This window comes from Bufo gargarizans, chromosome 2, assembly GCF_014858855.1.
Source record: "Bufo gargarizans isolate SCDJY-AF-19 chromosome 2, ASM1485885v1, whole genome shotgun sequence".
Classification (NCBI taxonomy): domain Eukaryota; kingdom Metazoa; phylum Chordata; class Amphibia; order Anura; family Bufonidae; genus Bufo; species Bufo gargarizans.
In genome coordinates this window covers 89390141-89678498 of record NC_058081.1, presented here as the reverse complement: position 1 = coordinate 89678498, position 288358 = coordinate 89390141, and the positions used below count along the sequence as shown (strand labels likewise).

The 288358-nt window shown below is 44.5% G+C and overlaps 1 protein-coding gene and 2 long non-coding RNA genes across 15 annotated transcripts; all 3 read left to right on the top strand.

Moving 5' to 3' along the window:
• The first annotated feature begins 147403 nt into the window (after nt 1-147403).
• Nucleotides 147404-152799, top strand: LOC122927440. The gene is made up of 2 exons (XR_006387785.1): nt 147404-147709; nt 151581-152799. It is a non-coding gene; the product is annotated as an uncharacterized LOC122927440 (long non-coding RNA).
• A 1059-nt stretch (nt 152800-153858) lies between these two features.
• On the top strand, nt 153859-158014 carry LOC122929512. Its single transcript, XR_006387977.1, has 2 exons — nt 153859-154002; nt 157272-158014. It is a non-coding gene; the product is annotated as an uncharacterized LOC122929512 (long non-coding RNA).
• A 1477-nt stretch (nt 158015-159491) lies between these two features.
• AAK1 (AP2 associated kinase 1) lies at nt 159492-280956 on the top strand. Of its 13 annotated transcripts, none has more exons than XM_044279282.1 (21): nt 159495-160561; nt 195196-195314; nt 197996-198104; nt 198944-199086; nt 213687-213808; nt 215044-215125; nt 217463-217595; nt 225310-225413; nt 226637-226716; nt 227248-227402; nt 230131-230408; nt 235466-235642; nt 235932-236164; nt 237498-237655; nt 238986-239102; nt 240362-240460; nt 246226-246327; nt 251036-251137; nt 255143-255253; nt 263066-263170; nt 268087-270643. In XM_044279282.1, exons 1-21 carry the CDS (start codon nt 160405-160407, stop codon nt 268179-268181), a joined length of 2781 nt encoding a protein of 926 aa, XP_044135217.1. In that variant the 5' UTR covers nt 159495-160404; the 3' UTR covers nt 268182-270643. The 13 variants fall into 13 exon arrangements, with proteins under 13 accessions (XP_044135207.1, XP_044135208.1, XP_044135217.1 ...); XM_044279283.1 differs by having other exon boundaries at nt 159556-160561; nt 235935-236164; XM_044279272.1 differs by lacking the exons at nt 263066-263170; nt 268087-270643 and adding an exon at nt 276146-280956 and having other exon boundaries at nt 159492-160561.
• Nucleotides 280957-288358: the final 7402 nt, after the last annotated feature.

Here is a 288358-nt window from a genome sequence, read left to right as displayed (position 1 = left end):
CTTCAGTGTTATCCCATGAAAAGATAGAATAAAATATTTACAAAATTGTGAGCGGTGTACTCACTTTTGTGAGATACTGTAGCTATATCTCATTTGTGGGATAACCATTTTAAGCAATAAACAACTTTTATTCACAGCATATTGAAAATCATAGTCTACCAATATATACTGGCAAATATTAAATGGACACCCTTTCGGCACACATCTGGCCTACAGAACACTATAGGCACATTGAAGGGGTAGTTCAAGTGTTTAATGCTACTTTCACACTTGTGTTTTTGTTTTCCGGTATTAAGATCCGGCAGGGGATCTTAATACTGGGAAAAAAAATCTGTTTTGCCCTCTTGCATTCTGAATGGAAAGAGATGAGTTCAGGATGCATCAGGATGTCTTCTGTTTCGGCAGCATTCCGTTTCGTGATTGGGCAAAGCTGAAAGAAACGGATTCGGCACAAAAAACAACGTAAGACAAAGGTGACGGATCCATTCTTTTTTGGGAGCCAAAAAAATGGATCTGTCATCCATTGACTTTTAATGTATTTAGTGACTGATCCATTTTTCAGTAGAGCTAACCCAGTGCCCAGTGAGACATCAACCAAGGCACAGTGGGCGTCCTAACAGCCTGGACACATTGACTCTGTGGTTAATGATTCATATAAGTACACAAACTCAAAAAAAATAAAAAATGAAGAATTTCCCAGTCAAAATGAATAATATAACTTTCCCCACCAGGTACCTGGCCCTTGCAGATATCTACAGACACTTTTCTCCATACCAGTTTGGCAGTGGTGTGATCCTCCCTGACAACCCAAAGTGAGGCACCCAGCACACTACGACGTGAAAGCTGGTACAGTCCGCCAAGCTCGGATTGTGGCACCGTTTTAGAGTAAGAGGAGACCTGGCGATGTGGAAGAGCATGGAGCCCTTGGTTCCAGGATCTGCATGGGTTTCGATGTATTGCCAACCCCTGGCATATTGCAGTGGAGTAGTATTTAATTTATTCCTCTAAATTTAGAATATCCTATTTGTATCTGGCAACCTTGCTCGACAATAAGATTGACCTTGTAGTAGGGGGTATAAATTATATATACAATATATATCTGTGCCCAATTATGTGCTGCATAAATAAATGACCCTCACTATCTTACAAACCACCTACCACATGAACCATAAAAACTGTCACATTATAGTTAATAAAAAAAATGGGCCTGTTTGATGTAATATTTTCAGCAAAGAGAACAGAAAGTCGATTTCTCAGCCTGTTATCCCTCTTCCATTTCGCACAATGTTGCACTTCAAACACTTCAATATTCTGCTTCCCCATGATGATTCATTTAAAGGGTTTGGAAAGGTTACATCCATGAAGATATACAGTGGCGATCTAGAGCACACCATCAGCCTGACTGTCGGCATAACAGAGAGAGTATACAGACTGAAACTTCAAATTATCTTAAAGTGGTTGTCCAGTTTCAGGAGGAAACCCCAGAAACTGCCTGTACTTACCTGACAGATCCTGTGTCGCAGCTCCAGTTCTTCCGGTCAGTTCTTCCGATATCACATCAACAACACATGACCGCTGCAGCCAATCACTGGCCTTGCAGGGTGCACGGACAGTAAATGGCTGCAGCAATCACACTATGAGAAACAAAGTAGTTCAGCTAACCTGCCTGGTGCACGAGCGATCAGTCTCCTTTGGTAAGGAACAAGTGGAAATCTCAGCACCGTCCCAGTAATTAAAATCATTCACTGAAATACTCTTGCAAAAAAAAATAAAAAAGGTCAAAGCAGTATAATCCACATATTTTTGCAGATTAGCATGATATTCTAGTTGACGCATTTCGGAAAGTTACTAGTTCCTTACTCATAACCTGTGAGAACATGAGAGAGCATATAAGTATTCACCTCACTTCCTCAATCTCCTCCCCTCCACAAGTAAAATGACAATAAATACACTTCAAACCTCAATAATATCACATAAAATAATTTATTTTATTTTATTTAAACCATTGGGATATGTACTGTTCAACATGAAAATCCCCAAAATCTCTATTTAGTAGGAGTCTTCTCCAATCGCCCCCCTTTCACAGGGCGATTAACTCACTCAATACCTCTAAATCTGAACGAATTCAAATCCCCCAAATGTGCTTGGCAAAAATATTTAGATACACTTGAGAGATTACGAGCTTGGGTATTATTGGAGTCACAAAAGTGCTCCTGTATCCTTTCTTTCAATTTGCATTTTGTGTATCCGACATACACTCACCTAAATAATTATTCGGAACACCGCACTAATACGGTGTTGGACCCCCTTTTGCCTTTAGAACTGCCTTAATTCTACGTGGCATTGATTCAGCAAGGTGTTGATAGCATTCTTTAGAAATGTTGGCCCATATTGATAGGATAGCATCTTGCAGTTGATGGAGATTTGAGGGATGCACATACAGGGCACGAAGCTCCCGTTCCACCACATCCCAAAGATGCTCTATTGGGTTGAGATCTGGTGACTGTGGGGGCCATTTTAGTACCGTGAACTCATTGTCATGTTCAAGAAACCAATTTGAAATGATTCGAGCTTTGTGACATGGTGCATTATCCTGCTGGAAGTAGCCATCAGAGGATGGGTACATGGTGGTCATGAAGGGATGGACATGGTCAGAAACAATGCTCAGGTAGCCCGTGGCATTTAAACAATGGCCAATAGGCACTAAGGGGCCTAAAGTGTGCCCACACCATTACACCACCACTAACAGCCTGCACAGTGGTAACAAGGCATAATGGATACATGTTCTCATTCTGTTTACGCCAAATTTGGACTCTACCATTTGAATGTTTCAACAGAAATCGAGACTCATCAGACCAGGCAACATTTTTCCAGTCTTCAACAGTCCAATTTTGGTGAGCTCGTGCAAATTGTAGCCTCTTTTTCCTATTTGTAGTGGAGATGAGTGGTACCCGGTGGGGTCTTCTGCTGTTGTAGCCCATCCGCCTCAAGGTTGTGCGTGTTGTCGCTTCACAAATGCTTTGCTGCATACCTCGGTTGTAACGAGTGGTTATTTCAGTCAACGTTGCTCTTCTATCAGCTTGAATCAGTCGGCCCATTCTCCTCTGACCTCTAGCATCAACAAGGCATTTTCGCCCACAGGACTGCCGCATACTGGATGTTTTTCTCTTTTCACACCATTTTTTGTAAACCCTAGAAATGGTTGTGCGTGACAATCCCAGTAACTGAGCAGATTGTGAATTACTCAGACCGGCCCGTCTGGCACCAACAACCATGCCACGCTCAAAATTGCTTAAATCACCTTTCTTTCCCATTCTGACATTCAGTTTGGAGTTCAGGAGATTGTCTTGACCAGGACCACAACCCTACATGCATCGAAGCAACTGCCATGTGATTGGTTGACTAGATAATCGCATTAATGAGAAATAGAACAGGTGTTCCTAATAATTCTTTAGGTGAGTGAATGTCAGATCACACAATGTACACTGAACCTGAATGATCTTTCATCTCATTTTCTTGTTCAAAATATTGCTTTTGTAAAGAGCAATTGCATTCTAAATGTTTCCATTGTATGTAACGTGTGCAATGATGGGAAACGGCGATCACGCCACTTCCCATCATTTAACCACTCAGATGTCATGTTCAACGCCGATTGCGGCATCTGTGACACACATTAAGCTGTTCAGGGGTTAATAATCAGGGGTTAATAAATAATAAATTATACTCACCTCATCCACTTGCTCAGGGAGAGGCTGTCCACTCCTTTCTTGATTAAAGAAAACTCACCAAAGGACCTGCAGGTCCTTTATGGGATTTCTTCAATGAAGATGTGAGCGGACGGCATCTCCGTGAGCAAGTGAATGAGGTTGTCAGTATGGGATCTGCATCTCCACGGCAGGGTGGCAGATCGCTGTCTACACATTGCAGCACTATGGGTCCCAGCACTGGCTTACCTTGTAGGAGACGCAGGTGCCCGCCAGCATACCGCCGCATCCGTCCTCTTTGCCAGGTGTCATCTGATGAGCTATAGCACGCGCGCGCGCACCTCTCCCTTTCTTATAGGAGTAGGCAGCTGGTTCCTGATTACCATCCCCACCCGGAGGCGGGACTATTTTGTATTTAAGGCAGCTTCACTCATCATGAAGTGCCCAAGCGTGGTTGTTGTACCTCTTGACTCCTGCTGAAGCATTCCACTATGTCCGTTTATTGGATTTCCTGGATTCTGACCTCCGCTTCATTTGACTACGCATCTGCCTGCTGTCTGTTTATTGGACCACCTGGATTATAGACCTCTGCGCTGCCTGACAACGAGACCGCTTATATCTGCACTGCCTGATTACGCATCTGTCCATCTCCCCCTGTAAGTCTGCCTGGATCCAGACCCTGCGCTGCCTATGAGACTGCTTATATCTGCATGCTTTATTGCTCTGAACTTTGTGTTGCCTGTACCTGTCAAGTGACTTTTGAATACTGTCTGCCAGTAAAGACCATCTGTTCCTTTATTCTGCCTTTGTTGGACTCTGTTCACACTACTGCAGGTAGCTGCATTCAAGGTAACAGGTGCAGACACCAGGGTCCTGTCTCTGAGAGTCAGCAGTCAGCAATATTGGACTAATTCCAGTCCTCTATCAGCTGACACAGAGGATCCACATCCTCTGGTCGTAACAGAGGTAAGTATATATTTTTTTTATTTTTAGCCACTATTTTAGGAAAAATTGATTCCTTACCACGAACCGGGAGGAAATTCGTGGCAAATTAAATTTTTGAATATTAGTCATCTTAATGATGAAAATGTTTGCCGATAACTTTCTTATGGCCCCACTTCTACTTTTCAAGAACTCTTTTGTCAGGTTCTACATAGGTGCTTAAAGGGGTTATCCAATCCTAAAAAAAGTCCCCACAGGAAATTTGTGGCAAATTTAATTATTTCTGATACTTCAGATACTTCAATTTGCTGAACACTAATTGGGATAATGGGATTTTGAACACATAAATATTCATATTCTCTATTATTTAAAGGGATTATCCAATCCTAAAAAAAGCTCCCCCATATGCCAGGCCCCTTACAGGGAATATTATTACTCGGGTCCCTGCTCCCTGCGCCGCTCCTGGTCCCCACTCCGCCGCTGCTGCTTTTCCCCGTGCACACATCCAGTGTCATTGGGGAGCAGCCAATAGCAGGCGGGGACGAGCCTCCCTAGCGTCACCCGCGATGGTAGGGAGGCTCGTCCCCGTCTCCGCCTGCCATTGGCTGCCCCCCCAAAACCAGATGTTTTCATCCGTGCATGGGTAGAAGCAACAGTGTTGTTGTGGGGACCAGGAGCGGCGCAGGGAGCGGGGATCCGAGTAAATATATTCCCTGTGAGGGGCCCGGCATACGGGGGAGCTTTTTTTTAGGACTGGATAACCCCTTTAAATAATAGAGAATATGAATATTTATGTGTTCAAAATCCCATTATCCCAATTATTGTTCAGCAAATTGAAGTATCTGAAGTATCATAAAAAATTAAATTTGCCACGAATTTCCTGGGGGGACTTTTTTAGGATTGAATAACCCCTTTAAGCGCCTATGTAGAACCTGACAAAAGAGTTCTTGAAAGGTAGAAGGGGGGTCATAAGAAAGTTTTCGGTAAACTTTTTCATCATTAAGATGACTAATATTCAATTTTCAAACTAGTGTTCAAAACTACCACTGAACTCCCCCTCCCACCTTGTCAGCCATCCTAATGGTTAAATCGTGATTCACGTTCAGCTCCGAGATAGCCACCAATATGCTCTCACAATAAAACCATTATAGGACTGGCACTCTTTTACCCATAAACAAGCATCAGCACACTCTCCCTCAAAAAGGTTTTTTCAATGTAACTGAGCGAGAAAATTTGTTCACATCAAGTATGGTGGAAAATGGATCAAAATGATATGTGGGGACATAATTCAAAGCCTGCGATAATAAAGAAAACTGAGACAATGTACGGTAGGAAGATAAATTAATCATGCTTAAAGGGGTTATCTGGGTTTAGAGCTGAACCGGACATATCCCCTTCTTCCCCCACTTAGCCCCACTGATATGAGTAGAGATGGCCTTGCGGTTCACCCGGCGGTCATTTTGCGGTGAACTTTGCTCGTTCGCGATTCGCCAAACATACGAACATATGGCGATATTCGCACGCGCCATATTTTTTTGCATAGCGCCGAACTTTGACCCATAACACATCCATCAGGTGGGACAGGACAGTCAATTGAGATGTTTCAGCACTTGGACACCCCCCCAACCCTATAACAGAACCGATCTGGCAGCCATTTTGCATTATGTGTTTTGCCAGTGTAGGGAGAGCTTGCATTTTGGAGCAGGGACAGTTAGGGACACCAAATGCTAGCTAATAGGGCCACAAAGGTCCTTTTAAGGACTGATATAGGTGTGCTATTGATAGGTGTGATATAGAGGGGTGTGATATACTTATAATATACTTTCTAACATAGAAATGATATTATAGTGTATTTGTATTGTGCCGCAGTTATGTGCGGTTCTGCTGCGATACTACAGCTAGAGAGAGGGACAAACGCTATTGGAGTAACTAATTGCAACAGGTGTGATATGCCTGTTGCCCCCAAAAAACTGCTTGAGTGATGCGATATACCTTCTTCCACAAAATACTGATTGAGGGGTGCTATATACCTTCTTTCACGAAATCCTGATTGAGGGGTGCTTTATACCTGTTTCCGCCAAATATTGATTGAGGGGTGTCATATACCTTCTTCCACTAAATACTGATTGAGGGGTGCTATTGCTATATAACTTCTTCCATCAAATACTGATTGAGGGCTGCGATACACCTGCTTCCACAAAATACTGATTGAGGGGTGCCATATACCTGTTTCCGCCAAATACTGATTAAGGGGTGCCATATACCTTCTTCCACTAAATACTGATTGAGGGGTGCTATTGCTATATACCTTCTTCCACCAAATACAAATTGAGGGCTGCGATACACCTGCTTCCATAAAATACTGATTGAGGGGTGCCATATACCTGCTTACACAAATACTGATTGAGGGGGGCTATATACCTTTTTCCGCCAAATACTGATTGAGGGGTGCCATATACCTTCTTACACAAAATACTGTTTGAGAGTTGCTATATACCTGTTTCTGCCAAATACTGATTTAGGGGTGCCATATACCTTCTTCCACATAATACTGATTGAGGGGTGCTATAAACCTGTTTCCGCCAAATATTGATTGAGGGGTGCTATACACCTGTGTGGCGAAAATAACCTCGCCACTGCGTTTTGGAGGGGCCTGTTTGCCAGCCTCTTGCCTCAGTATTATGGCCCATACTAACTTTGAAGGACAAGACAGACCGGCCGCACACCTTAAATCTGTGGAACTGTTTTGCGCCTGAAAGCCATGCTTGCAGCCGGCAAGATGTGACTTCCACCCAGATCAGAGCTATCCATGTATGTATACATTATGGGGATATGTGGGGTTTTGAGGTGTTTTCTGTGTTTGGGGAAAAATGTGTGGTTTCTGTCTGTGAGTGATTAAGTTAGCCCATTATGTTGGTAATTGTATTTTGTTGATTGCGTCAAAGACAATGCCAGTGTGTTTGTTAATTGCGTCACAGACAATGCCATTGTGTTTGTTGAATAGGGTTAGTTTTGTGTTTAAACTGTACAGGATTGGCTGCTATGTCATGTCCTCAGTATGTCATGTGTATATAAGTCAATTCTGTGTGTTCAATAAAGAGTTCCTGTTTTACATTCAACATAGAGCCTCGTCTCATGTGTATGGGGATTGCTATACGCTGTATACTCCCCTGGCTATAACTACTAGCTCTTGTAAGAGCTGTTCCTGCTCTCTGGATTTAGGAGAGGTTCACCCACTGGAGCCTGGAGCCTTGTCGTAGGTCCAGGGTGGGTAGTAGACGGTGAGACCTCAACCAAGCTTCGGCGGTTCGTGGGGTCTGCAGCGCTTACGGTGTCAAGTTGAGTGCTTGGAGTCCTTGGGAAGCACTAGGAGCATCATTCGACAGAGGTACCTGGTTGGGGTGCCAGGAGATCCGTTACATTGGTGGCAAGCAGTGGGATAGCGTCCTAGTGAGAGGAGAAGCAGCTCGGAGACACCTTTTGTGGATTTACAAAATTGAGGGCAATGCTAGTATCCGTACAGCGCCCCTGTCTACAGCAGGATGGAATCGGCTAGTCTTCGGACAGCATTCCACTACGAGGAGGAGGATGACCCAGACTGGAGAGATGCAGTCCGGAAAGGCGTCTGGTACGAGGCCCTGGAAGATGTACAGCGTCGGCAGGGCGAGAGTCTCCCCAGTGAGGAGCAGCAGTTGCGGATGTGAGTGGCCCTGCGAATGCCCCTTCTGGGAAAGCAGCCCCTGGATGAGTGGGTGACAGAACTCAAAAGCCTGGTATGGAAGGAGCTTTGGCTAGGCACTCTGGTGGTATGTGATTCGGCATTCCCCCCGGATGGCTGAGCACGACAGACCCGAGGGTGAGGATTATGATGGCCCTGGCCTGTTGTTTGAGACCTTCACAGAATTGGAGTCCGGAGATGCTGGAGAGTCCCGGTTATGGGATATCTATGACTACAGGGAGGCTATGCATGATTAGGCTACAGCGAGAGAGGTGAGACAAGACCTGGCATCTCTAGTGACAAAGGAGTGGGAGCTGGAGCAGGATTACCAATACTTCTTCAGCTCAATTTGGTCCTAATATACACTGCTAGAGAGCTGGGTGGCAGTCCCAGACCTACAACCCTACAGCTGGGAAGACCCGACTGAAGTATCCCCTGCTTCATTACCAGCTACAGAGGTAGGGGACCTCATAGACTGGTCCTGGGGGGAAACCCATATGGCAGGTGGAGATGGGAACGAGATCTCTCCACCGGCCCTACAGTCAGCCCAGATCCCCAACAGCAGCCGGAGTTTCAGGGAGTAGGGACAGTTGGTCCTGTCCCCCAGTGGCAGAGTGTACAGCAGGGAATAGAGAGCCCAGTCTCCTTTCCCCAGCAGCAGGACACTCTATTGGGAGCGGAGATGGTCGGTCGCCCTCCCCAGCAGCTGGAAGTATGTATGGGAGAGGAGCTCGTTACCCCCTCTCGCCAGCGGCAGCTTAACGCACCAGGGGGAGACAGTATGCCCCCACAACAGTGCAGATGGGACCGTGGTCTCTGCACTGGTCTCTGCACTTACAGCACAGGGGATAGGGACAGTCGGTCCTGTCCCCCACCAACAGGGCTGGTTAGCCAAAGGGGAGACAGTCAGTCTCCCCCTTCAGCAGCAGAGCTGGGTATCTAAAGGGGAGACAGTCCGTCGTCCCCTCCAACAACCAGGCTCCAACCAGGCTTCTTCCGTGGTAGCGCTGGCACCAGGGCAGAGTACCGCTGATCCCTGCCCACAAAGCAACCTCCACTCCAAGCCAGGGAGCAACACAGAGATCGGGAGTACCAGTTACCAACATAAACTTGGTGGACTCGTAGGTCCAGGGTGGGTAGAAGACGGTGAGACCTCAATCAAGCTTCGGCGGTTCGTGGGGTCTGCAGCGCTTACGGTGTCAAGTTGAGTGCTTGGAGTCCTCAGGAAGCACTAGGAGCATCATTCGACGGAGGTACCCGGTCGGAGGGCCAGGAGATCCGTTACAATCTGTTTCCACCAAATACTGATTGTGGGGTGCCATATACATTCTTCCACAAAATACTGATTTAGGGGTGCTTTTGCCATATACCTTCTTACACTAAATACAAATTGAGGGCTGCTACACCTGCTTCCACAAAATACTGATTGAGGGGAGCCATATACCTTCTTCCATAAAAAAACAATTGAGGGGTGCTATAAACCTGTTTCCGCCAAATACTGATTGAGGGGTGCTATATACCTGTTTCCGCCAAATAGTGATTGAGAGGTGCCATATACCCGCGATACACCTGCTTCCGCCAAATACTGATTGAGGGGTGCTATATACCTGTTTCCGCCAAATACTGATTGAGGGGTGCCATATACCTTCTTCCATAAAATACTAATTGATGGGTGCCATATACCTGTTTCCGCCAAATACTGATTGAGGGGTGCTATACACCTGTTTCCACCAAATACTGATTGTGGGGTGCCGTATACATTCTTCCACAAAATACTGATTTAGGGGTGCTATTGCTCTATGCCTTCTTCCACCAAATACAGATCGAGGGCTGCACCAGGCTGAAGCCTAAGTGGGAAGTTGGAGAAGGCGCATGCAATAACTTCAAAGGGCGCACCAGAGTTGGTTGAGTGGCTCACTCAGCCTTTTTCTTCTGCACCCTCTTCATCCTCTGTATCTGCACCCTCCTCATTCTCTGCTGTGTGCACCCCAAAAGACACCACCACCATAGCCCCTCCACTCGAGTCAGAGGAATTATTTTCCCATCCATTCCCAGATCTTACAGATGCACAGCGCAGAGGAAGAGGAGGTAGCAACGGCAGCCACTCAGCGGTCTGATGACAGTACCCAGATCAGCCCAAGGAGGGTGGTCCCCACTGTTGCTGCCTACTCTGAGATCTCTAATGTCAGTGGTGGTGAAGGTGACGATGAAAACGTGTCGATGGACGTCAAGTGGGTGCCCACAAGAGAGGAAGAGGAGGGGAGTTCAGAGGGAGAGATGGAGCAGCAGATAGGGAGGAGAAGGAGGAGAAGCAGGCAGAACTTGTGCACAGTGCACAGGAGGCAAAAAGCAGACGTAAATGCAAATGTATCTGGAGTGAGCCATCCACCATGCATGGTCACATCTTGCGCTCCCAGGATACCGGCACATGGCTCCGCAGTGTGGGCTTTTTTTAACGTGTCCGCTGCTGACAATAGTGTTGCCATCTGCAGCCTGTGCTGTCAACGCATAAGTCGCAGTAAGCCCAACACTCACCTAGGGACAACCTCCTTAAGAAGGCAACCCGCAAAGCCAAACTCCCAGCGCTCCACGTCCTGCCTCTTCTCATTCTCCTCTCTCCTCCCATTTGTCCTCCACCTTCCACCGCGCCGTCGTTGCATTCATCTGCCACAAGGCAGGCTTCCGTGGCCCAAATGTTCGAGCATAAAAAATGATGAGGTCGGATAATCCTCTTGCCCAACGGCTGACCGCTGACTTGTCGGAACTGCTAGCCCGCCAACTACTGCCAAATAAATTAGTAATAAATTATTTTATTGAATGAAGAAAAAGGAAATTCAGCAGCTCTCACCTGCCCCTCCTTCAGCTGTGAGCACGGAAGGTCCGTGTCAAATAACGGGCAGCAAATGCGAAAAGAGGTTGAAAGAAATCCAGCTCCACTTGGATAAAGAAATATAGATTTATTTTGCTTGCGGTAAAAACTCATCCATGAATTACAAAAATAGCAGTCTTGTCTACCTTTTAAAGGGGAGGGTGCACCTGTGTTCACTGATTGTCTCCACAGGCCTGTAACCGCCCCCCAGTAAAGGTGCCACACCTTCAGTTAACTCTTCTCATGAAAAATAAATTAAAGAAAAAACACAAAAAGCATTAAACCATACATATACATAGTAAAAAATAATGACTATGCAAAGAAATATATAAGAAGGATACGCATAAGGTGTATGCTGGATGCATACTTGTTGTTAGGTAGAATATGGTGGAATGTAATGGAAGTCAGATCAGCAGAAATTTAGCTCCTATAATGTTCCCAGGAAAAGGAGGAGGGAGGGATTTGTTGCACTGAATTACTAGTATCTAAATTATTGCTGCAGGATCAGATCTAGGCATTTATTGAGCCCCTCAAGTTGGCGCGTGTTCAATGAAAAAATCCAGAAGGGCTCTCTATTTAATAATTTTCTTCTATAGTCTCCTCCACGTTTAGGCAAAAAAACACTATTCTTTTAGTGTCCACCATGATACATTGGAGGTGGCCTTCTTGGATTTGCGCCTGAGGGGGGACCCCGCCACCAATCGGGTCTCCACCTGCACATATAGGAAACTCATGGCAGGTAATACCACATTATATGCGACATCCTGTCATCCAAAACATGTAATTGCCAACATACCCAGGGGTGAAATAATCCGTGCAAGAAGGAATTGCACGAAAGAAAAGAGCTTTATGGAGGAAGCTAGACACATCTCCCATAGATTGGGTAAAAGTGGCTATGGCGCAAAACTTGTAGAGGATGCTATAGCACAGGTCTCAACCATTGAAAGGGGATCCCTCCTTTATCCTGGACAGGAACATTTATTGCAAAAGGAGGCACCACTTTCTGATACAGGCACAAGTAGCAAAAATAAAAACAAAAATCATAATATCAAGGAAAGGGCAGAAGAAACAATCTGTTTGTGACACAATACAGTACAGAATACCAACAAATATGTCATATTGTAAAAAAGCATTTTCCCGTCCTGTCATATGATGAAGAATGGACTGACATAGTTGCAGATGGGGTTAAATGCTCAGCTAGAAGGGGGCCCACAATTGCTAACTATGTCAGCCCCAGCCTGTATCAAGAAGAGAAAAAAATCGCAACCAGTGTGGCTTAGGACCAAGGGGAGCTATAGATGCGGACATCACAGGTGCATTTGCTGCACACATATGTTAATATCCAAAACTTTCTCTTCAACTGCAAACAACAGAGTCTTCCCAATGAAAGCGCATCTCAATTGCAATACAACCCATGCAGTTTATTTAATTACTTGTACAAAATGTAAATTGCAATACGTGGGCTGTACTATCAATGCGATAAAACCCAGAATACGGAAACACATCTCTGATGTGCCCCACCATGGCAACCGCAATGTATCTGCAGCTAGTCTGCACTTTGCTGTTTGCCATGGTGGGGACACATCAGATATGGTAGTACAAGGCATAGAAAAAGTTTTTTTGCCTAAACGTGGAGGAGACTATAGAAGAAAATTATTAAACAGAGAGTCCTTCTGGATTTTTTCATTGAACACGCGCCAACCTGAGGGGCTCAATAAACCCCTAGATCTGATCCTGCAGCAATAATTTAGATACTAGTAATTCAGTGCAACAAATCCCTCCCTCCTCCTTTTCCTGGGAATATTATAGGAGCGACATTTCTGCTGATCCGACTTCCATTACATTCCACCATATTCTACCTAACAACAAGTATGCATCCAGCATACACCTTATGCGTATCCTTCTTATATATTTCTTTGCATAGTCATTATTTTTTACTATGTATATGTATGGCTTAATGCTTTTTGTGTTTTTTCTTTAATTTATTTTTCATGAGAAGAGTTAATTGAAGGTGTGGCACCTTTTCTAGGGGGCGGTTACAGGCCTGTGGAGACAATCAGTGAACACAGGTGCACCCTCCCCTTTAAAAGATCTCATTTTTTATGTCTTTCTGTGTCATGAGGAAGGGCTGGAATTGTCTCTGGTAGCCCGAAACGCGTAGACAAGACTGCTATTTTTGTAATTCATGGATGAGTTTTTACCGCAAGCAAAATAAATCTATATTCCTTTATCCAATAACAGATCCTCTGGGAAGGTTTCAATCAAAACGTGCGTCGGGTGTGCGGTCTTTCTGTGGATCTGTTATTATAAAAATACGGTATGTGACCTTTTTCAGCTTGACATAGACTATTGTTGTTGAGCCTCTTTTGAAAAAGTTCTTACCATATCCTTTTGCCACTAGAGTATGGTTCGCACATGCACTTTATTATGGTATCTGCTGCACTTGATTAAATAGATGCCCACTTAATCAATGATTTATATTTTAGAGCTGCTATTTTTTTACTGCTTACATTGCAGTTTGCACATGCACTTTATATTTAATGGCACTTTGCACTCTCATTGATTGTGGACACCTACATATATATATATATATATATATATATATATATATTTTATAGCAGCATTTTGTCTGTAGGCTCTTGTATTCAGGTCACTTGTTCCATTATACCCTTGTACTCTAAAAATTCTCCCAGGATTGTACCGCACTTTTTTCAATCATGCACTTGTCTGTCATCTCTTATGTATGTTTTAATCATGTACTTCAAAAAAATAATATTTTTATAGCTTATCAATTCTCAGTGTTCGCTTATAGGTTTCTCTAGTCTTTTCTGAGTTAAGCTCTCTTTGGTGAGGGGCTCCTTTTGTTACGTTGTTGCTTTACGCATTTCCTATGTAAGCTATTTTTGTATTTACCAAATAAATTAGTAGACTCGGAGGCCTTTAGAAAATTTGTGGCCATTGGCACACCGCAATGGAAGGTCCTCGGAAGGAAATATTTTTCCGAGAAGGGCATCCCTGAACTATATGGCCACGTTCAGCGGAAAGTTAATATATCTCTGGCACACAGTGTTGGTGCGAAGATACATCTGACCACAGACACGTGGTCTAGCAAACATGGGCAGGGGAGGTACATAACTTTTACTGCCCACTGGGTGAACCTTCTGACGGCCGTCAAGCATGTAACCCGTGGCACCCGTGTGGATTTGGTGTTACCGCCACGGATTGCATGCAGGCCTGCCTCTTTTTTTCCTCCTCCTACTCCATCCTCAGCTCTGCGGTCACAGGCCGATCAGTGGCTAACCCTGCTCAATTTGACAGATGGTAAAGTGGTGTGCGACAACGGTTCCAATCTGCTGAGCGCGCTGAAACAGGGCAAACTGACACACGTGTCGTGCATGGCACACGTCCTGAACTTAGTCGTTGCCAAATATCCAGGGGTCCAGGACGTCTTGCAACAGGCCAAGAAAATCTCTGACCATTTTAGAAGATTTTACACGGCCATGGCTCGCCTTGCTGACGTTCAGCGGCGACACCATTTGCCCGTCAGACGTCTGATTTGTGACTGCCTGATGTGCTGGAACTCCACCTTGTATATGCTTGATAGGCTGCTCCAGCAGAAACGTGCCGTTAATGACTACCTGTACGAACTCTGCGGCAGGACAGGTTCTGGGGAGCTTGGTTTCTTTTCACCGAACCAGTGGCTGCTCATGCGTGACGCATGCAGACTTCTGCGGACATTTGATGAGATCACCAAACAGGTCAGTCGCAGCCAGGGCTCCATCAGTGACATTGTACCTTACGCCTTCTTTCTGGAGGAAAGAAATTGCATAGTGTCATTGATCAAGCCGTCGAGGAGCAGGAGCTGAAGGATGAGGAAGTCGCAATGCTGACTGAATTCCCGAGGGGACAATTCCATCTGAGACAAGTCAGCAGGAGTCTGAAGAGGAGTCAAAAGAGGATGGTGGCTGGGGGGAGGAGGAGGAGAAGCAAGAAGAGCAGGCTTTTCGGGGATCCCTGGTGTTGTCCGTGGATGGAGACCGAGGACGACATTCTCCTGGGCGATGAGCAGGAGCAAGGGCACTCCACCGCTTCCAATTTAGTGCAAATGGGGTCCTTCATGCTCCAGTGTTTGAAGAGGGACGCTCACATAAAAAGCATAAAGGTCAAGGACCTGTACTGCGTGGCAACGAACTTAGACCCCCGGTAAAAACACAAAATGGCGGACATGTTAACAGCATCACATTGGGTGGCAGAATGCAGCATTTCCAGGCCTTGTTGTGAGAGATGCTGCATTCTGCTGTTGCGGTCACTGGCAGAGGAATTTCCACCCACAGCAAAACAGGTGCGGCTACCAATCCTACCACACCTGCAAAAAGAGGGTGGTTTGAAGATGTGTTGGTCATTTTTGGGGCCTATACTGGCCGACAGTTACATATTTATCCTGTGATCGCCTAATGTACCTCCAGTCACAGAATCCAAAGTTCTTTGCTGTCAGGTGAATGCCTATTGCCTAATTTTTGGGGCCTATACTGTCCAACAGTTACATTTTTTATCTCTAGCCACATAATCACACCCCTGTCTTCTCATTTCTCTGCCTCTCTGGTGGCGTATAAACTGCATTCACCATAAGGACCTTCTAATGTCACAGGGTCATGTGACTGTGCCCCCCACCCTGTACTGTGCCCCTCATTCCATACTGTGCCCCCTTATACCCTGCATTGTGCCCTCTTACCCCACCCTGTGCAGTGCCCCTAGTCATTCCCTGTACTGTGCCCTCTTATACCCTTTTATCCGGTCACGGTATGGAGGTGTTATCCGGTCACTGTACAGAGGTGCTATCCGTTCAATGTATGGCGGTGGTATCCAATAACTGCATGGCCATAACTGTATCCCCTTCCATGCCCACACCACTTTTTTTAGACCTGGCATGAGCGGGAAAAGATACAGATTGCGGTGCTAAGGACCTTTGTGCCACAATCTGTGTCAGAAATACGCCTAATATAGACGTATTTCTATATAATAAATGACCCCCTAATTGTATTATTATTCAGGGGTAGGGCAAATATCTTTATAGTATATAGATTCTAGTGTATTATACTGTGCCCTGTATTTCCCAGTAGAAAATAATCCTTGGGAAGCACAGTCCTCATTCCTGACCACCAGGACCAGGTAGCGCTCTGTCAGTACATGGCGGTCTCCCCTCTCCTCCACGCTGCTCCGCTGTGTACTGGTGCCTATTCTGACACTAGATCTGGGTTCACATCCCATTTTTGCCATCCATTTAATGCATACCCAAAAATGTATGCACAAACAGATGCGTCCGTACACCATACAGTTCCATGGTAGAAAAAATATTTACGTTAACATAAGTGCTGCACATTTGTATACATCAAACCGATAGGGAAAAAAAAATTCTAGGCTCCAGCAGGGCACATTTTTGAGAGTTTCCCTTTAAGACTCATAAAAATGGCCCCTGATTAAAATACATATTTTTATTTGTTTTTTTGCCAATGACCCCCCTCTAGTATGTCACTGTCCATGTTGTGGGACTATTTGTGCACTCATAGTTTGTATTTTCTGGCTGCAAATATGACCTGAAGGTTTTTGAGATTCGCCGGCCATAAAGTGAATGGGGCCCACCACAAACGCGCGGTTCGCGAACATTTGAACGTGAACGCGCATTCGCGAAACGTCCCGGCCGATGTTCATCCATCACTAGATATGCGCATCGGAGCGTTTCTTGCTCCAATACTCTCTTTTGCCCTGTGCTGAATCACACATAAAAAGCGCTTTTTCTGGAGATCCGATGACGTACCGGGTTCTCCATGGGTAAGCTAGGCGGAGGCTTCTGCCCAGCAATGAGCCCGGTGACATCACCGACACTAATGGGCGGGCTTTAGCGCTGCCCTAGCCTGTAAACCCATCAGTGCCGTAAACATTAGCGGGAACACTGCTAGTCGGATGCCTCCGCCTAGCAACGTTAAAAATATAAACAAACAGCCCTATCCCTGTGCAATATAGCGCAAGGCAACGGACAGCATCGGAGCATGAAATTCTCCGATTATCATGTCAGACGGGTTGAGTGGAGGAAGAAGAGGATATGTCCAGGTTTAACATAGAAAGGTTACTGGATGTGTCAACACTGGCAAAACACCTCTTGATTCTTAGCTTAAAAGTCTAAAGCTTAAAGAGGTTGACACGCTAGTATTTTATAAAGGGCCAGAAAAAATAAAATAAAAGTAATACTTACCAATCTCCCGTGGGTCCTGTACTAATTCTTCTCGGGTCCCCATTGATTTCTGTACTTCCTGGCCCCTCCTGACATGGATGACATGGACGTGATCTCTCTGGCTGAGACGGGTCACATTTGTGGCCAGTGATTGGGACTAGGAACTAGAGAACAGTGGGGGACCAGAGAAGCGTCTGAATGGGAGTGGCAGTAGATCGGGGAGAAGAATATGACTTCTTTTGTTTAAAAAGCATGCTAAGCATTTATTTAATCTTGACCAGCTGGACAACCCCTTTAAAGGGGTTGTTCACCCTGGAGGGGGGCCTTTTGGCCAGACCTCCCCAACGCCACTGGTCCTGTAGAGGGAAGCATTCTTATCTGCCCCCTGCCACTGGGTTCCAACCTCATGTCACTGAGTCCTGTCATGCATGGGGGACACGTCACTGCTATGGCCAGTCACTGCCCAGATGTCAACACATAGAGACCAGCAGCATGGGACTGAAGAACCTGGGACCCAACAGCAGGGAGCAAGTAAGTATGCTTCCCTCCCCAGGTCTGGCAGTGTGGGCAACCCCTTTCTAGACCTATATACTTCCTATGCAATTGAGGACATACTTATCAGGACAGTCTGGCTGTGAAAACTGCATATAGTGGGTGCAGATCCATGTATTAGTATATATGTAAGAACAGGCATATGTCTATGTTCTCAGCTCCTTCAATATTACCCTCGATTAATGAGCCTCACACTTACATCGAATAGTAAATTCCATATAATCCTGGGCCCTATAGGGACAGCCATATTTGTTCCTTTCATCTAGCACTTATGGAACTTCCGATAATAAAAAAGACAGTGGTCCCTAACTGCTGAAAACACATTATGGCTGTGACAGTATTTAATGTCACAAAGCAGAGAAAATATTGGAAGTTATTGTATCCTACAAGCAATTGTCTTGCCACCAGCAGATGTTCTGCTGATATTAACACTACGTGGAGACGTCTACAGCTCAGGGGGGAGTCGTGATGGATAGCGTCAATGCCGAAGAACTAGAACTCTGTGATGCCGGCTGATGGCTCATACAGCGCAGGATGACAGAAGATAATAATCGATATGATGTATTTTAGATTAGCAAGGGACTTGTTCTCCTTTATGAATGGAAGAACATCACGTCTACATTATCTGTTCCCGCAGTGCACCTGACACTGAAAAACATGGATGATGGATTAAAAGAAGGATGAGCATGAGTTGTGACTTTTAGGGGGGTTCACCACTGAAAATGTCCCCATTATAGAAGCCAGTTCGATCATCATCAGGAAAACACACAGTTCATCGTCTGCGTGTCTCAGCTAAACCTTGTGCTCCTTTATATGCTCTGGCTTTTTCTACCGCTCCTGTGAGAGGTGACATTAGCAGTAGATGGTCAATTGACTGTCAAGCTGTCACCAGCCCCTGTGGCTTTCCTATGAAACATGGAAACTTCTGAGCAACTGAAGAGGCACAGGGCTTAGTGAAAAGCTTCTGTCCCTTCATTCTAGTGATCAAGGTGGACCTCAGTGCCCAGACCCCCATCAATATAAACTTGATATTAAAGATGAGCGAATCGGTTCTTGTTATGAATCTATTCATCTTGAGTTCTACACCTGTGAGGGCTCTGCAGACGAAGCCCCCGCCTGCCGCTTGTTTGACATCTCGCCCAGCCCCTACAATCTTGCGCCTGCGGCACTGCTCTGCATAGTGGTGCAAAAGCAGAGGATCTGTTTCCGTTCTTGGAGCAGCGACTGTTCATGCTCCCCTACCTGGAATTGTAGAGGCACATGCGCAGTATCATTAAGATGAAGGAATCAATTTGTAGGAATTGATTCACTCACCTCTACTTGATATGTAAATTATTGAAAAGACGGTGAACCTTCACTGTGAATCTTCAGACAGGGAAACTTGCACTGTAACAGTCACAATTCCCACCAACATCACAACCACCACTTTCCAGAGGTTCAAAATGGAAAAGGGTGTAAAACATGCACGAATTACTAATCCTGTAGATGGCATGAACGTAGACCAGCTGTTTAGACACCCCCCCCCCCCCCCCCAATTCCTCCCTCCACAGGGATAGACACTTTGTATAACCACAAGTTTGGAGCAAAATGCGGCACATTAGGCCACGTCTCCCTTTCCGAGCCTAAATCCTTTCCTGTTGAGCCACAGCCCTTTGACGAACTAGGGGCAGTGGATGTTTTTAAAGCTAGATTTGCCAAGCAGCACCAGAAATGTGCCAGTTAGCACCAAATTGTGACAAATTTTGGGGCAATTTATGACAATGTCTAAGTGCACTCACATTGGTAAATGTGGGTCATTGTTTCCAAGAAATCAGACTACCAGATTACATTTCCTGACATCATAAAAAAGCACAAGCGCCATTTCACGGCGGCTAACTGTCCTTGCCTTGTGTCTGCAGAACAAGGACACTAATGTCAGAAACAGCTAATCACGGATCTAGAGGTCACATTTAAAAAGCAAAGTACGCTTATATTTCTGCATAATATTGCTTAATTATTTCAGAAGCACCTTTGAAATATTCTAGACTGCGAAGCAGAGCAATCAGTGTTGCATGCTGACACCATGTGGACACTATTAGGAACTACATCTGGATTACCAGTAAAACTGCACTACTTGAAGGGGTTGTCCACTTGTCCTATAATGATGACCTATCCTCAGGATAGGACATTTATATCAGATTAGCAGGAGTCCGACAATCAGCTGTATGAAGAGAGCACAGCTCTTGTACGAGCGCTGTGTTCTCTTCTTCACTGTTTACCTGCTCGCAGAGACGTGCCCAGACATTTTAAAGGGCAGGGGCCTAAGTAAGAAAAAAAAAGGGCACTTGTCATAATTTCAAAAAATGTTTGTACCACAAAGCTTACTTTTCTAGAAGTCCTACCTTGTTCTCCGTTAATTTTTGTAATTGTAATTGTAAACACGATAGATACATAGTAACATACATGATACAACACTGTCTGCCCACATACATGATACAATACTGTCTGCCCACATACATGATACAATACTGTCTGCCCACATACATGATACAACACTGTCTGCCCACATACATGATACAACACTGTCTGCCCACATACATGATACAACACTGTCTGCCCACATACACGATGCCACATGGAGGGACACTTCCAGATTATTTTCTGTCCGCCGCCACAAAACAATGGTGCTTATAGAACAGACTACACAGTTTAGCGGTAGACTGTATATTGTGGGGCACAGTGTAGGCTATATGTGTATAACATATTTCACATGAAAACTTACAATTGCTTGGCCCTTGGGGATCTCGGACACCAATTCAACACTTGGCCGGGGGCTCGGCGGAGCTGATGTTGTGTTTTATTCTAATGAGAAAGATTTCATAATAAGGATTTGGAGAAGGGGCAGAGGAATAGCAGAGCAGGGAGAGGCTGGTGCTGCTACTAGGGGGTCATACCATGGGGGAGTAATAAAGCCCACCATAATGCCCCCCAGTAGTAATAATTCTCCTTATAATAGACAGTGCAAAAAATACCCCCTTGTAATGCCCCCAGTTGAGCTAATATTCCCTTAGTGTCCCCATAATGTGCCAGTATAAAATACCCCTATATAGTGCCCCCAGTAAATGCCCCATAGTGCTCCTCTCCCTCCTTCCTCCTAATGCCCCCATAATGTACCAGTATAAAATGCCCCTATATAGTGCCCCAGTAGATGCCCTCAGTGTCCCCTATAATTTGCAAGCATAAAATACCTCTTCTCAGTGCCCCCCGGAGATGACCCCATAGTACTCCTCTCCCCCCTTCCCCATAGTACCCACCATAATGTGTCCCAGTATAAAATGCCACTGTACAGAACCCTCCATATAACATACCCCTTCTTTGTGGCCTCAGGAGATGCCCCTATAGTGCCCACCAATAATGTGCTGGCAAGAACAAGAAGTGCCCCCATAGTGCCACCTAATAATATGCCAGTAAAAAGTGCCCCCAATGATGCCCCCGGCCTTAATGTCACATTACTTCCCCTCCATCCATGTCACATTTCTCCCCCTCCATGTCACATCACCCCCTCCTTTTTACATCACCCCCTTCGTGTCACATTCCCCCCCCCCCCTCCATGGCAGCACTCCCTTCCCCCCCAATGGCACATTTCTCCCACTCCATGGGCCTGGCAGCAGCACATCTTAGCCCCCTCCCTCCATGGCACATTTCCCCCCCTCCATGGCCTGTCAGCAGCACATCTTACCCCCCCCCCTTCCCCACCATGGCACATTTATCCCCCTCCATGGGCCTGGCAGAAGCACATCCCCCTCCCCGGTACATTTCTCCCCTGACCCCCTCCATGATGGCACAGTGGCAGTGGCACTCACAGACGAGCACCGCACGACACGACTCCAAGCTCACTCACAGACCGGTGAGCAGTCACAGTCAGCTCAGCTCCAGACAGACTCCCTGCGCACTGCCCCACGTGACTAGTGACCCTGACTGCAGCGCAAGTGGGAAAAAAGGGGGCATTAACCACCTCAGCCCCCCTAGCTTAAACCCTCTTAATGACCAGACCACTTTTTACAATTCTGCACTACACTACTTTCACGGTTTATTGCTCTGTCATACAGCTTACCACCCAAATGAATTTTACCTCCTTTTCTTTTCACTAATAGAGCTTTCATTTGGTGGTATTTCATTGCTTCTGACATTTTAACTTTTTTTGATATTAATAAAAAAATGAAATTTTTCACTTTATGTTGTAAAATTTTTCAAATAAAACTCCATTTCTATATTAAATTTTCTCTACATTTATTGTTCTACATGTCTGTGATTTAAAAAAATGCAATAAGTGCATATTTATTGGTTTGGGTAAAAGTTATAGCGTTTACAAACTATGGTGCAAAAAAATTCATTTACGCACTTTGACTTTCTGAGCACCTGTCATGTTTCCTGAGGTTCTGCAATGCCCAGACAGTAGAAACACTCCACAAATGACCCCATTTCGGAAAGTAGACACCCTAAGGTATTCGCTGATTGGCATAGTGAGTTCATGGAAGTTTTTATTTTTTGTCACAAGTTAGCTGGAAATGATTTATTTATTTTTTTTATATTTTTCTTACAAAGTCTCATATTCCACTAACTTGTGACAAAAAATACAATTTTACATGAACTCACCATACCCCTCACGGAATACCTTGGGGTGTCTTCTTTCCAAAATGGGGTCACTTGTGGGGTATTTATACTGCCCTGGCCTTTTAGGGGACCTAAAGCGTGAGAAGTAGTTTGGAATCCAAATACGTAAAAAATGCCCTGTGAAATCCTAAAGGTGCTCTTTAGAATTTGGGCCCCTTTGCGCACCTAGGCAGCAAAAAAGTGTCACACATGTGGTATCGCCGTACTAAGAAGAAGTAGGGAAATGTGTTTTGGGGTGTATTTTTACATATACCCATGCTGGGTGAGATAAATATCTCTCTAAAAGACAACTTTTCCCATTTTTTCATACAAAGTTGTCATTTTACAGAGATATTTCTCTCACCCAGCATAAGTATAAGTAAAAATACACCCCAAAACACATTGCCCTACTTCTCCTGAATACGGCGATACCACATGAGTGACACTTTTTTGCAGCCAAGATGCGCAAAGGGGCCCAAATTCCAATGAGTACCTTTAGGATTTCACAGGGCATTTTTACGCACTGGGATTCCAAACTACTTCTCACGCTTTAGGGCCCCTAAAATGCCAGGGCAGTATATATAACCCACAAGTGACCCCATTTTAGAAAGAAGACACCCCAATGTATTGCGTGAGGCGTATGGCGAGTTCATGTAAAATTTTATTTTTTTGTCACAAGTTAGTGGAATATGAGACTTTGTAAAAAAAAAAACAACAAAAAAAACAATTTCTGCTAACTTGTGCCAAAAGAAAATATCTTCAGTGAACTCGCCATGCCCCTCACGGGATACCTTGGGGTGTCTTCTTTCTAAAATGGGGTCACTTGTGGGGTATTTATACTGCCCTGGCATTTTAGGGGCCCTAAAGCGTGAAAAGTAGTTTGGAATCCAAATGCTTTAAAATGCCCTGTGAAATCCTAAAGGTACTCATTGGAATTTGGGCCCCTTTGCGCATCTTGGCTGCAAAAAAGTGTCACTCATGTGGGAAATGTCTTTTGGGGTGTATTTTTACATATACCCATACTGTGTGTGAGAAATATCTCTGTAAATGGCAATGTCACGGACGGTGTACAGGAAACAAGGCAAAGCAACATGTATAAATGACTCGCTGGATCCAAAAGCTAAGGAACCAAGGGAGACCCCTGCAGAAGACCTGGCACTTTCCCTGGCTGCTCAGCCTATGCAAAGATCCTAATGGTGGAGGTTTGCATATCCACGAACCTTGACTATAAAGCCCTGAGCACCCTACAATAGTGAGGGGACACGACCACCGGCTCCCTACACAAGATACGGAGGGAGTCAGGGTCACCTGGGATCCAGCAAACAGAAAATAACAGATAAAGGTACAACACTTAGCTTTGTAGCAGACAGGAGAACAAGGTCAGCATGCACACACACTCCAGGAAGAAGTATAAGCCGCCCAGAAAAGCATTCTGGGGAGGAATTTAAAGGGAAGCAATTAGTCCAACACATGACAGCTGAGAGAGACTAACGAGAGGAGGAACTGAATACCACAACACAGAAACTCAAGGAGGAGGTTCTGAAAGGCCTCTGTCAGAGCTTCTCAGCTGTCTGGTTGTGACAGGCAACTTTTAACATTTTTTTTATGCAAAGTTGTCAATTTATAGAGATATTTCTCTCACCCAGCATGGGTATATGTAAAAATACACCCCAAACCACATTGCCCTACTTCTCACGAGTACGGCGATACCACATGTGTGGCACTTTTTTGCAGCCTAGGTATGCAAAGGGGCCCAAAATCCAATGAGTACCTTATAGGAGGGCATTTTTAGGCATTTGGATTCCATACTTCTTCTCATGCTTTAGGGCCCCTAAAATGCCAGGGCAGTATAAATACCCCACATGTGACCCCATTTTGGAAAGAAGACACCCCAAGGTATTCCGTGAGGGGCATGGCGAGTTCATAGAAGTTTTTTTTCTTTTTGGCACAAGTTAGCGGAATTTTTTATTTTTATTTTTTCCTCACAAAGTCTCCCTTTCCGCTAACTTGTGACAAAAATTTCAATCTTTCATGGACTCAATATGCCCCTTAGCGAATACCTTAGGGTGTCTTCTTTCCAAAATGGGGTCATTTGTGGGGTGTTTGTACTGCCCTGGCATTTGAGGGTCTCCGCAATCATTACATGTATGGGCAGCATTAGGAGTTTCTGCTATTCTCCTTATATTGAGCATACGGGTACTGAGATTATTATTTTTTCGTTCAGCCTCTGGGCTGAAAGAAAAAATGAACGGCACAGATTTCTTCATTTGCATCGATTAATGTGGATAAAAAAATCTCTGCCCAAAAATATGCAAAAAAAAAAAGAGGGGAAAGGCATCTGCTGGGACATAGGAGCTCTGCCCAACATCCAAACCCACTCAGCCCGTATGCCCTGGCAAACCCGATTTCTTCATTCACATCAAACAGGCAGCAACGCAATAAATTTATTAACATTAACTTTATATAACATTTGAAACAGAACATTAACTTTTATAAAACCTTTATTATACCTTTCCGTCCCCATGGGACAATGTGCAAAGCGCGAGATGTGGCGAAGTACATTATGCACTTTGTCCCAGGTAAAAGAAGAGGTTTGCAGCAGCTCTGTGTGAAAGGGCCCTAAGACCCCTGTGTGCCTGTCCTGTGTCACGCAATCCCTATACTAAGTGTACCTGTGTGTGGTACTTCCGGAAACACTCCCCCCATTGGGGAAATGTCGCTCGTGTAGACGGCTCACTACACTGGTGGTTGGGGCCACGGAACCTCCTGGATACAGGAGGTTCTGGATGATCTCTTCCTGAAATTTTAGAAATGATCCTGTTCTCCCAGCCTTAGGCCTCATGCACACGACCGTTGTGTGCATCCGTGGCCGTTGTGCCGTTTTCCGTTTTTTTTCGCGGACCCATTGACTTTCAATGGGTCCGTGGAAAAAATCGGAAAATGCACCGTTTTGCAGCCGAGGCCGTGATCCGTGTATCCTGTCCGTCAAAAAAATATGACCTGTCCTATTTTTTTGACGGACAACGGTTCACGGACCCATTCAAGTCAATGGGTCAGTGAAAGAACACGGATGCACACAAGATTGGCATCCGTGTCCGTGATCCGTGGCCGTAGGTTGCTTTCATACAGACGGATCCGAAGATCCGTCTGCATAAAAGATTTTTCGGATCTAAGTTTTCACTTCGTGAAAACTCATTTCCGACAGTATATTCTAACACAGAAGCGTTCCCATGGTGATGGGGACGCTTCTAGTTAGAATACACTGCAAACTTTGTACAAGACTGCCCCCTGCTGCCTGGCAGCACCCGATCTCTTACAGGGGGATATGATAGCACAATTAACCCCTTCAGGTGCGGCACCTAAAGGGGTTAATTGTACTATCATATTCCCCTGTAAGAGATCAGGGCTGCCAGGCAGCAGGGGGCAGACCCCCCCCCCCTCCCCAGTTTGAATATCGTTGGTGGCACAGTGTGCGCCCACCATCGCCCACCCCTCCCTCCCTCTATTGTAATAAATCGTTGGTGGCACAGTGTGCCCCCACCATCGCCCCCCCTCCCTCCCTCTATTGTATTAAATCGTTGGTGGCACAGTGTGCCAACCACCATCGCCCCCCCCCCTCCCTCTATAGCAGTAACATTGGTGGCAGTGTGCGGTCTCCCATTCCCCCCCCCCCCCCCATCATTGGTCGCAGCGGAGTTCCGATCGGAGTCTCAGTTTAATCGCTGGGGCTCCGATCGGTAACCATGGCAACCAGGAAGCTACTGCAGCCCTGGTTGCCATGGTTACTTAGCAATAGTACAACAGTAGAAGATTCATACTTACCTGCTTGCTGCTGCGATGTCTGTGAACGGCCGGGAGCTCCTCCTACTGGTAAGTGACAGTTCTTTAGCAATGCGCCGCACAGACCTTTCACTTACCAGTAGGAGGAGCTCCCGGCTGTTCACAGACATCGCAGCAGCAAGCAGGTAACTATGAATCTTCTACAATTGTACTATTGCTAAGTAACCATGGCAACCAGGGCTGCAGTAGCGTCCTGGTTGCCATGGTTACCGATCGGAGCCCCAGCGATTAAACTGGGACTCCGATCGGAACTCCGCTGCCACCAATGATGAGGGGGGGGGGAATGGGAGACCGCACACTGCCACCAATGTTACTGCTATAGAGGTAGGGGGGGGCGATGGTGGTTGGCACACTGTGCCACCAACGATTTAATACAATAGAGGGAGGGAGGGGGGGCGATGGTGGGCGCACACTGTGCCACCAACGATTTATTACAATAGAGGGAGGGAGGGGGGGCGATGGTGGGCGCACACTGTGCCACCAACGATATTCAAACTGGGGAGGGGAGGGTCTGCCCCCTGCTGCCTGGCAGCCCTGATCTCTTACAGGGGAATAGGATAGTACAATTAACCCCTTTAGGTGCCGCACCTGAAGGGGTTAATTGTGCTATCATATCCCCCTGTAAGAGATCGGGTGCTGCCAGGCAGCAGGGGGCAGTCTTGTACAAAGTTTGTAGTGTATTCTAACCTGAAGCATCCCCATCACCATGGGAACGCCTCTGTGTTAGAATATACTGTCGGATCTGAGGTTCACGAAGTAGCTCATATCCGACAGTATATTCTAACATAGAGGCGTTCCCATGGTGATGGGGACGCTTCAAGTTAAAATATACCATCGGATTGGAGAAAACTCCAATCCGATGGTATAAAAGAACTCCAGACTTTACATTGAAAGTCAATGGGGACGGATCCGTTTGAAATGGCACCATATTGTGTCAACATCAAACGGATCCGTCCCCATTGACTTACATTGTAATTCAGGACGGATCCGTTTGGCTCCGCACGGCCAGGCGGACACCAAAACGACTTTTTTTTCATGTCCGTGGATCCTCCAAAAATCAAGGAAGACCCACGGACGAAAAAACGGTCACGGATCACGGACCCACGGACCCCGTTTTTGCGGACCGTGAAAAAAAACTGTCGTGTGCATGAGGCCTTACTGTAGAGAACAAAACTATTGTACATAGCCAATTGAATTAGGTATACAGACACCTTCTTATACCAGCGTCTGGTCCTGCAGGAGAGTAAATAAGGAGCCAACATCTGGTCATTGAAGTCCACCCCTCCCATGAGCAAATTATAGTTGTGGACCGAGAGGGGCTTCTCAATGACACTGGTTGCCCGTTCAATTTGGTTTGTCGCGTCTGTGTGAATGGAGGAGAGCATGTAAACGTCACGCTTGTCTCTCCATTTCACCGCGAGCAGTTCTTGGTTACACAAGGCAGCCCTCTCCCCCCTTGCAGGATGGGTGGTAACGAGCCGTTGGGGGAAGCCCCAGCAACTAGGTTGCGCGGTGCCACAGCAGCCAATCTGTTCTAGAAACAAATGCCTGAAGAGGGGCACACTTGTGTAGAAATTGTCCACATAAAGGTGGTACCCCTTGCCAAATAAGGGTGACACCAAGTCCCAGACTGTCTTCCCACTGCTCCCCAGGTAGTCAGGGTAACCGACCGGCTCCAGGGTCTGATCTTTACCCTCATAGACACATTGTGCGTATAGCCTGGGGCCCTTTCACAGAGCTTATACAATTTGACCCCATACCGCGCTTGCTTGGGATGTATTGTTTGAAGCCAAGGCGCCCGGTAAAATGTATCAGGGACTCGTCTATGCAGATGTTTTGCTCAGGGGTATACAAATCTGCAAATTTGGTGTTAAAGTGGTCTATGAGGGGCCAAATTTTGTGAAGCCGGTCAAAAGCTGGGTGGCCTCTGGGACGAGAGGTACTGTTATCACTAAAGTGCAGGAAACACAGGATGGTCTCAAATCGTGTCCTGGACATGGCAGCAGAGAACATGGGCATGTGATGAATTGGGTTCGTGGACCAATATGACCACAATTCATGCTTTTTGTCAGGCCCATGTTGAGGAGAAGGCCCAGAAAAGTCTTAAATTGGGAAACTTGGACGGGTTTCCACCGAAAAGACTGGGCATAAAAGCTTACCGGGTTGGCGGCTATAAATTGAGTGGCATACCGGTTTGTTTCTGCCACGACTAAGTCAAAGAGCTCCGCAGTGAAGAACAGCTAAAAAAAAAACAGTGCCGATCTGATCTGAGCTGTCTCAACCCGAACTCCAGACTGGGCGGTGAAAGGGGGAACTATTGGTTCGGCTGAAGATGGGGGCTGCCAATCAGGGTTTGCCAGCACATCAGGGACTCTAGGGGCTCTACGGGCCTGTCTGTGCGGTGGCTGCGACGGGGGAACTACTGCACGTGCCACCGTACCAGCTTCAACTGCCTTTCTGGTGCTCGCTACTTCACCATGTTCTACGGCAGTGCTGGTACTAGGTCCAGGATGGACTGCGCTGCTGGTGCATGCCTCACCACGTAATCCGACAGCGCCAGCCCCACTCTGCTGCCCTTGAAGCGAATCCTGCGCAACCTGTGGTCTAGCAACACGGGGCCGGGTACGCCTGGTGGTATCAGGGACCTCAACCTCATCGTCCGAACTTTGGATCAGACTGCCACTGCTTTCTACAGGTCCGACTGGGTCAGAAGCCTGTAGGCCTCTTCAGAAGAATACCCCTTCCTTGCCATTTGGTCAACTAAATTTAGGGGGTATTCCCTGAGACTACCCAATAAAAAAAAGCAAGCCTGTCTTACAAATGGGAGGCTAGCGAAGTACAGGAAGCCTCTGCGATTGATAAAAAATATCAAAACAGATTTTTTTATCGCCGCAGCGCTTGTGTGGTGATTGTGCAGTGATAAAAAATAAATAAAAATGTTGTCACTGCGGCGGGGCGGGAGTGGGTGAACGCACGTGTGCGCGACTGATCAGGCCTGATCGGGAAAACACTGTGTTTTGGGTGGAGGGCGAACTAAGGTGACACTAATACTATTATAGATCTGACTGTGATCAGTTCTGATCACTTACAGATACTATAAAAGTATCAATGCTGATTAGCGATACGCTAATCAGCGAATCAGTGACTGCGGTGCGGTGGGCTGGGCGCTAACTGAAGCTAACTACCTACCAAAGGGGCCTAAACTAACCTAAACCTAACAGTCAATACTGGTGAAAAAAAAAAAAGTGACAGTTTACACTGATGACTTTTTTCCTTTTCACTAGTGATTGACAGGGGTGATCAAGGGGATAATTGGGGTGATGGCGGGGTGATCTGGGGCTAAATGTGTAGTGCTTGGTGTACTCACTGTGATCTGTGCTCCTCTGCTGGGACCAACCGACGAAAAGGAAGAGCAGAGAGCACAGAAGCCATTTAACACATTATATTTATAAATATAAAGTGTTATATGGCTGGTGGTTCGTTATTTTAAAAGTCACCAACCTGCCAGCGCTGATCATTGGCTGGCAGGCTGGTGACAAACTCCTTGTGCGCCTTTTGCCGACCCGCACTACGCATGTGCGGGCCAAATATGCGCGTCATCTCGCGTCTCGCGAGATGACGCGTAGATGCGTGCAGGAGAAATAACCCGGCCGCCCGCAGGATGCATCCCTGCATTAGGCGGTCGGGAGGTGGTTAAAGGGGCAGGGGCAGAAGGGGACAGGGGCTCAAGCCCCCCTTGAGCCCTATGTGTGCACCTCCCTGCCTGCTCGCCATCAACATAGTATCGACGAGCAGGTGTAATTGCAGCTCCTCCATCCCATGCACTTCAATGGGGCAGCTCTGTAGCTGCTGTAATTAAACTGCTCTGCTGCTGCAATGTGAACAGTGAGCAGGTAAACAGTGAAGAGAAGGCAGATCTGCATTCTCTTCATACAGCTCAAGGGCGGGGTTGCCTGGAGTCAGACCCCTGTTGATCTTATATTGATGACCTATCCTGAGGATATGTCATCAATATGGGAAATCGGACAATCCCTTTACCTAGCTCAGAGCCAAAGACTTTCTACTAAGGTAAACTCACTAGAAAGTTGAGGTCCATCTCTATTCTGGCTCCTGCAGCGAGGACAGAGAGTGCACTATGTAAGCACTTCTCTCACTTCGTTCTAGCAGCCAGGGAGGTTCTCAGCTCTCAGACCCCCACCAATCAAAACCTTTGATATGTCACACGTTATGACATACAGTATGTTTTTCCAAAGTATTGTGCAACTTTAAATTGTTTCTTTTTTTAAACATTCTAACCCTCATGAAATAGATATTGATTTAATATCTTACCAATGTGATATAATTTTTTTCCCTGAGATCCCCTTTTATGGCTAGGTTCACATCTGCGTTACAATATTCTAATAGTTTGTTCCGGCAGAGGAGCAGACTACTGGAATTATCGTATCTGGCATAGGTGGACAGAGTAATTCCAGTAGTCTGCTCCTCTTCTGGAGCAGACTACGGAATACCGGAATGCAGATGCGGATGTAGCCTCAGGGTCACACCGCCAATTAGGCAAGGTGAGGCGATCGCCTCAGGTGGCGTGGCCCTGTAGATAAGTGGGGGGTGGCGGCAGAGGCAGGGCTGTGGGAAATAAGCGCTTCCATTGTGGGAGCACTCATCTCTATCTCTAACTGTATCGCCATTCTCAAGACAGCGATCCAGTTGGATGCTGCGGCGGGGCAGAGGAGAGGCGTCTCCCTTCCTTGTTCTTCTGATAGGCTTCATGCCTAGTGCCTGCAGCCTATCAGAGGCTGGCGCAGGCGGCGCAATGACGTCATTATAATTGCGCTGCCTGATCTAGGCAGCATACAGCATGGGACACAGGCCAGAAGAGGCCTGCTTTGCATGGCTGACAGCTGCATGGAGGTAAGTATATGTTTTTATTTTTATTTGGCACAATGCAGCAAAGGAGCACTATAAGGGCATCTAGGGGCACTAAGAAGGGGCATTTTTTACTGGCACATTATGGGAAGCACTATGGGGAAGGGGGAGAGGAACACTATGGTGGCATCTACTGGGGGCACTATATAGGGGTATTTTATACTGGCACATTATGGGGGCACTATTGAGAAGTGAGGGAGGTGAGCACTATGGGGGGATTTACTTGGGGGCATCATATGATGGAAAAGTAGGAAACTAAGATGTCTTTTTGTCAAACTGCAGAGATGAGAGATGGGTGAAAAATCATCATGGCGGTCTGGTCTGAATGGGGAAGATAAGAAGGGAGAACATCTACATCAGAGGAGACATCACTGGATGTAAGATGTATGTGGCACTGTATTATCCTGTATGTTTTGTAGTGATATATGTAATGTTAGGAGGGAAGGAGTTAGGTTGAGAATTTGGTATAGGGATTGGGTGAGGGGCTTTGTTTTAATTTTTGCCTCAGGCAGCAGAAAGGCTAGGTGCACCCTTGTGTAGCCTACAAGTTTAATATATGATTTAATACAGTGTTGACATGAAATGTAAATCATATAGGGAAGAATATAATGGTGCTCTAAAGACAAGCTCAGATTTACAGGGGACAGTCTCAGTTTATAATATCTTGAAATTCACAGTATGGGAGGTTTACGAGCACTTACTTCCATGACACACACTGCACACATATGATCGGCACTGCTAACGGCTTTAATAGAAGATGAAAGTACGACTTCTGTATCTTTCCCTGTCAGACTTCTCGTTAATCTCTGCTCTGACTTCTACCAGCTGATAAAGGAATTTCTCAGATCCAGGGTTTATCTTTAGAAATGGGAACGAGCAGCAGGACCTGTTTTAATGCAAATCTAAAAATGAGCTAAATTTGCAAGTAGGTCAAAAGCTATCTTTCTTCTAAGTGGGTATCTGACCACCTTACGCTAGGTGTCTCACCAGTGCTCCTCATGCAAAGTTTATCTCTTAAAAGTTTCTTCAGGGCAGATGTGGGCATGGTTGAAGCTGACGGAAATTGACAATAACAAACATATCAGTGGATCAAAAAACAATGTAACAAAAAAGATACAAACATAAAACAGAAAGCAACAAAATGGAACATACAGAAAAAAAATTCTTCACACATTAGATGTCATTTTTATTGCAGAAGGCAATTGTGTTTTTGTTCCCTCCATGAGTATAATTTTAAAAGGGGGTTGACCAGGATTTCAATATTGATTACCTATATTCAGGATAGAACCAAACATAAGAAAAACAACTATATAAACCTAAAGTGTTGTCCGACAAACAACAATTGAATGCCCAATGTATTGAAAAATATATATTTTATTTCTTAATAATAAACAATGCATAATTATTGGGATATTAAGGATAACAAAAAAGAGATTTGAAAAGTCAGCAGAAAAACCCTGGATGCCGCAGTCCCCCGGCCAGTGTCTCTATAACCCACCAAAAGATGGAACACATGTCAGGTGTGTATAAAATATGCAGTATGGTGATTCACGGAAAAAAGAGGGTTATATAATGTACAAACCACTAGAAAGTAATACTAACTGTGATCATCACCTAAGTGCATAACCGCAGGATGAGACTCTAGCGCTGGATCCTAATATTTCACAATTGAGAGCATAAACAAAAAGTAATGCCCTAATGGGATACTCAAAGTAGATAAATCAATGAGACCCCATACACCAGACCTTCATGAGAGCTGTGAGCAAAAATCATCCGTGGATATCTGATGGAAGATCACAACATACCGTGAGACATGATGGAGGGCAGAGACAGCAGGCACAGGACAGGCAAAAGACCCCGTTGCGCGTTTTGCGCCGGGTCACATGGGGACGCCGCTACGTTTCCTTGGGAGGCGGGCTGGAACGCATGGCTTGCTTTCCACCCCTCCTCCTGATGAATGCGGCGCCGCCATGACTGACTCGGCATGCATCATCAGGCAGGAGCGCTCGGTAGTGAGTACCAGCTGCTGTATCTAATTATGTTATGCCCTAAAGCCACATGGGGGATATAAATAGGAGCCTATGGCCACACTTACATTACCTCCTGACGAAGCTGAGGCGAAACGCGCGTCGGGGTCTTTTGCCTGTCCTGTGCCTGATGTCTCTGCCCTCCATCATGTCTCACGGTATTGTCACTGCCAGATATCTGAGAAGCTCTGACAGACGTTCTTCAGAAACTCCTGCTTGAGGTTCTTTTGTTTTGCTTTTGTTTTGTCATCTCGTTTCCCTCTCTCAGCTGTCATCTAGTGTCACAACCAGACAGCTGAGAAGCTCTGACAGAAGCCTTTCAGAACCTCTTCCTTGAGTTTCTTTGTTGTGATGTTCAGTTCCTCATCTCGTTAGCCGCTCTCAGCTGTCATGAAGTTGGACTGATTGCATCCCTTTAAACTCCGCCCCATAATGCATTACTGGGCGGCTTATACTACTTCCTGGAGTGTGTGTGCATGCTGATCTTGTTTTCCAGTCTGCTACAAAGTTAAGTGCTGAACATTTATCTGTTATTTTCTGTTTGCTGGATCCCAGGTGACCCTGACTCCCTCCGTGTCTGGTGTAGGGAGCCGGTGGTCGTGTCCCCTCACTATTGTAGGGTGTTCAGGGGTTATATAGTCGAGGTACGTGGATATGCAACCATCCACCTCTGGGATCTTTGCATAGGCTGAGCAGTCAGGGAAAGTCTCAGGTCTTGTGCAGGGGTCTCCCTTTGGTTCCTTAGCTTTGGATCCAGTGAGTCATATATGCATGTTGCTTTGTCTTGTTTCCTGTACACCGTCCGTGACATCATAAGCCGCCAAAACCGTCTCAAGCATGGATCCGGTTTCACTTTTGGCTGAACGCTTCCAGGGTCTTTCATTGGAGGTATCTGATCTCCGTAAGACTTTTTCTCAGCTTCAAGTGACCGGTTCAGCTTGCGTTCATGGAGTTTGTTCTGAGCCTAAGATCTCGCTCCCGGATACGTTCTCCGGGGGTAGTGAGAATTTTGTGCGTTTTAGAGAGGCTTGCAAACTCCATTTTCGCCTTCTTCCCCATTCCTCTGGTGATGAGGAACGGAGGGTGGGGATCATTATATCGCTGCTCAGGGGTAACGCTCAGTCTTGGGCCTTTTTGCTGCCGGAGGGGGCACGGCCTCTCCGTTCAGTGGATGAATTCTTTTTAGCCCTGGGTCAGATATATGATGATCCGGATCGTGTTGCTCTGGCTGAGTCTAGACTACGTCTATTATGCCAGGGTAAACAATCCGCAGAAATATACTGCTCAGAATTTCGGAGATGGGCAGCTGATACTGGTTGGAATGATGCTGCACTCCGAAGTCAATTTTGCCATGGTCTTTCAGAGGGATTGAAAGATGCATTTGCCTTTCATGAGAGGCCTATTTCTTTGGACTCTGCTATGTCTCAGGCCGTTCGTATTGACAGGCGTCTTAGAGAGAGAGGAGAGATGTCCCCTTCCTGTCATACTCAGTCCCAGGACAGTGCAGCGGTCTCATTCTGTGCGCAGGGGTCTCGGGCGCTGTCAGTCCCTGCTGAGCAGGAGCCCATGCAGCTGGGGTTGATTGCTTCTGACAATAGAAGATTCAGCTCGCATGGGAGGGTTTGTTTTTGTTGTGGAGGTATAAATCATTTGGCAAATGTTTGTCCTTCTAGGAGATTCAGGCAGTTTTCTGGGAGTAATAAAGAAACAAACAGGAAAAAATCTTTTAAAAATGTTCCGTCTGTTACTATTGGCAGGGTTGAGGCGGAGATTGAAGGTTTTCCGTTTGCTTGTAGTTCCCGTTTTGTCCTGCCGGCTAGGGTAGCGCTAGAGAGCAAGAACATTTTTTGTGAGATTTTTGTGGATAGTGGAGCAGCTGTCAATCTCATTGATAATCAATTTGCAATAACTCATGGTTTCCAGGTGCGCACTTTGGGAAAGGATATTCCTGTTTTTGCTATTGATTCCGCTCCACTTTCTCAGAAATCATTAAAGGGCATAGTTCACAATATCCGTTTAATTGTGAGTGATGCTCATGTTGAGGATGTGTCATGTTTTGTCCTTACCAGTTTGCCTACTCCTCTAGTGTTGGGGCTACCCTGGCTCACTAAACATAACCCCACCATTGATTGGCAAGCGAGGCAAATAAATGGTTGGAGTGACTTTTGCAGAGAGAATTGCCTCACGATATCTGTTTCTGAGGTTGCTACTAAGACTGTACCATCTTTTCTCTCAGAATTTTCGGATGTCTTCTCTGAGAGTGGAGTTCAGGATTTGCCCCCGCACAGGGAGTACGATTGCCCTATTAATCTCATCCCAGGCGCCAAACTGCCTAAATCTCGTTTATACAATCTTTCTCAACCTGAGAGGATCGCTATGCGTGCTTATATCTCTGAGAGTCTGAGAAAAGGACACATACGACCCTCGAAGTCACCTGTTGCCGCTGTTTTTTTCTTTGTTAAGAAAAAAGATGGTTCTTTAAGACCTTGTCTGGATTTCAGGGAGCTGAACAATATCACTATTCGTGACCCTTATCCGCTTCCTCTGATCCCGGACCTGTTTAACCAGGTTGTTGGGGCTAAAGTCTTTTCCAAATTAGATCTAAGAGGGGCATACAACCTGGTCAGGGTCAGAGAAGGAGACGAATGGAAGACGGCCTTCAATACCCCTGAGGGCCATTTTGAGAATTTGGTTATGCCTTTTGGTTTGATGAATGCCCCAGCCGTTTTCCAGCATTTCGTGAACAGCATTTTTTATCATTTGATGGGAAAATTTGTATTAGTGTATTTGGATGACATTTTGATTTTTTCTCCTGATTTCAAAACTCATAAGGAACATTTACGTCAGGTCTTGCTCATCCTGCGGGAGAATAAATTATATGCGAAACTGGAAAAATGAGTGTTTGCGGTTCCAGAAATTCAATTTCTGGGGTTTCTTCTCTCCGCTTCTGGTTTTCGCATGGACCCCGAGAAGGTCCGCGCTGTGCTTGAGTGGGAGCTTCCTGAGAATCAGAAGGGAAGCTCTGACAGACGTTCTTCAGAACCTCCTGCTTGAGGTTCTTTTGTTTTGCTTTTGTTTTGTCATCTCGTTTCCCTCTCTCAGCTGTCATCTAGTGTCACAACCAGACAGCTGAGAAGCTCTGACAGAAGCCTTTCAGAACCTCTTCCTTGAGTTTCTTTGTTGTGATGTTCAGTTCCTCATCTCGTTAGCCGCTCTCAGCTGTCATGAAGTTGGACTGATTGCATCCCTTTAAACTCCGCCCCATAATGCATTACTGGGCGGCTTATACTACTTCCTGGAGTGTGTGTGCATGCTGATCTTGTTTTCCAGTCTGCTACAAAGTTAAGTGCTGAACATTTATCTGTTATTTTCTGTTTGCTGGATCCCAGGTGACCCTGACTCCCTCCGTGTCTGGTGTAGGGAGCCGGTGGTCGTGTCCCCTCACTATTGTAGGGTGTTCAGGGGTTATATAGTCGAGGTACGTGGATATGCAACCATCCACCTCTGGGATCTTTGCATAGGCTGAGCAGTCAGGGAAAGTCTCAGGTCTTGTGCAGGGGTCTCCCTTTGGTTCCTTAGCTTTGGATCCAGTGAGTCATATATGCATGTTGCTTTGTCTTGTTTCCTGTACACCGTCCGTGACATCATAAGCCGCCAAAACCGTCTCAAGCATGGATCCGGTTTCACTTTTGGCTGAACGCTTCCAGGGTCTTTCATTGGAGGTATCTGATCTCCGTAAGACTTTTTCTCAGCTTCAAGTGACCGGTTCAGCTTGCGTTCATGGAGTTTGTTCTGAGCCTAAGATCTCGCTCCCGGATACGTTCTCCGGGGGTAGTGAGAATTTTGTGCGTTTTAGAGAGGCTTGCAAACTCCATTTTCGCCTTCTTCCCCATTCCTCTGGTGATGAGGAACGGAGGGTGGGGATCATTATATCGCTGCTCAGGGGTAACGCTCAGTCTTGGGCCTTTTTGCTGCCGGAGGGGGCACGGCCTCTCCGTTCAGTGGATGAATTCTTTTTAGCCCTGGGTCAGATATATGATGATCCGGATCGTGTTGCTCTGGCTGAGTCTAGACTACGTCTATTATGCCAGGGTAAACAATCCGCAGAAATATACTGCTCAGAATTTCGGAGATGGGCAGCTGATACTGGTTGGAATGATGCTGCACTCCGAAGTCAATTTTGCCATGGTCTTTCAGAGGGATTGAAAGATGCATTTGCCTTTCATGAGAGGCCTATTTCTTTGGACTCTGCTATGTCTCAGGCCGTTCGTATTGACAGGCGTCTTAGAGAGAGAGGAGAGATGTCCCCTTCCTGTCATACTCAGTCCCAGGACAGTGCAGCGGTCTCATTCTGTGCGCAGGGGTCTCGGGCGCTGTCAGTCCCTGCTGAGCAGGAGCCCATGCAGCTGGGGTTGATTGCTTCTGACAATAGAAGATTCAGCTCGCATGGGAGGGTTTGTTTTTGTTGTGGAGGTATAAATCATTTGGCAAATGTTTGTCCTTCTAGGAGATTCAGGCAGTTTTCTGGGAGTAATAAAGAAACAAACAGGAAAAAATCTTTTAAAAATGTTCCGTCTGTTACTATTGGCAGGGTTGAGGCGGAGATTGAAGGTTTTCCGTTTGCTTGTAGTTCCCGTTTTGTCCTGCCGGCTAGGGTAGCGCTAGAGAGCAAGAACATTTTTTGTGAGATTTTTGTGGATAGTGGAGCAGCTGTCAATCTCATTGATAATCAATTTGCAATAACTCATGGTTTCCAGGTGCGCACTTTGGGAAAGGATATTCCTGTTTTTGCTATTGATTCCGCTCCACTTTCTCAGAAATCATTAAAGGGCATAGTTCACAATATCCGTTTAATTGTGAGTGATGCTCATGTTGAGGATGTGTCATGTTTTGTCCTTACCAGTTTGCCTACTCCTCTAGTGTTGGGGCTACCCTGGCTCACTAAACATAACCCCACCATTGATTGGCAAGCGAGGCAAATAAATGGTTGGAGTGACTTTTGCAGAGAGAATTGCCTCACGATATCTGTTTCTGAGGTTGCTACTAAGACTGTACCATCTTTTCTCTCAGAATTTTCGGATGTCTTCTCTGAGAGTGGAGTTCAGGATTTGCCCCCGCACAGGGAGTACGATTGCCCTATTAATCTCATCCCAGGCGCCAAACTGCCTAAATCTCGTTTATACAATCTTTCTCAACCTGAGAGGATCGCTATGCGTGCTTATATCTCTGAGAGTCTGAGAAAAGGACACATACGACCCTCGAAGTCACCTGTTGCCGCTGTTTTTTTCTTTGTTAAGAAAAAAGATGGTTCTTTAAGACCTTGTCTGGATTTCAGGGAGCTGAACAATATCACTATTCGTGACCCTTATCCGCTTCCTCTGATCCCGGACCTGTTTAACCAGGTTGTTGGGGCTAAAGTCTTTTCCAAATTAGATCTAAGAGGGGCATACAACCTGGTCAGGGTCAGAGAAGGAGACGAATGGAAGACGGCCTTCAATACCCCTGAGGGCCATTTTGAGAATTTGGTTATGCCTTTTGGTTTGATGAATGCCCCAGCCGTTTTCCAGCATTTCGTGAACAGCATTTTTTATCATTTGATGGGAAAATTTGTATTAGTGTATTTGGATGACATTTTGATTTTTTCTCCTGATTTCAAAACTCATAAGGAACATTTACGTCAGGTCTTGCTCATCCTGCGGGAGAATAAATTATATGCGAAACTGGAAAAATGAGTGTTTGCGGTTCCAGAAATTCAATTTCTGGGGTTTCTTCTCTCCGCTTCTGGTTTTCGCATGGACCCCGAGAAGGTCCGCGCTGTGCTTGAGTGGGAGCTTCCTGAGAATCAGAAGGGAAGCTCTGACAGACGTTCTTCAGAACCTCCTGCTTGAGGTTCTTTTGTTTTGCTTTTGTTTTGTCATCTCGTTTCCCTCTCTCAGCTGTCATCTAGTGTCACAACCAGACAGCTGAGAAGCTCTGACAGAAGCCTTTCAGAACCTCTTCCTTGAGTTTCTTTGTTGTGATGTTCAGTTCCTCATCTCGTTAGCCGCTCTCAGCTGTCATGAAGTTGGACTGATTGCATCCCTTTAAACTCCGCCCCATAATGCATTACTGGGCGGCTTATACTACTTCCTGGAGTGTGTGTGCATGCTGATCTTGTTTTCCAGTCTGCTACAAAGTTAAGTGCTGAACATTTATCTGTTATTTTCTGTTTGCTGGATCCCAGGTGACCCTGACTCCCTCCGTGTCTGGTGTAGGGAGCCGGTGGTCGTGTCCCCTCACTATTGTAGGGTGTTCAGGGGTTATATAGTTGAGGTACGTGGATATGCAACCATCCACCTCTGGGATCTTTGCATAGGCAGAGCAGCCAGGGAAAGTCTCAGGTCTTGTGCAGGGGTCTCCCTTTGGTTCCTTAGCTTTGGATCCAGTGAGTCATATATGCATGTTGCTTTGTCTTGTTTCCTGTACACCGTCCGTGACATCTAGTTGCACTGATTGCATCCCTTTAAATCCCCTCCCATACTGCATCACTTTGTGGTTTATACAACTTCCTGGAGTGTGCTCATGCTGGTTGCTGCAACTGATGCTTCTACAGATAAGTCTGTTCCTTTATTTGTGTTTTCCTTTTGGCTTGATCCTAGGTGACCCTGACTCCCTCCGTATTAAGTGTAGGGAGCCGGTGGTCATGTCCCCTCACTATTATAGGGTGTTCAGGTGTCATACAGTCGAGGCACGAGGGCATGCAATTATCTATCATAGAGATCTTTGCATGGGCTGAGAAGTGAGGGAGAGCGCTAGGGCTTTTACAGGGCTCACCCTTATGTTCCTTAGTTTGGGATCAAGTCAGTCGGATCTTCGTCTTCTAGTTTTCTGCAACACCATCCGTGACAGGTATGTTGTGATCTTCCATCAGATATCCACGGATGATTTTTGCTCACAGCTCTCATGAAGGTCTGGTGTATGGGGTCTCATTGATTTATCTAATTTGAGTATCCCATTAGGGCATTACTTTTTGTTTATGCTCTCAATTGTGAAATATTAGGATCCAGCGCTAGAGTCTCATCCTGCGGTTATGCACTTAGGTGATGATCACAGTTAGTATTACTTTCTAGTGGTTTGTACATTATATAACCCTCTTTTTTCTGTGAATCACCATACTGCATATTTTATACACACCTGACATGTGTACCCTCTTTTGGTGGGTTATAGAGACACCGGCCGGGGGACTGCGGCATCTAGGATTTTTCTGCTGACTTTTCGAATCTCTTTTTTGTTATCCTTAATATCCCAATAATTATGCATTGTTTATTATTATTAAATAAAATATATATTTTTCAATACATTGGGCAATCAATTGTTGTTTGTCGGACAACACTTTAGGTTTATATAGTCAGGATAGGTCATCAATTGTCATGGTCTTACCTTCTTGCTGCTCTCCTTCGTTTGACATGTGCTGGCGGCCATCTTGGTTTCTGGGTTTCTGTAGCCTCCCACCCTGCGGCTTCTCCTTCCCACTGGGAGGAGCTGGATGCCTAGCTCATATATATAGGAGCTCTGTGGCTTCAGTTCCTTGCTTGGTCCTCCTGTGTTCACATGCTTCTAAGACTGCTGCTGCTTCTGGTTCCTGATCCTGGCTTCGTCTGACTACCCTGCTGGTTCCTGATCCAGGCTTCGTCTGACTACCCTGCTGGTTCCTGATCCAGGCTTCGTCTGACTACCCTTCTGGTTCCTGACCTCTGGCTTCGCAAGACCCTGCTTCGGTTTAGCCATCCGTTTGGACTTTGCCTTACAGCTTTATTTTCAATAAAGCCTTCTTATTTCCACTTATCTCTTGTTGTACGTCTGGTTCATGGTTCCATGACATTAGGACCAAGCCATGAATTCTGACGGTACAGGGCCATCCTCGCTACCTACGCTGGTTGCCAGACTTGATCAGCAGGATCACCTGTTGGGTCGGTTCGCTGTGGCGTTGCAAACCCTGCTTGAACGCACGGCTCATTTAGCTTCCGTTGCCGATGGGTCGGTTGTCGCTCCTGGGCCCGCTCCTACTGCCGCTCCGGTTGTTGCGCCAGAGTCTACCCCGACACCTGTTGCTGCACCTGCGGTGTTTCGGGGTATGATCGGTTCTGCCCCCCTTCCACAGCGCTTTGGGGGAGAGCCAACTCAGTGCCGAGGTTTCCTTAACCAGGTGGGCATTTATTTCGAGTTGCTGCCACATGCCTTTCCTACTGAGAGATCAAAGGTGGGCTTCTTGATCTCGCTGCTCTCGGACAAGGCCTTGGCCTGGGCCAGCCCTTTATGGGAGAACAACAATCCGGTGGTTGCCGAGTTTTCCGGTTTTGTTGCTTCTCTTCGGAAGGTATTCGATGTGCCGGCTCGTGCTGCCTCTGCTGCGAAGCTCCTTATGTCCATCAGACAGGGTTCACGATCCGTAGCTGAATACGCCATTGAGTTTCGTAACCTGGCAGCAGAGGTGGGCTGGAATAATGAGGCTCTGGTCGCTGCTTTCTCTCATGGTCTCTCGGATGCCTTGAAGGATGAGGTTGCAGCTAAGGACCTACCAGTGGAGCTCGAGTCTCTTATTTCTTTCCTGATTTTGATTGACACCAGACTCAGGGAGAGACCTTCCTTTAAGGAGAGCCTGCGGAGGTCTTCTAACAGATTGGCGCCTACGTTTGCTGTCCCACCCGTGCCTCCCTCTCCTCCCACGCCTCCTGGGGATGACTTGTCTGGGGGTGAACCCATGCAGCTGGGGTTTGCTCGCCTGTCCGAGGGGGAGAGGGTACTCCGGAGACGCGACGGCCGATGCATGTACTGTGGTCTCGGTGGGCATTTTCGGTTGGCATGCCCGAACCGTCCGGGAAACGCTCGCACCTGAGATCCTGTCGGGGGCAGATCTTGGGTGGAGTCTCCTCGTCCCCGGTTTCCCGTGTTGACAAACCACTGATTACTGTTGTCCTCTCCTGGGTCGGGTGCTCGGTGACGACCCAGGCGTTGGTGGACTCTGGTGCTGGTGGTTTGTTCATTGATAGTGTGTTCGCTGCCGCCAATTCCATTCCTCTGCAGCCTCGAGGTTCCCCACTGGCTCTTGAGGCGATAGACGGCAGACCCCTTCTGCCGCCACACGTGACTCAGGAGACCCTTCCAGTGGGGATGGCTATTGGTGCCGTTCACAGAGAGTCGGTCTGTCTCCAGGTTATTTTGTCTCCACACTACTCGGTGGTCTTGGGGTACCCCTGGCTCCAGAAGCATAATCCGACTTTCGATTGGAGATCGGCCGAGATCCTCTCGTGGTCACCGCAGTGTGGGGCTAGTTGCATCCATGGTCCTGTCAAGTTGCTGTGTACTTCCTCGGACTCTCTGTTGCCTCCTGAATACGAGGAGTACCGGGATGTATTCGATAAGGTGCGTGCGGTTGCCCTACCTCCGCACCGCCCATACGATTGTGCCATAGAGTTACAATCTGGTGCCGTTCCTCCTCGTGGCAAAGTCTATCCACTGTCGGTAGCGGAGAATGAGGCCATGGAGGAGTACGTGAGGGAGGCGCTTTCACGCGGACACATTCGCAAATCCTCGTCCCCGGCAGGGGCTGGATTTTTCTTTGTGAAAAAGAAGGGCGGTGAGTTGAGGCCTTGCATCGATTACAGGGGTCTCAATCGCATCACGATCAAGAACGCTTACCCGATACCCTTGATTTCCGAGCTGTTCGATCGCCTCAAAGGGGCCACGGTCTTTACCAAACTCGACCTGAGGGCGGCATATAACCTGGTAAGGATCAAGGCGGGCGATGAGTGGAAGACCGCGTTTAACACCAGGACCGGTCATTATGAATCCTTGGTTATGCCCTTTGGGTTGTGCAATGCGCCCGCAGTCTTCCAGGAATTCATCAACGATGTTTTCCGTGACCTGTTGCAGCAGTGTGTGGTGGTCTATTTGGATGACATCTTGGTATATTCTGAATCCATGGAGGCCCACATTCTGGATGTCAGACGAGTGTTGCAACGGTTACGAGAGAACAAGCTGTTCGGTAAGCTTGAGAAATGCGAATTTCACCGATCCCAGGTAACCTTCTTAGGTTACATCATTTCCGCTGAGGGGTTCTCCATGGATCCTGAGAAGGTTTCGGCTGTCTTACAGTGGCCCCAGCCCAGTGGTCTTCGTGCCCTGCAGCGCTTTTTGGGCTTCGCCAATTATTATCGGAAGTTCATCAGGGACTTTTCCATGCTAGCCAAGCCTCTCACGGATCTGACCAGGAAGGGCAGTAATCCCCAGGTCTGGCCGCTCGAGGCCATCCGAGCTTTTGAGGCTCTAAAGTCCGCCTTTGTGTCGGCTCCGATTCTGTCGCATCCCAACCCTGGGTTGCCTTTTGTCCTCGAGGTGGACGCGTCTGAGACGGGAGTAGGCGCCCTTCTGTCTCAGCGTAGAACACCAGAGGGTCCTCTGCTTCCTTGTGGGTTTTACTCCCGGAAACTGTCTTCCGCGGAGTGCAACTATCAGATTGGTGACAGGGAGCTATTGGCCATCGTGCAGGCCCTTAAAGAATGGAGGCACTTGCTCGAGGGCTCGGTGGTTCCGGTTCTCATCCTGACGGACCACAAGAATCTGACCTACCTCTCTGAGGCCAAGAGATTGACACCACGTCAGGCCAGATGGGCTCTGTTCTTGTCACGTTTTAATTACGTGGTCTCCTACCTACCCGGTTCCAAGAACATCAGAGCGGATGCCTTATCACGGCAGTACTCCGAGCTGTCCGGGGAGGAGTCGATTCCGACTTCGGTCATACCTCCGAATCAGATCCTGGCCGCCATTCGCACCAGCCTGACCTCTCCCCTGGGTGAGCAGATTTTGGCGGCTCAATCTGGTGCTCCCTCTGGGAGACCCAACGGCAGATGTTTTGTGCCTGAGGAGTTGCGCACTCGGTTGTTGCAAACCTATCATAACTCCAAGGCCGCGGGGCATCCTGGAAAGAATCAGCTGTCCTGGGCTGTTTCACGTCTGTTCTGGTGGCCTTCTCTACGTTCCGACATCGCCGCATACGTAGCGGCATGCTCCGTTTGTGCCCAGAGTAAGTCCCCTCGGCACCTTCCGTTGGGCCTTTTGCAACCCATAGCCACCGGGGAGCGTCCATGGTCACACCTGGGGATGGATTTCATTGTGGACCTCCCTGCATCCCGAGGCCATACGGTCATTCTCATGATTGTGGATCGGTTTTCCAAAATGTGCCACTGTGTTCCTCTCAAGAAGTTACCCTCTGCACAAGAGTTGGCCTCGATTTTTGCCAGGGAGGTCTTCCGGTTGCACGGTTTGCCCAAGGAGATTGTGTCGGATCGGGGGAGTCAGTTTGTGTCCAGGTTCTGGCGCGCCTTTTGCTCCCAGTTGGGGATTCATCTCTCTTTCTCCTCGGCCTACCACCCTCAGTCCAATGGGGCCGCAGAACGATCCAATCAGGCCTTGGAGCAATTCCTTCGTTGCTATGTCTCCGATCACCAAGACAATTGGGTTGACCTCCTGCCTTGGGCTGAGTTTGCCAGGAACACGGCGGTGAACTCTTCCTCTGGGACGTCTCCCTTCATGGCCAATTATGGGTTCCAACCTGCCGTGTTACCGGAGGTATTCTCTCCCCAGGATATTCCGGCTGTGGAGGATCACCTTTCCGTCCTACGTGCTTCTTGGGTACAGATCCAGAGGTCCCTTGAGGTCTCTGCGCAGCGCCAGAGACTCCAGGCTGATCGCAGACGAGCGCCCGCTCCTTCCTACCAGGTCGGAGACCGCGTATGGTTGTCCACCCGCAACCTCAACCTTCGAGTGCCCACTCCCAAGCTGGCGCCTCGCTTTGTTGGTCCCTTCCGAGTGCTTCGCAGGGTAAACCCGGTAGCCTATGCCCTTGCGCTTCCTCCTGGCATGCGGATCTCCAACGTGTTTCATGTCTCCCTGTTGAAGCCACTGGTGTGTAATCGTTTCACTTCCTCGGTTCCTCGGCCTCGTCCGGTCCAAGTGGGCAATCGTGAGGTGTATGAGCAATATCCTGGACTCACGCCTGGTCCGCGGTCGGGTGCAGTTTTTGGTCCATTGGCGTGGTTATGGTCCAGAGGAGCGTTCCTGGGTTCCCTCCGCAGATGTCCATGCTCCTGCCTTGCTCCGAGCCTTCCACGCACGCTTCCCTCAGAAACCGTTCTTTACTCCGCGGAGGAGGGGCCCTTGAGGGGGAGGTACTGTCATGGTCTTACCTTCTTGCTGCTCTCCTTCGTTTGACATGTGCTGGCGGCCATCTTGGTTTCTGGGTTTCTGTAGCCTCCCACCCTGCGGCTTCTCCTTCCCACTGGGAGGAGCTGGATGCCTAGCTCATATATATAGGAGCTCTGTGGCTTCAGTTCCTTGCTTGGTCCTCCTGTGTTCACATGCTTCTAAGACTGCTGCTGCTTCTGGTTCCTGATCCTGGCTTCGTCTGACTACCCTGCTGGTTCCTGATCCAGGCTTCGTCTGACTACCCTGCTGGTTCCTGATCCAGGCTTCGTCTGACTACCCTTCTGGTTCCTGACCTCTGGCTTCGCAAGACCCTGCTTCGGTTTAGCCATCCGTTTGGACTTTGCCTTACAGCTTTATTTTCAATAAAGCCTTCTTATTTCCACTTATCTCTTGTTGTACGTCTGGTTCATGGTTCCATGACATCAATATCAGATTGGTGTGTGCTGACTCCCATCATCCCCCCCCCCCAATGAGGTGAATGCAAGGGGCCATGGTGCTTGAGTGAACGCTGCTGCCTAGTTCTCGGTCCGTGATGTCACTCCCATCAGTCACATAGCATTTCAGCAGCTCAGTCTAAAGAATGGGATAGAACTGCAATATCAGACAAAGCCACTATATAAAGTACATCGCTATGCTAAACAGATTAAAGTGTCATCAAATTATAGGTGCAAGAGGCAATAGATGTGGATACACTGTGCCAACTATCCAGTTTGACTTTGGGATAAACCTAAGGATGTTGTCTTGGCGGTTCCCTCGTATTCACCCTTTATCGCCTGTATAGTGATTTGGACTTCGCTGCAGAGAACCAACCAGGCCACTACCTCCTGCAGCAGTCCTGCTGTAATTAGCTGTTGAACCACAGGGGTCAGAGACACTGGTTTAAAGCACCAAGGAATCAGGTACAAGGCGTAGTTTAAATACAGTTCAAGGTCAGGGCAGGCTGAGTACGTACGTACTGTAAATCCCAGTAGCAATTCAAAGGTCAGGCCAGGTACACGAGTAGTCAGACAAGAGATCACACCTTTGTTGGTTACTAGACACTAGAAAACCCTAAAGCTTAAGCAATGAGGTGGGACAATCAGCCCAGCTAAATAGGAAGGCTGATCAGCACCTTAGTCAGCAGCTGAACAGAGAGCAAGAGGGAAGAATTAAAGGGGTTGTCCGGGCTTTTAATATCAGGTCAGCGAGGGTCCGGCACCCACGCCAATCAGTTGTGTGAGGAGATGGCATGTGCAGTGTCTATGGCAAAGCAGCGGTGAGCAGGAAGAGAGACAGGAGAGGGCATGTGCACAATGCATGTGCCGTCTCCTCATACAGCTGATCAGCGGGGGTATGGGGTGAGGATAGGTCATCAATATTAAAAGCCTGGGCAACCCCTTTAACTCTAGCAGTGCTGAAGAGAAGTTCACTGAGTACTAGTTCCAATACACACAGGGTGAGTAAAGTGACCCCTGCACCTGCCCGGCAGAGCTGGACAGCGCCAGACATGGGCCCCAGTGTAACAACAGTGCAAAGAACTCAGGGCAAAGCACTGTCTTACCAAGGGCTAGGTAGTCATCACTCAGCCACGCACCAAGCAGAGCTAAATGTTTTTAACTCACCCAGATATCCAACTAGGTGCTTACACTGCTCCCCAAACACCCAGCTAGACTCTACCTCACCTTTCTACAAAGACACAACACTGGCTGACCCAGACTAATCTGCTGTAGTTACGCTGCCACCAATTTGCAATTGCACCAAATCCACAGTATTCCTCAGTAGCATCAAATTGGATGAGATATAAAAAAATCTCATCCTCAATCTGTGTAAAAGATCCGCAGTTTAAATTGACCTGCAGTGCTGAAATTAGATCTCACCTTTTTCAATTCATAGGCTAAAATACTTTCTTGTATGAATTTAAGAGAAAGTCAAAGTCTAACCAGACACAATGACTTGTAGGCAGGGCCGGGCCGACCCTCAGGGCGCAGGCCAGCTCCCCAGCCTCTAGGCGGCAGGCAGGCCACTGACCTCGTCGCTGCTGCTGCCGCGCCTGCCAGGCTGCTGGCCGTGCAGAACGACGGAGGGAGTAGTGAGCACTTGGCACTGACTTACGTGCTCTCTCCCCGCTCCGCCTCCTGGCGCGGCCGCTCCGCTGCTCTGGTCTCTGCTCAGTCGCTTGCCTGATTGGCTGCGTAGAGCGCGCACTTTTACCTGGCGCGCTGTACGCAGTCAGGTCACATGTGCGCCCTCTGGAGACAAGGAGCAGCGCGGACAGCAGCAGGCAGCAGTACAGCACTGTGTCACGACCCAGCCCAGGCCCCAGCAGGGATAGAGCGTGAGAGTCTGCCCTGAAGTGAAGTAAGATAGTTTTTAAATAAAGATAAGATAATATTCTTTTCCATCTGATCTGAGGTCTGATGGGGTTCTGGATGGGGTAAAATTACAAGGAACGCACCGGGGGGAGGGGGGGGGGGGTTGGGGTGGATGATGATTAATAACAAACATACATATCTAAATGGCGGCGGGGGGGGGGGGGCTGGACTTGAGTCATCTACTGATCAATGATTATCAGAGCATTAGAGCTGCAGGAATAAATAACATCTAAATGTCTGGTGGGGTAGAGGGGGGGGGGGGGGTCGAGGGCTGATGGGGGGAGGGGGGGGTTAGATGATCTAACCCAGCCCCCCTTACCCCATAAGACCTTGTCCTACCACCCCATCTACCCGTACCCCTGCAAAACTTGCTAGTTTTTATTCTGTCTTGTTGACAGGATTATGTTTATTTATATTAAGATTATGTGGTTATTGTCTTATATGACTTGTTTTTGCACTTTATTTCTATCTTTATATGGATCTAAAGAGGTTGTGCATTTGTTTACAGCTATAGTTATTTGGTACATTAAACTGTGCATATTTATGTGTGATTACAACAGTAAGTATTTAGTAAAGACACCACAAGTTGGGGGAGGTGCACTTGGGCAGCTCAGCCTCTGTTGGCGGTGGACCTTGTAGGGCTAGCTCTGCTGACTCTAATGATACAATTCACTTAGCGATCTGTAACCTGATTGTGGAAAAAAGTACATATCTATGCAAATGAATAGCTAAGTGCACCGAGGGTGAGCCCAAGCCACTCTGTGCACCCTTGCTCCTCCTGCTTCCTCTGCCAGCTCTTCCCTCACCGTCTTAATTCACAGGGTCAGGCCAGATGACTATACAAGAACATGGACCTGTCAATCAACAAGCAGAGGGAAGGGCTGGCAGAGGATGTAGGAGGAGAAAGGGTGCACAAAGTGGCTTGTGACCGCCCTCGGTGTACTTAACTGCTCATTTGCATAGGCAATAAAGTACTTTTTCTCGACATTCAAGCAGCCGATCGCTAAGAGAAATGTATCATTAGAGTCAAATGAACTAGCTCTACAAGGCATTTGTCACGGATGTAGTAGGGGAGAACACCAAAAGACAACAAGAAGGAAAGGGAAAGACACTAGGCCTCACCGCTAGGGAAGGAAAAAGGTCACCACCTATAAAACCCTGCTCCTGACCCTAACTCCTATCTGTATGGGCACCTCTTGATGGTAGAGATACCCATACACAGGAACCTAGAAAACCCTGGTCACCCTCAGATGCCCTAAAGATAATAACTGGGCAGAGACCACCCGTTCCTTCGCTGGTGAAGGAACTAGCATCTCACTGAGACCTAGTAAACAACCGGGGGGGGGGGGATACAAAACACAACAAGCGGAACACTTAACTTCAGAGGATAATGGATGAACAGGACTTCAACACGAACCACACTCCAGCTCTTCCAAGACCAAATGAAGCTATCCCAAGCAAGGAGTGATGGGAAAAGTCAGACTAAATAGGGCGAGGTAAAGGTCACATGATCCACACCTGAACAGGAGGTGTCGACATACCAGCAACACACAGACAAAGTGAAACCGAAAGAGGCTGTCAGATCACTAATGCGTAGATAATCTTTCAGAAGTTCTGAGACCTGTCACAGATGTGACAGTATCCCCCCTTCTACGGGTGACCTCTGGGCACCCAGGACCGACCTTATCAGGATAAGCTCTCTGGAATGCTCTCACCAGACGACTAGCATTAACATCGGTCGCTGGAACCCACATCCTCTCCTCTGGTCCGTAGCTCTCCAATGAACGAGATACTGGAGGGATCTCCGGAGAACTTGGGAGTCCACAATCCTGCTGATCTGAAAATCTAAGTTGCCGTCCACCATAACAGGAGCGGGAGGCAAGGAGGACGGCTCAACAGGTTCGACACATTTCTTTAGCAATGATTTATGAAATACTTTATGGATTTCAATGCCTGAGGAAGTTCAAGACGGAAGACTACAGGGTTAACAATGGCAGTGATCTTATATGGACCAATAAATCTTGGGCCCAACTTCCAAGTAGGTACCTTAAGTTTAATGTTTCTTGTAGACAACCACACAGAATCACCCACTCTCAGGTCCGGACCACTCATATGTCTCCTGTCAGCCGCACGCTTATACCTGTTGCTCATCTTTTTCAGGTTATTTTGGATTTTCCGCTAAATAGAACAAAGAAGAGGAAAATCGTTCCTCCTCAGGAATGCCGGAATTTTGAGCACCAGAAAATGTACCAAACTGTGGATGGAAACCATATGCCTCAAAAAACGACGACTTATCAGTGGATTCCTGTCTGCGGTTATATATAGCAAACTCAGCTAACGGCAAAAATGAAGACCACTCTTCCTGATTCTCTGAAACAAACATCTCAAGTAAGTCTCCAGATTCTAATTAGTGCGTTCCGTCTGTCCGATCGACTGAGGATGAAAAGGAAGGACAATTATACACCCAGTACAGTACAGAACGCTTTCCAGAATCTGGAAACGAACTGAGTCCCTCTATCGGACACCACAATCAGAGGGAATGCCATGTAGTTTCACGATGTTTCGACAAACACCTGTGCAAGAGTTTTAACATTGGGTAGACTAGGTAATGCAATAAAGTGTGCCATTTTACTAAAACGATCTACAACCACCAGAATCACAGTTTTTCCTGAAAAATTCATGTAAATCCGTGATAAAATCCATAGACAAATGGGTCCAAGGTCTGGACGGGATGGGCAATGGAAGCAGAGATCCGGAAGGCCGAGTATGTGTCACCTTAGCTTGTGCACAGGTACCACAGGCTGACAAATAGTCAGAGTTGTGGATAGAAGGCATGTCCCACAGTCTGCGGCTCTCCATAATTCATTTGCAGCACTTTCAGAGTGCAAGAGCAACATGGAGGATGGCTCAAGTATGTAAGACTGCAGCCAAAGACAAAAAGACAAAAAGGAGAAGGTGAGGATTGACAGTAAGCAGCTGTTGGTGGGCGATTCCATCATAAGAGGTGTGAAGTTTGAGGAGAATGGTGTTGTGAGATGTCTCCCTGGTGCTACCGCTAGCAGGGATAGACGACGGATCCTAAATATTGTTAGGCAAGCAAAGCAGGAAAGGGAAGTGGATGTTATTCTCCATCTTGGGACAAACAATCTGGCTTGCAATGAGGTTTCAAAGGTGAAGGAAGCTTTTCACACACTTGGAAATGATATACGGGAGGTTGCATCAACTGTTTCATTCTCTGCAGTTTTGCCTGTGCAGAACCTTCAGCATGACAGGAAGATGCGCATTAAGGAATTCAATGTATGGCTTGGTGAATGGTGTCTGAACCAAGGGTTTGGCTTTGTGTCTCATGTTAGCTCTTGTTGGAATGGAAAAGAACTGTACAAGAAAGATGGTTTGCATCTTTCTCTCAAGGGAACGAATGTCCTCGGTGAACAGTTCCAAGTATTTGCTAAGAAGCATTTAAACTAGGAAAGGGGGGCAAAAGAGTAATAATCCAGCAGTCCGACTGCCCCCGGAACAATGCCAGAAGAGGCCAGTAGCACAAAGGTTAAGAAATGACAAGCTCAGAGTCTTGTCTACAAATGCTCGCAGTATAGGGAATAAGATCAATAAACTTGAGGCTATAATGGCATCTGAGAATATAGATGTAGTGGCTGTTACTGAGACGTGGTTCAAGGCGAGTAATGACTGGGATATATCAATACTAGGGTTATCTCTATACAGGAAAGACAGAGAAGGCAAGAAGGGGGGAGGGGTGGCCCTGTATGTGAAAGATAGCATAAAATCTAATTTGATACAAGTTAGCGAGAACAATTTAGAGTCAGTTTGGGTTACCTTGCAGCTTGATAATCATAAGGTAACTCGTGTAGGTGTGATATATAGACCACCTAGCCAAGTCAAAGAATTAGATGATCTACTAGTTGAGGAAATAGCTAAAATGACATTGAAGGGGAAAGTTATCATTATGGGAGACTTCAATCTTCCAGATGTAAACTGGAAAACCAAAATAGCTAGTTCTGCCAGGAGTACAGATATTCTAAATTCCCTACTGGGATTATCTCTACAGTAAGTAGTGGAGGAGCCAACCCGGAAGGAGGCCATTTTAGATTTAGTATTCACAAATGGGAATTTGGTATCTGATATTACTGTAGGGGAAAGCTTGGGATCTAGTGATCACCAGTCAGTGTGGTTTACTATAAGTACAGTGACTGAGTCACACCACACAAAAACAAAAGTTTTAGATTTTAGAAAAACTGACTTTTCTAAAATTAGATTAGTGGTATATGAGTCCCTATCAGACTGGAACAGTTTCATTAGAGTCCAGGAGAAATGGGACTACTTAAAAGTGGCACTATTGAAGGCAACAGAAAATTGCATTAGGCTTGTCAGTAAAAGCAAAAAAAGGAAGAGACCACTGTGGTACTCAGCAGAAGTGGCCAAAATCATTAAAAACAAAAAGATAGCATTTAGGAATTATAAAAAAAAAAAACGAGGATGACAGACAAATTTATAAGATTAGGCAGAGAGAGGCCAAACAAGTTATAAGAGCTTCTAAAGCACAGGCAGAAGAGAAATTAGCTCAGTCAGGGAAAAAAGGCGATAAGGCATTCTTCAGATACATAAATGAAAAAAGGAAACTAAAACAAGGAATTACCAAATTAAAAACTAAAGAAGGAAGGTATATGGAAGAAGATAACGAACTAGCTGACTGCCTCAATGAATACTTCTGTTCAGTTTTTACAAAGGAAAATGAAGGAGAAGGACCTCAGTTAGGAAAAAAGACTAATGAATGTTTTGACGCATGTGTCTTTACAGAGGAAGAGGTTCTAAGTCAACTGTCTAAAATTAATACAAATAAGTCACAGGGGCCTGATGGGATACACCCAAAGCTATTAAAAGAGCTCAGCGGTAAACTAGCAAAACCATTAACAGATTTATTTAACCAATCACTGGCAACAGGAGTCGTCCCAGAAGATTGGAAATTAGCAAATGTTGTGCCCATTCACAAGAAAGGTAGTAGGGAGGAATCGGGCAACTATAGGCCAGTAAGCCTGACATCAATAGTGGGGAAATTAATGGAAACCATACTTAAGGAGAGGATTGTGGACCATCTAAAATCCCATGGATTGAAAGATGAAAAACAGCATGGGTTTACTTCAGGGAGATCATGTCAAACTAATCTTATTGATTTTTTTGATTGGGTGACTAAAATAATAGATAGAGGAGGTGCAGTAGACATCGCTTATCTAGACTTTAGTAAGGCTTTTGATACTGTCCCACATAGAAGGCTTATCAATAAAGTGCAGTCATTGGGCTTGGACTCCCATATTGTTGAATGGATTAGGCAGTGGCTGAGGGACAGGCAACAGAGGGTTGTAGTCAATGGAGTATATTCAGACCAAGGTCTTGTTACCAGTGGGGTATCTCAGGGATCTGTTCTGGGACCCATATTGTTTAATATCTTTATCAGCGAAATTGCAGAAGGCCTCAATAGTAAGGTGTGTCTTTTTGCTGATGATACAAAGATTTGTAACAGGGTTGATGTTCCTGGAGGAATACACCAAATGGAAAAGGACTTAGGAAAACTAGAGGAATGGTAAAAAATCTGGCAACTAAAATTTAATGTTGATAAGTGCAAGATAATGCACCTGGGACGCAAAAACCCAAGAGCAGAATATAAAATCAGTGATACAGTCCTAACCTCAGTATCTGAGGAAAGGGATTTAGGGATTATTATTTCAGAAGACTTAAAGGTAGGCAGACAATGTCACAGAGCAGCAGGAAATGCTAGCAGAATGCTTGGGTGTATAGCAAGAGGAATTACCAGTAGAAAGAGGAAGGTGCTCATGCCGCTCTACAGAGCACTAGTGAGACCTTATTTGGAGTATTGTGCTCAGTACTGGAGACCATATCTCCAGAAGGATATTGATACTTTGGAGAGAGTTCAGAGAAGAGCTACTAAACTGGTACATGGATTGCAGGATAAAACGTACCAGGAAAGATTAAAGGACCTGAACATGTATAGCTTGGAAGAAAGATGAGACAGAGGGGATATGATAGAAACTTTTAAATACATAAAGGGAATCAACAAGGTAATAGAGGAAAGAATATTTAAAAGAAGAAAAACTGCTACAAGAGGACATAGTTTTAAATTAGAGGGGCAAAGGTTTAAAAGTAATATCAGGAAGTATTACTTTACTGAGAGAGTAGTGGATGCATGGAATAGCCTTCCTGCAGAAGTGGCAGCTGCAAATACAGTGGAGGAGTTTAAGCATGCATGGGATAGGCATAAGGCCATCCTTCATATAAGATAGGGCCAGGGGCTATCCATAGTATTTAGTATATTGGGCAGACTAGATGGGCCAAATGGTTCTTATCTGCCGACACATTCTATGTTTCTATGTTTCTAAACACACTTACACAACCCCGGCCACCAAAATCTGCGAGAGATGAGATCGACAGTCAATCTACTCCCAGGGTGCCCAGCAAGCACTGTACAGTGATGTTCCTCAAACACCTTGTGACGTAATTCGGAGGGAACAAACAACTTTCTCGGAGGGCAAGAGTCCGGAGCATCCTCCTGTGCCTCCAACACCCTGGCCTCGAGATCAGGATAAAGAGCAGATATGACTACCCCTTCAGATAAAATGTGACTAGGGTCTTTAGACTCACCCCCCCCCCCCCCAGGAAAGCTACGCGCCTTGACGTTCTTATCCCCAGGGCGGTAAGTGACAATGAAGTTAAATCTGGTGAAAAACAATGACCATCTGGCCTGCCTTGGGTTCAGTCACTTAGCTGACTCCAGGTAGGCCAGATTCTTGTGATCCGTAATTACGGTAATAGGGTGAATTGCTTCTTCCAACCAATGCCGCCATTCCTCGAACGCCAACTTAATGGCCAGCAATTCCCTATTCCCCACATCATAATTCCTTTCAGCAGTAGAGAGTTTTTTAGAGAAAAATGCACATGGGCGCCATTTACTAGGTGAAGGACCTTGCGACAACATAGAAACATAGAAACATAGAATGTGTCGGCAGATAAGAACCATTTGGCCCATCTAGTCTGCCCAATATATCTGAATCCTATGAATAGTCCCTGGCCCTATCTTATATGAAGGATAGCCTTATGCCTATCCCATGCATGCTTAAACTCCTTCACTGTATTTGCCGCTACCACTTCTGCAGGAAGGCTATTCCATGCATCCACTACTCTCTCAGTAAAGTAATACTTCCTTATATCACTTTTAAACCTTTGCCCCTCTAATTTAAAACTGTGTCCTCTTGTGGTAGTTTTTCTTCTTTTAAATATGCTCTCCTCCTTTACCGAGTTGATTCCCTTTATGTATTTGAAAGTTTCTATCATATCCCCTTGGTCTCTTCTTTCTTCCAAGCTATACATATTAAGGTCTTTTAACCTTTCCTGGTAAGTTTTATCCTGCAATCCATGGACCAGTTTAGTAGCTCTTCTCTGAACTCTCTCTAGAGTATCTATATCCTTCTGGAGATATGGCCTCCAGTACTGCGCACAATACTCCAAGTGAGGTCTCACCAGTGATCTGTACAGCGGCATAAGCACTTCACTCTTTCTACTGCTTATACCTCTCCCTATACATCCAAGCATTCTGCTGGCATTTCGTGCTGCTTTATTACATTGTCTTCCCACCTTTAAGTCTTCTGAAATAATTACTCCTAAATCCCTTTCCTCAGATACTGAGGTCAGGACTGTGTCAAATATTCTATATTCTGCCCTTGGGTTTTTACGCCCCAGGTGCATTATCTTGCACTTATCCATATTAAATTTCAGTTGCCAGAGTTCTGACCATTCTTCTAGTTTTCCTAAATCCTTTTCCATTTGGCGTTTCCCTCCAGGAACATCAACCCTGTTACATATCTTTGTGTCATCAGCAAAAAGACAAACCTTACCATTGAGGCCTTTTGCAATATCACTTATGAAGATATTAAACAAAATTGGTCCCAGTACAGATCCCTGTGGAATCCCACTGGTAACATGACCTTGTTTTGAATGTTCTCCATTGACTACAACCCTCTGTTGTCTGTCACTCAGCCACTGCCTAATCCACTCAACAATATGGGAGTCCATGCTCAATGACTGCAGTTTATTGATAAGTCTTCTATGTGGGACAGTGTCAAAAGCCTTACTAAAATCTAGATATGCGATGTCTACTGCACCTCCACCGTCTATTATTTTAGTCACACAGTCAAAAAAATCTATAAGATTTGTTTGACATGATCTCCCTGAAGTAAACCCATGCTGTTTTTCATCTTGCAATCCATGGGATTTTAGATGTTCCACAATCCTATCCTTTAATAGGGTTTCCATTAATTTGCCTACTATTGATGTCAGACTCACTGGTCTATAGTTGCTCGATTCCTCCTTACTACCTTTCTTGTGAATGGGCACGACATTTGCCAATTTCCAATCTTCCGGGACGACTCCTGTTACTAATGATTGGTTAAATAAATCTGTTAACGGTTTTGCCAGCTCACCACTAAGCTCTTTTAATAATTTTGGGTGTATCTCATCAGGCCCCTGTGACTTATTTGTCTTCACTTTAGACAGCAAACTTAGAACATCTTCCTCTGTAAAGACACATGCATCAAACGATTTAATAGTCATCCTTTCTAGTGGAGGTCCTTCTCCTTCTTTTTCTTTTGTAAAAACTGAACAGAAGTATTCATTAAGGCGGTCGGCTAGCCCTTTATTCTCTTCTACATACCTTCCGTCCTTTATTTTTAATTTAGTTATTCCTTGTTTTAATTTCCTTTTTTCATTTATATATCTGAAGAATGTCTTATCCCCTTTTTTCATAGCCTGAGCTAGTTTTTCTTCTGCCTGAGCTTTAGAAGTTCTTATAACTTGCTTGGCCTCTTTCTGCCTAATCTTGTAGATTTCCTTATCTTCATTGCTCTGGGTTTTTTTATAATTACAAAATGCTAGCTTTTTATTTTTAATGATTTGGGCCACTTCTGCTGAGTACCACAGTGGTCTCTTCCTTTTTTTGCTTTTACTGACAAGTCTAATGCAATTTTCTGTTGCCTTCAATAATGCACCTTTTAAGTAGTCCCATTTCTCCTGGACTCCATGTAATCCGTTCCAGTCTGATAAGGACTCATTTATGACTAATTTCATTTTTGAAAAGTCTGTTTTTCTAAAATCTAAAACTTTAGTTTTTGTGTGGTGGGACTCTTTCACAGTTCTTATATTAAACCACACTGACTGATGATCACTAGATCCCAAGGTTTCGCCGACAATGACATCATATACCGAATCCCCATTTGTGAATATCAAATCCAAAATGGCCTCCCTCCGGGTTGGCTCCTCAACCATTTGTTGTAGGGATAACCCCAGTAGGGAATTTAGAATATCTGTACTCCTGGTAGAACTTGCTATTTTGGTTTTCCAGTTTATATCTGGAAGATTGAAATCTCCCATAATGATAACTTCTCCTTTCATTGTCATTTTAGCTATTTCTTCAACTAGTAGATCATCTAGTTCTTTAACTTGATCAGGTGGTCTATATATCACACCTACACGAGTTACTGCATGATTAGCAAACTGCAACGTAACTCAAACTGGCTCTATGTTGGCCTCACCAACTTGTATTAGGTTAGATTTAATGCTATCTTTCACATACAGGGCCACTCCTCCTCCTTTCTTGCCTTCTCTGTCTCTTCTGTATAAAGAGTACCCTGGTATGGTTATGTCCCAGTCATTTCTTTCATTAAACCATGTCTCCGTAACAGCCACTAAATCTACATTCTCAGATGCCATTATTGACCCAAGTTCATTGATTTTTTTACCTAAACTGCGAGCATTTGTAGAGAGGACTCGGAGCTTATTTCTTACCCTCTGTGCTTCTGACCTGTTCTGGCATTGTTTCGGGGGGCAATTGGATTCTTTTATTTTCACTCTTTTGCCTCCCCTTCCTAGTTTAAATACTCTTTTGCAAATTCTTGGAGTTGTTCACTAAGTACATTTGTTCCTTTGAGAGAAAGATGCAAACCATCTTTTTTGTACAGTTCCTTTCTATTCCAAGTAGAGCTATTATGAGAAACAAAGCCAAATCCTTGCTCTTGACACGATTTACCAAGCCATGTGTTGAACTCCTTTATGCGCCTCTGCCTATCATTCTGAACATTATGCACAGGCAGAACTTCAGAAAATGAAATGGTGGATGCAAAATCCTGTACGTCATTACCAAGTGTGATAAAAGATTTTTTCACCTCTGACACTTCATTGCAAGCCAGGTCATTTGTCCCTAGATGGACAAGAACATCCACGTCCCCTTCCTGCTTTGCTTGCTTAACAATATTAATAATACGTCTTCTATCTCTTCTAGCAGTAGCCCCAGGGAGACATCTCACAAAACCATTTTCTTTAAGCTCCGCACTTCTTATGATTGAATCACCCAGCAACAGCTGCTTCCTTTGAGACTTCACTTTATCTTTTTTGTCCTTGGCTGCAGTCTTGCATACATTAGACATAGGAGTCGATGGTTTCTCACCCTCTGTGCTTGAGTCCATATCCATGTTGTCCTTACATTCTGAGAGTGCTGCAAATGAATTTTGGAGAATCACCGACTGTGGGACATGTCTTCTATCCACCACTCTAAGTCTTCCAGAACCTACAGTAACCCATCTGCCATTTCTGGGGGTCCTCTGTGGCAGTGGCATTGCAGCAGTACTAGCTGGAGTTTGTTTAACAGATAATTTAAATATCTCAGATTTCAAAAATGCAATTTCCTGCTGCAGTAAGGAGAACTGTCTACAGATCTGACAGCATCCGAATCTCCAAAGAGTGGAACATGAAATAAATGCACAACAATTCCTGCACTGAACCAAGTCTGCCATTTTAAAGAGGAGAAAAAAAAATTGTCAATTTAAATCAAACAAATCTTACCTTTTTTTTGTATTGTTTCCACCTTCCAGCCTACCTCCTGACTATCTCCTGCAATATCTCTTCACTGTACTTAATGTAGTACTTGAATGTAGAACTTGCAGCTAATGAGTCTGTCTCTATATATACACACACACTCCTTCACAAGCTCCTCCCCCAGCAACAAATGTAACACCTCAATGAGCTAGGCTCATTAGCAAACGCACAATAGCAAACACCTGAGCAAATTCCTTACCTCTTCTCAAGCAATGGTTAGCAAAAGAACACACAGATGAGCCAGTTGCAAACTCCAAGCCAATCTCTTGCAGTATCTTGCAGTATCTCTTCAGTCTCCTGCAATATCTCTTCACTGTACTTAATGTAGTACTTGAATGTAGAACTTGCAGCTAATGAATTAGGCCAGCTAATGAGTCTGTCTCTATATATACACACACACTCCTTCACAAGCTCCTCCCCCAGCAACAAATGTAACACCTCAATGAGCTAGGCTCATTAGCAAACGCACAATAGCAAACACCTGAGCAAATTCCTTACCTCTTCTCAAGCAATGGTTAGCAAAAGAACACACAGATGAGCCAGTTGCAAACTCCAAGCCAATCTCTTGCAGTATCTTGCAGTATCTCTTCAGTCTCCTGCAATATCTCTTCACTGTACTTAATGTAGTACTTGAATGTAGAACTTGCAGCTAATGAATTAGGCCAGCTAATGAGTCTGTCTCTATATATACACACACACTCCTTCACAAGCTCCTCCCCCAGCAACAAATGTAACACCTCAATGAGCTAGGCTCATTAGCAAACGCACAATAGCAAACACCTGAGCAAATTCCTTACCTCTTCTCAAGCAATGGTTAGCAAAAGAACACACAGATGAGCCAGTTGCAAACTCCAAGCCAATCTCTTGCAGTATCTTGCAGTATCTCTTCAGTCTCCTGCAATATCTCTTGACTGTACTTAATGTAGTACTTGAATGTAGAACTTGCAGCTAATGAATTAGGCCAGCTAATGAGTCTGTCTCTATATATACACACACACTCCTTCACAAGCTCCTCCCCCAGCAACAAATGTAACACCTCAATGAGCTAGGCTCATTAGCAAACGCACAATAGCAAACACCTGAGCAAATTCCTTACCTCTTCTCAAGCAATGGTTAGCAAAAGAACACACAGATGAGCCAGTTGCAAACTCCAAGCCAATCTCTTGCAGTATCTTGCAGTATCTCTTCAGTCTCCTGCAATATCTCTTCACTGTACTTAATGTAGTACTTGAATGTAGAACTTGCAGCTAATGAATTAGGCCAGCTAATGAGTCTGTCTCTATATATACACACACACTCCTTCACAAGCTCCTCCCCCAGCAACAAATGTAACACCTCAATGAGCTAGGCTCATTAGCAAACGCACAATAGCAAACACCTGAGCAAATTCCTTACCTCTTCTCAAGCAATGGTTAGCAAAAGAACACACAGATGAGCCAGTTGCAAACTCCAAGCCAATCTCTTGCAGTATCTTGCAGTATCTCTTCAGTCTCCTGCAATATCTCTTCACTGTACTTAATGTAGTACTTGAATGTAGAACTTGCAGCTAATGAATTAGGCCAGCTAATGAGTCTGTCTCTATATATACACACACACTCCTTCACAAGCTCCTCCCCCAGCAACAAATGTAACACCTCAATGAGCTAGGCTCATTAGCAAACGCACAATAGCAAACACCTGAGCAAATTCCTTACCTCTTCTCAAGCAATGGTTAGCAAAAGAACACACAGATGAGCCAGTTGCAAACTCCAAGCCAATCTCTTGCAGTATCTTGCAGTATCTCTTCAGTCTCCTGCAATATCTCTTCACTGTACTTAATGTAGTACTTGAATGTAGAACTTGCAGCTAATGAATTAGGCCAGCTAATGAGTCTGTCTCTATATATACACACACACTCCTTCACAAGCTCCTCCCCCAGCAACAAATGTAACACCTCAATGAGCTAGGCTCATTAGCAAACGCACAATAGCAAACACCTGAGCAAATTCCTTACCTCTTCTCAAGCAATGGTTAGCAAAAGAACACACAGATGAGCCAGTTGCAAACTCCAAGCCAATCTCTTGCAGTATCTTGCAGTATCTCTTCAGTCTCCTGCAATATCTCTTCACTGTACTTAATGTAGTACTTGAATGTAGAACTTGCAGCTAATGAATTAGGCCAGCTAATGAGTCTGTCTCTATATATACACACACACTCCTTCACAAGCTCCTCCCCCAGCAACAAATGTAACACCTCAATGAGCTAGGCTCATTAGCAAACGCACAATAGCAAACACCTGAGCAAATTCCTTACCTCTTCTCAAGCAATGGTTAGCAAAAGAACACACAGATGAGCCAGTTGCAAACTCCAAGCCAATCTCTTGCAGTATCTTGCAGTAACTCTTCAGTCTCCTGCAATATCTCTTCACTGTACTTAATGTAGTACTTGAATGTAGAACTTGCAGCTAATGAATTAGGCCAGCTAATGAGTCTGTCTCTATATATACACACACACTCCTTCACAAGCTCCTCCCCCAGCAACAAATGTAACACCTCAATGAGCTAGGCTCATTAGCAAACGCACAATAGCAAACACCTGAGCAAATTCCTTACCTCTTCTCAAGCAATGGTTAGCAAAAGAACACACAGATGAGCCAGTTGCAAACTCCAAGCCAATCTCTTGCAGTATCTTGCAGTATCTCTTCAGTCTCCTGCAATATCTCTTCACTGTACTTAATGTAGTACTTGAATGTAGAACTTGCAGCTAATGAGTCTGTCTCTATATATACACACACACTCCTTCACAAGCTCCTCCCCCAGCAACAAATGTAACACCTCAATGAGCTAGGCTCATTAGCAAACGCACAATAGCAAACACCTGAGCAAATTCCTTACCTCTTCTCAAGCAATGGTTAGCAAAAGAACACACAGATGAGCCAGTTGCAAACTCCAAGCCAATCTCTTGCAGTATCTTGCAGTATCTCTTCAGTCTCCTGCAATATCTCTTGACTGTACTTAATGTAGTACTTGAATGTAGAACTTGCAGCTAATGAATTAGGCCAGCTAATGAGTCTGTCTCTATATATACACACACACTCCTTCACAAGCTCCTCCCCCAGCAACAAATGTAACACCTCAATGAGCTAGGCTCATTAGCAAACGCACAATAGCAAACACCTGAGCAAATTCCTTACCTCTTCTCAAGCAATGGTTAGCAAAAGAACACACAGATGAGCCAGTTGCAAACTCCAAGCCAATCTCTTGCAGTATCTTGCAGTATCTCTTCAGTCTCCTGCAATATCTCTTCACTGTACTTAATGTAGTACTTGAATGTAGAACTTGCAGCTAATGAATTAGGCCAGCTAATGAGTCTGTCTCTATATATACACACACACTCCTTCACAAGCTCCTCCCCCAGCAACAAATGTAACACCTCAATGAGCTAGGCTCATTAGCAAACGCACAATAGCAAACACCTGAGCAAATTCCTTACCTCTTCTCAAGCAATGGTTAGCAAAAGAACACACAGATGAGCCAGTTGCAAACTCCAAGCCAATCTCTTGCAGTATCTTGCAGTATCTCTTCAGTCTCCTGCAATATCTCTTCACTGTACTTAATGTAGTACTTGAAGGTAGAACTTGCAGCTAATGAATTAAGCTCCTACCCCTACCTCGGACGCATTAACCTCAACAATAAATGGCTGAGTCACGTCCTGTTGCATCAGAATAGGGGCCGAAGCAAAACATTCTTTCACAGCAGAAAAGGCCTGTAATGCCGCATCAGACCAGACAGAAATATCCGCACCCTTCCTAGTCATGTCTGTTAAAGGTTTAACCACCGATGAATAGTTCAAGATAAATTTATGATAGTAGTTGGTAAACCCCAAAAACCGCATAAGCGCTTTCAGATTTTCGGGTCGATCCAAGTGGAACAGGGCACAGACCTTCTCGGGATCCATACGAAAACCTGAGGATGAGAGCAGGTAACCCAGAAATTGCACTTCCTGTACAGCAAATACACACTTTTCCATCTTCGCATACAACTTATTCTCTCTTAGGATCTGTAACACCTGTCTCACATGATCCTGATGAGTCTCCATATTAGGTGAATAAAATAGTATGTCATCAAGGTATACAACGACAAACCTCCCCACCAGATGATGAAAGATGTCATTGACAAAGTGTTGAAAAACCGCAGGAGCATTGGTTAACCCAAAGGGCATGACCAGGTTTTAAAAATGACCCTCAGGGGTATTAAATGCGGTCTTCCACTCATCCCCCTCCTTGATCCTTACCAGATTATATGCCCCCCTCAGATCCAACTTAGAGAACACCTTGGCACTGACAATCTGACTTAACAAATCCAAAATCAATGGAAGGGGGTAAGGATCACGGACGGTAATACAATTGAGCTCACGGAAGTCCAGGCATGGTCTCAGGGTACCATCTTTTTTCTTTAAAAAGAAAAACCCACTAGCCACTGGGGACTTGGATGGTCTAATATGTCCCTTTGCCAAACTCTCGGTAATATACTCTCGTATGGCCTTTCTTTCGGGTTACGAAAGATTATACAACCGAGATTTGGGCAATTTAGCTCCGGGAATAAGATTGACGGGACAGTCATACTCCCGGTGCGGAGGCAACTCCTGATTTCCACTCTCAGACATCAGAAAATTATGAAATGAACGAGGGTACAGTTTTAGCGGTCACCATAGAAAATGATGCATTAAGACAGTTGTCCATGCAAAAATCACTGCAAACGAGAATCTGTCTCGCTTGCCAGTTGATGTTAGGGTTATGTTTTCTTAACCATGGTAAGCCCAACACCAACGGAGCAGGCAGACCCTCCAATACATAACAGGAGATAGATTCCTGATGCAAATTGTAACGAACCGTTTCAGCAGACAAGGGGTTAAAATCCGTTTAGGCGATATGCCCCTTTCTGAGAGACAGGCACAGCTACTGCAGAACACCAACCTCCCGAACTGGATACAAAATAGCACTCTAAACTGGAACCTCACAAATAGCTGCCAGCAGACGAACAGGAAAAGGATCCAATAACACAAATCACCCACTCTTAAATTAATGTCATTTACTACATGCGACAGACATTTTTGGGTGAGAGGTGCTGAGTCAAATGCAAAGACAGAAATACTTTTCTCTAATGCATTAGTAGTCAACCCATGAATGCGTACAAACTGTCCATCAATCAAGTTAACTCCAGCCCCACTGTCGATAAATGCTTCGATTTTCACAGTTTTGGACTCTAGAGCCACCTTGGCATACAGGAGAAAACGGGTACTACCAGTAAAAGACAAAAGTAGGTTTTCTTGCTCCCCATCCACACCACCAATAGTAATTTGAGTATTAAAGGTTTTTAATTTTTGTTTACACCTTGATGCTGCAAGTACGGACAAATATTCACAAAATGTCCCTTCTTGCCACAACAAAAGCAGACTCCTTTCACATGACCCAAGCTTTTGCCAGGAGTAGCTCCTCCTAACTGGATAGGCTCATCACAAAGCACAACTACCAGTGTCTCTCCACCATAAGTGTCAAGGAAGCAGTACCCTTATTGGCAGGGGCGTATCTATCACGAGGCAAACAAGGCATTTGCCTGGGGCGGCACTTGCCAATGGGGCGGCAAAATGCCTTGTTTGCCTAGTTAGTTTTTCCCCTTGCTTTGTCCGATGCTTGCCGATCCTTCACTATGCCGCTGCGAGCGGCAGCCTCGCCGGCGCCGCATAGTGAAGGAGTGACTTACTACTTACTTCCTCCTCCCTGTGTTTCCGGAATTTTCACCTACCCGGCCTTGCTACCCACGTCACTTCTAGTAGTGATGTGAGAGGTGCGTCTCTCCCCTCGGCTCTGTTTCCTGGCTCTTACACTGCGTTCCACATATGACTGGAACCAGCATCCGGATGTGGTCTAACCGGAAGTGCCGCTTTGGAACGCAAATGCGTTCCACGAAGGTCCGGCACCGGAAGTGCCGACCTCTACAGCTCGTTTTTGGAACTCAGATGCGCTCCACCTGCACTTGACTTCCTCAGGCGTCCCTCATGGCTTCAACACCACACTTCATGGCGTTACTCATGGCTCCAACACTACAGGACCAGGTCCAGGCAGAGGAACAAATGTGAGTGAGACGAGAGAGTTAAAAAGCAAATAGTGCACGTGCACAGTGAGAGTGAGACTCATAAATAAATGTGGTATGTGTGTCAGACTGTCTATGGTGGCCCTGACCTCTCCTTGAGGCTGCCCCATACAGACTGTATGGGGCAGCCTCAAGGAGAGGCCAGGGCCACCATAGACAGTCTGACACACATACCACATTTATTTATGACACAGTGCAGAGTGCACTATTTGCTTGTGGCAGCCCCCCATACAGTTTAGTGTCTCCTTGTGGCTGCCCCCATACAGTATGTATAATGTCTCCTTGTGGCTGCCCCTGCCCCCATACAGTATAACGTCTCGTTGAGGCTGCCCCATACAGTATAACATCTCGTTGAGGCTGCCCCCATACAGTATAACGTCTCGTTGAGGCTGCCCCCATACAGTATAATGTCTCGTTGAGGCTGCCCCCATACAGTATAACGTCTCGTTGAGGCTGCCCCCATACAGTATAACGTCTCGTTGAGGCTGCCCCCATACAGTATAACGTCTCGTTAAGGCTGCCCCCATACAGTATAACGTCTCGTTGAGGCTGCCCCCATACAGTATAACGTCCCCTTGTGTTTTTTCTTTTAAACGGGTATTTATTGCGATATATATATCGTTATCGTGATTTCTTAATATGGTTATGCAAAACAGGAAAGGGTGGAGCCTAAAGAGGAAGGGTGGGGTTTACAGAGGAAGGGGTTTGGCCGTGACAGGAAGGGGTGGGTCAAATTTATATTAGGGGGGGTGCCCGAGTTTAGTCTCGCCTAGGGCAGCACAAAACCAAGATACACCACTGCTTATTGGGCAGTACGTCCTGAAGGTGAGGACCCCTAGATCTCTCCCTCAGGCGTCTATCTAGACGTACAGCAAGGGACATAGCTGCTTCCAATGACTCAGGATTTTCATGAAAAGCCAATTCGTCCTGCAGTGTCTCAGAGAGACCCTGACAGAATTGGCTACGGAGAGCAGGATCGTTCCACTCTGTATCGGTAGCCCATGTCCTAAATTCCGAGCAATAGGTCTCCGCGGAACGTTCTCCCTGCCTCAAACTCCGTAACTTGGTCTCCGATCTGGGTCATCGTAGATGAGACCCAAGGCTCTAAAGAATTCATCTACCGACCGGAGGGACTGTGATCCTGTCGGCAGAGAAAAAGCCAAAGATTAGGCGTCCTCTTTAAGCAATGAAATAATCATTAGTATTGAATCACCCGTGGGCAATGAGTGGCAAGAGAGCGCTGGATAACACAGTCAAAACAATTAAACCTCTAGAGTGAATACTTATTCTGTTAATCTGTGCTTTGTAGCATAGAGCGACTGGTGCACAGAGGTTTTTACGGCATTGAGAGAAGGTAATGTCGGAGTTAGTCTCGAGAATGTCAAAATTATTGACAGTAGTAATGTTAGTAATTCCTTGGTTTACCTTATCTTCTAATCCACAGTGGTTCCTGGATTGTTGGTCCGCTTAGGATATGGTTATTTGATGGGAAGTTGCTGATGTTGTTCTTGCGGCGTCTTCCTAGCTCACCTCTCAGCAGCCGTGCGGCTCCGGCCGGAAGCACGCGCAGCGCGAGGGAGCTTGTGTATGTGTTGCCCGGGAGACCGATGATGGTGACGTCACCAAGCAAAGTACGAGGGCCTCTGTTGGACAAAAGTTAACCAACGCGTTTCGGAGCCTATCGGGCTCCTTCGTCAGGGTTAATCCGTTCGTTGTACCTGGGTGGTTTATGTAGCTCCTCCGGTTCCCATGGCAACAGGTAAACAAAGTTCTTACAGCCACAGAAATGTCAGTATGTTTCCCTATATTAAATCTTTTTTATTATTAGTTGTTACTGAAATGCAAACAATTCTATTTCCTGATTTAATCCCACCGGGGCCAAGCTGTTGCATTTGAATATCCATTTACTTTCTATTCTAGACATCGCTTTGATATAGTCCCCTCCCCTCTTGTCTTCCTTAACCCTTTCAATGCCCCCAAACTGGGATCCTAGGAATTTGCCTTGGTGGAACTCTGAGTAGTGCCGTGATAATGGGTGATTATATGATTTTTTGTTAATATTATTAATGTGTTCCCTTATCCTGACCCTCAGTTCTCTTTTAGTTCGTCCAATATATATTTTGTTGCATGGACATTTGATATAATAAATGACTCCCTTCGTCTGGCACGTGATGAAGTCCTTGATTGTATATTTGCCCTGTTGTGTGTCCATTTGGAATGTGGGTTTGATTTGATGCTTCACGGTTTTGCAGTTATTACATAATCTGCAGGGGAAGAAACCCTTTTTATTGTATGTCTTGTCATTCGCTACATCTTTTTTGATGGACGGGGCCACCAAATTAGCCAGGTTTGGGGCTTTTTTAAAAATAAACGTCGGGTTATTAGGGATCCTGTCACCAATGATCTTGTCATATTTTAGGATGTCCCAATGTTTGTATATGATCCTTCTAAAATTGTTCACCCCTATACTGTAGGTGGTGATAATTGGGACTTTAATCACTTTAGGGTCCTCCGGGTCTCTTTTGCTACTTTTATTTAGTGTTTTATCCTTTAATAGGGTGTTTCGATCCAGATTTTTTACTGTTCTGATAATGGGAATGAGTGATTTTAGTTCATAGCCCTTTTCAGTAAATTTAGCATTTAATATCTCGGCTTCCTCTTCGTAGTGAGTTTCAGTGGTACAGTTTCTTCGTGCACGTATGTACTGACTGTAGGGTATGTTTTTGAGCCATATTGGCAGATGACAGCTGTCCAGGGGGATGAATCCGTTTGCATCTGTAGGTTTATGGTACGTTTTTGTGTATAATTTTCCATTCTCGATGAATATACTCAAATCCAGGAAGGTGATATGTTCTTTATCGTGATGGGGCGTAAATTCCAGATAAAATTCATTTTTATTTAAATTAATTAAAAAACTGTCAAGGGATGAGGTATCCCCTTGCCAGATGAAGATAATATCATCTATGAATCGCTTCCAGAGGACCAGACCCGCACCGAGCTCCCCCTGGGGAAAGATGGTGAGCTCCTCCCATCTGCCCATGTATAGGTTTGCGAAACTCGGTGCGAATCTGGTCCCCATCGCGGTCCCCCACGTCTGGAGGTAAAAGTCGGATCCATATTTAAAATAATTATGATCTAATATGAATTTGATACACTCATCTATAAAATCAATTTGGTCACCTGACATGGTGTTATCCTTTTTTAAAAAATGTTTTACAGCTTCACATCCCTTATTTTTTTCAATTACTGTATATAAAGCGGTGACATCCAGGGTGCCTAAAATAAAATCTGCCTGCCATTCGATCCCTTCTAATATTTGCAGAATGTGTTTGGTGTCTTTTAGGTAGGCTGGTAATTGGGTCACTTTATCTTGCAGGAGGGTGTCCACATACTTGGATAGGTTCGATGTGAGCCCTTCTATCCCCGAAATTATGGGTCTACCAGGGGGATTAGTTTTATTCTTATGGATTTTCGGGAGATAATAAAATATGGGTATTCTGGGAGTATGGTTGTTAATGAACAATGTCTCTTCTTTAGATAGTGCACCCATTGTTTTGCCCCTTAGTGTTAGTTGGTTCAATTTTATAGAAAATTGTGTTGTGGGGTTGGATAACAATTTTTTATATGTTTTTGTGTCTGAGAGCAATCTCAAAGATTCTTTGTGATAGTCATCTTGGTTCAATATGACCAGTCCTCCTCCTTTATCCGCGGGTCTGATAATGATCTGGTTATTAGTTTGTAGTGATTTGATGGCTCTTACCTCGCTTTTAGTTAAGTTTTGCGGTCTTTTCATTCTATTTTTTAAATTTGTTCGGAGAAGGTCCTTGATGACTAATGATTGGAAAGTGATTAGTGAATCTGAATATTCCGTAATGGGATTGAATTTGGATATGGGTTTGAGGTCCGTATGAATGAAACGTTCCTGTGAGGTCGGAATATTGTCTGTATTGGTCTGTACTGTTCTGGTGTTTTCTCCAACTTGGTGTTCCTCAAATTTGGGGTAGATTTTCTTATTTCTGATGATTGACCCCTTTTTTCCTTTTATTGTTCTAATGTCCTCCTGTGGATTAGTTATTTGCTTATTCCTGTTATCCTGTTGTTCTTTTTTAATAAAGAATTTTTTTAAAGCTAAATTCCGCAGGAATTTTTTTACTCCAATGAAGGCATCGAACGTATTGAACTTCGCATTTGGTGCAAATTTGAGGCCTTTATGGAGGAGGGAGAGTTCTTCTTTACTAAGGGTATGACTACTTAGATTAAATATACCTTCTCCTATGACCTTTTGTTTTTCCTTGAGTTTGGTTAGTCCTTGGCCTCTTCTGCCCCTTTTGGTTTTTTTCTTTTTGTTGAGCTTCTTGCATGAAAAAAATCCTTTTTGATAGTTTTTTTTACTGTTTTTTTATTGTGACTCCTAGTAATACTATATGATCTCGGTTGTTCTGGGCTTTTTCTTTGTGTCATTGGTTTGCTTTTTCCTATTAGAGCTTCAGCATAGCTGACATTTGGGTTGGGTTTATCGCTAATATGAGAGTTAGTTCCTGATAGTGAGGCGTCATTTTCGTTGTTTGTGTCCTCTTCTATCCTCTCTAGGGCGGCATATCTATTCGGAGAGATTATAGAACCATTTTGCTGTTTTTTATCTTTATTGTTAGGATTTTTCTTATTAGTGCTATTGGTTCTATTTTCTTCTATTATAGGTAAGGGTGTTGTGGGTATGTCATTATCCGTTTTGTTAGTATTCAGTTCTTTTATTGGGCTTCCTTCATGTACTGTTAGGTTGCTCATGTTACAATCACACCATGTGTTATCTATAGTATTTAGTTCTCCCTCAGACATTGAACAGATTTCCTGTTGGGTACTATCTGTGATTGGCCTATTCACTGTTCCTAATTGGTCTCTCTTTAGTTTCCTCGATTTTTTGTTTATTATAAGATCTTCTTTATTTTTGATTCTATTTTTTATTGATCTGGATAACTTAATGAGGTCCTCCTCTTCCTTATAAGGTCTTATTTTGTCGAACAGTTCTAATATTTCCTGGTTATTTTTATTCAAGCTGGTTTTTCTTTTCTCTATTATAAACATTACTGCTCCTTTGGAGAACTCATGAAGTAGATTTTCCCATTCCTTTAGGGTTGCTGGGTCGCCTAGGTCTCCATTCAGTGACTTTGAAATTTTAAGTCCCTTCGGTACAGTATTATTTTCCAAATATTGTTCAAGGGAGGAAACCTCCCATAAATCCCGCATTTCTTTAATCAATAATTGTTCTAATTTTTTAATATTGTCGAATACCTCATTTCTTTTATCATTCCAATTATAATTCAGTTTGCTAGGCATTTCTTTTTTGTGATTAAAGAATGATTGCACAAAAATCATTCTTTCTTTTCTATCATTCCACAATTCACTCATATTGAGGGTTAAAGGTATGCTGCAGCTGGATGGCAACAATAGCAATAATGGAGTATAAAAGAATTATATAGAGCCCCCCCTGCGCTCCTGTTGTTGAGGCTGTGTAGATCTGCCTGATAAAGCAGCTCCTGCTGCTGACTAGCCGATAAGGAGCTATTGTTCTCCTCAGGTAAATGTAAACGTTAGTATTGAATCACCCGTGGGCAATGAGTGGCAAGAGAGCGCTGGATAACACAGTCAAAACAATTAAACCTCTAGAGTGAATACTTATTCTGTTAATCTGTGCTTTGTAGCATAGAGCGACTGGTGCACAGAGGTTTTTACGGCATTGAGAGAAGGTAATGTCGGAGTTAGTCTCGAGAATGTCAAAATTATTGACAGTAGTAATGTTAGTAATTCCTTGGTTTACCTTATCTTCTAATCCACAGTGGTTCCTGGATTGTTGGTCCGCTTAGGATATGGTTATTTGATGGGAAGTTGCTGATGTTGTTCTTGCGGCGTCTTCCTAGCTCACCTCTCAGCAGCCGTGCGGCTCCGGCCGGAAGCACGCGCAGCGCGAGGGAGCTTGTGTATGTGTTGCCCGGGAGACCGATGATGGTGACGTCACCAAGCAAAGTACGAGGGCCTCTGTTGGACAAAAGTTAACCAACGCGTTTCGGAGCCTATCGGGCTCCTTCGTCAGGGTTAATCCGTTCGTTGTACCTGGGTGGTTTATGTAGCTCCTCCGGTTCCCATGGCAACAGGTAAACAAAGTTCTTACAGCCACAGAAATGTCAGTATGTTTCCCTATATTAAATCTTTTTTATTATTAGTTGTTACTGAAATGCAAACAATTCTATTTCCTGATTTAATCCCACCGGGGCCAAGCTGTTGCATTTGAATATCCATTTACTTTCTATTCTAGACAAGGTTAGGAAGACAGGGTTAAGGAAGACAAGAGGGGAGGGGACTATATCAAAGCGATGTCTAGAATAGAAAGTAAATGGATATTCAAATGCAACAGCTTGGCCCCGGTGGGATTAAATCAGGAAATAGAATTGTTTGCATTTCAGTAACAACTAATAATAAAAAAGATTTAATATAGGGAAACATACTGACATTTCTGTGGCTGTAAGAACTTTGTTTACCTGTTGCCATGGGAACCGGAGGAGCTACATAAACCACCCAGGTACAACGAACGGATTAACCCTGACGAAGGAGCCCGATAGGCTCCGAAACGCGTTGGTTAACTTTTGTCCAACAGAGGCCCTCGTACTTTGCTTGGTGACGTCACCATCATCGGTCTCCCGGGCAACACATACACAAGCTCCCTCGCGCTGCGCGTGCTTCCGGCCGGAGCCGCACGGCTGCTGAGAGGTGAGCTAGGAAGACGCCGCAAGAACAACATCAGCAACTTCCCATCAAATAACCATATCCTAAGCGGACCAACAATCCAGGAACCACTGTGGATTAGAAGATAAGGTAAACCAAGGAATTACTAACATTACTACTGTCAATAATTTTGACATTCTCGAGACTAACTCCGACATTACCTTCTCTCAATGCCGTAAAAACCTCTGTGCACCAGTCGCTCTATGCTACAAAGCACAGATTAACAGAATAAGTATTCACTCTAGAGGTTTAATTGTTTTGACTGTGTTATCCAGCGCTCTCTTGCCACTCATTGCCCACGGGTGATTCAATACTAACGTTTACATTTACCTGAGGAGAACAATAGCTCCTTATCGGCTAGTCAGCAGCAGGAGCTGCTTTATCAGGCAGATCTACACAGCCTCAACAACAGGAGCGCAGGGGGGGCTCTATATAATGAAATAATCATATCCACACGTTGACACTCATCCCCAGAAGAGTATGGACGCAGCTTAAAGTATAATTTACATGACTCCCTGAACCGGATTAAATTGTCACTACCCCTGGAAAACCTGTCCGGGAGAGCCACCTTTGGTTCAGGACAGGCCTGGGACCCACCACCGGAACCAGCAGCCTGTGGACTCTGAATCTGCAAGACAGTTGCGCGGAGGTCTGCTACCTCCAAAGTCAGATTCTGCAGCTGTTCGACCAGTGTAGATATAGTACCCATAGCTGCACAGATCAGAACAAAAATGGCGGTATTGGCTTGGGATAATGTCACGGATGTAGTAGGGGAGAACACCAAAAGACAACAAGAAGGAAAGGGAAAGACACTAGGCCCCACCGCTAGGGAAGGGAAAGGGTCACCACCTATAAAATCCTGCTCCTGCCCTAACTTCTATCCGTTTGGGCACCTCTCAATGGTAGAGATTCCCATACACAGGAACCTAGAAAACCCTGATGACACTCAGATGCCCTAAAGATAATGACAGGGCAGAAACACAACAAGCGGAACACTTAACTTAAGAGGATGATGGATCACCAGGACTTCAACACGAACCACACTCCAGCTCTTCCAAGACCAAATGAAGCTATCCCAAGCAAGGAGTGATGGGAAAAGTCAGAATAAATAGGGCGAGGTAAAGGTCACATGATCCACACCTGAAAAGGAGGTGTGGACATACCAGCAACACACAAAGTGAAACCGAAAGAGGCTGTCAGATCACTAATGCGTAGATAATCTTTCAGACCTTCTGAGACCGGTCACAGATGTGACAGCATTGTCCCAGCAACAGACTCCCTTTAAGGGGACAAGGATTGAAAACTTGTTCATAGAAAAAGTACTTTTGTCCTTACTGTTTCAGAGTATGTGTTTTGCTGTCACAATGTATGTACATGTTTTTATTTGATATTTTGTACCTATAAAGTTCTAAATATTTGCTACATTGTTCGAGGTACTGTTTGTTATAGGCACTACACACCAATTTAAAGCTAAACTATTAGGTCACGTGTCTGACAGCAAGGTTATAAATTGTCTGTTTCCATTGGCAACCAGCAGAGTTTCCAAAGAAGCTTCTGTATATTCAGAAAAAAATAAGAAAACAAAAGGGGTCAGGCATGATGCAATGGGGAGTACAACAATGAATGATTATAATTTGGGAGGTCTGGCTGGCCAGCCAGGAGCTGAGGCTTACAGATTTTTATACATTGCAGTCATATTGTAGTTTTTACTTCAAAACTCGGCAGAAACATTGACACTGAAACCATGAAAACTGCAACATGCAGTGGGCTCTAAAGACATGTGCAGAACATGTGTGCAGAACCAGCCACTGCAGAATGATCTCTAACATAAGGCCAGGTCACAGTGTGTCCACACAAAGTTTTTTCACAATGATCTCAGCATGTAGTATCTGCATCCTATTATTTACAGTGAGAATCCATGTTGCCTTTCTTATGACATATTTTTTCCTTAGGCCCCATTTACATGGGCGAGTTTTCCACGCGGGTGCAATGCGTGAGTTGAACGCATTGCACCAGCACTGAATCCGGACTCATTCATTTCTATGGGGCTGTGCACATGAGCGGTGATTTTCACGCATCACTTGTGCGTTGCGTGAAAATCGCAGCAAGCTCTATTTTGTGCATTTTTCACGCAACGCAGGCCCCATAGAAGTGAATGTGGCTGCGTGAAAATCGCAAGCATACGATTTTCATGCACGGTTACTAGGAGACGATCGGGATGGGGACCCGATCATTATTATTTTCCCTTATAACATGGTTATAAGGGAAAATAATAGCATTCTGAATATAGAATGCTAAGTAAAATAGGACTGGAGGAGTTAAAAAAAAAATATAAAAAAATTTAACTCACCCTATATCAACTTGTTCGCGCAGCCGGCATCTCTTCTGTCTTCATCTGTGAGGAAAAGGACCTTTGATGACGTCACCGCGCTCATCACATGATCCATCACCATGGTGATGGATCATGTGAGGGACCATGTGATGAACGCAGTGACGTCATCGAAGGTCCTATTCCTCAAAGAAGAAGACAGAAGAGATGCCGGCCGCGCGAACAAGTGGATTAAGGTGAGTAAAAAATTATTATTATTTTTTTAACCCCTCCAGACGTATTTTACTTAGCATTCTGTATTCAGAATGCTATTATTTTCCCCTATAACCATGTTATAAAGGAAAATAATACAATCTACACAACCTTGAACCCAAACCTGAACTTCTGTGAAAAAGTTCGGGTCTGGGTACCACATTCAGTTTTTTATCAAAAAAAACGTATTGCACACGCGCGATAAAAACTGAACAACGGAACGCAATCGCAGTCAAAACTGACTGCAATTGGGTACCTACTCGCGCGGGTTTTCCGCAACGCATCCGGACCTAATCCGGACACGCTCGTGTGAAAGAGGCCTTAGGAATTTGAAATCCACAATAAGAAGTGTTAGGCCCCTTTCACACGAGCGTGGCGGATTGGCTCCGGATGCGTTCAGGGTGCTCGCACCATTTTCCAAGCAAGTTCAGTCAGTTTTGTCTCCAATTGCATTTAGTTGTTCAGTTTTTTTCTGCGCGGGTGCAATGCGTTTTGATAGGTTTTTTACGCACGTGATAAAAAACTGAAGGTTTACAAACAACATCTCTTAGCAACCATCAGTGAAAAACACATTGCATCCACACTTGCTTTTTCACTGAAGCCCCATTCATTTCTATGGGGCCAGGGCTGCGTGAAAAACGCAGAATATAGAACATGCTGCATTTTTCACACAACGCAGAACTGATGAGTGAAAAAAAATACTCATGTAAACAGACCTATTGAAATGAATAGGTCAGGATTCAGTGCGGGTGCTATGCGTTCGGGTAAAGCATTGCACCCGCGCGGAAAACTCGCTCGTGTGAAAGGGGCCTTATGCCTCATCTTGACGAAGAATACGCAAGGAAACTACAGCAGGTTACCATACGTTGAATGGGGTTATGCAGGGTCTTTGCACTGTAAAAGTTTATGGAGTTTGGGGTCTGCATGTGTTTTGTAGTTTTGGCCTGTATTTATTTTGGGGTCTGAATTAATTTGTGTTGCTATAAAGGATTCTGTCAAAAGTAATTGAGGAGTCTGGTCAGTGGTCTTAATTTATTTTGGGTTGTGGTTTGAGGTCTTAATGTGGTAGTGATAGATGCAGAAGTGATGGGACACATACAGTATGTCTCAGTAACAATCTCTGCAATTGTCAGAAGAGAATGTCTACAATCAGAGAAGTTATCACATGTGAGTCAATAGACTGATAAAAGATCTGTCACCTCTACTGACATAGCAAATATTTAATTTCCAGAAATCTTTTCCATGTAGCCCAGGCCTAATGTTATCATTTTTCTTGTCAATAGGATGAGTCTCTATCTAGTCAAATACTCTGAATGGACAGTGTCAGTATTTAGGGGCACAGCCCTTTAAAAAAAAGTGAATGGTAAAGACACAGGGAGTAATTTATTAACGTTTTTACGCCACTTTTTGGTGTATTCATGAAAAAATGTGTGAATTTTCCCCGCTCATGCCTCTTTTACAAAGTGGTGAAAAAAGGGAACATGGCGTGGGCGGGGAAAAGGGCGGGCTGGCAGGCCAATCTCATTCATCATTTTCCACGGCAGTTTTTGGTGTGGAAATTTACATTAAAGTATGCCAGCAAGTTTGCTGGTATAGATTAAAGCATGTCACATGTCTGGCGGTAGCAAGCATCATAGTGAGGCTACATGCACATGACCGTGCCGTTTTTTGCGGTCCGCAAACTGCGGATCCACAAAAAACGGAAGGCGCCCGTGTTGCCTTCCAAAATTTGCGGAACGGGCGCCAGCAATATAAATGCTTATTCTTGTCCGCAAATCGCGGACAAGAATAGGACATGTTATATTTTTTGGGCGGTGCCGCGGAACGGAGCCACGAATGCGGACAGCACACGGAGTGCTGTCCGCATCTTTTGCAGCTCCATTGAAATGAATGTGTCCGCATCCGAGCCTCCAAAACGGCGGCTCGGATGTGGACCCAAACAACGGCCGTGTGCATGAGGCCTTATGCAGAGGCCGCGTCTCAACATAACTTTGGTGCATCCACCAGCAGCGCAGATGGATTAAGACCTGCATTAAAATGCCGATCTTAATAAATGTCCCCCACAGTTGTCAATGCTAGCACATAAAGGTGGTGATGTCTATAGACACAATGCAGTAAAGCAATGTTGAGCAAAAGGGGGAAGTAGAAATTTGGGGGAAAGGGACCTCTGGTCTACTAATTCAGCCTTAGGCAGAATTATTCAGCCTAATGCCCTAAGCCCCCCCGGCCCCATAGCAGTTGTGACTCCAGCTTCTATTTTAAGTACATCTTTGGGTCTGTGCATGAACATTTCATTTATGAGTGCATTCCCTATGCAGGTATATGTTCTCAAGATACAGTAACCAACAAAACATAACCTTGTGATTAGCAATAATATTTGGATCAAGCTTAAAATACACATACTAGGCTATTTACCGGACCTTCTATGTCATGTGTCAGTGAAAGAATAGGATGACACACATAATTAGCTTCAGGGTATTGACAGAAGTTGCATAACCCTTTCTCAGTAGTTTCTAGATGCGTGGAACCCTCTTCCTTGATACACAGTCATATGATTGCTTTGTTCTCCTGTTTTGACTTGTCTTTACTCTGTGAAAAACAGTATCAGATTTTTTTTTGAGACCAGGTTGACTTGGTCTCATATAGGACATAATTTATAGGAGAATACATTAATAAAGGCGATATCTATCTGTATTAGACAAACATTTAAAAGCATTGGGCTTTAAATTTAAAGCAGTCCATACATAGCTTTCCACTAACTCAGACTGTCACGAGCCAGCGGCTGTGAACCCACTGTGCCACGTGACTGGTTCATGACCACCCAGATAGCTGTACTGTACATCCGGCAGAAGATGGAAGGTCCGTAACAAAGTACATAGCAATGTGTTGCTAGGAAGCATCAGGAAGAGGAAGAGGTAACAACAGCCCGGTTGGTTTGGTCCTGAAGACTTTTTTTGGGAGCACAGACAGTGCAGGCAGACACGTAATCACGCACATCTTTTGGAAGAGTGGGCCACCAGTAGTGGCGCACTGGCATGATAAAAGTGCCCCAAGTCTTGAAATTTCTTGGATGACCAGCCAGTTTGGAGTTGTGCCCCCAAGCTAGAATATGTTTCCTCTTGGCAGGTGGCACGAATGTCCTTCCAGGAGGAATGCCTTTGATCAGGACAGGAGCCACAGTGATCAAGCGAGCAGGATAAACAATGTACTGGGGTTCTTCTTGTTGGTTGGAGGAATAAAATGACCAAGACAGAGCATCCGCCTTGATGTTCTCTGCCGGACGAAAGTGAAGTTCAAAATTAAAACGGGACAAGAATAATGCCCATCTGGCTTAGTGTGGGTTCAGACATTGGTCCGACTGCAGATATGTACGTTTTTGTAGTTAGGAATGACCTGGCGATAAAAATTAGCAAAACCTAGGAAGCGCTGTAAGGCACGAAGACCCTGAGGGCGGGTCCAGTCCATTACTGCATTCAATTTTTCAGGGTCCATCTGCAACCCAGTATCAGAGATTATATATCTCAGGAACGGCAAAGAAGACTTCTCAAAGATGCATTTCTCGAATTTGGCATAAAATCAATTCTCTCGGTAATATACTTACCTCCTGGGCCCCACATCGCTGCTGCTGCTTCTCCTTGCACACAGATGAAAACATCCGGTGTCGGGGGAGCAGTCAATGGCAGGCAGGGACGGGGACGAGCCCCTCTAGCATCACCGGTGACGCTAGGGAGGCTTGTCCCCGTCCCCGCCTGCCATTGGCTGCTCCCCCAAACACCGGATGTTTTCATCTGTGTGCAGGGAGAAGCAGCAGCGGCGGCAATTAGGGGACCAGGAGCGGCGCCAGGAGCGGGGTAAGTATATTACCGTCGAGGGGCCCAGCACATGTGGGGGGGGGGGTTTCTTGAAATTGGATAACCCCTTTAACCGTACATGCTTGTGGCGAGAGACCCGACCTGGAAAATATATTAGGATGTCGTCCAGGTAGACAATCACACAGACATACAGCATGTTCCAGAAAATGTCATTAACGAATTCCTGGAACACAGCGGGAGCATTGCATAGTCCAAAGGGTATGATGACAAGGTACTCCTAATGTCCATCACAGGTGTTGAAAGCGGTCTTCCACTCATCGCCCTCATAAATGCGGATCAAATTAAATGCAGGTCAAATTGAATGCCCCAAGTAGGTTCAATTTTGTAAAGACCTTAGGTCCCAATACCCTGTCAAAAAGTTCAGAGATCAGTGGTAGAGGGTAACGGTTCTTGACCATGACTTTATTCAGCCCTCGATAATCGATACAGGGCCTTAAAGAATCATCATTTTTCTGAACAAAGAAGAACCCGGCACCGGCTGGCGATGTAGATTTCTGGATAAATCCCCTCTCGTGTTTCTCCTTGATATAGTCCAACATTGCTTGGGTCTCAGGAAGCAAGAGCACGGAGACTTGACCACCAGAAGATCTATCGTAAAGTCATAGAATTGGTAAGAAGGAAGAGTCTTGCTGAAGATATCCGAAAAACTGGCATATTGCGGGGGGATCCCAGACAGATCTTCAGGAACTGGAGGTGAGGAAACAGGTTAGACCTCTGATAAGCAGGTGGACTGACAGGAGGATCCCCAACGTAGGATCTGACCAGTCCAGGATTGGAGTGTGCTAATGCAGCCAGGGAAGACCTAGGATAATAGGATTCACGGAAACTGGCAGCACATAGAAGGTGATCGCCTCTGAATGTAGAACCCCTATTTGCAACTTAAGGGACATAGTGACAAAGAGCACATGTTTGGGAAGTGGCAGCCCATTTACTGAAGCCACTAACAGAGGCCTTTCAAGACAGATGGTTGGAAACCAGTACTGCTGTACTAAAGTTTGCTGAATGAAGTTACCAGATGACCCAGAATCCAAGAATGCAGACACAGACAATGTAATTCTCTTGTAGGAGAAAGTCACCAGAACCATTGGTTTTGGAGAAGACTTCTCCATCTCGAGGACATTGGCGTTTCCCGGCTTCTATAAACAATAGCGCACAAAGTGGCCCTTGCCTCCACAATACAGACACAGGTTCTCTGTTTTGCGGTGTAGATGTTCCTGGTCAGACAATTGGAGGCACTCTACTCTACTTGCATGGGCTCTTCAGATGAGGTGGACACCAGGCGAGGTGGTCTTCTGGGGCGTGCAACCTCCCTAGAACGTTCCCTGAAACGCATATCAATTCTTGTGGCCAAGGTGATCAGGTCATTCAGAGTGGACTGACGGTGCGACCAGCTAACTCATCTTCAATCCAGTCAGAAAGGCTTTCACAAAACACCGCCAGTTGGGCCTCATTGTTCCATGCAAGTTCTGCAGCCAGGGTATGGAAATAGATGGCGTACTGACCCATAGTCAGGGAACCCTGACGTAAACACAACAGAGCTGAAGCAGTGAAGGACATTAAACAAGACCAGCCAGAAGGTATCCAGGAAAGAAAACAGGTTAATGGTCTCTGGACCTCTATGTTCCCAAATAGGATTTACACAAACAAGGGCCTCATCCAACAGCAGGGACACAAAGGTGACCTTGGGCCGCTCAGTAAGAAACTGCCTGTGTAACTGAAAGTGGATCAAGCACTGGTTCAGGAAGCCACGACAAGTCTTTGGATCTCCACTATAGTGTGGTGGCAGAGAAAGTTGCATGCCAGTTGCACTTAAATCCGGACTCACAGGTTCCGGAACTGCAGGCATAGCAGTGACTGGCGACCCTGCCGTAGTTGGAGGGGAGGTGGTATCCAGGCAGGCAATGATATTATGCATGAACTGCATAAAGACATCCTGTCATTCGCTCTGAGGTCTCATCTAACAAAACAATTTCTGTACAACAGGCTTGGGGTGACCAGCGGGGTCCATGGCCTGAGCGTACTGTCACAAACCAGTGCATACGAACCCACTGTGCCATGTGAACAACCTCATCTAAGGGTGTTGTCTAAGTGAACCCTTCATTCTTCGCAGTACCCCTGATGGTGGAGATAGACTTTCCCAAGGGAAACACCAGTTCGCTACCTCTTGAGGAGGATTGGCACACGAGGTAGCTGGTCCAGGCAGACCAGGAGGTACCAGTTCAAGGTACCAGACATACAGTTGCAGTCGGCAGGCTAAGTTGTAAGCAGGAGCAACAGTGCAGGACCGAAGGATGATGCAGAGGCGAAGTAAAACAAGCAATGGGTAAGGGCAGGTGGCACAGGTACAGGTGAGGCAATCTGGGTCACCAATAGGAGAGCTGAAGCAAAGCAGGCACAGATCAAACAGATAGAGGAGTCCAGAAACACAAGCACGGGTCAGATATGCAGGAACATAAGCACAGATAACAGCAATCTTTGCAGTACACAAGGACCTTTGACGCTCAGGCACTTGGGAAGGGGGCTGGACCTCTAAAATAGTAAAATAGGTGCAGATGGCTGGTATTGATGGCATAGGTCACAAGTGCAAAAGCCTTACATCACAGGAAGTGATGTGTGCCAGCCTTTACCGAGGTGCTACAGGAAACAGGCAAGAAGGCATGCTGTGTCCAGGGAGAAAAGGTAACGGTAGAGCGGATTCCAGAAGGTACAGCATCTGCAGGCACAGAGTCCAGGACCGAAGCAGTGCATTGAGAGACACCGGCAGCAGATCACCACTGCTAACTGTCCTGTAATACAGCTGGATACAGGCAAAGACAAAGGAGGCCAGGGAGTGCGGTGCTCGCCCAAGCACTGAGCCTGGGACCGCGGTGGTGAGAAGGCGAACACTGGCGATCCGTAACCACTATTCAGATTCATTTATTTACAGCTAAAATACTGTAAATATTATGCTATTTTAATTCCATTTATTTTACATGTGACCAGTAAATAACCTTTTCAAGTGAATTTTTATACTTTAAATGTTTTCTAACATCCCATCTGTCCTGCAGACCTACAAATAAACGTTGGTAGATGTTTTTTTAAAAATAAAATTGAAAAAATTGTTGTATACCAATTTTTGGGAAATGGTTGATCAATGTTATAAAATATCCAATGTGGCAAATCAAAATTTTAGTAGATAATTTTTTTGTTCATAGAAACTGAAAATGGAAAATGTATGTAAAATATTCTGCTCAAACTGTCATAATGTCCATTGACCCCTCCATGGATGATTTAGTGAAACTGTAGTAGTGTTATATCTTTAGTTCAACATGAGCAAGAATCAATTAAAAGGAGTCTGTCACCTCCATATGGCCATATACAGTGCTTATATGGCTCTGTAGCACACCTACACAGGATTGTAACGGTACCTTTGTCTTTGTCTTTAGACTTGCACAAGCAGGAAAAACAAAGTTTAATTAATATGCAAATGAGCACTCGCAAGTGCCCAGGGGCGGAGTTCAGTGTGTAGGAGCCAGGCTGCTCTGCCCTCTTTTCACTTTACTCCTCCCAGCCTCTGCCTTTGCCCGCCCTCCAAGTCTCTTGCCTCATTGATAGGTCCGGACTTGGAGGGCGGGCAAAGGCAGAGGCTGGGGGGGAGTAAAGTGAAAAGAAGGCAGAGCAGCCTGGGCACCTACACACTGAACGCCGCCCCTGGGCACTTGCGAGTGCTCATTTGCATATGAATTAAACTTTGTTTTTCCTGCTTGTGCAAGTCTAAAGACAAAGACAAAGGTACCGTTACAATCCTGTGTAGGTGTGCTACAGAGCCATATAAGCACTGTATATGGCCATATGGAGGTGACAGACTCCCTTTAAGACTCCACAGGTTACATATAAGTTTAAAGTTATTTAAACAGGTCGTGCAGCTGGTAAATGTATTTTATTTTTTAATTGTCAGAATAGTTTAAAAAAAATGTAAGATAAATTACTTCTCACCTCACAGATCCCCTGATCCTATGCTTATCTGGTCTTTCGCTGATCTCTACTTTCTGGTCCCTTTTGACACAGAAAGGTGACAGCTCGGCCATCATTACTAGAGTTACTTCTGCAGCCAGTGAATGGCTGTTGCTGCCCTGCTCTACATACATGCAATGCTGTAACCACTACAAAACATCCAAAAATGTTGCAAGATGGTGGAGGAGCACACCAAACTTAAAAGAGTGCAACTGCCCAGAATAATGAGCAGCGATGCCACTCCGACATAATATGCCAGGAGAAGTATTAGCCCCATTCTTAACATTAACTTTAATGGACTGTACTGGCAAGATCTGAACACAAGATACTGCTGCAAAACAAATGGAGACATTGTATTGCTCTATGGAGAAAACAGAGCAGAGGTATATACCAACCCCTCTAATGTGATGCAAGTGGTAGGATGGATCTTGAGGCGTTGGCATATGTCCTTGTGGTGTTTGCCTCCCTTGCTGGGGGTGCAGGCCAGTGATATGCCTGCTGTAGCAGGTGAAGAATCCCACCATTAAGGCACTGCACTCAGGGGTGGGATTCACATTTTTAACAGGTTCCCTACTCAGCGGCGGACACGCAGCATCACGACACATGTTTACATATACATACACCATATATATGCAACACACATAAATACACCATATAAATTTTCCCCCCACCCCCTCGCAGCTCACCTGGCCCTGGTCCCGTTTGCAGCAACTGGCTTCTCCTCTGTGTGGTCCTGGTATCTTCGCTCTGCCTCAGACAATCGTTGGCTTGAGGACTGTATTTTTCGCCCTCTAAGGCCTCATGCGACCGACCATTGTGTGCATCCGCGTCCATTCCGTCATTTTTCACAGTTTAGCGGAGGTCCCATTCATTTCTTTGGAGCTGTGAAAAAAAAAACTGATAGTCCTCCGTTTTTTCTCCGCTTCCGTGATTCCAGTCCGTCAAAAAAATATAACCTGTCCTATTCTAGTCAGTGGAAAACGGAGGACGGACCGATTCAAGTCAATGGGTCCGTCAAAAAAAAACGGATGCACAACTGGTATGTAATTCGTGTCCGCGTCCGTATCCGTTTTTTTTTTCTACAAGACCTTGGTGCAATAAAATTATACTTTTCATTAACCTCCCTTTTTTTCCCCCTGTCAGACAAAAAAAAAGAAAGACACAAGGAAACACAACTGAAGCAAAATCGGACACGGACCACTGAAGCCAAATCACTGACAGTGAAAAAACACTGTTGTGTGCATGAGGCCTAAGACGCACCTAGGTTTTAGAGCAGAACAATAAGAAAAAAATATTTTCAATTACACCAGCAATCAGACCCCCAATGTTAATCAGACCTCAGATCAGACCCCCAGTGCCTCAGATCAGCCCCCATGTCAGCCATCAACCCCCCATGTCAGCCATCAACCCCCCATATCAGCCATTAACCCCCCATATCAGCCATCAACCCCCATGTCAGACATCATGCCCCCATGTCAGCCATCAACCCCCCATGTCAGCCATCAGCCCCCCATGTCAGCCATCATACCTCCATGTCAGCCATCAGCCCCCCATGTCACATTTCACCCCCTCAATGTCACATTTCTCACCCCTCCCTGTCAAATCACCTGTGTCACATCAGCCCTCACATTTCTCCCCCTCTATCCATGTTGTGACATTTCTCCCCCTCCATCCATGTTGTGACATTTCTCCCCCTCCATCCATGTTGTGACATTTCTCCCCCTCCATCCATGTTGTCACATTTCTCCCCCTCCATCCATGTTGTCACATTTCTCCCCCCTCCATCCATGTTGTCACATTTCTCCCCCCTCCATCCATGTTGTCACATTTTTCCCCCTCCATCAATGTTGTCACATTTCACCCTCTCCATCCATGTTGTCACATTACTCCCCCTCCATCTTGTGACATTTCTCCCCCTCCATCCATGTTGTCACATTTCTCCCCCTCCAAGTTGCCTTTCCTGGTGTACACCTTTTTCAGGGGCATAGCAATAAGTAATAGAAAGGCAGCAAAGAACCTGGTGCCTGAGGGGGGTTTAGGTGCCTAGCATATAAGAAATCAGTATTTTAATAAATGGTACCTTGTAAGTGGGATCAGGCTCGGACTGGCCCACAGGGGTACAGGTGAATCCCTCGGTGGGCCCCCGAGCAGGGTGGGCCCCTTCTCTTCCTACTCCTGCAAAAGTGGCACATGACACAGTAGACTTACTGCCCTACATATAGATAGGCAGTGTACAGCACCTCAACCAGACTAAGTTCATCTAAAAAAAAACTGGGTAAAATATTTAAGAAACTACTCAGTGTATTACTATAGACACGTTCATGTGGCTGAGATGACTTATAGGTAACGACAGTAGCCGCCCTTCCCAGGGACCTGACTTCTCAAGGTTGCTACAAGGACCCCATAAACAATTATCTTGTAGCATCTTTCTGCTGTCTGCTCCTGTGTGAGCAGGTAATATTTGTATGTATCTGTATGGTGGGCCCCCAAAATAAATGTTACTTTTGGCCCAGTCTGACACTGGGTGGAGTTCCTATTACAAGTTTTGTATTGGGCCGAGGAAGTTCAGTTTATGGTTATAGAGATTCTTTACAGTTCTGCTTACGCCAACGCCTCTGTGAAAGTAAATATCTCAGAGCTTATGAAATCAGGTCCCCTAGCATTCACATAGCATTACTTTCTGATGTCTAGTGTTTATTTTACATTCTAATAAAGTAATATGAAGATCAGAGGCAAATAGATTTAGTGCCGGTATTGACAGCAGCAATGCTAGAAGCAGGGGATTAATTAAATGGCTTTCTAGTGGTTGACAGTTTGCTATGCAGTCTAGTCGCCTGTATTTTTATGACAACCTGGAGGATGGAAAATTATAAAAGTTGCATTTGCAGGTTTTTCTATTAGAAAAAGGTTTTGGTAACAACTCTAAATAAACAGCTATTATGTAGCAGCGACATTCAAAGGAAAACATTAGTTGCACAGTAGTCCCAATGCCACTGCAATACCAGGTTTTGATAAAGTTAGTGTGACTCTGCAGCACTTGCACTCTAAGGCCTCTTTCACACGGCCTTTCCGGGAAAATGTGCAGGTGCGCAATTTTTCTGCGTGAGTGCAAAACATTGTAATGCGTTTTGCACTCGCGTGAAAAAAATCGTGCATGTTTGGTACCCAAACCCAAACTTCTTCACAGAGGTTCGGGTTTGGGATTGGTGTTCTGTAAATTGTATTATTTTCACTTATAACATGGTTATAAGAGAAAATAATAGCATTCTGAATACAGAATGCATAGTAAAATAGCGCTGGAGGGGTTAAAAAAAATTCAAAAAATTAACTCACCTTAATCCACTTGATTGCGCAGCCGGCATCTCCTTCTGTCTTCATCTTAGCTGTGTGCAGTAACAGGACCTGTGGTGATGTCACTCCGGTCATCACATGATCCATCCCATGATCTTTTACCATGGTGATGGATCATGTGATGGACCATGTGATGACCGGAGTGATGTCACTACAGGTCCTGTTACTGCACACAGCTAAGATGAAGACAGAAGGAGATGCCGGCTGCGCGATCAAGTGGATTAAGGTGAATTAAATTTTTTTTATTTTTTTTTAACCCCTCCAGCGCTATTTTACTATGCATTCTGTATTCAGAATGCTATTATTTTCCCTTATAACCATGTTATAAGGGAAAATAATAATGATCGGGTCTCCATCCCCATCGTCTCCTAGCAACCATGCATGAAAATCGCACCGCATCCGCACTTGCTTGCGGATGCTTGCGATTTTCACGCAACCCCATTCATTTCTATGGGGCCTGCGTTACGTGAAAAACGCAGAATATAGAGCATGCTGAGATTTTCACGCAATGCACAAGTGATGCGTGAAAATCACCGCTCATGTGCACAGCCCCATAGAAATGAATAGGTCGGGATTCAGTGTGGGTGCAATGCGTTCAACTCACGCATCGCATCCACGCGGAATACTCGCCCGTGTGAAAGTATAAGGGCTCATGCTCACAACAGTATGGCTTTTTCTGTGTTTTGCGGTCCGTCTTTTACGGATCCGTTGTTCCGTTTTTTGTTTCCGTTGAGTTTCCGTTTCCTTTCCATTTTTCCGTTCCGTTTTTCCATATGCCACATACAGTATACAGTAATTACAGGCTGGGCATAACATTTTCAATAGATGCATTTCCGTATGTGTTCCTTTTTTTTTGCAGACCCATTGACTTGAATGGAGCCAAGCACCGTGATTTGCGGACAAGAATAGGACATGTTCTATCTTTTCACGGTACGGAAATACGGAAATTCTGAAACGGAATGCACACGGAGACACTTCAGTTCCTTTTTGCTGAACTATTGAAATGAATAGTTCAGTATATGTACCGCATACTAAACAAAAAAAACGGCCAGTATACTGAACGCAAAATACTGTCGTGTGCATGAGCCCTAAGGCTAATTTCACATCTGCATTTTTGCTGCACAGTTTTGAGATCCAGCATGAGATCTCAAAACAAAACGCTTCCATTCTAATAATACAACCAGCTGCATCCGTTCAGAACGGATCTGGTTGCATTAGGGCTCATTCAGACGGCCAAACACGGACACCGGCCGCATGCGTTCCACATTTTGCAGACCACACATGGCCAGCACTATGATAGAAATGCCTATTCTTTTCATGCTCTATCTTTTTTGCAAGGCTCCGGAAAGGAACTACGGATGCGGACAGCACACGGTGTGATCTTTTGCGGCCCCCGTACCTGTTCTGCAATTTTGGTTGTCTGAATGAGCCATTATATCAAAAATGAAGAAGGCAGATCCTGCACTAAAACCATTGTGTCAAAAAAAAAAAAAAAAAAGGATCTGGCACCATTGACTTGGTTGGACATGTTTTTTTTGTGCTGGGACCAGATTTTTCAGTTTCTAATACCGCACACAAAAAAGCTGCGATTTTGTGTCCAGCAAGGGAACGCAAAAAACTGAATGCATTCTAGTGCACTCCATTCCAGTTTGTTCAGTTTTGTCCCATTGACAATTAAGCGAATCTCAAAACCGGATAGCACAACGCAGATGCAAAAGTAGCCTTAAAGGGAGTCTGTCGCCTAATCTGAGTGTTAGACCGCATGCTCTGGTCCGTACCTCGAAATCTAGCCGGCGGAAGTAACCAGCCGCAGGAGAGGCCTGTAGTGAAGCCAAAGACGGGGAGGGTCAGCGCATGGGCAGTGCAACTCCCTGTTCCTCTGCCCATAATGGGCACTGCAGTGCGCAGGTGGGGGGCAAGTGTGGAGTGGCGTAGGCTGAGGAGGAGGTGTGGTTTTCTGGGCACATCGCCGAGGGGCCTGGACACTTGGTGCAGTAACTCCGCCTCTGGGCACTTGCCGAACCTCATTAGCATAAGTTTTAACAGTCTTTTTTTCGAAGATCTCAGCGAGAGACAGAACAAATGAAGGTACCATTGTAATGAGGGCCAAGAAGTCTATAGCCTGATCTGAGCGGTCTAAATAGCTCAGATTAGGTGACAGACTCCATTTAAATGTATTTCCCATCAATTAATATAAAGTATCTCAAGTATTATAGCAATATACAGCATAAAATAAAGACCTTACCCTTGTAAGGTGGCCGAGGAGCACGTGCCACCTGGTAATTATGACTCTTAATAGTGTTCTTTTTATTGTATGGGTTTTACTAGTGTTGTGTTTGTTATGGATTTGGGAAGTAGTGCTGACTGCTGAAGGTTTCCACATTTTGTTGCATCTGTGTCCATCTTATGTGGACTCGGAGAAAATGTAGGCACCAAGGACCACAATTAGTAGGTAGGCCACATCCTACTGACAATGGCAGTGGACGGACACAGGGAGAGGAAGAACAGAACAGGAAGTCCTTTACACTTGAACATTTCCTATACCACACAACAGCAAAGCATCAGAGAGAACATTTAGGATTTATAAACAGCAATAATTACAATTACTTCACAGCAAAGAATAAAAAATAAACCTTACAGTGAAAATAATATACAGTTACCATATGTGGCAGAAATAACCTCACCACTGGGTTTTGAAGGGGCCTGTTTGCCAGGCTCTTGCCTCAGGATTATGGCCCATATACTAACTTTGAAGGAGAAGACAGACCGGCCGCACAGCCTAAATCTGTGGCACTGTTTTGGGCAGGAAAGCCATGCTTGCTGTCGGTCAGATGTGTCTTCCATGGAATTCGGGAACCCCTGCTCGGATCTGGGTGATTTTTGGATATGTTGTTCGCCCAGATCAGAGCTATCCATGGATGCAGAATTTATGGGGATATGTGGGGTTTTGAGGTCTTTCTGTGTTTTGGGAAAAATGTGTGTTTTCTGCCTGTGAGTGATTAAGTTAGCCCATTATGTTTGGTAATTGTATCACAGGCAGAGCCTATTGAGGTTTGTTAATTGTGTTTTGTTGATTGCGTCACAGACAATGTCCACTGTATTTTTTTGATTGTGTCACAGACAGAGGGGGGGGGGGGGGTTGTGTACAATTGCTGGGAAGGTTTCAATACTGTAAATGCATGTGAGTGTCCCTTGCTGGGAGACCTGCATAAAAGGCTGAAAAATAATCTATTAAAGAGTTACTGTTTTACCCTCAGCATAGAGCCTCGTCTCATGTGTGGGAGGAAAGGCTGTATCTACACTGGGTATTGCTATACGCTGTATACTCCCCTGGCTATAATCACTGAGCTCTTTTAAGAGCTTGTTCCTGCATTGCTCTCTGAAGGAAGATAGGTTCACCCACTGGAGCCAGGGCCTTGTCGTAGGTCCAGGGTGGCTAGAAGATGGTGAGACCCCAACCAAGCTGCGGCGGTTCGTGGGAACTTGTCATGGAACCATGAACCAGACGTACAACAAGAGATAAGTGGAAAATAAGAAGGTTTTATTGAAGAGCAAGCCGTAAGCAAAGTCCGAACGGATGGCTAAACCGAAGCAGGGTCTTGCGGAGACAGAGGTCAGGAACCAGAAGGGTAGTCAGACGAAGCCAGGAACAGGAACCAACGGGGTAGTCAGACGAAGCCGGAATCAGGAACCAACGGGGTAGTCAGACGAAGCCGGAATCAGGAACCAACGGGGTAGTCAGACGAGGCCAGGATCAGGAACCAGAAGCAGCAGCAGTCTTGGAAGCATGTGAACACAGGAGGACCAAGCAAGGAACTGAAGCCACAGAGCTCCTATATATATGAGCTAGGCATCCAGCTCCTCCCAGTGGGAAGGAGGAGCCGCAGGGTGGGAGGCTACAAGAAAACCCAGAAACCAAGATGGCCGCCAGCACATGTCAAACGAAGGGAACAGCAAGGAGGTAAGACCATGACAGTACCTCCCCCTCAAGGGCCCCTCCTCCGCGGAGTAAGGAACGGTTTCTGAGGGAAGCGTGCGTGGAAGGCTCGGAGCAAGACAGGAGCATGGACATCTGCGGAGGGAACCCAGGAACGCTCCTCTGGACCATAACCACGCCAATGGACCAAAAACTGCACCCGGCCGCGGACCAGGCGTGAGTCCAGGATATTGCTCACCTCATACTCCTCACGATTGCCCACTTGGACCGGACGAGGCCGAGGAATCGAGGAAGTGAAACGATTACACACCAGTGGCTTCAACAGGGAGACATGAAACACGTTGGAGATCCGCATGCCAGGAGGAAGCGCAAGGGCATAGGCTACCGGGTTTACCCTGCGAAGCACTCGGAAGGGACCAACAAAGCGAGGCGCCAGCTTGGGAGTGGGCACTCGAAGGTTGAGGTTGCGGGTGGACAACCATACGCGGTCTCCGACCTGGTAGGAAGGAGCGGGCGCTCGTCTGCGATCAGCCTGGAGTCTCTGGCGCTGCGCAGAGACCTCAAGGGACCTCTGGATCTGTACCCAAGAAGCACGTAGGACGGAAAGGTGATCCTCCACAGCCGGAATATCCTGGGGAGAGAATACCTCCGGTAACACGGCAGGTTGGAACCCATAATTGGCCATGAAGGGAGACGTCCCAGAGGAAGAGTTCACCGCCGTGTTCCTGGCAAACTCAGCCCAAGGCAGGAGGTCAACCCAATTGTCTTGGTGATCGGAGACATAGCAACGAAGGAATTGCTCCAAGGCCTGATTGGATCGTTCTGCGGCCCCATTGGACTGAGGGTGGTAGGCCGAGGAGAAAGAGAGATGAATCCCCAACTGGGAGCAAAAGGCGCGCCAGAACCTGGACACAAACTGACTCCCCCGATCCGACACAATCTCCTTGGGCAAACCGTGCAACCGGAAGACCTCCCTGGCAAAAATCGAGGCCAACTCTTGTGCAGAGGGTAACTTCTTGAGAGGAACACAGTGGCACATTTTGGAAAACCGATCCACAATCATGAGAATGACCGTATGGCCTCGGGATGCAGGGAGGTCCACAATGAAATCCATCCCCAGGTGTGACCATGGACGCTCCCCGGTGGCTATGGGTTGCAAAAGGCCCAACGGAAGGTGCCGAGCCGGGTAGGTAGGAGACCACGTAATTAAAACGTGACAAGAACAGAGCCCATCTGGCCTGACGTGGTGTCAATCTCTTGGCCTCAGAGAGGTAGGTCAGATTCTTGTGGTCCGTCAGGATGAGAACCGGAACCACCGAGCCCTCGAGCAAGTGCCTCCATTCTTTAAGGGCCTGCACGATGGCCAATAACTCCCTGTCACCAATCTGATAGTTGCACTCCGCGGAAGACAGTTTCCGGGAGTAAAACCCACAAGGAAGCAGAGGGCCCTCTGGTGTTCTACGCTGAGACAGGAGGGCGCCTACTCCCGTCTCAGACGCGTCCACCTCGAGGACAAAAGGCAACCCAGGGTTGGGATGCGACAGAATCGGAGCCGACACAAAGGCGGACTTTAGAGCCTCAAAAGCTCGGATGGCCTCGAGCGGCCAGACCTGAGGATTACTGCCCTTCCTGGTCAGATCCGTGAGAGGCTTGGCTAGCATGGAAAAGTCCCTGATGAACTTCCGATAATAATTGGCGAAGCCCAAAAAGCGCTGCAGGGCACGAAGCCCACTGGGCTGGGGCCACTGTAAGACAGCCGAAACCTTCTCAGGATCCATGGAGAACCCCTCAGCGGAAATGATGTAACCTAAGAAGGTTACCTGGGATCGGTGAAATTCGCATTTCTCAAGCTTACCGAACAGCTTGTTCTCTCGTAAGCGTTGCAACACACGTCTGACATCCAGAATGTGGGCCTCCATGGATGCAGAATATACCAAGATGTCATCCAAATAGACCACCACACACTGCTGCAACAGGTCACGGAAAACATCGTTGATGAATTCCTGGAAGACTGCGGGCGCATTGCACAACCCAAAGGGCATAACCAAGGATTCATAATGACCGATCCTGGTGTTAAACGCGGTCTTCCACTCATCGCCCGCCTTGATCCTTACCAGGTTATATGCCGCCCTCAGGTCGAGTTTGGTAAAGACCGTGGCCCCTTTGAGGCGATCGAACAGCTCGGAAATCAAGGGTATCGGGTAAGCGTTCTTGATCGTGATGCGATTGAGACCCCTGTAATCGATGCAAGGCCTCAACTCGCCGACCTTCTTTTTCACAAAGAAAAATCCAGCCCCTGCCGGGGACGAGGATTTGCGAATGTGTCCGCGTGAAAGCGCCTCCCTCACGTACTCCTCCATGGCCTCATTCTCCGCTACCGACAGTGGATAGACTTTGCCACGAGGAGGAACGGCACCGGATTGTAACTCTATGGCACAATCGTATGGGCGGTGCGGAGGTAGGGCAACCGCACGCACCTTATCGAATACATCCCGGTACTCTTCGTATTCAGGAGGCAACAGAGAGTCCGAGGAAGTACACAGCAACTTGACAGGCCCATGGATGCAACTAGCCCCACACTGCGGTGACCACGAGAGGATCTCGACCGATCTCCAATCGAAAGTCGGATTATGCTTCTGGAGCCAGGGGTACCCCAAGACCACCGAGTAGTGTGGAGACGAAATAACCTGGAGACAGACCGACTCTCTGTGAACGGCACCAATGGCTATCCCCACTGGAAGGGTCTCATGAGTCACGTGTGGCGGCAGAAGGGGTCTGCCGTCTATCGCCTCAAGAGCCAGTGGGGAACCTCGAGGCTGCAGAGGAATGGAATTGGCGGCAACGAACACTCTATCAATGAACAAACCACCAGCACCAGAGTCCACCAACGCCTGGGTCGTCACCGAGCCCCCGACCCAGGAGAGGACAACCGTGATCAGTGGTTTGTCAACACGGGAAACCGGGGACGAGGAGACTCCACCCAAGATCTGCCCCCGACAGGACCTCAGGTGCGAGCGTTCTCCCGGACGGTTCGGACATGCCAACCGAAAATGCCCACCGAGACCACAGTACATGCATCGGCCCTCGCGTCTCCGGAGTACCCTCTCCCCCTCAGACAGGCGAGCAAACCCCCGCTGCATGGGTTCACCCCCAGACAAGTCATCCCCAGGAGGCGTGGGAGGAGAGGGAGGCACGGGTGGGACAGCAAACGTAGGCGCCAATCTGTTAGGAGACCTCCGCAGGCTCTCCTTAAAGGAAGGTCTCTCCCTGAGTCTGGTGTCAATCAAAATCAGGAAAGAAATAAGAGACTCGAGCTCCACTGGTAGGTCCTTAGCTGCAACCTCATCCTTCAAGGCATCCGAGAGACCATGAGAGAAAGCAGCGACCAGAGCCTCATTATTCCAGCCCACCTCTGCTGCCAGGGTACGAAACTCAATGGCGTATTCAGCTACGGATCGTGAACCCTGTCTGATGGACATAAGGAGCTTCGCAGCAGAGGCAGCACGAGCCGGCACATCGAATACCTTCCGGAGAGAAGCAACAAAACCGGAAAACTCGGCAACCACCGGATTGTTGTTCTCCCATAAAGGGCTGGCCCAGGCCAAGGCCTTGTCCGAGAGCAGCGAGATCAAGAAGCCCACCCTTGATCTCTCAGTAAGAAAGGCATGTGGCAGCAACTCGAAGTAAATGCCCACCTGGTTAAGGAAACCTCGGCACTGAGTTGGCTCTCCCCCAAAGCGCTGTGGAAGGGGGGCAGAACCGGTCATACCCTGAAACACCACAGGCGCAGCAACAGGTGTCAGGGTAGACTCTGGCGCAACAACCGGAGCGGCAGTAGGAGCGGGCCCAGGAGCGACAACCGACCCATTGGCAACGGAAGCTAAATGAGCCGTGCGTTCAAGCAGGGTTTGCAACGCCACAGCGAACCGACCCAACAGGTGATCCTGCTGATCAAGTCTGGCAACCAGCGTAGGTAGCGAGGGTGGCCCTGTACCGTCAGAATTCATGGCTTGGTCCTAATGTCATGGAACCATGAACCAGACGTACAACAAGAGATAAGTGGAAAATAAGAAGGTTTTATTGAAGAGCAAGCCGTAAGCAAAGTCCGAACGGATGGCTAAACCGAAGCAGGGTCTTGCGGAGACAGAGGTCAGGAACCAGAAGGGTAGTCAGACGAAGCCAGGAACAGGAACCAACGGGGTAGTCAGACGAAGCCGGAATCAGGAACCAACGGGGTAGTCAGACGAAGCCGGAATCAGGAACCAACGGGGTAGTCAGACGAGGCCAGGATCAGGAACCAGAAGCAGCAGCAGTCTTGGAAGCATGTGAACACAGGAGGACCAAGCAAGGAACTGAAGCCACAGACCTCCTATATATATGAGCTAGGCATCCAGCTCCTCCCAGTGGGAAGGAGGAGCCGCAGGGTGGGAGGCTACAAGAAAACCCAGAAACCAAGATGGCCGCCAGCACATGTCAAACAAAGGGAACAGCAAGGAGGTAAGACCATGACAGAACTGCAGTTCTTATGGTGTCAAGTGGAGTGTTTGGAGTCCTCGGGAAGCACTAGGAGCATCTATCAACAGAGGTACCCAGTCGGGGTGACAGGCGTTTCGTTACATTACCATACATTGACATTTCACACACTTTGGTCTCTGTCTCTCCCTGTGGTCCAACTCCTCCTGGTCCCCACCGTTAGGTAAAATAGGTAATAGTCCCCATTAAAATTCCCTCTAGTCCCTTTCTACCTTTCTTTTATACCCCTGGGCCTTCTCTTGGAGATGCTCTATCTCTGTTTTCCAAGAATACAAGGTGTGCAGAAACAGAATCTTGAGCAACTGGTTATTTAGCATTTTATGACAACCTGAGCTTTTCCTTATTTGCACATCCTGTGTGCCTTTTATTAACACACCCTACTTAGCATCTGTAAGATATAACAGACAGTCCAAGGTCCTTTATTTTCAATATCAGTAAAAACTTGTGTACACAAATAAAGTGCATTTTACACATATATCACAAAAATGAATATTCAACATATAAATATAAAAATATATAAGGCTTTCATTATTTTAAAAACCTGTATATAGTATATATATATATATATATATATATATATATAGTAGAAAAGCACAAGGGACCATCATAGATGGAAGATATGTGTCACCAAGGTTCCTGGCCTTGGTGAAGTAGGAGCCAGTAGTGCATATGTCCGCAGAAGTTGCTGATGGACACTTTGATAGTTAACATAGCTGTGAAAAGCTCCTCCGGGCTGGCTCTTACTGGGAGCAGCCAAAGAGCAGGGTGGGTGGCTGTTCCACATGGTCCAGGCCGGGTTTTGACGGGCTTACAAAAAGTCAGCCAGCGGGGTCAGGGGTGTGATTACCTGGCTGATGGTGGAGCTCTGTGTAGCTGTGTGTTTTTGGAGCCGAGTGAAAACCAGAGGGTCTCTGCCGAGAGACAAAAGACAGAGCAAGGTCCCCATCCACTCCGTGGGGAGTACGGTACTGTGCCCTAACACTTCCTATGTGATTGTTTAGATTTAAGACTGAATTGTTTTTCTTTAAGTGTCGGCTGAAGTAAGGGCTCTTTCACACTTGCGTTCTTTTCTTCCGGCATAGAGTTCCGTGGTCGGGGCTCTATGCCGGAAGAATCCTGATCAGTTTTATCCTAATGCATTCTGAATGGAGTGAAATGTCTTCAGTTCCGGAACGGAACGTTTTTTGGCCGGAGAAAATACTGCAGCATGCTGCGCTTTTTGCTCCGGCCAAAAATCCTGAACACTTGCCGCAAGGCCGGATCCGGAATGAATGCCCATTGAAAGGCATTGATCCGGATCCGGCCTTAAGCTAAACGTTGTTTCGGCGCATTGCCGGATGCAACGTTTAGCTTTTTCTCAATGGTTACCATGGCTGCCGGGACGCTAAAGTCCTGGCAGCCATGGGAAAGTGTAGCGGGGTGCGGGGGAGCAGCATACTTACCGTCCGTGCGGCTCCCGGGGCGCTCCAGAGTGACGTCAGGGCGCCCCAAGCGCATGGATGACGTGATCGCATGACACGTCATCTATGCGCATGGGGCGCTCTGACGTCACTCTGGAGCGCCCCGGAAGCCGCGCGGACTGTAAGTATACCGCTCCCCGCTCCTACTATGGCAACCAGGACTTTAATAGCGTCCTGGGTGCCATAGTAACACTGAAAGCATTTTGAAGACGGATCCGTCTTCAAATGCTTTCAGTACACTTGCGTTTTTCCAGATCCGGCGTGTAATTCCGGCAAGTGGAGTACACGCCGGATCCGGACAACGCAAGTGTGAAAGAGGCCTTAGCTAATCACTACCGTCTGTTGAATTGTGGTGTGCCAACAATAAAATACATTTATTACTTTGATTTCCACCACTAAAAGGCTACTGTGTATTTATCTGAAGGCTACCATTTGGGAAACCACTACAATATATATTTGGGATATAACAATTCAAGAGATTACAAAAAATCAAGAAGAAACGAACAGCCACAGAAAGGAACAGCAGAGCCTTTTTTAGGGCAAAAAACGGACATGGATCTGACAAAAGAAGACGTACTAGGAGAGGCGGTCGCCGATACCGACGTGGTCAAAAAAACCCGCAATGTAAAAACACGGACACAACACCCCAAAGTGAAGAAGTAACCGTTATTAATCTGTCTTCGAAAATTTTAACCCCTGCACAATTAACCGTTCTGTCAAAAGGTCTATCCTTCTGCCCCAACTCACAGGTAAATTGGCTCGACTTGGAGTCTGATTTAAATAATTTCTTTCGTTCTTTGAAACTTAAGGTCTGGTTCCATGGAACTAGTGGGGAACAGATGGAAAAAGAAAGTGAGTTTTCATGTCATATGTTTAATTTGTATAATCAGAGTTCTTTTACTCCATTGCTTAATGAACCTGCTATTGATGCCTATGCCTCGGCTGTCAAATCTGAGATTGAGATGCTGAGGCTGCTCCCGCGATCTGAGAGCTTCAGATTCCCGAATCTTACCACAGCGGAGGCTTACGCATTAACTGAATTAAAAAGGGACAAAGAGCTAACAGTAAAACCGGCTGACAAAGGTGGCGCGGTCGTAGTAATGGATACGGCGAAATATATCCAAGAGATTTTAAGGCAATTAGGTGACACTAAGGTATATAGTATGGTATCCCATGATCCTAAATTTCAGATTGTACGATTAATTGAACAATGTGTCTTTGATGCCTTGATTGCAGGTATTATAGATCAGAAACTGTCTGAATATTTGATTGTTCCTCACCCTATCACTCCGGTAATATATGTTTTGCCCAAGGTCCACAAAACAATGGTGGACCCACCCGGGCGCCCCATTGTTTCGGGGACTGATTCAGTATTTGGCCACGTCGCAATCTTTTTAGACAAGGTTCTACGTGACTTTTCTACTGGAGGACAATCATATATCAGGGACACATCCGACTTTCTGACAAAGTTAAAGGAGACCAATTTGGCTGATATTGAGTCTATTACTTTAGTGTCCTTTGACGTGGTATCTCTTTATACTTCGATTGAGCATCATAAGGGCATCAGTGCAGTTCGGGGCATGCTTGAGATGTCTTCTTTGACACCTGAGGCCTGCTCCTTCATTATTGATCTCCTTACTATTGTCCTTGAATTTAACTACTTTCTCTTCCAGGACACTTACTATGTCCAAAAACGAGGTGTGGCAATGGGGTCCAACGTGGCCCCCACATATGCCAACATCTATATGCGCCGATTTGAGGAAGATGTCGTCTATGGCTCCCACCACGCTCAATATATCAAGGGGTGGTGGAGATACATAGACGACATCTTCCTCATTTGGACTGGAACCATACAACAGTTACATGACTTCCATCGTCACCTTAACAGTGTAGATGACGAATTGCAATTTACCGTTACCTACTCGGATGTTTCTGTCCAATTCTTGGACACTAATGTTTTTGTGTCCAATGGCTCATTAAGCACACAACTGTATATAAAACCTACGGACAGAAACATGATGCTAAGGTACGAAAGTTGCCACCCTCGCAGTATGGTGAAGCACTTGCCATACTCCCAGTTTTTGAGGGCCAAAAGGATAGTCACAGACAGGACCTCCTTAGACAAAACCATTCAAGATATGACTCTAAAATTCAAACAACGGGGGTATCCCAGCAAATTACTTGAGATGCAGAAGGATAGGGTGTCAGCTCTAGATAGAGATTCCCTACTACAGACCAGTGGTAAAAACAAAAAGTCAGATAACAGGGTTACTTTTGTATCCACTTACTCGGAATACAGTAATGATATTAACAAAATTTTGAAACGACATTGGTCGGTGTTAAGTGGATGCAAAAAAGACGCACCTGAATTTAAGTCACTACCGTTATGTGCGTACCGGAGATGTAAAAACATCAGAGACCAATTAGTGAGGGCAGATGTTGGACCCAAGAAGGTTACCAGACAAACTACATTGACACCATCTGGCACTGGGTGTTTCCCGTGCCTTCATTGTGTCAATTGTCGCTTCATTTGCAGATCCAGGGTCTTCACACATCCTACTACAGGTATTACATATCCCATTAAATCTCATCTATCTTGCGACTCTTCTTTTGTGGTTTATGTGCTTTCTTGCCCCTGCCAGACATTGTATGTAGGTGAAACCTCCACTGATTTAAAAACTAGACTCAACAATCATAGGTTTACCATCAGGAAGGGTCGTACTGATCTTCCGGTGCCTAGGCATTTTTCACTTAAAAAACACAATGAAAAGGACTTGAGATGCTGGATCATTGACCAAGTACCAATGCCTCGCAGGGGCGGTGACCGTATTTCGTTACTTAAAAAGAGAGAATTGTTTTGGATTCGAACGTTAAATAGTTTACAACCTAATGGCCTGAATATCGATTACAGGTATGGAGGGGGAGTTTGAGGTGGGAAGGGTGCCCTCTTATGTGCTGCCTGAGATGTACACAAATATTTCCTCCTGCTGATGACATGTTCCTTGACAAAAATATTCTATAAAAAATGAAAATTTTATAAAAACCAATAATAAAAATATAATAGAAATGTGTAAAACAAGGTTATTATAATATTTTGGGAGTCACTTGTATCACTAATACTGTATATCATTTCAGATGCACTGGAATTTTGGAAGACACGAAGGAATAATGATCAACCTAGAAGGTGGATGAAGAGCCCACTAAGTATCTGTTTGTTTGTACAAGCTTATAATTTTGTCCCTGTGGAGTGGTGCGGTTGTCCCGATTGCATATTAAAAGGAATAAGTTGTAATGCGCAAATAGAGTGCTGATTGCCCTAATGTCAACTTTTTTTGCCCTGGGTTATCATTAGAGGAGAACCCTCTAGGTCACGCGGTGCAGCAAGTTTGTGACCGATGGTGCTGATCGCATTAACGTGCTGTCAGCATCGCGGTCATACATAGAGGTTGGTTCCGGATCTTGGAAAAGTGGGGACCCTCCCCTTGGCTGCTTATAGGTGGAAAATATCCACTGTGACCAACTATGTAACTCTGCGTATGGCCAGCATTAAATATAGTAATTAAGAGAGATACTGGCCACATTCCCTGAAGTAACATGGTGGCTAGAGACAATAGGATGGCACTGCGCATGCGCTCCCTCACCCTAGCGGCGGAACACATGACGCGATGTAAGTTACTGCTATGCGCTTGTGACGCCACTCCAGAGCGACATCTCCAGCTGATATGGTGCCGCTCTGACGCAACATATGCGACCGGGTCATGCGCACTGACACAGAGGAGACGCGCTGAACGGCGTGATAGTATACGTGGGCTACATCACTTTTCTAGGTATTTGTTCATTAACACACCCCTGTGCACAATTAATGTTATATGAATAATTATGGACTAATCATGAACAGCTGTCAATACCTATGGTTTTTAGACTGTAACATATGATTGCCAGCTATATCATGCACTTTATACACTGCTAGCACTTGTCACTTTAATAATGATTGCCATGATGTTCATTTTATAACACTATTTATAACTTTTTGTACTGTTATTTATCAAGTATTGATTACACAATTGTATAATTGATTTAATTGGTCCACTGATATATGTTTGCTCTGCACTTTTTGTCATTGCTTGAGAAAGGCTCATGTAGAGCCGAAACGTTGCTTTTTTGCTGCCACCACATGGGTGATTAAATTTACTTGCTTTACTGAAGAAACCGTCTGGAGTGCTGTCCGATTTTTCCATTTGTTTAGTAGTGGGTAAGCTCCAGTTGCCGTGCTCGGACCTTGCACCCGCTTTTGTTTCAGTTGTGGTGCTGCCGGTTGATTTTTTTCACTATATATATATATATATATATGTATAGGCAAACAAAGCAAAAAAATAGCAGCACTCCTGGATGCCAATTCCTTGCAAGATTCCGGACAAGCAGAATCTACAATCAACAGCAAAAATGGTTAAAAGGCAGCACTCCGGTCTTTTAGTGGAAAAAGTGGATCTTTTATTTAGCCCAATGTAACGTTTTAGTTCATCTCAATGGAGCCTTTGTCAAGCAGTGACAACAGTGCTCAAAACCAGTGTATATAAGCAGATACATTTCCTATTACATATCACTATCTTCAATTAATCAATAAACATTATTTTCACATTAAAAAAGTGATTTCCATATAAAATAACATGATTGTAAAACAGAGTGCATTATAGATCCAAGAAATTTGTGCCAGTGATCGATAAAAGGTGAGTATTGCAATTCTCAGAAAGACATATATTGTATAAAATTCATGATTGGGCTCAATGCTCATTAATTAAGTGCACTTGTGCTTATACATAAAACATGTGTATGTATTAATTCATGAGACGCTCACCCATAACAACATCAGCCATGTGGATTATATTTGGCGTTCCATGACGCTCAATGCGCCTGCTTTAACATCAAACAGCGCGAGAACTTTGGATTTCTAATGAGTTTTTATTTTCTGATTGGATGGGCCATAGACACATTAGTTGGGAGGGGGACCTCATTTACTTCTATAAGAGACTTTTCTAGGCATGCTCTGTCACCTGTACAGAGGTCAGGAGGGAGCAGATGAGCTGTGATATCACCTATATAAAGAAATCTGTACAGACCAAGAAGTGGCTCAGTGATCTGTGCGAAAACTGAAGGATTTTATGTTTTTATATAGATATTGACATAGAAAATAAAATATATGATCACCTAAAATTCTTTAAAAATATATTTAACATGGGGATATTACTTTTACCTTTAACATATTTTGTGGGGGTGTGCGATTCAGAGGGAAGAGGACGGATTTAGACCAGTTTATCTCATATCTGGCCACCCGGCTGAACTCGTCTATAATTTGCATGACACGGGGAACATTTCTCCAACAATCATTTAAATAAAGCAATACATTATCCGCATATAAACTGATCTTGTCCTCCACTCCTCTTCCTCCAAATCCCACAATTCCCTCGGACCACTTGGAATATTTGGGGATAAAGATTGGTAGTTCAGTAAGGGATTATAATAAAATAAATACTATTCCCTTGATAAAGTAAAGGAGATGGTTAGGGTTTGGCAGAAACTCCCCCTTTTGCAGTTAAATAGAATTGCATTGATCAAAATGATCCTCTTACCCTGGATACTGTACGTGATCGGTCCCTGTCCCATATGGATTAAGGACTGTTTCTTTAACTGGATCGATAGATTGATCAACGATCTGATATGGGGCAGGAAAAGGGTCCGCATTAAGCTACGATACCTGTCTTTGGCCGAAATGGACGGCGGTCTTGGTCTACCATATTTCCGAGGCTACTACCTTGCCTCTCAATTGCAATGGTGCATTAACGTGGGAGATGGTATGCTGTTATCTTATCTCACTAAACAACAGATGTGTCCTATATCGAATATTTTTAGTACACTAGAAATTGGATCTTTAGGTACCTGCCCGATAAGTACAATGCTACAGAAGGTATGGAATAAGACCAAGTCTATCTTGCAGATTACGCATGCCCAGGACTTTACCCCGCTATGGGATAACCCCTTTTTTAACGAATTTCTGGCTCTCAATGACAACAACTACTGGACTCGGAGAGGGATTACAATGCTGTCACATATTTTTGTAGTTTTGCTAAATAAAACCTATAGGGGAAATATTTAATGAGGCACCTATTACGGTATTAAGTTACTATAGATATGTTCAACTTAAACATGCACTCGCATATATGCGAAATAAAATTTCTCAAACACCAGTTACGCAGACACTATTAGGCTTTTGTTATAATTCTTATGGGAAAAAAGTTAGGGTTGCACAAATTTACACTACATTTAGAAAGGAATTAAGCACTGTTCTGAAATTCAAGAGTGTTGCCAAATGGGAAGCGGATTTAGGGGTAGGTAACCCTACACAGTGGCGGGAGGTATATCAAAACATTAAGAAGGCCTCTCTCTCACGTCAGCACCGGTTGACACAATTCAAAATAATACATCGGCTATACCTCACTCCGGGCCTTCTCTCCAAAATGTATGGGAAAAAAGGAACAGAGTTTTGTTGTCTGAAATGTTTTTGCACCGCAGCCAGATATGTTGACATGTTATGGAGCTGTCCGGCTCTAAAAAAGTATATTACAGGGTATGGAGTTACTAATGGAAAATAGCCCCCCCGTAACAATTGAATTCGCCATACTTGGGATAAACCCCCCGGAGGTTAAATCTAAAACATTGAAAAGTGTACAGAGTCATTGGTTGAAGGGATTTTTGGTGGCCAAGGTATTAATTCTCAGGAATTGGGTGATGGATAGGGCCCCTACTTTATTAGAGTGGGAAAGACTAATGCATAGAGTAAAAGAATTTGAGGACATTAAATTTAAAGGGGAGAAACACTGGATATAGGCGCGCGGGAATGGCTAGAGTGGAACTGATAACCCATAACACCTGGGGAAACCCAGGCGGAAATTCACCCGCAAAATGGTACGTCCTATAGCTCACTGGGGTATAATAAGAAACAGACTGGAACCATGATGGGAGTCGCCCGCTGCACTCGCGACAGCCGTGGCCCGGCCTGGGAGGGTGGGAATGGGTGGGGGGGGGGTTTAGGGCAGGGATTGTTGTCTATGGAAGGAGGTAGATGAGCATTTATTCTTGGCTCTTTTTATAAGTTGTTTTCGACCGGCAAGTTTATGTAATATGCCAGAATCCTATTAGCATGTACATTGTGAAGATTATATACTTGAGGATGAATTTGTATATGAGTTATGCTCCTCCCTTCCTCTTTTTGTATCTGTATATAGCTGATTTTTGAGAAAATTAATAAAGAAAAAGTTTAACAAAAAAAATATATATATATATTTAACATAAAACATTTTTTTCTGATGACACATTCTCTTTAAGACAGTTTTTACAGGATCCATGATAGATTTGACAGCTCTATTTGTAAAGAATTTTGACTTACATATCATGCAGAAGACTGTATGTGTTTTGCGGCCGTGTGCATGCCGCCATTTTCTTTTTCCCTTCCATAGAAATCTCCTATCCTTGTCCACAAAACAGACAAGTATAGGACATGTTCAATTTTTTTTTTTTGTGGGACTGCGCACGGACATATGGATGCAGACAGCACACAGTGTGATGTTTGCATTTTTTGCAGCCCCATTGGAATGAATAAGTCCACATCCGATCCACAAAAAATGCAGACTAAATGCAGAACGAAAATATGCTTGTGTGCATGAGGTCTTATATTGGTTTCCATTGTTTTCTGCTGGATAGTGCAGCAAACTATGCTATTCTGCTGATCAGAAGCAATGCAAACCTTGTAGAATGGAACCCTGATGCCCTACTATTGTTTACAATGTCTTTCATAGCTCAGTGCAAAGGATTTTTATGTCCACTAGAGGTCATCTGTCGGACTATCAGTTTGATCTCATTTCCAGGGCCCTGCAAGAAACATGTATATTTATTCTCTAATAATTGTACAGTGAAATTTCCCACCTCTGTCCTGGGTGCAATCCCTGCTAATTTCTCATAATTGACATATTTATCCTTATCTGTATCTGTTAAATATCAAAGCAACAAAACAGATCCAAGCATTATGTGCTTTAAAAGGGTTACACTATGAAAAGTATCGCTATACAAAGAATAGGGCATTTGAAATGAATTATTATTACAATATAAATGTCATAAAAATATTATACATTTTTTATTTACATCACATTTTTATCTCTGGTAGCAGTACTCGCTGTTTATCCTTCTGGTCCAGCTTTTTCTGCGGTGGACTGACATGCTCAGTAGCTTCCCATCTCCCCTCCCATCAGTGCTGGTGTAGTAATTTCGTAGAGAACCAGGAGAAGAGGCTCAGATACCTTTCATTCAGTTATTCCCACTTCTAAATTTGTAGAAACATATAGCTATATCTCTCTCTAGACAGTAGAGAAGGGGTCATTACATACCATATGTATCTCTAGGGCTGTACGTCAGGGACTATTTTACAGGCAGGGGAAGAGGTTAACAAGAGATCATTGCAATGCATCTTGATGAGCTTCTGCCACCCACAACAAGGGAGGAAAGTTCACCAGATGAGTTAAAGAAAAACTTTTATATTTGTGGGCTAACCTCTTTAGCCTGCTCAGCTAGCACATTTACTCGGAAATATGCTGACCACTAAAAGTAATTACTATGAAAATGTGAAGATTAGTAGGATAGCTCTGAGGAAATGGAGAATCTTATAAAATTATAATTTTTATACAGTCACAGACTGACTGACTGAAATGTGCTTCCTTTCAATATATAAAACTGGGGCACATGTGGGACTTACTACACTGCCTGATGTTTGGGCGAGGTGAGTGACTATCGACAAAAAACGCGTTGATGGCACAGGTAAATGTACTGCCGATAATCGGGCACCTTTAATTCTGATGAAAGATGCAAATCAACCGTCAAACGAGCTCTTCCTCATTTATAGGCTGATTGGCGGCACAATTATACGGGGCACTTATCAGAAATAAAGTTCCTATTAACACTTTTTCCAATAACTGGTCCGTTCAGTCTAATAGGGCCTGATCTACTACTGGTTTTCTGCTTTGGATTGTGCTGTGCGAACATAGCCTGACAGAAGGAGTCAATAACACCATGATTGTCAAAGTGTTCAGCGAATAGAATCCAAATTAATGGACTTAGATCCGAATTACAGGAAAAATTCGACAAAGTAATTTGTCACAAATCGAATTTCGGTGAAATTCAGCTAAGCAGCCGAATAGAATTTTTCACAACTTGGCTCATCTGTAGTCCGAGTATGTGGACACATCAACATTATATGAGCTGACCATCACACATCATCCATTCTGAAACCATGGGATTTAAAATGGAGTGACAATAAACAGCATCTGGGCTTCTAGGAAGACTTTCCACAAGATTCGTAGTGTGTCTCTGGGAATTTGGCAGATATACTAAAGAAGACCTGTCAACACAACATGCAGTGCAATCTGCAGCCAGCATGTTAAAGAGCAGAAGCAGATTAATATATAGTTTTATGGGAAAAGAGTCAGTGAAACCTGTAATGTGTACATTTAAAGGAAACCTGTCACCGGGATTTTGTGTATAGAGCTGAGGACATGGGTTGCTAGATCGCCGCTAGCACATTCGCACTACCCAGTCCCCATAGCTCTGTGTGCTTTTATTGTGTAAAAAAATAACATTTGATACATATGCAAATTAACCTGAGATGAGTCCTGTATGTGAGATGAGTCAGGGACAGGACTCATCTCAGGTTAATTTGCATATGTATCAAATCGTTTTTTTTACACAATAAAAGCACACAGAGCTATGGGGACTGGATATTGCGGATGTGCTAGCGGCCATCTAGCAACCCATGTCCTCAGCTCTATACACAAAATCCCGGTGACAGGTTCCCTTTAAATCTCTGCTCTTTCTGAACTTCAGACTGCCCACCAGCACAACTATCAGTGACTGACAGCTATCTATGTATTCTGATAAGACCTTCTCCATTTACGACTATCAGTGTCTGACAAGTCCAATAACAATGGAGATGTCACCACCATGTAAAAACTTTTGCTTTATTCGGAAACAAACTAAAATCCATTCTCCATGAACAGCATCAGGAGTATCAATACATATCATATGGGCACTCATAGAGAAACCGCTCCAAAGCAACACGTTTCAAACCAGTGTGTCCTTTTTCACAGCCATCTTAGCGTGAATGGATAGCAGCAATATATAGCAACTGCCCTTCACGCTCAGGTGGAGCTATTACATAGCATAATTATTTTAATATATACAAAAACAAAACAAAAATGATGAAAAAAGCACAAAATATGGCCTTTAATAATATGAGCTATCCTTGTATACACACTTACACAGGGAATGCTATCAATCACTGATAACACCTCCCCTGTGTACAACCATCAGTGACTGACAGCTATCTCTATATATACACTAACACAGAAAATGCTATCAATCACTGATAACACCTCCCCTGTTTACAGCTATCAGTGACTGGCAGCTATCTCTGTATACACACATACAGAAAGAATAGTATCAATAACTGATACCACCTCACTGTGTACAACTATCAGTGACTGACAGCTATCTCTGTGTACACACTTACGCAGAGAATGCTATCAATCACTGATGACACCTCCCTGTGTACAACTAATATGGCTGTGAAAAAGGACAGACTGGTCCAAAATGTGTTGCCTTGGAATGGTTTCTGAATGGATTTTAATTTGTTTCAGAATAACATTTTCTACATAGGGTGACATCTTCATTATTATTGGACTTTTCTGTGTGTGAAGTGAGGATACTGGGAGTTTGTGCACCTTGTGAAGATAGCTGACTTTTGCTATTGCTGATATCAGTGACTGACAGCTACCTCAGTCACTGATAACATCTCCCTGTGTACAGCTATCAGTGACTGAAAGCTATCTTTGTATATGCACTTACACAGAGAATGCTATCAATCACTGATAACACCTCCCCCATGTACAACTATTCGTGACTGACAGCTATCTCTATATACACACTTACACAGGGAATGATATCAATCACTGATACGCCCTCGCCATGTACAACTATCAGTGACTGACAGCTATCCTTGTATACACATTTACACAGGGAATGCTATCAATCACTGATAACACCTCCCTCGTGTACAACCATCAGTGACTTACAGCTATCTCTGTATATACACTAACACAAAAAATGCTATCAATCACTGCTAACACCTCCCTCGTGTACAACCATCAGTGACTTACAGCTATCTCTGTATATACACTAACACAGAAAATGCTATCAATCACTGATAACACCTCCCCTGTTTACAGCTATCAGTGACTGGCAGCTATCTCTGTATACACACATACAGAAAGAATGCTATCAATAACTTATACCACCTCACCATGTACAACTATGAGTGACTGACAGCTATCACTGTGTACACACTTACACAGAGAATGCTATCAATCACTGATAACACCTCCCTATGTACAACTATCAGTGACTGACTGCTATCTCTGTATACACAATTACACGGAGAATGCTATCAATCACTGATAACATCTCCCCTGTGTACAACAATCTATGTATACACACTGTGACACAGTGAGAAGTTTGGTTTGGGAAAACAGGTATTTTCCTCCCAGCATGTGCTGCTGGGCTGATTTACAGCCAGGTGAGGTCAAATACCGGACTGGATTTTAAATGAAGATCTGGGTTTTGGCAGCACCTGGCTGTCCTTAAATAGGCAGCTGGGCTCAGAAGCCATGTGTCTGTGTTGGGATCTGGGGACCTTGTGTCTGGAGGAAGGCTTGCTACCAGTTGGTGCTGCTATCAGCAAGGACTCTTTAAGGCAAAATTGCTGCATGATATGAATTACCACCAACACCGCAAGGTGACTTTTTGTATGAATATGACTGCTTGTTTTGTCACTTGCCTAAAGTGTGAATAAAACACTGAACTGTTTGATCCAAAGAACTTGTTGTTGCCTCTATACTGCGTCTACTAATCCTCTCTACCAGAGCGAGTCCCCACAACACAGAATGCTATTAATCACTGATAAGACCGCCTCCATGTACGATCTATCAGTGACTGACAGCTATCTATGTATACACATTTGCACAGGGAGTGCAAACAATCACTAATAAGAGGGTCCCTGTACACAACTGTTTTCAGAAAGAGCGGAGATTTAATTAAAGTTTCAAATTACAAGTCTGCTCAGCTCCTTCTGCACTATAACATTCTGCCTGCAGATTGCTCTGCATTTCTTGATGACAGGTTCTCTTTGAAGGAGTTGTCTGCTTGTGTGATATTGATGACGTCTCCCGATTCCCCACGATCGGTCATCAAGATCAATATAAGATCAGTGGAGACTAGACTCCCAGTACTCCCACTGACCAGCTGTCTGAATGGGCCGCAGCTATGCATCTTCTTCAATGTTTACCTGCATGCTGTCAGCTTTGTAGAGTTAATGCAGTGGAATTACAGCTTACTATCCCATTTAGGCCTCATGCACGCAACCGTTGTTTGAGTCCACATCCAAGTCGCCGTTTTGGCGGGTCGGATGCGGACCATTCACATCAATGGGGCCGCAAAACCGTGGCTCCGTTCCACGGCTCCGTTAAAAAAATATAACATATCCTATTCTTGTCCGCGCTTTGCGGACGAGAATAGGCCTTTATATTGCCGGCGCCCGTTCCGTTCCGCAAATTGCGGAAGGCAACACGGACGGCTTCCGTTTTTTGCGGATCCGTGGTTTGCGGACCTCAAAAAACGGCACGGCCGTGTGCATGAGGCCTTAGGCTGAGTTTCCATTCTTCTGATCTGTTGGAAGAACACGGGAAATTAAATGGGTCCGCTACTTTGAGCATCAGTTTGAGCATCAGTTCTGTCAGAGACCAGTTATTTCTGAACGGAGAAAAAGTCCTGCATGCACGCTGAGAAAAAAAAAAAAGGATCAGTTATTTGAAGTGCAAACTGAGTTTTTGATATCTTTTTATTCAGTTTTTTAGGTGGCGAATAAGCAAAAAGCAGTAATGCTGGCATTCTTTGCTGGTGGTTTTTTACGGTGTTCACCATGCAGGATAAAGGACATGATAATTTGGTAGTTCAGCCAGGTGGTTACAGACGCAGTGATACCAAATATGTTAAGATCTTATTTTTGCAATTTTTCATTGAGAAATTTGTTATCTTTTTTTTTTTTTTTTTTTAAAAAGGTGTATTTTCCAACTTGGTACTTTTTATTTAATTTTCTTTTTACTTTTTTAAGCATTTCATAGTCCCTCAATGACTATAATAGGCGATATTTGATTGCTTTTAAAATACATTGCTATACTAATATTCACCAGCAGGCTGAGCCAGAGAGACACAGCCTGCTGGGACAGGTTGGAGGCAGGCCTGGGGCCTACAGTAGGCCCTGACCTGTCTGTACTGGCATCGACACCCCACAATGTAATTTGCGGGGTGCCAATGGGAGACAGAGAGAGACCGCTCCATCTGTAACTGCTTGCATGCCACTGGTGCCATTGCCCGCAGCAGGTAAGAGGCAAAATGGCCCGGAGTGGCATTCCTGCCAGTCTGTGCCGTTAGAACAGGAGCAAGGCTCACATGCCAGAGCCAAGAACCACCTCTCCACTGCACAGGAGACCTGTGCAATGCTAAGACTGGGCCGCTGTGAAAAGAAGAAAATGGTGGGCACTCCGACTACAGTGTCTTCCTGGTGCTAAGTGGTAAGAAAGTGTCCTGAGTACAATATCTTAAAACACCATGGCACTCAGATGTTAGTTGAAATGCAAACAAATGTTTTATTGATCCATCCAGTTAAATAAGTGTGACATGGCCAATGTTTCGGTTCTTCCTAGGACCTTGTTCACGGTCTGTAAGTCAGAGGATGAGGTATTGCTGGATGGTGGCGTTCCATCATTTTAACTGAGTGCCGTGGTGTTTTAAGATAAGGCACTTTGACCGCCGTAACTAATCTGTCCCCAACCTATGACAGCATTCCCTGATGTATATAATTGTATATGGGAAGGTGCCTGAGCAAAAAGTTCCCAGCTTTTCTAGTCCTCTAAATGTGCGCTAATCATGTATTGTAACTTCCCTTGCTTCACCTCTGCTCGTTAACAGTATTGACCCTGTGCAACCTGTACTCACCTCTGCCTGATCCTCGTAATAATCCTATGCTGCTTGTCCTGACCTATTGCCTGTTTTACTGTATTACATCTATTCTGCATGTCCTGATCTCGTCTTACCCTCCCACTAGGTTTCTGCCTGCCACTTTGATGCCACACTCACTGGTGTCTCTAGACCCACCTGGTTCAGCAGCCTCTGAACAGAGGTACTCCTAAATGGAAAGCAACAATGTTTTGCATTGAGAAAGATAAACTAATGGTATGCAAAAATGTTTACTGCTTGTTAAAGGATAACTGTCATATTTTCACTCAAAATTCAATTTTCATATATGTTGTTGCCGCTGTGGTGATAATTCATAATCACAAATTATTTTCTTTACATACCACTTGTTTAATAAGATTCAGTCCATAGCAACCGCTCCTCACAAGACTTCTTTCTGACTATCTTCTCAAGATGGACGCCGATGCCCTTACCCTGAGGCTAAGACCTCCCTCCATAACTACCCAGAATTCATTCGGCTCATCTCAGGAACACGCAGCCTCACCCCAATCATACTTTCTCCAGACTTAAACACGCCCTCTTCCTCCTAAGTAGCTGATTGCAAATTTTTATCGCGAATATCGGCACTATCCTGGTCAGATGGGAGCGCGCACGCAGTGTTCGGGACTGCCCACTACTACGTCCTCCGTCTTCTGTACATAAAAGATAGGAGACGGAGGACACCTAGCAACGCTATTTTAGCCGCACCACTGAAATGTCTGGGGGAGCAAAGAACATGCTGCAATTACTAGGTAATTCAATACCTACAAATACAAAAGTATTAACTAGGGAACTAAGGTAAACTTAGTCAGACCAATCCAATTACATAAAAAAAAAATATATATATATATATGACAGTTACCCTTTAAATTTGTGTGATAACCCCTTTTACACAAACACCAATGTGTTCATAGACTTTTATGGGCAAATGTATGCCAAAGGGGTATCCAGTCACTCATACTTACCAGACATTTGTCCAGGGCTGACCCTTGGCAGAATGCCTGCAGGTGATAAAGAGACTTCCAAGTTCTCCCATGCCCCCGGACGAAGGCACGCTGAAACACGCGTCGGGGTATCGCTATCCCGGCACACAGATTCCACTACCATGTTAGGTGAGTCCACTTGGCTTGTTGCACATCATTTAGGCTGACAGTCTGTATGTCATGATGCTAGGTCATATTTAGGGGTGATTAGGACTGTATACATTTCATCCACAATGCTTGTGTGAGGACCTTTGTTATTTTGGCTTTTCTACCATCTGCTGGGCCACCTTTGTCCTATGCATGTCACTCGTGCTGAGGGCTCACCTTAGAACTTATGTTATGTACTTGACTGATGAATCTTTGATTATATGCAATCCACCTGTGGTTAGTGGTCTGTATTATGCCGGGATGGTGTTTTTCTCTGTTCCCTACCCTCCTTTTTTAATGGCAATATACACAATATTTATTATGCAGCAATAAAGTATTTTTCTTAATCGGTTGTCTATGAGCTCAAGTTCTTCTAGTCTTTGTATAATACAAGTGTGTGGCCAGCTCCGAGGATTCCGATCTGCTGTATTATGACGGCATGCAAAACGGAAGGCATTCCATTTGGCATGCTGGCATTGAATTGCGTTATGTATTCCGTGAGAACGGAATCCATTACGTAATTACCTTAAACTTTGATCCCGAACTCGAACCTGCGGGTTAACACAATAGTCTTGTAAAGGGTAGGCCACCTAGGACGTCCTGTGCACATTTTGTATTTACATGTTTATTTAGTGGAGAAATCCCTTTTATATTATGTATTAATAAAAGTTATATTTTAGCGACAACATTTGGATAGTAAAACGCCAAACTCGAACCTGCTAAAATGCAGGTTCGTTCAACTGTAGTCATAATATCAGTATGCAATAGGTATACAGTTAGGTCCATATAGATTTGGACAATGACACAAATTTAGTTTTTATTACCTGTTTACTAAAACATATTGAAGTCATAGTTATATAATGGACATAAAGTCCAGACTTTTGGCTTTCATTTGAGGGTATCCACATTAAAATTGGATGAAGGATTTAGGAGTTTAAGCTCCTTTACATGTGGCACCCTGTTTTTAAAGGGACCAAAAAAAAATTGGACAATAGACTCAAAGGCTGTTTCATAGGCAGGTGTGGGCAATTCCTTCTTTATTTCATTCTCAATTAAACACATGTGAGGGTTAAAACTCCATGTTGTGTCCTCAGCCTCCATGTTTGTATTTCATACTGCCATTTTTTGTGTAATGAACTGTGAGCTTCTTGTGGAAAGTTACTGTAACTTCAAGGTCACTCCTAGCCCCCAACAACACTTGTTAGAAAATAATCTTAACAAGCACTAGTAGTACTAGTATGTGGCTAACACCCACAGTTGGTATTAAGGAGACGGTCTAGGCGTATAGTAAAGAAGATGCTCATTTAAGATTGTGTTTTTAATGAGTTAATGACGTAAATGTTTGACTACGTCATTAGTTGGAAATGATCCAGAAAATCGCTTTATTAACCACTTTACCTCCGCCCATAGACTATAAACGTCCTATGGGTGGACCTCTATTTCTGAAAGCACGTTTTAAAACGTCCTTTCAGAAACAGCAGCTGCACGCTAATCGTGCAGCTGCTGATCGGGTTGCCCGCTGTCAGTGACAGCAGGGCAACCCAGAGATAAGGCAGGGACAGTTCCCAGGTGTCCCTGCCTTCCGGATCGCTGCAGACACAGCGCTCACCGAGCACTGTGTCTGCAGAGCAGGAAGCGCTATGCGCTTTCTGTTCCGGCCCGGCGGTCATGTGACCGCCGGGACCGGAGCGTGCAGGAGCTGTGTGAGGTCTTACAGAGACCTCGATCAGCCCTGCTCTGAGGCTGTACAGTGCAGAATCACGCTGTACAGCCTCTCTGGGGGGTGCATTTCTTCTGTAACTGGGGCTACTATGTCAGCCCCAGTTACAGGAGAAATCAACAGTGAAAAAAAAATGAAAAAGTGAATCAAATGTCCCCCAGAGGTCTTGTATGACCTTATGAGGGACGAAAAGTGTAAAAAAAAAAAAAATAAAAATAAAGGGTTGAAAAAATAAAATAAAATAAAGTTTCACATGTAAAAAAAAAAAAAGGTCCCCAAGTAAGGAATAAAAAAAAAATATTTAAAAATAGAAAAAATAAAATAAAATAGACATATTTGGTATTGCCGCGTCCGTAAAAACCAGCTCTATAAAAATATCACATGACCTAACCCCTCGGGTGAACACCGTAAAAAAAAAAAAAAAGAAAACTGTGTCAAAACAAGCAATTTTTGTCACCTTGCATCACAAAAGGTGCAACACCAAGTGATCAAAAATGCGTATGTACCACAAAATGGTACCAATAAAACCGTCACCTCATCCCGCAAAAAATGAGCCCCTACATAAGAAAATCTCTCAAAAAATAAAAAAACTATAGCTCTTAGAACATGGAGACACTAAAACATCATTTTCTGGTTTCAAAAATGCTATTATTGTGTTAAAGTGAAACAAATAAAAAAAGTATACATATTAGGTATTGCCGCGTCCGTAAAAACCATCTCTATAAAAATATCACATGAGCTAACCCCTCAGATGAACACCGTAAAAAAAAAAAAAAAAAACTGTGTCAAAACAAGCAATTTTTTGTCACCTTGCATCACAAAAGGTGCAACACCAAGTGATCAAAAACGCATATGTCCCACAAAATGGTACCAATAAAACCGTCACCTCATCCTGCAAAAAATGAGCCCCTACATAAGAAAATGTCTCAAAAAATAAAAAAAACTATAGCTCTCAGAACATGGACACATTAAAACATAATTTTTTTGTTTCAAAAATGCTATTATTGTGTAAAACTTTAATAAATGAGAAAAAGTATACATATTAGGTATCGCCACGTCCGTAACAATCTGCTCTATAAAAATGTCACTTGACTGAACCCCTCAGGTGAACGCTGTAAAAATAAATAAATAGAAACTGTGCTAAAACAACCAATTTTTTGGTCACCTTGCCCCATAAAGTGTTATAATGAATGATCAAAAAATAATATGTACCCAAAAATAGTACTAATAAAACTGGCACCTTATCCCCTAGTTTCCAAAATGGGGTCACTTCTTGGGAGTTTCTACTGTAAGGGTGCATCAGGGGGCTTCAAATGGGACATGGCATCTAAAAACCATGTGGAGTTCCTTTTCTTCTGTGCCCTGCCGTGTGCCCATACAGCAGTTTATGACCACATGTGGGGTGTTTCTGTAAACCGCAGAATCTGGGTAATAAATATTGAGTTTTGTTTGGCTGTTAACCATCGATGTGTTAAAGAAAAAATTGGATTAAAATGGAAAATCTGCCAAAAAAGTGAAATTTAAAAATTTGATCTCCATTTTCCTTTAATTCTTGTGGAACGCCTAAATAGTTAACAAAGTTTGCAAAATCGGTTTTGAATACCTTGAGGGGTGTAGTTTCTACAATGGGGTCATTTATGGGGGTATCCACTATGTAGGCCCCACAAAGTGACTTCAGACCTGAACTGGTCCTTATAAAGTGGGTTTTGGCAATTTTCTTAAAAATTTGAAGAATTTCTTCTAAACTTCTAAGCCTTCTAACGTCCTAAAAAAATAAAATGACAATTCCAAAATGATGCCAACATAAAGTAGACATATGGGGAATGTTAAGTAATAAATATTTTATGAGGTATCACTTTCTGTTTTAAAAGCAGAGAAATAGAAATTTTGAAAATTGCGAATTTTTCAAATTTTTGGGTAAATTTGGGATTTTTCATAAATAAAGGTGAAATATTTTGACTCAAATTTATGACTATCATGAAGTACAATGTGTCACGAGAAAACAATCTCTGAATGACTTGGATAAATAAAGGCGTTCCAAAGTTATTACCACATAAAGTGAGATATGTCAGTTTTGCAAAATTAGGCCTGGTCAGGAAGGGGGCAAATGGCCCAGATGGGAAGTGGTTAACCTCTGCTTTCTTTAATAAAAATTAAAGAGACTCTTGATACACGGCTCTATGCCTGTGTTGGTTTTGCTCTATGGATATCCATAACTTCTAATTCGGAGTCCACCGCTCATCCGGCATTGGGGTATTTTCCCCAACACACATAAAAGGCCTGAAGTTGCCTGGAGTTGATTTGAGGTGTGGTGCTTGCATTTTGAAGATTTTGCTGAGAAGTAAATATGCAGTCAAAGGGGCTCTCCATGCAGGTGAAACAAGCTATCCTTCATCTGCGAAAACAGAAAAAAAACATCCGAGAAATTTCTACACTATTAGGAGTGGCAAAATCTGCAATTTGGTACATCCTGAGAAAGAAAGAAAGCACTGGTGACCTCAACAATGCAAAAAGACCTGGACACCCATGAAAGAAAACAGTGGTGGATGATCGCAGAATAGTTACCATGGTGAAAAGAAACCCCTTGAACAACAGCCAACCAATTGAACAACACTTTCCAGGATATAGGCGTATCAATATCTAAATCTACCATAAAGAGAAGAATGCAAGAAAGTAAATACAGAGGGTTCACTGCATGGTGCAAGCCACTCATAAGCCTCAAGAATAAGAAGGCTAGATTAGACTTTGCTAAAAAAAAAAAAAAAAAACATCTTTAAAAACCAGCACACTTCTGGAAGAACATTCTTTGGACAGATAAACCAAGATCAACCTCTACCAGAATGATGGAAAGAAAAAAAAGTATGGCGAAGACACGGTACAGCTCAGGATCCAAAGCATACCACATCATCTGTAAAACACGGCGGAGGCAGTGTGATGGCTTGGGTATGCATGGCTGCACTGGGTCCCTAGTGTTTATTGATGATGTGACACAGGACAGAAGCAGCCGGATGAATTCTGGGGTATTCAGAGACATACTGTGTGCTCAAATCCAGCCAAATGCAGCCAAACTGATTGGTCAGCGTTTCATAATACAGATGGACAATGACCCAAAACATAAAGTCAGAGCAACCCAGGAGTTTATTAAAGCAAAGAAGTGGAATATTCTTGAATGGCCAAGTCAGTCACCTGATCTGAACCCAATAGAGCAGCGGTCCCCAACCGTCAGGCAAAGGCCCAGGACCGGGCCCTGGAAGATTGTTTGCCGGGCCGCAGCATTACAGAGGAGCGGAGACGCCACATCACACACAGCAGGCGGTTGTACAGTGGGAAGGAAGAAGAGCATACCCTCCTTCCAACTGTGATGCCGGTCATTCACTGCCATCAATGAGGAGAGAGTGGGCGGGGGAGCAGAGGGACTGTGGCCACTGTGCCACCAATGATAAATAACCAGAGGACCTTTCATGGGTCTGGAATTTATTAACTAAGTAGCAGGACATATAGAGCGGCGCCCAGGGATCTCCCTACACTTACTATTATATCTTTGCGCCGCTCCCTTGCCCGCTGTGGCCCCCGTTACTGTCTCCTGCGCTGTATGCTAATTACTACTATAGGAACACCAGGGAGGAGACATCAGCTTTTCTCCCTGGTCGTTCCTTCTCAGCCAGGGAGAAAAAAAAACACCTTCTCCCTGGCTGTTACGCTCTGCACTGCGATTGGACAGCGCTACAGCCATGGAGAAGGAACGCCCAGGGAGAGAAGCTGATGTCTCCTCCCTGGTGTTCCGATAGTAGCAATTAGCATACAGCACGGAAGACGGTAATGGGGGCAACAGCGGGCGAACGGAGCGGCGCCCAGATATAATAGTAAGTGCAGGGAGATCCCTGGGCGTCACTCTACAGGTCCTGCTACTTAGTTAATAAAGTATGGACCCATGAAAGGTCCTCTTACAGATACAGAAGTATTAAAAATCCTTGTTGGCAGTGGCCACAGGGTCCCCCTCCCCTCCTCCTCATTGGTGGCAGTGGCAGCTTCTGATCGGAGCCCCAGCAGTATAATCCTGGGGCTCCGATCAGTTACCATGGCAGCCAGGATGCTACTAAAGCCCTGGCTGCCATGGTAATCTCCCTGCTGCTGTGTGTACTATGCACAGGGCAGCAGGGGCAGTGTGAAGTCTTATTCACCCTAATAGAGCTCTATCAGGGTGAATAGGACAAGGGATGAAAAGGGGGTTCTAAGGGGGGAAATAGTTATTAAATAAAAAATAAAAACAAAATATTAGATCACCCCCTTTCACAATTTTACATATAAAATATATAAACAATAAATAAATAAACATATTACATATTGCCACATCTAAAAAGTCCAAACTATTAAAATATCAAAAAAAATTCCTATGTAGTGAGCGCTGTAACCGAAAAAATTAAAATGAAAACCCTAAGCTACCCCCAAGCCCTGCCCCAGAACCCCCACCCTTTATGAAACTGGTCCTTGGTGCAAAAAAGGTTGGGGACCACTGCAATAGAGCCTTTCACTTGTTAAAGACTAAACTTCAGACAGACAGGCCCACAAACAAACAGCAACTGAAAACCGCTGCAGTAAAGGCCTGGCAGAGCATTAACAAGGAGGAAACTCAGCATCTGGTGATGTCCGTGAGTTCAAGACTTCAGGCAGTCATTGCCAACAAAGGGTTTTCAACCAAGTATTAGAAATAAACATTTTATTTAATTTGTCCACTTACTTTTGAGCCTCTGAAATTAAGGGATTGCGTTTAAAAAATACTTTAGTTCCTTACAGTTTTTTGCAACCATTTTGTTCAACCCACTGAATTAAAGCTGAAAATCTGAACTTCAACTTCATCTGAATTGTTTTATTCAAAATCCATTCTGGTAATGTACAGAACAAAAATTAGAAAATATTGTCTCTGTCCAAATATATATGGACCTAACTGTATGCTCCAAGCCCTACTGTGGTGGAGAAAGCCCTCTCCCCTTAGTCCCCTGTGTCTACACGTTATGTAGCTGCAAGCCAACCCCTAATTAGATTATTATGATTTTGCAATCTACAAGACACAGAACTATCCTAGAGATGAATTCATTCATAGTTGCCATTTTTCAAGTAGAGCTTCTAATCTGACTTCCATCACCCCCCAGTTCTCCCCCTCCCATCCCCCGCAAAGATGCAGTAAAGTGTGTTTTATTGGAAACCAGTTAAATTACTGGTATATTGTTAAAATGGAACAAAGTTTTCCTTCTGCTCTATTGGAAGTGAAATACCATTTCTGTTCCAATAAAAAACTGAATAACCTTACAGGAAGCTCAGATCGAAGCATACTGATGATTAAATACAGACACAACAATGTAGAAGAACCTGTAATGGCCACCACTATTAATAAAATGAAGCCACTGAGCAGACCACTCAAACCATTAGCTTATTTTAGGGAAATATGCATAAGGTTTTAGCAAACCCTAAAGTGGTTGCTAAAGACCATCACTAGCTGATCAGCGGGGTCCGACTACCCTACCCATCAGCTGTTTGATGTAGCTCCATTGCTGGAGCAGCACTGTAGAAGCAAGCTCCCTCCACTCCATTTAACCCCTTTAGGTTAACACTGCGATTTTCCATTGTTGCATTTCTTTACTCCCTGCCTTCCCGGGGCCATAACGTTTTTATTTTTCCATTCACATAGACATTTTATTGCAGGACAAGTTGCACTTTCTAATGGAATCATGTGGAAGGCTGGAAAAAAAAATGCCAAATGCAATCCTGCCACAGTTTTATGGATTTGGGGGAGATGGCAATGAAAAGATTTTTTTCCATAGTCTTAATTTTTTTGTATTAAAACACAAGAAAAACAATATAAATGTGGTATTACTGTAAATATACTGACCTAGAGAATGAAGGTAACAACAACAGGTCAGTTTTATGACAGTGAATGTGGGGTGTCATTTATCAAACTGGTGTAAAGTAGAACTGGCTTAGTTAAACATAGCAACCAATCAGATTCCACTTTTAATTTTCCAAAAGAGCTGTGAAAAATGAAACGTGGAATTGTATTGGTTGCTATGGGCAACTAATCCAGTTCTACTTTACACCAGTTTGATAAATGACACCCCACATTCACTGTCATAAAACTGACCTGTTGTTGTTACTTTCATTCTCTAGGTCAGTATATTTACAGTAATACCACATTTATATTGTTTTTCTTGTGTTTTAATACAAAAAAATTAAGACTTTGGAAAAAAATCTTTTCATTGCCATATTCTGAACCCCATAACTTTTTATAGGTATGTCTATGGAGTTGTATGGATGTGTATGCATATACATGTACTACAACTGCTCTCAGGGCCACAATCATCACTTTCATCTTCCATGTACTCCCCAGTGGGATGCTCCATTTGCTGTTGTGTAAACTAGTTCTGCTGACTCCTGAGTGTGTAGATGAAGCAGAAACAGGAAAATTCTTATCCATGAAGACACCTACTGTACCCTGTGAGCACAGAGCTGCCAGAAAAGCAACTGTACTAAGAGCCAACTTCTAAGAGAGAAAATAATAGAACCCTCTCAGAACATTGAGGACCATAAAAAGGGAAAGAAGTGGACAAGAAAAACAATGAAGATAACACACATTTATGGCTGTAGACTTCACTGCATGTGGTTTGGGTAGTATTGCTTCAGGTGCCCTTTCACACTCTTGAGACAGAATGGCCATCCATTATAGGACTAAACCCCACAGCTGGGAATTGTAGTACAATAGTGTAACGAAATCTGAGGTAGATAGATAGATTTTAGATTTTTCCTAAACTTGTATAATGAATAGCTGATTGTATGTCAGTGTCTTTTGATCTATTAAGGACTTATGCAAATTGTGCCTCTAGATGCCAACCAGTCTGCAAAAAGGTGAGACACTCCACATTCTCAGAGGAAACTCCATTTAGCACTGAACTGCTACTTACAAGCCATATGGGCATACTAATGAAGACCTGGAAGGGGACACTAAAAATGCAGGGCAACCCCAGACATGGTGGCTGCTAACCCAGCAGGTGGTCTAAGTCATTCAGTAGGTGGATTAAATAATATCCAAAGCCATAACTCTGACCTCATAACACCCACATCCTCAGAACCCTAGTAATTGTGTTCAGCCTAACATGGGCTTCTGGGAGAGTCTAGACACACCATACTGGACATGAGGCATTTCTCTGTATTTAGGATCTGGCCTTCTAAAAATCATAACTCGATCATATTTGGTGTCTGTATGACCGGCACGAGGCGACTCAGATTATGGGATCTTACCTATACCCGCAGTCCCTGTCATACAGCGAGAAATTGCCACATATTGCCACATCAGTCAGCTGTTTGGCAAGGTGTGGAAAAAACCTGAATAATATCAGACGTCCCAGAAGGCTGGACCGAAAGGAGGGAGGTTCAATCACAGCCCACCCCTCAGCTGAGGGGGGATAAAAAAGGGGTGTTTGGGAACAGTTAATTGTCAGCCATTTGGGGATCCACATTGTTTGGAGTGACTGCCCGTATCCTCAGCTGTCCCCACAGCCTGAATATAACTGCTGCAACTCAGTAAGCCAATATTCTGTATTTTATCCCTTTTATTTTATTTGTTTACTGCATTGTTATTGTATGTATATTTTAGTTTTTTATCTTTTATCTGACACTTTCTTTTTGTATTGCGCTGCACTATTGTGTATTAAATTTAAAAATTGATAAGTCCCTTCCTTGTTGTCTTATAGAACTTGCTCTTTCGGAGGGAATAACGTTACCAGTACTGTTTCAGAGAATTTTAGGTCCCATTTAGATAACTCGTGTTACGGTGTTAATTTTGGGTTGAGAGAATATGTGAGTATAGGCCCCTATTGCCTTATAGTATAGGTGGTGGCAGCAATTGCGATAGAAAATATTGGGGTGTTAGAATCTAGGAGAGTAAGTTAGCATAATTCCGTCATCTAGAATAGGTGGGTGGGAATTTATGTGGTAAATTGATGAGGACACTAGTATAATTCACCCCCGTGATGTGACCCGAGAGTAGGCATCATCACAAATAGATTAAAAGAAAATGGCATGCCTTTATTTATTTGGGAAGATAGTATTTTTTTTGGGGAGAAAGAGACTCACAGGGTACTATTACATCTTTTAGGAGCATTCTGTCTTGTGATCTATCTGAGAAATGTGCCTATTATCTGCTTTTGTATTGTACCACCTATCATCCACTGAATAAAAGAGTTACTTACTATAATCAAGCTGGTCTCCACCGGCCCCTATCTTCCTTCTTTGCACCCGACTAGCCATCCACCATCAAGGACACCCCACGGTAGAGCATCTAAACGAGGGTGTGGCTGGAGCGGAAGAAAGGGTGCTCCCCTCCTATGACTGCTTGCTTGGCCTGGGACGTGTTGGAGCAGTATTGCCACCATGAGGACTACCATTCCCCTCTGTGCCACCGCCACCACTCCCATCCTCCCTATTCTGCTCCCCCCCCCCCCGCAGGTTGTCTCATTCCATTTAACACAATCCAGATGTACAGCATATCTTGTCTGGCTCCCTCCTTCTTCCAGTGCAGCTTTTTTAAGGGACGGGCGCCTCATTGGCTTCCACCTATGTAAAATTGTATGAATGCAAGAATTCATAACTGATGCCTCAGGCAAACTGAGATGTAAAGATTCTATGAGACTGGAGTGTTCTGCAGCGTACATCACATCAGACAACTATGTAAAATGGGTTCACAATGTCTCCATGTGATCAGTGCAGGGATGACATCATTTCTTATAGCAGAGAGGATGTCATTGTCAGCATGTTCAGTAGTGGGGATAAGTGGGCAGTGTATGGATTCAACTTTACTTGCATGTCGTTATGCATACTCTTGTTATTCAAACCAAAAGATGTTAGGCTAGCGTGTAGGAAAATATGTGTGTACATAGATAGAAAACCTAAAAAGTCACACACATATGTAGTTGATAAATCTTTATTAATAGAAAGATACAATAATAAATACATATATAGCTGTTTCAATTAATGGTAAAAGGTGCAGGGGGATAAGGTGACAAGTGCACGGAGCCACCCAAACAATCCAAAACTGATATGTCAGATAGGTAAGATGGTACATGGGGTAAAAATGGGACAAGTATTGTCTTGTCTAAACTAATGCAATAATGGTAATAGTACCAATAAATAATTGCACAGAATACACCTTGTCCCTATTACACCACCAAACATCACAAAAGTATAAGACCATTAAGTCGCGATTAAGTTGAAGAGCGGTCAGCCATAATGGTAACAACAACCAATGATCAGGCGCTGATCCGCCTGCAACCAGCAATACAAGTACAATGAACGGTGGCAACCTATACTGACCAGAAGGAATGGAGTGATGGCTCCTTGCCCGACGCACGTTTCGCCTTGCTTCTTCAGGGGGCATATGGTTACTCCTGGTAATGACCCGGTAGAAAAAATACCTCTATGAATCTCCCAACCACTCGGGACCTCCCACAGAGACAGCCAATAAAAAGACCATGCAGACCACGAGGCCTCCCAGGTAATCATACAGGTATTTGCGATGATCGCCGAACCCGGAAGTATCCCACAATGCACACACAACGAAGAGGACATGTGCACAATACCGCTACAAAGAAAAAAATTAAAATCTGCGCGTGTGCCCATCATTCCAACCAGGGACGTAGCAGCAGAGCGTCATACCGCACATATCGGGGATCTCGCGAGAGTATAGGTATAGGAGCAGACATCCCTCATGGTACGCTTAATGCACCCAGTCATGGCACATGCGCTCCAAAGAGAAAAAAGTCTGCATTAACCCTCAACTATGACGACCATCACATGACTTAGGAATCGCGGCCTGTGTGGTGGGCCGCGACACTAGTCCTGGACCTCCCACACAAGCCAACAAGTCATGTGATCCGCCCATAAGAAGGCAATAACGCCATGTTAAATCATGGCAAAGACTGTCAATGCGCATTGGTCATAATTCAACAAGCACAGTTTGAACAAAAATGTATATATACATCAAATAAGTTTAGACCATTAAAAACGATTCATGTAACAATACATCTAAGAAAGTTCCTGAAATAAGAAAGGAACTTGGGCGTGCTCCATTATAGGTTTGTGCCTAGAGGTGAGGTGCAGTGGACCGAAATCCAATGGCACCGCAGCAATGGGCACAATACAGTGTGATACAGTAATAATAAGCTGCAAAACAAAAATCTATATATAATATTGCAGCAGAAGCATGAAGAAACCCATTGTTATATACAGTACAGACCAAAAGTTTGGACACACCTTCTCATTCAAAGAGTTTTCTTTATTTTCATGACTATGAAAATTGTAAGATTCACACTGAAGGCATCAAAACTATGAATTAACACATGTGGAATTATATACATAACAAAAAAGTGTGAAACAACTGAAAATATGTCATATTCTGGGTTCTTCAAAGTAGCCACCTTTTGCTTTGATTACTGCTTTGCGCACTCTTGGCATTCTCTTGATGAGCTTCAACAGGTAGTCACCTGAAATGGTTTTCACTTCATAGGTGTGCCCTGTCAGGTTTAATAAGTGGGATTTCTTGCCTTATAAATGGGGTTGGGACCATCAGTTGCGTTGTGGAGAAGTCAGGTGGATACACAACTGATAGTCCTACTGAATGGACTGTTAGAATTTGTATTATGGCAAGAAAAAAGCAGCTAAGTAAAGAAAAACGAGTGGCCATCATTACTTTAAGAAATAAAGGTCAATCAGTCTGAAAAATTGGGAAAACTTTGAAAGTGTCCCCAAGTGCAGTCACAAAAACCATCAAGCGCTACAAAGAAACTGGCTCACATGCGGACCGCCCCAGGAAAGGAAGACCAAGAGTCACCTCTGCTGCGGAGGATAAGTTCATCCGAGTCACCAGCCTCAGAAATCGCAGGTTAACAGCAGCTCAGATTAGAGACCAGGTCAATGCCACACAGAGTTCTAGCAGCAGACACATCTCTAGAACAACTGTTAAGAGGAGACTGTGTGAATCAGGCCTTCATGGTAGAATATCTGCTAGGAAACCACTGCTAAGGACAGGCAACAAGCAGAAGAGACTTGTTTGGGCTAAAGAACACAAGGAATGGACATTAGACCAGTGGAAATCTGTGCTTTGGTCTGATGAGTTCAAATTTGAGATCTTTGGTTCCAACCACCGTGTCTTTGTGCGATGCAGAAAAGGTGAACGGATGGACTCTACATGCCTGGTTCCCACCGTGAAGCATGGAGGAGGAGGTGTGATGGTGTGGGGGTGCTTTGCTGGTGACACTGTTGGGGATTTATTCAAAATTGAAGGCATACTGAACCAGCATGGCTACCACAGCATCTTGCAGCGGCATGCTTTTCCATCTGGTTTGTGTTTAGTTGGACCATCATTTATTTGTCAACAGGACAATGACCCCAAACACACCTCCAGGCTGTGTAAGGGCTATTTGACCATGAAGGAGAGTGATGGGGTGCTGCGCAGGATGACCTGGCCTCCACAGTCACTGGACCTGAACCCAATCGAGATGGTTTGGGGTGAGCTGGAACGCAGAGTGAAGGCAAAAGGGCCAACAAGTGCTAAGCATCTCTGGGAACTCCTTCAAGACTGTTGGAAGACCATTTCAGGGGACTACTTATTGAAGCTCATCAAGAGAATGCCAAGAGTGTGCAAAGCAGTAATCAAAGCAAAAGGTGGCTACTTTGAAGAACCTAGAATATGACATATTTTCAGTTGTTTCACACTTTTTTGTTATGTATATAATTCCACATGTGTTAATTCATAGTTTTGATGCCTTCAGTGTGAATCTACAATTTTCATAGTCATGAAAATAAAGAAAACTCTTTGAATGAGAAGGTGTGTCCAAACTTTTGGTCTGTACTGTATATGCTAAAACAGGACAATGAATAGAGGGGTGCCCATAGTAGAAAGATGGTGCTGGTGAGGGGAAGGAAGGAGTGCAGGAAGTGACATGCAAGTGAAAGTGAAAAGGATTGGTGATATGAATGAATAAAAAAATATAATATATGTATATATATCAATACATGACATGTAAACAATTGATATTAGCCCAGGTACCACAAGAAATGGCCCAGAAGTAACACCTATCCAATAGTAATATATACAGAACTGTTATTCTGGTAAGGGCTCTTTCACACCTGCGTTATAGTCTTCCGGCATAGAGTTCCGTTGTCGGGGCTCTATGCCGGAAGAATACTGATCAGGATTTTCCTAATGCATTCTGAATGGACAGTCCGTCCTTCAGGATGCATCAGGATGTCTTCAGTTCCGGAACGGAACGTTTTTTGGCCGCAGCAAATAGCGCAGCATGCTGCGCTTTTTGCTCCGGCCAAAAATCCGGAACACTTGCCGCAAGGCCGGATCCGGAATGAATGCCCATTGAAAGGCATTGATCCGGATCCGGCCTTAAGCTAAAGGTCGTTTCGGCGCATTGCCGGATGCGACGTTTAGCTTTTTCTCAATGGTTACCATGGCTCCCGGGACGCTAAAGTCCTGGCAGCCATGGTAAAGTGTAGTGGGGAGCGGGGAGCAGCATACTTACCGTCCGTGCGGCTCCCGGGGCGCTCCAGAGTGACGTCAGGGCGCCCCAAGCGCATGGATCACGTGATCGCATGTACACGTCATCCATGCGCCTGGGGCGCTCTGACGTCATTCTGGAGCGCCCCGGGAGCCGCACGGATGGTAAGTATGCCGCTCCCCCGCTCCCCACTACTACTATGGCAACCAGGACTTTAATAGCGTCCTGGGTGCCATAGTAACACTGAAAGCATTTTGAAGACGGATCCGTCTTCAAATGCTTTCAGTACACTTGCGTTTTTCCGGATCCGGCGTGTAATTCCGGCAAGTGGAGTACACGCCGGATCCGGACAACGCAAGTGTGAAAGAGGCCTAAGATAGAGGTGGGCTGTAAACCATACAGTCCAGTTCAAGTCCTTCCAGATAAAAGTCCACATAAGCACTGACAACCCAATAGGGTGAAGATGTATCAAGGGTCAGGCAAGACCAAATGAAGAAGGGAAGAGGGGAGGGAAGAGTGGAAGCCCGGAATGGGCAGATTGCAGCAGACAATATATCCAATTCCAACGATGCAAAACACTAACAGCGTGGCTGATGGACATCGACTGATCCCAGCAATTCTAAAGAGACAAGACTCACATAAATGAGAAAAACAGGAGAACCAAACAGTTAATAGTACAAAAAACAGTTAAAAAGGACATATAATGATAAGGTTAAAAATTGATAACTGCTAAAAACAGTCGGTACTGCGGGATACCTGGTCAGAGGAAAAAACGTGGAACATGTCTATATATATCAGGGCTAGGATGAAATGTGTTGAAAGAGGGGAGGGGAGCTAGTCAAGAAGACCAAATCATACCGAGGTGCCTCACAGAAAGGGGACAAAACTGTTACCCTCATTGAGACCCAGGGGGGCGTGGGTATTCAAGGTATAGATCCACCTTGTTTCTTTTTGACCTAGTATCTTCTTCCAATCGCCACCCCTGGGGGACACAATAACACGATCGATCCCCCTAAACCTTAGGAGGGTACCATCGCAGTTATGCCACTCCTTAAAGGGACTCTGTCACCACTTTCTAACCCCCACTTTTAAAACTATAGTTCTGTCCATGGAGCCCCTGTGATTTCAATGGTGTTGTTATAAGCGAAATCTGCAGGCTCGTTTTGATAAAAAAAGCTTTTATCTAACCTGTCAGTCATGAGGATAAGGTGCCCAGGGCGTTTCTCCTGGTCTGAACATGCCGCCAGCCGCCGCCGCCGTTGGTGCCCAGCTCCTCCTCTGCCTTGAATTTGTGCCGCCTGAATGTCAAGAAATACGCCTCCGGCTCTCCCTCAGTCCCCCCTCCTTCTTTTCTAAGATCCCGCGCGTGCGGCAGTGTTCGCGTTATCGGGAGGTTGAGCGAAGTGCGCATGCGCATGCGCACTTCGCTCAATGAGGCTGAATCGTAAAGTCTGCACGGGCGCATCAGGCACAGGCCTGTGCGCACACGCGAAATTTTGGAAAAGGAGGGGGGACTGAGGGAGAGCCGGAGGCGTATTTCTTGACATTCAGGCGGCGCAAATTCAAGGCAGAGGAGGAGCTGGGCACCAACGGCGGCGGCGGCTGGCGGCATGTTCAGACCGGGAGAAACGCCCTGGGCACCTTATCCTCATGACTGACAGGTTAGATAAAAGCTTTTTTTATCAAAACGAGCCTGCAGATTTCGCTTATAACAACACCATTGAAATCACAGGGGCTCCATGGACAGAACTATAGTTTTAAAAGTGGGGGTTAGAAAGTGGTGACAGAGTCCCTTTAAAGTGCCTAGCCAATGTCTTAAGCTGCAATGTGTCCTGTCCTTGTATTGCTGGTTGCAGGCGGATCAGCGCCTGATCATTGGTTGTTACCATTATGGCTGACCGCTCTGCAACTTAATTGCGACTTAATGGTCTTATACTTTTGTGATGTTTGGTGGTGTAATAGGGACGAGGTGTATTCTGTGCAATTATTTATTGGTACTATTACCATTATTGCATTAGTTTAGACAATACTTGTCCCATTTTTACCCCATGTACCATCTTACCTATCTGACATATCAGTTTTGGATTGTTTGGGTGGCTCCGTGCACTTGTCACCTTATCCCCCTGCACCTTTTACCATTAATTGAAACCGCTATATATGTATTTATTATTGTATCTTTCTATTAATAAAGATTTATCAACTACATATGTGTGTGACTTTTTAGGTTTTCTATACTCTTGTTATTGTATGAACTCCTGAATGTCCATTATGTTTTAACACGCTGGTTACATTAAAGGGGTTCTGCAGTTTATTTAAACTGATGATCTATCCTCTGGATAGATCATCAGCATCTGATCGGCGGGGGTCCGACACCCGGGACCCCTGCCGTACAGCTGTTTGAGAAGGCAGCGGTGCTGGCAGTAGTGCTGCGACCTTCTTGCTGTTTACCGCAGGCCCAGTGACATCATGACTATTATCAATGGCCTGGGCGGGGCTAAGCTCTGTTCACTTGAATGGAGCTTAGCCCCGCCCAGGCCATTGATACTAGTCGTGATGTCACTGGGCCTGCGGTAAACAGTGAGAAGGCAGCAGCACTACTGCCAGCGCCTTTGCCTTTGTCCCAGGTGTCAGACCCCCGCCGATCAGATGCTGATGATCTATCCAGAGGATAGATCATCAGTTTAAAAAAACTGCAGAACCCCTTTAACTTCTTATAGAAATGTCTTCTACCATGTAACACATTGCATTGTCCTCCTGAACTGAGACATTCATTTATTTGTTGCCTGGAGCTTTGCGCCTAAATCTGATGTACCAGAACTAAAAGAAATGAAAAAGAGGAGAAAAGAGCTGAAAATTCTTGTCAATTAAAGTAAATTTGATTCTGGAGTGTGCTTACCTATTACAACCATCTGTGTCATTTTGCAGGTGAAAAAGCTGTTTCCCTGAAAACTCAATCGGCCACCTGAAGGTGGTGTTCCCATGATTCGTATAGTACATGACAATCTCTTTCAAACGAAGCTAGAACCAGCCCTGAACCTCACGTGGATCCATTCTAGTTGCTCTGCTAGATTTATTTCCACTCAGAGGACGTGTTCTTTGACAGGGGGTGTGTCCTTTATACTACATGTAGTGTCCCACTTATGTGTGTATGGGCCACTCCAAAATGCTATTTCCATTTCATGTCATTTTGCACTCATTACAATATTTGCCTTTATCGTATGCTGCTAAATTCCTATTTCAGGAGGGGGCGTGGCCTACTAGGCATGTGAGCGGTTGCACGCTGTGAGAGCTCCCGCATCTGCCCGGCCATTTATCCTGTTTTTACCCTAATCCAGCGGAGTCTTTGAGCCTGTGTGGTCGGGGGATAGAGCGACTCAGCGCAGTGACAGGATCGGCGGCTGTGGTTTGTGGCAGACGCGGACATGTCGAGGAAGCGGGAAGGCAGGGGAGCGGATAGAGAGTCCCAAGATGGCGCCGGGATGAACACGCCGAAGAGGAGGGAGCGCACTACGGAGCTGCAAAAAGACACAGCGGCTAAACTGAGTCAGTTTGCGAGATCCTCTCAGGCAGCCAATAATAAACAGCGCCTGGAATGCCAAGAGGAAGCACCACCGGACTGTGGGGATGACTCTGACCGTGAGGAGAGGGTTCCCGCCACTGCCACGCGGCAGAGCGCCAACAGGTATGCGGCCCTACAAGTGTGTGGAGAGGTGCCGGAGAATGAGCCTGGCGATTCAGATGGTGGGGAACCTACGCTAAAGGATGTGCTACATGCCATCTCAAAATGTGGCAAATCCCTCAGTGCTTTATCAGTCCAGGTGGGCGCAATTAAGGAGGACATTTCCATTATACGGCATGACTTCAGGAAGCTGGCTGAGCGTACCACTGCTCTAGAGGATAGAGTGGGAGAGGTGGAGGATGAGGTGCAGCCTTTAAAGAGGGACACTGCTGAACACTCCAGATTGCTGAATGTTATAGCGGCTAAGCAAGATTACATGGAGAACCGTTTGCGCCGCAACAACGTACGCATAGTGGGGGTGCCTGAGAAGGTGGAGGGGAGGAACCCCACTGAATACTTTGAGGCATGGCTGAAAGAGGCGGTGGGGCAGGATGCATTGACTCCTCTGTTTGCAGTCGAACGTGCCCATAGGGTGCCGACTAGGCCTTTGCCTCCTGGGGCGCCTCCGAGAACAGTTCTGGCCAAGCTACTGCACTACAGAGACCGGGATATTCTCTTGCGCAAGGCCAGGGAGTTACCAGAACTTTCCATTGATGGACACAGAATCTCACTGTTCCCGGACTACTCTATGGAGGTACAGAAAAAGAGGGCTCGCTTCCTGGAGGTTAAAAAGAGACTGAGAAACCTGGAGGTCCCATACTCTATGTTATATCCGGCTAGATTGCGTGTAGTGGCCCTGAATACCACCAGTTTCTTTGAGGATCCTAGAGAGGCGGCAAAGTGGCTGGACAGGAATGAGCGGCAGATCAAGATGGAGCTTCAAAATCCTACTTAATGGGACTCAGTTTTCGTTATGCTAGTGACTGTTTCAATGTCTTTTCTGGTTGCTGGTTTCCCTCTCCTCCTCGTAGTTATGTGAGGAGTTTATTTACCAGTTTGGCTGCGGAGGATGGATATCCAGCCACCTGCCTGAAGAGACTTTGCATTTGTCTGGCGGATATTGGCACCACTGCCTTACCTACATACAGTTTCTTTTTACAGGTTATATATCGGTTTATGGTGCAGTATTATATGCCCCAATTAAGAGAGTTGTGGAAATGGAGGAGAAACTGTGCTGGGTTATGGGCACTACGTAATTATAATGCACTAAATGTATGTGAAAATGTATCCGTCACAGGTGTAGAAAGGGACGCTTTTAACTGTTTACAAACCGATTGTGGGTTGGGATACTATGGGTGAATCAGTGGACTATCCTGAATGCCACTGAGGGTTATATATTTCTGTTCTAAGCGACATGTTTACACCCGGGTAAGATGGGGGAAGCTAAAGGGAGATTAGCTATTTCTAGAAGTAAAGTGACAGTTTCTAGGTTACCAAGGAAAAGTTAGGTAGCTAGTTTAGGCTACGTCCCTCCAGCGGTTAGCTGGGGAATATTGCTGGACTTACCGTTTGGTACAGTATACTCCCACGGGCCTATTTGCTAGGCGTGGTGTGGGGCCAATCGGTTAGCCCAGTGAATTGTAGGTTGAAGTTGAGTTGCTGCCACCTGATGGCGGATTTACAGTTGGGGAAAGTTTTGGGGCGGGGTTCGGGACAAGACGAGTTGTGGTATGTGTGGATGCAAGACGGGATGTGTGGGGAATGGATGCGGAAGTGCCGTCCTCCAGAGCACAATGTCAGAAGTGTCGGAGTAAAGGGTGAGGTCCTTATTGTGGATATGAGATTATACTGTAATACTAATGGTTGATTGTGTTAAATTCTTTAGCTGGAACGTGCGTGGGATCAAAAACAAGACTAAAAGAAAGGCGATTTTGGAAAGCGTCCGTCCACATCATCCTCTCATATGCTGCTTTCAGGAGACACACCTGTTGCCGGAACAGGTACATTTGCTTGGAATGGCATGGGTGGGGGTGGGATTTCACTCCACGTATTCTACGTACGCTAGAGGGGTCAGTATATTGGTACATAAGAATATACCGTTCTGTTGCCTTGCTAGCAAGGTGGATGCTGAGGGGTGCTATGTATGCATTTATGGTACCCTATATAACCAGCCCTGCGTGATATGTGGAGTGTATATCCCCCCCCCATACTCCCCATTAGTACTTAGGAAAGTTCTTACCTTTATGATGGACTACCCAGGAGTGCCAACGATCGTGTTGGGAGATTTTAATAACGTGATAAATCCTGAGATGGATAGGATGGGGATACAGACACGGGATTTGGGAGACTGTACGGCATTTGGTAGACTCTTGCGGGAGGTTTCTTTAGTAGATATTTGGAGGGAGAGGAATCCGCAGGTCAGGCAATATTCGTGCTGTTCTAGTACATTTCACTCGCTGTCTAGAATTGATCTGGCGCTAGTCAATGCAGAAATGGGAACAGTGATACGTGACATTGCATACCTTCCTCGACAGTTTCTGCAGCTTTTCGGCCAGCTAGAATAGGTAGAGGTACGCTGTGGTCGTTTAACCCTTTCTGGTTGCCTATTTTGCCGGAGGTAGGCGAGATCAAAGGACAATTAGAGGAGTTTTTTAGGATTAATCTGCCTACCAATACGAGGTTAATAGTCTGGGACACTATGAAGGCCTTCTTGCGAGGGTTACTTATAGCACAGGTTAACAGGAAGAAGAGTGAGACTAGAGCTAAGGTGCAGGGGTTGGCGCGAGCGGTGGAGGCGGCGGAAGCTAACTATATAATGGAACCAGTAGATAGACGCAGAGAATTGTGGAAGGGGGCACAGAAAGAATTGGATGATAGACTATTACTGAATGCTAGGAATAAGCAATTCTTCCAGAAACAAATGTATTACGAGGAGGGAGAAAAGACAGGGAGGATGCTGGCTCTAATTTCCAGGGCCCAGCGTCCACCTAATTATATAGCAGCTCTTAGGGATTCAGATGGAGTTCTGTGTACTGCTCAGGAGCGCATAATGGAGATTATGAGGGGGTTTTACTCTGGTTTATATGCATCTCGTTTGTCCGCTTCTGGTGAGGACATGGACTCCTTCCTTGAGGGATTACATTTGCCTAGACTCACTTCTGAACAGTGTGGTAAGTTAGACTCCCCTATAACGATTACTGAGGTGGAATTGGCGCTGGCGAGTATGTCAAATAATAAGGCCCCGGGTGGAGATGGCTTGCCAGTGGAGATCTACAGACAATTTGCCTCAGTCATGCTACCTCAACTAGTGGAAGTCTTTAAGGAGGCAATGGAGCAGAAAAATCTGCCCTCTACACTACGTGCAGAATTATTAGGCAAATGAGTATTTTGACCACATCATCCTCTTTATGCATGTTGTCTTACTCCAAGCTGTATAGGCTTGAAAGCCTACTACCAATTAAGCATATTAGGTGATGTGCATCTCTGTAATGAGAAGGGGTGTGGTCTAATGACATCAACACCCTATATCAGGTGTGCATAATTATTAGGCAACTTCCTTTCCTTTGGCAAAATGGGTCAAAAGAAGGACTTGACAGGCTCAGAAAAGTCAAAAATAGTGAGATATCTTGCAGAGGGATGCAGCACTCTTAAAATTGCAAAGCTTCTGAAGCGTGATCATCGAACAATCAAGCGTTTCATTCAAAATAGTCAACAGGGTCGCAAGAAGCGTGTGGAAAAACCAAGGCGCAAAATAATTGCCCATGAACTGAGAAAAGTCAAGCGTGCAGCTGCCAAGATGCCACTTGCCACCAGTTTGGCCATATTTCAGAGCTGCAACATCACTGGAGTGCCCAAAAGCACAAGGTGTGCAATACTCAGAGACATGGCCAAGGTAAGAAAGGCTGAAAGACGACCACCACTGAACAAGACACACAAGCTGAAACGTCAAGACTGGGCCAAGAAATATCTCAAGACTGATTTTTCTAAGGTTTTATGGACTGATGAAATTAGAGTGAGTCTTGATGGGCCAGATGGCTGGATTGGTAAAGGGCAGAGAGCTCCAGTCCGACTCAGACGCCAGCAAGGTGGAGGTGGAGTACTGGTTTGGGCTGGTATCATCAAAGATGAGCTTGTGGGGCTTTTTTGGGTTGAGGATGGAGTCAAGCTCAACTCCCAGTCCTACTGCCAGTTTCTGGAAGACACCTTCTTCAAGCAGTGGTACAGGAAGAAGTCTGCAAGGTAAGAAAAACATGATTTTCATGCAGGACAATGCTCCATCACACGCGTCCAAGTACTCCACAACGTGGCTGGCAAGAAAGGGTATAAAAGAAGAAAATCTAATGACATGGCCTCCTTGTTCACCTGATCTGAACCCCATTGATAACCTGTGGTCCATCATCAAATGTGAGATTTACAAGGAGGGAAAACAGTTCACCTCTCTGAACAGTGTCTGGGAGGCTGTGGTTGCTGCTGAACGCAATGTTGATGGTGAACAGATCAAAACACTGACAGAATCCATGGATGGCAGGCTTTTGAGTGTCCTTGCAAAGAAAGGTGGCTATATTGGTCACTGATTTGTTTTTGTTTTGTTTTTGAATGTCAGAAATGTATATTTGTGAATGTTGAGATGTTATATTGGTTTCACTGGTAAAAATAAATAATTGAAATGGGTATATATTTGTTTTTTGTTAAGTTGCCTAATAATTATGTACAGTAATAGTCACCTGCACACACAGATATCCCCCTAAAATAGCTAAAACTAAAAACAAACTAAAAACTACTTCCAAAAATATTCAGCTTTGATATTAATGAGTTTTTTGGGTTCATTGAGAACATGGTTGTTGTTCAATAATAAAATTAATCCTCAAAAATACAACTTGCCTAATAATTCTGCACTCCCTGTAGTATGACTGAGGCAACTATTGTGGTTCTTCCGAAGCCGGGTAAAGATGTTCTGGAGGCGGAATCATATAGGCCAATCTCATTACTTCAGGTAGACATTAAATTACTGGCTAAGGTTCTGGCGAATCGTCTGAATTCGGTTATAGCTACTCTTATACACCCGGATCAAGCTGGCTTTATGCCAAATATGGCTACAGCGGTTAATATTAGGCGCTTATACCTAAATATCCAATGTCAGAGACAGACCTCGGAGGCGGCGGTCGCATCTCTTGATGCGGCCAAAGCTTTCGATAGTGTAGAGTGGAGGTATCTTTGGAAGGTATTAAAGAAGTTAGGGTTTGGCCAGTCATTTATTGGGTGGATTCAGCTCTTATATAGTAGACCGTCGGCTAGGGTTAGGGTGAATGGCAATCTGTCAGATAGCTTCACTCTCCATAGGGGTACGAGGCAGGGGTGTCCTTTGTCGCCTCTGTTGTTTGCGATAGCCATTGAGCCCCTGGCGGCGGCCATTAGATCTTCGGTGGGGATAAAGGGCTTCCAATACGGGCCCTTAGAGGAGAAAGTAGCACTATATGCAGACGATCTGCTACTATTTATGGATAATTGGAGGGAGTCTCTACCGGTGGCGATGGAAGTAATCAATGGGTTTGGGAGAATGTCAGGCCTGTGCATAAATTGGAATAAGTCGGTACTGATGCCATTGAAGGCGGACACTACTAACATCAGTGCATGTGTGGAGGGTTTGCAGGTGGTTCAATCTTTTAAATATCTGGGTATTCAGGTTTCACGCAGTGAGCTAGAGTTTGAAAGGTTGAACATTACTCCGCTGCTACAGACGTTTAGACAGAAAGTCAATGCGTGGACAAAACTGACACTATCAATAATAGGCAGGACGAATCTGATAAAAATGATTCTGATGCCACAACTTCTGTATGTGCTACATAATGCCCCTATATGGCTTCCTCTCAGGATCTTTTGTGTAGTTAACGCAATATTCAGGGACCTTATCTGGAAGAAAGGCATCCCCCGTATTAAATTGGAAACATTGTGCAGACCGAAGACTGGGGGAGGTTTGGGGGTTCCGGATCCAAGGATGTATTACTTGGCGGCACAACTGCAGCATATGGGAGGATGGGAGTCGACGGATGGCTTGGGAACTGCAAGTAAAATTATTCAGTCTCTCGTGGGCTGTCAAAACCTGAGATCTGCTCTGGAGGATGGTACTTTTCTTGCGAAGGGTAACGCATTCAAGACGCTTCATTCCATTCATAGGGTTTGGTGGAAGGTCAGAGAAATCATTGGTATTCAGGGCTACTCAGATACCACCCCTATTTGGCCGAATTTTATGTATGCTGAGGTGAACAAGGTTAGTGGAGTGAAGGTATGGAGTGCTTTGGGATTAAAATATATGGGTCAATTGTTTGATAATAACGTTCTTAAAGAATTCTCTAGTCTACAACAGGATTTTGGGCTGCAGAAGTCCCAATTTTATGTATATCTGCAACTTAGGCACGCGTTAAGCGCTCAGGACAAAGTAGTAGCGGTTGGCCCAGCACAGAAAAACGCAGTAGTAGATCTGGTAAAATCAAGTGGAGGTACGAAAGGAGTGATATCATTAAATTACTTGTGTCTTATGGAAGCGCAGTTTAAGAAGCAAGAATTCCGGTTGTATGACAAGTGGAAAAGGGATGCCCCGGATTTAACAGGGGAACAGTGGGATGCTGTCCTAGAGGATTTTACCCAAGTTGCGGTTAGTGAGGCTCAAAGGGTATCTCAGCTCTTGTTACTGCACAGAGTATATAGGACTCCGGTCCTGCTGATAAAGATGGGGTACAGGAGTGATGATTGCTGCCCAAGGTGTGATGTAGCGAACGCAGATCTCGTTCACTTGATGTGGAACTGCCCCAGGCTGAGGAGGTATTGGGTGGGGGTAGGCAAATTGGTGAGAACTGTTTTTGATGTGGAAATTAGTATGAAAGTGTCGGTATGTTTGTTAGGGTGTGTGAATGCTGAGAACTATGGGCAAGAGAAAAGATTAGCTATTATTAGAATATTGTATCAGGCGAGGAAAGTAATAGCTGAGTAGACAACAGTGTTCTGTCTCTGTTGTTAATATGAAAAATCTTTAATAAAAAGAATCTGATTTAAAAAAAAAAATTCCTATTTCAGGCTGTTCAAATGCACTACACTTTACCAACGCTAGAAGTCTCTATTACATCATTTAAAGAGGACCTTTCACCTGGAAAAACATTGTGAACTAAGTATCATGACATATACAGCGGCGCCCAAGGATCACACTGCACTTACTATTATCCCTGGGCGCCGCTCCGTTCGGCCGCTGTGCCCTCCGGTATCTTCGGTCAGTAGGTTATAGTAGGTGGAGTCTGCCCTTGTTCTCCTGGGCGTCTCCTTCTCCCATGCTGTAGTGCTGGCCAATCGCAGTGCAGAGCTCACAGCCTGGGAGAAAAAAACCAGGAGGAGGAGACACCCAGCAGAACAAGGGCAGACTCCGCCTACTATAACCAAGTCCCCTAAGTCTCCGCCTACTATAACCAAGTGAGCGAAGATACCGGAGGACATCGCGGCCGAACGGAGCGGCGCCCGGGGATAATAGTAAGTGCAGTGAGATCCCTGGGCGCCGCTGTATATGTCATGATACTTAGTTCACAATGTTTTTCCAGGTAAAAGGTCCTCTTTAAATAGGCCAGCCACAGGAAGTTTGAGTGAGAGAGAAGTTAGAAAGAGGGAGGAGAGGAGTCTAGGAGACAAACTCTGTTTCTGTCTCTGTTCTCCTGGGTTTTGCTCCAGGAGTTAATCTACTTAAACTTGTGGAGGTTAGAGCATTCCTAGCTTAGGGACTCCACAGCACTAAGTGACCAGAAGAAGCTTCCAGCTCCTGGACACCACCTGACAATTAAGTACAAAGTTTAAGTGACCAGGAGAAGCTTCCAGCGCCTGGACACCACCTGACAACTAAGTACAAAGTTTAAGTGACCAGGAGAAGCTTCCAGCGCCTGGACACCACCTGACAACTAAGTACAAAGTTGTGTTTAATATTCATATTATTGCAAGGATAGAAAGCCTGAGCAAGACCAGGAACCAAGTAGAGTATCTTCACCACTCCTGCATAAGTAAGTTGAGCTGGAACCTACATACAGCGCCTCACAGAGCCTGCTAATGGGAATTTGCAGCTTTATCATATTTGCCAATTTAATGCAATACAAAGTGCTGCTATCAAATGCTATTCACTGCAAGCTTACAACTGACAAGTAAAGTTCCTGTTTGGTTCAACTACTGCCTCTCTCATCATTCCACTTTTACTCCCAACATTTGCGCCTTGCGGTGCTGGCGTCATGAACCAGGGGCCCAGCCGCTAAAGCACTTTACACCAATTACCATTAAGGGCACCTCAACCAACATCTGGCTGGTGTTCCCTTTTAGGCTCCATTCACATGTCCGCAACGTGTTTTGCGGATCCACGGAGCTGCGGATCCCCAAAACACGGAAAGCGGCAATGTGAGTTCCGCATTTTGCGGACTGTACATTGCCGGCACTATAGAATATGCCTATTCTTGTCCGCAATTGCGAACAAGAATAGGACATGTTCTATTTTTTTCGGGAACGGAATTGCGGACCCGGAAGTGCGGGCCCGCAATTCCGTGTCCGGGCAGCACATCGTGCTGCCCCATAGGAATGAATGGGTCCGCAATTCCGTTCCGCAAATTGCGGAACGAAATTGCGGACGTGTGAATGGAGCCTTACTGTCTTCCCATCCACTGAATGCCGGCCCCAAGGGACAGCTTAACCTTGAGTATTAGTATCCTCAGCACCCCTAGGGTGTCCGGTGTCTGCATACAGAACAGGGGTGTGGCCTTTCTCAAGGAAGTCTGTCCTTTCTCAGGGGTGTGTTCTTTTTGCTGCAACTCTCTATAACTGTCGCAGCTTCTAACTATAGATACTGCTGGTGGCAGTTAAATGTGAAACTGAGCATGTGTGACCATCTCAGCAATGTTACTGAGGTGGACAGAGAAATAATTTTGCTTTGGATTTGTTGCAGATTTTCTCCATTTACTTCACGTTCCATATGAATGTAGCCGAAAAGTGAATCTCCCCCATTTACCATTATGTTGGGTGTAGGACCAAAATCCATTGCTGACGATTATCTACATAGTGGTCAGGGCTGTTTTCCTAATACAGAGCTTTTGTCTACAGGGTTACTATCAACCTAGGCAAGCCAAACATTGTGCCCCCCCCCCCATGAGATGATTGCATTGTCCTTTGGAGGAAGTGGCATAGCCACTTCCTCCATTTACTGCATACGGCTCATTGAGGGCAATGCATTGAGCAAAGAGGAAGGCAGGAGTGGTAATAAACCATTCTGTCTCCTCCTGAGGGTTCCTGACAGCCAGAGACCCAACCTGCTCCTGCAAGATTGCAATGTCTGTGCTATTTGTTGGCAAGTCGCTCATATTTTGTGACTTGCTGTCACTCGACACTGCCCACCTAATGATTTACTGGTATCAGGCACCTAAGGTAACAGAGCCGATTGCAAGCAATTGGGGGGTGGGGGTAGCTAGAAGTAAACATTTATGCGCTGGGGGCGTCTGTAAAACCAGTATTAGTTGTGTGTCTACTTAGAAGTGGCAGTGCAGGATCTTACAGCTTAATCCCATTCAAGTGAACGGATTTGCAGAGTAGGCCACATTCTCATCTCATCTGGGCTTTTAATTCAGAGAAACCTTGAAACATCAAGGGGTCAGGCTACGTCATTTTTAGAGTCAGGGCTAGCAGCTCAGCGTTAGTATGCAGATCAGGCAGAGGTCTGATCAGGCAGGATAAAATCTGCAGCCAGGAAGAGGTCAGTACACAGGACAGCAAACAAGACAAGTAGTGCACCTTTGGAGGAAACTACAAACTATTGCTAAAACACCTTGGGTGGCCAGCAATAGGCTATAGAAGATTAAGGTGTGCATGCTGATCCTTTAAGACGCGAGAGGCAGAACTGGCAGGAAGCTAGGATGAAGCAGTGCTACCCTGGTGACCCTGCCTGCCTGGAAGGAGCAGAGCACTGTGGCAGGTATACCCAAGAACGAGACAGCGGCGGGTGCAGAGCAGGGGCGTAGAAACTCAATTGTCATATTCCTTGCTAATAAAATTCTATGGGCACATTATATGGATATATTGTCATCATGTAAACTTTGTTGAAGCAATGAATGTGAATAAAGAGTTTTCTATCAGCACTCAGGGAAACACTCAGCTATTCATTATTATTCAGTGAATGAATGGCCGATGCTTCTCCTGCCTAAAAAAATAACAGGCATAGTGTCAGTCAGATGGAAAGGAATGGTATAGGAAGCCTCTGTGAAAGTGCTCCTTGTCAGGTTTATGGGCCTATCTTCTTCTAGCATGGATGACCCCAGGAAGCAGCCTCTATATAGGATTCACATTCGTACTTCCTTAGTCTGGGGCCTCTTTCAGCTGCAACGTCTGATCCATCCTGAAAGTCAGAAATACAGTAGTCAGTACTTTTCAGCTCAGGAACTATTTTCAACAGTATGACAATATATTTTATATACCAATATAACCTGCTTAAAAAACAGCATACAACGTTCAGTAAATAATTTCCATTACAGAACTAATTAATAATAATATTTCTATACATAGCCTCAGCATATTCAGCAATGCTTTACAATCAGAGGGTTCATGTACAAAGTCATACATTGCACAGCAACAAACAAATCAACAATTTAAACAAGCCCTGCTGTCAAGAGCTTACAATCTATGAGGGTTTAGGGGTGACACAGAAGGTTACAAGTTTTCTACAACAGTCTGGTGTCACGGCTGTGTCACGGTCTTGTTGCTGTGCGCCAAGACACGTTAGACGTGCATGCTCATTGCCAGGGGCAACGTGTTGTTTGTTGCTGGTGTGTGCACTGCCCCTCATATCTTGGTTCCTCCTTGTCTGGTGCTTGAGGGGTTAACTTTCTGGTTGGTTGTGGCCACTAGGTAGATATCACCTGTGGCTTCCAGGCTGGAGTCAGTTGTACTCCAGTCCTGGGTGTTTTATCTGCCCAGTCCTTGAGGGCCACCTAGTGGGACATTGATATCTCTGCGATGTCTTTCTGATGTCATTCCATTGTCTTCATTCCTGTCACTACCCTAGCATATGTTTGGTGATGTTAATGTATGGGTGGTTGTTGTCTTGTCTAGTTGTTATTACATGTCTGGTCTGTTGTCCAGCATGTTTGCTAGACATGTCCCCTGTGTTGTGTACCTCCCGAAGAGGGTCTTAGGGTTCTGCCGGGGGCCGGCATGCAAGGGGTCCGGTTGCCGTTGTTGTCGTGGCAGGTAAGTGCATGTTGTCTGTTGGCTCTTGCCTGCCGATAGTAGCGGTGCACTGTCTGGAATGAACAGGTTGTCTCAGCCTCTTTCTCTATTTGAGGGATTCTCAGGGCGACTCGGGGTCCTAGCTTTCCTGGGTATGAGCCGTCCTACCATCCAGGTCTGCTCATAAGGTGAGGAGTTAGGGCGAGGATTAGGGACGCTATAGGAGGTGACCTGATCCCGGCATCCAGGCCTAGTTGCTTTCCTGTCTGCTCCTCATTGTACAGTGGGGAGTTTCCCCCACTCTCCACCGTGACATCTGGCCATCTTAACACTATAGTGGCGTAGATATAAAGCTGCATGAGCCAGTCACCAGCCGGAATCTGTAGTGCTTCAAGGTGGTAGATACTGATCCATCAGGTTCAGAAGAATGATGATGAAGGGGTGAGTGGGGCAGTATTGGATTAGGGTATGTGATAGATCACCCTTAAAAAAATGTGTTTAAAGGAAGCTCCTAAAACTGTGGATGTTGGAAATTGTTTGGGGTAGGGCATTCCAGAGAACTGGGGCAGCTCAGGAGAAGTCTTGATGACAGAAATGAGAGGTTCGCATTATGGTAGATGTTAGTCATAAATCATTTGCAGAGCATAGTGCACTTGTATGGTGATAGACAGAAATGAGGGAGGAGATGTGGGGGTGCAGAACTGACTGGCACAGGGCGGAGGCATCGAAGTAGACAGATAGATGAGCTTCTGCATTCAGGGTGGTTTGGAGAGGGAAGAGTTTAGTGAGGGGGGACCAATTAGTAATGAGTTGAAGTAATCGAGACAAGTATGGATCAAGGCAACAATGAGATTTTTTTGTTGTTTCCACAGCAAAAAAAAAATAGATCCTACAGATGTTTTTGAGGTGTAGGCAGTATAAGTGGGCAAGAGGTTGAATCAGGAGCGGAGTGGACATAGACCCTCACACATCCACCAGTAATGATCTTATGCTTTAACAGTGGAAGTGTTAAGAACCTATGTACTGTACCTGGTTAGCGGCTACAGGTGCCCTCCTGCCTCCTGAATTCAACTGCATTGCCATCCTGAGGGAACTGGAGTAGGAGGATGGAATGTGGGAGTTGAGGATGGCCACTACAGAGGGGCAGTTTCTGGGAGGTGTTTTGTGATGCAGGAGCATTATTTAGTGCTGGGGCAGTAGGGGGGCGATGGAAAGATCAGTGTGAACCATAACACTGAGACAGCGGGCGTGCTGCCCAGGAGTTATGGTAGTGCCAAACATTGTGGGGGAAATATCAGGTTTAGATAGGTTAGTAGATGGAGAGAACACAAGAACTTCAGTATCTTATAGATTCAGTTTCAGATAAAGGACATGATGCTGGAGCAGACAGACAGTCACTGGTGTTCTATAGTACAGCAGGGGTGATGTCAAGGGATGAGGTATATAGTAGGCTGTCCTATTGATAGTACTGAAAAATGAAAACTAAATCTGCTTATAGCCTATCTGATCGGGGCTGTGTAGAGAGAAAAGAGGAGAGGACCCTGAACCCTGAGAAACTCAACAGCAAGAGGGAGAGGCGAAGTGGGGCCAGCGAATGATACACTGAAAGAGCAGTCAGGGAGAGCCAAAGAGAACCAAGAGAGAGCAGTGTCCTAGAGTCAATAGATTGGAGCATGCTGAGTAGAAGAACGTGGTCCTACAGTGTCAAATCCAGCAGAGTGATCCAGAAGAATGAGCAGAGAGTAGTCACTGTTGAATTTGGAAACTATCAACAAGCTGATGCAGTGGGCCTTAAGTATAGTAACTGAGTAACTGTACCAGCATCAAATTTCTGGAGCAAACTGGTGTAAACAGGATGCATTATGGGATGTAATTCAAAGCAAGTTCAAACAAGAGGGGTAGGTACTGGGCGGCCTTACTGGCGGAGTGATAGTGCACCAAACTGTGCTGCCCCACCCACAGAGCAATGAAAATCTTATCTGCAACTCTTAGCAGTACTATTGGCAAAAAAAAAATATCTGCTAAATGATCATAGAACTTGCAATTTGCAGCTCTGTCCTCTTTGTGGGTTGCAGCCAGTGACATATTGTTGTGGCTGCAGTGGTGACGTCCCATAAACCCCTGCAGCCAATTAATGGTCTCAGGCCATACTCGCTGAGGCCAGTGAGTGGCTGCAGCAGTATATGGAACGTCACTGCTGCAGTCACAATATGTAATTGGCTGCAGCCCGAGAAAAGGAAGGCGTGGCAGTGTTGGATCAGAGCTGGAAAAGTGATTGTAAGTGCTTTTATTATTTTACTAGGGCCCAGGCAGTTTGCATTAAAGGAATTGTCCCACAAAAAATATTCTACAGTTTTTAAACCAGCACCTGGATCTGAATTATTTTGTAATTGAATGTAATTAAAAATTTAGCATAGCCACTGAGTTATTCAATAAAATGTATCTGTATAGCGCCACCTGCTGTTTATTATTTTTTTCTTATTTCTTTGACCTGCTCACTAAGAAGGCCGCACATGCTCAGTTTCATCCTTCAACTGCCTCCTGAGCTGTGATAGGGAGAGCATGGACACGCCCCATTAGCTGTGATAGGGAGATCAGATCATAGACACGCCCCCTTAGCTGCAGCAGAAAAGACACTCCCCTTGAGCTGCCAGCTTGATATAAATCTAGCAGAGCAATGAATGGGAGATCTCTGCGGTACAGGGCTGGTTCTGGCTTTGTTAGAAAAAGATTGTCATATACTATATGATACATTATTTACATTAGTCATAGGATAACCCCTTTAATAAACAATAAGGTGGACAACCCTTAGTAAACCTGTATATTACACAGTGCAGTGGTCATTATACCATAAATGAAAAAAAATATACTACCTTCAGGATCAAGATGGTAAGTGGGCAGAAAAGGCAGCTGCCTAGGGCATACGAGAAAATAGTTTCTGAAAGAAATTTGATCTTTATCTGCAGACCCATCTTTTTAAGTAGAGTCTGCTGACAATCTAACATCTAAGAAGCTTCACTGTTCAGGATGGATTTTCTATTTCTAGTCTTATTTTTCCCCTTTGAGACATAAATGGCAGTGGAAAAGTCTTGAAAATGTGCATATTCATGCTGCTGCCATGACTAGAGATGAGCGAATTTCATGTTATGAAATTCATTCACGCTTCGTTTGGTGGTAAAAGCAGAATTGCGTTATGGATTCCCCTGCATAACGGAAACGGGACGGATCCATTATGCAGCCCATAGACTTCTATTATGACGGAATGAATAACGGTATTCCTCTAAAGCAGGCATATCCAAACTGCGGCCCTCCAGCTGTTAGAAAACTACAACTCCCAGCATGCCCTAATAGCTGTAAGCTATCCAGGCATGCTGGGAGTTGTAGTTTTGCAACAGCTGGAGGGCCGCAGTTTGGACATGCCTGCTCTAAAGGCATTCCGTTATGCATTCAGTCATAGAATTGCGTTATGGTCCGTGGTAACGGAATCCATAACGCAATACTGCTTTTACCACCAAACGAAGCCTGAACTAATTTCAAAATATCAAATTTGCCCATCTCTAGCCGTGACCGATACTTGTTGACTAATGTGTACTTTAAATGGGATTTATTTTCTATATTAGCAAATCCAATGTGATGTTTTCCAACAAGAGCTGAATAAAGAGAACGTTCTTTGATTTTCTATTACCTTTTCCATTTATTTAATCAGTATAATAATGTTCAAACAGACGTAGCACCATGTGAGTATTACAAACTCATAAATTTAAGACACAGAGCATTGTGTACATAAAAAGGAATATTCCAGACCATCCGGGGCCTACTGTTTCACACTGATGAATAGGAACCGACCTCGGTGGTAGGTTCTCCTCAGAAATACATTGCTGGAAGCTTCCTCCTCAGTCATATAATGTGTGGTTAACGTTAGAAGGCCATCTACAAGATATTTTTCGACGTATGACACCAAACCAAGAGTATATGGTGAAAATAATAGGTATGGAGCAGCTGATGTCAGGATCGGACATGTTGTATTTAAACATGTTTAAAGGGCTTTTCCGGGAGTTCAGTATTGATGAGCCTATGTTCAGAATTGCTCATCAATATGGGATCAGTGGGGGTCCAAGAAGTTTGAAGAGGCTAGAGAGGCTCTAGTGAGCTCTGCGGTCTCCTCACAGCTAACCAAGTACAGTGCCACACATCAGGGGTGCACCTAGCCTTTCTGCTGCCTGAGGGGAAAACTGAAACGGCGCCCCGCCCCCCCAATGCCAATTTTTTAACCTAACCCCTTCCATCCAGCCCAACTGTTAAAGACATACTTGGAAATCATTACATACAGAGCTAATAAACATACAGGGTAATACAGTGCCACATACCGTGCCCACTGTGCTTCCTAATAATATACTGCAGAAACAGATAATCCCCCTTCTGCCGCCCCCCTCTTTCCCCTACCTGGTACTGCTGAGGCAATCGCCTCACCTCCTTGGTGGTGCACCCCTGCCGCACATTGTAAAGAGGTTGTGCTTGGTATTGCAGCCCAAGACCATTCACTTGAATGGGACTGAGTTGCAAACAGGCCACGTGGCATCACTAGCATAGGAAGAGGCCACAGCACCAAAGTGCCGTGGCCTCTTCAAACAGCTGATGGATGGGGGTGTGGGGAGTCAGACGCCCACCAATGAGATATTGATGACCTGAGGATAAGCCATTACTATTGAAATACCGTAAAACCCCATTAATCCTCTCCTTAACTGAGTGATAAGCTGGGGCAAAGGTGTGTGCACCCAAACTGAAATCTATGCCAGCTCGGAGCTGCGGTAGATTTCTGTCTTCATTTATACCAGAAAACTAGCATAAATGAAGATATCAGGGTTTGCAATTTTTTTTATGTCAGGAAACTGGCATGGGGGAATGACAGTGTGAGTAGATAAGACTTTGGAGCTCCAAACATGGAGAAGGGAGCTTCACTTGTGCGTTGCGTAAAAATTCCAGCATGCTCTATATTGTGCGTTTTTCACGCAACGCATAGAAGTGAATGCAAGTGCAGATGCGGTGCGATTTTCACGCACAGTTGCTAGGAGACGATCGGGATGGGGACCCGATCTTTATTATTTTCCCTTATAACATGGTTATAAGGGAAAATAATATCATTCTTAAAGGGAACCTATCATCACCTTTATGCTGACCGTACTAAGGGCAGTACAAATTAGTGACAGAAATGCTGATGTCAGCGGTGTGTCACACATCAGCTAAAAGTAAGTGGTTGCCAAGAACCAGCATCATAATCATTGGAGCTCAGGCCTTGACAAGAGTCAGATCTACCTGAGAAGAGTCCTGGTTATTCATAATCTCCTGCTCTCTCCCCCACCTGCTGATGATTGGCAGTTCTCTCCTAGAGAGAAAGGGAGAAAACTAGGTAGAAGACTGTCAGCTATCAGCAGGTGGGCAGGAGAGCAGGAGTTCATGAATAACCATGACTCTTCTCAGGTGTCCGGGACTCTTTTCCAGGCCTGGGCTGCAATAATTATGATTCTGGTTCTCAGCAACCACTTACTTTTAGCTGATGTGGGACACAGCGCTGACATCGGCATTTCTGTCAGTACTTTATACTGCCCTCAAAACGGTCAGCACAAAGTTGATGACAGGTTCCCTTTAATACAGAATGCTTAGTAAAATAGGGCTGGAGGGGGTTAAAAAAAATATAATAATAATTTAACTCACCTCATCCACTTGTTTGCACAGCCCAGCTTCTCTTCTGTCTTCCTATTTGCTGTCCAGGAGTATAAGGACCTGTGTTGACGTCTCTGCACTCATCACATGGTCCATCACATGATCCATCACAATGGTGATGGATCATGTGATGGACCATGTGATGAGCGCAGTTTTGTCACCGCAGGTCCTTTTCCTTAAAGAAGAAGAAAGAAGAGAAGCCGGGCGGCGCGAACAAGTGGATTAAGGTGAGATTATTTTTTTAACCCCTCCATGACTATTTTACTTAGCATTCTGTATTAAGAATGCTATTATTTTCCCTTATAACCATGTTATAACGGAAAATAATAAAATCTGCACAACACCTAACCCAAGCCCGAACTTCTGTGAAGAAATCCGGGTTCGGGTTTGGGTACCAAACATGCCAATTTTTCTCATGTGCGTGCAAAACGCATTAAAAAGCTTTGCACTTGCGCCTATCCGGCCCAAATCCATGATGCCCGTGTGAAAGAGGCCTTAGTCTCTTTCACTCCTCCAAAAAAATTAAAAATTAAATTGAATAAAAAGTGATCCAAAGGTCATATACAGGGGCGGACTAGGAACTTAAAGTGGCCTGGAAGAAAAAACTAACAGTGACCCCAAGTTGTAGAGGGGTTAAAAATGGACAGAAGGCAGGGCCAGCAATACCATAGTGCAGCACAAAATACACAGTGCAGAGCAAAATAATGTCACAGTATTCAACTGTATCACTGCCCTGAGGATGGCGATACAGCTGAATGCAGGAGGGCACCTGCGGCCACTGTCCAGGTGCATGAGTACCTGATACTCCAAGCGTTAATTAAAAGGGTTTTCAGAGATTTTTTTTACTGATGACCTTTCCTCAGGATAGGTCATCAATATCTGATTGGTAGGGGTCCGACACCCAGAACCCCCCGCCGATCAGCTGTTTGAGAAGGCATCGGTGCCCGTGAGTGCCGCTGCCTTCTCGCAGCTCACCAAGCACAGCACCGTACATTCAATAGCAGCTTTGCTTGGTATCGAAGCTCAGCCCCATTCACTTCTATGGGGCTGAGCTCCTCCTAGGCCACGTGACTGATGAATGTGACGTCACTGGCCTATGAAAAGCAGAGATTGCCCTTTGCTAATCAGCCAATGCTAATGTCCAATTCCGATACTGCCGTGAAAATTTAAGCCTTTTCTGCCAATGCAACTTTGTTAGCAGACGTGCAGTGACCTCCATCTTCAGCACCCCATACGCAGGAGGGTCCACTGAACTTATGTTTTAGACACGTCTGGTAGCCCCCTGGTTCATTTTGGTGGTGAGCTGCCCCACCGCAGCGTGTCGGTCCACTGTCGCACACTTTTGTAGCAGATGACTTCCTTCATGAGCTACATGCTGCCAATGTCGAAAGTGGTCATAATAATGTGACTCAACTCTGTAGATCGCAACCAATGTGCTCTTCACCCCCTCACCCCCGGCTCCATGACTATAGTTCTGCCCATGGTGCCTGTGAGAGATAGAACTCCATCTTGTATATCTTATATCTATCTGAACCAGAGTTCAATTAGAGGTTATTAAAATTTTAGACAAATGTCAGCTCTTTGCAGGCACGCTGTGTGTGTGTTTGGGGGGGGGGGAATTCAGCTGACAACCTTCCCCCCTTCTGTTCTATTTGTATAAATGCTAGTTTCTGCTGTTCTAAGTTTAAGATCCTCTTTCTGATAAAGGTTTAATTTCTTCTCTCTTTGTGGTTTATGTGACGCACGGCTCTTGGGCGTCTACCAATAATCATAGTATAAGATTGTCTGCTAAAATTCTATAAAGGAGATTACTAATTACAACCATTGCGTGTATCAGCCTTCTCTGTGCACATTACGCTATTTGAATTCGGAAACCCATTATCATAGACGCAGGGGTAATTGCCTTCACAAAACTTGGCCCCCAATGTGGGGCTGGACTAATCGACTCTCCTTCGACACCCCGATAACCACGGTCAGAGGATGTACAGATCCATTTAAAGCAGCGTTGCAAGGTAAGATACTTTATCTTGCTAAAATCTGTGCCTCATCTTCTGTCTGTCCAAATCGGTGTGGAGTTGGAGTCTAAAAAGCTGATTTACAGTCCAGCCTGTTTTTGGTAAAGAACTTTAAAGAGATGATATTCCTATAATTATTGGGTAAGACTTTTGACTATGATGTTTGAGACAGTAAACTGGGATTGCTGACAGAGATATCCGTTGTCCGGTATGTTTTGTGGAAAATAACTAAGAACACCAAAAAGGGAAATCAGGAGCCCTGGAACCTTCCGAGGGGTTGAATAAGCTGAGGATCAGTGCAGAATACACTAGGTATATAGTGGGGAAGTTCTCTGGAAGACTGAGTTGGGTTCCCTGGAAAAATAATTTTAGTCTTCTAGAAGAGTACACTGTTACAAGTGAGGAAGCTCTAGGTAGGACTAGGAGAAACTGACATCAGGAAATTGTATTCTTTGGTGTTTAATGACAAAACTTGTGGACAACTGAAAGATATGGATAATAATCTTAGTGTCCCAGAGGGTTACAAGACAGCAAAGACTCTGGTGGAAGTGTGGGAAAAGTTCAAACAAACTTATGGTGGTTGGATTAGGGATCATGGATGCAAAGGAGTTGTTGAAATATGTATAAAAGTAGTTTGTGAGGTTGAAACTGGGTGTTTGAGACAGAATGAAGCATCGGTAGCCGACATTTCTGCCTATGAGAGTCTAGAGGAATTGCCAGACGATGGGGCAGAGGGGGTGGTCCGACCGGCAGGCCAACCGTGGAAAAATCCTGTCTGCCAGTGAGGTGAGCCCTGCTTGCTGTTAAAGGAGAGGTGCCACTTGTTTTAGTCTTGTTAATGTTCAAGTGGGTAAAGAAGTTGAAAAGTTTATCTTTATTGTGTATACTTGTTGATTGTGACTCCCCTCAGAAGAAGAGAAAAAAAACAAAAAACAGTGCAATGTAGCAGAGGAAATTACCGTACTGATTCTTTGAAGTTGCGACTCATCAAGTCCGGTTGTTACTGCCATCCCTCTCAGGGAGTGAGGAATGTTTGGATTAACATGCAAGAATTACTGCTGCAGAACCCGTAGGAACTCTGTTTGCTGAGATAATGTCACAGATGAGAGTGGGGGATACCCTCAACCGTGCGATGTCAATAGGATAAGGGAAGCTGCTAGGCCAGGACGACAGGATCAGGGAGCAGGTCACCTCCTAGCTCGTCCCTAATTCTGACCCTGACTCCTAACCGTATGAGCCAACCCAGATGGTGGGAGGGCTCATACTCCGGAACCTAGGGTCCATACTAGCCCTCAGGAAATCCCTGGACTAGGAGCAGGGTAAGACGACCTGTTCCTCCTAGACACAGACGAATAGGAGTCTCACTGGCCAAGGAGCAAGGAGAGGGGAAACATATACAGCATATGGATATGGCAGGTGAGTTAAACCAGTACTACACCTACCTGCCACAGACACGCTGACTGGAACCCGTGCACAAGTACTGATGTCCACACAAACATTAAGGACACAGCACACACACAAAACACACAGGTACCCAGGACACCCATAGCTGCAAACAACATAGAGAGCATAAAAACATCTTCTTAACATCATACATATATTTTATAACCACAAGGGTGGCCCTCACTGGATAGATGGCACATGAGACCAGGAGGATGACTCCAGCATAAAGCATGGCTGGAGTACCCCTCAGCTACAGGCATCCAGCAGGAGCTAAATAGCCCAAGCAGCCACACCCACACACACATACTAGGAAAGGCGTTAACCCTTCCAACACCAGACAAGGTAAGTGTCACTTAAAAGGGAAATGCACACATAACTAAATCCCATGCAAACAAAATATGGAAAGTTAACACATACAAACACACGTTGCTAGGTGCAACCGCATGCCTTGACAGCGAGCCGCCTAGCAACCAGCTCAGGCTGCTACACTGCCAACAACATCATGTTGCCAGCGGCAACCACACTTGAGACCACATACTAACTGCCCTCACCTGCGGTAGACAACAAGCAGACCGCTGACAACTGCATGCGAGACAAAGAGTCCCGACCAATACCATAGTCGTGACAGATAGAGAATATATGGAGACAGATAGCTGGGTAATTATAAGGCACACCACGTGTTGAGCTTATTATTGACCTGGTGGGTCCCCAAGGTGGTCTGTGCCTACGTCCTGACTAGGTGAACCAGAAGGATTATGATCAGAGGGAGGAGGACCTAGGGAAAGCCCGGCCGGCAAATTATGTAATTCAGGATTTGGGGTGTTAAAGTGCCTTGTGAGCCACACCCAAATCCTGGGATTGGACTGAGACAGACCATGGGGACCATACCAAACAAGTCCGGGGAGCAGAAGAGGAAAACTTCCAGACAGAAAGTGAGAAAGAGAGTAGGAAAGAGTTTCTTGCAGCCTTATCAGTTAACCCCTTGTTATGTACTGGCTGTGGGATTTATGGGAGAAACAGTTTTTGTCTGTGAATCTGAGCCAGTTAAACTAAAGATAAGACAGTACGGTTGTTACCCAATTGTTTTTAAAGAAGAAACACAGTTAAGGGGCTGCCTGTCAGTTACAGGATGGTTCATGTTCCTAGAGAAGTTAACAAGGTGACAATTTTGAAAACCCCAGATAGAAGGGAGGCTGTTGAAAGGATTCAAGTGCCCAAAGGAGCACAAAGCTTAAGGGTATTTTTGGGGCTGGTGTCATACTGTCGCCCCTGGATTAGACATGCCTCCATGTTAATGCAGCCTGTGTGTGATTGTCTGTTATCTGACCCATTTCACCTGATAGAAGAGGCAGTGAATAATTTTCATACAATGAAGCTGTGCATAACCTCAGCCCCAGCCCTGAGTATGTCAAAATATAATGAGGAATTGAACTTGTTCTGTTCTGAAATTCACGGTCACACTCAGCCAGGTTAGACCCTGTTGCCCTCCTGTGTCAGGGCAGTAGCGGCAGTGCAGGCAATAATATTAATAAGCAGCTGTGAAGACATGGCAGTTTCTGTGTATAGATAGCACCCATACGCACCCCCTTCCCCACAATTTCCTCTTTAGCAATCAGTTTGAGTTTCAGGAAGTGCAGGTGGGGGGGGGGATGGAAATATACAGTTGTGCAAACACTTCATGATATACAGGGCATTCTCACACAGGTGGAACCAAAACATATTTCTATGGCTAGACAACTGTCATGGTCTTACCTTCTTGCTGTTCTCCTTCGTTTGACATGTGCTGGCGGCCATCTTGGTTTCTGGGTTTCTTGTAGCCTCCCACCCTGCGGCTTCTCCTTCCCACTGGGAGGAGCTGGATGCCTAGCTCATATATATAGGAGGTCTGTGGCTTCAGTTCCTTGCTTGGTCCTCCTGTGTGCACATGCTTCTAAGACTGCTGCTGCTTCTGGTTCCTGATCCTGGCCTCGTCTGACTACCCCGCTGGTTCCTGATCCTGGCTTCGTCTGACTACCCTTCTGGTTCCTGATCCTGGCTTCGTCTGACTACCCTTCTGGCTCCTGACCTCTGGCTTCGCAAGACCCTGCTCCGGTTTAGCCATCCGTTTGGACTTTTGCTTACAGCTTGATTTGCAATAAAGCCTTCTTATTTCCACGTATCTCTTGTTGTACGTCTGGTTCATGGTTCCTTGACAACAACTCAGACTCCAATGTGCACTAATTTCTTTCAAAAGATGTACTACTCTGAATCCTGCTACTTTGTTACCAATTACAGATTCAGAAATGGGGGAGGGTAGCACAGGTAGCCTTTTGTCTGATTTAGCTGAAAATGCTCCTCATGATTGTATACAGTTGATGCATCAAGAAACTTCTGGATTTTCTCATTAAAAAACCTCTTGATAACCCTGATTTTGAGTGTTTTGTAGATGGAAGCAGGAATATGGGAGAAGATGGCCGGTTCACACTGGATATGCAGTGGTCACACAGCATGAGGTAGCACATGTCTGTGAGGCAGAACTGAAGGCACTTACTGAGGCGTGTAAATTGGCTGAGGGGAAGAAGGTGAACATCTATACAGATTCAAGGTATGGTTTTGGTATTGCACATGACTATGGACCCATATGGCGGGCTAGAGACTTTCTAACCTCTGCAGGTCAGCCCATTAAAAACAAAGACTAAGTGTTTGAACTAATGAACTCACTACTGCTTCCAGAGGAAGTAGCCATTGTCAAGGTTAAGGCATATATATACCAGACAACAAACCTGTGAGGCTAGGGGCAGCAACAGGGCAGATGGGGCTGCAAAAGAGGCAGCAGTGAAGCCTTGGAAACCCGAGGTAATCCCTGTCGGCGTCCTGGAGCCTCACCACATGTCTGAAGATGTGTTGATTATACTGTCTTCACAGGCAGATGAAGGAGAAAAGAGCTCCTGGACTCAGAGAGGAGCAGTGCCAAATGGGCAGGGACTCTGGGAAGTGTCAGGAAAAATATGCCTACCCAGAGCCCTCTATCCTATGATGGCTCAGGAGGCCCACGGGCCCACTCACCTATGGAAAGGTGCCATGGTAAGTGTGGTTAATACAGGGTGGATTGCTCCAGGGTTTTCTCTGTGCACTGAAAAACCCTGGTCAAGTGGTGAAAACTCCAAGCAAGCACACCCCCAGACCACTTTACCCGTTTCAGAGACTGCAGATAGACTATATACAACTACCAAAGGTAGGAGTGTATGAATTTGTTCTCGTGTGTGATCTCGTTTCAGGTTGGCTGGAATCCTTCCCAATAGCCAAAGCAAATCCCAAGAATACGGCAAAGAAACTGGTCAGTAAACTAATATGCAGGTATGGTGTTCCTTAAGTTATTGAGTCAGATAGAGGTTCTCATTTCGCAGTTGAAGTGATGAGGGAAGTTATGCAAGCATTAGGGGTGATCCAAGCTTTCCGAGTTGAGCATTTGAATGGATAAAAGGCCAAAGGAGATCCAGAGGCCCTGGACAGAATGCTTGCCTCTGGCTCTAGATTAAGTAAGGACTACCAAGAGGACAGGGTTGTCCCCATTTGAGATCCTGTTTAGAAGTGCCCCCAGGTTAGGGTTGTACTTTCCCCAGCAGCTGCAGATGAATAATGACAGTCTGACCAGTTACATACGGGGCCTCACAAAAAGGCTAAAATACACACATAAATAGGTGTTTGCTTCACTTGCAGATCCTGACTCAGTAGAAGGAACTCACAACTTCCAGCCCGGAGACTAGGTGGTGATAAAAGTGCATGTGAGAAAAGGACTAGTTCCAAGATTCGATGGTCCTTTTCAAGTACTGTTGATCACCCACACCGCTGTAAAGGTTTAAGGAAAACCCAACAGGATACACGCTTCTCACTGCAGGAAAGTCTTGGAGCCACAGGATGAAGGTCCTTCTGCTGACAGTGGCTCTGACCCTGAGCAGGTCAACAGTGTTTTGTCCACTGAATGATGAATGGGACAATGCTTTGATACAGAACCACCAGGTGCTGTTTGAAGGAATGAATGAAAAGTGATAGACTGTTGGATCTGTACTCACAGTCCTGTGAGTTCAGCCAGTATGCCTTATTTCACCGTGCCCCTAATTTTTTCTGAATTGACTGAACTGGCCAACTCTACTATCTTTTTCACAGGCATGAAGTAGGTTAAGTCCAAACTAAAAACATGGAGGTACCCTTACCCGTTGCAGGATAAGTCCCCCTGGCTCATGGTAAACAGATCAGGGCCACCAGTTGATTATAGCTCTACCCCCTGGAACGAGAACATGTGGTGCAATGTGTCATACTTTCCAAGTTAGGCTGCTTTCACACTAGCGTTCGCTGGTCCGCTCGTGAGCTCCGTTTGAAGGAGCTCACGAGCGGACCCGAACGCAGCCGTCCAGCCCTGATGCAGTCTGAATGGAGGCGGATCCGCTCAGACTGCATCAGTCTGGCGGCGTTCAGCCTCCGCTCCGCTCGCCTCCGCACGGACAGGCGGACAGCTGAACGCTGCTTGCAGCGTTCGGGTGTCCGCCTGGCCGAGCGGAGGCGTGCGGATCCGTCCAGACTTTCAATGTAAGTCAATGGGGACGGATCCGTTTGAAGATGCCACAATGTGGCTCAATCTTCAAGCGGATCCGTCCCCCATTGACTTTACATTGAAAGTCTGGACGGATCCGTACTAGGCTATTTTCACACTTAGTTGTTCTATGCTAAAAATAATGCAGACGGATCCGTTCTGAACGGAGCCTCCGTCTGCATTAGTATGAGCGGATCCGTTCAGAACGGATCCGCCCGAACGCTAGTGTGAAAGTAGCCTTAGACACACTGTTATTGTTTGCAAATACAGTCGGAAGGTATGTCTTTTAGTCCTCATAACAAATTCGGCTACAATGACTCTAACCCGAACATGGATCCTGTAAAGGGTAAGAATCTGGCCTGCAACAACCCTACCTTAGTTGATTTAATTGCTGGAATAACCTCTAACTCCTCAGAGGGTCAGGAAAGGGGACCAAAACTGGCAGAAAGTGTCCTACTAGCCAAATTGTTAACTCAGTTGTTTAATAGTACGGTGGTTGCAGTCCTAGAAGATATATTCCTGGTCTGTGGGCATAAGGCTTACAAGTGGTTGCTCGGAAGTGTCACTGGTTTATGTACAATCGCCCGGTTTACTCCTGCAACCTTTATAATACCCCATTCCAACATAGATATGTTTATTAATAAAGTTTGTAAGAAGGGGAAACAATATCGAGATTATTGAGAGTATCTGTGGTACTGTTGCCCCTGAAGGGAATCCTTAGGGCAGAATAGGATTAGCTTGTTCTGAAGTTGGGCGGTAACAGTTCACAGATTTCTCAAAATGGGGGATTGAACTCCATCTTGTATATCCTATATCTTTCTGAACCAGAGTTCAATTAGAGGTTATTCTATTTTTATAAATGCTAGTTTCTGCTGTTCTAAGTTTAAGATCCCCTTTCTGATAAAGGTTGAATTTCTTCTGTCTTTGTGGTTTATGTGACGCACGGCTGTTGGGCGTCTACCAATAATCATGGTATAAGATTGTCTGCTAAAATTCAATAAAGGAGATTACTGATTACAACCATTGCGTGTATCAGCCTTCTCTGTGCACATCACGCTATTTGAATTTGTAACCCATAATCATAGACGCAGGGGTAATTGCCCTCACAGCGCCTGCCATACAACACGCCATTACAGTTTCAGCCACTGTGTCCCAATAACAATCCTAGTCACAGTCCTGGACAGTGTCTCAAGGACAGCTCCAGCCTCAGTGCCCCTCACAAGGGTGCACCTATACCAGTGTCAACCACAGGGTGCACATAACGGTGCCCGACATAAGGTAAGTGACTGCCCCAGGGTTTCCATGACAATGCCAACCTCATGGTGTCCAATACAGAACCATATAAATGAGTCAACCATGCGCCCCTTCTCGTACTTTGGGTGGGTGTACGGGTGGCTGCTGTTGTAACGCCCCAGAGGTGAATTACCACCTTCTGCACCCCTCTACTATCTCCTATGGTTAACCCACGGTCACCCTATGTATTAATTTTGAGGGCCTGCAAAATATATTTCCATGTAACTGTTAAGTTTAAGTGTAATGTGCCTGGTTCACCAGCAGATGGATGCATACATAGCAGAGCTATTTTACCTAGAATGGAACCCTTCTTTTCATTCTAGCTCTCTCTAGGGGAGAGAGAGAGAGAGAGAGAGAGAGAGAGAAGTTTAGCTAATAAGAGGTGAGTCTAGCTTACCCCCCTGCTAGGGGAAGGCTGTGTCCAAGCCAGCCAGAGCACCTTCAGCTCTGCTGGACATGGAGGCCAAAACTTGAAGCCTCTGAAGCCAGGAGTAAAGTTTCCTGGACAAAGCTAGAAACAGACCATTCCTATTTAATCCTGTTAGCACAGCAAAGCAAGAGAGCAACAGAGGTAGCGAAAAGGAGTTTGCCTGCCACAGTTAATGCCAACGCCTGCTAGAAACCAAGACAAAGTCTGTAAACTGTTCCTGGAAGGAAGTTTATTCAAGTAAAGTTGCTGTTCAACTATATACAAGGTCCGAACTCAATCATTTCTTCAAATCCATCAACTAGTCCCTCTATTTGCTCTGCTTCGGACGACAACGCCTGGGGTTCCAGTGTATCCAGGTAGGAGCACCGTGACACGTGCACAACACCTAAAGGGACATTATAGGCCACCCTACACCACTCTGGCATTCCTACCCTTGGGTACCATCCACAGTATCACTAAAAAGGGCCCCTGTGCCCTTGTTGCTTCACTCCAACTGGCGTCACAACTATAAATATATCCTTAACACCAAAAGGGACCCCGGCCAGTCGGTCATGACGACATGGGGGGGGGGGGGGGGGGGCAGTGACGGCAGAGGGTTCAGTCGGGGATGTGCACCTCTCCAAACACCATTCCGTACCACCTTCATGGACCCCAGCCTAGCCTTCCAGGGTGTCAAAACTCAATAATGATATTGCCCCATTACATACTCAGTGACTTATTGGCTGAATTGTGGTCGGGCTATGGCTGACTGCCCCAATTCCTGACAGATGCCTAGCTCATATATATAGGAGGTCTGTGGCTTCAGTTCCTTGCTTGGTCCTCCTGTGTGCACATGCTTCTAAGACTGCTGCTGCTTCTGGTTCCTGATCCTGGCCTCGTCTGACTACCCCGCTGGTTCCTGATCCTGGCTTCGTCTGACTACCCTTCTGGTTCCTGATCCTGGCTTCGTCTGACTACCCTTCTGGCTCCTGACCTCTGGCTTCGCAAGACCCTGCTCCGGTTTAGCCATCCGTTTGGACTTTTGCTTACAGCTTGATTTGCAATAAAGCCTTCTTATTTCCACGTATCTCTTGTTGTACGTCTGGTTCATGGTTCCTTGACAACAACTCAGACTCCAATGTGCACTAATTTCTTTCAAAAGATGTACTACTCTGAATCCTGCTACTTTGTTACCAATTACAGATTCAGAAATGGGGGAGGGTAGCACAGGTAGCCTTTTGTCTGATTTAGCTGAAAATGCTCCTCATGATTGTATACAGTTGATGCATCAAGAAACTTCTGGATTTTCTCATTAAAAAACCTCTTGATAACCCTGATTTTGAGTGTTTTGTAGATGGAAGCAGGAATATGGGAGAAGATGGCCGGTTCACACTGGATATGCAGTGGTCACACAGCATGAGGTAGCACATGTCTGTGAGGCAGAACTGAAGGCACTTACTGAGGCGTGTAAATTGGCTGAGGGGAAGAAGGTGAACATCTATACAGATTCAAGGTATGGTTTTGGTATTGCACATGACTATGGACCCATATGGCGGGCTAGAGACTTTCTAACCTCTGCAGGTCAGCCCATTAAAAACAAAGACTAAGTGTTTGAACTAATGAACTCACTACTGCTTCCAGAGGAAGTAGCCATTGTCAAGGTTAAGGCATATATATACCAGACAACAAACCTGTGAGGCTAGGGGCAGCAACAGGGCAGATGGGGCTGCAAAAGAGGCAGCAGTGAAGCCTTGGAAACCCGAGGTAATCCCTGTCGGCGTCCTGGAGCCTCACCACATGTCTGAAGGCTCCAGGAGCCTTCAGACATGTGGTACAGTCGGAAGGTATGTCTTTTAGTCCTCATAACAAATTCGGCTACAATGACTCTAACCCGAACATGGATCCTGTAAAGGGTAAGAATCTGGCCTGCAACAACCCTACCTTAGTTGATTTAATTGCTGGAATAACCTCTAACTCCTCAGAGGGTCAGGAAAGGGGACCAAAACTGGCAGAAAGTGTCCTACTAGCCAAATTGTTAACTCAGTTGTTTAATAGTACGGTGGTTGCAGTCCTAGAAGATATATTCCTGGTCTGTGGGCATAAGGCTTACAAGTGGTTGCTCGGAAGTGTCACTGGTTTATGTACAATCGCCCGGTTTACTCCTGCAACCTTTATAATACCCCATTCCAACATAGATATGTTTATTAATAAAGTTTGTAAGAAGGGGAAACAATATCGAGATTATTGAGAGTATCTGTGGTACTGTTGCCCCTGAAGGGAATCCTTAGGGCAGAATAGGATTAGCTTGTTCTGAAGTTGGGCGGTAACAGTTCACAGATTTCTCAAAATGGGGGATTGAACTCCATCTTGTATATCCTATATCTTTCTGAACCAGAGTTCAATTAGAGGTTATTCTATTTTTATAAATGCTAGTTTCTGCTGTTCTAAGTTTAAGATCCCCTTTCTGATAAAGGTTGAATTTCTTCTGTCTTTGTGGTTTATGTGACGCACGGCTGTTGGGCGTCTACCAATAATCATGGTATAAGATTGTCTGCTAAAATTCAATAAAGGAGATTACTGATTACAACCATTGCGTGTATCAGCCTTCTCTGTGCACATCACGCTATTTGAATTTGTAACCCATAATCATAGACGCAGGGGTAATTGCCCTCACAGCGCCTGCCATACAACACGCCATTACAGTTTCAGCCACTGTGTCCCAATAACAATCCTAGTCACAGTCCTGGACAGTGTCTCAAGGACAGCTCCAGCCTCAGTGCCCCTCACAAGGGTGCACCTATACCAGTGTCAACCACAGGGTGCACATAACGGTGCCCGACATAAGGTAAGTGACTGCCCCAGGGTTTCCATGACAATGCCAACCTCATGGTGTCCAATACAGAACCATATAAATGAGTCAACCATGCGCCCCTTCTCGTACTTTGGGTGGGTGTACGGGTGGCTGCTGTTGTAACGCCCCAGAGGTGAATTACCACCTTCTGCACCCCTCTACTATCTCCTATGGTTAACCCACGGTCACCCTATGTATTAATTTTGAGGGCCTGCAAAATATATTTCCATGTAACTGTTAAGTTTAAGTGTAATGTGCCTGGTTCACCAGCAGATGGATGCATACATAGCAGAGCTATTTTACCTAGAATGGAACCCTTCTTTTCATTCTAGCTCTCTCTAGGGGAGAGAGAGAGAGAGAGAGAGAGAGAGAGAAGTTTAGCTAATAAGAGGTGAGTCTAGCTTACCCCCCTGCTAGGGGAAGGCTGTGTCCAAGCCAGCCAGAGCACCTTCAGCTCTGCTGGACATGGAGGCCAAAACTTGAAGCCTCTGAAGCCAGGAGTAAAGTTTCCTGGACAAAGCTAGAAACAGACCATTCCTATTTAATCCTGTTAGCACAGCAAAGCAAGAGAGCAACAGAGGTAGCGAAAAGGAGTTTGCCTGCCACAGTTAATGCCAACGCCTGCTAGAAACCAAGACAAAGTCTGTAAACTGTTCCTGGAAGGAAGTTTATTCAAGTAAAGTTGCTGTTCAACTATATACAAGGTCCGAACTCAATCATTTCTTCAAATCCATCAACTAGTCCCTCTATTTGCTCTGCTTCGGACGACAACGCCTGGGGTTCCAGTGTATCCAGGTAGGAGCACCGTGACACGTGCACAACACCTAAAGGGACATTATAGGCCACCCTACACCACTCTGGCATTCCTACCCTTGGGTACCATCCACAGTATCACTAAAAAGGGCCCCTGTGCCCTTGTTGCTTCACTCCAACTGGCGTCACAACTATAAATATATCCTTAACACCAAAAGGGACCCCGGCCAGTCGGTCATGACGACATGGGGGGGGGGGGGGGGCAGTGACGGCAGAGGGTTCAGTCGGGGATGTGCACCTCTCCAAACACCATTCCGTACCACCTTCATGGACCCCAGCCTAGCCTTCCAGGGTGTCAAAACTCAATAATGATATTGCCCCATTACATACTCAGTGACTTATTGGCTGAATTGTGGTCGGGCTATGGCTGACTGCCCCAATTCCTGACAGAATTTCCTTCTAGTTAGATTTTAGAACCAGACACTGAGAGGCCGTCAGCTGGAAAGGTCAGTGTTGTCACACAGCAGTATGTAGGTCATGTACACACGGCTCAGGTAAGCGCACACAGCGCTACCGCGCAACTACAGAAGGACAGGCAGATGGCTCCGCGCAGCCTCTCGGGAATTGTAGTTCCTGCGCCGGCCGTGCCTCATAAGGCTGCGCTCCCTAAAGACTACATGACCCAGCGTGCATTGCGCGGCCGGGTAATACACTGTGGCAGAGGACTTTGCCGTGCGGTCGCTTGCACACTCCTCATTGCACCCTCGGAGCCAGCGCTGTGCCTTGAGAGAGGGGCATCTGGGAGGCTGGAGGGCGGCTCTTCTATCCCGATGATGAAGCTGGTTGCTGATCGACATAGGGAGGAGGGGGCAGGATTTTTGTAAATCTAAGTCATTTCCTGTTCAGGTTCATTTCCTGGTTGAGACCCAGTTATCAGCTGCTGTGCTGTCCCCATACACAATATCCCATCTAATTCTCCATGGAGCTGAGCGCTGCAGAGCATCTCACCCCCTGCTGACTGCCTGCTGATCGTCTAGGGGAAGACCCTGGTGATGTGTGTCTATGGGGAGCACAGACTACACCCATTGCTCTAACTATTAATGGGTGACACCTCCAATCCATCTCCTGTGCAGGATGCAATGCTAGGCAGTCATTAGTGCTCTGTCTGTAGGGCTGTCACCCGAAATTCTAGCTTTCCACCCTGATCTCTCCTCATTGATTGCCTTGCTGCAGCAGATCTCTCCTTCCTGTTTATTTTGGCATTCACATCTCTGGTCACCGGGGTGGAGAAGCATTTTGAATGAACCATTTGGCCTGATCCCGTGGAAAGGATACGATTGTTTTTCCTGCTGAAGTCTTTTTTTTGGGGGGTCATGAACATGAAGAAGTTCTTTGACTCCCGGCGTGAATTGGGTGGATCTGGACCTGGAGTCGGCGGGATGGGTTCTAGCGTCCTGGGCACTGGATACATTGGCAGAGTATTCACCATTGGAAGACACCAAGTGACTGTGGACGAGGTTTTGGCTGAAGGTAATGGCTGATTATTTGTAAAATTGGTGACTAGGGAGGGGTTAATATAAATAATATTAAAGTGTGATATATAACTCCATACAGTGCTCCATGTACAGTAAGATATTCCATTGTGCTGGCTGCGAATCGAGAATTGAATTGGTCATCAACCGCCTCAGAGTACTTAGGTTACTTAGATATTATCTGACCCCCGTAGGTGACGTACAGTTCCTATAAGACAACGTGATGTATGCCGGATTACCAGCTATTCTAGATAACTGGATGTTACTAGGAAATATGGCACCCTAAGGGTACTTTCACACTAGCATTGTTAGAATCCGGCAGGCAGTTCCGTTGCCAGAACTGCCTGCCGGATGCGGCAAACCGTTTGCAAATGGATATATATTCCCCCCCCCCCCCCTTCGGATCCAGTGATATACTGGATCCGTTATCATCCGGTTTCAAACAGAATAACGATCCAGTATTTACATTTTTTCAAAGATCAAAAGAGAAAATAGCTCCTCCTATATCCCGGTGCAGACCGGAAAACCGGATCTGTCGACGCGGCAATTTCCGTAACACTTGGTACCGGCAATAATATATCTCTTTGGAAATTAATGCCGGATCCTGCTTGTGAGGTAGTGTTCCAGAATTTTGGACGAAAAAAATACAGCAGCAAACTGCAGTATTTTGTTCAGTCAAATACCGTACAAGGGATGGAGCGGAAGACATCCTGATGCACACTGAACGGATTACTTCCCATTCAGAATGCAATAAGATAAAACTGATGCGTTTTTTTCCAGTATTGAGACCCTTTACCGGATTTCAATACCGGAAAAGAATAACGCCAGTGTCAAAGTACCCTAACTTTTTTTTAAACTGAGGAGTTTGGCAATTTTATCTCTCTGCTCTGTCTTCTGCTTCTAGGAGTCCAGATTAATTAGCAGATTTGTAAACGGGTACCATTGAGTTTTTGGATTATCGCGTGCTGATAATCGGATTACGGTATTCTGAATAACAATAGCTACCTTTTTAGTGTTGAGCAAACTTGTGTCTTAAGTTCTGCGTCCAAAGTTCGGGTTCGGGTTATCGAAGAATCCCGTTATGGATTCTAAATTCCGTTATGGTCCGTGGTAGCGGAATCCATAACGGGATTCTTCGATAATCCGAACTTTGGACGCAGAACTTAAAACACAAGTTTGCTCAACACTACTGCCTTTCATTTGTAGATATGTAACTAATATATAGAATATGATAAGTAATACATATTTATACTCTATTACATATATATTATATTACGTGCGTACTGAATAAACTAGTAGGGCTGCTTAATGATTGCCCTTGCATGTCTATGGACTGCTTACAGCTAACTCGTATCTCGCCGGTAATTCGACACGTCTGTGACCCCGCTGGCACTGGAGCACCCAGTTTAGTAGATGTCACCTTCCACACAGATTGCAGTTCCTTCCTCATACTTTTTCAATAAAGCCTTGATCTTTGACACAAACTGTCATTGTGTATGCTGAATATGATGTTGCGCCCTCTGGTGGTCAGGCTTCTTATGAGCCCCATATGGCGTCTTCCCTTCGACTATATAGTTACAGTACTCGTAGTCAGTTACTTTTTGCTGCTGACCTTAATGTTGGGTGCAGCCATGCAGTGTGTGTATACCAGACCTGTAAGTTATAAAAGAGCGTCATACCTATAGTCCCTCCATACATAAGGAGCGTATTTCACGTTGTTTCTCTTGCCACCGCCTATCCGACACACTGCAGACTAAAAAATATAAATGAAAAAGTTGTCATGGTTTTATAATATTCTCCTAGGTGTTGGTGGCCATTTTTTCCTGTGAAAAATGAAGGGCAGTGTATGGTGCCACCAGCTTGGTGGTATTATTGGTGACTAGGGATGAGCAAACTTCTGTTTTCAAGTTTGGCGTACAAGGTTCGAGTTCGGGTTATCTAAGAATTCCGTTATGGATTCTGCTAGCACAGATCATGGTCCGTGGTAGTGGAATCCATAACGGAATTCTTAGATAACACGATCCTTGTACGCCAAACTTGAAAACAAAAGTTTGCTCAACACTGACGGTGACAACTCTGGGATCACCAGAACGTGGAGATCCAGGGTGGTCATCTGTAGTGGTGGAAGATTGGCAGGTAACCACTTGAACCCATGGGTGAGTTGTCTGCTTCATTAGGGGACTGAAGGGCACAGTATTGGAAGATGACTATGGGGTCCTCTGTTTCAGGCTTCATGCACAGGACCAAGTCCGTATTTCGGTCCACAGATCCACAAATACGGACACCTTCCATGTGCATTCCACATTTTTCTCACTCTAGAAATGGCTATGCTTGTCTGCGGTATGGACAAGAATAGAACATGTTCTATAATTTCCGGAACGGACCTTATATATACGGGCGGCACATAAATGACTTTTTTTTTTGTGTGTGAGACCTATAGAAATGAATGGGGCAGTTTGCTATCTGAAAAAACAGCAAATTGGACATGGATGCAAAAGACGGTTGTGTTCATGAGGCTTTATACTGGAGTTTCCGTCCATCACTAAGTTTAGGGGCTGCTGCGTGTGAACTTAACCCTTCAATAAAGGAGCCATAGGTGCTGTCATATGTTGCTTCTCAGGTATAGGGCTCTCATACTTGAAGGGGTCGTCACATCTCAACATTTTAGGCTTATCACTAGGACATGCCACAAAAAAAAGATAGGTGCTGGTCCCTCTTCTAGGACCCACAAACATGGCCACCCCTTCATTCACTGCTATGGGACTTTCTGAAATAACTGAGCCAGGGCTTGGCTAGTTTCTGAACTCCCATAGAGGTGAATAGAGGGTGGTCGCGCATGTACAGCTACTCTTCCCGAGGCCCCATTCTGGAGATAGGAGCAGGTCCAGGAGGTGGCACCCACCTGACATTTGTGGCATAGCCTAGCGATATGTCAGAAATGTTGAGATGGGACAACCCCTTTAAGTACTTTACCCACTGACTTATTTTTCTCAGTTAGGAGGTGTCATCATGAACAGGCTTAGGGCTTGTGCACACATTCATGTTTAAAACTGATCCATTAAAGAGGTTCTCAAATATATATTTTTTTTAATCCATCTGCCCCATGCTTATCTGCTTCCTTCTGTTCCAGCCCCTGGCTCTTTTCACTGGATTTCCGGTCCCCGTCTGTCACCTTCTGCACAGATAGGGTCACGTGCGCCACTGCAGCCAAGGACTGGCTTCAGAAGTGAAGACCTGTCGCTGCTGAGGCCGGTCATTGGCTTCAGTGACGCACATGTCCCGTCCCTGTGGAAGTGGATAGATCGGAACCATTGAAAGTCCACTGAACACAGAATGGGAGCCATGGAGCTAAAACGGAGCGGCGGATAAGTATGGCTAATGCTTGTCTGGAGATGCTTTGTGTTCAGTTTTTTTTCACATGCATGAAAAACATCTGCACAAAAAACATGGGAATTGGACAGAGTTGTAGAAAAAAATGAAGCAAAACTGAGGGAAAATGCCAGTTCCTCACAGATGCTTGTGTGCATGAGCCCTTATAGATGAGGTGCTTTTCCCATGGGACTAGCCTGAGGCCTGGTGGGTTCCGAGGTCTCGCTGAGGCGTATTATTAGTTTTCCATGAAGGTATTTCCAGTCAGTTTAGCTGAGGTGTGCAGCTCTGGTAAATATGGCCCTGTCAGGAGTTTCTATCACATGAGGTTAATATGTTTGTATAAAGTGCTTGTCATCGTCACACGGTGTAGGCAGTTTTATGTTTTTTACTAAAAATTTGCCTGTGTAATAGTCATTTGATCAGCCTCGCAGCAGCTTGCCGATGAGTGTGGGTGCAGCCCACAAAATGGCTGACTCCTTCATCCTTCTGAGTGTCATTGACTCTTCCATAACTGCCGTAGATTGCCTCACGTAATGTGTATATAAGTTACTGGTCATCGGGTGTACTGTGTTAAATTTATAGAGCACCGTCCTCAGTAAAAGTCCTTCCGTGGAGATTTATAAAAACTATAAAAACCATTTAGACTGCGACTTTCGTTTTGTTTACGGCAGGTTTGAAAATTAAAGTATTGCTTGCTATGGGTAAAACTTGCCTTTTTTAGGCCTTGTTCACATTTTTATGTCCATCTGAGGTCCTTGAACAAATCAGTTCGCATTTCATCTGTGAAGTTGTTCATGAAGGATCCATATTTGGACCTCGTGTCCTTTTTTTGCCCTCGTGTGCCATCCGAATTCCACAGACACTGTGGCTCCATATCTTTCTAAAGGGTTCACATACTTTTTCTTGCAACTGTAAGGCCTTATGCACACGACCGTTGTTCTGGTCCGCATCCGAGCCGCAGTTTTTGCAGCTCGGGTGTGGACCCATTCACTTCAATGGGGCCACAAAAGATGCGGACAGCACTCCGTGTGCTGTCCGCATCCGTTGCTACTTTCCGTGGCCCCGCAAAAAAAATATAACATGTCATTTTCTTGCCTGTTGTGCGGACAAGAATAGGCATTTATACAATCGGCCGCCCGTTCCGTTCCGCAAGTTGCGGAAGGCACACGGGCGGCTAACGTTTTTGGCGGATCTGCAATTTGCGGACCACAAAAAACAGAACGGTCATGTGCAATGTAGCCTAAGGTGCAGAATCACACAAACAATTGACACACGGTGGATTTTAAAATCCACCCGGCAGGTCAACTTTTGGACGTGGAGAATACGCAAAGTTTACGTGAGATTTGGCAAATGTCTTTCACTTTGCTGGTACTGTATTATGTTAAGTTTTTCCTGCGAGAAAATGAATGTGGAAGAAACGCACATTAATCCGCAACATGTGCAGCCAGCCAAGCCTCATGTACACAAAGCTTTGGCACACAGATTTCTCCAGGGCTCCGAGTGCCGCCACATGTGGGCATGGTTTGTCAGAGATATTTTCCCCTAAAGCCAGGCTTCTAGTAAAGAATATTCCAACATACAGGATATAAAGGAACACTTCACAATTTTTTTTTCTGTCAGATTCGTACAGTTTAGAGACAGATAAACCTCTGTGTGAAATCACTGCTATATGGCGGTACAGTGGCGTCTCGTACACCTCTTTTTGTGTGTGTGTTTTTTTTGTGTTTTTTTTTTTTTTTTTTTTTACAGATATATATGTCTGTAGATCCTGTATAAAGGCCCTGCTTTCCGTCATGGCTGCGATGTAACAGGGAACCTGCTGAACCATCGAAGCTGAGGGACGCCATTGGCAAATTTATGTCCAGTTGTGTAGGATTAGCATAGGCTGAAAGACCATAGAATTGCCATCTACTTACTATTCCATGGGCGTTTCTCCCCAGTACAGTGCCTCACAGAAGGAGGCTTTTTTTGTGGTTCCAAGGTGGAATTTCTGTGATTTCTGGTTAAAGGGGTCCTATAGTTACATTGCTGGTTGCCACTGCGGAGGGGTTATTTATCTGCTTGTTGTTCTGCCACATGGGTGGTCTCGTTAGATGACATTCAATGCCGAGCCGTGCACATTATTATCTGTCTGCCTGTATGGACGAGAGGATGACACATTAATCTGATTAATAAAAAAAAAGCTGAGATGGGAAATATCCAGGCTTTTTCTGCTATCAGTCGGGCGATTGTGGAACATCAGAGACATTTGGTTGTTACGTGATCCATTGCCTGACAACTGCAACCTTTCATATGGGGTTGTCAGACATCATGTCTGTAGCAACCAGTCTATATCATTATAAAAAATGTTTCGCGACATTGGTGCCACATGAATGTTGCGCGACACATGTCACATTGTAGTTGTACTCTTTTTGTCACGTGACGCATGTCGCCGTGTAGCCCTAGCCTAAAGGCACCATTTACTCTCCGGGTCAGTACAATTATAATACCACACGTGTAGTTTTTCTTGTGTTTTTAATACAGAAAAAAATTATAAAAAGTGATGTGACCTAAAAAGCAAATCGGCCGTTTTTCTGTTTGCCCTATAGGATAAATATTTTTGTATTTTAATAGTACGGGCGTTTTTGCACGCGGTGATGCCAATGATGTTTATTTTTATTTTTTTATTGTTTATGTATTTTGTTTTGGGGGAAAGGGAGGCAATTTAAATTTATTTTTACTTTTATTTTTTTAGATTTTTAAAACCTTTCTCTTATTTTTATTTTTTAAACTTTTTAAGAGCTCCCATAGGGAACTATAGCCAGCAATAATCAGATTGCTTCTCTCATAACATCAGGATACCAGGAGTGCTGCCCGGCCCTCGGTGACATCAGAGGCCCGGGCCAATGAGGAAGTGCGCCAGCAGTCTTGAACGTCAGAGTGCACGGGCAGCAGCTCCACCCGGCGCAAGCTGTTATTCTCCGAGTATAAGACTAGGGTTACATGGTTACATGTGTTGCACGACAAAAAGGGTACAACTACACTGCGGCATGTGTCGCGTGACCTTCATGTCTCGCAACATTTTTTAAAATGATAGTCAATGGTGTCGTAATGAAACATGCTGCGACTGTAAAAGGACACAAAAAATCTATCCAAAAATATTGTGCAGCACATGTCGCCGCGTAGCCCTAGCCTAAAGGTGAATTTCTAGTTATCTAGCTCCCCCTACTGTTCGTTACCAGTATTGAAGACTCTCCTGGCTGTTACTTTCTGGATTGGACTTCAGCTTCTGCCGTTTGGTATTGTATTGATCTCCTGATTCTGGCTCTTTGGAGTGCCTCTGGCGTATCTGTCTTTTGACCCTTTTTCCGTACGACTATTTGTGTTTTTGCGACAATTTTTTTTTTTTTGTCCCTGTTTGTGTGTCGCCCTTCACATATTGCAGTGTAGAGACTATCTTCCAGTTGTGGGTCACTGACTAGGATGATTGCACAAGTAGGTAGAGGATGGTGGGTCCGGGCAGTTTAGGGCTGCACTATCCCTGTTTGCGTGTGACGGTAGTTGTTACCCTGACTCGGACTCCATTGCGTTTGCATTGGAGGCTATCAGAAATGCACTATGTTCCTGAGGAGCCCAGCCACAGGCAGGCTCTCCCTATAGGAGCGCATGTGCAGCAGCCTCTTGTCACTCAGGAGGACGGAGGCTGCCGCCCACATACTCCGCCTCTCTGATCCACGAGTGGGCGCCGTTATTAAATACCCGATCGCCGACGTAAATATACGTGAGGCGGTCGAGCAGGGGTTAACAGTTTCGGGCAATATGTTTATTCTTAGGGCCAACACAACATTTTTTGGTGCTGTTTTTTGCGTTTTCTTTTCAGTGGAATATGGGACCTGCCTCTAGCAGCGTGCTCTGTCTAGGAGCGGAATCCGCGCTGATCCTCCCAATGAAATGAAGGGGAAGCTGACAAAAAACATGCCAAAAACTAAGCAGAAAATCAGTACAGATTCTACGCTGATTTTTATTTATCTTTTCCAGCTCGCATTTCAAAATCCATCATGTGAACTGGCTCTTATAGTAGATGCAGACATACCGCTGCTCCCTTAAAGGGAAAGTAGCACTGGTTCCTGTAGTCTACCAGACTGAAAGTAAGAGATGCCCGTAATGATACCCATGCTCACAAGTGCGGGTGGATTGTGATCTTCTTGTGTCAGGTCACCAAGACATCATGTGTAACTTGGCTCAGCATGTTCGTACAAGAGCGAAACACAGTTGGGAAATATCAAGCCAATATTGTGGCTTTAAAAGGTCGCAAAATAGGCTATTTTTGCTCTTTTTTTTTTGCGCAAAGAAAATGCAACATTTAGGGTACTTTCACACTTGCGTTTTTCTTTTTCGGCATAGAGTTCCGTCATAGGGGCTCTATACCGGAAAAGAACTGATCAGTTTTATCCCCATGCATTCTGAATGGAGAGTAATCCGTTCAGGATGCATCAGGATGTCTTCAGTTCAGTCATTTTCACTGATCAGGCAAAAGAGAAAACCGCAAAAAAACTGAAGACATGCCTGAACGCCGGATCCAGCATTTTTTCCCATAGGAATGTAGTAGCGCCGGATCCGGCATTCAGAATACCGGATCGGTCGTTCCGGCATGCGCATGGGCAGATCGGTAAAAATGTGAAAAAATATACAAGACGGATCCGTCGGTCCGCATGACAAGCGGAGAGACGGATCCGTCCTTGCAATGCATTTGTGAGACTGATCTGCATCCGGGTCCGTCTTACAAATTCTTTCAGTCAGCGGCGGATCCGGCGGCCAGTTCCGACGACGGAACTGCCCGCCGGATCACACTGCCGCAAGTGTGAAAGCAGCCTTAGCATTTTTACACAACTCACTTCAGGTGACAGGTCCTGGCCGGCTGATTTAAAGAGGACCTGTCACCTCTCCTGACAAGTCTGTTTTAGTAACTACTTGCATTCCCCGTGGAATAACAATTCTAGAGTATTCCTATGATTCTTTAATTCCTTTACTATTCCTTCTAGAAGTTATGAATGAATTGTGAATAGATTGCAATGAAAGTCCAGGTGGGTGTTAGTAGTTTTGAAGGGAAGGGGGGGTCCTTGTACAGTCTTACACTATCCAACCAGTGCTGTCAGTGTCAAAACATGCAGGCACACCCCCCCCCTCCCCATTCCCAATTGGTAACACCCATCTGGACCTTTATTACAAACTGCTAGTAATTAATTTAAAGCTTCTAGCAGGAATAATAAAGTAATAGCTCATCATAGCGTTAGAAGAATAGATGCACATGCACTACTTTTTTGCGGTGCGGAGGCACACCCAGAAGCACCACGGAATCACTCTGTAGCACTCATATCCCGGATCCTGGACCCATTGAAGTGATCCTGGCCGTGAGCAGCTCACTTCAGCATGCGCTACTTTTTAGCGGTGCGGGCAGTCAGATGCGGATCGCAAACCCCATTCAAGTGAATGGGTCCGCGATCCTCATGCAGCTGCCCCGTGGTCTGTGTCCGTGCATTGCAGGCGCCCTTACATTCGTGGGCATGAGCCCAGAGTGTGTTTTTACATACTTTTATATGTACTTTCTTTTATTTGGATCTTGATTATTATTTCATTTTATCTTTATAGTTTTTTTACTTTTATTAAACTTGTCTGCAGACATTACTTTTGCTGTTTGAACACATGCCAAGTAAATGCTGATGCCAAATAATTGAGTCACCTGTAGAAGGAGGTACACTGACTCTGAAAGGAGGTACACTGACTCTGAAAGGAGGTAGAAGGAGGTACACTGACTCTGAAAGGAGGTAGAAGGAGGTACACTGACTCTGAAAGGAGGTAGAAGGAGGTACACTGACTCTGAAAGGAGGTAGAAGGAGGTACACTGACTCTGAAAGGAGGTAGAAGGAGGTACACTGACTCTGAAAGGAGGTAGAAGGAGGTACACTGACTCTGAAAGGAGGTAGAAGGAGGTACACTGACTCTGAAAGGAGGTAGAAGGAGGTACACTGACTCTGAAAGGAGGTAGAAGGAGGTACACTGACTCTGAAAGGAGGTAGAAGGAGGTACACTGACTCTGAAAGGAGGTAGAAGGAGGTACACTGACTCTGAAAGGAGGTAGAAGGAGGTACACTGACTCTGAAAGGAGGTAGAAGGAGGTACACTGACTCTGAAAGGAGGTAGAAGGTACACTGACTCTGAAAGGAGGTAGAAGGGGGTACACTGACTCTGAAAGGAGGTAGAAGGAGGTACACTGACTCTGAAAGGAGGTAGAAGGAGGTACACTGACTCTGAAAGGAGGTAGAAGGGGGTACACTGACTCTGAAAGGAGGTAGAAGGGGGTACACTGACTCTGAAAGGAGGTAGAAGGAGGTACACTGACTCTGAAAGGAGGTAGAAGGGGGTACACTGACTCTGAAAGGAGGTAGAAGGAGGTACACTGACTCTGAAAGGAGGTAGAAGGAGGTACACTGACTCTGAAAGGAGGTAGAAGGAGGTACACTGACTCTGAAAGGAGGTAGAAGGAGGTACACTGACTCTGAAAGGAGGTAGAAGGAGGTACACTGACTCTGAAAGGAGGTAGAAGGAGGTACACTGACTCTGAAAGGAGGTAGAAGGAGGTACACTGACTCTGAAAGGAGGTAGAAGGAGGTACACTGACTCTGAAAGGAGGTAGAAGGAGGTACACTGACTCTGAAAGGAGGTAGAAGGAGGTACACTGACTCTGAAAGGAGGTAGAAGGGGGTACACTGACTCTGAAAGGAGGTAGAAGGAGGTACACTGACTCTGAAAGGAGGTAGAAGGAGGTACACTGACTCTGAAAGGAGGTAGAAGGAGGTACACTGACTCTGAAAGGAGGTAGAAGGAGGTACACTGACTCTGAAAGGAGGTAGAAGGAGGTACACTGACTCTGAAAGGAGGTAGAAGGAGGTACACTGACTCTGAAAGGAGGTAGAAGGGGGTACACTGACTCTGAAAGGAGGTAGAAGGAGGTGTACTTGCACAGACTGAAAATGGCAGCACTGATTGGATAGAGTCAGTCTGTGCAGGTACACCCCCCCCCCCCAACTAGTTACCGCCCCTCTGTACCCTTACTGCAGACTGCTAGCAATTCGTTCATAACTTCTAGTAGAAATAATAATGGAACGGCACAACATACAGACAGAAGACTAGATGCTCCAGAATTGTTATTACACGAGGAATGCATGAAGCTATTAAAATAGGTATGTCAGGAGTGGTGACAGGTCCTCTTTAACTCTTTCAGGGATTTCTATGAATTATATTTTCCATAGCATCACCAATATTGTCATGTCTATGGCCAGGTTGAGGGAGGCTTACGGATACTTTTTATTTTATTTTTTTCCAGGTAAGTACTTATTCTGCAGATCATAAATTCTGAGGAGCTTCTCTAGGAGGAGTTCCTTAGCAGCTGTGATGGATATTTTAGGACAGAGAGCTTAGAATAAAAGGTCCAGCGTTTAGTCGGCCTACATGGAGCGTCAGCGAGGGAGCGCGTTTAACCCATTACATCCTTTTTATGTGGTGGTTTGCTGGTTTATTGACTCTTCCTGTAATTCAGTTGACTTTTTTTTTTTCCCGATACGCCAGTCATTCCTCATGATGGGTCTAGTTTTTGCCTTACTCACGCTTCCATCTCTCCTCTCGATCCCTCCCGTCTCTCTGCTGGTAACGTGCTGGCTCAGCGTGTTTCTCTGGCTGATGATGGTTTACAAAGCTTCATTATGAAATGCCCATGGGATACCCAGGCTTCTCCTCTTTCACTCCATTCTCAAATACAGCACAGTCATAGTCCCCAGCTCTGTACAGGAATGAATAACCCTTTCACAGCCAAGCAAGAGAAAACACTGAAAACATTGGATCATTCATCAACTTGGGTGGGCAGACGTGACCATCCGCTAGGGTACTTTTAGGGAATTGCTTATCGGAATTGCTCTGTCAAGCAGTTTTCTTGCAGTAGTAACATGCAGGTCACCGTGAGAAAAGGTCTGTATTCTGTCTTGACATTCCCCTCAACCATGTATCGTTATTGGAGCCATGTCACTCCTACAGAGACCATGTGTCATAATATTAAGCCTCGTGAACATAACCGTATTTTCGGTCCGCATTTTTTACTGATCCTACTTATTTCTATAGGGCCGCAGAAAATGCATCATCCGTGTGCCGTCCACATTTGTGAGGCCATGTTGCAAATTTATAGTACATGTCCTGTTCTTGTCCATTTTGCAGACCAGAATCGGCATGTCCAAAATGGGGCCCGTGAAAAGTGCAGGATGTTTTCTGCAGTACAAACTTCGATGCCGTACTAATTGAACATGCCCTAAATGCCTGGTCGATGCAGGTTCAACCACTGGAGCCCAAATGTTTCCGATGCCGAGGTGCCTAGGGCATTGTTTTTGGCACAAAGCAAGACCAGGAAATTTTTCACTGGGAGATTTGGAAATTAAAGGGGTAAATGCCCAGTTCTCTGTAATGGATGGTGATTTTGCGAGCTCTGCAATCTCTCAAATGTGGAATTTGGCATCCCACGTTGCTTGTGAAGATTTGGGGTACCCGCCATCAGACCCCACAGATTCAGACGTCTTTGGCATATTTACTGGATATATAAATGTCTGTCTTCATTGAGCTCCCTCTTGTGGTGACTGTAGAAGGCAAGCATTGTAGCATTTGAGAATCTGAAAACAGGAGCAAATATTATAAAATAGCTTAAAAAAAGAACAATCCTCTCCTCTCCAATGCCCTTCAGAGCAGTGTTGATGCTGTACTGGTCCTCCAAGTCTTTGTTTACAAGTGGCTGGCACATGTACACTGCAGCCAGTCAGTGGCCTCAGCAGTCATGTATTGTACTGCTGGCATCATGAGCCCCATCACTGGCCAGTAATGCCAGTAGAACGACGCTTGACTCCTGAGACCACTAACTGGCTGCAGCAGTCACATGTTTGCAATTGGTAAACATAAAAGATGGACCGCCGAGGCCACTGTTCTTGATCGTTGGTAATTGGTGTTTTTATTTTATTTTTATTTTTTATCACTGCTGATTCTATTCTTTTTTTAAAGGCCAGATAACCCCATGTAACTATGAATATTTGAATGAAAACAGTGGATCTGGAGCTCTAGAAAATATATAAAATTAATAAGCACAGAATAGTTTGAAATAAAGCAAAAATAATAAGTGATAATGCACTTAAACATAAGAGGACTACTCGATAAGGCTACTTTCACACTTGCGGCAGTGTGATCCGGCGGGCAGTTCCGTCGTCGGAACTGGTTGCCGGATCCGCCGATCTGCCGCTGACTGAAAGCATTTGTGAGACGGATCCGGACTCGGATCCGTCTCACAAATGCATTGCAAGGACGGATCCGTCTCTCCGCTTGTCATGATCTGCGCATGCGCATGCCGGAACGACGGATCCGGCATTCCGGTATTCTGAATGCCGGATCCGGCGCTAATACATTCCTATGGGAAAAAAAATGCCGGATCCGGCGTTCAGGCATGTCTTCAGTTTTTTTCGCCGGAGAGAAAACCGTAGCATGCTACGGTTTTCTCTTTTGCCTGATCAGTCAAAACGACTGAACTGAAGACATCCTGATGCAAACTGCAGAATGCATGGGGATAAAACTGATCAGTTATTTTCCAGTATAGAGCCCCTGTGACGGATGCTGGGAGAAAATGTTCTTCAAGTGTAAAATATGTATGTCGTATTATTGTTATCTTACATATTGCGGTGTACTATCATTCATATTACTACCTTTTACATGTTTGATGTCCCTGCAGTCTCATCTTTATAATACTTCTAATACAATCTGACTTCTCATCAAGGCCAGGATCACTTTAGCTCGTGTAGTTGGTCAATTGCCTAAAAATATCCGATGGTGAGGGAACCTTCGGGCTAATCCATTAGAACTGGTTTATGATCTTCTAATGTGCATACAATAGGGCACGTACGTTTATTGCTGGGAATGTAGGTTGCATGATTATTCTGGTCAATTGTCATGCGTGAAAAAACCCTAGTGTGAAGCTTCGAAGTTAACCTAACCTTCTTTAACGGGGCCTCCTACTAGAAACCTTGATAGCATATCAACAGTGCATTGTGCAAGAATAAGAGTATGGCTACAAGGCAGCACTGGTCGTGCGACAGCTTGTGCAGAGGTAGCAGTCGCTACCGGGCCCTGGAGCCTTATAGGGCCCAAAGACCCTTGTGCCACATAAAAAGACATATAAAGTGCATGCTGGTCAAGATACACCTCTGGCTGGACGGAAGGGGTTAGGTCAAGAATTTGGCATGGTGGTGGTGAGGGTCTACCGTTTCTCTTTCTGCCTCAGGCAGAACGAAGGCTATGTGTTCCCCTGCCCATGGCCACAAAGCACTGAGGGAAGGGGCGCCCAAGCTGAGCTCTCACCCCAGAGCCCTGATTGCAGAGGCATTGCAGTGTAGCGGTGACCCCTGAATGGGATCGCATGTGTACTGCAGCCCCTGAATCACAAAAAATCCAACTCTGCTGGATTCTTTGTGATTCAGGGGTCACAGCTGTCACACGACCAGTGTCACTCTGTAGTCATACCCTAAATGGGTTGTCCCATAGGAGACTTTCAGAATGCAGCGCCTGATGGCTGCAGCTCAGACACCATGTTCAAGGTGACAGGTTCCCTTTAAGGTTATTTCCAGAAAATCCTGCTTTGCAAACATTAATTGATGTGCTGCGGATAAAAAAAACAGCACTACATGTTAGGCTACTTTCACATTAGCGTTTTTTGCGGATCCGTCCTTGATCTGCAAAAAACGCTTCCGTTACAATAATATAACCGCATGTATCCGTCCTGAACGGATCCGTTTGTATTATGCCTGTATATAGCCATGATCAATCTATCTTAAACATCATTAAAAGTCAATGGGGACGGATCCGTTTTCTATTGTGTCAGAGAAAACTGATCCGTCCCCATTGACTTACATTGTGTGTCAGGATGGATCTGTCTTGCTTCGCATCCCATGGCAGACAGAAAAATGCAGAGCAGAATGGAGACTGATCGGAGGCAAACTGATGCATTCTGAGCGGATCCTTTTCTATTCAGAATGCATTAGGGCAAAACTGATCCTTTTTGGACCGCGTGTGAGAGCCCTGAACGGATCTCACAAATGGAAAGCCAAAACGAGAGTGTGAAAGTAGCCTTATGTGCACATTCTGCTGCAGCAATGGGACTAAGATTTATTTATATTTTTTTTTATCTCATCGACTGCGCCCATCACCCCACCAAGTCTCCCACTGGACAGTTTATGGGGCAGTGCCTGTGATAGAGCGGGCACTGCCTTAACCCCCAAAAGGAGGACATCATTCTGCAGGACAGTTGGTGGCAATACAACTCGCAAGGAATTTATCATAAGGGAACATTTTGAAGTCAGTTTTGCTTGTATCTGCATTGACGTACTTTATTCCACATTTATTAAGTGTCACATGTTTGATAAATTTGTGTTATATCCAGTTTTCTTACTCTAAACTGATACTGGAGTGAGATTGCGACTTTTTTGTGACTTTAAAAAAAGTCTCTGTGATGCCTTCCACTATGATCACGTTCTTATCAAGGACTTATCCCTTCCACTATGATCACGTCATCCCACATATTAATTATCTAGGTGTAAAGATCCCTATAGACCCTAGCAAGGCTTTTCAATTAAACTACACCCCTTTACTCGCCAATATAAAACAGCATCTAAAAGACCTCAACATCCCATTTGTGTCCTGGATGGGCATGAAAAAACATTCTAAAAACATTTATCCTTCCCAAAATCCTTTACCTATTACAGACACTGCCCATATTCGTACCAGAATCATTTTATTTTTTTCTGGCTATATGTAGAATTTTCTCTGCTTTCATTTGGAAGCAGGCGCGGCCAAGACTGGCCTATTCCTCACTGGTCCTACCCAAGAGCAAAGGAGGATTTGGATTACCAGACATCAGGGTATATTATCAGTCTATTCAACTTAGACTACATGTCGAGTTAGTTAACCCACATATAGCCAAATTTTTTGGATGTCAGATTGCTCGCTCTCTGTTGTCCCCCTCTGAATACTCTCGCCTTTGGAAAGTCCAGTCTAATCCGGATACTGATGCAGAGTTTACGTCAACCCTTAGGGGAGTCCTCAAAACTTGGATTAAAGTTTCGACTAATTTTAACTTCCCTTCTAGCCCCTCACCTTTCATGCCTCTAAACCAGGGGTGCACAACGTTTTCTGGTTGGGGGCCACATTGCCAGACTGAACCAATGACGAGGGCCGAAATTAAAATTTAAAGGTGCATTAACAACTGAAATATTGTACTTATGGCATATTGAACACACATTATATACCATTAATGTCTAGTTACACTTCCAGGACTCCCATCTAATGGGAGAAATACATGAAAAATACATGTGAGCAGCCACAAGACATAGGCATACATGTCTGTTAAGAGATGGTTGGGGGGCCGCACAGAATAATATCAAGGGCCGCATGTGGCCCCCGGGCCGCAGGTTGTGCACCCCTGCTCTAAACCATCTGCCGTATTATCTAAAGCCGAGTTTTTCAGATGAAATAGGTATTTGGTCTTCCTTTGGTGCCTCCTCTGTGGGTGACGTACTGAAAAACCTTTCAAATCCCTTCTCTGCTGGACCTCCAGACATCACATCAGGCTACTAAATGGACACCAATTCATTACTCTCACTTTTGTCTGACACGTCAAAAATATCTACTTATTGCCAATAGGAGCTTTCTTCCCTCGTGGTATGAAGTCCTTGTTGACTTCCCCAGTCGTGTGATAAAACCCATCTCACTTTTTTATAATAAACTACTGACACATAATTGTTCTGCCAGGCCGCCATTCATTCAGCACTGGGAGAAGGAGCTGGGACTATCGCTATCGGACTTGGAGATTTCCTTGATTTTTAGGAACTCCCATGATTTTACGAGATGCATAAGGGTACAGGAGAATTCATTTAAATTGACCACTAGGTGGTATCGCACTCCAGATTTACTTCACAAGATGGACCCACTGCTTCCCCCAGTCTGTTGGAGATGCCATGAAGAGAGAGTTACGGCACTGCATGTCTGGTGGTATTGCAGCAAAGTTTCCACTTTCTGGTCCTCCCTTTCTAATATTATACAACACATTTGCCCCTCTTTCCCCATTATTAGTACTCCTATATGTGCCCAACAAACACTTTCCCCTGCACAAACTCTCTTTACCCTCTTGGAGCAAAGCTTTTGGTCCCTATGCATTGGTTGTCCGAATGTGCTCCTAACCATGGAAGGATGGACATTGAAAGTCCATGAGCTATGTAGATTCGAGGAACTCTCTAGTTGGGAGAACCTCTCACATGACGCTTTTCTCACCCTGTGGGAACCTTGGTTTAATTGGTACAATAACTCTTGTGGTGCCCCTTGTCTATAATCATCCCGGGATCTGTGTGTTTCTTAGTAACACTCATTCATTCCATCTGACTCCTGTCTTTTAGGCCTTTTACATATGTTTTGTTGCTTTACTCAACTTACTCTGTAACAGATTTTATTGCTGACTTTTGGCTGTACTATTTGCCTTATTGTCTTCATGATATTGGACATGTTGCCCACATTATTGCTTGGTGTTATTTTCATCATAACAACAAATTTAAAGATTTGCCCAAAAAAAAAAGTCTATGTGATAAATCTGGAGTGAAACGCGTTAACATAGCTAACCACTGCCACTTTTCCACCCCCCTCCCCCCATTTTAAAACTGGAGTGAGTGGTTTAAAAATGCAAATAGTAGCAAACTTTTTGCGCAATTGAGGGCAAAAAGTCGCCAAAGCAGTATTATGTGACGCCAAAGTTGGTGCCTCCAAGAGTTCCCTATTGGCCAGGAATTTGTGGTCCATCTCTACACCCTTCTTCAAGGGTCACACACATCTGAAGTTCTGCCTTGACACTATCTGCCTCAAGAAGATTTCTCTCATTTTCAATAGGGACTGTCCTATTAAAATAGGGACTATTGGCAACTAGAATGTAATAACCAGTGATGAATAAATGTGAAGTTTCTGTCAAAAGCAGTGATTTTGTTACTTAGGAGTCTCTGATTATCTGTCCATCTATTTTCATTTATAGGATGGATTATATTTTGTGCCTCTACAGCCGCTCGAACACAAGTCACCATTTCCATACCGTTTATTTCGCTAGTTGACTATGCTTTATGACAGGGGTGGCCAACCTGTGGCTCTTTGCTTCTTCAAGTGCAGCTCCAGCTGTGGAGCCGGGAAGCAGTCAGGCCGGCTCACTCTCCACCCCATGCTCAGATCTCTTTTCCTGATCGTGCACTGTTGCTACTTTGCATTTCCAGCTCACCTTCCACCACGTCCTGATGCACACAGTGTGAGAACGTGGTACGTGGAGACACGCACTATGACCTGACGTTGTGCTCATCAGGTCACAGTGGAGAGCGTGTCAGACCTGCAGAGTAGCAGGTGCCCGAGCTGGACCCCAGTGCCTGATCATGAGAGGGAAAACATATTTTTTTTATTATAGAACTGAGCATTGGGGTTCTGATCTGAGCAATGGGAGGGGGTCAGATCTGAGCAATGGGAGGGGGTCAGATCTGAGCAATGGGAGGGGGTCAGATCTGAGCAATGGGAGGGGGTCAGATCTGAGCAATGGGAGGGGGTCAGATCTGAGCAATGGGAGGGGGGATACGGCCATGGGGGGGGGGGGGGGGGAGATATGAGGGTCTGACACTGGGAGTCTGATTTGTGTTGTCTGATCCGAACATTGGGGGTCTTATTTTGGAGGTCTGATGAGGTTTGGGGATCTTATTTTAGGCCAGATGAGGATTAAGGATCTGATTTAGGAGTCTGATCTGAGGTCTGATTACAAATATATTTTATCTTTTTTTCTCTGCTAATGAAAAAAATAAGAAAAAAATATTTTTATCAGACCTCAGATCAGATGAGAAATGTTTTTTTTTTTCCTCAGATTTTTCTTTGTTTACAGTAGGTGCATCTTGTAGGGTAAAAAATACTGTGACTCGTGTATAAATGTATCGCTTGTGGCTCCTAGTGGTTATACGTTTTATTTATTTTTTTGTTCTTTGTGTCTATAAGGTTGGCCACCCCTGCTTTATAATAAAAAAGGTGTCCTGCAAACCATTCTGATCAGTTGCCGTCAGGTTAGGCCTGTTTCACTCTTAGGCCTCATGCACACAGCCGTGCAGCGGGCCGGAACCATTCAACTTGAATGGGTCCGTGGTATGTCCGTAATTTGTCATATATATTTGCGGTGCGAAACAACGGAAAGAAACGCCCGTAGTGCTTCCGGCGTTCCGTTACGTGACTTCGTTCCACATCTCTGGAATTGCGGACCTATTCAAGTGAATGGGTCCGCATCCGTGATGCGTGGTGCACGTGGCCGTGGATTGCCGTCCCGCCGTGTGCATTAAGGCTTACTTTGTTAATTCCGGTATTTAGATCTGGCAGAGGATCTCAAAACTGGAATAAAATGGATCCCTTTGGATTTTGCACATCAGGATGTATCCGTTCCGTTAGGATGCGGTTGTGTGAAATCAAACCGGAACAAACCGGATCCGTTACTAAATACTTTGAAAGTCAATGGGTGACGGATCCATTTTTTAATGCTCCTAAAAAACAGATCTGTCACCGATGGCTTTACATTGGTTTTTAGTGACGAATCCGGTTTGTTCCATTGTTATGACTGGACACAAAACCGCAGCTTGCAGGGGTTTTGTGTCCAGTCATAAAACGGAATACTGACGGAACAGAGGACATCCTGAATAGATCTCTTTCCGTTCAGAATACATGACTAATTGAAACTGTTTTTTTCTCGTTTTGAGATCCTCTGCTGAAAAACAACAACGCAAGTGTGAAACAGGTCTTAGCATGCTATGAAATATCATGGCGGTCATTGTTCTTTCAGGAGTTAAAACCTATGTGGTGCTGCATGCTCCTACATATATCACATTCTCCTTGGACTTGACAGGCCTGTGTTAGGTGGTGAGCTATCTTCATCGTCACATAGGCCTCAGTTGTGCTGGGGAAGCCTCCTTTACTTGTTTCCATGGTAATAAGAAGGCATAGATTTGGGCCTATGTCTCAGAAGATAAATGTAGAAAGATGATCCTTTTTCTGAAGGAGGCCAAGCTATTTCTATGTGCTAGTGTCATCTGGCTGCCTTTCCCTTTCTTCTGAGGTACAGTATAGCTATTAATGGCAGGTTTACTTAAATGTGTGAAAGGAAATGCTCTTAACCACCACAGATTTAGATATTTTGTGACCGTCATATCTCCTGATTTCTTGCAGGGATCCAAAATCTCCAACACCTGTAAAAAAAATAGTCATTGCTTTCCCCCCTCATACATTGTGTTAAAGGGAACCTGTCACCTGGATTTTGTGTATAGAGCTGAGGACATGGGTTGCTAAATGGCCTCTAGCACATCCGCAATATCCAGTCTCCATAGCTCTGTGTGCTTTTATTGTGTAAAAAAAACGATTAGATACATATGCAAATTAACCTGAGATGAGTCCTGTATGTGAGATGAGTCAGGGACAGGACTCATCTCAGGTTAATTTGCATATGTATCACATCGTTTTTTTTACACAATAAAAGCACACAGAGCTGTGGGGACTGGATATTGCGGATGTGCTAGCGGCCATCTACAACCCATGTCCTCAGCTCTATGCACAAAATCCTGGTGACAGGTTCCCTTTAATTAGTTCTCTTGGAGTCTCCAACAAGGCTCTGCGATAGTACCTTTAAGGGTCCATTCACACGTCCGTTGTTTCTTTCCTGATCTGTTCCGTTTTTTGCGGAACAGATCAGGACCAGTTCTGGACTAATTCATTTTTTTAATGGGTCCTGGAAAAAATCGGACAACACAATGTGTGCTGTCCGTTTCCGTTGTTCCGTTCCGCGTGTCCGATTAAATATAAAACTTGTCCTATTCTTTTCCGCAAAAATCGGATTCTGGTACAATACAAAGTCAATGGTTCCGCAAAAAACGGATGACATTTGTATGTCATTACGTATGTCATCCGTTTTATGCGGAATCCGTTCCTGGAAATTAAATCCTGCCCACAGAAATCACTTATTCACTTTTTTTTTTCAAAGAAATCCAAACAACTTTATTTGCTTTGTGAAATTTATACATGTTATACGGAAGCATTTTCAGGAACAACGGATCAGCAAAAAACGGACCGAAATTCGGGATATAGAAAAATACTGACGTGTGAATGTAGCCTAAAAGTGTTGCCCGGGCTCTAGATACTGATAAACTATCCTGTACTTAATGACATGTAAAAAGTAGCATTAGGAATATTTAAGACCTTAGACTACTTGGGGACGCCCCAATACGCTTTTGGAATACCCACAAGGCATCCATTTTGGAGCAGGGCATGCCTAATCTGTTCGTTGTGGCCTGGTTTCTGGGATTGTCAGCACAAAGAGGGCAGATGGAAACTACCGTATGCTATTCTTAGGATTGGTCATCCGTATCAGATCAGTGGAGGACCAACATCGGACATCCCCACCAATCAGATGTTCTCATCATGCGCTGGAGCTGGAAATGGCACACTGGACAGAGTTTTAAAGGGGTTGTCCACCTTTTTAGAAATGGGTGACCCATCCTCAGTATAGGTCATCAGTATCTGATCGGTGAGAGATCTCCACTGATCATATGTTTGCAGAAGCCTCCAACAGTGGAAACTTAACCTTGAATGGAGTTGGAAGCAGAAGGTCCGTCCGCTGTCTAGTGGCCGCACTGGGGTATTGCAGCTCAGTTCACATTCAAGTAAGTTGCTGCTGCCGCAAACACCTGATCGCTCAGGGGGGCTGGACCCCTACCAACCTGACATAATGATGACATCAACTAAAGCAGGGGTGCACAACCTGTGGCCCGGGGGCCACATGTGGCCCTCAATATAATTGTGTGGCCCCAACCATCTGGTGACAGACATGTATGTCTATGTCTCGTGCCTGCTCACATGTATTTTTCATGTATTCTCCCATTAGATGGGAATCCTGGAGGTGTAACCAGACATTTGATATATACTGTATGCACAATACACCATAAATACAGTATTTCAGTTTTTAATACCCTTATAACGTTTATTTTTGGCCCTTGGGATTCCTTCAGTCTGACAATGTGGCCCCCAACCAGAAAAGGTTGTGCACCCCTGATCTAAAGGATATATCATCAATCTCAGATGTATAGGGCTCCTTTAGCACAACCATATGACTGCATGTAACATAGTCAAGAGCACTGCGCAGTATAAGAAGTACTGTGCTGCACTTACATGATTCAGTCCAACGTGTATAAAAAGCTATCATCCGATGTGAAAACCAGACACAGCGCTCATCTGTGATAAATGTGATGTGATTGGGAAAGGTCACATTTAATACAGCTGGATGCATGGCTACAATTGGGGTGTCTGGACAGTACTACATGTAGCCAGAGCTAGCGAAGAACTGGTCATGTAGCCTAAAAATGCAGTATAAGTGGAAAGCAGTGCCATTACATGGGCCGAGAATCCTAAAGAAACTTGCTAACGAGCGTTCATAGGAATGCTCTTTAGCGATTATCAGGCAGTGTAAATGTACTGCCGAGTAAATACCCGCAGCAGATCGTACAAACAACGTGCCAATATGGGAAGAGGGATGGCATTAGTGATCTCTCCCATTCATAGTCTAGAGGAGATCGCAGCATGGAAATGTAATGGTCTCCTCCACCAGCGATAATCTGCTGCTCTGTTGTCCCATGTAGCGGGACCCTAAGGCGTGACAACGGGTACATGATAGCTTTTTATACACATTGGACTGAATCATGTAAGTGCAGTATTTCTTATACTGCGCAGTGCTCTTGCCTGTGTTAAATGCAGTCATCTGGTTGTGCTAAAGGAGCCCTGTAGATCTGAGATTGATGATATATCCTTTAAAGTTTAGATGATGTCATCATTATATCACAATTTTTGTCAAGTTGGTAGGAGTCCAGCACCCCTGCGCGATCAGGTGTTTGCAGCAGCAGCAACTTACTTGAATGTGAACTGAGCTGCAATACCGTCATGTACCTGTTGTCATGTATTGTCAGGCTTGAAAACACTAGATCTGAATTTACCCATAACTCCAACATCCACCACAGACAGGCATATCCCCTTGCACTTCAGATTTATTGATCCTGGCAAATCGACAGTAGCGGTAATATTGCAGAGAAAATAAGAAGGCTAGGTCTACACGACGACGTGTCGCGCGACAAATAGGGCACAGCTACACTGCAACATTTGTCGTGCAACATTTTGTTGCACCAATGTCGCGCGACAATTTTTATAATAGCAGTCTATGGTGTCGCACTGCAACATGCTGCGACGTGACAGTCGCAGAAAAATCCATCTCAAATGGATTTTCTGCGATTGTTGCATCGCAGCATGTTGCAGTACGACACCATAGACTGCCATTATAAAAATTGTCGCACGACATTGGTGCAACAAAATGTCGCACAACAAATGTCGTCGTGTAGACCTAGCCTTATTCTGAGGACAAGCGATCGCACCAGAGATGAGATGATTGCAGCTTGTAAGCCCAGCTCTCACCTCTGTTGACAATCAGGCGAATATCGGGACTGAACTGTTAATTCCCAATAATTGCCTGTTCAGTTTTGTGCAGTGAGTGGGCATTATTCATTTTTTGTTTTGAGGGGAAGGAAAGGGGGCAGCAGAGGGGATTAATGTTCCCTCTTTGAAATCAGTCATATAAATCAGAATATAAATGGCCAGGGTGTGGCTGCAACCTTCGCTGGACCGTGTTTCTTTGTTGACGTACCGTTCAGACCAGGGCTGCGCTGTGTTTGCTTAGCCATTTCCTGTTAGACTTGGGAAAATATTGAGATTTTCAGTAGTGCTCCTCATATAGAAAAGCTGCAGGCCACTGAAATCAACTCAGGCATGGCGTTTCTCTGCTAGTTTCTATTTTTAATATTTTATTATCCACATGGAGAATTTTTCATATACTGTAATTAACGTTTTGCTCTGATTCTAATTCCTTTTTTTATTTATTTTTAAATATAATTTCAATACATTTTGATGTGACACGTTATTGTAAATTAAGTTCTACACCAACTTTTGTATAGTCTAAAAATGTAAAGCACATACATAAAAAGCTAATAGAAATGCTTACAAAAAAGGAAGTACACATATATTACTAATATTCAAGATTTTCGCCTTTTAGGCCGCCTAGCTAATTGTAAAATTTATAGGGAGAGATTTATCAAAACTGGTGTAAAGTAGAACTGGCTTGACAATAACAACCAGTCAGATTTAATCTTTCATTTTCAGAGCTCTTTTGAAAAATGAAAGGTGGAATTTTACAATTGTACAATTTTGCAGTTTGGACTCTCCTGACCTGTCACCAATCTGGTTTGCTTCCATCCTGTATGTAGCGCTTCCTGTTCCTGTATCCAACCAAACCCATGATGCACTTCTCCTTTCTCTGCCACAGCTTCAGCACCGCCCCTAACAACACCCATCTAGTTTATAGCACCTCCCCCCAGCTAGTTGCATAGACACTCCCCTATCACTGCCCCTCTATGGACATAACATCACAGGAAATAAGAAGGAGCTGCATGGACATGGTCATGTGACCACAGCCCAGAACAGAAGATAGCAGCAATAAAGGTGACCGAAACACATTACAAAACTACAGCTCCCTTCATAAATGACTATTTTAAAGAATGTTGATGCAAAATGGAAAGCCCCTTTAAAAGGAGTAATAGAACAAGGTACCAAATTCCACACATGGACTTATGGAATTCTTTTCACCAGAGCTGGTATTTGAGGAACCTCATCGACTAAGTTGTTCTCCTGAGACGTACCTTCCGGTATACGTGGCTTTGCTTTCAGGGCTGTTTGTCTTGCTTGTGGTAAATACATTCCCCTGTTAGCTAATGATTTAGTGATGATTGGTTTATGTGTAAACTGCGGAGCTATCAATCACCACTAGATATTTCCCAGTTCTTCTTACAGAACCAGTTTGGCAGATTTTGTTTTGAGTCCGATCCTGAATCTGAAGGTCTCACTCAGGTATTTGGGTGACTGTGCACAGCTCGGAAGTCTCCGAACCTGACCCTGCTCTGTATCTTTAACTATGTCCAGTCACTGGAGCATAACACAGCTATGGGTAAGAGGCTTCTGCAGCTGTAAGGCCTCATGCCCAGGGCTGCACTACTGCTTCATATACAGACGTGGACAAAATTGTTGGTACCCTTTGGTCAATGAAAGAAAAAGTCACAATGGTCACAGAAATAACTTTAATCTGACAAAAGTAATAATAAATTAAAATTCTATAAATGTTAACCAATGAAAGTCAGACATTGTTTTTCAACCATGCTTCAACAGAATTATGTAAAAAAATAAACTCATGAAACAGGCATGGACAAAAATGATGGTACCCCTAACTTAATATTTTGTTGCGCAACCTTTTGAGGCAATCACTGCAATCAAACGCTTCCTGTAACTGTCAATGAGACATCTGCACCTCTCAGCAGGTATTTTGGCCCACTCCTCATGAGCAAACTGCTCCAGTTGTGTCCGGTTTGAAGGGTGCCTTTTCCAGACTGCATGTTTCAGCTCCTTCCAAAGATGCTCAATAGGATTGAGGTCAGGGCTCATAGAAGGCCACTTTAGAATAGTCCAATTTTTTCCTCTTAGCCATTCTTGGGTGTTTTTAGCGGTGTGTTTTGGGTCATTGTCCTGTTGCAAGACCCATGACCTGCGACTGAGACCAAGCTTTCTGACACTGGCTAGTACATTTCTCTCTAGAATTCCTTGATAGTCTTGAGATTTCATTGTACCCTGCACAGATTCAAGACACCCTGTGCCAGACGCAGCAAAGCAGCCCCAGAACATAACAGAGCCTCCTCCATGTTTCACAGTAGGGACAGTGTTCTTTTCTTGATATGCTTCATTTTTTCGTCTGTGAACATACAGCTGATGTGCCTTGGCAAAAACTTCGATTTTTGTCTCATCTGTCCACAGGACATTCTCCCAGAAGCTTTGTGGCTTGTCAACATGTAGTTTGGCATATTCCAGTCTTGCTTTTTTATGATTCGTTTTCAACAATGGTGTCCTCCTTGGTCGTCTCCCATGTAGTCCACTTTGGCTCAAACAACGACGGATGGTGCGATCTGACACTGATGTTCCTTGAGCATGAAGTTCACCTTGAATCTCTTTAGAAGTCTTTCTAGGCTCTTTTGTTACCATTCGGATTATCCGTCTCTTAGATTTGTCATCAATTTTCCTCCTGCGGCCACGTCCAGGGAGGTTGGCTACAGTCCCATGGATCTTAAACTTATGAATAATATGTGCAACTGTACTCACAGGAACATCTAGTTGCTTGGAGATGGTCTTATAGCCTTTACCTTTAACATGCTTGTCTATAATTTTCTTTCTGATCTCTTGAGACAGCTCTTTCCTTTGCTTCCTCTGGTCCATGTCGAGTGTGGTACACACCATATCACCAAACAACACAGTGATTACCTGGAGCCATATATATAGGCCCAATGGCTGATTACAAGGTTGTAGACACCTGTGATGCTAATTAGTGGACACACCTTGAATTAACATGTCCCTTTGGTCACATTATGTTCTGTGTTTTCTAGGGGTACCATCATTTTTGTCCATGCCTGTTTCATGAGTTTATTTTTTTACATAATTCTGTTGAAGCATGGTTGAAAAACAATGTCTGACTTTCATTGGTTAACATTTATAGAATTTTAATTTATTATTACTTTTGTCAGATTAAAGTTATTTCTGTGACCATTGTGACTTTTTCTTTCATTGACCAAAGGGTACCAACAATTTTGTCCACGTCTGTAACCTCTGCGTTGTACAGAACAGAGGGCACCATATCCTTCTACTTTACCTCTGTTCATCTGGAGGATTTTTCTGTATGAATTCTAAAGAAAAAACTGTTATTATTGGACGCTACATTAAAATATCACCCTGCCAGGAGCACCATATGTCCACACACAATCCCTTCTGCTCCATACCGTACTGTGCGGCCTGCTGAACATGGTCTGCTTGAGGCCTAAATCTTTGTTCGCAATGGTGTTTGTGGCAGCTTGAGTCGTGTCGTCTCTACGGCCATTCCTGCCATTTATATTTTATATGTCATTTACTTTTTATTTATTATTATAAACATTATAAGACAAAGCTGTTATCAGGATTTGTTGGGATCAGTCATAGTCCTGGTAACAGAGGAAACCAGAGTCCGAGTAGAAAGTGCCATTTGGGGGACGTTGACTTTTCATCAAAGAGACCTTTTATTATTCTATGACTTCTCATGGTCTTGCTTTACTGCAGCTGCGCACAAAGCTGTGACGGTCATATGCCTCTACGAGAGGACGGGCGGTCCGTCAGCGGTAGTGACCAGAGGAGGCCACAGTTGTTGCACGCCAGGCTACCTAATACGACGACCACTGGTACCTGCGTGTCACGTTTAATGTTTTTGATCATCACTGCTGTATTTTTGGGCACAGCTCATCTAATAAAATAAAATCCTGGTGTGAATGCGCTGTGTTCGTGTGTGTCATCTGTTTTGCTCTGGGCATGCGCGGCGTCCAATCAGGACACAGCACTCCACACAGACAGGGCGCTCCACACAAGTTTCCCTGCAGCCTGACTTCGCAGCACACCCCCACCCCCCTTTCAGATTGGCAGCTGGCAGACTGTTAGCTGTAATGTCCAGCTGACACTCTGCTTGAAACGGCCGACATTGGTGCTGTATGCCGTGGTCCTTTAGTGACCGCTGTATGAAGTAGCTAAGCATCGGCCGCTGTTCTGCTGTGGCAGCAGCCCAATGCTTGAAGGGTAAACTGAGGGAGGGAGCTCCCTCCCTCCACCATTGGGACGCTGAGCGAAGGAGATGCAGAGCGCGTAGCAACCCCCCCTTTCAGGATGGAAGAGCGGCAGCGGGCAGAGTGTTAGCTGTAATGTCCAGCTAACACTCTGCTTGAAACGGCCGACATCGGTGCTGGCACCGAAGTCGGCCGTTTAACCCCTTCCATGCCGTGGTCCTTAGGGGCCGCTGTATGGAGGGGCTAAGCATCGGGCCGCTGCTCTGCTGTGGCAGCAGCCCGATGCTTGAAGGGTAAACTGAGGGAGGTAGTTCCCTCCCTCCCCCATCAGGCCGCTGCGCTGTGGCAGCGTCCCAGTGGTTACCATGGCAACTGGACGCCTTTACAGGCATCTGGCTTGCTGTGGTATATCCAAGCCTGATCACGCTCCTGCTAAAGGTCCGCAATGCTCGGGCACCGTCCATGGGGCTGGCGCATGAGGATCGCAGACCCATTTACTTGAATGGGTCCACTATCCTTCCGTTCCGCAAAAAGATAGAGCAAGTTCTATCTTTTTGCAAATGCGGTCCACAATACGGCAACGGGCATCACATGTAAGACATCAGACCCACTGGATCTTCAAGAACCAAGTGGGTCTGGGTCCAAAAAAAATGTAAAAAAAAAAACAAAAAAAAAAACCTTCCTTTATCCACACATAATTGGTTAAAAATTTAAAAAATAAAAAACACTAAACATGTTTGGTATCGCCGCGTCCATAAAGACTTGATCTATGAAAGGATCATGTTACTTTTACTGCAGGGTGAACACCATAAAAAAAAATATGATGGAATTGCAATTTTGCCCACCGCACTTCCCAAAAAATGGTATAAAAAGTGATCAAAAAAGTCATATGTATCCAAAATTAGCACCAATGAAACAGTGACTTCATCCCACAAAAAATGAGCCCCTACATACGCCAATCGTCAAAAAAATAAATAAAAAAAAATGGCTTTCAGAAAATGGAGACACAAAAAACCTATTTTTTATTTTTTCAAACATGCTTTTATTGAATAAAATAAAGTAAGAAAAAATGCACATGTTAGGTATTGTCATGTCCGTAACGACCTGCTGTATAAAAATAGCATGTGATCCAACCCATCTGGTGAACACATTTTTTATTACCTTACATCACTAAAAGTGTAATACCAAGCAATCAAAAAGTCATATGTGCCCCATAATGGTACCACTCAAACCGTCATCTTATCCCGCAAAAAATGAGACCCTACCTAAGACAATCGTCCAAAAAAAAAAAAAAGCTTTCAGAAAATGGAAACGCAAAAACATGAGTTTTTTTTTTTCAAAAATGCTTTTATTGTGTTAACTAAAATTAGCTGTGTCCGTAACAACCTGCTCTATAAAAATAGTATGTGATCCAACCTGTCTGGTGAATGCCGTAAAAAACAAAAATGTGCCAAAAAAGCAGTTTTTTATCACCTTACATCACAAAAAACAGCCACCAGTCAGTGCCAGCAGTCAGTGTGGTCAAGTTCCCTTGCCATTTAATATACACTGTTCCTATTAATGTTTATGCACTACTGTTCTAGCGCCCGTTATTGTGACGGGCTTAATGTCTAGTCATGTAATAATCTTTCAGAGGCGCCAAATTTATTAAGCTGTGCAGGTCACTTAAAGGGACTGTCCCTTAAAGACAACTGGATAGGGGCTAGTGTCTTATAGACTGGGGGCCCTGCCTATAAGGCCTCATGCACACGACCGTGCTGTTTTTTGCAGTCCGCAAACCGCGGAACCGCAAAAAACAGAAGCAGCCCATGTTGCCTTCCGCAATTTGCAGAACGGAAACGGGCGCCGGCAATATAAATGCCTATTCTTGTCCGCAAAACGCGGACAAGAATAGGACATGTTATATTTTTTTTTGCGGGGCCGCGGAACTGAGCCACGTATGTGGACAGCACCCGGAGTGCTGTCCGCATCTTTTGTGGCCCCATTGAAGTGAATGGGTCCGCATCTGAGCCGTCAAAACGGTGGCTCGTATGCGGACCCAAACAACGGTCGTGTGCATGAGGCCTAAGGGACTGAGCTCCCTTCTCCATGTTTGGAGCCTCAAAGCCTTATCTACTCACACTGTCATTCCCCCATGCCTAAGAAGAACAAGGGCCAATTCTCCCCTGTTTGAATGGAGCAGTTGGCCACTTGTGTGAACTGTCTCTCCATTCAGCTCTGTGTGGCTACTGGAGGTAACTGGCAACATAAGATTGCAGCGTAAAATTGATAGAGGCACAATTTTTTTGTGCGAAACTGGCATATTCCAAATTTTTGGACATATTATTATTATTATTATTTTTTTTTTTATATGCCCGAAACCTGCAGCAGAATCCTGCTGTATGGGGATGAGCAGTCTGTGATCATTCATGCTTATACAAATTCATTGGGGCAGATTGATCATTAGACTACTCCACTTTTGTGGTGTGAAAAAGTACTAAACTTGCACGTTTGCGACTCTTAAACGCCTCTTGCACAATTTTTTTTTACCCAAGTCACGTTTCTCCAATTGCCTCGTTGCTTTCCTGAAAAGGGGGCAGGATGGGAAGGGGCAGGGGCAGCACACTAATAAACTTTTACGCCAGAACACTGAAATCACTGGCATACATATCAGTATAGGCGCATGAGCTGTGGGATACCACGTCTAATTTATGGCGAGGCGTATGCCTCCATCTTCCAAAGGTGAAATATCACTGTCGCCTTGACTTATCACAAAACCAAGGAATAACAGAAACGGGTAAAAATGACTTTCTAAAAAGCAGTGGAGCTCATCACTCCACTGTGCAGCTTATCCCTGTGGTGAAATTGCTAGTTCTCAGATACAACTGGACAGACCAGAGACTGCTTATAATTATCAAATGTTGGTCGATTTGAGGTTGGTCACAGCCTGTAGTCTTGTGGAGAAGTTTCTATCTCTCTGTGTGAAGATAAAACACAAGAAACCTTCAAGGTCTGTGGTTGCCTCCTCAGCATTTGTTCTCTTCACCACTGACCTCTCCAGTGACTTGTAATGGCTTTTTAATTATCTAATAAGGGGTGATACAGAGCAGTTTGCTTGGCTGAGATGGTCTACATTTTCTGTTTTCATACCGTATGGAGGTTGTAGACTGTTCTGTACCGCTGAGGAATCTCGTGATACAAGATACATTGGTGCCCGTTTATCAGTATGTTGAAGGCTGAGCTTCTTTCCAAAAAGAATCTGACTGGCGACCGATCACCATGAATGGCTAACCATGTAATGCCTGAATAGGCCATGTGAGGTGTGCCTCTGTTCATATTACGTTTATCGTGAGCCATGTTACATTTTAAACATTGACATTTTATATAGCTACAAACCCATCCTTGTGAAAAAATGGTAAATCTGCTGAAGTTAACTTATATAGTGTGTCTAATCCAGGGCTACACAATGTCACCCTACAGGACATAGAGAGACGGCTACACAGTGATGTCACCCTGTAGGGCATAGAGAGACGGCTACACAGTGATGTCACCCTACAGGGCATAGAGAGACAGCTACACAGTGATGTCACCCTACAGGGCATAGAGAGACAGCTACACAGTGATGTCACCCTACAGGGCATAGAGAGACGGCTACACGGTGATGTCACCCTACAGGGCATAGAGAGACGGCTACACAGTGATGTCACCCTACAGGACATAGAGAGACGGCTACACAGTGATGTCACCCTACAGGACATAGAGAGACGGCTACACAGTGATGTCACCCTACAGGACATAGAGAGACGGCTACAAAGTGACATGACTCTACAGCACAGAGAGAGAACACGACACAATGATGTCACTCTACAGGACATAGAGAGATGGCTGCACAGTGATGTCGCCCTACAGCAAATAGAGAGACTACACAGTGGCATGACTCTACAGCACAGAGAGAGAACACAACACAGTGACATCATACTACAGCACAGAGAGCACTGCACAGTGATATCGCAATATAGCACAGAGAGCCTGAGGAAGGTGGCAGATTGTTACTACACAGTGACATCACTACAACACATAGACCGCTACACAGTGACATCACTACAACACATAGACCGCTACGCAGTGACATCACTACAACACATAGACCGCTACACAGTGACATCACTACAACACATAGACCGCTACACAGTGACATCACTACAACACATAGACCGCTACACAGTGACATCACTACAACACATAGACCGCTACACAGTGACATCACTACAACACATAGACCGCTACACAGTGACATCACTACAACAATAGAGCAACCAGATCATTGTGATTACATTAACTTTCACTTATTTTTAGATATGAAATAATTAAACAAATCAAGTCAGAGCAGGTTTATAAGTGTATGGAGAACATTCTTGAGGAAATTAAATTCCCAGTAAAAGTCTCTGTGTGACTTTATTTTAAAGCTACTGTGTAAGGCTTTGCAGAGACAACGGTGGGGTATCATCCTTTATAGTTATCGCCTCATTATATTACATGTGCATACTACATAGGACCTTATCGACAAAAACTGCAGTGTGACCTCCATGTGCGACTCAACCATCGCTCCAAAGTGGACCTTTGCATTAAGGAGCACCATTAAAATGTCTCCACTAGGGTGACCGACATGTATTCAGCCCCCCTCCAGGTCAGTTGGGCCTGTATACCGAGTGGCCCCCTAGTGGTGGGCACAGGAAGCCAATATTTTTACTAATCTGTGTGGGTGAATGCTCTGCACTGCTCTGTAACAGCACTGGAATGCAATAGCATTATCAAATATTAGAGAGAAATTATCCAGATCATTTATGTAGCCGGGGGGGTAAAAATGTAACGAGTTAATTAGAGAATATAATTAATTAGATACATTTTATTATTACATTTGGTAGTTAATAGATACAGAATAAAGAAAAGCCGCAGCTCTATGATGTGGGGTTATTTACTGGAAACACAAAGAAATTCTGCATTGATGTGAATTTGACAACTCGTTTCCTGCCTGATGAAGTTATGCTCCACGGATATGTAATAATCCTTCTCTTCATACGGATGTGTCTGCGGAGCCCATCTGTTCCCTGTTACTGATCATCCACACCTTTTGTAGCTAGGCATTTTTCTGCATATAAAAATAACTTGCAGAAGAAAGAACCTAAACAATGTCTTCTCCACTTCCTGCGTCCATTCCAGAATAGAATCCGTTCCCAGGTGATGGAAAGACATTCACAGCCTATAATAAATGCAGCGCCATACGCCATTATTCACATTGTCATTTATATCGGAGATTGCGAATCTGGCAGGGGGAAACCATGGGATTGCGTAGATGTAAATATGAATAATGGGTTTGAGCCATTTTAGAGGATTTATTGACTGTGGCGCTTTGTTTCTAGTGCCTCTTCTAATAGTGCATTGGGGAATGGCTTGGTAATATTTAGGGCTCCCTCACATGGCTGTATTACAGATCCATAGACAAACGCCCATTGAACTATATGGGTGGGCCCATACTGTACTTCGGTGTACCTCTTTCCTGGCCATTCATTTGCTTTACACTCTTCTCTGGAGCCCTGACTTCCTGTTTTTAAAGGGAACCTGTCATCAACTTTATGCTGACATCACTGAGGGCAGCATAAATTAGTGACAGAAATGCTGATGTCAGCGGTATGTCACTCATGAGCTAAAATAAGTGGTTGCTGAGAGCCAGCATCATAATCATTGCAGCTCAAAAGAGTCAAATCTACCTGAGAAGAGTCCTGGTTATTCATAATCTCCTGCTCTCTCCCCCATCTGCTGATGATTGGCAGTTCTCTCCTCGAGAGAAAGGGAGAAAACTAGGTAGAAGACTGTCAGCCATCAGCAGGTGGGCAGGAGAGCAGGAATTCATGAATAACCAGGACTCTTCTCAGGTGGCCGGGACTTTTCCAGGCCCAGTCTGCAATGATTGTAATGTTTGTTCTCGGCAACCACTTACTTTTAACTTTTAAATGACAGACCGTTGAAATCAACTCACCTGTCTCTACTTTATTCTGCCGTTAGTATGGACTACATAAAGTTGATAACAGGTTCCCTTTAAGGAGTCACAAGTTTGGTGATACCTCTGTCATGCTGCATTCAGACCACCATGTTTACACGTGGGTAAAAGCGAGCTTAACTTAACGCCTATCCACCAGACTGAAAGCTGCACTCCATGATGTCCATGTGTCCTAATAGGATAGGTTAAAGACTTTCACGTAGCGTTGGAATGGTACCGGAGGAGATGACCCTGAGGTCCCGTCTTCCATCTATATGTAGAACATGTTCGCGTGCCGTAGCGTTTGCTATCTGAGAGTTTTCCCATTGACTATATTTATCACCTCTTCACAGGATCAGAGATAAACGCGTGATCATTGGGGGACTGACCGCTAGGACCCCAGCCAATCACAGGAACAAGAAGTGAAGGGAGAGTTGGTGGGAATGCATGACCACTGCTTCATTCACTATGGGACTGCTGACTAAAGCTCTTGGTTAGATCACCAGTCCCATAGAAGCGAATGGAACAGTATTCACGTATGCGCGGTACCTCTGCATTCATATATGGGATACAGTGACCCCCCCCCCCATTGTCTTGAGGGATGGAGGTCCCAGCTATCAGATCCCCAGCGATCATACAGTTATCATCTATCCTGCATTGATGATTAATCTTAGTAATGGAGAAAACACTAAATACTGTAGTTTAACCACCTAACAGTTTTTCCTGAGCTCTACACTGGGTTTGAGGAAAGTGCTTAACAGTTCAGTCAGGAGTGAAAGCAGTGAAACTTTCAGCTGCATTCACTGCCAAACAGCTATATCTCCCGATGTAGAGGAGATGCTGTGATTCTGGTCTTGTTTGAAAGCTTGAAATGTCAGCTTTTAAATAAAACCAGGTTCATATTTCTTGCTACCAGTCATGAACGCTGTAAATAAATCCCACAGATGCTAAATTTGCAGTTTCTATTTTTATAATGTGTGTGTATATGTATGTGTGTGTGTATATGTATATGTGTATATGTGTGTGTGTGTGTGTGTGTATATATATATATATATATATATATATATATATATATATATATTACACTATATGTGACACTAAAGGTGACTGTTTTGGGGAGTTTTATTTTTTTCCAACTTTGATGTGACTTTTAGGAGGTTAATTGGCCTCGGGTGCCTTTTCCTGGGCTTTTGTGGCCCATCATTGTATTACGGCATAGGGGTGCTGGTACGGTGTCCCTGGTGCTCTGGTGGGCCAGTTACTTTAAACATGAGAAATTTATGACCATTGTGCCTATAAATAACATATAAAACGGACGCTACAGGATTTAGATATTATTGGTGTTGGTACTAATGTTTGTCTTCTGTCTTCGAACAGGTGGCTTTGCCTTGGTCTTCCTTGTCCGTACCAGTAATGGGATGAGACGGGCTGTCAAGCGCCTGTATGTGAATAGTGAACACGACCTTCAGGTTTGCAAGCGAGAGATTCAGATCATGGTAAGAAATGGCGGATAGTGCGGTGTGACCTCTCACAGCCATGCATCCATTAATAACCTGCCAGACTATAGTCACCTTTTCGTTCCCCCCACTCCCTAATGTTGGAGGGCTGTGTTTGCCTCTATTAAATCATCATTCTGAATGATGCAAATACTTCAAATGCCAGAAACCAAGTGACAACACAGTTATGTAATGTGGTCATAGGCACACCGGCCAATACAAACAGTAACCTGCCTCTAATCTTATCTGGGGTTACCAAGTGGTCACGCTCCTTCCCCATTCAGACAATGCCATCGCCTTGTCGTAGTGATTTCGTGCTCTAGTGCCTGACATTGCTGTGAAAAATCTTTGCGACTGTTAGAGGGGTATTCCGGATTCCGAAGTTTTTATGATGAAAAATGATACCGTTTTTTTTTTCCCCCATCTACTTTATATATTTGTTCCTTATTGTTAGATCTCTGCTTGCTTTCATTGTTGGAATTTCGGTGGATAGAAATCTCTCCTTGGTCATGTGATGGGCTTGCAGTTGCCTTATACCATTATTGTGAAAAACGTCCTTATATGAGGAATTACACTTATATCCTGAAACCGGAATACCCCTTTAATGAACAAAAATCTATATATGAAAATGTTGATTATTATTGGTGTTAGGCCACATTTACACGACTGTTGTTTGGGCCGTGTGCTGTCCGCATCCGTTGCTCCATTCTGTGGCTCCGCAAAAAAAATAGAACATGTCCCATTCTTGTCCGTTTTGTGGACAAGAATAGGCATTTCTATTATGGTCGGGCTATTCCTTTCCGCAAATTGCGGAACGCACGCAGCGGCATCCGTGTTTTGTGGATCTGCAATTTGCGTGTAGCCGTAATCTGTGTATCTATGGACATGTATATTGGGGGTGATATATCAAATCAGGCGTAGTTGCCCATAGCAATGAGACAATTACAGTAAGTACTCGTAGGAATTTGGGGATACAGATGAAAACGGTGGCTCTTTATTGGCAGAATTTACATGTCACAGACATATGTCAGGAGATGGTGGGTGACCTTGATCTCCATTTACCATACTGGAAGGTCATGGTGAAGCACTCATACATATTTCCAGCTAGTTACAGATTCCTGTCCTGAGGTTTCTGCTCTAACAGTATTAGACATTCCCATTCACCAGCTTGGGGGTCCGAGCTCGCTGACCACACATCTGACGTCTTTGTGTTACATTGGGAGATATCTTAATGGAACCCTGTACCAGAGAATGTACACCTATAAACATTATTTACCCCAAGAATATGTATATTGCTATAAGGATGTGTTCACGTGATGGATTTCGAAAAGCCACCTAAAAAATTCAGTGCAAAATCCACGTTTTGTTATTTCCAGTGCTTTTTTTTTTTTTTTTTTTTTTTTTTTTTTTTTTTTTTTTTTTTTTAATACAAAACTGCATTTTCAGCCTTTGGTTTTTGGTACAGATCTGCACCAGAAAATGTGCAGACTTAATTTCAATGGGATTCCCTCTTAATAATGGTGGCTTATCTCTGACAGTCCATGTGCCATAACTGGCTGGCAGAAAGGGCCGTGGTTCTGCAAGTAGCACCATGTCCCATTTATTATTTAGCAGACACAGCTGTATTGAGTCTACTAGGCATAAGGCATTTGACAGAGACCCTTTAAAAAGACCCTTTCTTCAGAATTGTTTATTGAAGATAACAGAAAACAATCTTATTTTTGAATTTTGGGCTGTTTTTCTATTTTTGTTTTCGGCAGTACTGATTGAAAATGAAATATAAAATACTGTCCTTCTGTAACAGTCTGCACAGAGCAATACAGTTATACTGATAGATAATCCATTATTGAATTTACTTCTGCTGTAAGGGAAAGATGTTATCTGTTAATAAAATAGTAGGTGTAGGACTGGGATAACAGTATGACACCTCTATTACTCTTTTCCTAGGCCCACCGAAGAGCATTGTACTTATCAGTGAAATGTATGATGCTCTCATTTCCCTTACCTCTGTGGTCACAGTGAATGTTCTGAGAGAGTCAAGTGAAGCTATCAAAGGAGGTGGTTAAAGGGGTTTTCTGAGACTTAAATACTGATGACCTATCCTCTGGATGGATCATCCGTATATGATCGGTGGGGGTCCAACACCTGGGACCACCGCCAATCAGCTGTTTGAGAAGGCAGCGGCGCTCACAGTGACGACATATTTATTGGTCACATGGCCTAGGTGCAGCTCTGACCCATAGAAATGAATGGGGCTGAGTTGCGATACCAAGCACAGGCGCTATACTATGTGTGTTTACTGTGCTTGGTGAGAAGGGAGAAGGCCGCAGCACTCGTGAGCGCGGGTGCCTTCTCAAACAGCTGATCGTCAGGGGTCCCGGGTGTCGGACCCCCACCGATCAGATACTGATGACTTATCCAGAAGATAGGTCATCAGTATTTAAGTTCTCAGAAAATCTGTTTAAACATCCAGGACAGGAAGTATAATACATGGAGTGACTTCAAAAATTATATCCAAAAACCATCTATTTAAAATAAAAAAATGAAATAGAATATTCCCATATAGGCTGTTACTATGTTTGTGTCCCTTTTAGGTACTAGGAATCGGGGACTATGTCTGATTTCATGTGGATAGTCCATGCAGTTTCTTGCAGTCCTTACTAATGCTGTTTTGTTTGCAGAGGGATCTCTCAGGGCACAAGAACATTGTCGGGTACATAGACTCCAGCATCAATTCTATGAGCAATGGGGATGTATGGGAAGTACTTATCCTCATGGATTTCTGCCGAGGTGAGGCTAAGGGAATGGTCTTCATGTTTTATGGGGGTTTTGTCACAACTCTGATTGTCGAAGAACAGTTAAATGCAAGCACTATTAGGCAATAAATCTCTGGCTAAATTTTGAATAACCCCTTTGTCTATGAGCTGATATGAGAATGCTGCTGCCAACCATGTTTTGTGCTTCCTATAGTGTCTATATTGGTACAGGCACGCGTAGAACTGCACAGCTATCGACTATTTTTGTAATGGAGTATTCTATCGATTTAATCCAACAATTAATCGAGTACTCTAATAACAAAAAACTAATTAAAAGAACGTTTTTCTTTATAAAAACTCATCAGCCCCCCCAGTGCCATCAGCTGCTGCCCCCCCAGTGCCACCATCTCTCCCTCCTAACCATGTCCCCAGCGCCAGTACTTGCCTTTCCTGTAGGGGCGCCGCTCCACAGCTCCTCCATCTTCTCCGCGCGCTGCACTGTCGTCCTGATGTCGCACAGCGTCAGGTCATAGTGCACGTAGGATACAGTGCAGCACAGTACAGGCCGCCGGGTGACCACGGTGAGTAATAGCAGGCGCTTCACATCCCAGAGGAGACACATAATGGGTAAATAGACTCTGTTCATTTGAATGTATCAGATACTTATAGGCACTTGCACTTTAATATTATGTATAATGGGGATTGAGTCACCAGTTGTGTCTCCTGATGTGGATGTCGCCTTTTCCTGCACTTGGTTTCATGTATGAATTGTTATTTATAAATTGTGTCAATAAATTATATTTATATTTCATGCGGTCTGGTAATTTTTATTGGCATATACCTTTTAACATTACTAATTTCTACTTTCTGCAGGAGGGCAGGTGGTAAATCTAATGAATCAGCGTTTACAGACTGGATTTACAGAGAACGAGGTGCTGCAGATCTTTTGCGACACATGCGAAGCAGTGGCTCGTCTTCATCAGTGCAAAATTCCTATTATCCATCGGGATCTAAAGGTAATCTTTTACTTCCCTGTTCCCTAGAGTTAATTGGTGCCATCATCCTAGCAAGGGGAGATGAAGCCATTGTGTTTCTTGTATTGTCGGATTCAGGTTGATTCTGTCTCTGTCTAAGGAAAGAAGTGAAGATGATGATGATCTAAAGCTGGCCATGTACTTTAATGTTGGCAGGACGGGCCGAGCATCTAATACTGTATATATGGGGGTCGCCTGACTATTCCTGGACAGCAGGCATTAGTAGGAAGAATGAGTGGACAGTTGTATTTCAACATTCACAATCCTATAGTTCTCCTGCACACTCAGCCGAGCATGCCTGTCTATGTGGGGCTGGCCCTTTTCAGAGATTAGGCACATTCTGCATGTCCACACTGTCTGGATACCATTGCTGGGCTTTACTGACTTAAGCAGCAGCACTCAGCAGCGTGGAGGTGAGGAAAGCAGAAGAGGATCCAGCACTAACCTAGATCAGTGGAAGCTGAGGATCGGCTGTTTCGCCACATACATTTTCTGAATCCGCCTAGTTACGAGCATATATTTTTGCTGCTGTAACATTGTCCCTGCTCATTGGACAGCGTCTGAGGAGAAAAGTCCCTGTAAATGCCCCCTTGGACAACCACAGCCCTATTTACATGTCGGATGTGAAACGGAGCTGAGCAGATCCCATTGACTATAATGGCACCTGTTCGGTTTCCGTCTGAGAGAACACTTTTTTTAGAGAGAGAAAAAAGTGAATGCACACAGGACTTTTCTTTCCGCTGTCTTGGATTAAAACTGTGATTGAGGCCCCAAACAGAGTGTCTAGCACCGCAGATGTGAACATGCCCTTATTTGCCAGAGTGAAAACTATAGTAATTATTTTATTTTATTTTATAAAATGTGGATAGTAACATCACCAAAAATAAATAAAAAATATGTTCAGCATAGAACTTTTAGATCATTTTCTGATAACACATTCCCTTTAAAGGTAATGTCACAGTAACCTGGACTATTATCAGCAGTAATTCATGAGTAGTACTGCAGATAAGGAGTCCAGACCACCAATTTTTTATTTCCTATTGCTCCCCCTTCCCCCTCTGTCCGCAGTCAAAGCTGCTCTGAAATACAGTCTGGACTGCTGTGCTGTGCTAACATAACGGAGAGGACTTGTGCGCATGTACAGCAGTCCTCACAATGAATTTCAGCCCAGCCTTAAAGGGATTCTGTCACCAGTTTTTGACCCCCACATTCAAAAATATGGTTATGTGCATGGAGCCCTTGTGATTCCTAATGTGGTCTTATAAGCTAAATCTGTAGGCTCATTTAGTGTAAAAAACGTTTTCATGTCTTTCAGATGCCGCCCGCACCCGCCGCCGTTGGTGCCCAGCTCCTCCTTTGCTGTCATCAGCGCCGCCTCAGAATCATTTGCTACTCCTCCGGCTCTCCCTCACTCCCCCCTCCTTCTTCTCTAACATCCCGCGCGTGCGCACAGGCCTGTGCCTGATGCGCCCGTGCGGACTTCTCCGTTCGGCTTCACTGAGCAAAGTGCACATGCGCCGGCACTTCGCTCAACCTCCCGATGACGGCAGCCTTCAGGTCATCGGGAGGTTGAGCGATGTGCTGGCGCATGCGCACTTCGCTCAGTGAAGCCGAATGGAGAAGTCCGCACGGGCGCATCAGGCACAGGCCTGTGCGCACGCGCGGGATGTTAGAGAAGAAGGAGGGGGGAGTGAGGGAGAGCCGGAGGAGTAGCAAATGATTCTGAGGCGGCGCTGATGACAGCAAAGGAGGAGCTGGGCACCAAAGGCGGCGGGTGCGGGCGGCATCTGGAAGACATGAGCAACCTCCTGGGCACCTTACCGAGATGAATGACAGGTTAGATAAAAAGTTTTTTACACTAAATGAGCCTACAAATTTAGCTTACAAGACCACATTAGGAATCACAAGGGCTCCATGCACATAACCATATTTTTGAATGTGGGGGTCAAAAACTGGTGACAGAATCCCTTTAAACTCTGATAGTGGGGTAATAGGGGGTAGTAGGAAAATATAAAATAGTGATCCTCTTTCAATAGAGAAACTCCTTATCTGCAGTTTTACTCATGTATTACTACAGATAATAGTCTTAAGTTCCTGGTTTCCTTTGAATATACTTCCAGTCTTTGCCTACATCTGATCTAGATCCTTATCATTAGTGTATGTGTAGTTTTCATAGAGGGAATACACAAGCATTAGCCAGTGTACACACACGTTCCTGCAATCTCTGCTTCTAAACAAACCTGTTCCTTCATTTGGAGCATTAAAGTGGTTATGCAGCTTTTACTAAGAAGGCCTTCACTAGCTGATTGTAGGGGGTTGTACACCCTGCACCCCTGATGGAGTTACACCCAAACAGCTGATCGGTAGAGGTGCATGGTGTTGGACCCCCGCCAATCAGCTAGTGCTGGTCTATCTTGAGGACGGGACGATACAGCGGGCAATTGTCTAGAAGGAAGCCTTTCTTTCCAGCAATCCCCTGCTTGTCAGTGAAGGAGAGCACTGCATTACATGTCCGCCACAGTATGCGGGAGGTGCGATCGCTAATGCCATCACTCGTCCCCTAGTTGTTTGCCGGCAGCACAAGCTGTTTACACAGCACAATCCGCTGCCAGCAAACGATAATTTATGTGCCTACACAAACGATCGAATTACCCGACGAACAAGCGTTTAACTCACTTATCTGGTAATCGTTGGCACGAGCGTTCCTATGAATGCTTGTTAGTGATTATCTTTTTCTTTAGTGAAAATAATATTTTCTCTTGATTTGTTAAGGCAAGGGCTATAGGGTGACACTTGTCGCGGACAGGATCGCTGAGCAGCGGTGATACCATAGAAATTAATGGGATCGCCGCAGCAGTCGCAAGAAATCCAGCTGTGTTGGACATCTTGAGACTGCCGCAGCGATCCCATTCATTTCTATGGTATCGCCACGGCAGTCGCAATATATCAAACACGGCTGGATTTCTTGCGACTGCTGCGGTGATCCCATTTATTTCTATGGGATCACCGCTACTCAGCGATCCTGGCCGCGACCAGTGTCACCCTATAGCCCTTTTACACAGGTGTTTGAGTTTCAGTTCCCATTTTACTCGTAAAACACAAGCTGTAAAGATACGGTATTATATGTAATATACAATGGAGAACTTAAAATCACAGTGGCATACAACTAAAGCTCTGTTCACATTTCGTTATTTTTTTATTTGACTTCGACAGAAGGCAAAAATAAGGTGTGACTAGCACGTTAAAGGAATTATCCCATGAAAATTAATTTCCATGATAGGTGGTCCATATTAGATTGTGAAGGACACCTTCTAACCTAGCGTGCCCCTCTCCCCTTCCCTCTGTTCCTGGGCGATGTCCTGAAAATGAGGAGTCCTCTTTTTAATGAGATCATTTTTCTTTTAACACATAAGTACAAAACAACAGTTAACCTCTCCATCAGCTGCTTCATCCAGTGATCACCTATGCGCAGTCCTACTTCTCTGATCTAGGCTGACTACTCTCATGGTGTCTACTATCCATGATCTCGTCAAGCCCTCGGAGGCTAAACCGGATTTTACTGTCCAATTCTCCCACTGTTTCAGGGATTTTTTAAGTGTACCTCTTCTCAGGTAGAGTCCCCTTTCCAACCGAATTAGATAGTTTACAGCCCCTATCAATTCTTGCTTATTTGGACCAATTGATTGTATCCATTATTTCACAATCAGTTTCCTTGAACAATACAGAATTTTCACTATTGCCAACCTACACCCCTCCATTACTGCTAGATCCTGAGTGTGGCCCAGTATACCAACCACTGGGTTCCTAGGAACTTCAATATTGTACACGGTATCTACCATACTGAACGCTTTCGACCAGTAGGCACCTAATCCTATGCAGGAGCCATCCTATGAATAAGATCTGCCTCTGTACAGCGAGGGCAGTTGGTGCTGGGTCGGATCCCCATCCTATGGAGCATTAGGGGTGTTCTATACACTCTATGTAACAGGAATAGTTGTGATCGATGCTGGACCTCACTGATGGACAACAATGGTGTATTTTCCAGGATGGCTTGCCAGTGATCAGAAGTTAAAGGTCCCACATCCTTTTCCCATTTTCCTTGTAGGCCAGCTATTAATCCCCCCAACTCCTCTACAAAAGTAACACATAGGCAAATGAGATGAGTTTATAGGAGGCTAATGCCTGCACCACCTGATCGAACAAAGCTGTAAAAGCAATAGATGTAGAGACTTCCTTCTCTTGATATTGCATTGCAAATAGGCATAAAAAACTGACTTTTTCAGTCCATACTCCGACTGGAGTTGCTGAAAGGACTGAAATATCCCTTTTTCAAAAAGCTGGTGCACGTACTTAATCCCCTTTTGCGCCCAGTCCTCAAAGCCTTCCAATTTATACACCTCCCATAAGTATGTATTATGCCACAACGGAGTATATTTAGTACAGCCCTTAATACCCAGCAAGTCTTTACCAGTCCACCACACCTTATGCATAAGCTGGAATGTAGGCAGACTAGGGGAGAATAGTTTAAACGCTTGCGCTTCCAACGCCCCCAACGGAGTGTGGTTCACTATAAGCGACCCGATTATGGACCTCCTGGAGTCCTGCATTGCGTCCTGGTTCCATCCCTGCAAATGTTGGAGCTTCGCAGCCAGAAAATCTGTCCAATGATGCGGCAATGCCACTCCACCTCTGTCCTTAGCAAGCTGCAGCTTATTCAGTTTAATTCTAGATACCCCTTTCCTAAATACTAAGTCTCTAAATGCCCCATCTATCCTTCTAAAGAAGTTCCAGGCAATCCAAACTGGAGCATTGTGCAGAATCTACAGCAGTTGGGGCATTATTATCTTGCTCAGGTTCGCTCTACCTATCGTAGAAATCGGTAGCTTACTCGATGCCTATATTTTATGTTTGATCCTATCCAAAATGGTTATTAAATTGAGCTCCATATAGTCCTTAACATCCCTTGTGACCCACACTCCCCAATACTTAAATTTGGCCACCCATAAAATGGGGATATTCACCAGGCTAGATGGGACCTCTCGAGGAATCGTAGGAAGCAGCGCTGACTTAGACCAGTTAATGGACAACCCCGAAAGTTCCAAAATTATCTATAATCTACAAATAGTTAAAGGTCATCAGCATTTAAAGCCACTCGTTCCTCTCCCTGCTCATACTTGAACCCCTGAATTTCCTGGGATCCCCTCAAAATGGCCGCCAAAGGTTCTATTGCCACTGCAAAAAGCAATGGGGACAATGGGCACCCCTGCCTAGTACCCCTCTCTAATTTAATTATTCAATTTAATCCTAGCAGTGGGAGCAGCATACAAAAGTCAGACCCAGGCTATGAAAGACGACCCAAATCCCATGTGTTTTTTTTTTTTTTTTTTTAAGGACAGCCCATAAGTATCTCCATTCTACGCTATCAAACGCCTTGGCGGCGTCCAATGATAGCACCGCCTTATCAGCTAGATCACCTGGGGCCACCTGGAGATTTAAATAGTCTCTCCTCAGTTTGATAGCGGTGGACTTCGCCGGCATAAATCCAGACTGATCCGGCATTTCTCCAATATTCCATGAATATTATCTATAGTCCTGCCCTCTTGATTTTGTAAGCACGACACGTACAGTACAGACCAAAAGTTTGGACACACCTTCTCATTCAAAGAGTTTTCTTTATTTTCATAACTATGAAAATTGTAGATTCACACTGAAGGCATCAAAACTATGAATTAACACATATGGAATTACGGTATATACATAACAAAAAAGTGTGAAACAACTGAAAATATGTCATATTCTAGGTTCTTCAAAGTAGCCACCTTTTGCTTTGATTACTGCTTTGCACACTCTTGGCATTCTCTTGATGAGCTTCAAGAGGTAGTCATCTGAAATGGTCTTCTAACAGTCTTGAAGGAGTTCCCAGAGATGCTTAGCACTTGTTGGCCCCTTTTGCCTTCACTCTGCGGTCCAGCTCACCCCAAACCATCTTGATTGGGTTCAGGTCCGGTGACTGTGGAGGCCAGGTCATCTGGCGCAGCACCCCATCACTCTCCTTCATGGTCAAATAGCCCTTACACAGCCTGGAGGTGTGTTTGGGGTCATTGTCCTATTGAAAAATAAATGATGGTCCAACTAAACGCAAACCGGATGGAATAGCATGCCGCTGCAAGATGCTGTGGTAACCATGCTGGTTCAGTATGCCTTCAATTTTGAATAAATCCCCAACAGTGTCACCAGCAAAGCACCCCCACACCATCACACCTCCTCCTCCATGCTTCACGGTGGGAACCAGGCATGTAGAGTCCATCCGTTCACCTTTTCTGCGTCGCACCAAGACACGGTGGTTGGAACCAAAGATCTCAAATTTGGACTCATCAGACCAAAGCACAGATTTCCACTGGTCTAATGTCCATTCCTTGTGTTTTTTAGCCCAAACAAGTCTCTTCTGCTTGTTGCCTGCCCTTAGCAGTGGTTTCCTAGCAGGTATTCTACCATGAAGGCCTGATTCACACAGTCTCCTCTTAGCAGTTGTTCTAGAGATGTGTCTGCTGATGGAACTCTGTGTGGCATTGACCTGGTCTCTAATCTGAGCTGCTGTTAACCTGCAATTTCTGAGGCTGGTGACTCGGATGAACTTATCCTCCGCAGCAGAGGTGACTCTTGGTCTTCCTTTCCTGGGGCGGTCCGCATGTGAGCCAGTTTCTTTGTCGTGCTTGATGGTTTTTGTGACTGCACTTGGGGACACTTTCAAAGTTTTCCCAATTTTTCGGACTGACTGACCTTCATTTCTTAAAGTAATGATGGCCACTCGTTTTTCTTTACTTAGCTGCTTTTTTCTTGCCATAATACAAATTCTAACAGTCTATTCAGTAGGACTATCAGCTATGTATCCACCTGACTTCTCCACAATGCAACTGATGGTCCCAACCCCATTTATAAGGCAAGAAATCCCACTTATTAAACCTGACAGGGCACACCTGTGAAGTGAAAACCATTTCAGGTGACTACCTCTTGAAGCTCATCAAGAGAATGCCAAGAGTGTGCAAAGCAGTAATCAAAGCAAAAGGTGGGTACTTTGAAGATTTTAGAATTTGACATATTTTCAGTTGTTTCACACTTTTTTGTAATGTATATAATTCCACATGTGTTAATTCATAGTTTTGATGACTTCAGTGTGAATCTACAATTTTCATAGTCATGAAAATAAAGAAAACTCTTTGAATGAGAAGGTGTGTCCAAACTTTTGGTCTGTACTGTATGTAGACCCCTGTTGAGCCTTAGCTATCATCGTCAGCATATGCCCTGCCTTCTCTCCCTCCTCATAGTATTGCTGTTTTAGAAAAGACCACTTATTAGAAGCCTGTTCCAGGGGTCCCCATGTCTGAATTGAGTGGTAACGCTCATTGATCCACCCTTCCATTCACTTATATGGGACTGATGGATAGGTGATGAATAATCTTTATGGGATAATCCCTTTAACAAACTAAATGGAAGGTAAACTCAGTGCCTTATGATTCATTGTTATTTCTCACTAAGGCAATCCCTACTAAGGCAATCCCTTTCTATATGGTCACCATAGAGAATATTATATTTGCTCAAGACCTCCCAAATGAGCCACAGTGTGACGCCGCTCACAAAGAGTGACTCACAATGGCGGACCCGGCTTGTGCATGTATTGCATTAACAGGTATTTATGAACAGCCGCCATAAATGTCCCCTGTGGTGACCGCTGCATGGGGAGTAGTTGTCTGGCTTGCTGATTCTGGATGCACTGCAAGCAATCGTTTTAGACAAAATCTTTAGAAACATTGCATCTGCTTGTGACTTGGGCTACGTTCACATTTGCTGCGTCGGGGTCTTGTTGCAGTTTCCTTAAAAAGTGCCCCGACATAATGGCTCAGTGTGCTATTTCATCCAGCAAAATGATGGACACAGAACAGAAACCTGGTTGAAATGACAGAAGTACTGAAGCAGATATGAAGGAAGCCTTATAGTCGTATATTGTTGTAGGGTTTTGTGCGTGTCACTAGTGGTATGTTATATGGACTTTTCTACGTATTCTGCTTGTAGATGTTCCTTCAACCCTAACACTTGGTATCTCTGTCGGCCAGGGTCCTCTCAGTCACTCGTCTTCCAGTAGTCATTTTTTTTGCCATCCTAATTCCCTTTATTTACGGCTTCTAAACTTGGAAAGCTGTCATCCCAGCGGGAGATTAACAGGTCCAATCCGTGGTGGATTAATACATTAATCCTTTGCTCTCTGTAAGTGCTATGGGCTTGGATCAGCTTTCCTGGAATGTGATACTGGCGTTGCGGTTTCGTTTCCTATTGACTCACTATGGGCCAGTTTTCAGGTCGTCCTATTTGTCAGTGACACGGGTAGGACATGGGGTGAATACATAGCGAGTGTATGTAAGCCTCCATTAGAGCCACGTGTGTAGACATGGATTGTAGCATGCATATATCTACAGGCGACTCATCTTTCATAGGCAGGATGACATTCCAAGGATGTATACAGCATAGAACCAATGCTGATATTTACTACATTAATACTACTATTACAGGCTTCTTCTGTTATTTCCATTAGGTATAGTCCTCACGGGTGGTTTTAGGATAAGCAGCATTAATGTGGTGAGGAGGGGTGACCTGGGAGATGATATGGAATGTCCTTGTGGGATCAGCCTCCGTAGATGATGTTCATGGATATGCATGTCTTCTAGAATGGCGCTGGATGCTGCCATATAAAGTACCATCAGCATATTGGGCTGTGACACTGACAGCCCTACCCTAGCAAGGAGCTAAGACTGGTTGGCACATTTAGGATTTAGGTGTGGATTTGTGCCTAAATGTTGCCACCATTACAACTCACTGGGGTATCATATGTGCCGTTGCCATGCTCTGGAGAAATTATGGACCCCCTCAAGTCCTGACTTAGGCCTCTCAGCCAGTTAAGCCAGAACTCTCTGCTCTGTGCTGATGAGGGGCATTCACCCTGAAAAAGCTGTCTGCAGATGAGATGCTGGCTTATTTAATATTCGAGTCATATCGCAAGGCCTATTTAAAGGGCTGAACATTGACTTATAGGATAGCTGCCTTACATCTGGTGGCATTAGACGCAGAGCTTGTTAAGGCCTCATTTGCATCTCTTCCCAGAATTCCAGAGGAGCATGTATGGCCTATAAGTCTCCTCACGCCGATTAAGGCGCTCTCTCCCCAAGGAGAGAGAGTACCCTGCAAATCTGTAAAAATTATGCATGGATTTTTGTCCGTGGCATGAAAAAAATACATCTGTGAATTTTGCAGAGAGAAGCTGCAAAGCGGCTCCATAAATCGACAACTGATCCTGATGTAGGTAAAGGAAGAGGTAAAAAGATACAGAAGAGAAAGCAGCAATGATGCTGTGTCTCTTTGCAATCTATGTAGACAATGCGTTAATCTTGTCTTTCGGCATTCAGTTGCCTTCATATACGTACATTTACTGTGACAGATGTGGTTTCCCGCCTGGTGAATAAGTGCTTATCCTTGGCAGTGAAATGCTGTCTCATTATAAAGGTGGATGCCACATCTCCAAATAGACATAAACCGATCAATAGTTAAAGGTGCCTGGGGAGCAAAGAACTATGTAAGGAAAAGGGGCGCTGGAGGGCACCGAGGTTTATTATTAAGCATACCACACCATCGTCGTCTTTGGCTCTGCAAGTGGTGCAAAACATGGCTGACATACTTGTAAAGTTATCAAAGCAGAATAGGTTAGAGCATAACAGAAGATAGTAGTGCTATAGTCTCCAGCCTATACCTGCTTACAGTGCATGGGGATGGGTGACAGATGTAATGTGGGGGTTTAAAGAGGCTCTGGGGCTGGGGTGGGATAGAATTGGATAGAGATTAGGAAGGGGCAGCAGATGAATAGTGAGATAGAGAATAGTTGGGGGAATGTAGACTGAGTGGAGGATCTGGGTTGAGGTAGAGACTGAGTGGAGGCTGTAGGTTGAGGGAATAAAGGCCAATTGAAGGCTCTGGGGTGGCGGTGGGGGTGGAGACCACGTGGAGGCTCTGGGGTGGGGGTGGATAGAGACCACGTGGAGGCTCTGGGGTGGGGGTGGATAGAGACCACGTGGAGGCTCTGGGGTGGGGGTGGATAGAGACCACGTGGAGGCTCTGGGGTGGCGGTGGATAGAGACCACGTGGAGGCTCTGGGGTGGCGGTGGATAGAGACCACGTGGAGGCTCTGGGGTGGCGGTGGATAGAGACCACGTGGAGGCTCTGGGGTGGCGGTGGATAGAGACCACGTGGAGGCTCTGGGGTGGCGGTGGATAGAGACCACGTGGAGGCTCTGGGGTGGCGGTGGATAGAGACCACGTGGAGGCTTTGGATTGAGAGAATAGAGAGCAAGTGAAGGCCCTGAGGTGGAGGGATAGAGACCTAGTAAAGGCTCTGGGATGAGTGTAAAAGACTGAATGGAGGCTTGGTGAGTGAGGGGAGTTTCTGTGGGTGGAGGGAATAGAGGTCAAGTGGAGGCTCTTTTGGTGGTAGGAGACATAAAAGGCTTTGAGGTAGAACAACTTGTGATGTTTCTACAGTCCTCATTAAATTCATACAATTTATCAATATTTGGTCAGCAAGTCGAATCTGAAGCACCCGCTGAAGGTATTTATTTAAAATAGTACATCCTACGAAAGGTGCCCCAGCCCTCATTAGCAGGCCTCTGGGAACTGATGTATGAGCTTATAGGTTTCTAGTTTAGCAGTATTAATTAAAAGTTTTTAATGTGTCCTGATTATTCTGTATGTTTTGCTTTTCAATTTGCATATACATAATAAAATAATTTGTATAATTTGTTAGAAAAGGCTAGTTATTAATGGAAGCATTACTTTTGTGATTAGGCGCCTAATTACTTGCTACTAAGTGATTATCACAAAGTACAATTAGTCTGTTTGCGGTTCTGTCAATACGAAGGTAATGGAAAGCCCACACTAATCGTGTCAGGTACACGTTAAATGAGGTTATAGTATAGATAAAGTAGCAGGAAACCTGCCTGTAATTATCTTGAATGGAAGTTGCTTGGTGAAAAAACAGCACGGTCAGTGGCGGTAATTGAGGAGGCAATGGAGGCGTTCAACGAAAACAAGTTAGACAAATCTGTCAATGAATTCTAAGTATTTATGTAGACAAACAGGCTTTTCTACAACTGTATTCATAGGAGTAAGCATGCCCTTATATACAAGTATAAAGTCTGCCATTAAGGTAGAAACATGTGAGTGAAAACCGCCAAACAGTACGCAGAACACTTGGGGTATTTTCAGCTGTTAGTTGACAGTGGTTGTCTGCGCTTGGGGATGTAGAACAGAGTTAGGGCTTGTGCACACAACCATATGTATTTTGCAGGATGCAAAAAACGGATCCCCAAAAAATACAGATGACGTCCGTGTGCATTCCGTATTTTGCAGAATGGAACAGTTCTATTCTTGTCCCTAATGCAGACAGTAATAAGACAAGTTCTATATTTCTGTGGAACGGACGTACAAAAACATAATGCACACAGAGTAACTTTAGTTTTTTTTGCGGACCCATTAAAATAGATGGTTCCGTATACGGTCCGCAAAAAAAAAAATGGAACGGGCACAGAAAGAAAATGCGTTCGAGTGCATGAGCCCTTAAGTGAAGACATATTTGTAGAGAGGTCACGTTGTGTATTCACCATGGGCTGTGGTTTCAGCTGTGAGAGAATCACCTGGAATACAATTGAGGTAATTAGTTTTCAAGGCACATTAAACGTGAATGTTTGGATCACATCTAGTGGTCTGAGTTAATGCGTGCTTAAAGGTTATGAACGCCTTCAGGGGCATTTTTATAATTGCATTTGACTCATTTTGGGTTAAAATCAATTGGTCTTTTAAAAAAATGTTCAGCAGTTCTTGTGTTTTTACATTTCAGTCTTGCTGCTGGTTTCACACTCAACCCCTCAGGATGCTGCTCTGACGGCTCGGACATCAGCTGTCCTCCAGGGTCATCTCATAGGATGAATCACAGTTGCACCACCTGCTACTTTGCATAGTACCCGCCTCTAAAGCATCCTAGGGCAGCGCTATAGACCGCCCATCTGGGACGGTAATGTCACCGGGCTCACTGCAAGACGGAAGTCTCCTCTCCTAGCATAGTGATGTGAAGCCTAGTGCGTCCCTGGCAGCAGACAAACAGACCTCAATACAAGGGGGAGCATCGGAAATGCTCCGATGCTCCACTAATACATAGTAAAATAATAAAGAATAGCTTATATCCGGGGTCAGCTCTGAATCCAGACAACCCCTTTAAACACAATACCACATCCTGTGCTCAGATGCATCACATTTTACCTTCTGCTTGTAGTACGGCCTGTTCTTGGAACATTTTTCATATCCTAGTTAATGAGTAGTTGGAACTAATTATTTGGAGTACACACTTTATTTTGCAAAAAGAGTTCGAAGTGTTAAGTCTACCTTCTGTTACTTTATTTTTATTTTTTTACTTGTATTTTTTCATCGCAGTTAGAATCTCCGCTGCCTTCTTCTGGGCTTGAACAAGCTTGAAATATGGCCAACTTTTTCTCTAAGATTGCTCTTACCTTCTACACGCTGAACAAAATATAGTCCTTCAATAACGGAAGCTTCTTTGGATGCAGATTGGTCATGTGTGTCACTTTTGGGTTTAACAATTGGAACCCAGAGTGTAACCCTCCTGAAATTACAAGAGTGCTTGTGAGCCCTTCAGAATTTTCTATATTTCATGTATAAATTTGACGTAAATCTACATTAGATTTTTTACACAAGTCATGAAAGCAGATAATGATAACCAAATCAAACAATTGGGTCAAAAATATTAGATTTGGTCATTTATTTATTGAGAAAAAAAATGAACCAATATCACCTGTCTGTGAGTGGCAAAAGTGTCTTTGCTTTCAATATCTGGTGATGATACAGCACCTCAGACACGTGTTGTTAAAGGGGTTCTCCGGGAATTAAAACAAATGAAAATGCCTAAATATTGCTTTATTATAAATATATTCCCAAATACCTTCCATTAGTTATAATGGCTTTGTCTGGTGTTGTCTGTCTGTTTGGATCAATCGTTAGGGGAAACAGAATAGCCGCCGTCTTATTCGTGCACACACAGCAGGACAAGTAACTTCACAACACTGAACTAAAGAGCTGCCTCATTCTCCTCTCTGGTCTGCTTGTCAGGGATTATGATCCTGAACACAGCTGATAAGATCTTCAGCTGAATCTCTATAGGAATAGAGTTCATGAGGAGACATTAAGTATAGAGAGGATGTGGCTGATGAGCAGCAGCTCTTGTATGTAGTCTCCATTACCATAGTCTGTCCTATCCATCCTCTCTGTGCTTCATGTCTCCTCATGCACTCCATTCCTACAGAGATTCAGCTGAGCACCATACCTGCCCGGTGCCTGCTCTTTAAAATAAATATCGTTGATTGCATACATTTAACCCCTCAGATGCCATGGTAAACTGTGACCACGGCATCTGGTAGGTCAAAAGCCAGGAGTGTGTGCACTGGCTGCCCCTACCGAGGATGCCGCACACTACTTTCTATGGAGAGCCTGCCTGTGGCTTGACTCCATGGGAACATTTATGAAGACCAGTCATTTAGACGCCGGTCTTTGTCCTTCCTGCGCTGGCGGCTTTCCTCCTGAGTTATGTACAGGCGCCGGCCTCTACATAGCTTAGGAGGACTTTACACTTGTCTAAATCTATGCCAGCTCTCTTGCTGACGTTGATTTAGACCATTTTCGAAGCCTAAAACAGGTGTAGAAAATAATAAATGAGATGGGCCTGCTGGCACGCTCTTTTTCCCCACCTATCTCACCTCTCCTTTTGACCTGGCATGAGCGGCGGGAAAAGGGGAAAAAGTCACAGATTGTGGCGCGAATAACCTTTGCGCTGCAATCTGCAACGTGTATACCCCAAAAAGTGTCATATATCTGTTTGGAAATTACTCCCATGGTGTATTTCTCATAGACTCCAGGGCTTCTAATGATTGCTGTTCCCTATGGGAACTAAAAGGAAAAAATGCTTTTTATAAAAAATTAAAATATTTCAGTAACATATGCTATTAATTATTATTTTTTTTTTTTTAAGGGACACCCGTCAGAAACTGGTATTTTTCAGTTCAGTAGTCATAGTTTTTTAAAGAATTGTAGGTATACTGTACTATACTATACCATTGAAAATGATACATATACAAAATATTGCTGTTATCATATTGAGAGGGATCCCAGTTTTATTTTACTGCTGCTGTGCGGGAAAGATGTTATCTGTTAGTATAATATTAGATTAGTAGAATTAGGATAACAGTATGACAGCTCTGTTGTTCTCCTGATAGAGATGTCCACAGAAGTGTATTGCACTAATGTTCTGATTGCGCCACGCATCCCCTTTCCCTCCCTGACTGCAGTAATTCATATGATTGAGAAAGTCAAGCGAGGCTGTTTGGTTTGCTGTGCTAATAATCCAAATAAAGTTGAAGAGTCAGGACAAGAAGTTATCACAGATGGTGATGGATTTTTTTTATTTTTTCATATTTTCAGGTGGAGAATATCCTGCTACATGATCGTGGTCACTATGTGCTGTGTGACTTTGGGAGTGCAACAAATAAATGTCAGAATCCTCAGACTGAAGGTGTCACTGCAGTGGAGGACGAGATTAAAAAGTAAGTATGAGGCTGTATCGGACGTCATCTTACATAATGGAATTGCACTATGGAAGAAAAGGTGGCCTTTACTCATGGGTCAGCACTTGTACAGTAGATTCTTCCCCCAAATCCGTTTTTTGTTTTTTCCTGAATATTAGGAAATGGGTGTATGTGATCACTGTAATATTTTACGTTGCAGTTATTATCACGATTTGACATTCAGAGTCAGACTGTAGATATAATTAAAGGCAGTCTGTCACCTACTCTGAGCCTTTTAGACTGCCCAGATCAGGTTATAGACTCCTGTGCCCTCATTACAATGGTACCTTTATTTGTGCTGTCCCTCGCCGAGATCTTCCAAAAAAGACTTATGCTAATGAGGTATGGCAAGTGCCCAGGGGCGGCGTTACTGCAGCAAGTGCCCAGGCCCCTCGGCAATGTGCCCAGAAAACCACACCTATTTCAGCTCTCTGGCCCGCCCTCCTTTCCTATTATTACCTCCGCCTCTCCCTCACAAATCTCGCGCCTGCTAGAGAAAAGACTACTGCGCCGATCCGCCCCTTCTTTGGCTTCACTGCAGTCCTCTGCAGCGGCTGGTTACTTACGCCCGCTGTATTTCGAGCTATGGATTGGCGCATGCGCAGTCCAACTTCCTGTTCCTCTGCCCATAATGGGTACAGCAGTGCGCAGGTGCAGGACAAGTGTGGAGTGGCGCAGGAGCGAGATTTGTGAGGGAGAGGAGGAGGTAATAATAGGAAAGTAGGGCAGGCCAGAGGGGTGAAAGAGGTGTGGTTTTCTGGGCACATCGCCGAGGGGCCTGGGCACTTGCTGCAGTAACGCTGCCCCTTGTCACTTGCCGAACCTCATTAGCATAAGTTTTAAAAGTCTTTTTTGGACGATTGCAGTTGTAGGCATTTTTGGGTCTTTCCCATACACCTGAAGGAGCCCCATTCGCATACACAGAAGAGATTTTTGGTTGCAGTAATTTCTGCAACAAATCTGTTACGTGCAAACATTACACAGAGGAAAGTGAAAGTCAGAGAGCGTCCACTGTGCTTAATGGTCCATCACTGTCCTCCAGACAGAGAGCTCCATTTTGTGCAACAGCTTCATACTTTGCTCATAGTTGACAACTGCTTTAATGAAGCTCTGCCATGTCTTGAGAAGCTGACAACATTGTAGGTTTAATCCAAAATATGTTCTATGTATGAGAGCTTTGGGTTTATGGAGTTTAACAAGTTTCTTTCTTCCAGGTACACCACGCTTTCTTATCGGGCACCAGAGATGGTAAACCTCTACAGTGGCAAAGTCATCACTGCCAAGGCGGACATTTGGGTGCGTCAGTTCAACTTTAAAAGCTATACGGGAGAGGGTTTTCCATTTACTGTAGTTATGGTACCCTGGTGATATTTTGGCAACCCGCTGCCCAGGGGGTTGTTTTTGCCAGCACTCCATCATTAGTTGGTAGGAATGAAATTGTGGCATTGACTTCAAGATAGAAAACAGAAGTCTGGGCCCTTCCATCCGCTGTGGAACACTACAACTCCTAACCTGCTAGGCATTGTAGTTTTCCATCATCTTTAGCGCTGCAGACCACACCACGCAATTATAAACAAGTTTTCAGCTTAAGCGAAGTACTGGCTCTCCTTAAAGAGACCAACACTGTATGGATAGTGGAAGTGCTCCATGGGGAAAATAATATGCAGAAAGGTATCTCCCAAGGAAAGAGAACTGTCTTGGTAGTGCCACCTTGTGGAAGTGGCTCCCTGTCAGTCAAAATACAACTTTTAACAATCCTTGGCATTTAACAAGGGAAAATTCCAAGCCAGATATCCATCTGTAGACAGCTGTTTCTGAGTGCTTGCTCCTCATCAGTATGGAGTAGCATTCTGGCTGGCTGGGTGCAATGTCTTGGATGCAGCATAAACAAGGTACTGGCCACTTCCACAAGGTGGGATCAGTGAAACGGTTCTCTTTCCTTGGGAGATGCCTCTTTGCAAACAGGTTTTCAGAAATGAACAGTACAGGTGAAAATAAGAAATTTTGTTAAATATCTTGTTAAAAGAATTATCCAACCTCCTGGGCTTCTCAAACTGCTTTCCTCCTGTTTTCCTTTCACTCAGCTTCTTATCTCTATTAGATCCTGATTTCACCCTCCAGCTTCACACACACACACACAAGTCTATTGAGAGAGGATTGGCCATCTGACCAATGATTGGTCAGGAAAGCTGTTAGATAATCGGTGTAATACAGGCCTAAGAAACTGCAGTTGTGCATAATCTGTTATCCAGCAGCCTCCTCCTCACTGTCCTCTCTGCATAGCATTTATCTTTAATAAGATATATTATAAAGTTTCTTAAATTCATCTGCGCTCTTCATTTATGGAAAGCTGTTTTATAACTGGAGTTGCGCTTTAAGTATACAAGCTTTTCTTGTGGTTTTTCAAGTCAAGTGTTGTTTTAATGTCTCAAATTAATGTGATTTCCATTGATTCCTTTTATTTTGAGTGTGTAGAGCAGTTCTGTGTTCCGGATGCAATTTGCCGCTCAATATACGGAAAATGGTCGTATGACTCACTCCTCCACAGGACCTTCTGACTGTTCAATGACAGGACACCATGTGTCTGAATCTGAATCCTGCTCATTGATTTTCTCTACCAGATATAGTAGTAGGTTCAGAATAGATCAGTGTAGTAAAGGAAAATAAATGCACGGTACCCACTGTAAATTTATTCAATAGATTTCCAAGACAACCATCGACACAATCCTACTTGGTGTACAGGCTTTAAGTGTTACACGGTGTTACGTGGTTCTTCATGATGTGAAATGGCTGTCGTGCTAGATCCGATGTTCAGAACTCTCTGCAAGCCTGTACACCAAGTGGGATTGTGTCAGTGGTTGTATTGAATAGAGGTACTGTTTTTTGTTTTTTTATGGTGAGTGCCGTGCTACACACATTACTGGATCTTCTATATACTCTGAGCACCATGAACGGGAGAATAGTACCTGCACTGGGACTTTTTCTACTGATCGTATGTGGTAGAAGGTGCAGTGTTGACCTCTACCTTGTTAGATCAGAATAGATTAGTGAATTGCTGACAAAGCAGTAAGCTTTTTGAGAATTCATCTCTTTAGGCACTGATCCTGGTCATTGCTTGGCAATTCGTTTAAAGCTGATGAATGCATGTTCACTGGGGATTTAACAGCTGGAACCTCCAGTGATCCTAAGAACTTGCAGGCCCCGAGACGCCGGTGTGAATGGAGTGGTGGGGGGCACGTGTGACCACCACTCCATTCACTTCTGTGGGACTACCTAGTACTATATCTCCATGGGACACCCTATTCTTGTATGAAAACTGGGGATCCGACCCCCAGCATTCACGTTTTATCTCTTGACATTTGGGAATAACCCCTTTCTGACACTTTTTGTTATAGTCTGCGCACTATGGAAGCAGTTCAGTCCTTTGGCCATTACTGTTGTTTTTTATGGCTTGTGTGGGTTTCCCCTGGGTACATGGTTTTGTGCTATACTACAAAAATATACTCCTACATTAATTATTATTACCAAGATAGGGGAATTAGATTGTGAGCTCCAGTAGGGTGACAATCTGTGTACAGTGCGTGGAATATGTAATACATAATGTGAACTAATGCTGATAATCTTGTCTGACAGGCCCTGGGATGTCTGCTCTACAAGCTATGCTTCTTCACGCTGCCCTTTGGGGAGAGTCAGGTCTCCATCTGTGATGGGAATTTTACCATTCCTGACAACTCCCGGTACTCCCAGGACATGCACTGCCTCATCAGTAAGTGTCTGGTGGATTAATATGAGGAGACAAAGATGCTATTCATTGTTCTATTGGTATTGGACTCGCACGCTCAGGAGGGAGAAGTCTTACAAGCTCACATCAAGCTGAGAATTGCAACAATTTAATTCATTTAATTGCAAAAACTTGAGCCGTTGTTCAGTAACATAATTCTCTTTCCATAAGACCAACCACAGTATCCTTACACGTTTCAGTCCATTGTTATGTAACATAATTGGTAAAATCATCTGCCTTTTTTTATCACGAAAAGGAGAAACGTGTAAGCCTTCTTAAAGGGGCATTTCTATTACTTTCTGATCGGTGGGCATCCAGCTAGGGATACTTATTTATCCTGTGATAGCTCATTATTCTCCTGTGATTCTTTGAAGGGGTTTTCCTGGATCCTTAGGATAGGCCATCATTATCTGATCAGCGAGGGTCCGACTTCTGGCACCCCTGCTGATCAGCTGTTTGCAGAGGCTGTGGCACTTCAGTGAGTGCCATGGTCTTTCCCTACGATCAGATATTGGTGACCTATCCAGAGTATAGTATTGTTTTCACGGAAAACACTTTGGGGGTCATTTACTATGCTAATATACGCCTAAATTAGGGGTATTTCAGGTGCAGTTGTGCCGCTATCTGCATCTTCACCACATCAGGTCTAAAATTGTGGACTGGGAAGGGGACAGGCTGGCCCATCTCATTCACCGTTTTCTATGCCTGTTTTAGGCGTAGAAAAAGGTTTAAATGTAAGACGGCTCAGAAGTGGTCTTGCATTTAGAGCTGGCACTGGATGCACCGCAGTTATGGAGAGGCCTGCACCTCTTCATAACTTTGGCGGATCCACCAACAGTTTAGGGCTTTATTAAGACCGGAGTCTAAAACTTTGGTCTTAATAAATGTGCCCATCTGAATTCTTTTTGAAATTTAGTTTTTGGGAAAGCTGGGTGCTGTCATAGTTTCCACATGGCTTGTCAGTCAACCTTCCAAAGCTCCCAATTGTATTACTAGATAACTGAGCCCATGTACCAATCGGTAGTGTGGGTAACAACCTCTTAGGAAATTGTAACTGTAAGTGGACCAGTACGATGCATTATTTTACCTAAAAGGCAAAGCTGGATATGTGCATGAGACTTGGGGGTTTAGTTCCACATTAACTGGCGTTTTTAGCCATTCATTTGCCTGGTAAAGCTGAGCGACAACCACTTCTAAGCTGTAACCTTTCCAGAATCATGTATAAGATTTAGCTATATCTCTGTTCATTTCATCTGTTTCTCGCCCAGTTTCCTTGGGGGACACAGAAGACCTTGGGTATAGCTCATCTCCATAGGAGGCGTGACACTAAGTGAAGACTGTTAAGCCCCTCCTCCACAGCTATACCCTCAGCCTGGAGAGAGAGACTGCCAGTTTTTGCTTAGTGTCCAAGGAGGCAAGACACTCCCTGCTCTGCAGGGCTCTTTTCTCCTTGTTTAAATTTTTGATTTTTACTTTTTTCTTTTCTTTTTGTTCCAGAACATCAGGGACAACAGAGACGCACTAGACCTCTCTGTTTCTCCCGGGGTTGAGCTGCGCCAGTGCCGGTCATCCGCACTGCTGCCTCCCCCACAGAAGGCAAGGTGGATCAGGGCAGCCCAGCTCCCCTACATCCCGCCAGCGCAAGGGTCGCCCGCACGCCAAGTCCCTCTTCCAGCGTCCTGCCACTACGGTGCCAGTAGCTGAAGGGGCGACCCTGCTGGAGTGGACCGAGGGTGAAGACGGCTGTGGTAAGAGAGTGGCTTCTCCAGCCCTACGTCCCCCACCCCCCACCCAATGGTCTCCTGCGTGTCTGACCCCCCCATACTGGGCCTCTGGACCCTTCCCCGGCTGGACCTAAGCTGGCCCCTGGGGTGCCGCAGTGCGGCAATCTGCTCCCTGCCTTTTTTTCCTGGCCTTCATAGGACCAGGATACGGCGATGCAGCTAGTGGCTGTCGGCCGTCGCCTGCCTTCTCCTCACGGGCATCCCGTCTCTGGGTCACGTCCCCATCTCGCCTGATCACATTGGGCCTTACCGGAGTGTGCAGGACGCTGCAGTGGAGTAAGGCCTCGCCTCCGGCCAGCACTGATATTCCGGTGCGGCCGGGCGCCGCGAAAATTAGGCTCCGCGGCCAGCAAGCCGCCATTCCGGCCCCTGTCTCGTCCGGCGGCGGGGTGGGCTCCCGCGGCCGGCAAACGTCATTCCGGCCCCTGTCTCGTCCGGCGGCGGGGTGGGCTCCCGCGGCCGGAAAACGCCATTCCGGGTCCCTGTCTCGTCCGGCGGCGGGGTGGGCTCCCGCGGCCGGCATACCGCCATTCCGGGTCCCTGTCTCTTCCGGCCGGCGGGGTGGGCTCCCGCGGCCGGCATTGGGCTTGACTATGCCCCAGCGGGTGCCGGTCGGCGGGGCTCCGCATCCCGCGGCCGGTTTGAAGCGGCAGGTCGCTGCAGCATTCCGCCTCAGGTCCCGGCGGTATAACGGGCCGGGCGCCGCAATTTAGCCCCCGGCTTCGCGGCCTACTAGGCCGCAATATTCCGGTCTCTGGTGGAGGGGGCGGGAACTTCTCCAGGCGCGAATTTTTCCCGCCTGGAGGTTCCTCCGCCCCCAGGGGATCGCACGCCGCCCTCCAGGCCGGATTCCTGTTAACCCTTTGGGTACAGGCCGGCCCCCAAAAAATGGGTCTGTTTAGTTGGCCCCCTTTTTTCTCCTGCCTCTCAGGTGCCCCTGTATGGTGGCTCCCCTTTAGCCTCAGAGGCTGTGTTTCAATAATTAAATAAATAAAAAAATTAAAAATAAATTTTTTATATGAATTAAATAATAATAGATCATGATTTCTATTAGACTGCGCAGGACGCTGCAGCCTCATCAGTAATGCTGCAAGTCTGCGTGACCTCTTTCCACGGGCGGCATGGTGTTGCGCTCCCAGCCTGCGTCGCTGCTAGGGCATTTCCCCTTTTAGGCGGTTTTCTTGCCTCTTCCAGGATACGGCGCTGGCCAAGTGCGTTCGGCCCTTCTGTAGGCAGCATTCATCGTCTCTCCAGTTATGGTGCCTGCCATGTGCATCCCCCCCCCCCTCCTAGGCGGGCTACTGCACTCTCCCTGGCTGGCCATGTGCATGACCCCCTTCTTAGGCGGAATGCTGCATCTTCACCGGATACGGTGCTGGCCATGTGCACGACCCCCTTCCATAAGCGGAACGCTGCACTCTCTGGTTTTGCTGCCGGCCATGTGCGTGACCCCCTTCCGTGGGCGGAACGCAGCACTCACTGGATTCGCTGCCGGCCATGTGCGTGACCCCCCCTTCCTGGGCGGAACGCAGCACTCTCACTGGATCTGTTGCCGATCATGTGCATGACCCCCTTTTTTAGGCGGAATACTGCACTCTCACCGGATACGGTACTGGCTATGTGCACGACCCCCTTCTATAGGCGGAATGCTGCACTCTCACTGATGTGCTATGTTGTACTTATGTACTATGTTATTATGCTGCACTCTCACTGGTTTCGCTGCCGGCCATTTCTTAGGCGGTATGCTGCACTCTCATTGGATTCCCTGCCGGCCTTGGGTATGCCTCCTTCCCTCAGGCAGCTTACATACATCCCTCTGTCTGTGGTTGTTTCCTCGCAGGTACGTCACTGGCCATGTGCGTGTGCCCAATACATGGAAGGGTGCTTGCACTCTCGCTGGATCCGCTGTCGGCCATATGCATGACCCCTCTTCCGTGGGCGGTGTACGCGCTCTTGCTGGATTCGCTGCCAGCCAGGGGCTTGCCTTCCTTCCTCAGGCGACATGCACGCATTCTTAGTGACTGTGTTTGTCTCTCGCCAGTACGTTGCTGGCCATGTGTATGACTCCCATGCATGGCGGTGTGCTCGCACTCTCCCTGGATGAGATGCTGGCCATGTGCTTTACCCCCCTTTTTTTCTGGGCGGCATGCTACACTCTCACCGGATACATTGCTGGCCATGTGAATGGCCCTCTAACAGGGGTGGAACGCTTGCACTTCCATTGGATACGGTGCTGGCCTTGTGCGTGACCACCTCTCATTTCAAGGGCAGAATTTGGCACGCTCATGAGATTCACGGCTGTCCTTATATGGCTGTGCTGGACTTGTACATGTCCCCCTTCGTTGGCAGAGTAGTTGCACTCTCGCTGAGTTCAGTGTTGGGTGCATTGTGGCACACTCACTTAATGCTGGGATACCCTGTGCATGTTCCCCTTTCGCTAGGTGGACCTCCTGCGTTCCTGCTGGTTTATAGGGTATGTCCTGCTTCTCTGAAGTAGGTACGGCCTTAGGCATCACTTCCTTTTGGGACGGGCCTTTGCACTCTTGCCGACTGCTGTTGACCTGGTACAATTCCCCCCTTTCGGGGTGGACTGGTTGCGTTCCATCGCATGCTATGCTAGGTTTGTGCATAACTCCCTTTCAGGTTGCACTTGCAATTCCGTACATGCTGTGGCACTCTGGGGCGGGCCCCCCTTTTTCTAGGTGGGTTAGCCTTCTCGCTGCTTACGGGCTGCTCGTACGTATGCCTCACCTGCTTCCTGCGGCATACCTTTGTTTCTTGGGATGCGATGCTTGCCGCAAGCCTTGCACTCGTCCCTAAGGAGTTCATTCTGTCCTCCTGACAGAACAGGTTCTGTTGCTCTCTGCTGCACCGAGCTGGGTGGTGCTCATTCATTTCGTTGGCTTTTCATTCCAGGGAGTGTTCGTGGGTCCTAGATGCATGCCCATTCGTCCTTCTGCGGCATTGCTTACCTGCGCTGGTGGTCACATGGTCGAGAGTGCTGTTGTCTGCAGCGCCTCTCGAATTCTTCGTTGGCTCTGGCAGGACTGCGGTTCCCTTGCCTGCTGCAATTTCCTCCTCTTCGGATGCAGTGTGGTATGAGTCCTTCCTCTTGGCGCCTCTACGCTTCTGTCTGATCTGCTACCAGGTTCGGGCTGCTCTTCTCGGGAAGGTCACCCGACTTCTCTTGGGTGCTCGATTACCCGGGTCCGGAGGACCTCCGCCTTGGGTTCTTCACGGTATTCGCCTTCTGCGAGGCGGTGGACCGGGCGTCTCACAGTATAGTGGGTTCTGCTTTTGAGCTGTCCTATGGCTTCCCTGTTGCCCACTCCTCCTCCTTTCGGTGGGAGGGTGTTATGCCGGCCTCTGTCTCGACTGCCTTATCTCGCCGGCCTTGTTTGGCTCCCGCTCGGTACAGATCGCTCCAATGTGGCTTCCCGCCTGACTTCAGAGGCTGTTCTTCGTTGTCCTCCCTTCTGGGGAGAGCATGGTTGTTCATGTGGATGGTTCCGGTGTTCCTTTTGGCCTCGTACTGTCTCCCTTGTTCACACTGGCTGTATTAGCTGTGTGCCTATTTACCGAGTCTACCGCGTTCTGTTCTCCCGCTGAGTGCAGATTGCGTGGCCCATTCTAAGACGTTGGTCCTGCTGTAGACTTACCTTCTCGATAACTTGGGGGGACTACCTTTTCATTCCAGATTCTCCTGATCTCCCACACCGGGGCGGTACGACGTGGTTACGTCAGCATGGACTTTAGCCTGTCTTCTCCTGGCATCTGGCGGATCCTTTGGGTTCTTTCCATCTGTCCTTCTGCTTCCCCATTCGGGTGGATACGGGATAACGTTGTTCGAGGGCCGATGGGACTATTTTTGTCGACCCTTCTGCCTGTGCTGCTGGTCTGCGCCTGATCACATTGGGTTTTCGCCCGCTTGCCAGGCGACTCTAGCGGGTTCGCTACTGTCCACTCCTGGCAGTGTTTCGTCCAGGATCTGTCGTAAGGCTTAGGTTTTTTTGTCTGGGGTTCTGTGGGAAGCTGTGCATTCCCCACTCTGAATTTCTCTCCCCATGGTTCGGTCTTTTACTTGAGGTGTCAAGTGTCGGCGCTGTTCTTCCTCTTCCAGCGTTCTCGGCCCCCTGGGCCTGCCAAGACCTTCTTCCTCGGAGTGGCTCTTTGGTTCCTCTGTGCTGTCCTTCGGTACCGCCCTGGGGACTTTATACTGAGCTCTCGGTGCTCCACTCTTGTCCTTGGAGCCGTTACAGGAGTTCTCTCTACCCCTTCTGTCCTGTACGGTTGTGTTCCGTGTCAGTCGTGTCTCTGACGGGTGCCGGAATGGTCCTTTTTTTGTTACGAGCCTTCTGTCTTTTCCAGGACAGGGCTGTTCTACATCCTGTTTCTTCCTTCCTTCCTTCTGAAGGTGGTGTTTGCCTTTCGCTTCAACACCTCACCTGTTTGGGCCTTGCCGCTTTTACTTGGGGATCTCCGACTCTTGTAGCCGTTCGGCCTCTTGGGTTTCCAGGAGGTCTGTGCATAGGGTTGACTGACTCCAGGGTGGTTTTCCTCCGCTTGATCAGTTTGGCTATTGCTGAGGTTACCGCACCGAGGGCAGGATTCTGTCTTTGGTGTCACCGTTCATTTCGCCAGAGCGGCTGGTGCCTCCTGGGCCGGAGGCATTGGGCTTCGGCCATGCATTTGGGCAAGGCGGCCACGGGTCTACCTTACGCGCCTTGCCGTGTTCTACAGGGTGCATACTCTGACTTTGGCAGATGCTGCCTTGCCCCGCCTGGGGTTGCGGGCGGCGGTTCATTGATGCCTTTCGGGTGCTTCACCTTTGGCTGTGGTCCCTCCCCCTTTTGGACTGCTTTTGAACGTCCCAAGGTCTTCTGTGTCCCCCAAGGAAACTGGGTGAGAAAACGAGATTTTTGTATTACTTACCAGTAAAATCTCTTTCTCGCTCTTTCCTTGGGGGACACAGCACCCACCCATTCATTGTTTTTTCTCTGTACGGTTTCCGAGTTTTTGTTACCCGTCGGGTTGTTGGCTTGTTGGTTCCTTGTTGGACTTTGCCTTTTCTCACTGCTTGGACACGCAACTGGCAGTCTCTCTCTCCAGGCTGAGGGTATAGCTGTGGAGGAGGGGCTTAACAGTCTTCACTTAGTGTCACGCCTCCTATGGAGATGAGCTATACCCAAGGTCTTCTGTGTCCCCTAAGGAAAGAGCGAGAAAGAGATTTTACTGGTAAGTAATACAAAAATCTCGTTTTTTAGGAAAAGCTTTGTAGTATCTATTGCCATCAGTTTAGTGGTATTCCCACTACAGCGTAGTACATCACAACAGTATGCCCCAACTTTCTTATCGGAGGGCGTCTGACCACAGCAAAATAATGTGAAGGGGCACAGATTATTGCATATGGTGGAAACCCCTTTACATAAAATGTTAAAGCAATAAGGGCATATATTTACGTCTGTAAGTACTTACATGTGGGTCGCTGAACCCATGTGCTCGGTGCTGCTCAGCACAAAGGACAGATATAGCAAAGAGTTATCTTCTGTAAGAATATAAAGTGCGGCGCTCACCGATCCTGCAGGCACACCACTTACTGCATTAAGTAAAAATACAGCCTGCAGCACAGACACCTGTTCAGAAGATGCATGAGCGATGCAAACCAGTCGTTGCCCACTCATACCCACTCGCCCCTCGTGTTTTACTTGTTACAGTAAATGCTACGATTCACTGGTCGGTGAGTGCCACACTTTCTATTCCTATAGAAGTAAAGTAACAAGAAATCCATATTTAAACGTAGCTTTACTGCCGGCCGGACCTGTATTGTTTTTCCTTCCGTATATCTCACTAGCGCTTGTTGTGGATGGTAACACACGAACATGATTTGCTTCATGGCTTATATATTCATCTCTTAGGGTACATGCTTGAGCCAGATCCAGACACGAGACCAGACATCTATCAAGTATCCTATTTTGCCTTTAAGCTAGCGAAGAGGGAATGTCCTGTACCTAATGTACATGTAAGTGCCTGTACTGGTTCCACATAATTCCTGTCTATTGTGTCGTCACAATTCATGAGATTCTCATCTTCTTCTGTGTGGTGCCAAATCAATTAGAAGTATAAGTATGTACGTATCATACTACTTTCATAATGAGACCAGACACACAGTTGTTTTCATGAAAGCATCTTCTTATCGGGTAGAAGAGAGAGCTTTGTTCAAGTTACATTGCCTTAAAAAGCAGACATGACATCACAAAAGGAGTGTTCCTTAAGAAGAGACTATTGGCTCCTTAACCTGATATGAGTGGTTTCCGCAACTTCAACTCTGAGTTCATAGGTAGATTTGAAAACTGCAACCTAACTCCCCCCTTCCCCCTTCCCCCTTCCCCCTCCCTAGTGACCTTAATGCACACATGGCTCTTACATCTGGTTTGCGGCCATCTAGTGGACAAAAATGTGTACTACAAAATGTTCGCATTATATATAGAGAGATATAAATCCTATCTCTCACAATTGGATTTCACACATTTGGCTACTCCTGACCAAATTGCCTCACATACATCCTTACAAGTTTATCTACAAATGTTGAAGATAGAGATATATATATATATATATATATATGGCATCCTTGGGAGACTGCTTCCAGTCCCAGTATATTAGAGAGACAGACTCTGTTACTAATACAGATCTCTTAAAATTAACCCTGCTGTCCGCGATTGATAATTACTCACCGGTGGTCTCTGGCAGTCTTTGTTTATTTGTGCTGCGGGGATGATGTCTCGTCACAATCACTGGCTGCTGGGGTCACAAGCCATACATGCTAGAATTACCACTGAGGCCAGTGATTGGCTGCACAGGCCGGCGGGGACCACCAGATTGGTGTTTTTGAAGCTACAGGGTATTGAGCAGGTGAGTATAGTGTGCTTTTATTTTATTTTTTTTGCCAGTTTTTAACAAATTTCAGAGAGCCCCTTTTAAGGAAACTGTCTAACAGCAGCAGATTTGCAGTGCATTAGAAGTCACCAAAAAGACGCAAAAGTTAAAACAGTATATCCTTTCATCGGATGTGTCGCTGTAGGTGGTTCAGAGCCACCCTGGCATCTCATTAGATACAATTATAAAGGGCACATAGTTAGTAGGGGCATTGTTACAGATTCTACACTGTGGCATAGGAGTTTCATGTATAAGTCTGCCCATGATTGTTCCCAAGCGTTTGAGAGCCTATACTATTCTCTTATTTAGGACTCTACCATCCCTGCAAAGTTGCCTGAATCAGTGAAAGCAGGAGAAGCCGCAGCTAAGAAATCCCAACCGAAGGCCAGGTAAGCTCCATACTGGGTGAATTCGGCTGTCATTTTTTTACTGGGCAATTTTAACCTGCCTGTTATTAAAGAAATGCCACCCATGGTCTGATTTTCTAGGCAAAGAAAATGTTGGAAAAAATCAAATATTGTCCATTCTTGGCCTGCTAGCAGGTCTCCAGCAACTGAGTACTAAGGAGAAACCCAGAGAACATTTTTTGGAAAGTCAAAGGATTGAGCAAAGTTTAGAATTTCTCTATGAGACCGCAAGAAAAAGCCTAGCGCTGTACTCTGCTATCTCTGGCAGTCCCCCAGAGAATGAATTGTGTGACAGGGTGCATGTTTGACCTGCCGCTCCACCAGATCGGCAGGATAGGATCTCCCCGTTCTTGGGATCAGTGTGGGTTCCAGCAGTCAGACCCCCAGTGATCAGTTGGTTAACCCCTATCATGTGCATCTACACTTGGCATAGCCCCTTTAATTGAAGACTTGAATTTCCTCAGCATCTTGGAATGAATCTTAAGTGAATTTTCCTTTTGACCTGTTTTGCAGGCTGACTGATCCTGTTCCAACAACTGAAACTTCCATTGCTCCTCGTCAGAGGCCAAAAGCAGGTCAGACCCAACCCAACCCTGGAATGCTTCCCATTCAACCGGCTCTAACACCACGAAAAAGGCCCACAGTGCAGCCAGCTGCTGCCCCACCAGGTATCTTCCCCAGATTTATTCTAAGAACCCCCCCCCCCCCCCCCAAAAAGTATTTTATTTTATATATTGAATTGACATTTACATTTTGCTGGGCTCCTGTTTTGGATTTCTGGCTACACGCTTATTAACACAGGAAGACCACCCGGGCACCATACATTTATGGCAGAGATGCTTTCAGAATGGAACGTGAGAAACTGAAATGGTCGAAAAAGTTTAAGGGTACCTCTGTATATGGTGCCAGTGTCTCTTTCCCCAGATAGATTGTGCAGTTCAGTTTCCTAATCGGCTGTACAATGTTAAAGACCTCTACTGCATTGCTGCAGAGGCCTTCTGAGGTTGTACAGTTGAGAAAGCATCCAAATGGCTTACTGTCTAGACCCTGCCTCTCGCCATCACTTTCAAACTTTTGGCAGGTGATACAGCCATCATTGGAAGTACTCATTATAACACAGAAATTATTTTCCGATGTTACTTCTGGTCTTGAGTCATAATACACCGCACTATGCAACAAACAGTGTTTTGGAGTGCTTCTACAAACGCCATGAAACACAATCGAGTAGAAGAACGCCCGGCACAAAGGAGTTCGCACACTAAGGGTACCTGCACACTTTGCAAATTTGTATGCAGAAAATCTGCATGAAATCCGCACCAACCAAAACGCCATAAATCCGCACTATTTATTATGGTTGTAGTGTGTTTTTTTTAAATGTTTTTTTTTGGTACAGATTTTCTGGTTATGTTAACAAGCCCATTAAAGTGTGGGGAACAGCACTATATATAAGGTGCGGAATCGCACAAACAATTGACATACTGCGGATTTGAAAATCTGCATGGCAGGTCCATTTCCAGACGGAAGAAAAAAATAAAGTGCACGTGAGATTTGTCAAATCTCCTTCGTTTTGCCGGTTCTGTATTATGCTGCGTTTTTCCCTTGTGAAAATCCACGTGGAACAACCTTGCGTAACCCGCATTGTGTGCAGTCACCCTAAGGGCAGAGCCATGTAAATGCTGTGGACTTTACACTTCTTAATTGTGAGAAATCCATAGCGTTTACACTAGCAAAGAAGTGGATGAGAACAAATCTCAACTGCATGCTGCAGAGTGTCCGCAGTGTAATTCGCATAGAACTTTAACGGTACGGTGCAGATTTTGAATCCACAGACGTATGCAAATATCTGCCGCAGATTTCATCCTTTGTAGGTGCAGGGGGTGAGATTTGCACCAAAATCTGCCCGATTATTGTCGGGCGAATCCATAGTTTTCTGCAGGCCATCAGATGGTGTAACGTGAGTTAGGGAGCTCCCAACTCTCCCCTGGTAGATGATGGAGCAGAGAGGAATCGGGGATTTGAATTTTAATTCTTGATCTTTTTTTTTTGCTTCTGGGAAATAAGCCACCAACAGAAGTGCGGTTTTCTTCTCTCTCTCTCTCATTGAATTTACATACATGTGTAGCTAAATGTGTACGTGTATTGGGGAGTCGGGGAGAAAGCTGAAGGTACATGCAGCTGACAGCTAAAAGGTTTATGGGCACAGTGTAAACTTAAGACAGTCAGTGAGAGTTGCTCAGATTTGTCAAAGGGGCTGGTGCTGGATGATGCACCTGGTGCTCGGTATGGCAACTTTCCAAGCAAGGTGCAAAAAGTGTCTAAAACACAGGTGTTCTCCCTGAAACAAATCCCTGAAAATATTGAAAAAACATGTTAATGTGAATCAATTCCTAAATGCCTTTAATCATTTATAATGGCTTGTTTTGCCTAGGGGGCGATCATTGGAAAAATTAAAATGGCCGCTGTCAGATTCCTTCACATGGGATCTGTCCTAATGACCTCAGGACAGCCTGAGTGGAGAGCAGGAGCTGTATGGAGGCTGGTTCTCTGCTTTATCAGCCCTGTAAAACATTATATTATCTACAGATCCCCGCTGCCCTCTGTGCCTTCCCCAGAGCTCACCTCTCACCCGCACTCGCTGGAAGGAAGGTGTGTCTGGTGAGAGGTGAGCTCCGAGGACAGAGTCCATGTGAATGATTCCGACAGTGGCCCCTAGAGCCATTATAAATTATTAAAGGCATTTAGGAATTTATTTATATTGGCATTTTTTTTTATATTTTGAAGTTTTTTTTTTTTAGTACAGTACCAGTACCAATTATAACTGTGTGCACCAGAAATCTGCTGGATTTATATTAATCTTCCCCAAGAGGTGGGACGGTTAGTCGCTTATGAGATACTGTTTACATTTTCTTTGCACGTGGGGCAAATTTAATGGCTTGGCGAATTCCAGTTATGGTCAATGTCCATTCCACCAAGCTCCACCCACAAAAAAGTGCTCTTTTACTGTATATCTTTAGCATATGTGCACATACACAATGCAGTAACCTCACTGAAGGGATTCGACACGCTTTGAGCACACCTGTCTATATCCCACAGGCTTTAGAGGATTGAATCCTAATGCCTCCATTTGCATTTCAGGTGATACTTTGCTCCAGGATATTAGACATGTCTGGTTTTCCAGAGTTAGGGGCTGATGAAAATACATTTTGCAGCTATTTGTTTGGTCCGTGTCCCGGATGCGAAAGTCTTTATAAACTGTGGGTAAAAAAATAAAAAATTGTACGTACAACTATAGTACCACCATTGTGCTTGACTGTAGAAGCCCAAGTGCTGCTTTTAGTTGCAGTTTTCTTAGTCAAGTATCTTCTCCGTCTTTCATACTCATGTCTCTTCTTATAGCCGCTACAATCCAGCCCACGGCCCCTGCTCCTGTGCAGCCTACTGCGAAACCTATTACTCAGCCCCAGCAAGCGCCTAAACCAGCCCAATCATCTCAGCAACCGGCCACTCCTGTCGCCACTGCTGCTCAGACTGCAGCTCCTGCGCAGCCGCCTGCAACTCCAACTGCCCAGCCAGCATCTCATCCACAGCAGCAACTTTATCTCAAGCAACAGCAACTTCTGCAGCAGCAACAGGCAGCAGCTCTGTATCAGCAGCAAATGCTCCAAGCTCAGCAGGTAAGTAGCAATTGACAAGTTACAGGGGTTATCTCATGGCTAATGTAAAAAATGAAAATAAGAAATCTCTTTCTAACAAATCCAGAACCAGCCCTGTACCTCACATGGATCCAGAGATCCCCACATTCATTGCTCTGCTAGATTTATATCAAGCTGACAGCTCAAGGGGCGTGTCTTTTCTGCTGCAGCTAAAGGGACATGCCCATGCTCTCCCTATCTAAACTCAGAGGGTGTGTCCATGCTCTCCCTATCACAGCTCAGGAGGCAGTTGAAGGATGAAACTGAGCATGTGCGGCCATCTCAGTGTGTAGATCAAAGAAACAAACAGCATGTGGCGCTATACAGATACATTTTAGTGAATAACTCAGTAGCTATGCTAACTCTTTAATTATATTCACTTACAAAAGTATTCAGATCCAGGTGCTGGTTCAAACACTGTAGGATATTTTTTGTGGGACAACCCCCTTAAACGATATGGAGTCACATGCTCTGAAATATTTGTCTGGTATTTTATAGTCCTCTCCGCCTCTTTCGGTGGTGGGATATAGGTTGGTAGTTTATGTGAACCACAAACATAGACCTCTTCCCTGCAGACAAGGTTCTGCATACATGTTTCTATGCCTTGCCTGTGATTTAGGCATTTCGTACTACTAGACCTACAGACCCAGTCTTGTTGAACTATATACAGTTGCAAGAAAAAGTGTGTGAACCCTTTGGAATGATATGAATTTCTGCACAAATTGGTCATAAAAGGTGAGCTGATCTTCATGTAAGTCACAACAATAGACAATCACAGTCTGCTTAAACTAATAACACATGTAAACATTCACAGTGCAGGTGGAAAAAGTATGTGAACCCTTGGATTTAATAACTGGTTGTACCTCTTTTGGCAGCAATAACTTCAACCAAACGTTTTCTGTAGTTGCAGATCAGACGTGCACAACGGTCAGGAGTAATTCTTGACCATTCCTCTTTACAGAACTGCTTCAGTTCAGCAATATTCTTGGGATGTCTGGTGTGAATCGCTTTCTTGATGTCATGCCGCAGCATCTCAATCGGGTTGAGGTCAGGACTCTGACTGGGCCACTCCAGAAGGCGTATTTTCTTTTGTTTAAGCCAGTCTGTTGTTGATGTACTTCTATGCTTTGGGTCGTTATCCTGTTGCAACACTCATCTTCTGTCGAGCTTCAGCTGGTGGACAGATGGCCTTAAGTTCTCCTGCAAAATGTCTTGATAAACTTGGGAATTAATTTTTCCTTCGATGATAGCAATCCGTCCAGACCCTGACGCAGCAAAGCAGCCCCAAACCATGATGCCCCCACCACCATACTTCACAGTTGCGATTAGGTTTTGATGTTGGTCTGCTGTGCCTCTTTTTCTCCACACATAGTGTTGTGTGTTTGTTCCAAACAGCTCAACTTTGGTTTCATCTGTCCACAGAATATTTTGCCAGTACTGCTGTCGAACATCCAGATGCTCTTGTGCAAACTGTAAACGTGCAGCAATGTTTTTTTTGGACAGCAGTGGCTTCCTCTGTGGTATCCTCCCATAAAATCCATTCTTGTTTAGTGTTTTACATATCGTAGATTCGCTAACAGGGATGTTAGCATATGCCAGAGACTTTTGTCAGTCTTTAGCTGACACTCTAGGATTCTTCTTCACCCCATTGAGCAGTCTGCGCTGTGCTCTTGCAGTCATCTTTACAGGACGGCCACTCCTAGGGAGAGTAGCAGCAGTGCTGAACTTTCTCAATTTATAGACAATTTGTCTTACCGTGGACTGATGAACAGCAAGGCTTTTGGAGATACTTTTATAACCCTTTTCAGCTTTATGCAAGTCAACAATTCTTAATCGTAGGTCTTCTGAGAGCTCTTTTGTGCGAGGCATCATTCACATTAGGCAATGCTTCTTGTGAAAAGCAAACCCAGAACTGGTGTGTGTTTTTTATAGGGCAGGGCAGCTGTAACCAACACCTCCAATCTCATCTCATTGATTGGACTCCAGTTGGCTGACACCTAACTCCAATTAGCTCTTGGAGATGTCATTAGTCTAGGGGTTCACATACTTTTTCCACCTGCACTGTGACTGTTTACATGGTGTGACTTAGATGAAGATCAGATCACATTTTATGACCAATTTGTGCAGAAATCCATATCATTCCAAAGGGTTCACATACTTTTTCTTGCAACTGTGTGCATGGCAAGAAGAGAGGCCATATGGCCATTACACAGATGCAATCACACTAAATAAACAGCGCAATAATAATTTCATGTCTGATGTATCTCTATTTGCCAGGACAAAGTGAACTTGTCATTTAAAGGGGGGTTCTTGCAAAATTAGTTAAAAAAAAAAAAAAAGCCAGAAAGGGTTACAATTTTTTTTAAAGGCTTCATTATCTCACCAATGTCCCACTGCTGCTCCCCATTTCCTGGCCACATCTTGAAGTCAGTGATTGCCTGAGTGGCCATTCCAAGCCATTTCCTGTGTGTGGAGCATGGGCCAGGAGGTGGAGAATAGCGGGGGGAGGGGGGGATGGGGGATGGGGGATGGGGGGGGGGGGAGTGAGCAATGCTGGTCCATTTTTTTAACCTTTTCTGGCTCTTTGAACAACATTTTTTATTTCCCTGAAAAACCCTTTAAGATGGAGACCTTTTATTGAAATTTACATAGGCTACAAAACAAACTAATAAAATACTTAATAAACATAGTTTCCATTGTTTCTACTAACTGTTGCGCTGCCATCTGCCCCTGAAATATGCCTAACGTAGGCGCATTTGAGTATTATAAATTACCCCACAGTCTCAAAATACAAGGGGCAAGTAACCTATCTTGAATCTGAGACTGAAGGTGCCCATACACCTTAGATATCTGAGGATAAGAGTACACGCGGGAAATAAGCTTGTTCCAGAAATCCATCGTGCCCTACCCTTTTCTTGTTAATGTCATTGGGGGACACAGCACCATGGGTATATGCCCAGCTACCACTCGGAGGTGCGCTATACCCTCTCCACAGACACCAGGCTAATCAGTTTTAGTCTAGTGTCCGTAGGAGGCAGACACGACCTGCTCTTCTCCTCCAGGTCTTGCTGCTACATTTTTTTTTATTTTTTTTCTCTCCCCCTAGAGGTTGGTTGCTTTTTTTGGCAGGATGGGGTTTCCACCTTCTCATAGGGTGTTTCTCTTTTCCCACCTGCCTTGCAGTGGAAGGAGGCTTGCTCCCTTCCCATGGTGAGTCTTTGCTGTTCTTTCTTTCAATCGTTTAGCTTCCAGTGCTTTCATTGTTTCCTCTCTACCCTGCCCTTCAAGTGGTGTTTGCACAGGCCATATTAGACAATTTAGAGTTTTTTTCCTTGTCGGGTCTTCTTACTGGTTGGGTTCCTTTGCTTCCAGGCCTTATGGAATCGCCTTCCTATTGCGGAGGGGTGGTACACTGGGTCTTCCTTTTGATTGTCTCCAGGAAGTTTTCTCCTTGGTTCAGGACTGCTCCTGCCCTTTTCCAGGCATTTTCTCTCCTGCCAGGTTCCCTCATGAAAATAAAACGTATCCTTTAATAAATATACATTAAAAAGTAAACCCCCATCACCATAAAGAAGGTAATAAACATACATAATATAACTGGGTGTCAGGATAGGGCTCTTGTACATACAAAGTTTGAGTCCTTGAATGGAGGCTTTCCTTAATCCTGCCCCTATGCCTTTGGCCCTTCCTACAAATGGAAAGGCCGTCCCGACAGGGGCGATCCCGTATTCAGGAACCTATCCTATCCTGACACCCAGTTGTTATATTATGTATGTTTATTACCTTCTTTATTTTAATGGGGGGTTAGTTTTTAATGTATATTTATTAAAGGCTATGTTTTATTTTGGTGGTAGTAGTCTGTGAATTGCCCTAGTGATGGTCATAGCTGTGTATTCTTTTGACAGGTTCCCTCATGGTCTAATTTTTCTTGTTGGGTCTGTCCTCTCATAGATCCTCCTCCTGGAGTATCCTATATGCAGAGCGCTAGGTCATTACCAACAGACGCCTTCCAGTTGTGCTGCTCTCCTGTTTCTTCAGTGGGAGCCCTGGTTCTTCCAGATCCTTCCTCTGGCTCTCTAGTGCGCACTTGTTCAACTTTTGGTTCTTGTGCAGGACATCTAGCCCTGCTCCCTATATTCTAGCATCTTCTTTTTCCCACCTTGGGTGGAGCTGGGTGTTTCCCTTTGTTCCTTTCTTGCATATGGCCTTTTTTCTAAGGCAAATGTCCTTGGGATCCTGGCGTTCTCCCACAGTTTTTTTTTCCTTGGAGCCATTTCATTCTATGGTCTCTCCTGGTCCTGTTGAGTCACATGGTTCTCCTGCACCTGTGCGCCCAACTTTTTGCATGAGATTTCCTTCCCACCCTCGGGGACTGCTTTGGGACATCCCATGGTGCTGTGTCCCCCAATGACATTAACAAGAAAATTTTTGTTCTTACCGTAAAACCAGTTTCTCGTTCAATTCATTGGGGGACACAGATCCCACCCTTTATTTTCATTTCTCTTTCTGTCACCGGACTGCTGTTTCTTCTTTCCTTTCCCGGTTGGTTCTTTGCTTTTGTTTCTCTCTCCTACTGCTATTGGTACAAACTGATTAGCCTAATGTCTGTGTAGAGGGTACAGCCCACCTGGGCGGAGCCAACCTTTTTAATATCTAGTGTCGCCTCCTAGTGGTAGCTGGGCATATACCCATGGTGCTGTGTCCCCCAATGAATTGAACGAGAACCAGATTTTACGGTAAGTACAAAAATCAATTTTTTTTACCCTGACATCTGAGGGTTCCCTGTAGGCCCCGATACGCATTAGGTGGTTGGCCTGTCCCACTAATATAACTGGGTTTGGTGAGTGTTGATCCAGAGCGTAGAACCACCTAAAGAGGAACAGTTACTGGTAGAGTACCAGCTGAACAGTCGGTCATGTAACTATTGGGTCTAGGGGAATAGGGCACAAGGTGGAGCTAAGTGGTCCCTGAGGGTGATAAAAAGTGTGTCTAGGAGTTCATTTAATTTAACCGATTGTCATCTTTTCTTTGATCCACAGATGCAGGCCATGCAGCAGCAGCAGATGCTTCAAGCCTACTACATACAACAGCAGCAGCAGCAACTCCTGGCCCAGCAGGCTGCCATGCAGCAAAAAGTGGCAGCCCCAATGCAGGCTCCTGCCCAGCCACAAGCTGCACCAGTAAATGTCCAAATATCTGCCGCTCAGGAACAGGGGGTGAGTGCCATCAGAAGCTGTGGATTTTTACCTCTATGTTTATCCTAATACTCCACATTGTTGTGTATATGCCTTACTGTACCAGAATGGATTTTAGATAGAAGGGATCCCGTGCATGTTGCAGTTGACTGTTTTAATACATATTCTACATTATTCTACATATTTTTTCAAGGACTGCGGCTGCTAGCTCTGTCCCTGGGAGAACCATTGGTGGACATTTTTAGAATGGTACGCACGCAGTTGGTGATACTCTGAGATACTTAGCATTATGTTGGTTTCTTGTGCATAGCAGATCCAAGCTCCAGCAAGAGCCTCTCACAAGCCGCAGCCAGCAACAACACAACCCACTGCAGGACCTAAACTGGGCTCCCTCACCCCTCCATCCTCTCCTAAGACACAACGTGGGGGACACAGGAGGATCCTGAGCGATGTCACACACAGCGCCGTCTTTGGTGTTCCTGCTAGTAAATCTACACAACTACTACAGGCCGCTGCGGCGGAGGCAAACCTCAATAAATCCAAGTATGTATAAGTTAACTCATAACTATAAGTAATGGCTGCCTGGGCATTGTTCATGTTTTGTCAGAATGTCCTGCTACTTCCTAATAGGTAAATTACTATTAGCATTTCTTTCATGCATCTCTGGATACTTTGTGACAAGGTACATACTCTTCATTGAGGACATGCATCATTAAAATGTAGTGAAGGGCAAAACGGCAAATTTAGCTATGCTTCATCTGTGGATTTATTTTTGTAATTGTGTACAGATGAGCAGCGCTACATAGAGTTTTATATTCGTCAGTATATTTGTTTTATAGTGAATTCTGAGATCTGAGAATTTGGGTAAGCCCGCCAAGGTTTAGGTGGATGAAAAGTGACAGGTGACAGTGTCCCATTAAATATATGTGTGGCGGCGTGGTTTATTTTAAGTGGTCCCTTCCCTTTAATTATTTCCTTTATTTGTTAATGTAGTTAGTTAATGAGCATATACAGGCCCCTGTTATCCTACAGTAATCAGATGTGGTACCAGGCCGTATTCCTAAGAGATGAGGGAACTGTACATGCATGCTGTACACTAAAAACCTTCAGGAAGGGCCAGGAATCTAGAAAACCTCTATGCATGTAGCAAAGAGCTCAGCTCCTCTGATGACATGGATTGGGTAAGATGTCTTAGGCCCCCTTCACACTGGCGTCATGGGTGAGGGCCGGATGCGTTCAGAGTGCATTGCGGGAAATCCGTGCGAGTAGGCACGCAATTGCAGTCAGTTTTGTCTGCGATTGCGTTCTGATGTTCAGTTTTTTCCGCGCGAGTGCAATGCGTTTGCATGCGCGTGAGAAAAAACTGAATGTGGTACCCAGACCCGAACCCGGACTTCTTCACTGAAGTTAAGGTTTGGGTTAGGTGTTCTGTAGATTTTATTGCGTAATTACTTTTGTGAGGCCAAAGCCAGGATACCGCACGGGCGCTGACGTGTATCCAGGGCGCATGCGCGGGATTACGGGCGCTGCACAAACATTGCGTCGGCGAAGGGGAGTAAATAAATTTAGCAGTGGGGCGGTACTGGGCTGCGAAGTAATGGGCGCGGCTGGACTCCAACTGCCGGAGGGAAGTCCCTTGGGCTCCTTATTGAGGTACTTTGCATATTAATAAAACCGACTTTATAGACAAAATGAAAGACACAGTAGGAATACTAGTAAATTTTTATGTAAATCGTGGAGACTGATGTGGTGATGTTATTAGCTCAGTAAATGAAATCCAGGTGACAGTGTCCCTTTAAGGCAACATTTACTGCGTGTCTTCCTAAAGATGTGGTAAAATGAGAGCTTTTTTTGTTTTTGTCTTTCAATCTCAAAGGTCGGCTACTACAACCCCCTCTGGTTCTCCAAGGACCTCACAGCAGAATGTCCACAACCCACCAGAGTCTTCTGGTTGGAATCCATTTGATGATGACAACTTCTCCAAACTCACTGCTGAGGAATTACTCAATAAGGATTTTGCCAAGCTGGGAGAAAGTGAGAGAATTTTTGGCACTTTTATTTTTATTATGTATGATATTGTTGTACTTTTGCTTATTTATATATTTACCGTATTTTTCGCTTTATAGGAGGCACCTGATCAGAGGCACCTAAGTTTTAGTGGAGGAAAATAAGAACAGACCCTCAATTTTCATCAGGCCTCCAAATTAGACCCCAATCATCATCGGACCTGAGATCACTTTCCCATATCAGACCTGAGATCATATCCCCACGATCAGACATCAGATCTCAGATCAGACCCCTATATATCAGAGCTCAGATCAGACCCCTATATCAGAGCTCAGATCAGACCCCTATATCAGAGCTCAGATCAGACCCCTATATCAGAACTCAGATCAGACCCCTATATCGGAGCTCAGATCAGACCCCTATATCAGACCTCAGATCAGACCCCTATATATCAGCGCTCAGATCAGACCCCCATATCAGAACTCAGAATTAAAATAAATAAATTACAGTAGCTTACCTCTCCTACTCCACTGCCACTCTGCAGGTCCGGCAGTCTCTCCTGCACTCACTGATCCCTGGTCTTTTAAGTTTCGCGCTGCTGATTGCGTCAGGTCAAGGTTTTCACATTGTGTCCTGATGGTGTATGCAGTCAGGACACAGCATAGTGCCCAGAAGAAGACCAGGGAGCAGTGAGTATATACAGCTCTAGCAGCGCCCTCTATATACTAGTGGGCACTTCCATAATCAAAGCCCTCACTAGTATTCTCTTTATAAGATGCACTGCCATTTTCCCCCCACTTTTGGGGGAAAAAGGTGTGTCTTATAAAGTGGAAAATACGGTAGTTGTTTGTTCAATTATTTTTTTAATTACATTTTTAAATGTGCCCTTAAAGGTGTTTTCCCACTAACAACTCGTAGCCACTATCCATAGGATAGGGATTAAGTGTAAGATTGCTGGGGAACCAACCACTGGGACTTCCAATGAACAGGAGGCCTGGAGTCGCCTATATGAATGGAGTGATAGTAAGCATACGTAACCACCACTCCATTCACTTCTATGGGACTGCGGGAGATGGTGCCAAGGACTGTGCCTGGCAGTTCCATAATCTTAACAGTAGTGAGGCTTCTGAACTAAAACAGCACCATCTCTGCTGCCGAGAATAAAGCTGTCAGGATTATCCATGTCTATTATTTATCTATTGGTCATTGGCGTGATCCTTGACGTAATCCTTGTTTTGATTCGGAGAGATGTCTCACTGATGTTTCTAGCCCCCAGTTGATCACAGTGTGGTGTGAGGTTACCTTTTGGGTGACTATGTCCTGTCTGGTCTTTTACATATTTCCATGGTCTCCCTAGGTAAACCCCCAGAGCAATTAAGCAGCTCTGCAGAGGATCTTCTGTCTGGCTTCCCAGCGCCCCCTGCTGTCTCACAAGCTGATGCTTTTGGACCTTCTCTGTTTTCTGGTGGAGCAGGTGACTAATTACATTTTATTTCTAAGTGTGTATTGAATTTTTAGTAACGTAGGAAAACTGTGCCCTAATGACTGTTCTTATTTAGAACATAGTCCCGCACCACAATGCCTAATATTCCCCCCTAGCATGTCTTTCTTGATGATTTACATTCTCAGTAAACCTTCAGTAACCTACAGTGATCACGGGCATTACGTACAAGGATAGTAAGAAATTAGTGGGAACATGATCTCAAAATTAACGCGTTAGGTTCATCCTGTTCTGTCCCCATCAGAGGGCAGTAGAGGTCTACCCCCCACCTGCTGCTATACAGCTGAATGATTTGTAATTGATAGAATCCCATTGTTGGCTATAAGGCTAATTTTACACTAGCAATGTGTCCGTCCAGATGCGTTTTGTTTTTACATTGGCCAGCATCCGGAGTGAGCATTGACCCATTCATTTTACTGAGTATATACAGTATATATGCCCATGAGCTTGATTTTTCAGTGAGCATCTGTTTGTAAGGAAAAATGAAGGCATTTTCTATCGTCATCCATGTTTCGCACAGGACTGATCCATTCAATTCAATGGGTCAGTGAAAGAAAATGACAGCACATGGGCTACACCTGTATTACTTCCAGTTCTTAAGGTCTGCAATGGCAGAATTAGAGTTGGAGATTTTGGGGAGGAGGCAACAAGGGTTGCTTATTGGCACCCATTCATCCAGTTGCAAGGACTAAGGGGCACATTTATGAAGACAGGCATTTTAGACGCCGTTCTAATAAGCCCCTGCTCTGGCGGTGGATCTGCCGAAGTGATGTAGAGGCGTGTACACCACCGATTCTAAATGTAAGACAGCTTCCTTGCTGTCTTTTATATTTAGACCATTTTCTACGCCTAAACCAGGTGTAGAAAATGATGAATGAGACTGGCCCGTCCCCTTCCCCACGCCCCCTTTTTTAGACATGAGCGGGGAAAAGTCGCAGATTCCGCCGCAATATATTGTGTATCTGTTTATAAATGACCCTCTTAGTTCTGTACTGAGAATTCAATGTAAACAGATGCATCCTTTGAGATGTGACCACAGACACAAGCATGTAGACGCTCCCTTGATCCTTGCGCCTCCATAGTTATTGACAACCCTTTACCAGTTACCACTGAGACAACTAGATCTTGGGGACTATTAGTGTGTGTCTGCAAATTTTCTTCTGTCTTCTTACTTGTCTTACCATTCTCCTATTTCTTTTCTCCTCTTTATTTCATCCCTTTCTGGGACCCAGCTGTGGATAAACCTGTTGACTTGCAGGGTCAGGATCCCAGTCCTCCGCTGCATAAAACTCCTGACCCCTTCTTACCTCTTCCTATCTCTGAAACTCCAGGTAATAACAGAGCCACCAGAAAAGGGAACATTTCTCACTATTTTTGCTATTGATACACCAGTGCTTCCCATCTAGTGTTTGCTGAAATCCCAGTTTTCCTCAAAACCACTGTGCTGTCTTTTGTTTTTACAGTAGGGATGGAACGATTTCATGGTGTTCAAAGAGGGTGGAGGCAAATCATTTAACAGTCCTAGAATACTTTTCCTGACCCCATAGTGCGATTTTTAGGCAAATATAGCAGAAAAAGTATCAAATGTATGCGAAGAAGGCTATCTGTATGTTTTCAGAGTTTGTGAGGAAACCGGAGCCACCAGAAAAACTCCATGCAGGTGTTGCGCATGGCTGGATTCAAACTCAGATCTTTAGTGCTGCAAGGCACCAGTTCTAACCACCAAGCTATTATACTGATACATTGGGTGGCACGTTAAAAGGGGTTCTTCCAAGCTTGGCACATATCCAACAGACGGTCTTAGGGCAGCCCCTTTAAGAGCACAGCATTAGAACAGTTCAAGTACATTCTGAAGACAATAGGGGCAATTAATTTAGACTGCCGTTTCATTCACTAGTATTAATTTTAAAGAAAATGCACTGGAGTAAATGCACAGGCCTCTTCAGAAATTTGGCACATTTCCTGGCCATCCGTGCACTAGAAAATCTAGTCTATATGAGCTGGTGTAGATTTGTGCTTTAATTCATGCTAGTTCCTGGTGTAAATTATAGTAACTGTGTGGGACTGCCGGAGGTGGCGGCCCTTCTTGCTACCCCCTGCCCATGTTTTCGAACGGCTGATGTTTCGGTTTCTTTTTGCGGTTTACATTTTCAGACTTCATGCACACGACTGTATCAGATTTGCAGATCTGCTGAATACTGATGCAGTGGATGTGCTGTCTGCATTTTTTTTTCAGTTAGTGCCATAACCCGTGATAATGGGTATTCATCCTGTATAAATATTCATGACTAAGAGTCATCAAGTTATAATAAAGGCCTGTTTCACACTGGCGTTACTCGTTCAGGCAGGGGAACAGCATGCCGGATCTGCAACTACCATGTACAGCCGTGCAGTGTCTGAAGTCTGCCTGGCCCCATTTGTCCAGCCGCCTCTCGGCATAGTTGCTGTGCTGCGGACTGATCTCCACCAGTCACCATTATAGTGAATGAGGCCGGGTGGACTTCAGGCAGCGCGCGGCTGTACACGGTCATTACGGCAGGCTACTACCCTGTCGGAACGAGTAACGTCAGTGTGCAACAGGCCAAAGATAAGTCGGAAGCGGCTAGACTGCATGTTGATGGTCTCCAGCTGATTTTATTTCTATATTGCACAGGGTAAAAAAAAAAAAGGGAACACAAGAAAAAAATTATGGGAATGTGTCATATACATGCAATATTTTATATTTGCTGACAGTATAGTTAATGTTGGTGATACCATACACATTAGATGAACACTGGCTAAACCCATTGATTTTCAAAAGGTCTGCTAACCATCTAATATGTAAGGAGGTGACCAGTCCTTCCCTGACATCTGGCAAGTTTGACTTCAACATGCCCAATCCCCTCTTCTCACCTGACTCAAACTCCTGCCAGAGGTGTCGGGCAGTGTGCCTATTGAGAACGCATGCACACTTGGCCAAACAGGACATGCATGCATTTGGGGGATCTTAGGAGGCATAGATGTTAGCCGACAGCTAGCCAAGGTGTATGGACACGGTGATGTTGATGCATTTCTGTTGTCTTTTTGTGCTGACTGACATCAGGGCATGGTCTTCTTATCAAAGGCTATGACATCTAGTCATACAGATGTAGCAGGGCTAGTTCTGTCATTTGGTCATGTATTTGTGGATTTCCACAGGTAAACCTACTCCAATAGAGGCTTATCCAGGTTTACAAAAGAAAGTGTTAACATATTCTGCTCTGCTACGTCTGTAGAAATTTTAGCCTGTGTCTTCTATTCAGCATGCAGTACAAGCACATGAACAGTTTTAGTCAGGAGACATGAATCACGTTAAAGTATTTACAGTATTGTTTTCTTTTTTTTTTTTTTTTTTGTGTATTTAAACTAGTGTACCTCATAGATTGTAAGCTCTTGCGAGCAGGGCCCTGACTCCTAGTGTTTCCGTTGCATATTAGCCAGTTAGTTTTGTTTCGTACATGAACCCTATGAATTTGTAAAGCGCTGCGGAATATGGTGGCGCTATATAAATACATTTTATTATTATTATTATAGTATCACCTCTATTATTGCACGCTATTTCTTGTTTTGTTCAAATCTTTAAGCAAAAACATCCATGAGTACCAATTTTTAGAGTTCTATTCTTTCAGTCTATACAGGGAGCCAATGACCATTGTAATTGTATTGATGTAATACAGATGACATACGGATAGACTTTAATGCATGTTTTGTATGACCATGTATACGGCCCCATAGATTATGATTGCCTCAGCAAGCCTGCCTTCGTAGATACGCTTTGACACAGATGCAAACATGCTTATGTAAAATTGACCCTATTTGCTGATGATCTGCTTTATCTGGATATTTTCACTATGAGATTACTAGACTGTGTGCACAATTATTAGGCAAGTTGGATATTTGAGGATTAATTTTTATTATTGAACTACAGTGCTGTCTGTCCATCTAAAATGTTAAAGGGGTATTCCCATCTCAGACAATGGGGGCATATCGCTAGGATATGCCCCAATTGTCTGATAGGTGCGTGTCCCACCCCTGGGACAACGAGAACGAAGCGGGGAGCGCTGTGGCTGGAGGACCCCGGGGTCCTTCCACCACCAAGTGCTGCTTTCATAGAAGTGAATGCGCGGCCCATGCTCCCATTCATTTCTATGGGGCAGACGGCAATAGCTGAGCCAGCGATCGGCTATTTTCGGCGGCCCCGTAGAAATGAATGAATGGAGGGCGGCTGCGCATCCACAAGGCACCCTCTGTTCTTTTCCCGGCTCCGATCTCATTGTAGGTGCGGGTCCCAGCGGTGGGTTCCGCACCCATCAGACAATAGGGGGCATATACTAGCAATATGCCCCCATTGTCTGAGATGGGAAAACCCCTTTAATACACTTTATTATTTATTTATTTTTTTTCTTATGTAATCTTTATTGATTTTCTTCATTACATCATATAAAGACAAAAATATGTCTTTTTTCCATTTTGCTATTCATTACAATTACATTACAAAAAACTTATATTATGTGTGTGTATATGTATGTGTATATATATATATATATATATATATATATATATATATATATATAATTTTTATTTTTTTTAACAGTATACAATTACATACTCCATTGTGCATCCCCCGTTGCTTAGTCCTCTTCTGGAGGAGGGAGAAAAAAAAAAAAAGAGAAGGAAAAATTTCCTTCATTCTCCATCCTCTTTCTTCCCCGCATCCGCCCCTCCCGCCCCCCAGGTCCACCACCAGCCAAATTCGCTAACGCAACCATTTCTGCCATTTTTGGGTAAATATATGTTTTTTCTTAATTGATACCAAATGAAATTCCTCTCTAGCCAACGATAGTCTAGTCAAATTCTCCCATTCATTAATTGTTGGTATCCCTTTAATACACCTTAAACCTGAATATTTCAAGTGTAACTGTCATATATTTTTTTTATTTGCTAGTTTATTAGTCTGTCAATAATTGTCAAAAGATGTGTAATTACCTTATAGTAACAGCTTTCATTAATGTCCCTTAAAAGACCGTTGCTAGGGCTTGTCTGTCTTCCCTTTAGTGTAAACAGAAGACACACAATGCACACTGCATGCCTGCATTAGGCTTCAGAGTGAGAAGGTGTGTCTCAGTAATCCAATCTGATTGGCTGGCAGGAAGCTGCTGACTAAAGCAAGTGTTTAAGATGTAGGAAAGCAGGCCTTGGAAAACTAGCAGAGGAGCCATTTTGAGAAGATTCTCATATTGTAGGGTTCAAAACAGCCATAACTAAGGGAACAGCTGAAGGAAAACAGTGGTATGTGAAGAAACTAAAGATTGCTTTACGCATAATGCTGCTGCAGCAGTAACATACGCTGAAATTGAGAACTAAATAAAAATGTATGACATGTCCCCAATAAAAATCAGTGGCCAATATACTCCCTCTTCTTTTCAGTAACAGTCATAAGCCTTCCATCCATGAAGTCTGTCAGTTTCTTAATCTGTTGACAATCAACTTTTTGTGCAGCAGCTACCGCTGCCTCCCAGACACTATTCAGAGAGGTGGACTGTTTTCCTTCATTGTAAATCTCCCTTTAAAGAAGGACCCACAAGTTCGGAATAGGGTTTATGTTCTGTGAGTAAGGGGGCCATGCCATTATTCTTTCATCTTTAAAGGCTATGTACACCTTCGGGACAATAGTTCTTTTTTATGATTGCTTTTTACTCCATTTTAGGCTAAAAGTCATTTTTTTTCAATTGGTCTTTATTAAAAATATTTAGCCGTTCTGTCACAAAGTGTGAACTGTATGTCTTGTATGAATCTTACTTTTACTTTGTTACTAACAGCTCATAAACACTTATTCAAGCCATATTCTTAGCAGTAGGATAAGAACTGAGATAAAATGAGTATTTAGGAGGTCACAGATAAGGAGCCATCAGCCGTGCTGCCTGATTGGAAAGAGTAACAACATAGATCCTGCTACTAGAGAATCTCAAGGCTGTACAGAGAAAGGGGTTGAAAATTGTTAATAAAGACCAATTGAAAAATTGAGTACAATGCAACAATAAAAAAAAAAAAATGCTAACACAGGTGTATATAGCCTTTAAGGTCTTTACTGGCTAGCCATGGAGTGGAGGACTTCGATGCATGCGATACAGCATTGTCCTGCATAAAAATAATAGTTTCTTGAAAGATGCAGACTTTTTCCTGTAGCACTGTTTGAAGAAATTGTCCCCACCTCCACCTTGCTGACCCGTGAGTCGAAGTCAAGCTCTTTGCCCGTTACTGATCCGGCCATGAGCCCATCCGTCTGGTCTGTTAAGAGTCACCCTCATGTCATCATTCCATAAAACGTTTGAAAAATCTGTCTTCAGATATTTCTTGGCCCAGCCTTGACGTATCAACTTCTGTGCCTTGTTCAGTGGTGATTGAGTGTTCAGTGCTCAGAGACCATGTCTCTGAGCACTGAACACCTTGTAATGGGCACTAGAGGGAGGTTGCAGTTCTGGAATATGACAGCACTGGAGTATAACGGGTTCCTGGTCGCTTCACGTTTGATTCTTATCTTATCTTTGGCAGTTAATTTTTTCAACAAGTTTCTTGAAACGCTGTTGACTATTACAAAGAAACATTTGATGGTTCTGTGATCACACCACCTTATCCTAGCAATTTCAAGAGTACTGCAAAGACTTTTTTGAATTTTCAGAGTCAATTCAATCTTTTTTTTTTTTTTTTCATTTTGCCTAATAATTATGCACAGCCTTGATCTCCTTAGGCCATATCCTTCCTCATTACATAAATACACATCACCTGATATGCTTCAGTCTAATAAGCATTCAAGTTTATACAGCTTGGAGTTGGAAAATATGCATAAAAATTATATGGTCAAAATATTCACTTTCATAACAATTGTGTACACAGTGTAGATGCCATCAAAATTCAAGGGACTCTTTGGAGATGGCTGTGCCGAGCACCCCTTATCTGCCACCTGCAGCAGTTTTTCTGCCTTTCACCTGCATGCTGTGCCCTAAGCTTTGCTTGTCCTTTATGAAATGTTCTTTTGTTATCCTACTTTGTTATCTTTTTTTCTTCCTGCTTCACCCAGAGAAATTGATTGAGGGTCTCAAATCTCCAGAGCCGCAGCTTTTGCTTCCTCACCTTGTTCAGCTGGCAGATCCTTTTGGGAGCACCTCTGAGGCTGTGAATGGTAAAGACCTGAGGGATGGGGCAGCATATAACTTAATGATTATATATGAGAGGTTAATGTATGACTTCACAGTACCGGCAACCATTTTGTGTGTTGAAACCATGCTTTAAAAGACAGGAATAGTTAGAGAAAAGTGCAAAAAAAAAAAACCTACAACTTTTGCCTGTTTGAGCTTTTACAATAATTTTTTATATATATATATATTGTCTTTGAAAAATATCCTCCTGTGCAGACTACAAGCAACCCGTGCAGACTATAAGCAACTCTTCCATATTTTTTTCTTTTCTTCTAAGATAAAGAAAGTAGAGTAGACAGATTGAGTGGAGTAACATGACTGCATGATTAGACTACACAGGATTTGTTTGTAGTCTGTTACCATGGAGACACATGAGTCTATATAGCAGCTGTAGATACAAAACGGAATATATTTTATTAATGAAAACAAATTATGAAGTTTTTTTTTTAATGTAACAATGGTTGCAAAAGTTTACATGCCCTTTATGTTCCTTAGGGTTTTTAAAGGAATTCTTTAGTCTTATATCTACATAGTTGTAGTTGTATAATATACAGTTACACAACTTTAAAGGGAGTCTGTCACCACTCCTGTATGGTTTTAAACTATTCCTGATGCACTATTGTTCTCATATGCCAATCCCAAACATACCGTTATATGCTGTTCTTGATGTTTATTGCCCACCAAAAAAACAGCATTTGATCCATATGCAAATTGGTACAAAAGAACCCAAGGGGCTGTACCTGTCAATGATGTATATCCGCTGTTCCCATTTGAATTAAGTCCCGCTCTTCCCCTCTGCACCTTTTACTCCACCTCCCTCCGCTCCTGATGTCATCAGGTCACCATTGGAAATCTCACGCAGTTGCACATCTCGTCTGTGTGTGATCTCTTCTTCCAGGTTCACTGAACTGAACACATGTGCAGTTCAGTTGTTGATGCTGCTTCCCACAGAAGGGCACAGACAGCGCATGTGCAAACAGAGCTAAGGTATGCACCTGCGCTAAATTTCAAGTGGTGGTTAGATGACGCCAGGAACGGAGGGAGGTGGAGTAAAGGCGCAAACGGGAGGAGCAGGGCTTAATTCAAATGGGAGCAGCTGGGCTCTGTTGCCGATGGGTGCAGCCCCTTTTATTGTAATTTGCATATGGATCAAAAGCTGTGTTGTTTTTTTAGGGGGGGGGGGGGGCAATAAACATTGAGATCACTACATAGAGCAAACCTCCCAATTATTTGGAAGGTCAAAGAGGGGCACTTATGGTTTTTCCATTTTTCCTGCATATCTATACAGTTCAATAGTTTTCTTCTACACAATTGCGCCAAAAATATCTGAATATTGAAGTGTCCGAAATACACATACAAGGCGGGCACTACTATACAGATGGTAACCAGAGAAACACTTTCTGGATCAATATTGTAAAAGTAATAATACAAATGTGTACTTCGATAAAAAAAAGGACATTAAAGGCTAGGTACACCTTTGGAGGTAATCTTTGTTTAAGATCGCATTTTACTCATTTTTGGCTAAAAATCTTATTTTTAATTGGCCTTTATTAAAAATATTGAGCCATTCTGTCACAAAGGGTTAACTGTTTTTCTAGCTGTGTGCATACTACTTTCCCTTTGTGTGGTCATCTAATAAACCTCATCTCTAAACTTCTTAGAGGTCATAAACACTTATTTAAGCCACATTCTAATCAGTAAGAACTAAGCTATAATGAGTGTTTATAGGGTCAGAGAGCAGAGATAAGGAGCAAAAAATCCACAGGCTGCTACTACTAATACCCTTGATGGGCCAACTGAAAAGCGAAACCGTATATCTGCCAAATAGAGGCATCAGCTGTCCAGCATTGTGTTGTAGAAGTCACGAAACAGCTCATATATTACAAAGGAATGACCTTTTCTAGTAAGATAATTCTCTCATGGCTCCCTTGTCAGGTTTGAACAGCGACTTACACTTGCCTCTATTATGAAGGAAGACTTTTATTTCTTACAGTGTGATCTTTAGAGAGAGCACATTTCCGCTGAATAATGTCAGCAGTGAACTTGTGCTAAATGCCACATATTAAATGTCTGGCAGATATGTACTGTTTCTCTGATAAGCTCCTGACCTGTGATGTTCACTTTGTGTTCGGGATGTGTTATATAGATAATGAATCATCTCAGAGGCTGGTGAAGACGTAATGCTCTAGCAATGTCGTAGAAATACTGCCAAATATAGAACTCCTGTATTTGAATATTCACGTTGCTAGTAATTAAAGGGTTTCTCCAAAATTTTTATATTGATGGCTTTTTCTCAGGATTGGTCAATAATATCAGATTGGCGAGGATTCAACTCCCAGCAACCCCTTCCCCTCTTACTGGGCAATAGGACGTCATATTCATGATGCTGGTAGTCCTATCACTGACCACATCAGACCACAGTAGTTAACCTTGTGTGGTCAGTTACATTAAATGTGCTTTTTTTCCCCCCCAATGGAACATTGCCTGAAAAGAAGTCTCCATACAGTACTGAGTCTCCTCAATGAGAGCCTGTGCTTCCCTGAGCTGGATGTGAGGCATGTCATTCATCCAGCCAATACGCTGCTATGTATTGATGAGGAGTAAGAACCCCCAAATAGTGCTGTCTAAGGATAGGAGCTTGTTTGGCTACTATTTACCCATGTAGAATGGCCATTTAAGGCCATCAGTATCAGTTTGGTGGAGGTGCAACACCCGGGACCCCCACTAATCAGCTGTTTGAGGAGGGACCAGTGCTTGCAGTAGCGTCTCGGCCTTCTTGCAGCTTTTCCTAGGGTATGTGACGTCACGTTCATCAGTCATATGGCCTGGCGTAGCTCAGCCCCATTGAAATGAAGGGAGCTGAGCTGCTATACAAAGCAAAGCCGCTGTACAATGTACGGTGCTATTCTTGGTGAGCAGGGAGAAGGCCACTGCGCTACTGCCAGTGCTGGTGCCTTCTCAAACAGCTTATTGGCGGGGTCCCAGGTGTCTGACCCCCTCTGATCAGATACTAATGACCTATCTCCATACACCACTAAGTCTCTTCAGTGAGCCAGTACCACCCCAGTACTGCATGAAAACACAAGTAGTCTTAAAGAGGTTGCCCAGGCATATTAATCTACCTAATAGAGTATGAAGAGATGCAACTGTAACCTAGGTAGTCTGGCTGGTGGGGCAGCCATCTGATGTCCAGTGAGTGTTCGGCATGAGTCTCTTTGTAATTAATGGGTCCCTTTCTAATTAATGCACAATAGGTCATCAATAGTAAAATTCTGGATTACCACTTTAAGGAAAGGTTGAGTTTCATTATAAAATGGTTTCCTTGTTCATGGTGCAGGGATCTATTATATTTTTGAGGGAGAAAAAAGACTGCTAAGGAAACCACGATGTTTGGCCTAAGTCTTCAAATCCTTATTTCCACCATGCTGGTTGTGAGGTAGCCAGAGTTGTAATGTTGTTTATTATCATGTTTATTATCATGGCACTCAAAGAAAAATTTGGAAATCACGGCCGCTTTCTGGATTCTCTTAGTTTTGTGTACAAAATGTGTTCTTTAATGCGTTTTAATAGTCGCTTTTCATAGACGTTCCTCGATGAACAGTGCCTGGAGGGACACGGAAATAAAACTAACTGTACATACCAAGGCTGTTAATACTTTCACTCTGGTCCCCACAAATGCAATTTCCCAAGGCGCTCTGTATACTAGGTCCTTAACTTCAAACGAAATACACAATGGCTGTATGTTACTGGGATGTACAGGAGAACTTATTAACATGATAATCCCTTCTGTGACATCACTTCCTGCTCTGCTGCAATTGGCTGGAATTGTACCTCCCAGACTTCCTGCTCTGCCCATCCACTGCACATAATACTTGTAAGGGCTCATTCAAACGGCCATATGCTGTCCGCAAAAATGCGGATCCGTTTTTTTGCGGATTAGATGCTGTCCTATTCATTTCTATGGGGGCCCTTTTCTTTCATTGCACAGCTCAGCAAAAAAATTAAACATGTCCTATACTTGTCAGTGAAAATCAGGACATGGCCCTATTGAAGTCTATAGATCAGCAATAAAACGGAATGCAATCCGTTTTTTTTCTTTTTTTTTTTTTGCGGACATGCTGAACTGTCTGCACGGATCTGCATTTTTGCGGACACCATACGGCTGTCTGAATGAGCCCTAATACTGAGAGCTCTCTGCCCCCAGTCAGCTATTTCTTTTTGCTTTCTGGTCCAAATTTGAAGTCTTTGAGGTGCAGCTTCCATCAATAGCAGTGATGTCGGACAGGAGATTGTTTTTTTTTTTTTGAGTGCACCAGAAAAATGGAGCACAATTTGGGGTTTCAGTGACCTATAATACGCAAGTCAGATTCGCATCAGAAGAGATCTTAGCTGGGGTATGTGAGCCACAGAACCCACTATTTTGAGAACTTAAGGGCTGCAGCTCTGGTTTTCTGAGCTACATTGCTGTGGGATTGCTGAGCTGACAGACCCTTAACTGTATAATCCATGAGGCATTATAGAGATAGCTGTATAAACTGAAGATTATCTGTGTGGGATATGCAACTGCTAATCTCTAATACTGAGTCTGGTCCTGAACCTTTGGGATTTCTCATGTGTTTCATTTCTACTTTTGTCATCTACTCCCCTCTTCTACTTGGTGACCTCCACTTCTACTATCCTTCACCATACAAGGGAAGGCAGAGCCTGTGGTGGAAAGCCTCATTCCTGGGCTGGAGCCTCCCATGCCTCAGCGCCTCTCTTCCCAGGCAGACTCCATTACATCAAATCGCACAGGTTGGTGCTAGATGTTGTCGTAGAATAGTCAGCTTTTTCAATATGGAGATGCTGAAAGTTTTTTTGCCAAGGTCATTTCACTGAAGGATCAGCGTTCTCAGAAATATGTGAATAGATGATTGGCACTCTATCTCCGGAATCACAATGGGGCATATTGATAAAGAATATATATAATAATAAAACACATGCTAAAATATAATCAATGAAATATAAACTTCTACCCAAGATCCCGATCCCTCAGCAACCAACTGTAAGTCAGCGGGTTTATACCCAAGTGCATGAGAAAGGGGAAACTGTTGTTATACACATATGAATGATCGCAGTCACAGCACCAGCAGGGATATTTGATAGGTCTCAAACAAGTGAGTATTGATGAAAGATGTCTCTGATAAGTAAGCCTTACCGTCAATGTAACCAATATACATTATATACGCTACAATATATACTTACCTCAATACCTTAATATATAAACAAATGAAAGGTCACAAGGACGGACATTGCCGCATCAATTGATTGCTGTTTGTCATCAAGGGACCATTCAAAGGATACATATTCTATCATTTGGGGACTATTCCCACTATATACTGGATTATTCTCATCCATACTATATAGTGTACGATCAGATACACTACAAGTTCTATACTACTTCTATGAATTTTTTTATATACTGCTTTTTTATATATTAGGTTTATATTTCATTGATTATATTAGCGTGTGTTTTATTATGTTGGGTGGACAATTTAGAATAAAGTATATATACTTTATCCCTGTTCTCCATTGTGATTCCGGAGATAGAGTGCCAATCATCTATCCACATTGATTTGTTTGTGTTTGGGTGAACCATATTGATTATTAGAGCACCAATTCCTGATAGTCAGACAGTGAGCCATCCAATCTCTTTTTATTTTACTTTGATTTTGTTCACAGAAATATATTTTGAATGATGTCATTAAGCTGGTCTATATACCAAGTGGTGCTCTGTCTTCAACCATTTCCATCTCGCAATCTCCGTTCATACACTTGTCATTTTGTATAGTCATCTGTGAAATGTATTCTTTTTTTTCTTAACTAACCACTGACTTTTCTTGCCTAACTACTTACAACCATTTGTTCCTGTTGAAGATAGACCTAGGAAAACTGTAGGCCCACCTTTTCCTCAAATGTGCAGGAAGCGGCTGCCTCATAAGCTTGACACTGCTAGTCTAAAAAAGGATCAAGCATAAAGTATATTTCCTTTTGGTTCATTGACTGCATGTGAGCCTCTGACAGCCCAAGAAGATATGTTCTGTTACACTTTGTCTCCCTGTTGTAGGGGAGCCTTAAAGACGCATGCCAGGATTTTTAATCTTTGCCTATATCGTGCAGGAAGACCTGTCTTATTTGGTGTGCCATTTGTAGGTTGTCTGCCATCCTGATCCCCCCGATATGTTTTTTTTTTTTCTAATGAATCCTACATTTCCCATCACATCTGGCTTTGCAGAGACAAAAGGGGCAGAGTCTCACTGCACTGCTCTGAGTCCTTTGTAAGGTCAGCCAAATTAGTGACACAGAGCTGCTGTCCCCTCACACTGCAGGGTCACCATGTTTTCCTATGTCATGCAGTTTGAGCCTGTCTGCCCTATGTGTCTTGTCATCTCTCTTTAACCTGTCAGCTCTTACAAACCGGAGGCAGGGAGACTAGTCTGAAGCTACATATCATAAAACTACACTGGAGAGTCAACAAACACAGATGGTACAGGAAGTGTGAGTCAGGAGGTTTATATGGCTGCAGCTAATCACTGTATACATTCACCTGCTCTGTATCTCCACTTCTGTTCCTTTAGATAGGGAAGACATTATTGGGGTCAGTTATCAAACTGGTTTAAAGTAGAACTGGCTTGGGCTACTTTCACACTTGCAGCAGAGTGAACCGGCAAGCAGTTCCGTGGCCGAACTGCCTGCTGGATCCGGGAAAACGTATGCCAACTGATGGCATTAGTAAGACTGATCAGGATCCTGATAAGTCTTAAAAATGCCTAATCAGTAAAAAAAAAATGCATTGAAATGCCGGATCGGTCATCCGGCATTTATTTTTTTCACCTTTTTTCGGTCTGCGCATTTTGAATGCACTAATACATTCCTATGGGAAAAAACGCCTGATTCGGCGTTCAGGCAAGTCTTCAGTTTTTTTCGCCGGAGATAAAACCGTAGCATGCTGCGGTTTTATCTTTTGCCTGATCAGTGAAAATGACTGAACTGAAGACATCCTGATGCATCCTGAACGGATTACTCTCAATTCAGAATGCATGGGGATATGCCTGATCAGTTCTTTTCCGGTATAGAGCCCCTGTGGCGGAACTCTATGCCGGAAAAGAAAAACGTTAGTGTGAAAGTACCCTTAGTTGCCCATAGCAACCAATCGGATTACACCTTTCATTTTTGACAAAATGAAAGCTGGAATTTGTTTGCTATGAGCAACTAAGCCAGTTCTACTTCACACCAGTTTGATAAATGACCCCATAGATCTTTAACAGAATACAGAGATATACAGAGGAACACGAAGGGTGGAGAGGGGCGGGGCCTGAGAGCTGCCAGGAGAGATTTGATTGGTGATGATGTCATCCTGTAGTTTACAAGAAGTCAGCCACGTGGGGGAAGAGACCAAATTCCTGTTTACACATTAGCGTAAGCTCTGAGCTGCTGGTCACATGTGAGGTCACATGACTAGATTCCCATTAGGGGTGGGCGATATAGGCGATATGCAATATAAATTTGTGCCACGATATGGATTTTGAGCATATCGCCTATATCGCCATGATCGCGCTCTCTACGCGAACCATCTTCTGAGTCGGCACAGAGGAGAAGGAGAAAGTCCCTCCCTCCCCACTGTGCGCGGCTGCCGCTGACAACCAATGAGAAAAGAGGAGGGGAGGGACTGACAGTAAATCATTGAGTTTTCACGATCTCAGTGAGCGCGTGAAAACTCAAATCCGATGGTATATTCTAACCCCCAGGCGTTCCCATGGTGACAGGGACGCTTGCCTGGGGGTTAGAATATACAGGGCCACGCCGCTGACAGTAGAACATTTAAAAACGAATCAGTAACTTTATTAATTGGTGATGTCTTTACTGTATACCTTACTCCGTCTTAGCTCCGGTAACAGCAGGCAGTGCAAGCGGGCGACGCTCACTCACTGACGTCACGCGCCTGCTCCTCCCACTAGGCGGAGCAGGCGCGTGACGTCAGTGAGTGAGCGCCGCCCCCCGCACTGCCTGCTGTTACCGGAGCTAAGACCTAGTAAGGTATACAGTAAAGACATCACCAATTAATAAAGTTACTGATTCGTTTTTAAATGTATTCCTGTGAGCGTCGGGGAAGGTGAGGATCTGTGGATGGCACTGTTTAGGGGAGGGGGGGGGGGATCTGTGGATGGCACCGTTTAGGGGAGGGGGGGATCTGTGGATGGCACCGTTTAGGGGAGGGAGGGGGGATCTGTGGATGGCACCGTTTAGGGGAGGGGACTCAGCTCCCTGCTGTTGTGTGCACAAAGCACAGGGCAGCAGGGAGAGTGTAAAGTCCTATTCACCCTAATAGAGCTCTATTAGGGTGAATATGACAAGGGTTCTACGTTCTAGCCCTTAAGGAGGCTAATAGTTATTAAATAAAAAGTAAAAAAAAAAAAAAAAAGTTTAAACACGCCCCCCCAAATATAGAAAACAATATATCGCGATATATATATCGCACATGCTTAAAATTATATTGCAATATAGATTTTAGGCCATATCGCCCACCCCTAATTCCCATAATGAAAAGGCTAAAAATGTATTGATGCATCTGAGTTAGGGTGTAAAGAATAGTAGTAGTATGCCATAGGAGTATTTGCTCACATTTCCATACTGCATGGAATTTATACTGAATCCTTCATTCCATCATTTTATTCCATAGCAAGCCTGTGATTGCCTAGACTGACCTCCATGCTTCTAACACTTTACCTTCCTTTTAATGCTGCTCTCTGGAATCTCCAGACTCCCTCACCGGTGAGGACTCTTTGCTTGACTATTCTATTCTGTCTAACCCCGCGGCCGACCTCCTTGATGAGTTTGCTCCAGTAACTCTTTCTGCTCCAGCATCTGCAGGTAATACTGAACATTCTGTGGTATCGTACTGTACTTTTACCTTTCATATTTGGTATATTCATGCAGTATTTGTGTGTGTGTGTGTGTATATATATATATATTTGTAACGCAACACTTTCGGTTTTGCTTCCATTTTGCATGAGCTGAACTCAAAGATCTGAAACATTTTCTACATACACAAGACCCATTACTCTCAAATATTGTTCACAAATCTGTCTAAATCTGTGTTAGTGAGCACTTCTCCTTTACCGAGATAATCTATCCCACCTCACAGGTGTGGCATATTAAGGTGCTGATTAGACAGCATGAATATTGCACAGGTGTGCCTTAGACTGCCCTCAATAAAAGGCCACTCTGAAATGTGCAGTTTGAGAACACCGCACAATGCCACAGATGTCGCAATGTTTGAGGGAGCCTGCAATTGGCAGGCTGACTGCAGGAATGTCTACCAGAGCTGTTGCCCGTGCAATGAATGTTAATTTCTCTACCATAAGCCGTCTCCAAAGGCGTTTCAGAGAATTTGGCAGTACATCCAACCGGCCTCACAACCGCAGACCACGTGTAACCACACCAGCCTAGGACCTCCACATCCAGCATGTTCACCTCCATGATCGTCTGAGACCAACCACCCGGACATCTGCAGCAACAATCGGTTTGCATAACCAAAGAATTTCTGTACAAACTGTCAGAAACCGTCTCAGGGAAGCTCATCTGCATTCTCGTCGTCCTCATCGGGGTCTGGACCTGACTGCAGTTCGTCGTCGTAACCGACTTGAGAGGGCAAATGCTCACATTCAATGGTGTCTGGCACATTGGAGAGGCGTTCTGTTCATGGATGAGTCCCGGTTTTCACTGTTCAGGGCAGATGGCAGACAGCATGTGTGGCGTCGTGTGGCTGAGCGGTTTGCTGATGTCAATGTTGTGGATTGATTGTCCCATGGTGGTGGTGGGGTTATGGTATGGGCAGACGTATGTTATGGACAACGGACAGAGGTGCATTTTATTGATGGCATTGTGAATGCACAGAGATACCGTGATGAGATCCTGAGGCCCATTGTTGTGCCATTCATCCACGACCATCACCTCATGTTGCAGCATGATAATGCACGGCCCCATATTGCAAGGATCTGTACACTATTCCTGGAAGCTGAAAACATCCCAGTTCTTGCATGGCCGCATACTCACCGGACATGTCACCCATTGAGCATGTTTGGGATGCTCTGGATTGGCGTATACGACAGCGTGTTCTTGTTAGTGGCCTTGTATTGTGGGCAGTCTAGGGCACACCTGTGCAATATTCATGCTGTCTAATCAGCACCTTGATATACCACACCTGTGAGGTGGAATGGATTATCTTGGCAAAGGAGAAGTGCTCACTAATACAGATTTAGATTTTTAAACAATACTTGAGAGTAATGGGTCTTTTGTGTATGTAGAAAATGTTTCAGATCTTTGAGTTCAGCTCATGCAAAATGGGAGCAAAACCGAAAGTGTTGCGTTTATATTTTTGGTCAGTGTGTGTGTGTATATATTCCATTCTGTTTTTCCTGTAAGACCTAGAAGTGAAGCTCTCACTGTCCATACATAGGGTGAGCAGTGGGTTGCATAGTGTGCAAATTATGAATACTTCCAAAATGGAGATCTCTAGGCACTGTTTGCTGCTCGTGCACTGCCCTCAAGATTGGCCAAGGACCAGGTGTGCCAGCCACCACTGGTGTCAGAGATACCTGTCTATCCGTTTTCCCTAGTGATCATCAAATGCATAATAAGATAAAGAAACACTACAGGCAAAACCAACATATTGGAGGAGCTTTACTAAGCTAAATGCGCCAGAATTGTATGTACGAGTGGATATACCATGTACATTTATGTGTTTTAGACATTTAGTGTCTCACAAGACAAGGGGATGTGGCTTGTAGGTAAAATGGGCATGGCTTAGCTTAAAAAAGGATTCAACTTTAAATGCCACACCGTGCAGAGTAATTTTGATGCAACATAAGCCAATTAATAGGTGGAGTGAAGTTAGACAAAAGGATCTAACATGTCTAGCAAGATGCACCAAATTTATTATACAGCATCAGCCACGGTGATAAATTTGACACATATTTATCCTGTCTGGTCTAAGTTTACACTGTCTAAATATTCCACAGGATTAGTAAATCTACCGCATTGGTTTACCTCTCGTGCAGGGCCTGAGGAGGTGGTGACACCTAAGAGTGAATCACTAGCTGGGGATAACTTAACTGATCGTGAGGGTCCGACCGGTGGGACCTCCACCGATCCTGAGGAAAGGGGTCCCAATCCCCTATCTTGATGGAGCAGAAAGTCGTCCATGCTCCGTGCTGCTTCATCCATTCTCTGTGGGACTGCTGGAATTAGTCAAGCATTGTACTTGGCTATCTTCAACAGTCCCATACAGAATGTAACGGCAGGGCACATGCTCAGTCTGCTGTACGTCGGGATGGCGCAATGGGATACTCCTCATGATTACTGGAGGTCCCAGTGATTGGACCCTTACCTGTTAGTTGGTTATTCCCTACCCAGTGGATAGAGGATAACTTTTTATCCTGACACAACCCTTTGAAGAAAAGGAAAATCTTAGGTTGGACCTTGACAGAGGATTCTCTGTAAAACCATGTTTCATTTTTAGATTATGACTTTGAGACAGTATTTCTCTGTGGGCTTCTGAGGATTTATTTTTATCTTGGCATCTATAGCATTAGATGGTTGTTTGGCTTTTACATTAGTGCATCTTTAATTATTTATCAGTCTAAATTAAATGTAAAGAAATGTGCAGAGGAAGTGTACCCGTCCCCATCGTCTCCAATACAGGTTATATACACATTCACCAACAAAGCTTTATTTATTGGTCCAACAACTCTAAAAACAAGCAACTAAATTAAAAAGGTTGTAATTTAAAATTTCCTGTTTTTGCTTCTATGTAAACTATGCATCTCTATGGTAACAGACAACAAAACGTCTGTGGCATATGATCCTACATGCAGTCTCATACTTCTTTCTTAGTTATACCTTACTTTTTGCTTCTGTACATCGGTGGGCTAACCAGAAGTAGAGGAGAGCTGGAAAGGGAATGTGACTTCAGGATCAGACTGCACAAGGTTTGTTTGTTGTCTGTTACCATGGAGGCATATTCCTGTAGAAACATAGAAACAAAATGTTAGAACATTTTTAATCAAGATCTATTACAAGGTTGTTTTGTAAGTTTTTTTTTAGTTTTTTTTGGATGCGTTGTGACTAGTGTTGAGCGAACTTGTGTTTTAAGTTCGGCGTCTAAAATTCGGGTTCAGGTTATCGAAGTATCCCGTTATGGATTCCGCTACTACGAACTAGAATTTAGAATCCATAATGGGATTCTTCAATAACCTGAACTCGAGCTTTAGACGCCGAACTTAAAACACAAGTTCGCTCAACACTAGTTGTGACAATTGTGAAGGTGGACATGACTTTACTCATTATTAGACATTGTGTGATATAAGTTGGGTCTTTTGGAATATTCCCTTTTTGATAGTAAGTAGTGAGCCGGATGATTTCATACATCCAGCTTTTTGTTCATGCGTCTTTTATTGCAGCTTTCATATTAACGTTTTGGTTTTTAAGTGATTTATTTCTGTACGTTTTCAGCAACAACATTTAAGGCTCCATTCACTCGTCCATGGAATGGGTCCGCATCCGTTCTGCAATATCCGGAACGGGTGCGGACCCATTCATTCTCAATGGGGCAGGGATGGATGCGAAGAGCACACAGTGTAAAAAAATACAACATGTCCTATTCTTGGCTGCAATTGCAGACAAGAATAGGCAGTTCTATGGGGGTGCCGGCCGGGTGGATCCCCAATACACCACGGACGTGTGAATGGACTTTTTATAGTAACTTGTTTTGAACTGTCTCGTGGCCATATAGTTGTTTGGTAAAACCTACAAGTAGCTGGTGCAGTAGTTTTCTATTACATGTAGTTATATCACTGCATGCTTGTATGTATTATGTTCATGTATGTTTGTGTTATTTATGAGTGTTAAGGCAAAGTAATATTGGTTTTATCCTTAAAAGCCATTTAGAGGCCGACAGGCTTATACAAAGCTGTCCATAGAGTTTTGAGAGTGGAATCTACTTATAATCAAATGTCTGTGGGGCTTGCCAGAATCGTATCTGATGGTTGGCATCAAGGGAAACGTAGATTGGCACGGGCTGAATTTTCCAGATTGTTTCCCAGAGAGATAAGAGGATGCTAGAAACATCTACTGCCACTTATCTCCCTATTCTATTCAAATAACCTGCATGTTCAACCAAGCTGCAATTTATGGGAAATTGATATCAACCAAGACGTGGTTTGACCAACAGCTTTCTAATGTTTTTCACCAACAAGCGATTTTAGCATCATCAAGTCCATGTCACATTGGACCTGATTCTGTAGAAACACCGCCCATAGCGTTCTCATGCTGCATCTCCTCTAATGTGAGACTGTACGGTTACGTATATCGCTTGAGTGACATATCCTGTTGTCCAGTTAAGACTAGCCATTTTCATATAGAGTTAATAGTGGGGGGTCTAATGTTTAGTATCTGCACCTCTTACAAAGTGTTGGAGAGTGTTGATGCTGCAGGGAAATGGAACACTTACTGACCCATTTCACAGCCTTCAACGATTTTGGAGGCCACTGAATACAGTGATAAAAATTACTATGTTCTGATTATATATTGGTGTGCACAATTTTATGATCTAATTATATCATCGTTATCATCCCCCCCCCCCCCCCTCTCCATTAATAAGAATAACGTTTCATATGATATTATACAGATATAATTTTATTGGCCATTTTATCGGCCATCTGTTCTCTATAACGCTCTTTTTCTGTGACTTGTGATTACCAAGCATATAAAACCTTATTAGTGGAGATCCATCATAGACTGTCCATACACATCATGTCATTCCCAATCCTGACCTCTTACTAAACAGATGTTTGTTTGTTTTTACTTTAAATTGCGTAGAACATTTCCTTAGTTACTGGCTATAAGAATAGGTGGATATACAAATATCCTCAAGATGAATCCATGAGTTCAATATATGTTTAAAAGTCCAAAAATGTGATCCTTCCTGGCCTGGCATCCCGATTAGGTCATATAGCTCCCATGTACCCTCAGAGAATGAGTATTAAATATGTACATGTATAAAGTATACTGCATAATAAACATTGTCCTAAGGAATTATATGAATCATTAACCAGAAAGCTGCTCCAGGAAGGATCCAACTTTTTGAACTTTATGCATATAATGAAACAAGACCATTTAATTGGTATCCACAGCAGCAGCCCCCTTACAGAAACACTGCTAAACTGCATACAACGGTGATCCTGATACATACAGAGCTAAACAGTCCTGTTGTACTCTTTATGTGTGCTTGGTGCCATAAAATTCAATGACATTTAGCCTCGATTGGGACAAATTTTGCTTGTCTCTGTATCAAAAATCATTTTAGTAATTTAGGGTAAATTCTCAGCAAATTAAGATTCTATGAAAACCTCATGACCACAAATCATTCTTTGATCGGATACATTTTTATCAGTTCAGTATTTTTTATTAGACACATTGGTTATCTGTCCAACTGTTTTAGGAATAAATGCTGTGTTATTTTGCATCACTTTTCCTGGTGTTTTTTTCCTTTTTTTTTTTTTTTTGTGGTCCGATGCTTACAGTAAGTCAAATTGCCCAAAAAGTTTAAATTCAAGGAGTTTGTACAAGCCCAAAAAAGCATGTGTTGGGGTACTTTCACACTAGCGTTATTCTTTTCCGACATTGAGTTCTGTCCTAGGGGCTCGATACCGGAAAAGAAGTGATCAATTTTATCCTAATGCATTCTGAATGGAGAGCAATCCAGGATGTCTTCAGTTCAGTCTTTTTGCCTTTTCAGGACGGAGGTAATGCTGCGGTTTTATCTCCGTCCAAAATTCCGGAACGCATGCCGGATCTGGCATTTTTTCCCCATTGACATGCATTAATGCCGGATCTGACCTCGAGTGTTCCGGCAAAACGGATCCGGCATTGCGGTCTGCGCATGGTCCGACTGCAAAAAAAAAAAAATGGCACCGGAGAGACGGATCTGGCATTTCAATGCATTTGTCATACGGATCAGGATCCTGATCCGTCTGACAAATGCCATCAGTTTGCGTCCGTATTGACGGATCCGGCAGGCAGTTCCGGCGACGGAACTGCCTGCCGGAATCATCTGCCGCAAGTGTGAAAGTAGCCTTTTATGGGTTTGTGCAGCCTGTTTATATTGATGACCTATCCTTATGACAGGTCATCGGTATCTGATCGCTGGGGTCCGACACTTGGGACCCCCACCCATCAGCTGTTTGACTTGTAATTAGTCAGAAGCATTTCTCTGGGGGATTTGGCATGATCATATATTTCGTGGTCATCCATTGACTCCCTAGTCATCTTTTATGATACTTTTGCTGCAGGGAATGTGAACATGTTGGCATCTCCCCTGATGGTAGCAGCTCAATACTGGAGTTTCTAGCAGAATGGCCCCTGACGATCATAGGTAGTCTGAGGGGGACAAACCTTTTTCTAGTACTAGTGAGAGGGAATAAAAATGAGAATTTGAAATCTACAGTAGAGAATTAGGCTCTGTTCACACATAGCTTCTGTTTATGACCACTGCTTGTTTTAGCTGATGGACCCCCAATGACTTTAATGTGGGCTAATGCGGTTTTGATATTTTTAATAGCAAGAATAACTCTGCAGACTGCATTCTTGCTGCTGGATAAACCCAAACGTTGCATGAAACCTGAACAGCATGTGTGAACAGAGACTTTGTTAATGGAAGAAACAGCATATTGGTGAGAAGAAACTCCCCTGTGTATGAAATGAAAATCTTATGACCATATCATATGACAGATTCTATAAAAGGTTATTCCCGTCTTGACATTTATGACATATCCACGTGACCTCTGGCACTAGCACCTACTTTGAGAGGAGGCTGTATATGCACAGCTCGCTGCCTTCACATCTATGGGAGCTCTGAAAATAGCCAAGTAAGTGTGCTTAGCAATTTTTTTGGAACTCCCATAGAAGTGAACCTCTTCATTCACCATAGTCGTAAGAGAAGGGTCTGGGACCCCAGTTCTTGAGATAGATGTGGATTCCAGAGGTGGATATGCCGTAAATGTCAAGATGGGAATAACCCCTAGGGTAGGTTCACATCTGCACTAAAGGTAATCCAGTAGTCTGTTCCAGCAGAGCATAGCCGGATACCACCAGATCCCTGTTGACTATAATGGGAACCAGTGGCTTTTAGGCATAATTTCCGGCTTTTGGCCGGACATATACAGCTGCATGCTTTAGTAATTGTCCGGCCAAAATTTGGCATTTATACCGAAAAGCCCGTTATAGTCGGGTGGTATCCAGATTGGGTAACTACGGTAGTCTGTTCCTCCATACACAGGTCAATTTGCCCCTGATCTGATCGCAATTGAACCAGTGATGCCAAAAACAGAATGATTAGCAAAAATGAGTTATCCAGATTTCTGCATGTATAGGTTATCAGCAGGATGCTCAGATTTACGTAAATATCAGATATTTCATATCATAAGCAGAAACTTTCTTATGCCAGAGGGACCTGCTAGAGAGAGACTGTGCCCATCACCACACACTCCCTGCCCCCCCGGCCATCCCCTTGTGTTATTGTTCCCTTAGATCTCCCCTTGCTTGGCTCTGTGTAAATTGCTAACCGGCTTCTCACTTTCGCTGTCTGAGCTTCCCGCTTCTCTCTTTCTCCTCCGCACGCTGCAGATGATACTAACCTTCTAACGGGCTTTGATATCCCGGATGATACAGAAAAAAGGGCTGATGATGAGTTTGATCCTATTCCGGTACTGGTTTCCAAAAACTCCCAAGGTAAGACAGAAAAGGGAGATGATCAGTGGGTCGAAGATTTTATTGGTGCAAACAATCATACGCAGAGCTGATTCTGTTCTGGCATTAAGGGGTTAAAGCTAAGCATTGACTTATTCTACTTTTAGTTGGATTTGTACCTTTTAACTAAATTGCAAGTTGATTTATAAAAAAAAAGTGCCACAAGTAACATTCACAGTTATAAGACACGGGCGAGACCTTTGTGTCTACAAGGCCATGTTATAAACTAGAATTAAGTGAAGTCATATGATTGATTCCCTAGGACAGTCATGCTCAACCTACGGCCCTCCAGCTGTTGCAAAACTACAACTCCCATCATTCCCGGACAGCCTACACCTATCAGCCTACAGCAGAGCATGGTGGAAGTTGTAGTTTTACAACATCTGGAGAGCCGCAGGTTGAGCATCCCTGCCCTAGGATGTTGTCTCGTAGCCTTCAAGCATTGGCCCAGGCCCAAATCCTTCCTCTGTGTATTGATCAATAACATTGACGGTTTACGTATTGTCAAAATATTTGTGAATGTTACCTAATGCCTTTTTTTAATATTTTTTTTTATATTGTATCAACCTGATCTTATTGGTACATTTTTTTTCATATGTTTTGCTCAGCTTTCTAAGGCTACTTTCACACTAGCGTTGTTTAAATCCAGCATTCAATTCCGACACCGGAACTGCCCGCCGTATCCGGAAAAATGTGTGAAAACGGATTACATTTGAATCCTGATCAGGATTTTGATCACAATGAAAAAATGCATTGGAAAAAACGGATCCGCCATTTATGGACTTTAACTTTTTTTCCCCACATTTTCCGGGTTTAACATGCAAAAGCCGGATCCGGTTTGACTGAACACACGGCGCCGGATACAGCGTTAATGCAAGTCAATGGGAAAAAGACCGGATCCGGCGTTCAGTCAAAGTGTTCAGGATTTTTGGGCGGAGGTAAAGATACAACATGCTACGGTTTTCTGAAAAGACTGAACTGAAGACATCCTGATGCATCCTGAACGGATTACTCTCCATTCAGAATGCATTGGGATAAAACTGATCAGTTCTTTTCCGGATTTGAGCCCCTAGGACGGAACTCGCCGCTGGAAAAGAAAAACGCTGGTGTGAAAGTACCTTAAGATGTCATCTCATTCAATGAGAAAACATCTGTGAGATTTAAGATCCAAGATGCCACCAGTTTCCCTCACCAGTGCCTCCTAATAAAATGCTGTCCACGCTGGTCAGGGCTTCCCGTTCTCCAGATCGGTTTAATGACCGGACATCAGTATTGGCATAAGCCCTGCATTTGTGGGCCTCTAGGAAAAAGTTATGACAAAAGCCAAAATGACAACATGCAAACCAAGTTGTATATAACTGGTGCCACCCTTTGTTAGAGGTATGGACACCTTTTGGGGCAATTTTTTTTTTTCTCATTTCATTTTTCTCATTTTGTGATACAAATAATTTTTTTCAGTTGGTCTTTATTAAAAATGTTCAGCCATTTTTTTTAGATACAGAGGTTAAAAAAAACAGTCTGTGTGCAGAGTATCACTTCTCAGTCCCGTCAGCTTACAGCTCATGAGAAGCCTTATCTCTGATCTCCTAATCCCATAAACACTCATTTAGGCTATATACTTATCAGTTTAATAAGAGTTTAGCTATAATGGATACTTATGAAGTCAGGAGATCAAGCCTTGAGGCGTCAGCTGACAGGACTGAGAAGTGGTACTCTGCAAACAGACTTGTTAACCCCTGTATCTCAAAGATGGCTGAACTTAATTTTTTCAAAATAGTCTGTATAAAAAAAAAAAAGTTCAGCCCATAATGAGTAAAATGCAATCATAAAAAAAAGCCCCAAAGGTCTCCATAGCCTTTAAGCACTGGCAGAAAAAACTGTCTAAAACAGTAGGTATGACTTTTTGCGCCGCTGAAATCAACTCGCCTGTCTCTACTTTATTCTGCCGTTAGTATGGACAGCATAAAGTTGATGACAGGTTCCCTTTAAGTCTGCCTGTATGCCCATGATGCCACCACATGGCCTCCTCTAGAAATAAAGCTGTAGGGCTCTTTCACACTTGCGTTGTCCGGATCCGTCGTGTACTCCATTTGCCGGAATTACACGCCAGAAAAACGCAAGTGAACTGAAAGCATTTGAGGACGGATCAGTTTTCAAAATGCATTCAATGTTACTATGGCAGCCAGGAGGCTATTAAAGTCCTGGTTGCCATAGTAGTAGTGGGGAGCGGGGGAGCAGTATACTTGCAGTCCGTGCGGCTCCCGGGGCGCCCCATGCGCATGGATGACGTGATCCATGCGATCACGTCATCCATGCGCGTGGGGCACCCTGATGTCACTCTGAAGCGCCCCGGGAGCCGCACGGACGTTAAGTATACTGCTCCCCACTACACTTTACCATGACTTTAGCGTCCCGGCAGCCATGGTAACCATTCAGAAAAAGCTAAACGTCGGATCCGGTAATGCGCCGAAACGATGTTTAGCTTAAGGCCGGATCCAGATTAATGCCTTTCAATGGGAATTAATTCCGGATCCGGCCTTGCGGCAAGTGTTCAGGATTTTTGACCGGAGCAAAAAGCGCAGCATGCTGCAGTATTTTCTCCGGCCAAAAAACGTTCCGGTCCGGAACTGAAGACATCCTGATGCATCCTGAACGGATTTTACTCCATTCAGAATGCATTGGGATAATCCTGATCAGGATTCTTCCGGCATAGAGCCCCGACGACGGAACTCTATGCCGGAACAGAAGAACGCATGTGTGAAAGAGCCCTAAGGCCCCTTTCACACGGGCGAGTTTTCCGTGCGGGTGCGATGCGTGCGGTGAACGCACTGCACCCGCACTGAATCCTGACCCATTAATTTCTATGGGACTGTGCACACGAGCTGTGATTTTCACGCATCACTTGTGCGTTGCATGAAAATCGCAGCATGCTCCTCTTTGTGCGTTTTTCACGTAACGCAGGCCCTATAGAAATGAATGGGGTTGCGTGAAAATCGCATGCATCCGCAAGCAAGTGCGGATGCGGTGCGATTTTCGCGCATGGGTTCTAGGTGACAGTCTATTCACTGTATTATTTTCCCTTATAACATGGTTATAAGGGAAAATAATAGCATTCTGAATACAGAATGCTTAGTATAATAGTGCTGGAAGGGTTAAAAATAATAAAAAAGTTAACTCACCTTCTCCTCTTGTTCGCGTAGATCCCGGTCTGTTCTTTATCTGTGGGCTAAAGGACCTGTGGTGATGTCAGATCACATGCTCCATCACCATGGTGATGGACCATTTGATTGGAGCATGTGATCTGACATCACCACAGGTCCTTTAGCCCACAGCTAAAGAACAGACCGGGATCTACGCGAACAAGAGGAGAAGGTGAGTTAACTTTTTTATAATTTTTAACCCTTCCAGCACTATTATACTAAGCATTCTGTATTCAGAATGCTATTATTTTCCCTTATAACCATGTTATAAGGGAAAATAATACAATCTTCAGAACATCAATCCCAAGCCCGAACTTCTGTGAAGAAGTTCGGGTCTGGGTACCAAACATACGCGATTTTTGTCACGCGAGTGCAAAACGCATGACAATGTTTTGCACTCGCGCGGAAAAATCTGGCATTTTCCCGCAACGCACCCGCCTCTTATCTGGGCAAAAAACATGACGCCCGTGTGAAAGAGGCCTAAGTGATAAGACCTCCTTTGGAGCATGATTTATTTATTTTTCTATTGGATTCATGTGATGCCCAATAGAAAAAAAAAAGCTACAAGAGGGACCCAGCGACTTCTAAATCTTGAAGCTGGATGAAACCTTTACAAAGCATGGGCTCGGTTTGTATTTTTGAAAAAGAAGAGCTCAATGTATCTATTAGTTTGAATCCTAAAAATACATTCATTTAGAGGGAGTCTGTCAGCAGATTTACCCCTTTTTAACAGTTGCCATACCGCTGTAGCCGCAAAACAGATGATTAACACAGTACCTTTATATGCTTTGGTGGACTTTTAAATATGCCAAAAATGAACTTTGATGAGGGCTCGCAAGTGCCCAGGGCGGAGTCCACCGTGTTGGAGCCCAGGCAGCTCTGCCTCTTCGGCTCTTATCCCCGCCCAGCCTCCTCCTCTGCTCGCCTATCTGTTGTCTCTCTCCCTCAGCGAGATCCCGCGCCGACGCGATGACTTGCTTGGTCGGGGCATGCGCATAAGCTACTGCGATGCCGTGTCAGCAATGGGCATGGCAGTGCGCATGCCCCGACCAAGCAAGTCATCGCGTCGGCGCGGGATCTCGCTGAGGGAGAGAGACAACAGATAGGCGAGCAGAGGAGGAGGCTGGGCGGGGATAAGAGCCGAAGAGGCAGAGCTGCCTGGGCTCCAACACGGTGGACTCCACCCTGGGCACTTGCGAGCCCTCATCAAAGTTCGTTTTTGGCATATTTAAAAGTCCACCAAAGCATATAAAGGTACCGTGTTAATCATCTGTTTTGCGGCTACAGCGGTATGGCAACTGTTAAAAAGGGGTAAATCTGCTGACAGACTCCCTTTAAGGTAAAGCTCTGTATAACCAGCTGGTAAGTCTGTGAATGTATTAACCCCCTATATGCCAGAACATATTGCACTGCTTAACTCTACCTGCTTAAAAGGCAAATTAATTGTAGTATTAAGGTCCGTTCACATTCAGCATTTTAATTGCCGACGCAAATATTTATCCTTCTCCCCTCTGAAATCTGTAAAAAACACAAAGGAGATTGGCTTTAAAAATGCTAGATGTGAACAAGTCCTGGTGGCTAACGTATGTATTACTGCTGTCTCTGCCCCCTCTCATTTCTGCGCTCTCACCTTTTGCTCAAGCTTTCTCTGTTTTTTCCAGACACCTACTGATTCGCTCTCTTTCCCCCACTTTCCAGGTCCTCACTCTAATAACAGCAGTGGGAACTCTGATTCCAGCCTACCAAACATGACCAGGTCACTTCTACTGGTGGATCAGCTCATAGACTTGTAAAGGCGCACATGCTAGCGAAGCCCACTATCCTCCCTTCCCCCACAGAGGAGTAACCCTGCATATATATATAGATAGATAGATAGATAGATAGATGTACATCTCTTTATTTTTTATTTAGACCTTCTGTGCACATCAGTATAGTGTGGATCTGCTATGGAGCCTCTGGCTGACTCTGAATACATATCCTTACCGCCTTTTTCTTATTTCGTCGTGTACAAACTGCTTCCGTCTTAAGCAACAGAAAGACCTGTGTGGTGGAAGGACTGTGCGAGATGGACGACTGAGTGTCGGGTGGGAGGTGAAAGAAAATCCGTTGTGCTTAAGCTGTGGAAATGCTATTGCTCCATGTTTCTTGTTCAGTATACTTCTGGATGTACTGGAAGAAAATTTCTGCAGGCCTCTAATTTGTCACCCTGAGATATTCGGGACGGAACATAACTCCTTCAGGAATGATTGTATAGGGGAACAGCTTGTGTGACCCTTTGACATTGAGGATTGCAATGCTATCGATCTTGCCTAAACTACTCCGTGTTAGTACTCCTATCTCAGGAAGCAGAGCACATTAGGGTTTCTGCTTAACAGAGTTCACCACCCAAATTTATTTTTAGAAAAATCTGATTAATAATGTAGGCTCGGATGGGGAATGGCATGGCTTGACATGAGTAATGTGAGACAACAGGATGCTATGGTACACATTCCGATAGCTAAAGCCTTTTAAATAGGGTTGTCAGGCAGCATATATCTACCAACTGGTCAAGACTGATACTAAGTTTAGGATTAAAAAAAGGGGTCACAAAGGCTTGCCTTGTCCCTGTATCTTGTAATGCTAATCAGATTTTTGTAAGAATAAATTGAAGTGGAGACCTTTAGAATTTTTGTGTTATCGGCGGCTGCACAACCCGGCAACAGCAGTTCTTGGAACCTAAGGAAAGGTGTCCTATACCGCACACACAGTCCTAAACTGAAAACTCAAGGTATCTATGAAGTTAATGGATGTATGTCCTCTACTTTGTTACATATGTGCTTTTCTCTCGGTACCTCTGTTTCCTCTGACATATTTGATGAAAGAATAAAGAAAAGTATGTCAGAATGTATTACTTAGTGCTAGTAAACCGTGGAGATTCATAGACTGATGAGCTTAAAGTTTTTTTTTTCGAGATTCCGATCCTCTGGATAGGCCATGCGTATATGATCGGTAGCGTTCTGACACCCTGGACCCCGCCGATCAGCTGTTTGAGAAGGCCCAGCGCTAACAGTCCTGGGTGTCGGACTGCCACCGATCATATACTGATGGACCTATCGAGAGGAAAGTATAAAAATCTCAGAAAACCCTTTTAAATGAAGTGAGTTTGTAATAATTTGCTTTTATGACATGTCAGTGTGCCATGTCACAATGGTGGAGACCTATCCGCTAGTCTCAAGACCCAAGGGGGGATAGTTCCAATTCCATTTTCCATTAAGACTATTCATAGGAAGCCTTTCATTGATCTTCATGCACAGTTCACAACCAAATCTCTACTGAAGTTGGGGGACAAGGGGGTCCATTCTTGGCCCAGCTGCCAGACTTCCACCTTTTTGACTTTTATGACTTATTTAACTGACTTGTCTTGAAAGGCAAATATTATAAAATCAAGTCTGGTGCAATAGATTTTGTCATATGAAAGACTCAGAACATGAGAGGTTCTGAAATCACTGTATAATATATCATATTGAAGCAGAGTATATAAGTATATAGGCCTTTATGGTAAGTGGCAAGCCGTGTGCATGATCTAATGAGTGATATGTATGATGTATGTCGTGACGGGAATGGTTTACCAAAGCTTGCTATGCAAACTAGACCTCTTCTGTAAGCTTACGGTTTACATTGCACATGATTTGCTTAAAAAGCATTGGTTTCATCGTTATATAACAAGTATAAGAGGAGCAGAAGGCTTCATTAACTTTTCTAAATATCAATTCTTGAAAGGTAGCATGAGGTTATGAAACTTAAGAACTTTTTGAGTCTGCAGTAGACAGGTTTGCCTTTTACTTGTGTGGAGCATGATTTTTGTGCATAAAAAATAACTCCCTGTATATTAGGAGATCTGTATAAAACACTATAAAATATGAAGGGTGGAAAAATGAGTGCGGTTTTGCCTCCCTAGTAATTTCCTGAAGCCATGGACATCATTAAAGTTTCCCGTGATGGTTCAACATATTTCCCTGCCATCCGTTTCCATGAATGGGGAGGATGCAGAGACTCCTTGTCCTACTTGCTTCGACTTTTCTGTATGGAGACTAAAACATTTACAAGACAATATCATAGCCTCTAAGAAGAAGATGTAGAAAGGCAGCTAAGGCTGTAGGCTGTATGTCAGAAAATTGAGACTGGGACAAAAGTCTGCTCCATAAATTGCAAATGGGGCATGAGGAGTCACAACATCCAGTCCAATCAAGGTAGATGAGCTCTTTTCTTACTTTTTTTGATCCAGAAGAAGTTGTAAGACCTCTAAGGGATGACTTAAATAATTCATTCCATGGCGATCTGACTGGATCAACAAATTATACAATGATCAGCTCACTACCTGTCTCCAATCTGTGCTTGGGTTCTTGGGAAATCAATCTTCCAAAACTTCACAAGGAGAGAAATGTCCAGCACTAAATCCAGATTCTTAGTAAAATACGTAAAAATGTATCAAAGTCTTTCAGATTACTGAATCATGAATAAGGTTTCCAAAATGTGTATTATGCGTTTTGAATTACTGAATCCAGCTAATGAATAAGGATTCAGTAATCCGAAATGCATTGACCTGTCTTTGGGGTTCCTGTTTTTGTGTTATCGATTTTGTGAAGATTTAAAAAAAATATTTTTTCTCCAAGAATACGGATTTGGTGCTGGATATTTCTCTCCTTGGGAACAACTTTAGACACTTCACTGCAGCTTACACTTACACTTGCACTTCACTCCTAAGATAATTCAGAAAGAAACTGTGGGACTCGCTCTTTGTGGCATCCAGTTTGGTAGTTGAGGACTCCATTTGGAATGTCATAATCTAAATGGGGCATTTCTCAGATGCCGTAATCAGAGTGCACTTTTCTGGTTCCCCTTAAAATGAACAAAAAGGCCGGCGGGGAAAAAATAACTTTACGAAAGTGTTCAAAATAGAATATCACAGTGTGCAATGTTGTAGAGTAGATGCCAAAAATATGCATAATGTCACTAGCAAATGGGCAAAACCAGTCATTCTGATATTGTCTTACTTCAAAAATTGGAGACCTTCATCTATTCACATTGCAGGCTGTCCCTGCATAAGATATCAGTCTGTGGATCCGCCATCTCTTACATTGCACTGGTGACCTGGACCTCTTTAATCTACAAGGGGGATACCCGCGTGAGCCGATATTCTATTATTTTTTTTGTTATTTATAATAGTATTTAATGCTGTATCTGTGAGTATGTGTGTGTGCGTGCGCGTGTCCTACAAGATCAGTGTAACTTTTGTTAGTGCAGATGTCCGTGAGAGTTTCCTATATATCTGTACACTGTACACAAGATGTACAAGTTGTTGGGTGGCCTATCTCTGTATGTCTCCGGGAAGCTCTCCATGCAATGTCCTGGGTTTTGCTGTCTGTATATAGAATTATAAGCCTTTTAAGTCTGTGGGGATCTCCTCTGTATAACAAATTTCTACCTGTTTCCAATACACTGATCTTACTTTATTCTTCTGTATTGAATGGAAAGGGGGGAAAAAAAAAAGGTTTCTCAACCCGAGAGCATTATCATTATTGTAGGCAAAAAAATATAAAAAATCCTTTAGTGAAGTGATTGGTAGAATTTTGACTTGTGTATATATAAATATATAAATATATTTTAGTTCATGCTCCTCTCCCTACTTCAGTTCAGATCCCTCCAGGTCTCTCCTATGTTTTTCCAACAAAAAAAAAGTATAAAAAAAATTAAAGTAGAGATGGAAATAAAAGCAAAAATATGGCATTTACAACCTGCACATTTCCTGATTGTATAGTAGATTCCAATCTATTTCTGTGAATTAAAGTATTTTAAAGAATGGCAATGGCCTTGGACTTGAGTGGTTTTAATTATTAAGATTTATGCGAAGTTTCTTTTCTACAAGGGCTGATAACACCTAATATTAATGAATGCGGATGGTGATAAAATAAAAATCATATTCAAGGTTTACAAAATAAAACTAACGAGTGTCTGTCTGTGACACTGTGGCAACACTTTCTGCCCCTGTGTTCTGGCAGCTCAGTGTCATCATAGGGACACTGGGCATCAGCAACTACAGTGTTTCCCCCGAAAATAAGACACTGTCTTATATTTATTTTTCCTCAAAAAAACACACTATGGCTTATTTTCAGGGGATTTCTTATGGCTTATTTATCAGGGATCCTGTGAGAACTGGGTCCAATCTGCACACTGGTGCTGAGGAGACTCTTGCTTTCACTTTCTCCCTCAGCTTGCTGTGCTCAGAACGACCGGGACCTGACAGGGCGAGCCGACCGTGTTGATGTGGCTGCCCGCAACTCTCTCGTCACCTACAGATGTGGGGCAGATGAGACAGCAGCTGTCACAATGGGGTACAGTAGGCGAGACAGCACCTACAGCGGCTGTCACGATGCGGCAGATGAGAAGGGCTGCCCGCATCGTCTTTACCGCTCTGCGCCGGTACATAGCCACGCCCATCACTATGGCTTATTTTCGGGGTATGTCTTATATTGAGCATATAAGCTGCAACCCTGCTACGGCTTATTTCATGGGTATGTCTTATTTTTGCGGAAACACGGTAGTTGGATCTCTTCTTACATATTCTTACCTGTGATAGAAAATTTAAAAGTTGAATTCCAACAGATTGCTACAAGTTCTTCTTCATTTCCTTAGGCTCTCCTTTAAAGGACGCGCAGGGAGAGCCAAAATTGTTGACGCAATTTTGTTAAAAGGGTTCTCCCAGGATTTTCGTACTGATGGCCTATCTTCAAATAAGATCGGCAGGAGTCCGACTCTTGGCACCCCAGCCGACCAGCTGTATGAAGAGAGTGCAGTGCTCTGTCAGCGCTTAGGCCTCTTCCTAGGCCAGTGACGCCATGTTCATTGGTCACATGGCCTAGGCGCAGCTCAGTCTCATTCATGTGAATGGGCCTGAGATGCTATACCAAGCACAGCCGCTATCAAATGGACGGAGCTGTGCTTAGTAAGCTGCGATGAGGCGACGTCGCTCACTGGAGATCCAGTGACTGCCATCGCTTCCTCAGACAGATGATCGGCAGAAGTGCTGGCAATTAGATCCATCTTTTATTGAACACCTATCCTGAAGATAGGCCATGAATATCAAAATCTAAGAAAACCCCTTGAATATTACATTTTTCTTTATCGTTCCTCCCGCACTTTCATTTATAGCAGGACATAGTCACATATTTTCCTTATCTGGTTGCAATCTATACCATTGTCCATCCTGGTCTTCTTGTTTCATCCACAAGATGGGTTCTTTACAACCTGGTCAAAGCACAAATCTGTCTCCTGCAGTGTACACATTCTAGAAAACAACCAAAACAGGCTTCCGCCCGGCTACTTTCCACTTCCTGCTCCGTGTTCAACCAATCACTGGCTGAGGTCAGCCACAGCTGTGGCCAATGATTGGCTGAGCGGGCGTTTCTTGTTGCGAGTAGGGACCAGAGCAAAAACTGAAGCATCAGGGCAATAGGTAAGGTGAGTATGCTTTCTTTTTATTTTTAAGCCCTTGTGAGTCAAATCAATACTACTAGACCAGGGATCAGCAACCTTCCGCACTCCAGCTGCTGTGAAACTACAACTCCCAGCATGCCACATGCTCAGCTGTTCTAACTCCAATAGAAGTGAATAGGGCATTATGAGAGTTTCGGAACAGCTGGAGTGACGAAGGTTGCCTATCCCTGCACTAGACAGTCCCATGAAGCCTTCTTTAGATAAAACTAGAAATCTCTTCATCTATGTTTTCATAAGGCCTTTTGCACACAACTATATCCGTATTGCGGTTCGTAAACCACAGATCCGCAAAATACGTGTACCTTCCATGTCCAATCCGCATTTTTTTTTCTCTCCCATCACTTGAACGGACTATTCTTGTCTACAACACGTACAAAAATAGGACATGCTCTGTAATTTGCGGAACGGACATACGGATGCAGATGTGGGAAGCCCTTGTACTGTCCATTTTATTTCTTAAATTTAATAGATCCGTGTTCAATTTGTAAAAATGCAGATTGGATACGGATGCAAAGTGCAGTAGTGTGCATGAGACCTAAATCTGATGTCATTCTGTAACCTCTTCGAATGGTTTTCTGTCAAGAGCCACAATGTCATTTACAGCACTTGTGGTGCATCAGTCCCATAGCAGTGTAGTGTGAAAATCTGTTGAGGATCGTTCAGGTCAGTAACAGTTATGCTGTATACGAAAGGTCTCGTCCTATAATACAATACACAATTGCCATGTGCAGAAAATACCAGGACAGGTGGGTTTGCGTTCATGATATCAGTAATCACTGGATAAAGCTGAGACTTCTCTCACAGTCTGGTGTGCATGCACATGGAGACTCCAGATTATTCTCTCTTCTGACCTCATCTTCTCATAGCTACTTCTTAGCATTTCTTCCCAAATACTAATTACCTGCAATTCCTAACTTCAAGGTAAGCTTTCTTCTTTGAGTGTTATGTTGGTTCCTGTGTATTATACATCAACTCCTGGCTTCACATGTAATGTGTAGGATGATGAAATGACCTTTAAACTCTTCCATAAATTCCATAATTGTGACCAGTGAAACCATCCAAAATCTCATTTTATAGCTATGGCCACACAGGCAGAATTTCCATCACTGAATTTGCAGTGATTCTGCTGCAAAATCTGTATGTACTGTATGTGTATTACACGACTTGTCAAGAACTGTCAGCGGAGTTCATCTTATGTATTATAAAGGGTGAAATCTGTATCATTAATTCACGTGTTGCTGATCTAAAGGGGTTTTCTAGGAGTACAATATTGATCACCTATGTTTAGGATAGGTCATCAATATGAGATTGGTGGGGGGTTTGATTCCCTTCACCCCTGCCGATTAGCTGTTTGAAGACAGAGGGCCACTGCCTTTTCGCAGCTTACCAAGCACAGGGCCGTCTGTTGGATAGCATATGTGCTAGGTATAGCAGCTCATCCCTATTCATTTGTGACTGATGAACGTGACACGGCCTAGGAAGAGGCCTAAGTGCTTAAAAAGCACTGTGGCCTCTTTATACAGCTGATAGGCGGGGGTGCCTGGAGTCCTGAGTATAGGTGATCTATATGAAAACCTCTTTAAAATCCACACCACAGGACAATTTCTACTGCTGATTTTTTTCCTCAGCTCACAGGCTGTGAATTTCCCATAGTTCTGCGCTGGAAAATATGCAGCATCTAAAATGGCCTTCTAGAGGGTTGGTTCTCTCGAAGAAGAGGGCCAAGGATATGCACAAGATGAAAGTGATCTGACAATTTGTAATAGATCGAGGTGGTCTTCTGGAGAGGTTTCACTGTGCATTATGGGATGGGTTCTTGGTTGTCTCAGAAGCTGTATCAGGCACTCTCCAGTCAACTGCGAATTGATTACAGTACTTATTACTGCAATGTTGATCTGCCTACAGCTAAATGTTTTTCATCATATTACCGTATGTGTTTTTTATACTGTGTCCATGTTCCCTGGCTTTCCTCTCTGCTCTTCATAATTATATTGAATTAAAGATCATCTCCAGACAATTTCTGGCAACCATTAGCTTTAGTATAATTCATTAGAAATACCACAATACCAAGATAATTACAGGGAAGGAAGCCACACTTGACCTGTCAGTATAAATGAACATTTAGCAATTCTCAATAGTGGACATCTGTCATGTTTCATCACACTATGATCTGGTATTGATTTTCTAGAATTAACATTAAATATGTTTTTGTTTCCATCTACAGGTCTACTACAAGCTTCCCAGCCTTTCCATATGGGAAATGATGGGATTTTTAAAGGTCCTAGTTCTGCAGCATGTCTCTTATCATCTGAATTAGAATTAAAGCCGGAGAGTCCATCGAAAGGACCATCTAGTTGCAGTTCATTTCACAGCAGTGAAGGAGAAGGCACTGACCATGAGCCAGACCTTTTGGATTGTAGTGGTTCCAGACCTCTCTTAATGGAGTCAGATGAGGAGGAGGGGTCAAAGAAAGTTAAGGATGCAGCATTTCCCAATTCTGAAGAGCCTACTTCTAGCCAGGGCAATCCTATGTACACTCCATCAGAAAGGATGGCCCAGATGCCTGCAGGAGACTTTGGTACAGAGGTAGATGTCTTCGCCACTGCGCCATTCAAAAGTTCAAAAATATCAAAGGATGATTCTGATATATTTACCAATGCTCCATTTTTCGCTAAGTCCTCAACTTCTTTAAACCAGCTGGAGGAACCTGATGTGTTCCTCAGAGCACCTTTTACAAGGAAGATTAGCGTTGAAGACCCCTCCTGTGCTCAAGCACATCATTCTGTAAAAGGAGGTGAAGTGACGGCAGTGGGAAATTCTACATTCCGAAATACTGACTTAAAGGTGGGAGGCAGTTCCATGAAGACTTCGTACACTACTGGAAACCTTTATGCACATTCCAGCAGAAGCATTGAACCAGCTGAAGCCTCTCTGTATCTAAACGCTACTAAGGAGCTACACAGTGCTGAAAACCATAAGATTCCTGGTCATGAGGCATCTCAAGAGACTGTGTTTGGGACTGTGGTAACCAAACCATTCTGCCCTCAGTCTTTATCCAAGTATTCACGGCACTACAGTCCTCAAGAAGGACAGGCTGTGGAGGCACAGCCTATTGCTGCTTACAAAGTAGTGTCTCATTCTGCAAAAGCCTCTGTAGCTGGATCTATTCCCATCACCCCAGTGACTTATAGAACTTCAGAGGTTGCAAATGCAGATCCATTTGGCTTGGCTCCATTTCCTGCCAAAGCTGGAAGACAAAATCCGTAGTATAGGTGAAGCTATCTACCTTAGAACCCGTACCTTTCTTTTTGCCGTGCACTTCCTATTAATGTATTAATCAATTCTCTGCTCTATGCTGCTCTGTGTTTCTTGTTTTGTCACAGAAGGGACTTATTCAATAAAGTGCACCTGGCACCTACACACAGTAGCTGGTCTGGGTTCATGAGGAGTTAGAAATTCTTTTAATTTTTTTAGTGCTGTACATTTCTCAAGTACTTGTGGCCTTGAAGTTGACATCTTTGAGACTTTACTGTATGAAGATGTGTTGGTCTACGAGATCCCCTGGACCTCATTGAGACACAAGGAGGTTTCAGCATCTCTTTCTATGTCCTGGAGAGTCCCTTTAATTCGAATGTAGCCTGACTTCACCAGGATCCTCTGAAATCACTGTGATAAATAAGTTTATACTCCTGAACCATCAAACGGCATTTCCAACATGTCCTGCTAACTGTGTGTAGATGACAGATGTATTTTAGCTATCCATTTCTCGCTTTCTATTATTGTATGCCATTTCTATAATAGTTTAATGTGTTAGTGATATTTTTGATTTATTTTTTCTTCATTCAATCTTTGTCAGTGTTTAGTGTAGGGTGTATTAAGACCATAGACATTGAGGTGCCTTATTTATGGAGATGCAGGATTTCTACTGGATGTGTAGGGTTTGGTGCTCTAACAGCATCTCTTTAAAAGGGTTGCCTCATCTTAGACAATGGTGGCATATGCCACCAATATCAGGAAGTGTAGATGTGGGTCCCACCTCACCCTGTCTCCAGTATGGGACCCCAAAAGTGAGCAGAAAGCAGCCGTGCACGTGCAGCTGCCCTACATTCACTTTTATAGGGCTGCTGAAAATCTTCGGAAGTCCCTTAGAAGTGAATAGAGCTTCTGAAAATAGCTAAGCACGCTCTCTCTTAGCTATTTTCTGGAGAGCACACCGTGCATCACTTTTGGGGGGCCGTTCTGGAGATAGGTCTGGGTCCCATCTCCATACCACCAATGTCTAAGATGAGAGAACTGCTTTAAGGCTCTAGATAAACAGGTATTCAGTGGCTCAAAACTCCACTCAAACAAGGAATGGGTGCACAAACCAATAGACTAGATAGAATAGAATATACAAATATAATGGTAGGCACTCTCCACCTGGCGCTGCATGGATCAGTCAAATAGCCTTATAGTCACATGTACAACAATTTATTAGAAACTTCTAAAAATATAGAGTCAATAAAATAAATTAAAAACTGAAAAATCCCAAAGAGGTAGATACAGATATTCAATTGCAGTTGTTCATTGGTATTGTTCAAACACATATGGTGACCAATATATTGCGATCATGTATCTGCATAGTATATTCCAATGGCAGTATATTGATAATATCGTCTAGTTTTTATCACTTTTATGACACCAAATATGGTAGTTCTTTTTTAGACGTTCTTATTAAATAGCACAGTCATTGATCCATCCTCCATTGATACCTCAGGGATTCCCAATCCTGATAGGTAAATAGCAAATGTTCTTTATGACTAGCCTTTCTCCACTTCTCACAAGGCACTCTGTGACATGGTATATGCATGCATGAAATCTTTACACAGATTATTAATTACGTTACCACTTGTAGACTTTGCGCTGCAGCGTCCATAGTTCTCCGCTGTCTGTGCCGGTCAGATTGGAATGGCACGTGATCGGGCGGCAGTCCTTACACTTGATGCGCCGGGTCCTTGAGCGGGTTGTATAGCTTCATTTGTGGATGAAAAAGTTCCTCAATCATGCGTTTTAGGCACATACACCATGTTTGTAATTTTTGGTTGTAGAGTGATGGTGGTTCTTATTCCATTACAAATCTTGCCAAATAAATCACCAAACGGGTTTCGGAGATAAAGTTCTCCTTCTTCAGTGGTAAATATTAATGGTAACATTTTTGGCTTTATAAGGGAAGCTCATTAACATCAAGGCGGGATTTCGATTAATGCATAGTTTTCTTAAAAAGCTGATATGGATCATGTATATAAAAAGTGCACAAAAATCTCTGTCACACAAATGTAAATTATTCACATATCATTACAGAGTATATTATAAATCAGAGAGCCACAAAGGACAGCAAAAAATATATAGGTGGTCTGATCCATATAGCGCCAGGTGGAGAGTGCCTACCATTATATTTGTATATAGGATCTGACGTTGGTCCACCAGCCCTAGAAATATGAGAAGTAATCCTCCATCTCTTCCTTAGATTTTATTAACTTTAATTGTATATTTTTTGTTTTAATTCTTAGTTTTTCCCCCTGCCTCTTTCAGTGTTCTTCCTAACATATTAAAAAGCACTTGGAAAGAATGGCTGCTGATACCTTGTACATTTTATCCACCAAATTCTCTGGCCTCATGAGTGAAGACAAAAGGTGGAGCAGGTGCCCATAGAAACCAATCCAGCTCTCATATGTCAAATGTAACCTGATTCATATGGTCAACTACTTCAACATACTTTTTGTCTGAATTTTGTCAGTTTAGATTTACGAATAGGACAACTGGATTTACGGAATGCGTTTACCTTCTTCACTTACATGATGGATTCACTGCTTCTGAATAGCTACCAATACTCTACCCTCTCATCTTCAATCCTAATGACTACAATTATTATTGTTTTTCCCATAGATACTGTGAATCATTTGTAAGGCTAGCACAAGATATCATAATTAGGCCTTTTGCCTAAAGATTCAAACAATTTACTGTACTGGTATCATGTCGTGTGTCTTTTTACCTTGATTTGCCTATAGAAAATGTCCAACATGATGTTTATTTTAAAGGGGTTTTCCAGGAGTTTTATACGGATGACCTATCCTCAGATCTGATCGGTTGGGGTCCGAAACCCGGGACCCCTGCTGATCAGTTGTTTGAGAAGGCAGCGGCGTTCGCAATAGCGCTTTAGTATTTGAACTTAGCCCCATTCAATTCTACAGGCCTGAGCTGTGCCTAGGCTATGTGACCAATGAACGTTACGCCACATGGCCTAGGCAAAGCTGGAGAAGGCTGCCACGCTACTACAAACGTGGGTGCCGTCTCAAACAGCTGATTGGTGCAGTCCTGGGTGTCAGACCCCCACTGATCGGATACTGATGACCTATCCTGAGGATATCTCATCAGTATAAAAGTCTTGGGAAATTCCTTTAAAACCAAAATGCTGTGCTGATTAATTTCTTTATATATCTTTATAGCACTCTGAGGTCTGTTTTTCTGTTACAGAGCTCCAAATCCCCTGCATAGACAGTTCAGTGATAAATTCTTACTCTGTACAGCCACCCCTAGGGGGAGCCTACTGCAAACAATTTTATAATTGAGTTCAATGTATATTTAGTATTCAGTAAGTTTCCTTTAGTTTTGTATGCAGTAAGCCTAGAAGGTTGTCATTTAAATCTATAGTGATGCAGGTTAGGCTACTTTCACACTGGCGTTTTGGTTTCAGTTTGTGAGATCCGTTTAAGGGCTGTCCCAAGCGGTCCAAAACGGATCAGTTTTGCCCTAATGCATTCTGAATGGATAAGGATCCGCTCAGAATGCATCAGTTTGCCTCTGTTCCACATCCATTCTGCTCTGGAGGTGGACACCAAAACGCTCCTTGCAGTGTTTCGGTGTCCGCCTGACTGATCCGTCCTGACACACAATGGAAGTCAATGGAGACGGATCGGTTTTCACTGACACAATATGGCACAATAGAAAACGGATCCGCCCCCCATTGACTTTCAGTGGTGTTCAAGATGGATCCGTTTTGGCTATGTTAAAGGTAATACAAATGGATCCGTACTGAACGGATGCAGACGGTTGTATTGTCGGTGCAGATCCATGATGGAACCACACCAAACACGAGTGTGAAATTAGCCTTATTTGGAGCTCTGTATATAAAAAAAATAATAATCGAGCTGTAAAGAAATGTTGAGAAAATAGTCAGTACAGAATTTTTGAATTTTATGTAGAAAAAAAGATTTCCGCACCTTCTGATTTTGGTGGGACTGGATGGTTATCTAATGTGTACAGGGGACTCCTGACTATCCCCCACAAGATGATATCTGGAAGAAGGGTCAAGCATGTTAGATTTCAGTGGACGATCCTCAAGGAGGAGGTATCTGGCAGCAACTTCTCCCCTCTCTCCCACATGCATGCTCGGCTGAGTTGAGAGAACTAGGTGACAGCCAAATCAGCTATTGTAGGTACGTGTGCACCTTAGTTCAGGTTTGGCATTAACTTTACAAGTTGTTTGACTTGATGTGTAATTCTAAGTAAAGTTGTCACCTAGCCTTGCTCTTAGATGAGGTAGGCTGCCGAGCGTGTAAGTGAAGGTTAAGGTTGTGATAGTGACTAGATGGCATGGGTGATACCATTGGATTACAATGGACTCAAACTATAATCAGATGTGTGTCACTGTTTTCACTGTGTAATGGCGGTGCATAGTGTCTGTCCCAGGGCTTTGAGTACTTCTCGCCTCTCCTGACATGTCTGTTTTAATAACGATTTGCATTCCCCATGTAATAACCATTCTGGAGCATCAATTCTTCGAACTCTATGCTGTGCCATTACTCTATAATTCCTGCCAGAAGTACAGCTGGGTGTTACCAGTTGGGGTTGTGTCCCTGCACAGTCGGCTATTATCCAATCAATGCTGCCAGTTTCAGACTGTGCAGAGACACCCCCCCTACTGGTAACACTCAGCTGTACCTTTATACATAAACTTGTAGTAGACATAATAAAGGACATAGTTATAATTATAGATACTCCAGAATGGTAATTTCAAGCTAAATACAATTATTTCCATATCTGGAGTGGTGACAGGTCCACATCATGCTAGTGATTCAGAAGCTGCTCATCCTCTGCGAAGCTTTTCAGGGTAATTACAGTTTATATTAGGAGTAAATGGCAGGCTGTCCTACCCCTCTGCAGGTCATCCTGTTATCACTACTAGTCATGTAGTCCCTGATATCAGGTAATCCACTTACAGTCTTCCCATTTTTATCCAAACATGTAAGAAGTTATTATGGCCTAATCTTTGGCCTAACCTGACAATCGGACATTTCTGGGTCATATGCCGCATATTATTTTCCTCTTTTATTGCATATCATTCACTCATCATTTTAGGTATATACCTCATTGGTTAGCCCTCTAAAAAGGGACTAAAAAATATATTAACTAAAAAATAAAAATAAATTTAGGTGGATGATATACTGGGTATCATTTTTTGAAGTTACTTCTAGTTTTATACTGATGACCAATCCTCGGCATAGGTCATCGGTATCTGATCGGTGGGGGTCTGACATCTGGGACCCCCACCGATCAGCTCTTTGAGTGCCGCAGCCTCCTCACAGCTTACCAGCTCAGCTTGAATGGGACTGAGCATTTGACCTATAATTGTGACAACACTGGCCTAGGGTAAGCTGCGGGAAGGCTGTGGCGCTCACCTGAGCGGGGTCTTCAAACATCTGATCAACAAGAGTCCCAGGTGTCTGACCCCGACTGATCAGATACTGATGACTGTATAAGGCTCCTTTCACACTAGCGTTCGCTGGTCCGCTCGTGAGCTCCGTTTGAAGGAGCTCACGAGCGGACCCGAACGCAGCCGTCCAGCCCTGATGCAGTCTGAATGGAGCGGATCCGCTCAGACTGCATCAGTCTGGCGGCGTTCAGCCTCCGCTCCGCTCGCCTCCGCACGGACAGGCGGACAGCTGAACGCTGCTTGCAGCGTTCGGGTGTCCGCCTGGCCGTGCGGAGGCGTGCGGATCCGTCCAGACATACAATGTAAGTCAATGGGGACGGATCCGTTTGAAGATGCCACAATGTGGCTCAATCTTCAAGCGGATCCGTCCCCCATTGACTTTACATTGAAAGTCTGAACGGATCCGTCCGAGGCTATTTTCACACTTAGCTTTTTTTTTGCCATTTTAATGCAGACGGATCCGTTCTGAACGGAGCCTCCGTCTGCATTATTATGAGCGGATCTGTTCAGAACGGATCCGCCCGAACGCTAGTGTGAAAGTAGCCTAAAACAGGTGTAAAGCCCCTTTCACTTCCTCTGGACCTTCAGCCTGGCAGAGAGGCTCACCCCACCAGTTAGACCAGCGAGGAGTGAGCACTGCATGCAGTTCCATAGACATTGAATGGAGCAGTGGACATTCACACACACTACCTCTCCGTTCACACAAGGGACTTGGGGACCCACGTTCTCGTGATTGATGGGGCCCCAAGTGCATGACCGTATAGTATATGTTTTCACCCATGTGTTATATTTCTGCAGGAAAAAAAATAAAATAAAATATATATACTTTTATAGTTGAAATTGAATCAAGCCAGAACATGATATTTGAATGAATTAAAGTGCACATCTCGCCAGTTTTCAGTACATGTGCCGCACTCCCATCAGGATAGACTCAGCACGTAAAGACCTGTGATATTGGATGTGCGACGTTATAAGGGGATGACACACACACCACCGAGCAGTATCACCGTGATAAAGCCGTGTTCCCAGCATGCACTGTACTGTAGTGTGACCAGATGTATTGTATAACCTGTGCTTTGATTGGCTTGTACTGTAAATTTAGATGTTGCTATTTATTAGGCATTGCCAGAACACCCCTGCCTCATACTGTTGGTGTACGGAATGCTACCACACAACATCGAGCCAGAAGATGCATCTGTTTTGGTGTACAGGCTTAAAGTGCTGCTCCCCTGTATTTCTCAAGGGGTAAAATGAAATGGATAAAATAAAATCACCTGAGTAAACGTTTCTGGCTGCTTATTTACAGTGTTGTTTACCGTACGCATATCTCTCACCATTTAAAGGCTATGAATGCATTTGAGGGCTTCTTATGTTTGTATCGTACCTATTTTGGGCTAAAAAAAATAATCCAATGGCTCTTATTTAAAAAAATATAAAATGTTGTCCTCTACAGCCTGCACCTTTTCACATACAGGTAAAACTCAAAAAATTAGAATACCGTGCAAAATTAATTTATTTCAGTAATGTAACTTAAAAGGTGAAACTACATGCAAAACGAGATATTTCAAGCCTTTATTGGTTATAATTTGGATGATTATGGCTTATAGCTTATAAAACCCCCAAGTCTCAATTTTGAGGTCCCCTTTGCTCAGGGGGTATGGAATAATTAGCTGACTAGAGTCTGACACTTTGAGCCTAGAATTATGAACCTTTTCACAAAATTCTAATTTTAAGCTGCATTAATGCAATTCCTGTTCATTTGCATTACTGAAATAACTTTTTTAGTTTAGTGCTCTCATTAAGAGAAACAAAATAAGAGTATTGCAGGTTTGATACCTTTTTAATATCCACATGCAAGAAGGAATATTTAATCCCCAAAGGACTTTGCTATCCACATGAAATAACTTTTACACAATGTTCAAATTTTTCGAGTTTCACCTGTATAGTGTTTGCTGCTCTGCCCCCTTCACAATGAAATCTGTCAGAGGAGTTTACACACTTTTAACCCCTCAGATGCTGCAGTCAATTTGTGCTCCTAGTGACTCCTAGAGAAGTTCAAGCACTGATTCTCCGATGGACTGCAATGGTAAATCAGTAAATATGAGAGAAGAGATCAGATGATCACATTAAAGTTCCCTAGGGGGACTAAAAGTAAATATATTTTAAAAATTTTAATATATATACAGTGTGTAATATATATATACAGTACAGACCAAAAGTTTGGACACACCTTCTCATTCAAAGAGTTTTCTTTATTTTCATGACTATGAAAATTGTAGATTCACACTGAAGGCATCAAAACTATGAATAAACACATGTGGAATTATATACTTATCAAAAAAGTATGAAACAACTGAAAATATGTAATATTCTAGGTTCTTCAAAGTAGCCACCTTTTGCTTTGAATACTGCTTTGCACACTCTTGGCATTCTCTTGATGAGCTTCAAGAGGTAGTCACCTGAAATGGTCTTCCAACAGTCTTGAAGGAGTTCCCAGAGATGCTTAGCACTTGTTGGCCCTTTTGCCTTCACTCTGCGGTCCAGCTCACCCCAAACCATCTCGATTGGGTTCAGGTCCGGTGACTGTGGAGGCCAGGTCATCTGGAGCAGCACCCCATCACTCTCCTTCATGGTCAAATAGCCCTTACACAGCCTGGAGGTGTGTTTGGGGTCATTGTCCTGTTGAAAAATAAATGATGGTCCAACTAAATGCAAACCGGATGGAATAGCATGCCGCTGCAAGATGCTATGGTAGCCATGCTTGTTCAGTATGCCTTTAATTTTGAATAAATCCCCAACAGTGTCACCAGCAAAGCACCATCACACCTCCTCCATGCTTCACGGTGGGAACCAGGCATGTAGAGTCCATCCGTTCACCTTTTCTGCGTCGCACAAAGACATGGTGGTTGGAACCAAAGATCTCAAATTTGGACTCATCAGACCAAAGCACAGATTTCCACTGGTTTGTAATCTGAGCTGCTGTTAACCTGCGTATTTCTGAGGCTGGTGACTCGGATGAACTTATCCTCCGCAGCAGAGGTGACTCTTGGTCTTCCTTTCCTGGGGCGGTCCGCATGTGAGCCAGTTTCTTTGTAGCGCTTGATGTTTTTTGTGACTGCACTTGGGGACACTTTCAAAGTTTTCCCACTTTTTCGAACTGATTGACCTTCATTTCTTAAAGTAATGATGGCCACTCATTTTTCTTTACTTAGCTGCTTTTTTCTTGCTGTAATACAAATTCTAACAGTCTATTCAGTAGGACTATCGGCTGTGTATCCACCTGACTTCTCCGCAACTGATGGTCCCAACCCCATTTATAAGGCAAGAAATCCCACTTATTAAACCTGACAGGGCACACCTGTGAAGTGAAAACCATTTCAGGTGACTGCCTCTTGAAGCTCATCAAGAGAATGCCAAGAGTGTGCAAAGCAGTAATCAAAGCAAGAGGTGGCTACTTTGAAGACCCTAGAATATGACATTTTCAGTTGTTTCCTACTTTTTTGTTATGTATATAATTCCACATGTGTTAATTCATAGTTTTGATGCCTTCAGTGTGAATCTACAATTTTCATAGTCGTGAAAATAAAGAAAACTCTTTGAATGAGAAGGTGTGTCCAAACTTTTGGTCTGTACTGTATATATAATTTTTATTTTATTTTTTCAGGTTACCCTTTTCTCTATTAAAAAAATAAACATCGCCATGTTCTAAAGTGCCCGAGCAATTAAAATATATAAGTATGTATTCCATATGGGTAACAGCTTAATGGAAACAAAATAGCCGAAAGCACCTTTTTTTTTCTTTTTCTTTTTGAAACTCCAGGTGGACTTTCATGTACTTTACTGAGGAAAGGCTTCTTTCTGGCCACTCTGCCATAAAGCCCAGATTGGTGAAGTGCCGCAGTGATGGTTGACCTTCTGGAAGCTTCTCCCATCTGCACACAGGATATTTGGAGCTCAGCCAGAGTGACCTTTGGGTTCTTGGTCACCTCTCTTACCAAGGCCCGCCCTGAGTTGTTCCAAACTTCTTTCATTTAAGAATTATGTAGGACACTAGTGGCAAAAATACGCTGTAGTGGGGCCTGGACAGCAGGAGCAATAAAACAACAAGTTATTTACTTTCAGGGCCCACCACCCACAGTAGCAGGGCGCCCAGCTTGTATACCCTCCAGTGGCACTGGCACAGTAGACAGAATCTATCCTGTGTCCAGTGCTGAGCACAGGGGAGGTGCAATTTTATTTGCAAAGTAGCTCAGCAATGGAGAGAGAGAAGTGGTGATGAAGGGCCTGAGTGATATGACATTCTCATATTAGCTATGTGAACGGAAAAATAAAAATAAGTTATGGCTATTGAAATCTCTGGGATGAAAAATCAAATATGCAAAAATGAAAATAGTAAAAAGTGATAGGCACACCTCTTACTGGAAAAGTCTAGAGGCATATAACAGGATATTCCAAAATGTAACTTTGTAACTATACTTGTAGTTCATTTAAGGCCCTAATTCAGTACATATAATAACTATATATCGGAACAATAATCATACAGCACGATAGCTATTCTCTGTAGCAGGATACTGCAGACATGTGCTTAGCGATATGGCCTTATTAATAGAACACCAAAGTCACTATACACGGCAGAACGCCAGAAGCACTGGAATGCAATTCACGTGCACAGTATATGTTTACAACGTTGACTTTGATTCATCAAAAGATTAAAAATAATTTATTACATCAGGATCTTATTCCCACAACAAACTAGTATCACTAATAGCAATACCATATGAATATTCAACAGCATCATCGGACTCCTAACGTCTTGTTTAAAGGGGTTCTGCACTTTGTTCAAACTGATGATCTATCCTCTGGATAGATCATCAGCATCTGACCGGCGGGGGTCCAACACCTGGGACCCCCGCCGATCAGCTGTTTGAGAAGGCAGCGACGCTCCAGCAGCGCGGCGGCCTTCTCACTGTTTACCGCTGGCCGAGTGACGTCACGACTAGTATCAACTGGCCTGGGAGCGGCTAAGCTCTATTCAAGTAAACAGAGCTTAGCCGCACCCAGGCCAGTGATACAAGTCGTGACGTCACTCGTCCAGCGGTAAACAGTGAGAAGGCAGCGGCACTGCTGGAGCGCTACTGCCTTCTCAAACAGTTGATCGGCGGGGGTCCGGGTGTCGGATCAGTTTTTATTATTTTTATTGAATGTTATGATGATGAACACCTGAATTAGGGCCCTATATGAATTACTAGTACATGCAATTGTATATTTTATATGTTTGTAATAACATTTTGGAATATTATCCTGTTCTATGCATCTAGACTTTTCCAGTAAGAGGTGTGCTAATCACTTTACAGAATTATATTACCATATCAACATTGGCCTGGGTGTGCCAGTGGATAGTGCACCTTTTTTATTTTATTTTTTTATCCATTGCGAGAGCTAGGTGAGCCACTTCACTAGTGTGCCTAAAAATGAAAATAGACCCAGTCTTTAAAGGGTTCAATTCACACCTTGTAATGTACTCTCATAGCCCATAATGTCTGGTCATGTTGGGAGTTATACAGTAGTTCTCTCCTGTTATATCCCTCTATATGTGATGTCAACTGATGCCCCATAACAGTCTGGACATGCTGGGATTTGTAGTTCCCTCCTGTTACACCTCTGTTCCTGTAATGTCCTATAATA

Bases quoted from the DNA above. Each gene is read 5' to 3' on its own strand.
- AAK1 (XM_044279272.1), top strand. From the start codon at position 160,405: ATGAACATGAAGAAGTTCTTTGACTCCCGGCGTGAATTGGGTGGATCT. The intron at 225,414-226,636 runs GTAAGTGCCTGT...TCTCTTATTTAG, and splicing joins GTCCTGTACCTAATGTACAT to GACTCTACCATCCCTGCAAA. The intron at 240,461-246,225 runs GTAATAACAGAG...TGCTTCACCCAG, and splicing joins TCCTATCTCTGAAACTCCAG to AGAAATTGATTGAGGGTCTC.